The sequence below is a fragment of the Nomascus leucogenys genome, chromosome 21 (assembly GCF_006542625.1).
Source record: "Nomascus leucogenys isolate Asia chromosome 21, Asia_NLE_v1, whole genome shotgun sequence".
NCBI classification, from domain to species: Eukaryota; Metazoa; Chordata; class Mammalia; order Primates; family Hylobatidae; genus Nomascus; species Nomascus leucogenys.
The window spans coordinates 50,281,320-50,569,677 of NC_044401.1; the positions used below are offsets into that span (position 1 = coordinate 50,281,320).

At 45.2% G+C, this 288,358-nt stretch overlaps 4 protein-coding genes and 2 long non-coding RNA genes across 20 annotated transcripts in view; 4 read left to right on the forward strand and 2 right to left on the reverse strand.

Annotated features, from left to right (window-relative positions):
• Nucleotides 1–8,954: 8,954 nt before the first annotated feature.
• RBSN (rabenosyn, RAB effector) lies at nt 8,955–34,693 on the forward strand. Of its 9 annotated transcripts, none has more exons than XM_030801869.1 (14): nt 8,962–9,074; nt 9,839–9,988; nt 11,400–11,575; nt 11,823–12,142; nt 17,616–17,756; nt 21,846–21,946; nt 22,762–22,807; nt 22,911–23,072; nt 25,192–25,433; nt 27,015–27,085; nt 30,105–30,191; nt 31,103–31,205; nt 32,548–32,652; nt 33,328–34,693. In XM_030801869.1, the coding sequence occupies exons 4-14, from the start codon at nt 11,995–11,997 to the stop codon at nt 34,477–34,479; spliced, it is 2,358 nt and encodes a 785-aa protein (XP_030657729.1). In that variant the 5' UTR covers nt 8,962–9,074; nt 9,839–9,988; nt 11,400–11,575; nt 11,823–11,994; the 3' UTR covers nt 34,480–34,693. The 9 variants fall into 9 exon arrangements, with proteins under 9 accessions (XP_030657730.1, XP_030657729.1, XP_030657737.1 ...); XM_030801875.1 differs by having other exon boundaries at nt 8,973–9,074; nt 11,400–11,558; XM_030801873.1 differs by having other exon boundaries at nt 8,990–9,074; nt 9,839–9,923.
• An 8,142-nt stretch (nt 34,694–42,835) lies between these two features.
• Nucleotides 42,836–64,329, forward strand: MRPS25 (mitochondrial ribosomal protein S25). 4 transcript variants are annotated; one of them, XM_012502172.2, is made up of 6 exons: nt 42,836–43,113; nt 46,819–46,925; nt 53,092–53,179; nt 53,925–56,920; nt 60,914–61,115; nt 63,510–64,329. In XM_012502172.2, exons 1-4 carry the CDS (start codon nt 42,980–42,982, stop codon nt 54,112–54,114), a joined length of 519 nt encoding a protein of 172 aa, XP_012357626.2. In that variant the 5' UTR covers nt 42,836–42,979; the 3' UTR covers nt 54,115–56,920; nt 60,914–61,115; nt 63,510–64,329. The 4 variants fall into 4 exon arrangements, with proteins under 4 accessions (XP_012357626.2, XP_030657743.1, XP_030657744.1 ...); XM_030801883.1 differs by having other exon boundaries at nt 63,534–64,329; XM_030801884.1 differs by lacking the exon at nt 60,914–61,115 and adding an exon at nt 58,903–59,089 and having other exon boundaries at nt 53,925–56,851.
• NR2C2 (nuclear receptor subfamily 2 group C member 2) lies at nt 57,287–159,898 on the reverse strand. Of its 4 annotated transcripts, none has more exons than XM_012502171.2 (15): nt 159,316–159,898; nt 101,421–101,531; nt 100,806–100,862; nt 91,324–91,524; nt 88,858–88,960; nt 84,197–84,376; nt 81,796–81,943; nt 80,952–81,045; nt 76,439–76,572; nt 74,386–74,563; nt 72,318–72,439; nt 70,048–70,187; nt 66,715–66,852; nt 65,613–65,718; nt 57,287–63,722 (listed from the first exon to the last, which is right to left on the reverse strand). In XM_012502171.2, the coding sequence occupies exons 1-15, from the start codon at nt 159,889–159,891 to the stop codon at nt 63,548–63,550; spliced, it is 2,463 nt and encodes an 820-aa protein (XP_012357625.2). In that variant the 5' UTR covers nt 159,892–159,898; the 3' UTR covers nt 57,287–63,547. The 4 variants fall into 4 exon arrangements, with proteins under 4 accessions (XP_012357625.2, XP_030657742.1, XP_030657741.1 ...); XM_030801882.1 differs by lacking the exon at nt 159,316–159,898 and adding an exon at nt 157,389–157,900; XM_030801881.1 differs by lacking the exons at nt 100,806–100,862; nt 159,316–159,898 and adding exons at nt 144,849–144,932; nt 147,609–148,077.
• Nucleotides 159,717–164,470, forward strand: LOC101178357. The gene is made up of 2 exons (XR_001114677.2): nt 159,717–160,145; nt 161,090–164,470. It is a non-coding gene; the product is annotated as an uncharacterized LOC101178357 (long non-coding RNA).
• An 8,435-nt stretch (nt 164,471–172,905) lies between these two features.
• The window catches only part of FGD5 (FYVE, RhoGEF and PH domain containing 5), a 124,317-nt gene continuing 8,864 nt past the window's right edge, over nt 172,906–288,358 (reverse strand). Inside the window, exons 2-21 of the mRNA XM_030801878.1 lie at nt 286,514–288,358; nt 242,167–242,299; nt 225,522–225,580; nt 225,380–225,410; nt 209,110–209,270; nt 208,685–208,841; nt 207,955–208,042; nt 206,313–206,363; nt 205,705–205,763; nt 199,371–199,442; nt 196,225–196,293; nt 189,962–190,045; nt 188,479–188,558; nt 185,335–185,434; nt 184,801–184,938; nt 184,174–184,303; nt 183,213–183,343; nt 181,167–181,295; nt 174,673–174,827; nt 172,906–174,275 (exon numbers count right to left, since the gene is read on the reverse strand). The exon at nt 286,514–288,358 is cut by the window's right edge and continues 796 nt beyond it. Of these exons, the coding sequence (XP_030657738.1) occupies nt 174,239–174,275; nt 174,673–174,827; nt 181,167–181,295; nt 183,213–183,343; nt 184,174–184,303; nt 184,801–184,938; nt 185,335–185,434; nt 188,479–188,558; nt 189,962–190,045; nt 196,225–196,293; nt 199,371–199,442; nt 205,705–205,763; nt 206,313–206,363; nt 207,955–208,042; nt 208,685–208,841; nt 209,110–209,270; nt 225,380–225,410; nt 225,522–225,580; nt 242,167–242,299; nt 286,514–288,358 (3,709 nt within the window). The 3' untranslated portion in view covers nt 172,906–174,238. The remainder of the gene's footprint in view (nt 174,276–174,672; nt 174,828–181,166; nt 181,296–183,212; nt 183,344–184,173; nt 184,304–184,800; nt 184,939–185,334; nt 185,435–188,478; nt 188,559–189,961; nt 190,046–196,224; nt 196,294–199,370; nt 199,443–205,704; nt 205,764–206,312; nt 206,364–207,954; nt 208,043–208,684; nt 208,842–209,109; nt 209,271–225,379; nt 225,411–225,521; nt 225,581–242,166; nt 242,300–286,513) is intronic.
• Nucleotides 184,175–186,908, forward strand: LOC115832138. Its single transcript, XR_004027577.1, has 3 exons — nt 184,175–184,258; nt 184,945–185,049; nt 185,900–186,908. It is a non-coding gene; the product is annotated as an uncharacterized LOC115832138 (long non-coding RNA).

Sequence of the window (288,358 nt, forward strand, 5' to 3'; positions counted from 1 at the left end):
CCCCCTGGTGGCTGGCAAGGCTCCTTACAACCCTCACTGATCTGCTAGACAGCCCACAAGCTAGAACTAGAGGGGGCCCACCCCCAACTCTGAGCAAGGTGGGGGTTCATTTGAGGCTATGAGTTGGGGCAAACGACTGCCCTGGGCATGAGGCTTTTGAGCCTGTCAAGTGCCTCTCTTATCGCAGAAGAGCAAACAGGGGCACGAAGGGGAAACAACTTTGGAGAAAGGGGTGGCTTGGGGACCCCATCCCCAGTTTTGCTTTCTGCTGATTTTTCAGTCTTCTCCTATTTTCCTTTTCCTTGATTTTTTTGACTTAGATATTTTTGAGAAAAATACATATGGAGGAAAAAAAGCAATTTAAATCATAGGCAAAAAGCCTACGTTGTGGAAAGTCAGTCTCCCCACCATTCCAGTTTCCCTCCCCAGAGGTGCCCGCTGTTACAGTTGGTGTTTCCTTCCAGGGACTCAACATGCATCCTGTCACCTGAATTTCTGAAGGGTTTACTATGTGCCATGCACACTTGGCATTTCTGATCTCCGTGCCTCTTCCCAATCCAGCAGTCAGAGGTCACATCCTGTCCCTCCCCTACTCAGTACTTCCCCCAGCTCCCACCTCACTCACAGTTAAGGCCAAAGTCCCTTCGATGGCTGTGACCTCCCCTCACCCTTGAGCTCTCAGACCTGATTTCCCATAACTCTCTCCCTCACTTTCTTTGCTGCAGCCACACTGGCCTCATCACTGAGGAGAGCAAAGATTACCTGGTGGCCACAAAGCAGACCATCTAGAGGCGACACTCCTCATCTGAGGAATTCAGAAGTAATTCAACTTCCCTATGATCTAAAGCCGGCATCTAGTACCAGGCTTCCTTCCCCAAAATGTATAAGAAACCAGAATTTCTATACATCTCTGAATGCATGCATGTCAAAACTCATTGTGCAATCCTTGCTGACATCAAAGCACCAATATGTCTACAAGTGTAACCTTTTTTTTTTTTTTTTTTTTTTTTTGAGATGGAGTTTTGCTCTTGTTGCCCATGCCTGGAGTGCAATGGCGCGATCTCGGCTCACTGCAAACTCTGTCTCCCGGGTTCAAGTGATTCTCCTGCCTCGGCCTCCATTTATTATGACCGATGTGGCCAACATGGTCCAAATTACCCTTAAGCTCCCGCTTTAAGGTCCATAAATGCCCCTAAGGAAAATCCACTGTGGTTCACACAGTCCTCTCTTGCTGAGGCACCGGCCGCACTCTGATGCAGGGTTCTTTCTATCTCATAAAACTTTCCCTTTCAATCCTATACTGTTGTGGGCAAACTCTTAACTACCTGCGAGCCAATCACTTTCCATTACCAGGGCTCTGACATCTCACCCAGCAATTACTTTGCTTATTGTGGTAAAACATACACAATACAGTATGTATCATTTTAATCATCTGTAAGTGCACAATTCAGTGGCATTAAATACAGTCACAATGTTGTGTAACCAGCTCCACTATCTATACTTAAAACTTGTTCATCATCCCTTATAAAAACTCCGTACCCTTTAAACAATAACTCTCCCTCCCCTCACCCCGGGAGCCTTTATTTTATTGTCTGTCTCTATGAATTTGACGATTCTGGATATCTCACCATAAGTGGACTCATATAGTATTTGTCCTCCTGTGTCTGACTTATTTCACTAAATGTAATGAAAAAGATCCATCCATGTTGTATCAGATATCAAAATTCATTTCCTTTTTATGGTTGAATAATATTTTATTGTAAGCATAGACCATGTTTTGTTTATTCATTCATCTATCTGTTTGAGAAAGAAAACCTTCTCTGAGAAATGCTAACCCCTTTAAATTACCAGGCCCAGAAAGGCATTTAAACTGTAACAGCAGGCCGGGCACGGTAGCACACGCTTGTAATCCCAGCACTTTGGGAGGCCGAGGAGGGCGGATCACTTGAGGTCAGGAGCTCAAGACCAGCCTGGCCAGTATGGTGAAACCCCATCTCTACTAAAAATACAAAAATTAGCCAGGCATGGTGATGCATGCCTGTGATCCCAGCTACTCGGGAGGCTGAGGCATGAGAATCACTTGAACCTGGGAGATGGAGGTTGCAGTGAGCTGAGATTGTGCCACTGCACTCCAGCCTAGGCAACAGAGTGAGATTCTGTCTCAAAAAAAAAAAAATTAAATTAAATTAAATTAAATGTAACAGCAGACTGGGTTCGGTGGCTCACGCCTGTAATCCTAGCACTTTGGGAGGCTGAGGTGGGCGGATTGCTTGAGCTCAGGAGTTCGAGACCAACAGGGCAATATGGTGAAACCCCATCTCTACAAAAAATGGAAAAATTAACCAGGCATGGTAGTAGGCGCCTGTAGTCCCAGCTACTCGGAAGGCTGAGGTGGGAAGATCACCTGAGCCCAGGATGTTGAGGCTTCAGTGAACCATGATCATGCCACTGCACTCCAGCCTGGGCAACAGAGTGAGACCCTGTCTCAAATAAATAAATAAAAATTTAAAAATAAAATGTAACAGCAGTTGCATCTCACTCCTCCTTGAGCTAAATAATTACCTCTTGAACCCACTTGCTGTGCCAGCTCTGACACCAAGTAGCCATCAAATGCCATACACCCTATAGTTCAACAATATATAGCCAATCATTAGCCAATGTTATTTCTGTAAACCAATGAGAATTCCTGATGAACAACTTCTGTAATTGTAAGCTCTCCGGATTTGTCCTTTTTTTCTCTCTCTCTTTTTTGAGACAGGGTCTCAGTCTGTTGCCCAGGCTGGACTGTGGTAGCATGATCATAGCTCATTGTAACCTCAAACACCTGGGCTTGGCCGGGCGCAGTGGCTCACACCTGTAATCCCAACAGTTTGGGAGGCTGAGATGGGAGGATCACCTGAGGTCGGGAGTTCAAGACCAACCTGACCAACGTGGTGAAAACCTGTCTCTACTAAAAATACAAAAAATTAGCTGGATGTCGTCGCACATGCATGTAATCCCAGCTACTTGGGAGGCTGAGGCAGGAGAATTGCTTGAACCCGGGAGGCAGAGGTTGCAGTGAGCCGAGATCATGCCATTGCATTCCAGCCTGGGCAACAAGAGCGAAAACTCCGTCTCAAAAAATAATAATAATAATAATAATAATAAACACCTGGGCTCAAGTGATCCTCCTGCCTCAGCCTCCAAAGTAGCTGGGACTACAGGTGCACACCTCCATGCCTGGCTAATTTTCTTTATTTTTTTTTTCTTTTGAGACAGAGTCTCGGCTGTGTTGCCCAGGCTGGAGTGCAGTGGTGTGATCTCGACTCACTGCAGCCTCTGCCTCCCAGGTTCAAATGAGTCTCCTGCCTCAGCCTCCCCAGTAGCTGAGATTACAGGCATGAGCCACCACGCCTGGCTAATTTTTGTATCTTGGTAGAGATGGGGTTTTGCCATGTTGGCCAGGCTGGTCTCAAACTCCTGACCTCAGGTGATCCACCCATCTCAGCCTCCCAAAGTCCTGGGATTATAGCTGTGAGCCACCAAGCCCAGCCGCAGCTAATTTTTTAACTCGATTTTTTTTTTTCTTTAGAAATGGGGTTTCACTATGTTGCCAAGGCTGGTCTCAAATTCCTGGCCTCAAGCAATCCTTCTGCCTCAGCCTCCCAAGTAGTTGGGATTACAGGCATGAGCCACTGTGCCCAGCCTCATCCTTTTTCTCGTTAAAAACTTGGGCCTCTTGTTTGTTCTCCAGAGCACTTGCCAAAACAACTTGGAAGTGTACAGTCCCAGGGTGCAGTCCTCAACTTTTGCATTTGAATAAACTCTCTTTAAACTACATTCTGAGCTAGTGACATAGCAAGACCCCACCTCTAAATTTTTTTCTTCATTAGCTAGGTGTGGGGGTGCATATCTGTAGTCCCAGCTACTCAGGAGGCTAAGGTGGGATGATTGCACCACTGCACTCCAGCCTGAGTGACAGAGTGAGACCCTGTCTCTAAAAACAAACAAACAAACAAAAAACAACAACAAAAAGACTACATGCTGACTCTTTTGATTATTCTATGTTGACATGTTGATGGACATTTGAGGTGTCTCTATCGTTTGGCTATTGTGAATAATATTGCTATGGACATGGGTGTTGGCCTCTTTACTTTTTCTGCAACCTGCCCTGCACACTTCCACATGAGGACTTTGCAGTGGCTGTTCCCTCTGCCTGGAATGCTCTTCCCCAAGGCATCCACATGGCTCACTTTCTTCAAGTCTTTGCTCAAATGTTGCGTTCTCAATGAGGCCTACCCTGACCATGCTATAAGTTCTGCAACCTGGCACTCCTTGTTCTCTTTACTCTGTTTTTTTTCCATAGTACTTACCATTTTCTAATGTGCTATATAATACACTTATTTAGTATATTAATTGTTTAGGATCTGTGTCTCTCCATGAGAATGTCATCTCCCTGAGGGCAAGGATCAATGTCTGTTTTGTTTATCTGAAGCACTCATGTAGGTAGGTGCTTAATACATAGTTTGTTGAATGAACTTAAAATCACAAGCCTAAGTCATTTGTTGAGTTACAGATTTTAAATTGGAGTCACGAGACGAATGTGTTAGATGCTCTAACATGCCAAACTCTCTTAAATCCCTCAAATACTTAAAATACCATATACACACGGATTGTTTCAAATCTGGGTTAAAATTGAGGTTAACTTCTCAACTGGCTGAAGGTGCGTATCTCTGAAGATGTAGGTCAGGGAATGAGATCTGAAGCTGCAGACAACCAGCGTGACTTTTTCTCACGACCTGAGGACCACGCTGTGCTCTTGATTCTCCTCCTCCCTGCACTTAGGGCCACCGTGCAGGTTGTGTGCAGCACAGTTGGGAGTGGGGTGGGGGTGGGGGTAAGTGGATGCTGAAATCCAGTCTGTGCCCCACTTGCCAAATGCAGGGCTTGAGTGCCAGCACAAGGTTGTGTCCGTTGGAGAGAAGGGAGTGGTGCCTCTTTCCCATTTGCCACAGGCCCCGACGGGCTGGGAGTGGTCCTGCTTTGTCAAAGAGAATGCCAGCCCACTACCTGCAAACTGGTTGACTTTGCAGCTCACATCTCCCAAGTCAGTTCCATGTTTCCTGCTTTTCAGGTTTGCTGAGGCTGTTCCCCCACCCACTATTGGATTTAATGAATCTAGTTGCTATGTGATTCTATTCTGAGTTCTTTTTGTAGACATCCCATCTGGCAAGGCCATGACTCTCAAAGCTATTTCTATGACACCAGATTGGATCCTCACACCCTCATGCTATTGTCTGACTCAGCGCAACACAATAGCCAAGGCATCTCAATCACACCGCTCTTCCTTTTTCTTTATTTAACAAACATTTACATAGTCCTTCCCCTGTGCCAGGAGCTGTTCTAACACTTTCCAAATATTAAGCTATTTAACCCTCCAACTTAAGAGGTGAGTACTATAATTATCTCATTTTACAGATGAGGAAACCAAAACTCAGAGAATTTAAGTGACCCGCCCAGGGTTCACGTGGCCACAGGTGGCAGGGCTGGGATTCAAACCCAGGTCGACTTTTGCTCCATCTTCGCTTTTTTCTTGTCATTCTTTCCCTCCCTCTTCCTCTTCCTTTCTCCCCTCGTTTTCTCTTCCTTCTTTTCTCATTCCCTGCTTCCTTCCTGACAGGGCCACAGCAACTGCCACCTGCTTCCCTCAGACACTGCCCAGCCCAGCATGCCCTCCCTCCATCCTCCAGGCAAGGCTCTGCCAGGCTGTCCGTCATCACCCTCGTTTCTGTGTGCCAGCAGACAGGGTGTGCCAACCTCAACCCCCTCAACCCACTGGCTCAGATCACAGCAGCTGGCAGAGGCCTGGGAGCTGGGGCCAGGCCAGCCTGGAGGGCAGTTGGCCCTTCAGGAAGTTACACGATGTGCCCAGAACTTCCCCAATGACGTTTGTGTTACCCATATCATAATTTATTTTCTTGCCCAGGGATTTTAATGTGGTGCCAAGATGTCTTGTGCTTGGGATAAACTTAGACAAATAAGAGCCAAGAGAAAGTGAGACAGTGAGATAGAGAGAGGGATAGAGAGACAGAAAGACAGAGAACCCTAAGGCAGGGGGCAAGGGTGAAGAGACTCAGCTGTCCAAGATTCTCTCACTAGAAGTGGCTGCCTACAGTTTTGGGAACAAGGAGGAGTGGCTTGATATCATCCCTCTATGTGTGAATGAACTTTTCTCTGAGTTTCCCAAAGGACTCATGTTCTTCTCCATAACTATGCCTTTGCATATGCTGTTCTCCTGGCCTGGAAGGCCCTTCCCAATCGTTTCTACCCAAGGACCATGCTCGTGTGCTGCCCGCTTTTTGGGAACCCTTTCGTGAATTCCTGCAGCGGACTCTGCTGGTCTCTCCTCTGACACCAGAGCATCTGTGTGCATGTGCACACTTCCCTTTTGAACTAATTGGCTTACATCCCCTCTCTATGCCCAGTACAGGAGTGGTGCCTGGAGGAGGCTGAGGAGGTACAGGAAGTCTATCAGCACTTCACAGAGGAAGGAAAAGTGGGGATTGTGAAAGCCTCAAGGCAAGGTGACTCTGGGTTCAAGGCTCACCAGCTGGTGACCCTGGGCAAGTCACCTAACCTCTCTGTGCCTCAGCTTCCCTTCTATAAAATGGGAATAATATTACATTTTGTACAGTTTGTACATCACTGGGTTGTGTGAGAATGAAATGAGTTAAGATATGGAAAGCACATAGAACAGTGTCTGGCGTGTGCAAATCCCTCAGTAAATATTAGTCATTATTATTATTATCAAACTGGAAATAGTCATAGAGTTGCCTAAAGGATTAAAGAAAGTACTTTTGATGAAGTGTGAAGCATATAGGAAGGTCTTTGTCATTATCATTAACAACATCGGCCGGGCGTGGTGGCGGGTGCCTGTAGTCCCAGCTACTCGGGAGGCTGAGGCAGGAGAATGGCGTGAACCTGGGAGGCGGAGCTTGCAGTGAGCTGAGATCACGCCACTGCACTCCAGCCTGGGGGACAGAGTGAGACTCTGCCTCAAAAAAAAAAAAAAAGAAACTATATCAAGAGCAGTGCTCAATCCACTGTGATTTCCAGAATTAACTTACAAGTTGAGGCCACATTGCTATTGCTTTTTTGAGCAAATGAAATGATGAATATGATGTTTTTTTCTTTTCTTTTTTTTCTTTCTTTCTTTTTTTTTTTTTTGAGGCGGAGTTTCGCTTTGTTGCCCAGGCTGGAGTGCAGTGGGACAATCTCGGCTCCCTGCAATCTCTGCCTCCTGGGCTCAATCGGTTCTTCTGCCTCAACCTCCTGAGTAGCTGGGATTACAGGCGAGCGACACCACACCCGGCTAATGTTTTATATTTTTGGTAGAGACAGGGATTCACCATGTTGGCCAGGCTGGTCTTGAACTCCTGACCTCAAGTTATCTGCCCCCCTCGGCCTCCCAAAATGCTGGGATTACAGGAGTGAGCCACCGCACCCGACCAAATATGTTTTTTGTAAATGATAAAATGACAAGCAAAAATCATGATGGTTTAATAAACGTTCATTGCCCGACCCAAAACATAGTCCTGCCTGTAAGTGTGGCTCCTTCTGGGACCTCGGTGGCCTCAGACTTTCAAAAGGGTGGTTTTACTCCCAAAGTCCTGGCTTTTGGGACCTAAGGCAGAAGCTAGTGATGGAGACGGGGAGCTTGGCATGTTGCTTTGCTTCTGACAGGTTAGGAAGCCTCTTCCTTGTCTCTATCAGTAAACAAAGGGAAGTCATTATTCACTCCTGCAGACGTTGTAACGTTTAAAAAAAAATTGGCCATCAGATTGAGAGAAAAGGCTAAGTCACTGGAGCCAATTTCTTTTGTACAGATGAGAGAACTCAGGCGAAGAAAGGGGAAAGGACCTGTTCAAAGCCACAAAGTAAGGTACAGCCAGGGCTAGAACCCAGATCTCTAGATCCCTAGTTCGCTGCCCTTTCACTGGTGATTGCTTTCCAAAAACTCAATGCTCTCCAAGTCCGGAGCCCCATGTCCTTAAATGGAAGGTGATGGAGGCTCAGTGCTCCTGTCCAGAGACCAGGTGGGGAAGACTTTTTGGAGGCAGGGAAAGTGAGATGGGCAAAGCCAGTATGCAGGACACCCTCCTACCTACCGTGCAATTACCTCAATCTTCACAACCCTCTGAGGCGGAGACTATCATTATCATCCCCATTTTACTTCTGTAAAAGGGGGCCAGTAACACTGCAGGGATGTAAACGGAGGCCCAGGATCGTCCCATCGTCCCATCGTTCTCTGCAGCTCTTGCTCCTGCAGCCTGGCCATTGCTAAGGTCCAGAACGTGTGCAGGGCACAAAGCAAATAGGTCTCCGGGACTGGGATGAGGTTTTGCCTCTCTATACCCTATGGTACCCAGCACAGCGTAGGCACGGGGTAGGTCCTGGCTGATCAATCGTCCTGCCTTTTGAAAATGCCATCTTTTCCACGGGTTTGGCCATGCTGTACACCCCCGGGATACACCTTCTCATACCAAGTCTCCATTCTCATGTGGTTCTATTCTTGGACTTTCCATCGCCTCCACGTCCCCTGAATATTTTTTCTGTCTCTAGCTCTCAGGAACTTTGACTCCTTGGCTGCCTTATTCTTTGTGCACGTTGGTCAAGAGCCAATGATCTACTGGTCTCAGCTTTCCCACCTGTACAATGCGGTGCAGAGCCATTGGCTGGCTTTGACGCGCTGTTAGTTCGAATTCGGGACGTAAGAACCGCACAAAATTACCGAGCCCCACCTCCTCTCCGCCCCTCTCATCCCCTCCCTGGTTCGGAAAGCGCCTGCGCAGAAGCCGCCGGCCCGCCCTCCACTATTCGAATGCGTATCCTCCCTTTTCGCGCCCTCGAAGACTCGGCACTCGACAGGCGTCTACCAGCCTGTCTTCCGGTTTCGTCGCCGCCGCCGCAGGCGCACCTGCCGAGTTCCGAGCGACTGATGGAGATGGCGGCCGCGGCTGAGTGAGGGACGGTGGAGGCCGAGAGCCCGGGCCCGAGGACGGGACAGACCTGCGTGCCCGCAGGAGCCCGGCCGGGTACAGAGGGTCAGGCCCTGTCTGGGGGGCGGGGACACGACTCCTCCAGAACGGAGACGGGCGGGCCGTGTGTGGTTGTGGTGGGTGTGACGTGAGAGGTGGGAGATGGGGCTTTCAGGCCGTGCGTTTAGCTTGTGTGTGCCTGTGATGGTTGGGCTCTGTGTGGTTGTGCGGTTACGCGGGGCGTATACACTTGGGTTTGGTTGTGCAGCTGTGGGGGGGGTGGGTGGGTGCTTGTCTCCCGAGCGGTTGTGTTTGATTCTCTGGTTGTGTAAAGCTGAAGCGTTTGTGTTCTGAGTTTGTGTGGAGATGTTTGGAGTGTTTTGTGTGGTGTTTGTGCGATGTGTGACGTTGTCATGCCTGCTCCACGGGGTTGAGTCGTTCGTGTTGTGTGTGGTCATGCGACGTGTGTATAATCGTGTTAGTTATGTGGGTTGTGGTTGTGTGCGTTCGTGAGGCCGGGTTGAGTGCGGCTGTGGGATGTGTCGTCGATGCGGCATGTGGCGGGGTGACATTGCTGGATGTACGGTTGCAGAACATGTAGTTTTGTTTTTTTGTTTTGTTTTTTTTTTTTTTTTTTTTACTTTTTACGTGATTTAGAGTGCGAGGGGCTTGCTTATGTGTTCAGTTATGGTTGTGGGGTCCGATTCGGTGGTTTGTGTTAGATTTCTTTATGGTGTATGCTTAATTATATGATTTTGGAGTTCGTTCATTTTTTCGTTCATTCATGGAGCTTTATTGTGCTTCTTCATTATGTGTGCCAGGTACTGTGCTAAACCCTGGGGAGACGGCGAAGCGGAAAACAGAGTCTGTGCCCTCCCAGATTTTAGTCCTACTTGGTCACTTCACGTATGTACCTGCGGTTGTAAGTTGAGATGAGTGCTGTGAAGGAAAGGTCCATTCTGATGCTCTGAGTAAGAGGCATTTCTTTGAGGAAGTGAGGTTTGGGTTTGGGCTGAGGCGTGAAGGGTGGTTGTATGGCATGGATGTGGTGGCTTTGTGTTTGATTTGTGGTCGTTAGGGGTGAGTGCGTAGGAAGAAAGGGAGCTGTCAGAGTCAGCATCAGAGGAACCACTGGCTGTGGAGGGAACAGGCCAGACCTAGAGCTGGTATATTCCAGTGGAAAATTTATGAAGTCACTGGGCTTCTTAACTAGAGGGAAAAAATAGGGACCTGGTGTCTCATTTGTTTATTTTCTGAGTTGCTGCCACCCTTCAGCTTTGAGGACTAGGCAGTCCCTCCTCGGTGGTCTTCTACAGTCCATCCAAAGCTGAGAGTCGCACATCTTCCCTCACTATATACTGTGGCTTGTAGCCCCAGGTTCTTGGGGAGAAATTTCTCTGCTTTTGTGGAATGGTTTTGTCTCAGTTTCTCTTGTGACTGGGAGTCTTGATGAGGTTACATTGGAAGTGACTTTGCCATGGGCCAGTAAGACAGAGAATGTAACTTATTAAGCCCTGAAATGTTTAGGCACCAAATCCATTTATTTATTTATTTACTTACTTACTTACTTTTTTGAGACGGAGTTTCGCTCTTGTTGCCCAGGCTGGAGTGCAATGGCAAGATCTCGGCTCACTGCAACTTCCGCCTCCTGGGTTCAAGCAATTCTCCTGCCTCAGTCCCCCCACTAGCTGGGATTACAGGCACCTACCACCACATCCGGCTAATTTTTGTATTTTTAGTAGAGATGGGGGGTTTCACCATATTGGCCAGGCTGGTCTCGAACTCCTGACCTCAGGTGATCCGCCTGCTTCAGCCTCCCAAAGTGCTGGGATTACAGGCGTGAGCCACCATGCCTGGGCCAGCCTTTTATTTTTGAAGCAGTGAAAACATCAGGTTTGCTACTTAACTGTCACTTAATGGCTTATAAGCTCTTATCAGGGTGCAGTGGCTCACACCTGTAATCTCAGCAGTTTGGGAGGCTCAGGCAGGAGGATTGCCTGAGGCCAGGAGTTAGAGACCCGCCTGGGAAACATAGCAAGAATCTGTCTTTTTAAATAATTTAAAAAACAGCTGGGTGTGGTGGCATACTCCTGTAGTCCCAGCTTCTTGAGAGGCTGAGGCAGGAGGATCACTTGAACCCAGAAGGTCGAGGCTGTTGTGAGCAATTATAGCTCACTGGGTGACAGAACAAGATGCTGTCTCTTAAAAAAAAAAATCTAGTAAGCCCATTAGAGATAAGTGCTCTACAAATATAAAATAGATTTTTTCTTTTTGACTAGTAGGTTTCTAATGTTTCTCTTTAACTGATGTTAGGATTTTTGATTTTTTGTATGTTTTTATGGCAGATACTATATCTTTTTCATCTTTGTATTTCTAACACAGGTGTCTTACAAGTATCAAGAACTTACTATATGTGGTTGAATAAACAATCAAGGTAAAGAGCATCAAGTAAAAACTTCTGCTTGTTGATAAGTACTTCAGACATTCCCCCAGTGGCTAAAGTGGCATATGAATTATGAAGTTGGATCATTTGGAATGAATGTAAGAGAATTGCCAAGGTATTGTTTGCTTATTTCAAGAATCTGTGCTTCCCACTTCATTGAGTTGTTGTTCTCCAGTGATGTTTTCACATCTTAGGTTTTGCAGCTTGCTTGATCTAAGGATTTGAGAAAGAGTTTGTTTTCTCAAACTTGCACTGAACAAACATTAAGTACCCCGTTGAACTGTGAAAAGAATGAAGAAAATCCTCAATTGCTACCAGTTTGCCTGAATCGGCTTTTTTTCCCTTCTTCTTTTCTTTCTTAGGGCTCCTCCTACTCCAGAGAGGAAACCTCATCCAGGGCCATGAAGCCACTTCCTCGCCATCTGTGTGCTGCTTGATTAAGCTAATGCTGCGGGAACCATTCTTCCTTGGGAGGAATCAAGCTGACTCTTGGCATGAGATCCCTGCCTTCCTAGGGTTGAGAGTGGCACCGCCATGGCTTCTCTGGATGACCCAGGGGAAGTGAGGGAGGGCTTCCTCTGCCCTCTGTGCCTGAAGGATCTGCAGTCTTTCTATCAGCTTCACTCACATTACGAGGAAGAACACTCGGGGGAAGACCGTGATGTCAAAGGGCAAATTAAAAGTAAGAGGCGAGGACCTTGCCTATCCCCTGCTGTCATTGAGAGCTTTAACTCACGGGATAGTTCTCATCAGCTTCGGTGTTGCCACAGGAATATGATAATAGTAGTAGCAAACAGATGACTAGTGTTTGTCATGTGCCAGGCATTTTCAGGGTCTCCCTGTTTATTAATTTCATTTAATCCTCACAATAACTGTGTGGCTGTGAGCCACATTTCGAGCCAGACACAGGGAGATTAGATAACTTGTCTGAAGCCACTCAGTGAAACACAGTCTGACTTTGAATCTAGTAAATGTAATTGCTGTGATTTGGCTTGACTGTTCTTTAACCACCAGCCTAACAGGGTTTGGAGAGGAATTTCTTTCCTTTGCTATGATGCTGGAGGCACATTATGCACCCATTTTACCTGTCACAAATTTAAGCCTTCCCACCATCCTTCTTTCCCCAATTGGTATCTTGCCCTCTATAGCCCAGAAAAAGGAATGTCATAGTTGAAGAACAAAAGAAACAACCTAATAACCTTGGTTTTTGAGCTTCCAAGAGCTCAGGTCTGAGAGAGTTGTGGAAAGAATTTTTCAAAGGTACTTTTGACTATACATATGTTTATTGTATTTCCTGGACATCAAATTCTAACCTCCAGATAAGATGCTGTTCCTCTGGGCGGGCACAGTGGCTCATGCCTCTATTCCCAGCACTTTGGGAGGCCAAGGTGGGCAGATCACTTGAGCTCAGGAGTTCAAGACCAGCCTGGGCAACATGGCGAAACCCCGTCTCACAAAAAAATTTAAAAAAAACTAGCCAGGCATGATGGTGTACGCCTGTAGTCCCAGCTACTCAGGAGACTGAGGTAGGAGGATCACTTGAGCCCAGGGAGGTCAAGGCTGTAGTGAGCGATGATTGTGCCACTGCACTCGTGCCTGGGCAACAGAGAGAGTGACCCTGTCTGTCTCACACACACACACACACACACACACACACACACACACACACAACAAAGATGCTGCTCCTCTGGAACTTACTTTTGTAGTTATTCGGCTAACTTGCTTCTCACAGCTGGAAGCATTTCTGAAGGCCATGAGATTAAAAAGTTCTGGATGTTGTATTCACAGTCATTATTGGGAGGGAAAGAAAGGAATGATCATGTATTTCTAAGTGGACTTTGGCTTTCAGACAGGTGAATCATATGCACTTTGTAATCAGATATTTGTCCCTAGAGTCCCACTCTATCTCTTTTCTGTTCAGTAAAAAAGAGTTCTAAAAGCATAAACAGTTATAACTTCTATCCAAAAACAACAAAGGCAAACATTTCTGAAATCCTGAGGCCTTTGGTGGATGAGGTGGCTTCTGGCTGTAGAGGCTGTAGAGCAGAGCCAAAACTATTAGGAGGGGGAAAAAATGCTGTGCTTTATAGTTTTTAGAGTTTCTTTCACAGACATTATTATTTCATCTGACTCTCCTAAGATCTCTGCAAGAAGGTGATTGGTCTTATTTTATAGATAGTAAGTGAAGTGAGGCTCAAGAGATGTTGAGTTACTTATCCATGGACACACAGGAATTGGCAGAGCTAGGCCTGGAATGTAGGTCTTCTATCATCTGTAAGTCCAGTGCTGCCCTTTGCACGTGACATCACTGAGGGTGAGAGGCCCGGTGTTCCAATCACAGCATGCATTGCAGCTTCCTGGGGGAAATGAAGCAAAAACAAAACTAAAACACCTGATTATATAAGATTCCTTTGGACAACCGAAGAGCCTCCATCATTTTCAATTAGCTTCCAGTCTTGGCGTCAGCTGAACTAAGTCATATACAATGCCATTGCTCAAACTGGTGATACCAGTGGGTAGAGAGGTTAGACAATGTTCCCAGATTCCTACAGTGACCCTTTTTTAAGAGGAAAAATGTTTAAGGTTATTTAGAGAATACAGATATGGGAATCTATTTAAGGAATACTAAATAGAATGGAAATTTTTTGCCTTGTGAAAGAAACTTGAAAGGATCCTTGGCTGGGCACAGTGGCTCACACCCGTAATCCCAGCACTTTGGCAGGCCATGGCGGGAGGATCGCTTCAGCTTAGGAGTTTGAGACCAGCCTGGGCAACGCAGATCCTGTCCAAAAAGAAAAAAAAAATTTTTTTAATTAGCTGGGCATGATGACATACACTTGTAGTCCTAGCCACTTGGGAGGCTGAGGCAGAAGGATCCCTTGAGCCCGGAAGGTTGAAGCTGCAGTGAGCCATGATTATGCCACTGCACTCCAGCCTGGGCAGCAGAGTGAAACTCTGACTCAAAAACAAAAAAACAAAATAAAGTTACTTCGTTACTTCAGCCGGATGCCACCGGTGGCTCATGCCTGTAATTCTAGTACTTTGGGAGGCCAAGGCAGGAGGATTGCTTGAGCCCAGGAGACCAGACTGGGCAACATAGCGAGACCATTTCTACAAAAAAGTCATTTAAAAAAATTAGCCAGTCATAGTGGCACACACTGGTAGTCTCAATTACCCAGGGGGCTGAGGTGGGAGGATTGCTTCAGCTCGGGAGATCAAGGCTGTTAACATTCTAGCCTGAGCAACAGAGTGAAACTATCTCAAAAAAAGAAAGAAAAGATCTTCTTGGTTTTTCACTTTATTTCCCACCCTGCCTTACCCCCGACATCTCTACCTCTAGTACTATTAATGACTGTGTCTTTAGTTAGACAGGAATTCTTGATTATGTTGCGGTTTTCTGCATTTCAGAATCAGGAAAGTAAAGTTTTAAGGATTGACGTGAAAGGTTTTTTGAAAAGCCCTTTAGAAAGCAGATTACCTCTCCATTTGGTCTTTTGATTCTTAGAAATGTTATGACATGGTTAGTTTTAGGCAAGTGAAAAGTTAAAGCCAAAAGAGTGAACCTTAGTATTAGGTTTTGGGGGCAGTTCAAAAAAGTAAAGATAGACTAGTCATTAGTAAAAAGTTAGTGGATTCGAGGCCCAGTCCTGGTTCAGCTCCAGTTTAGCCCATTTTCAGTAAGTAGAAGAAAAGATAGCTGAAAATTGACTGTGGCTTCTTGCTTTGTTAGTGTTTTTAAAAATATATGGGATTATTCTTAATTGGCCTTCTCTGGAAAGGCTGTGTCCATTCTGGGAAGGTTGCCAGGCAGTTTTTCTATCTCCTAAAAGTGGTTAAATGGTATAGATTGCCTTTTAACCTGATACTTTAGTCTTGTTTGCAAAAATGAATTATTTGCTAACTCACACTCCTGTTTGCTAGACCCTTTGTTCACATCAGGCAGTTTTCTCTCCCCTGTTACTAGAAAAGACTGCTTTAGGCCAGGGACAGTGGCTCATGCCTGTAATCCCAGCACTTTGGGAGGCCGAGGTGGGTGGATCACCTGAGGCCAGGAGTTTGAGACCAGCCTGGCCAATGTCGTGAAACCCCGTCTCTACTAAAAAAAATACAAAAATTAGCTGGGTGTGTTGGCACGTGCCTGTAATTTCAGCTACTCGGGAGGCTGAGGCAGGAGCATCCCTTGAACACCTGGGAGGCAGAGGTTGCAGTGAGCTGAGATTGCTGCCATTGCTTTCTAGCTTGGGCGACAAGAGTGAAACTCTGTCTCAAAAAAACAAACAAACAAAAAAAACGACTTTAGTGCATTTTAAAGGATGTCCTTTTGTTTTGGTATTTTTCCAGTTTGGACAAAGCTGTCCCACAGTGACCAATAATCAGGAAGTTTGCTTATTGGCTTGACTGTCTTAAAAAAAAAGACAAGTGTATTCTTATCAATCTCACCCTCTGCCTGCAAGCCTGGGCAACATCTCTACAAAAAAATGTTTTTTAAAAAAATTTACCTAGTCATGGTGGTGCACACCTGTAGTCCCAGCTACTTGAGAGACTGAGGCGAGAGGATCACTTGAGCCCAAGAGATTGAGGCTGCAGTGAGCTATGATCGGCCACTACACTCCAGCCTGGGTGACAGAGTGAGACCCTGTCTCTAAAAAATAAATAAAAAGTAAAAGTAATGATATCATTTTATATTCAGTCTGATATTTTCTACTAGATTCTGGTGGAAGAAAGGGATAGCAGTCATCCAAGATTAAAGAACATTCATGAGAGAGCGACTTAGAACTGAGACTTCTTCCCACCCCACACCAGCTGATTGTTCAGTTTAACAGGTGGTTCTCTGCACCAGCACAGGTGGCAGAACCCATGTTGTGCAGAGGCATAGTTTGTGAATCAGCACTAGCGAGGGAGAGCTAGAGCTCTCATTTCAGGCATGTGAGGTGTCTACTTCCAGCCCTGCTGTTACCTGTAAGCTCTTTGATCTTAGGTGAAGCAAGTTATTCCCCGTCTTTGATGTCGTTTTCCTCATTTGTAAGTAGGGCTATCACCTGCCTTATAACATTGTGAGCATGAACTGGCATAATGTATTTGCAAGCACTTTGCATTATGCCTGGTACATACAAGGGCTAAATGCAGGAAATGTTCATTTTCTCTTCTTACCAAATCTGGTTCTGTTTGTGTTATGTTGTAGATGTTATATCTGTTTCTTGAAGCTTTTTGCAAATATTCTCACATGCATTCAATAAGTGTGTGGGCAGTAGTGGGGAAGGAAGAACTCTGTGTCCAGTTAAGCCTATGGGGAACACCAGTCCAGGGATGGAGGTTTAGCTGAATCCCATCCTGGAGGTAAATGAGAAGAATTTACTCATGAGTTTCTGGGGTAAATGAATTAGTACTATAGAACTTGGTTTTTTAAAAAACTTTATTTTAACTGAGGTGTAGTTTTTAAGTGTACACTTTAATTTTTTTTTTCTTTTTTTTTTTTGAGACAGGGTCTCATTCTGGTTGCCCAGGCTGGAGTGCAGTGGCACAATCTCAGCATCTCAGCTCACTGTAGCCGCGACCTCCTGGGCTCAGGTGATTCTCCCACCTCAGCCTCCCAAGTAGCTGGGACTACAGGTGCATGCCACCACACCCAGCTAGTTTTTTGTATTTTTAGTAGAGATGGGGTTTTGTCATGTTGTCCAGGCTGGCTTGAATTCCTGGACTCAAGCAATTTGCCTCCCTTGTGGGATTACAGGTGTGAGCCACTGCGCCTGGCCCAATTCAAAAAGTTTTGAAAAATGTTTATACCTACTTAACCACCACTCCAATTAAGATAAAGAAGAAAACACTTCCATCACCCTGTTTTCCTCATCAAATTTGATTTTAGCTCTTTTATTTAATTGTGCTCTTAAATTTGGCAATGAGCAGTAATTTAGCCCATATGTTAGCTGCCTAAACCAATTTAATGCTAATATTGACTAACCAGTGTATTGCTCTGTGGTATTTGTAATATAGTGTTTATGTGCTTGTTCCTGCATTTTACTTGGGATCTAAATATTTCTGGTGCATTTTTAAACAAATGATAATTATTTCATCAATTCTTGTTTTTTGAGATTTCTTTTGACTCTTTACTGGGTGTTCTTCGTGGCTCATTTGTATTATTTGTTCCACTTTTCAAGGTCTTGTCCAGAAGGCTAAGAAAGCAAAGGACAGGTTGTTGAAACGAGAAGGGGATGATCGAGCAGAGTCAGGGACCCAAGGATATGAGTCTTTCAGCTATGGAGGGGTTGATCCTTACATGTGGGAACCCCAGGAGCTTGGTAAGAAAATTCATTTATTCATTGAGCAAGTGGTTATTGAGTATCTGCTATGTTCTAGGTAAAGTTTTAAGAATTGGCTGAGGAGGCATCAGTAAACCATAATGGTCTAAGCTTCTCATGGACCTTATGTCCTTGTTGGGGGAAGAAAATGGAAGAGAACCAGCTGAGCATCCACTTTGTGTTAGGCACTACATTAAGTTCTTATACCCGTGGTCTTGTTAGATCTTTACTGCACCTCATGAGAACCTGCCCAGGGACAAACAGCGAGTAAACTGCAGAAGTAGGGTATGAATCCATATCTCTCTGACGTCAGCCCAGGCACAGAGTCCATTAATGAATCTTTCCTCTCACATAGGACATTACCTGCCCAGTGACAGGCACTGGTTTATGCAGCTTACTTTTTTGGATAATTATAGTAACATCTACCTACTTTCATGTTTTTGGGATGATAAAAATTCTCTAAAATTTATTGTGATGATTGTACAACTCTGAAAATGCTAAAAACCACTGTATTTGCTTTAAATGGTGTATGTATGTGAATTATATCTCAATAAAGCTATTTATCATGCCACTCACACTTAGTTGAACTATCTAACATATCTTTTTTTTTTTTTTTTGGACACAGAGTCTCACTGTGTTGTCCAGGCTGGAGTCCAGGGCTCCATCATGGCTCACTGCATTCCAGGCTCAAGTGATCCTCTCACTTCAGCCTCCTCAGTAGCTGAGACTACTGGTGCACACCATCACACCTGGCTAATTTTTTGTATTTTTTGTAGAAACAGGGTCCTATGTTGCCCAGGCTGGTCTTGAACTCCTGGGCTCAAGTGATCCTCCCACCTCAGCCTCCCAGAGTGCCGGGATTACAGGCGTGATCCCGGATATGTATGCCTGCCTACATATCCTTTAACTGTCTAATGATAACAGTCATTAACATAATAAAATATTTTCTGTCCATGAAATGGGTAGTTATTTCTTTATTTATTTATTATTCCCTTGTGATTTATTCAATTTTCATGTTTATGGTCTTGTTCACCTTTCACAAAAGCCTTGTGGAGTAGTGGTCCTTTTTCCCATTTATGGATGAGGAAACTGGAGCTCTAAGAAGGAAAGCAAAATTTACCCAGTCTCATCTACTGTATCTTTTTAGTGCCGTTATACAAGCTGTCTCTTTGAATAGGGAAAGTCCTACAACTGTGCTGTCCATTCGGTAGCCACTAGTCGTGGGCTATTTAAGTTTAAATAAATTAAACTGAAATAAAATTAAAAGTCACTTCCTGTACCACACACTAACCACATTTTAAGTGTTGTATGTCCGCTTGTGGCTATTTGCTACTGTATTGGAGAGTGGAAACATTTTTATTATTGCAGGAGAAAATTGCAGCAGGGCGCAGTGGCTCACCCCTGTAATCCCAGCACTTTGAGAGGTCAAGGCGGGTGGATCACAAGGTCAGGAGTTCGAGACCAGCCTGGCCAACGTGGTGAAACCCCGTCTCTACTAAAAATACAAAAAAATTAGCTGGGCATGGTGGCACATGCCTGTAATCCCAGCTACTCGGGAGGCTGAGGCAGGAGAATTGCTTGAATCCGGGAGGCAGAGGTTGCAGTGAGCCGAGATTGCGCCACTGCATTCCAGCCTGGGTGACAGAGCGAGACTCTGTCTCAAAAAATAAATAAATAAATAAATAATAATAATAATAATACATATATGTAATTATGAGATACATATGAAAGCCAATCCAAAACATGAAGCAGAAATTTTGGACACATGAATTCTTATTAGCTTTGTTTCATGATTGCCCAGGTGAGATTACTGGGGTGATTTTCTGATTAAGTTGCCAGTTGCAGCAACTGAAGACAGTCACAAATTGTAGAAGGTCAAGTGAATGGCAATTTTTAGAAGTTAATATTTATGATAGCTTGTTTGTGATACCTTGTTTCATGATTGCCAGTGTGAGATTACTAGAGTGATTTTCTGATTAAGTTGCCAGTTGCAGTAACTGAAGTCACAAATTGTAGGTCAAATGAATGGCAAATTTTAGCAGTTAATATTTATGGTCACCCCTAAGAATTCTAAATTAAAGTTTAATTAGATGTTAGAGTATGATTAGGGAAGAAAAGACATGTGGATGGTTAAGAGTATAGCATGTGTGGCCAGGTGCAGTGGCTCACCTGTAATCCCAGCACTTTGGGAGGCCAAGGCAGGTGGATCACATGAGGCCAGGAATTTGAGACCAGTTTGGCCAATGTGGTGAGACCCTGTCTCTACTAAAAATACAAAAATTAGCTGGGTATGGTGGCACATGTGTGTAATCCAAGTTGCGGGAGGCTGAGGCATGAGAATTGCTTGAACCTGGGAGGTGGAGATTGCAGTGAGCCCAGAGATTCGCCACTGCACTCCAGCCTGGGTGACAGAGCGAGATTCTGTCTCAAAAATAAATAAAAAGAGTATAGCATGTGGAGATGCTGATCGAAGGATACAAAATTTCAGTCGGGAGGAATAAGTCAAGAGATCTGTTGTATAAGGTGGTGGTTTATAGTTTTTTGTTTGTTTGTTTTTCTGAGACAGTCTTCCTCTGTCACCCAGGCTCTAGTGCGCTGCTGTGATCTTGGCTCACTGCAACCTTTGCCTCTGGGTTCAATTCTCGTGCCTCAGCCACCTGAGTAGCTGGGACCACAGGCATGCACCACCATGCCCAGCTAATTTTTGTATTTTTAGTAGAGACAGGGTTTCACCATGTTGGTCAGACGGGTCTTGAACTCCTGGCCTCAAGTGATCCATGCTCCTCGGCCTCCCAAAGTGCTGGGATTACAGGCATGAGCCACCGCACCTGGCCTGATTATAGTTAATAAAAAATATATTGTATTCTTGAAAATCAGTGAGAGTAGACTGTGTTGTCACCACAAAAAGTGATAAGTATATGAAGTAACGCATGTGGTAATTAGCTAGTTTAGCCATTTCCCAATGTATAAATATTTCAAAACATCATGTTGTACACGGTGAATATATGCAATTTTTATTTGGCAATTAAAATTTTTTTTTAAAGTATGGCATGTGACAAATTCTGTTACATTGTGTCTGTAAATGAATAGGTGATCACTGGGAAGAGGACATGCACTGAGTGCGGGAGGGTTGAGGGCAATATGTTTCTGGAACAGGTGAGACTGAGCAGGGGATATTTCAGTTACTCAGACAGTAAGCTATTTGTGTTGCAGACGTTTGTCCTGGGTTTTGGCTGCCGGACTGAGGAAGGTATCAGCTTAACTAGCTCCCACAAGGGAATCTATCAGCATTTACATTTTTTTGGCCATTTTGAGAATTGTCCTTATCCTGAGGAAAAACCATATTGTATCAGATTTATAAAGTATAAAACAATAAGATAATTCAAAAATTTTTAAATCGCCCATAATGTTACCACCCTGTTTATTTAACATTGGCATGAGAGTCAGTTAAGACTTCACAAATTTTAACTTATTTAATCATCGTTAACAACTCTGTGAAGTAGATACCATTATTATTCCATTTGATAGTTGAGTACTCTTAGAGTTACAGAGATGTTAAGTAATTTGTCCAAGGTTACACAGTGTGGCAGAATTGAAACTTGCGCACAGGCTGACTCCAGAGTCCATGCTCTTATCTACTATACTCTCAGGTCTCTCATATGGTACTTGGTGGCCTCTAAAGGCAGTTAACAATTTAGCAGATTTTCTTCCATTTGCTTTCCTGGTTTTTGAATTTTTGGTAAGACTCTAAAATCCTAGAGTTTTTACTTGCTTTTGAAATATATAAATTTTTTTCTTTCTGAAATTGGTCTCACTCTGTCACCCAGGCTAGAGTTCAGTGGTGGGATCATAGCTCACTGAAGCCTCCAGCTCCGGAGCTCAAGCCATCTTCCCGCCTTGGCCTCCCAAGGAGCTGGGATTATAGGCGTACATGCCCATGCCTGGCTATTTTTTTTTTTTTTGGAAAGAGACGGAGTCTCACTATGTTGACCAGCCTGCTTTTGAAATTCATTGGGATAAGTGGCAAGGTAGAGAGGCTCCCTCAGAGAAACTGTAAGTCATTTGTCTCCCTACCTTCTTTCCCTCTAGGTGCTGTGAGAAGCCATCTTTCCGACTTCAAAAAACACCGAGCTGCTAGAATTGACCACTATGTTGTGGAAGTCAATAAATTAATAATCAGGTTAGAGAAGGTAAATTTTGTTCTCTTAAAACATTTTTTTCTGCAAATACACATTTTCTGGGGAAAAATAATCACATTTCTATAGCATGTGTTGTATATATCATATACATCTGATGGTGGCAGAGAAACACCTTCTCTAGAGAGGTGCAAAGGACATGGTGGACAGTTCTAGCCTGGGCCAGCATTCCTTAAGAGAATGGCCCAGGTTGACAAACTTGCCACGTGCTTAGCTTCCCTTTTCACACTTATGAATCCCACTCAGGTACCGGAAAACCTTTCTTCCTTCAGATTCTTCTTTTGGGTGTCCCAGGCACAATCATCCAGTGAGGCGTAGTGTGTGATGGCAAACAAAGAAGCGGTGACCAGGTCCCACGGGTGTATTTTCATCCTAGTTGTGCTTGTTGTGTGTAACCTGGATTGTGTGCTGGGCATAGTAGCAACCACAAGTACAGTTCTTTATATGTACTTTGTAAGGCAGAAATATGTGGCCAGTTTTAGGGTCCAGGAGCACCATGGAGAAGGGAGAGTTTTCCACTGCTGTCAATCGTTACCCCTACCCATCCTTGCCTACCCCTGGTTGTTACTAAAATGGGTAACTGACAGTAAAGGGATTAGAAGTGGGTCATAGGAAGGGAGGTGGGTTCTAGATGCAAAACTAATACCCTGTCCCATGTGAAATTGTTTTTGTGATTTCATGGAGTTGGGGATGACAGATGAGACTTGAGGAATCCAAATGTGCTAATTTCCTGCTTGATGTATTGGGAAGTGTGGATCATGTATACATCACCTGGTTAATTTCATTTGGCACTATTTTCTTCCGGTCAGCTCACAGCATTTGACAGAACAAATACTGAGTCTGCAAAGATTCGAGGTAACTTTAAAACTTTGCTCACCTTCATCTTACTATCTTTTTTTCCCTGACCAAAGCTCTCTTTAAAATGGCCTGCTTTCTTGTTGGTTTGCTCTTCCCAAAGCAATAGAAAAGTCTGTGGTGCCTTGGGTCAACGACCAGGATGTCCCTTTCTGTCCAGACTGTGGGAATAAGTTCAGCATCCGGAACCGCCGCCACCACTGCCGCCTCTGCGGGTCTATTATGTGCAAGAAGTGTATGGAGCTCATCAGCCTTCCCTTGGCAAGTAGGTGACTTGGACGTGGGGCCCTGGACCCTCATCTTCTTTTGGGCCTAGCTTATTTGCTAATTACCGCTGGAACCGTGGAACCTTTTTGTTAAATTAATGGCTCATGGAAATCTTCATTCATTGAGTTGCTGATTCTGTGAAACCCACTACAGGCTAGGTACTATGCTAGGGGCCAGGGATACAGTGGTCTATAACAGGGATTGGCAAACTTTGTAAAGGATCAGATAGTAAATACATTTAGGCTTTGTGGGCCACATATGGTTGCTGTGACATTTCTTCTTTCTTTAAACAACCTTTTAAAAATGTGAACACTAGACTGGGCACAGTGGCTCATGCCTGTAATCACAGCACTTTGGGAGGCCGAGGCAGGCGGATCACTTGAGGTCAGGAGTTCGAGACCAGCCTGGCCAACATGTTGAAACCCTGTCTGTATAAAAATACAAAAATTAGCCTGGTGTGGTGGCATGTGCCTGTAGTCCCAGCTACTCGGGAGGCTGAGGCAGGAGAATTACTTGAACCTGGGAGGTGGAGGCTGCAGTGAGCTGAGATTGAGCCACTGCACTCCAGCCTGGGTGACTGAGCGAGACTATCGTCTCAAAAAAATAAATAAATAAAATAAAATAGCAAAGTGAAAATTATACTTAGTTTGAGAGCCATATAGAAACAGCCTGCAGACTGGACTTGGCTCACAGGTCATCTTTTGCCCATTTCTGGCCTATAAGCCTATAAGGCACTGTCCATTCTTCAAAGGAGTCTAGCATCTATCAGGGGATATAAACTCACAAATAAATAATTGCTTTCTAAAGAGAGACGTACAATGAAAGAGATTGTTTCAGGAACTCAGGAGAGGCTGACCAACTTTTTGTCTGCTCTGCTTGGAAGTGGCAAGTGTGACTTTGAGAAGAGGGTCTTGAATATAAGCAGTGGGCTAGTCCCTTCCTGTGGGATAAGTCACAGACAACTCACTGCCATAGAGAAAAGACTAATATCATAATATGAGAGATGCTGAGTGCTGTGGGCTCAGGGACAGTGAGAGCATGGATGCTTAGGGCTGGGAGGTGATGTTCGAGAAGAGCCTTAAAAGATGAGTAGGATTGCAAAAGAGATGGAGAAAGAAATTTTAGGTAGAGTGAAGAGTAGGAGCAAAGGCATGGAATTCTGGAAAGCCCAGGGTAGGTTAATAGATGGGCAAATAGAATAGTTGGGGGTGTGTGGAGGACAAAGTTTAGGTGGAACCTGATCCTCCAGGACTTTGTAACCAAGCTGAGTAGAAGTTGCTGAAGATGATCTCGTTGGCTTCTGGGAAGTTTGGGGTAAATTTGCAACACTAGAGAGTTCTTCTGACTGTGCTGTGGTTGGCCATGGGGTGTCTGGATGATGTGGGGACAAAAACAGATGCTCTTCTGTTCAACTCTCACATATACCAGGTCACTTTACCTTGATACTTTCTCCCTGAGACCAACTCCCTGTCTCACATGAGACTTTGTAAGCTGTCTTTTTGGGACACTATTCACCCTTCTTCTCTTGAGCTCTTTAGCCAGCATTTACTGGGCAGCTGCTGTGGGGTGGCCCTGCTGGATATGTTAAGGGTACAAGTGTGAGTAAGACACAGTTTGTACCCACAAAGAGTCACAGGTTCCTAGGGCAGCTCTGGGGTGTACATGTAACTGTACACAGGGAGAAGAATGGAAAGTGCTCCAAAATGGGCAATGTGGTGGGAACTGATGGGAAGGATGGATAGTTTTTGCCTCAGGGAATTGGAAAAGGCTTTCGTGGAGGACCTGCCATTCAGAGAGGGTAGGAGCCAGTTGTTTGGGAATAGGGAGAAGGCTGTGGAGGAAAGTCTCCTGGGAGAATGTTGTGTTGGAGGCACAGGGCAAATGGAGGAAAATGGCAGGTGGAAAGGCAAGGCTGTTTGGATTTGGAGGGGCAGCAGTGGAGTCCTTTCCCACCAGAGTCTGACACCAGGAAGGCAGAGGGGCAGTACTTGCCCACAGCTGGAGCCTGATCTTATTACTCTCCAAATAAAACACCTGTGGACTGACACCTTGAGGTCGTGGGTATGGTAATTGGATGCTGTGGGGGTCATTGCTGCCTGTTGGTGTTATGGTTACAGACAAGCTCACCAGTGCCAGCAAGGAGTCCCTGAGCACCCACACCAGCCCCAGCCAGTCACCCAACAGTGTCCATGGCTCCCGCCGAGGCAGCATCAGCAGCATGAGCAGTGTCAGTTCGGTCCTGGATGAGAAGGACGATGACCGGATCCGCTGCTGTACACACTGCAAGGACACACTGCTCAAGAGAGAGCAGCAGATTGATGAGAAGGAGCACACACCCGACATCGTGAAGCTCTACGAGGTGATTCGCGCTGTCTGGTCTTGGGTCTAATTTCTTAGGCAGATTTGGCTGTTTGTTACATACACTCCTGCAGATTCTGGAGAATGCTTTGCTCGTTTGAATTATTTGTAGTTCCTGTTAAAGGCCCATGTTATGATTTCCCAGCCAGGGCCCTGTGTGAGTCAGAGTCATCCTGGGTGTGTTGCAACAAACTCGTTTCAAGTGGCCTTCCTTGGCCACTTGAAAGCAGGAGGGTGGAGGCTTTGGTGGCCCAGAGGCAAGAGGAGGAAGGGCAGTTGCCATGTGGTATAGACAGGTTCTGTGGGGAGGGCAGAAGCTAGAGATGTTCATAAACAGTGGGCCAGAAGAATCCTGGGAAACTCACTTGGGAGTGTTAGACTTTACAAGTTTTAGAAAGTTCTACAAGTTTTCAGGCTTCACCAGTTTACTGAGTGTCCCCTTCTCAGTTTGTCCAAATGCCTCAGCTGTCGTTACTATGAGTGATCCCACAGCCTCCCTACTAGATGCATACTCTGAGAGGAAATAGTGTGCAAAGAATATCTGGGAGTGAGACTGGCTTGGTCCCTTAATGGCCAGGTGAGACCTGTGAGCTGAGGAGGACTAGCCAGGTGGACTGGGTGGGGAGGCAGTAAGAGAGGCAGGGAAGAGATCAGCCCCGGCAGAGGAAGCAGCTTGTGCAACATTCTGAACAGAGGAAGAGTGTAATTTTGCCTAATGACCACCGAATAGTCATTGTTAGCAGTTCTGCAGGTCATAATGGCAGTGTATCTGGAATCCCCGTGTAAATACTCAGGCTACTAGAAATGGTGTTAATTAAGCCCCATGTTGGGTTGCAGATGTAGCCATTCTCCATCCTTTGTGTGGAGTTCACGACCTGGTATCTCATTTCTGTGAATACCCACAGTGCTTGTGCCACCTCCTCTTTTGAAGTGAGCCCTGGCAATGCCTTGTGCTGGTTTCCTATTGTTGCCTGGCATCACTTGGCAGAGAAAGAAAGTAGCAGCTAATTCCTTTTTGTCTTGGTAGACACCTTGGCTTGTGCCCTGGAAGCCTTGCTCCTCTCAAAAACATCTCGCTGGGAGTGGTGGCTCACTCCTATAATCCCAGCACTTTGGGAGGCCGGGGCAGGCGGATCATTTGAGGCCAGGAGTTCGAGACCAGCCTGGCCAACATGGCAAAACCTCGTCTCTACTAAAAATATAAAAATTAGCCGGGCGTGATGGCAGCGTGCCTGTAATTCCAGCTACTCAGGAGGCCAAGGCATGCGAATCGCTTGAGCCCAGGAGACAGAGGTTGCAGTGAGCGGAGATTGCGCCATTGTACTCCACCTTGGGTGACAGAACAAAATTCCTTCTCAAAAAAAAACAAAACAAAACATCTGGTCAGAAGCTCCATTCTCACTTTCCTTCCTACAAAATTTTCTGCTTGGAAAGTAGGCCTATAAATCAGGAAATTGATAACAACAATTAATGTGTTAGAAAAGTGAACATTTTAAATATATCTCCGTTGATGGAGCCTAGCTTCTGGGTAGGTGTTTCTATATCTTGAGCATACCACTTACCTCTTTGTTTTTGTTCTTAGAAATTACGACTTTGCATGGAGAAAGTTGACCAGAAAGCTCCAGAATACATCAGGATGGCAGCATCATTAAAGTAAGCTATTCATCTATGTTTTTCTAATCCAGTGGTGACTGTTTTCTGGCATTTTAGGTCAATTCTCCAGTAGCCAAAAATGAAAATCTTAACTTCAACCGTGCTTTTTTTCTGAGACCAGCTGAAGTTGTTTTTTTTCCACTTTTGGCTGTTATGAAGAGAATCATCTTCATGTCTGTCCTTTAGTGGGGTACATGTTACCATCACATGAGCTTGTAAAAAGACAGCCACATTCAGTTGACCTTGGCTGTTCTGACTGAGCAGGTTTGGGAAGGGCCTCAGACAACAGGTACTGCTGCTGAGTGCAGCATCTGGACAGAGCAAAAGAAGGGCAGTGGGTCTCATGCACATGTCTGGGTAGATGCCACTTGAGTGTCACATTGAGGTGTCAGGGCTTAAAGCAGGCATGTCCATTAGAACAGGGGCTGGCAGACTGCAGCCCACGGGCCAAATGTATCCTGACATCTGCTTTTTTTTGTTTTTGAGACGGAGTCTCACTCTGTTGCCAGGTTGGAGTGCAGTGGCGTGATCTCGGCTCACTGTGACCTCCACCTCTGGGTTCAAGCAATTCTCCTGCCTCAGCCTCCCGAGTAGCTGGGACTACAGGCACGTGCCACCACGCTCAGCTATTATATATATATATTTTTGTTGTTGTTGTTGTTGTTGTTGTTGTTTTTTTTTTTTTTTTTTGAGATGGAGTCTTGCTTTGTCGCCAAGGCCAGAGTGCAGTGGTGCAATCTCGGCTCACTGCAACCTCCACCTCCTGGGTTCAAGCAATTCCCCTGCCTCCAGCGTCCTGAGTAGCTGGGATTACGGGCGCACGCCACCATGCCCAGCTAATTTTTTTATATTTTTAGTAGAGACAGGGTTTCACCATGTTGGCCAGGATGGTCTTGATCTCTTGACCTGGTGATCCACCCGCCTTGGCTTCCCAAAGTGCTGGGATTACAGGCGTGAGCCACCATGCCTGGCCAACATCTGCTTCTTTTTTAAAATCGAGATGTAGTTCACACACCCTAAACTTTACCCTTTTAAAATGTACAGTTCGGTGGTTTTTAGTGTATTCATAAAATTATGCGAACATTACCACTGTCTTCATTGTAAACATTTTCATCACCCCAGTAGGAAACCCCATACCTATTAGCAGCCACTGCCCTTTCTCCATCTCCCTGGACACCACTAATCTACTTCCTGTCTCTATTGATTTGTCTGCTTTTGACATTTCATATAAATAGAATCATAAATATAAAATCTCTCTTGTCTGGCTTCTTTCACACAGTGTAATGTTTTTAAGATTCATCCATGTTGTTGCATACTTCATTCCATCTGTATGAATGCATTGCGTGGATACTTGTCACATTTTGTTTATCCATCAGTTGATCAACATTTGAGTTTTTTCCACTTTTGGCTGTTATAAATAATGCTCCTGTAATATTTGTTTACAAGTTTTTTTTTTTTTGAGACGGAGTCTTGCTCTGTTGCCCAGGCTGGAGTGCAGTGGCACAATCTCGGCTCACTGCAAGCTCCGCCTCCCAGGTTCACGCCATTCTCCTGCCTCAGCCTCTCCGAGTAGCTGGAACTACAGGCGCCTGCCACCACGCCCGGCTAATTTTTTGTATTTTTAGTAGAGACAGGGTTTCATCGTGGTCTCGATCTCCTGACCTCGTGATCCACCCACCTCGGCCTCCCAAAGTGCTGGGATTACAAGCGTGAGCCATGGCGCCCGGCTGTGTACAAGTTTTTATGTTTTTTGTGTAGACATGTTTTCATTTCTCTCGGGTAGGTACCTAGGAGTGGAATTGCTGGGTTTTATGGTAACTATATATTACCATAGAGTAACATTCCATAGAGGAATTGCTGAATCGTTTTCTAGAATGACTGCACTATTTTGCATTCCCACCAGCAGTGTATGAGGGTTTCACTTTCTTTATAGCCTTACCAACATTCGTTATTGCCACCTGTTTGCATAAAGTTTTATTGGAACACAGCCATGCCCATGTTTGATTACTGTTTGTGGCTGCTTTTGCACCACCACGACAGAGTTGAATAGCAGCAACAGAGACTGTGTGGCCTGCAAAGCTGAAAACATTTATGATTCGGCTCCTTATGGAAAAAATTTGCTGATCCCTGCTTAAGAGCATTGCTTTTTCTGAAGCTTAGTGTTCGTGACCTAGATGTTAAAGTGCTAACTACTAGAGTCATATCCCAGCAGTGTTTTCCCAACCTGTAGGAAAAGAATTAATTATGGTATCCAGTGTTATTAATTTCAGAGTTTTCTGTCTTTGTCTTAAACCTGTGTTGCCTATCTGCCACATTTAAAGCAATGCATGTAGTAGTAGATGTGCCTTGTTTGAAAACAAAACCATGTATATATATATATATATATATATATATATATATTTTTTTTTTTTTTTTTTTTTTGAGACCAAGTTTTGCTCTGTTGCCTAGGCTGTAATGCAGTGGTGCGACCTCAGCTCACTGCAACCTCCGCCTCCCAGTTCAAGTGATTCTTCTGCCTCAGCCTCCTGAGTAGCTGGGATTACAGGCACCCACCACGATGCCTGGCTAATTTTTGTATTTTTAGTAGAGACGGGGTTTCATCATGTTGGCCAGACTGGTCTCAAACCTCCTTGGGTACTTTTGAGCGAGAAAAGCCAAGTAGCTTTCTGCTCTTAATGTAGTGTAACCACTTCTTACATCTTGTTAGATATAGTGGAATTGTTTAGGGAAAGTAGGCCAGAGTAAATTCAGCCGCATTTGTTTTGGTGATGAGCATAAGGGCTAGTCCTTGGAGGCCTTGGCATGAATCTGTCCCTATTGCATCTGCAACTCGAAACATCACTTCCACTTGATTCATTCATTCCGAGAGATGGACACTGCATTGTATCTGAAAGTCTGAAATGCCACCTTTAGAGAATTAACTGCCTTTGTGAGGCCTTACACCTTTAGCGTCCTTCTACACTACGCTGTCCAATCTGCACCATGAAACTTAGGTCATGTGTCTCTGGTTTCTCCTTAGTGCTGGGGAGACAACCTACAGTCTGGAACATGCCAGTGACCTTCGAGTGGAAGTGCAGAAAGTGTATGAGCTGATAGACACTTTAAGGTAAGGTCTGTTAAGTGATATCCTGCCAGCTGGTGGAATGGAGAAGATGCTGTTCTAACGAAATGGCGAAAGCAGACCTGCAGTCACTCAGACTTCTGGTGATGGGGCAGTGGGTGAGGAGGAGGGCAAGGAAGAGTCCAGCTCTGGCAGTTAATGCATCTCAGTGACTTTTGTTTTGTTAAGGATTTCTAATGTTTGCTATTATTAAAGAAAGAGGAGCTGGTTATTGACACCTATCACGTGCCTGTCACTGGCTGTTTTCTCTAGAATAGCTCATTTATTCTACTGAAGTTACCCTGCGAGGTAGGGATTAACATCCTATGTCAAAGGTGAGGAATCATGTCACAGATAGCAAAAGTTGTGGAGTGAAGATAGAAACTCAGCTTCTTTCTTTGTGTCTGTGCTCAAATCCACAGCTGCTTTTTAACTGTGGACTGGCCGTTGGGGTTAAATTAGCCAGTGACTCAGAGGGAGAATAAGTTGAGGTGCCTTTGTCCATCCAGACATACAGCACGGGCTACGTAGTTGCAGGGCCTGGTACAAAATGAAAATGCATGTCCCCTGTTCAAAAATTATTAAGAATAAAGACACTAACAGCAGAGCATTAAACGAAGCATAGGGCTCTTTTAAGTGCCAGTCCTTTCCAGTTGCATAAGTTGCTCACCTGTGAAACTGGCTCTGCATGTGTAGTCAGTCACTCCATAACAGTGTTGTGCGCCCTTTGCTAAGGCCTGTGTACAGCCAAAGGGTAAGAAATGGGCTTTGCCTTCAAGGAAACTTCGATGGAGTCACTTGCCCATCTTTACACACCTTCCTGGCATGAAAGCCTGGCAACTCCAGATGTTATACTTTTCACCCTTGTTTCTGAAGCTGGCAGTGCTCATTACATTCATGTGTTTGTTCCAATTCAGTAAGAAGATCTTAACCTTGGGCTTGAACCAGGACCCTCCACCACATCCAAGCAATTTGCGGCTGCAGAGAATGATCAGATACTCAGCTACACTTTTTGTGCAGGTAAAGCCATCCTGGGTTGGCATAAATGTTGCACTTGGCCTGTCCTGCTCTTTTGCTTCCCAGGAGGCAGATCCATGCCAATGACTTGTTTACTTCCTATTTATACATTTATTATTTTTTGAAATTATGAATGCATGATGCCACACTTAGAGAAAAATCTGGATTTCAGAGAAAACTAAAACTACTTTTAATCCTATGTCCCCATTACAATCACTCATTATTCTGGTATGTTTTCTTTTTTCCCATTTGTATTTTTTATATACAGTAGTTACGATACTGCATATTGACTGTATATGCCATTCTTTAACCGTTTTTCTTTAGTTGAACATTTGATAGACTAATTTTTTGCTGCTAAGTGTTGCCATGATAGTAATACTGGTACTTAGTATTTCTTCCTTAAGATAATCTCCTAAGAGACTCTTCCTGAGCCATCAGCTGGGAGGAAACAGCCGATTAAGGGCAGACTAACCTAAGTGGTTAGATCTGAATTGTGTCTTTCTACCCCTGAAAGCCCCTTCTGAGAGAGTCACAGTTAACCACCCTTGGGGCTCCCTGACAAAGAGATCTGTTTGTTTTTTTTTTTTTAATTAAAACAAAGTGGTTTTTTTTTTCTTTTATTAAATAGAGACAGGGTCTTACCATGTTGCCCAGGCTGTTCTCAAACTTTTGAGCTCAAGCAGTCAGCCCACCTCGGCCTCCCAAAGTGCTGGGATTATAGGCGTGAGCCACTGCACCCAGCCAACAAAGAGATCTAATAGATAGAGTCCTGTTAGGTTAGTTTTCGAACTGTGTAGTATAGAGAAGTAGGCCCTTCCTCACTTTGATTAGTGACTCTATTCAGCAATCATTTGTTGAATGCCTCTTATGTACCAGGTAGTGTTTTAGGTGCTGGATGTCCTATAGTGAACAAAAAAGACCAATGTTCCTGTTCTCATTAAGGTTATCTTCTAGAGAAGGAGAGAGATCATAAACAACTAAAATATCTAGTATGTAAGATAGCAAAAGTGTTGTGGAGAAACTTACAGCAGGGAAGTGTGGGAGAGAGGGCTGGGATTGAGGTTTGCTAAGTTAATAGGATGGGCAGGGACAAGACCTCATAGAGAAGCTAACATCAGGTGAGTAACTGGGAGATCTGATGTTGATCATTTCATAAGGAAAATGCAGGCCCATTTGGAGTTGACTCTCTCACCCAATATGAGTTCGCTCCTTTCTAGCTGCTGTCAAATGATGTCACTCTCTGAGAATAGAGTGGCTCAGCTTAAGCAGACTTTCATCATGGGGCTCAAGGTTCATTTTTTCTCTAAAAGCGTTTAAGTGTAAAATTGTCTGTCACTCCCTGCAGGAAAAGTTGCTTGGTTTGATGTCACTGCCAACCAAAGAACAGTTTGAGGAACTGAAAAAGAAGAGGAAGGAGGAAATGGAGAGGAAGAGGGCTGTGGAGAGACAAGTGAGTGAAGCCAGGGATATGGGGCCCGCTTCCTCCTGTGGCTCTCAAGCACAGAGGCTGCCATGGGCACCCAGGATGTGTGGGGTTGTAGTGAATCAGAACCTGTCTCTCAAATGTGCATATTTCTTCTGTTGTGTTTCAGCCTCACTTTCATCTATGGGAACTAGAATAATTGTTTTTCTCCCCAGGTCCTATTTTTCTTTCAGAGCTTCTGCTGATTCTCTCATGGCTAGAATACCACAGAGATTGACAGTTCTCCCTATGGCAGGAGTTGCAGAGGACCAAGACGTTAGGAAGTTCCTTGTAGAACATATCGGTATATGCAATATTAAACAGAAAATTATATGTGTATTTAACGCTGCGTGAGATTCCAGTGTAGATGAGGGGAGCAGACCTTAGAGGTTTAAGAAAAGTATACGGCCTGTGAATCTAAGATCGAGAAAATCTGATGCCCTAACTTATTCATTATATTTTATTTTTGAAAATCAGGGTCTCCCTTCTGCCCACATATACACAAAAACATGACTTGATTTTAGCAGCTGGATATCTTTGTCCTGAGGTGAGAAATTGGAGTGTCACTGGCACAGGGATAGAGGGACAGCAGAGGGTGGGTGACAGTGTGGGCTGCTGCCAGCATGGTGACTGTTTCTTCTCTCTGCTTTGCTCTCTCCCCAGGCTGCCCTGGAGTCCCAGCGAAGGCTTGAGGAAAGGCAGAGTGGCCTGGCTTCTCGAGCGGCCAACGGGGAGGTGGCATCTCTCCGCAGGGGCCCTGCCCCCTTGAGAAAGGCTGAGGGCTGGCTCCCACTGTCAGGAGGTCAGGGGCAGAGTGAGGACTCAGACCCGCTCCTCCAGCAGATCCACAACATCACATCATTCATCAGGCAGGCCAAGGCCGCGGGCCGCACGGATGAAGTGCGCACCCTGCAGGAGAACCTGCGGCAGCTGCAGGACGAGTATGACCAGCAGCAGACAGAGAAGGCCATCGAGCTGTCCCGGAGGCAGGCTGAGGAGGAGGACCTGCAGCGGGAACAGCTGCAGATGTTGCGTGAACGGGAGTTGGAACGAGAAAGGGAGCAGTTTCGGCTGGCATCCCTGCACACACGGACTCGGTCCCTGGACTTCAGAGAAATCAGCCCTTTTCAGCTGGAGCCCAGTAGAGAGCCTCGCACCCACCTTGCTTATGCTTTGGATCTAGGCTCTTCCCCAGTTCCAAGCAGCACAGCTCCCAAGACCCCTTCACCTAGCTCAACTCAATCCAGCAGAGTGTGGTCTGGGCCCCCCGCCGTTGGCCAGGAGCTCTTAACCCAGAGCAGCGTGCCACAGCAACATGAGGGGCCCTCGTTAAACCCCTTTGATGAGGAAGACCTCTCCAGCCCCATGGAAGAGGGCACTACTAGTCCTCCTGCTGCAGGGGTTTCCTTAGACCCTTCAGCCCGCATCCTGAAAGAGTACAATCCTTTCGAGGAAGAGGACGAGGAGGAGGAGGAGGCAGTGGCAGGGAATCCATTCATTCAGCCAGACAGCCCAGCTCCTAACCCCTTCAACGAGGAAGACGAACATCCCCAGCAGAGGCCCTCAAGCCCTCTGGTTCCTGGCAACCCCTTTGAGGAACCCACCTGTACCAACCCCTTTGAGATGGACAGTGACAGTGGGCCAGAGGCTGAGGAGCCCATAGAGGAAGAGCTCCTCCTGCAGCAGATAGATAACATCAAGGCATACATCTTTGATGCCAAGCAGTGCGGCCGCCTGGATGAGGTAGAGGTGCTGACAGAGAACCTGCGGGAGCTGAAGCACACCCTGGCCAAGCAGAAGGGGGGCACTGACTGACCAGCAGTGGAGAGGGCACCTTTGGGCCCAGGGGTCTGGCAGGAGCCAGTGGAGCAGGACAGAGGGCAGGCGGGATGGATGGGGAAGGTGGCAGGGTGAGAACTCAGATGCACACAGGTGAGGGGCAGGAATCTGCTGTTTTGTGTTGCGCACTTTGAGGTATTTCCACTACAGTTGAATAATAAAATAGAAACTAGAACAGGGAGAATCAGCATTCAGTTGCTGTTTTTCCTGTTTATTATTACTATCTTTTGTAATCGGAGGTTTACCCCTTTTGAAGGGACTTTACATTTTTACTACCGAGATATAACTAAATGCAGCTCTGTTGGGCCCAGGGCAGAAATGGCTGCTGTGTACCTCTTGGGTCCATTTGCTACTGCCTAGTCTTGGTTCCTTATGCAGTATTATAGGGCAGCCTTTTTGGAGCCCTTCCTTTAGCCAAGACAGAGAAGGTAGATTCCATTGAGCTATATTCTGCTCTGACAGAAGTCCATCCCTAGTAGGCTGTGAGTTCCATTTCACCTGGGGCCGCCTCTCCCCTGCTCTGCGCTTCCTGTCTGTACAATAGAAGGGGGAGGTGCTGCTATGAAGGGGAGAGTTTAGACCCAGGAGAGCCCAGCACCTCTTTTTAAGGTGGGGTGATGGGAATATTTCACCAGGGTCTATTTTCTCAGTTTAAGTTCTTTTTTGTCTCTTTCAGGAAGTTAAGCTCCCAGTGCAGGGTATCAGTGCGAATCTGGTCCTGAGCTTTTTAGAAAATAAGAGTAGTGGCCAGGCACACTGGCTCACGCCTGTAATCCCAGCACTTTGGGAGGCTGAGGCGGGCGGATCACAAGGTCAGGAGATCGAGACCACCCTGGCTAACACGGTGAAATCCCGTCTCTACTAAAAATACAAAAAATTAGCCGGGCGTGGTGGTGGGTGCCTGTAGTCCCAGCTACTTTGGAGGCTGAGGCAGGAGAATGCTGTGAACCCGGGAGGCAGAGCTTGCAGTGAGCTGAGATCGCACCACTGCACTCCTGCCTGGGCAGCAGAGTGAGACTCCATCTCAAAAAAAAAAAAAAAAAAAAAGTGGTTAACTTTTTGGTTGATATTAGTATTATTTGTGAGAAGAGTTTCTCCACCCTTGTTCTGACGGAACAATTGTCTGTCACTGGAAAAATCTCCCTCCAGAGCTTTGGCAAAGTTACTCTGATCTGGGTCTGTTTAAAAGGCCTGGTCTCTAATTTAGGAATCGGTGATTTGGAAGCTTTTGCAGAACATCACCAGAAGAAGGGAAGCTTCCCAGAGTCAGAAGCTAAATTAAAATAATTTCCAAGGCTATTTGATGAGCCTTCTTCCCTTTTGGTTCATTGTGTCCTGACTTGGGGCACTGATGAGATTTTTTATTTTTCTTGAGATAGTTTTCTCAGCTCACTGCAACGTCCACCTCCCCGGTTCAAGTGATTCTTGTGCCTCAGCCTCCTGAATAGCTGGGATTACAGGCGTGGGCCACCACCCCTGGTTAATCTCTGTATTTTTAGTAGAGGTGTAGTTTCACCGTTTTGGCCAGAGGCTGGTTTCGAACTCCTGGCCTCAAGTGATCCACCACCTTGGCCTCCCAAAGTGCTGGGAATACAGGCGTGAGCCACTGCGCCTGCCCTGATGAGATATTTTATTACCAGTGTTAGTATTAAGAAACTGAAATGTTTGAAGAAGCACAACCCAGGATCGTGCTGGTAGCACCACAGTACTTAAACTGTTGGTCAATTAAGGCCAGAAAGGGAAATTGTTAATTTAGCTCTGGTGCTTTGGTTTACGGGAACATAACCCTTAACTGACATCTGATATCATGATAGCCACATGTGCTCAGCTCTGGGTAGAGTTTCTGCAGTTACTCATCTTAACTAATGAACAATAACTGACCACTAGTCACTTTATGCCATGTAACTAGCTGTAGGTCATACTTTCACTGGTTACTGGTGTGAGAGCTGAAATTCATTTTGTTACATTCTGGTGAAGACCCCTCTTGATAATGGGAATGTTTTAACTCTCTTGATGAAAAAAATCTGTATTTGTGTTGATGTTCACATTTCTGTAGGACATTTCTTATCCTTTTGGTTGAATGAAAAGATCTTGTATAGGGGTGTGGAGACGGGGAGTGGGTAGAAGTGTGTGAAGGACCCTTTGCATTTGGAATCTGTTCACAAACAGCCATATGAGTGTGTTAACGAATGTCAGCCAGTTACCAACCCTACTGGTTGTTATGGGTTGTTTTGAGAAGTTGGCAACCAGGCATCTAAGATGTTGCCTGGTACAGGCCTCTTTTCTTCCCTGAGGCCCATGACATTTCTCTGTTACTCTAGAGGGTTTCTCAGATGGCCAGTAGGCTCCTCCCTGCTTAGGCTCTCATTTCTCTGAAAAGAGGATGAACTGAAAAGCAGGTAGTTCCAGAAGCTAATTGCTGCTTTCCATCATAATTATTTTTCTTGTGAGAACATTTCTCCTTTAATTTGCTAGTGATTTTGATTAAGACTAATTCACTAAACATACCCCTTCCCTCAAATCACCTCAGGTAGCAATCTGTAAGTAACTAAAAGAATTGAGAAACACACAAGAAACATTTTTTTAAACTATTTTTAAAGGCCCAGCCACGTGCAGTGGCTCACGCCTGTAATCCCAGCACTTTGGGAGGCCAAGACAGGTGGATCACCTGAGGTCAGGAATTTGAGACCAGCATGGCCAACATGGTGAAACCCCGTCTCTACTAAAAATACAAAAATTAGCTGGGCGTGATGGCAGACGCCTGTAATCCCAGCTACTCAGGGAAGCTGAGGCATGAGAATCGCTTGAACCTCGGAGGCAGAGGTTGCAGTGAGCCAAGATTGTGCCACTGCACTCCAACATGGGTGACAAGAGCAAGACTCTGTCTCATAAAAAAACAAACAAAACTGATTGAATATACTAAACCAAACTAAAATCATATTCTTTTGATTAAGTTTATCCATGGCTGTATTCTATGAATTCTTCCATTTAATTCTTCCATGATTATCTTCTCCTGTAAATATATATACATCACAGGAGTTAGAATTCTCTACCCATCAGCTGTACCATGTCGCAGAATTCATGCAGGCACAAAGTTGGAGTTACAGAGATGGGTTGACAGCAGGGAAAACTTGGCCTATGTATTATAACCACAACTTCACGTTCTTACCTCATGTGAATATTCACCCTTTCTTTAGTCTTCCAAGGCAAACAGCCCCGTCTCATCACCAAATGAGCAAGGTCTTGATATGGAATAGCAGATCTCCCTAGACACAGATTATGAGAAAAGATGGAAGAGACTTAAGGATTCAGGCATCAGATGAAGTTGGCTTTTCCCTTTTATGCCTTGTTTGTATTTCCTCCTGTCTAATACACTAAGGATACTTACTCATTGTACTTGCAGCTCAATATGTCTTTGCTGTTCAGATACTAAAATGTACCTCTGAGTCATTGTGAGCTGTGTGGTAGGTTGGACATTGGCATAGTTGGTGATGGGACTCAAAATGAAAAGGTGGTCTCTTTACCAGGTCACAGACTGTAGCAGATTGTGCTTGTTATCTGACAATGACTGTCACTTTGAGGGTCATTGATTTGCATGCACTACTCTGGGGCCTTGTATTGGAGCCTTTTTTAAAAAAAAAATAAAATCTGAGATAGAGGTTGGGTGTGTGTGTGTCTGTGTGCACGTGTGTTACAAGTGAGATCATCAGATGACATCCCTTCTTTCTTGATGACAACCATCTGAGTATCAGAATAGTTCCAGCACTTGTGTTGTTTGTCTGGTTAAGGCCTCTGGAAAAAATGAAGGTCACTGGGTTCTGAACAGGGGATAGATACGGGTTCCAGTTCTGCCCTTATTCCCAGTTATTCCTGCAGTGCTGGTTAAATGAACAGTTTTACACAAGTATAGTGCAGATCCCTTAATGATCCTATCATCCCTGTTTCACACTGGAAGAAACTGAGGCTCAGAGATTGAGGAACCTTGTAACTGCCATCTGTGCCAGTCATCACCTCTGCATGACCACGTTTCTCTCCATTAGCACTACCAGCATGCCTGTGAGGTAGTTACTCAGCTGTTCATCTGACCCCAGACGTAGAAAAGTTAAGAGAGATAAGCCTGGCTTAGGCCACACAGCCAGTCAGTGGTGCAATGTGGATTTAAATCCAGATCTGCCTGACTTACTTTGCCCTCAGTAATAAGTAGCTGGGTCAGTTAGTGGTGTGGTGGTGGTGGGTGCTCAACAATTGTGTCAAACTCAAAGAGGGCAGAAAAGGGCAATGGGGAATGAGGTTGGGTGCTGCTGAGCTGGTTTCTGATAGTGACTTTACCTGAGTCTGTGAAACTGAGACCTCCTTAGGGCCTTAAGAAATGTAGATTCTTAAACCAGGAGAGTATAATATGTAGTGCTCACTGTAGGCTAGACTGAGTGCTAAGTATTATGCATGGCTTACCTCAGTCTTCCCAACAACCCATTTACAGATGCAGAAATGAGTGAGTGGTGAAGTTAAGCTTGCTTAGGGTTGCACTGCTGGGTTTTCAGCCTAGGTCTGTCTGACTGCAAAACCCAAGCTGCCCTAGATTGTGTTGTATGTGGACACCCATGTTTCTAACGAATGGGGGTGTTTCATCCCTAGTAAGTGCCTCCTGTGGACTTTTAAGATGAAAAACTTCTGCCTAACTCTTCAGGAAGCCTAGCGTAGTTGTAAAAATACTTCAGAAAGCACTTCTGGTTTTAGCTCAGACACGTAGAGTTTGAAAGTTATCCTATCCTTACCACAAGAAAAAGCTGGGCAAACTTAAAATCACTGGCCTTTCTTGGTCCCATTAGAGAGCTGAGTGTGCAGGTCACACTGCCATCCCAAAATCTGGAGAGAGGTGAGTCCGGAGAGTGAGCAAGATCTAATTGCCTGGAGCAGAAGCCACGGGAGCCATAGCTAGTAGGAAAACTTAAATGGTAATTTTGATGAACTGCTGGAGGTTGAGTGTGGACTAGCATGGGAGTGAGCAACTCCCCCTCACCCCCAACGCTTTCCTGGGTTTTACCTTACTTGGTTCTATTGGTGAAGAGCTGAGAAAGACCCTCTGGTGACTCTGGCAGGGGAAAGAGAGAATCATCTTTGTAATTAGAGCCTTCTCCATAATAAAGCTTATTCCCCAGAGGAAAGCACTTTTTCACAGAGCCTTATCCCATCTGGAGGAGGGCTGGGTCATGTAAGGGGGTACAAAGGGGAATTAAGAAACACTTGTGGGCCAGTGCGGTGGCTCACGCCTGTAATTCTAGCACTTTGGGAGGCTGAGGTGGGCAGATTGCTTGAGCCCAGGAGTTCAAGACCAGTCTGGGCAATATGGCAAAACCTCATCTTTACAAAAAATACAAAAATTAACCAGGCATTGTGGTACATGCCATAGTCCAAGCTACTCAGGGCTGAGGTGGGAGAATTGCTTGAGCCTGGGAAGTAGAGGCTGCAGTGAGCTGTGATTGCGCCACTGTACTGCACTCTAGCCTGGGTGACAGAGCAAGACACTGCCTCAAAAAAAAAAAAAAAAAAAAAAAAAGGAACACTTGTGTAGGTCAGAGCCCAAGGACACAAGCCCACTAAAATGCTGAGATTTAATCATAAGATTATAGAATGCATCACCTCCCCCATGTTTTTCCACCACATCAACAGGACTCCAGGATAGTAACAGTGAATTATAGCTGGAAGAGCTGCAAGACACGGACTCTCAGGAGGAATATCGAGGGAAGCCCAAAGGCAAGAGGAGATAAACACAAAGACACTAGAGGAACTGGAAGCCTCTGACACCTACAGCTATGGCAAACATTAAACACAGCTCTCAACTCTGAGCCAGATTAACATAAGTTCTCATTCTAGAGGCTTATTTACCCCAGTTCCTATGGCCCAATAGAGTGGATATTCTACCTTCAACAAAAAAATTATAAGCATGCTAAAAGGCAAGGAAAAAAACCCCACAATCAGATGAAACAAAGCAAACATCAGAATCACACTGAGATATTGGAATTATCAGACAAATTTAAGATGTGGTCTGTTAAGGGGTCTAATGGTAAAAGTAAACAACATACAAGAACAGATGGGTAATGTAAACAGATAAGAAAACTAAGAATCATGCCAGGTGCGGTGGTTCACACCTGTAAGCCTAGCAGTTTGGGAGGCTGAGGCAGGCAGATCACTTGAGGTCAGGAGTTTGAGACTAGCCAGGTCAACAAGGTGAAACCCCCTCTCTACTAAAAATACAAAAATTAGACTGGGCACAGTGGCTCATGCCTGTAATCATGGCACTTTGGGAGGCCAAGGCGGGTGGATCACGAGGTCAGGAGTTCAAGACCAGCCTGGCCAACATGGGGAAACGCCGTCTCTACTAAAAATACAAAAATTAGCTGGGTGTGGTGGTGGGCACCTGTAATCTCAGCTTCTTGGGAGGCTGAGGCAGGATAATCATTTGAACCCGGGAGGCAGAGGTTGCAGTGAGCCAAGATAATGCCATTGCACTCCAGCCTGGGTGACAGAGCAAGACTTCGTCTCAAAAAAAAAAAATTAGCCAGGCATGGTGGTGTGCACCTGTAGTCCCAGCTAAGTGGCAGAGGTGGGAGAATTGCTTGAGCCCGGGAGGTGGAGGTTGCAGTGAGCAAAGATTGCATCAGTGCACTCCAGGCTGGGCGACAGAGTGAGACTTTGTCTCAAAACAAAGACCCTAAGAATCAAAAGGAAGTGCTAGAAGTTAAAACCTTAAATGAAAAATTCCTTAATGGGTTTATCAGTAGACTGTCCACAGCCAAAGATTCAATGAATTTGAAGATAGGTCAACAGAAACTTCCCCACTAAAATGCAAAGAGAACCTCCATCCCCCCGCCAGAACATTCAAGAACTATGAGGCCATTTCAGAAGACATAAAATGCATTTAACTTGAATACTAGAAAGGGAAAAGAGTGAAGAAGAAATACCTGAAGTAATAAATGGCTAAGAACTTTACAAAATTAATGACAGACATGAAATCACAGATCTACAGCTCTGCATTACCTTATTCTAACCCCGTAAACCAAACACAAAGAGAAAATTATGAAAGAAGCTAAAGGAAAAAGCCATCATACCTATAAACACAATTGCAGCTAATTACTTCTTAGAAACCATGCAAGCAAAAAAAGAGTGAAGTATTTAAATTGTTGAAAGAAAACACCAGGGCCGGGCGCGGTGGCTGACACCTGTAATCCCAGCACTTTGGGAAGCTGAGACAGGCGGATCATCTGAGGTCAGGAGTTTGAGACCAGCCTGACCAACATGGAGAAACCCCGTCTCTACTGACAATACAAAATTAGCTGGGTGTAGTGGCGCATGCCTGTAATTCCAGCTACTCGGGAGGCTGAGGCAGGAGAATTGCTTGAACCTGGGAGGCGGAGGTTGTGGTGAGCCAAGATAGCACCATTGCACTCCAGAAGAGAGGGAGGGAAAGGAAAAACACTAACCTAGAATTCTAAATCTGGCAAAATTACTCTTCAAAAGAGAAGGAGAAATAACTTTCAGATCAAGAGTACCTCAGAAATGCATATTTTTTTTTTTTTTTTTTTTTTTTTTTTTTTTTTGAGACGGAGTCTTGCTCTGTCGCCCAGGCTGGAGTGCAGTGGCGCGATCTCGGCTCACTGCAACCTCCGCTTCCCTGGTTCAAGCGATCCTCCCACCTCAGTCTTCTGAGTAGCTGGGACCACAGGCGCTGCTACCACACCAGGCTAATTTTTGTATTTTCAGTAGAGACGGGGTTTCGCCGTGTTGGGCAGGCTGGTCTCGAATTTCTGACCTCAAGCGATCCTCCCGCCTCGGCCTCCCCAAAGGCTGGGTTTACAGGCGGGAGCCACAGCGCCTGGCCCTAGAAATGCATCTCACCCACAGTTTGTTTACGAAAAAATTGAGGTCCTGAGTTAAGTGGCTGAATTTAGGAAGGAATTGATCCCACACTGTCTTTTTTTCTTTTGCTAAGAAGTTTAAGTCAATGTCAGAAAGTGCAGTTTGAACTCTTCATGATAAAACTGGAGATGTTCAGGGAGAAAAATGGACTTTAGGTTCAATAGACGTTATCAGCTGACTTGGTATCCAAACTCAGCTTTCCTGATTATTTCTTATTGCAATGTCTGACTTTTAGCCTTGTAAAAATATTTTCCCGTGGGTGGATGGGGAAATGACTAATTTACAGGACGCGACAACCTAAACCTTCCAAGGAGAAGGCGTCCTAAAGCGAAGATGCACACACCGGTTCTCGCCGCGCCAGGTCGAAGGCCGCCTACAAGTCCCAGGGTGCTCCGCGGCGTGCGCTGCCCGCCGGGAAGCGTCTCCTGTGCGTCTGCGCGGGAAGTGGAACCTGGCTCTGGGGGAGAAGCGGCGTGAGATCCGCGCGGGTGCTAGCTAGTTCTTTCTCGTCGCTGCTCGGCTCGCGGCCCGTGGGGTCGGCCCCGCCACCGTCGCCGCCATGCCCATGAAGGGCCGCTTCCCCATCCGCCGCACCCTGCAATATCTGAGCCAGGGGAACGTGGTGTTCAAGGACTCCGTGAAGGTCATGACAGTGAATTACAACACGCACGGGGAGCTGGGCGAGGGCGCCAGGTCAGTCGCAGCCCCGGCAGCCTGGCGAGCCGTAACCTGCTAGTCGTGCCAGCCTGCTGGTAACGTGAGCTCCCGAGTCGCTCTGGGCGGCCGCTCAGCCCCGGGGCGGGCCCCCCAGTTCGGCGCGGTTACCCCCATTTTACAGAGGTCCCAGACTGAGGCGGACGGCGGGGCCCCCGCCGGGCCGGCTGCAGTCGTGACGAGGTTTGGGGGGCGGAGCACAAGAACCCCACTCCTGGATCTCCTTCCTCCGGCGCGGTGGGCGAGGCTGACCCGAGGGAGGCCACCAGTTCCCTTGGCCCCTGTGGCCAGCAAGGCAAGCGCTGGGGAGGGGCAGTCGCAGATCCTCTCGGGGTGACGGGGGTGACACCCCAGGACGAATCTGAGGATAAAATGAGAGAAATAACAGCGGCGAACACTGATCATGTCTCGCATAGTTCTGAATGCTTCTCGCGCTTTCTCTCTTCTGATGCCTACAGAAACCCCAGCTTATCCCCACTCTAAGGCTGGGGAAGCGCACAGAGAGGTTAAGTAACTTGCGGCTCCACGAGACACCATGCTAGCCAGTGAGCGGTGAGCCGGGCAGTGTGGCCCGGAGTAAGTGAAAACGCTTCCTTCGGGACTCAAGGTTTGGAAGGAAGTGATCACTTATGTCAGCTGTGCAGCAGCAGACCCTACCCCCACTAGAGGGAACTATAGGGGACGCCTAGGATGTCTTTCAGCTTGGAACAGAGTAGGGACTCATTGAATGGCAGTTGGCAAGTGAAAGGTTTGGATTGACCCTGAGGCAGCCCTAAGCAGTGCCTTAGGCTCTGCAGGTATGAAGTCTACATTTATTGAGTACACTCTGAGTGCTAGGCTGTGTGCTGTGTGCTGGGAGTTCAGCAGTGATGGAAGAGGCAGCCTTAGCCCGCAGAAACTTTGGGACTGGGTGTATGCTGGATCAAAATGAGGCGTGGGGGCGGGGAGCAACTTCTTGTGGGGCATGGTCCCCTTGGTGACGGACCTTCACTGCATGGCCCTTAAAGAGAACCGGAAGCCACTTCCTAGCCATTTGCTCTGCGCAGGTGAATCTGAGAACTTGGACCTGCTTGCCTGGAATCAGCTGGCTTGATGGCTTCCTGGAAGACTTAGTCTTAGGGTGTATGGGCACCCAGATACTCCTTCATAACCTACTGCACAACTGTGCACACCTTTGTCCCACGGCACCTGCCGGGCAGATAATGGGAAGGGGTGGGGGGTCTCGGTGCGGCCCGCAGTGAGCTGGAGAGCACGTGCCCTATCCAGAGGGCCCTTCACTGTTTGGCATTGCGGGCTCCGTGGAGAATTTCTGATTTGTCAAGAAGCTGAAATCCAGATTTTTATGTAAATCTCTGGCGTTTAAATGGCCAGCCAATCAAAATAAGCCTGTGAGCCTCTTACTCACATTCTCAGATATTTTAATGTCCTCTAGGTAAATGAGATACAAACAGCCATTCACTGTTTCTTTGTTCCTGGTGGTAGGGGCTGGCCTGTGCCACCTGTGCCCTCTATGATCTTGTACCCGTGCGTTGGAGTCTGTCTGCCTTGCTCTGGCTAGCCGCACTCCTCCCCCAGTCCCCAGCCCTTGTTTGTTCATGTGCCCTCAGCACTTCAGCTGCCCCACTGGGACCTATCTCCGTCCCAAGTGCCTGTGACCGGTCCAGCTAGTCTTTGGGTACCTGCTGGGAGCAGTGGGAAGGTGCCTTATGTAGTATCTGAGGGCCACGTCCTTACTCACCTCTGCCAGGTGTTCTACCCTAAACAAGTGGCCCCCAAGCCTCAGGGTGAATTTGATGGTGACAGAACAGTGTGATCGAAGGCCAGACTAATCAGCCCAGTTAGACCTGGGGCAGTTTACTTAACTTCTGACCTTAGTTTCCTTAAACTGTAAAACCCCACCTTCTGGGGTTGGAGAGTCAGGTGCCTAGCAGAGTGTCTGGCATATACAGTAGGTGCTCAACTCAAGGTTCCTGCCATTATTAACTTTCGTCCTGTGTTTCAGCAAGAACCATTTTAAGATCTCTGTTGCATTTCTGTCCTAGTAGTTTAAAGTATGGGAACGTCTCACCTGGCTATGTCCTGGTTTATTTGTAAAAAGTTCTGTGACACTGGGATACTCTGCAGTGGGGTGGGAACTGATCAGAGGCCTCCTGCGCCCTGGAAGGTAAATTCAGCCTTTGAGCTCCCAGGCCTGTGTGCTGTGGGGATCTCCAAGGCCTCCATTCCTCCCCTAGAGGCAGCAGTTTTCAAGGCTTAACTATTTATTTATTTATTTATTCAGATGGAGTCTTGCTCTTGTCACCCAGGCTAGAGTGCAGTGGCGCGATCTCGGCTCACTGCAAGCTCCGCTTCCTGGGTTCACGCCATTCTTCTGCCTCAGTCTCCTGAGTAGCTGGGACTACAGGTGCCCGCCACCACGCCAGCTAATTTTTTGTATTTTTAGTAGAGACGGCATTTCACCGTGTTAGCCAGGATGGTCTCGATCTCCTGACTTTGTGATCTGCCCGCCTCGGCCTCCCAAAGTGCTGGGATTACAGGCATGAGCCACTGCACCCGGCGGCTTAACTATTTAATTTGAGTCTTATACCCATATAGTTAAATAACATCCTCAGAGAGCCGCTTTTTTTGTTTTGTTTTGTTTTTGAGATAGGACCTTGCTCTGTCGCCTAGACTGGAATGTGGTACAATCACAGATCTGGCTCACTGCGACCTCAAACTCCGGGGCTTAAGCGATCCTCCTGCCTAAGCCTCCCAAGTAGCTGGGACCACTGGCATGTACCACTATGCCCAGCTCATTTTTTATTTTTTTATAGAGACAGGGTCTCCCTATATTGCCCAGGCTGGTCTCAAACTCCTGAGCTCAAGCAGTCTTCCTGCCTGGGCTTCCCAAAATGCTGGGATTACAGGTGTGAGCCACTGCACCTGGCTGAGAGCTACTTGTTGATTTTTAGCTTTAGGTGTTATCTGTGGACTTGTCACTATGGAATGTCTCTCACCATCATTGCTACTTCTCACCCCCAAAACCTCCATACTCTTCCACCCACTCCTCCCAGTATCATTATTCCAAATTTTGTATAGGACGATATTCAGCGTTCAGATTAATATTACTTTGTAAGTGCTATACACAGTTGAGCCAAATAGAATACTGTGATTATGCTTTTTTTTTTTTTTTTTGGCAAGGCCTTTTGTTTCTCTGGAGTATAAATCTGTTTAAATCTTCTAAGTTTAAAGGTGTTCCTCCACTCCTAAATTGTAAAAGTGTTCCCCCATGTGTAAATACATTGGTCTCATTATTTTAAAATTGTGGTATAACCTAGATACGGTGCACACCTGTAAGTATACAGCTCCATGAACTACCACTCATGTTTACACCTTGTCTTCACGACACAAATCACGATGTAGTACCTTTCATGGTTTCATTTTCAGTGGTGCTTTGGCATTGGTGTTAGGTTAGCTTGCAGTGCAGGTTGGGATACAGATTTCTTTCTCCTCAAATGCCTGCCCAGGGGTCTCCACGCCATTCAGGGAATCTTCTAAGAGGATCTCTGCGAGTTTTTTCTCAGCCTTTTTGGGTCCTCTGAGAATCTGATGAAAATGCTGGACTTTCTCCCTAAAAAAATACCCATGCATAAAATTTTAGGCTAAAAACTCTGTTTCATAGGCTTCATTTCTTCCCTTTTGCAGGAAATTTGTATTTTTCAACATACCTCAGATTCAATACAAAAACCCTTGGGTGCAGATCATGATGTTTAAGAACATGACGCCGTCACCCTTCCTGCGATTCTACTTAGGTGAGTGGGGCCCTCGCCATGGTCCAGGGGCTGTCCCAGACATGCCTGGAGAGACTGCATCCTTCCTGCGGGAGCGTCAGGATGAGCTGCAGCGCGCGCTGTCATGGTGTGTCTGTGACTCCTGCACCTTTGGCTTCCCCATACCGAGGCACTCAAAGTCCCTTGTCACACCAGGTTGTGATGCCTTTGCTCAAGATTGTTCCTGGCCTGGAATCCCCTTTCTACCTGCGTTTGCTTATTTAACTGAAAAAAAAAAAAAAAAAAAAAAAAAAAAAAAAAAAAATTCCTCAGGGCTCAGTATGGGCACCACTTCTAGGAAGCCTTCCCTGCATCCTAGAGTGACCTCCCACATGCCCCCAGAACCCCTCTGTCTCAGTGCTGTGTGTGTCCTCTGAGGACTGCATGCACTTATACGATGCTGTTCATGTTTGGACCAGGCGCTAAGTGATGTTTATTCCATTAAGTTTGGCTCCATGCTGGAAAACGAGGAGGGCAGCTGTTCTGGCCCAGCTCTCAGACACTTTGATCCTGAGCAAGTAACAGACCCATTTTAAAATTTGTCACCTGAAGGCAAAATGTCTGCCTTACATGGCTATGAGAATCAAATGAAGTGTAGGTTGGGAAATGCTTCAGGAGACAAAATGACCATGTTTTTTCATTCATTCCACCAATATGTAACACATGTTCCCTAGGACCAGGTGCTGGTCCGGAGGCTGGGATGTCAGGAAGCCACACAAAGATTTCTGCTGCCCTTGTGGAGATTATATCCAGCAGAGGAAGACAGAATGAACAAGAAATTTTAACAAAAGATTAGGGCCAAGCGCAGTGGCTTGCACCTGTAATTCCAGCACTTTGGGAGGCCGAGGAGGGTGTGTCACGAGGTCAGGAGATCGAGACCATCCTGGCTAACATGGTGAAACCCTGTCTCTACTAAAAATACAAAAAATTAGCCGGGTGTGGTGGCAGGTGCCTGTAGTCCCAGCTACTCGGGAGGCTGAGGCAGGAGAATGGCGTGAACCCGGGAGGCGGAGCTTGCAGTGAGCTGAGATCGTGCCACTGCACTCCAGCCGGGGTGGCAGAGCAAGACTCCGTCTCAAAAAAAAAAAGATGAGTGCTGTGGGCCTGGTGGCGCAGTGGCTCACCCCTGTAATCCCAGTACTTTGGGAGGCTGAAGTGGGTGGATCTCTTGAGCTCAGGAGTTCGAGACCAACATGGGCAACATGGTGAAACCCTGTCTCTACAAAAAAATATTTAGCCGGTGTGGTGGCATATGCCTGTGGTCCCAGCTACTTGGGGGGCTGAGGCAGGAGGATTGCTTGAGCCTGGGAGGCAGAGGTTGCAGTGAGCCAAGATCGCACCACTGCACGCCAGCCTGGGCAACAGAGTGAGACCCTGTCTAATAAAAAAAAATAGATGGCCAGGCGCGGTGGCTCATGCTTGTAATCCCAGCACTTTGGGAGGCCGAGGCGGGCGGATCACGAGGTCAGGAGATCGAGACCACGGTGAAACCCCGTCTCTACTAAAAAATACAAAAAATTAGCCGGGCGTGGTGGCGGGCGCCTGTAGTCCCAGCTACTCGGAGAGGCTGAGGCAGGAGAATGGCGTGAACCCGGGAGGCGGAGCTTGCAGTGAGCCGAGATTGCGCCACTGCACTCCAGCCTGGGTGACAGAGCGAGACTCTGTCTCAAAAAAAAAAAAAAAAAAAAAAAAAAAGAAAAGATTAGTACTGTGAGAAACAGGACAACAGGCAAGGTTGGAAGGGTGGCCTTGTGGCAGTTCGTGCATGTGAGCTTTGCTTCTGTTTTTAAAACCAACTTTATTGAGGTGTAATTTACTTCAGTGTGCTGGTAATGGCACACCCAAGTAGCATGTGCAGCTGGATGGGTACTGGCCGTTGCTATATACCTGTACACTTACGTACATGCCCCAAGATGCAGAATGCCCCAGCACTGCAGGAAGTTCCTTAGTGCCACTTTCTGGTTAATTTCCCTTCCACCAGAGGCAACCCGTTATCCCTTCTTTCACTATAGATGCATTTTGTTTTAGAATGTCATGTAACTAGAATCTCACGGTATGTGTTCCCTTGAGCCTGGTGTCTTTTACTCATGTTTTGAGATTCACCCAGGTTACATGTTTCGTGGTTTTTCCTGTTTCTGGCTGGGTGGTATTCCGTTCTGTGAATGTACCGCAGTGTGTCCACTCACCTGTTGATGACCCTTTAGATTTTTGTAAGATGCCGAGAGAGTTAGAAATATGAGATTTATGAGAGAGAAGACCTTGAAAGAAACCAGGAAAGTGAGGAAGCCGGGCAGGGAAAATTGCCAGAACTACAGGTGAGGACGACACAGCTCTGGGAGCGTTGGCCAGCGCAGCAGGACATTCTAGCCTTGTGTTGGGTTGTGAAGGCCAGACCCCAGGCCCCGAACAGGGAGAGCACGGGCTACCCAAGTGCTGTGCAAGTCCCAGCAGTACTCTACAGGGCTGTCAGCTCAGCGGCAACTCCTGGGAGGAGGTCCTTGCTTGAAGGGAGGTTTGAGTGGTGGGCCTCCTGGCTGCCAAGAAGAAAGTTACAGTAAACGTGCATGTAGGCTGCGCAGGTCTCTGTCTGTGGACAGAGGCATTCAGGCCTCCTGGGGGTATACCTGAGTGCAACTCCCAGGTCACAGAGCAGCTATGTATTTAAGGTTCTCAGGCACCGCCTTTCCAAAGCGATTGTGCCGTGTTGCACTCTAGTCACAGGGTGGAGTTCCAGCAGCTGCCCATCCTCGCTCATGCTGGTATTGTTGTATTAATGTCCCAGGACTGCCGTAACAATTGACCACAAACTTGGTGGCTTCACACAAATGTATTATCTTGCAGATCTGTGGGTTAGAAGTCCAGCATGGGCTGGAACCAGTGTCAGCAGAGCCTTCCATCTGGAGGCTTGAGGTGAACCCACGTTCTTGCGTTTCCTAGACTCTAGGGCCTGTCCACATTCTTTGGCTTGTGGCCTCGTTCTACCATCTTCAAAGCCAGCAACCTTGCATATGCGGCTGTCCCTCCATCCTTCCACCTCCCTCTGACCACAGCCCGGTCAGGTGCTGCAGTTTTAAGGACCCATGGGGTTAACCTGGGCCCACTGGATGATCCAGGATCCTCTCCCCAACTCAAGGCCCTTAACTCGAATCACATCTGCAGAGTCCCTTTTGCTGTGTAAGGTTCTAGGGGTTAGGACGTGGACATCTCTGGGGACCATTATTCTGCCCACCAAATTGTCTTTTAAATTTTAGCCATTCCATTGGGTGTATATCTCATTGGAGTTTTAATATGCATTTCCCCCAAGTATCTTTTCCTGTGCTTATTGGCCACTCAGATATTTTTTTTGTAAACAGTCTGTTTGAATGTTTTGTTTTTTTTTTTTAATTGAGACGGAGTCTCGCTCTGTTGCCCAGGCTGGAGTGCAGTGGTGCGATCTTGGCTCACTGCAAGCTCTGCCTCCTGGGTTCACGCCATTCTCCTGCCTCAGCCTCCCGAGTAGCTGGGACTACAGGTGCCCGCCACACCATGCCTGGCTAATTTTTTGTATTTTTAGTAGAGACGGGGTTTCACGATGTTAGCCAGGATGGTCTTGATCTCCTGACCTCGTGATCCGTCCGCCTTGGCCTCCCAAAGTGCTGGGATTACAGGCATGAGCCACTGCGCCCAGCCTGAATCTTTTTTTCCATTAAAAAAAAAAAAACAGGCTGCTTTCTTGTCAAGTTCTTTATGTGTTCTGGGTGCATTTCCTTTGTTGGAGATAATGTCTTGTGACTGTTTTCTCTGTTTGTGGCCTGCTTTTCATTTTCTTAGTGGTGTCTTTTGGAGAGCAGAAATTTCAATTTTGATGAATTCGGTTTATCATTTAAAAAAAATTTTTTTTTTTTTTTAAATTAAAAAAAAGCAGTGAGACAGAGTCTCACTGTTGCCAAGGTTGAGTGCAGGTGCATTCTATCCTAAATTCACTTATTTCCAGTAGTTTTTATTTTCTAGATTGCTTAGGATTTTCTACATGCACTGTAATAATGTCATCTGCAAATAAAGACAGTTATACTTCTTTTCCAATCTTTTTTATTTTGTCTTAACTCACTGGCTAAAGTGGCAGTAATATTTTGCATTTCTACTAGCAACGTATGAGAGTTCCAGTTACTCTGCATCCTCACTAGCACTTGGTATTGTCTGTGCTTTTAAAATTTTAGCCATTTGCATATCTTGTTATGGTTTTAATTTGCATTTTCCTAGTGACTCATTGAGATCTCATCATTTCATATGCTTATTATTAGCCCTTCAAAAAAATTTAAAATGTTTATTCAGTGATGTGGTTTGGATCTGTGTCCCCACCCAAATCTCATGTTGTTATAATTCCCAATATTGAGGTAGGGTGTGATGGGCCTGCTCCAGTCACCGTGGGGGCAGTTTCTCATGAATGGTTTAGCACCATCCCCTTTGGTACTGTGGTTGTGATAGTGAGTTCTCTTGAGATCTGGCTGTTTAAAAGTTGTGGCACCTCCCCGTTCTCTTTCTTGCTCCTGCTTCCACCATGTGAGACTCCTCGCTCCCCCTTTGCCTTCTGCCATGATTGGAAGCTTCCTGAGGCCTCCCCAGAAGCAGAAGCTGCTGTGCTTCCTGCACACCCTGCAGAACCATGAGCCAATTAAGCCTCTTTTCTCTATAAATTACTCAGTCTCAGGTATTTCTTTATAGCAACGTGAGAGAATGAACTAATACATTCAGATATTTTGCCCATTTTATTAGTTGGATTGTCTTATTGAGTTGTGAGTTTTTTATATATTCTGGATATAAGTCCTTTATCAGATATATGCATTATAAATATTTTCTCCCAGACTGTGGGTTATGGTGTCTCCTGTACTGTAAAAGTTTTTAATTTTGATTTTTCAATTTATAGTTTTTTTTCTTTTATGGATTATGTTTTTTAATGTCATCTCCAAAATATATTTGCCTAGGTAAGGTCATGACAATTTTTTCCTGTGTTCTCTTCTAGAAGTTTTATAAAAGTTTGAGCGCTTACATTTAGGTCTCAAATCCATTTTGAGTTTTAATTTTTTTTTTTTGAGGTTGAGTCTCACCCTGTTGCCCAGGCTGGAGTGCAGTGGCATGATCTCAGCTCACTGCAACCTCTGCCTCCAGGGTTCAAGCTATTCTCCTGCCTCAGCCTCCTGGAGTTTTAATTTTTAAAATTTTAATGTTGTGGGTAAAAGTCTAAATTCACTTATTATTAGCATATAGATAGCCAGTTGTCCCAGCGCCATTTGTTGAAAAGATTATCTTTCTTCATTGAATTATCTTGGTATCTTTGCTGAAAAGCAATTGACCTTACAAATAAGGGTTTATTTCTGGACTCAGTTTTGTTCCATTACAGTGTATGTCTATTCTTTTTTTTTTTTTTTTTCCAAGACAAAGTCTCACACTGTCACCCAGGCTGGAGTGCAGTGGTGCAATCTCTGCTCACTGCAACCTCTGCCTCCTGGGTTCAAGCAGTTCTCCTGCTTCCCAGCTAAATTTTTGTATTTTTAGTAGAGATGGGGTTTCACTATGTTGGCCAGGCTGGTCTTGAACTCCTGACCTCATGATCCACCTGCCTCAGCCTCCCAAAGTGCTGGAATTACAGGTTTGAGCCACCGCGCCCAGCCATATTCTTATACTAGTACCACACTGTCTTGATTATAGTAATTTCAATTTATTGTAAATTTGAAATTGGAAAGTAAACGTTCTCCCATTTTCTCGTTTTTCAGAATTGTTTTGGCTCTTTTGGGTCCTTTGCATTTCCATATGAATTTCAGGCTTAACTTCAGGTGTTACAGAAACACCGCTTGGGATTTTGATAGGGATTTAATGAATCTGTAGATCAGTTTGGGGGAGAATTGCCGTCTCAAGAATATTGAGTCTTTCTATCCATGAACATGGAATGTCTTTCTATTAAAATGGCATTTTTTTTACAAATCTAAAGTTTGTGCTTGCTCAGGTCTAAAGAAAAATGGAAAAAGGAAGGGTAGTATTATGGATTATGTAAACAAATATATCTATTATTAAAATGTTTCTGCCACTAAAAGCAAGTCCCAAATTACAGCTTTTTGAGGCTGAGTGTGCTGTGAGTTCTGTTTCTCTTCTGCCCTGTGCTTTCCGTTTCCAGATTCTGGGGAGCAGGTCCTGGTGGATGTGGAGACCAAGAGCAATAAGGAGATCATGGAGCACATCAGAAAAATCTTGGGGAAGAATGAGTGAGTTGTTTGGTTTGACCTGGAAGGAGCAAACTTCTCAGCCCAGAGAATTTGAGGAAGAAAGGGGTGTGTGGGAAGGGTGTTGAGAGGTAAGATTCTCTTACAGTGAACCCCAGACACTAACAAGAGCTGGGGCTGTAGAATCAGTTCTTTCTGATGTTGCTCTTTACCAAATCATTAAACCTCTATAAGCTTTATCTCCCTAGGCTGTACAGTGTGAGAAGTACCTCTCTCCCTCTTGCGGGGGACGGGAAGCTGAAATGCAGCTGACTTGTGGCCCTGTGCAGCTGCTAACCCTTCTCTCCTGGGAATCTCAGCTTGGAGCTAGCAGACATCTAGCCCCAGGGCTCCTGGTGACAGGTCTTTCTTTCCATGAATGAGAGGAGACAGAAAGGGAGGGAAGCCGAAAAAGTCTGTCTTTGAGAAACCACACGGAGGCCTTTTCAGGCTCCTTTATCTTGTGATTGTCAGAGCTGTGAGCCCCACCTGCGGCAGCAGATAGGCTGACCACACTGTGTAGGCTTGCTCCTGTGTGGTCTGAGGGGACAACAGCAGGCCTTCTTTCAGCCCTCTCCTCAGGGGCCAGCAGGGAGAAAGCGATAGGCATTGACAGTGAGGATCAGGTTAGAAGGCAGGAGATCCAGGTGTCCCTGGTGGATGGTGGGGTTGTCTCGGCTGAGAAACTGCCCTGTGCGTGCCACTCAGCATTGCCAAATGTTTGGTTGCCGTCTGTGCTCTTTGGCAGGGAAACCCTCAGGGAAGAGGAGGAGAAAAAGCAGCTGTCTCACCCAGCCAACTTTGGCCCTCGAAAATACTGCCTGCGGGAGTGCATCTGTGAAGTGGAAGGGCAGGTGCCCTGCCCCAGCCTGGTGCCATTACCCAAGGAGATGAGGGGGAAGTACAAAGCTGCTCTGAAAGCCAGTGCCCAGGACTAAGGCCCATGGTCACTGTGGGCTGGGGTGATGGTGTCTGACCAGTGGGGAGATTGGAATGGGATTACTTTGGCCCAGGGAAGCCCCTGGTTCTGTCCCTGGAGACTCTGGAAATCCTTTTGCATTAAAAGGACTTTACACACCTGTGTAAAAGGATGTGCGAGAGGAGGGTCTGAAGCTGAGCTGCTAAATGAATATCCCTGCTCTGCTGGTCAATAAAACACCTCCTAATAGCAGCTTGGTGTGTATCTGGTCCTAGTGAAGAGGAAGGCCTATGTAGTAGAAAGGCTTTGGGCCTGGGAGGTTAAGGCCACAGCCTGTTGACACCTGTTTTGGTCCTGCGACCCTTTACTGGTCTCCGCTGGCTTTGAATCTTCCTCTGGCCCCTACTCTGGAGAACATAAGGGCTGCTGTGGTTGAGTCTGGCTAGCACCGTCTGTGGTTGGCAGTGTGGACACCCCTCCATTCAGTTCCTTGGGGTATTTTTCAGAAATCCAAAGGCAACCCTTTGTGCAGTGCTCACTTTTTTAAGTATAGTTGATTACCCTTGCCTGCTGGGGGGCCTAGCTATGGGCCGGAGATGAAGGAGCCCCAGTGGCTGACAGGCCAGCCTCACTCAGGCACATACCTGCTGACCAGTCAGCCACTGCCAACCCGTGGCCCAGCCACTGTGTGCATTAGCAGGGAGGTTTGTAAGCCATGGAGGAAAAGAGGAGACACCACCTGGTGGAGACGTTGGGGCCCTGCTGGGGGGATGGTGTCTATAGCTGGCCACCTGGCTCTGCTGGCTCCCTCAGGCCCTGCTTACCAAGCTCTGGAGGAGGGAGTGCTGCATTACTGAGCACCTTCCTTGTTCTTTCCTCATAGGACACTGATGTTACTGTCACTTTAGTTATGCTAAAGTGGAGGTTTCAGCCTCCAGAAGACAGCAGAGCCCTCTAGGGTCACCTTAAGAATAGGTTTAGCTAGGCTGGGTGTGGTGGCTCATGCCTGTAATCCCAGCACTTTGGGAGGCTGATGTGGGCAGATAGTTGAGCCCAGGAGTTCGAGACCAGCCTGGGCAACATGGCAAGACCTTGTCTCTACAAAAAATACAAAAATTAGATGGGTGTGGTGTTTCGCGTCTGTAGTCCCAGCTATTTGGGAAGCTGAGGTGTGAGGATCTCTTGAGCCTGGGAGGTCAAGGCTGCAGTGAATCATGATCGTGTGCTACTGCACTCCAGCCTGGGCCACAGAGCAAGACTGTCTCAAGAAAAAAAAAATTTAAAATAAGTTTAATTATAAAGTGAAGGACCGGGTGGACCATGGACCCCTAGAAACTCAGCCAAGGAGACTTGACTTTATCTGATACAGGAAGACAGTGGTTAAAAGAATTAAAAAAGGACAGTGGTGCTTGACAGAGCAGGACTGAAATTTTCATTCCTCTACCTGTGCTGGGGCCTTGGTCAAGTCTTAAAGCTTTCCAGGTCTGTAACTGGTTTTGTCTGTAAAATGGGGAAAAGGTTACCTTTTCTGCCACATGAAGTAGCTGGCTGGTGAAATGATGTCATACTACAATGTGTTTCATTAACTGTTGGAGATTATCCATTACCTTGAGCAGTTTTGGATCTTTTACATTTGATGCTCAAGTTTGATTCTGTACCAGATCTGGGTTCGGGTTGATGGCTTGTCGGGGGTGGGAGGGGAAGGTGGGCAGAGACTGATGTATAGTGGACAGGTGTTCCTTGAGTGACAGACTTACAAAGGGAGTGTTTAATTGAAATCTAGCATCTTGTCTCTCTGCGATCAGCATTTTGGCTGGGTGGAAAAAGCTCTCCTCCACAGAGAGCCCTCCCATGTCTGTTGGTTTCAGTTCCCCACCCAACTGACTGAAGTCTTGACCTTGATACCACCTGCCTGGGCGTTCTACTTGGCTGCAAGGGCTCTTCAGAAAGCACCTAGTTCCTTTTGGCTTTCATCTGCAGTGTAGATCTCCATAGCTAGTGACACAGAAAGCCTTATGAGAGTATTCCTTCCCTCTAGGGCCCAAAGAGGCTGCTAACCCAGCAGGAATGTCTTGAACCAAAAGGAGTGGTGACCCTTCTCTGGACAGAATAAATGTCTAGTCCCTAATGGGACAGAAAACTAGGGTTTGAGTTCAGGCTTGACACAGGAGTGATGGGCAGTAACGTGGACAGCCCAGACCCTGAAGGGACATGCGTGGAGACAGCAGCATTCCTATGGTGCAGTTACTGCTTGTGTGGCCAGCTTCACAGGCAGCAGATAATTTGTGGAAATAAGCGTTATTTTCTTTTTTTGTTCCCTGTAGGCTACTTGATCTTGGATAGTTTCTCTTTAAACCTTTGTCTTTCCCTATTTTGTTTAGTAGTGATGAAAGATGGGTTTGAAATATACAGAAATGGGAGAAAATTAGAGAAAATGTGAGGATTTTATAATAACATGTTCTTAATTTTATTTGCACAAGCAGTGTTCACAGCCTTATTCTTCTGAAGTGACCACTTTTCTTCTCTTTGAGGCACTACCTGGCAGCACCATCTAAACCTGTATCTGCTGTGGTCCCAGTTACTCAGGAGGCTGAGGCAGGAGGATCGCCTGAGCCCAGGAGGTTGAGGCTGCAGTGAGCCATGACTGTACCACTGCACTCCAGCCTGGGTGATGGAGTGAGGCCCTATCTGGCTGCCAGTGAGTTCTGTCATGCATCAGACTTCGGACCTCAGAATTTTTACCTGGAACATGAGAGGTCAGATGACATAATGAATATGTTCTAACTTCTGAAACTTTTGGAACTTATTTTTGCCCTTGATAGCACGTATCCTTAGAGAATGAGCTTGCCAATTTAAGGCCTGTCTGTAATGGCATCTGAATGGTCCAGCAGCCTAACTGTGCTCTGCTCCAGAAACATCTGTGTGGCTTCCCTACCTCCACACCAAGGAGCTGCCCTGCTGGGTTGAGGAAAAAGACTGTCCTGCCAGGGTTTCCCACTAAAGGTATTAACAAGCCCAGTGGACCACAGAGGGCCCAATCCCTCTTGGATGCTAAGGCTAAGGTAGGAGCCAGAGAGCCATAGAGACAGGACCATCAGGATGCTTCATTTCCACAACACAGGAGAGCGCTGCGTTGTCTGGGGGCTAGGCATTACTACTATCATGAAGAAAACTGAAGAGCAGGATGCACGTTAGTCTTTAATTCACTTTTAATAGTATAAACCTCATTTAGGTAGTAGTATTAAGCCACAACAATAATGCCACATTGAAACAGCATTTAATAAAATGCATAAAGCTAATTCATGCACTGCAATACTCTATATACAAACACAACAATGCAAATTCTTCTTCAAGACTGAAGACATTGATTAGATATAAAATTCAGTTTAAAAAGAACATGCTATTTTTTAAATGCCATCACATAAACAAAGTGATTTCACAGGGAGAAGAAAGCTGTATAAAGCTGCAGCTTTCAACAGGTTTTAAACCTGGCATTAAAATGTAATGGCAAAACCAATATTTTCTATATTGTGAAGGGCAAAGGTTACAGAAACGGTCCCAAGAAAATCTAACACCCAAGTTTTCCTTTGATAGATGCCTTTAAAAGGGCTGGTAATGCAGTTACATTCTAACAGAGAAGTCCAAACTACAGGTAAAAACTACAGCTTGTACTGTGAAAAATGTGCAGCTTTTCAGTTATAAAACTAGTTGAACACTGGTTTACAAGATAATCCGTAGAACAGAGACTGTAGAAAAATATTCCAGCACTTGAGTTGTGTGTGGCAGCAGCATTTGAGTCCATGAATGCTATGGTCATGAAAATAATTGATTATACTTTCCTAAAGAAAAGCCATTTTTTTAATGCAAAGTCTACTACTTCCAAATGTTATTCCAAACATTAAATTTTAACAGTCTATCAATCAATAAATGTTGAACATTTTTTTCTATTTTGCATGTATAAACATCAAGACACCAAAATTATTTATAGCTGGGCATTAAAAATATCTGACATTTTTCTCCCCTCAAAGATACTTTTCTTAAGCTCACAATTTATTTGTAGACTGCTGTTAAGCTAAATAGCCCCAAAGGAAACTTTTTATTTCAATTCATTTAGAGACTGTCAAGTTTCCAATTGCATTTTAACTAGAAAGCCACTTTCAATAGCGTGATTGTCACGACAGGCTATGACGGGGAAAGGTCGCACAATCTTGTGGGATGAGGCCAGTGAAATAGAAGCTTTCTCTACATCAAAAACAGGGAAGCTGAAGGCTAAATGACCCACTGTCTCACAAAAGGCACTGAGTACTATGGTCTCATAAAGTGTTTTTAAAACATTTTGATAACTTATTTTAAAAAGAAAAAGAGTAACCTCTGGATTATGTGAGTTTTTGCAGCAATCCAGTGATTCCTTCCAACAGGCCCCTGCTTCCCAGGTCTATGTATGGGCAACTACTGCTGGGCCAGGCCCTGGCTCTCAAGGGCCGAGTCTCAGTTTAAGGCCAGATTAAGGGGGAAAATTCATCTGAATAGACCTGGACAAGGAAAATTTGGTATCTGTAGCTTTTAAGGGCACACATATCCATATTAAAATGCAATTCTTATCTGAAAATTTAAAATCATAATTTATAGAAAGGAGTTAAAGTCATTTACATGCTTACAGTTAGAGAAGTAACTTGAGATCTGTAGCTTATATGCCGCAAAAGTTAGCCATCAACATCCATGCTTAGTTTTAAAGAATAATACTTGGTAGGTTGTTTATTTTTAACTGGCGATAGAAAGACGGGAATTACTATTTGTTCAGTCATAGGACAGTGCCCCACATCTTGCTGACTGAGCACAGCGCAAGCCTGGAAAATTGCTACCATCTTTGGGAGTCAGGCCTCACTGACAGACCCTTCTGAATCTCTGACCGTGGCGCCTGTCTCTGGGCTACTCAACAGAGCTGAATAGCTGGGAATGCTGATGGCTCAACCCAACTGCCAAGTTCCTTCCAGGTAGGGCCATGAATAGGTGCATGAAAAGGTTAAAAATTCCCACTTAGTTTTGGATATTAAAATAAACTGTCTTCCAGCTTCCTGGCTCTTGTCTGAACCTAGAGAATATAGGGAAATGTCACCCTGTCAGAACCTCTTCTGCCTGGAATTCTTCCTTCTGCAGAGTGGAGATTCTGACTTCATGGCCCTTCCCAGGCAGGCTCACCCAAAGGAAAATGGAGTGAAGAAAATCACCAGCAAATCTTCCCTGCCAAGGGACCTTGCAACACCCACATCAGTTTACATTAGCAACTTTATGAAAAACTCTCTTTAAAACATAAGGAAAGTTTGGATACATGTCTGTATACATAATATACATCTATGTACACATACACACACTATATACACTGTACATATAGAGAGGATATAAACACATGTACATTCATTCAGTCTTACAGCCTAGAAACCTGTACACGCACAATGCTGCTGAAGGGACCCAGGGCCGGACATGCGAAGTGCACGCTGGTGGGAGGCACACAATGAGAAGGTCCAGACCCTGTGTACAAAAGACCTAAACCAACCCTGTCTTGATGAGGGGTTGGCTTTAGAAACTTACATCAAAGTTAAGACATTTTCAAAGAGCCTCATAACCAAGAGAATGGAAGCTGGATAAAGGAAGCACGTGGGGCATCTGCTCTGCTGGCTCAGGCATTCCCAGGGCCCAATGGGCACCGCCCTCCCTGGGAGAAAAGTGGCTGTCAGATGATGAGACTTTCCATGACCTGGACTAAGAGAGGAGTTAAAATGTTACCTATGACCCCATTGCACATAAAGTCATTTACATTGGAAAGTGGGCAACAAACTTCTGGACTCCAATGAGATCAGGTCCCAAAACATGGATGTACAGATGTGGCATGAACTGCTGATTGCAGCCAGGGGCTGGAAGCCCTGCAGAGGGCAGGCTGTGAGCAAGAGTGCTCTGCAGGAAATGTCCTCAAAGGACTATGAAAGTAAAAGCACTAGAAACAGCTAGAGTCCTTGGAATTTTTTGCTCCTTGCCGTAACTATCCCCCCAAACAAGACAGCTAAGTATGTGTGTAGCATGGATATTGCCTTGAGATTAGGGAGCCTAACGCATCCACTGTTAACACCATGGCTGGTGTCCTAACTGCCTCAGAAGAGTCCACATTCAACACTGACAATGACAAGCTAAAAATCAGTCCCTCTTGAGGGCAATTACACATCTTAGAAGTGACTACACCTGACATTAAATATAAAGCCCAGAACAGCAAAAGAACCTCAAACCACAGCCTTATGGCAAGGGTTAGACAATAAATAATGTAACCCCTCAGGACACACAGAAATGTCAAATTAGGAGAGTATAGTAGGTAACATACTTCCTTAAAAACACCTTCCAGGAGTAACTTGAAAAGTATTACTTGCTCAACTAATTTGGTCATTCAAAAAATCTCTTCCTGTCCTGTTTTATGCTAATGTGTAATGATCTCCACCATTTTCAACATCTATCTGTCTTAACCCAACATTATCTGAGATACTTCTGGAAAAGAGCCCACTTAACTGATGACAGCATGTGTCTGTCCCACCTCTCTGAGCCAGCTGCCTCTCCTCACTGAGGGAGGAGCGGCCAGGCCAGTATAAGAGGGAGCATGAACGTGGCTCCATGGAGTTCAGTAGCCAGAGGACAAGTCTCACTTCATGAAACCCAGAGTTTCACAAACTGCTAACAAGGGCTACAAGCCCTGTGAAAGTTGGAGCCCAAATATTTGGTTTGCATCTCTTTAAGTAATTCTTGACTTTGGCTGACTTTCCTTAACAACCTGACAGGAGATGAAATGGACCTGCAGTCAAAGGCTTCAAATGAGTTCAAGCAGCAAGAATTCAGGTTATGTGGACATGATCCTTAAAGAAAAAGCCACTTCAAAGTAAGGCCAAGAGGATCTCAGAAACCAACCAAGAGATGTTCAAAGCCCAAAACAGTCCCTGGAATCAGCCATCACCAGCAAGGGGACTTAAAGAGCAGGACCAGGTTAGAATCAGCACCTTTCCAAGCAAAATCACATTTTCTGCAAGGTTGTTTCACTAGAGCCCCAACACTTCCTTATCCAACCTGAGTCTAAGCGGCCTACTGGCTGCCACTGAATGACCTGGGAATGAGAGGAGGGGCTGGTGGAGACCTTTTCCCCAACACCATGAATTGGGATCTGAAAGCTGTCATGCTTGTATTCCCAGGAACATGGCCCTCATGGTCACTCTCAATCAAAACGGCAGAAGGCAGGCAACAATCTGTGTTAGAGGCACAGCTGAGCTTCAGGATGCCTGCTACTAAAATCCTCACAAGCAGAAATGAAACAAACCTGCCCTAATTCCATTGTCTCAGCTGGTTTTTTTGTCTTAATTTGGAAACTGAGAACACATCAGGGTTAGAAAAGTAAAAATTACTTTAAGCTGGCAAAATTAAATCCTTTCCATCATTTTATAATGGCCACCCCCACTACTCTCCAAAATTTGCTGCCAAGGCAAGAATTATAAAATGATATAATTAAATCCAAACAAGAATTTAGAAGTTGGAGACACTGTTCCCACCTACCCTACTAACAATGACTTGCATAAAGTGCTGCTAACCCTTCAAGATCAAGCATCCTGTTCTGCCTTAAGCCTGCAGCAGCTTCCATTCTGTCCAGTGTGGCACCACAGGGGCGTCTGTAGCTGGCCAGACTGCTCCCTGTGGAGCACATGTGTGGCACCAGCCTGAGCCGGATCAGAGCACCTGTGAGGCAGGGGAGTGTCCAGGGATCTTTTTGGATATCATTGGATTAACAAATCAAGAGAAGCAAATTTAACCCAACAGGGTGTATTTTCTTAATCTGGACTATTTAAAAAGCAAAAGACAAAGCAATTGACCTGGTCTTCCACATGCCACTATTCTCAAACAGGAAAAGTTTGCTATATATTCACATCCGTGGGAATTTATGGGTGTTTGAAGTTAGACATAACTTCCTTTTAAGCGCATACTCTCTTCTTGCTGTAAACTCTGGTTGCTACAATTTATGAGGAGAAAGACTATCACCCTGGAAATTGAGGGTTGTTTTTAAGGAGCAAGCAGCCTGCATTTAAAATGCTCCGGGATGGTCGTCTAGCACACACCTGGGGGAACCAAAGTGCACAGTGTGCTGGTAACATTAACAGACTTGCCAACAGAGATGCTGAGTCTACACACATTTTTAAAATATCTGGTATTTAAGGTCAACAGGAAGAAATTGTCCTGAAACCTTCCATTCAGCTTTACCAGGCCCTGACCACTCTGGCCAAGCGGCAGCAGGCTCCTGCTCAGCCCCAATCCAGCCTCACAGTTCTTTCTGATGGAGCTGCAGAAACACAAGCCCTTTTCAAGGGGGCATTTGGAGTGGAAAGCCCTGGGAAGGTAACCCTCACACTCCAAGGCCACACTCCTCCATCTGGACAAACACGCAAGCACCCCCAATTGTATTGGAAGTACTGTCAAGAGCTCAAAATGCCCACCTTGCGCTTTTTGGTCACAAGGCTTCACCTGCCACGAGCGGTGGATGTGACTTGGGGATGTTTTCACTTGGAGGAACTGTACATCTCATTTGGCAGTTAATGTCTGACTAGTTGCAATCCAATTCAGATAACCAGTCATCAGAGGAGAACCCCAGGTTCTACAGGAGTCTACAGATGCCCATCAGAAACCAGGACCAAGTAGTCAGGGAACCTGACAAGTGTCTGGTCTATGGCTAGAAGCTTCTGAACTGGGTCACCACCGACTGTGCTACCACACTCCCACTTACTGCATGATGCAAATGAGCCACGTTTCCATTCACAGAATTCAGTTCAACTCCACATGTGCACACAATTAGGAATGATGCCTTCTTTTCTTAAACATAGATGATTGTCTCCTGTACCCTAGTGAGTTTTCACAGAAATCATTAGCATTTCGGCAAAAGACATATACAGTTTTCCAACTGCCCTGCCTACAGGCAAGATGTTGCTAACATTACACATTGATAAGTGCTTAGAAAGTGCTAATATTATTACCCTGGTAATTAGTATCTATAATTCCAAGGACTTTTTTTATATATATATACACACATCCTATTCTCTTAGGTTCTTTCAGTTTTCTTTAATACTAGTCTCTGACATTATAAAACCTTTTTTTTGTTTTTTGCCCTTTGAGAATTTCTAAATACAAATTGAGTTAAAAGATTGTTCCAAAATCTGCTGCTTCATCAAAAGGCATTAAAACATTTCTTATGTCAGGAAAGGATCCTACTAGTCTTTTAATTGCTATTGTCTGGGATTAACAGATAAGGAGAAACCAGAAAGGAAATGGCTAACATATAGAAATATTTGCACATACCAAAATACCACTACTTTTCTTTTCTTTATATGTGAACGGTCCCAGGAGGATTCTGTTGCTCCTTGGCAGGTGTGTGGTGTGCGCTATAGACTGGCTCCGGTGATCTGGCCATTATACTCTGCTGTCTCCATCTTGAGGATGTAGGGGATTATGCTGTCTATCGAAACATTGCCAATGAGACCAGTAAAAAAAAGTTCTTCTGTTATGTTGGAGCTCATCAACCTGAGTGCCGGCAGGCGAACGAGGATCCTGGCCAATCTATAAAAGGGAGTGTCATTAGAAAAGGGGACTGTTTGATGCCCTTCAACCACAGCTCAGCAAAGGCTCCTGAGCAAAGGCTCAGCAAAGGCTGTCTGTATTGCACAGAATCAAACCAAACGGATCCACCATCCACCCACCTCTCTTTTCTGATTTCAACAGTTCCTCTTAACAGAAATTTATCATGAGAAAAAAACCAAATGAGTATAAAATGTATGTACAGATATGTTCCCTTCACTCTTGTTTATTCCAACTCTCCTCTCCCCTACCAAAAAGAGAAAACCTGGAAATTCATCAACAGAGGACAGGTTAAAATAAAATAGGAGTCTTCATATGATGAACTGCTAGAGACTCATTTAAAAAACGATAATACAAATCTGTATTTACTGATGAGGAAAGACATCCATGACATATTGCTCAATAAAAATTTAAAAGGAGATTATAAAACAGCAAGTATAGATGTCTATATAAAGTATTGGGAAAATGTTCACCACAATGCTAACAGTTGGGCTCTGGGTATTGGGATTTGAGGTGATTTTTTCTTATTTTTTGTACTGCTCTAATTTCCAGTGTTCATTTAGCATTATAAATAAAGCAGTAAAATAGCTTTCATTTTGAAGAAACTTGGGGTGGAGGGTGCACCACGACGCTGCCCTGGAGGGCCACTGAACACTGTGTATCTCAAGTGTCCCACGTGACGAGGCCATTCCCCAGCCAGGACTGGATCCCAGGTGAGCAGGTGGAGCATGTGCCAGGACTCTACTGCAGTGCCGTGTGTGACAGCCCAAACCGGAAACACCCTACCTTTTCATTAGCAGGGAAATAGGAACCACAGAAAATGAAGAAGAGTACGTGTTGTTATTGTATATTACATGAAAAAAGGTTACAAAACCTTTGGTATTTTATGATCCCAATTACAATACATAAAAAATTTCTGGAAGTGAATACGCAAAATGTTAATAGTAGGTATCTCTGGATAGTGCTTTTTTGTTTTTTTTGAGATAGCGTCTTGCTCTGTCATCCAGGCTGCAGTGGAGTGACGTGATCACAGCTCACTGCAACCACAACCTCCCAGGCTCAAGTGATCCTCCCACCTCAGACTTCTGAGTAACTGGGACTACAGGTGCACACCACCGCACCTGGCTAATTTTTCATTTTTTTCTCATACAGATGGGGTCTCACTGTGTTGCCCAGGATGGTTTCAAACAATCCTGCTGCCTCAGTGTCCCAAAGTGTTGGAATTACAGGTGTGAGTCACCACGCCCTGCCCTAATTTTTATACATATATTTTTGCTGCACATTAATTACAAATAATACCACTAATTTGCACCCAAACTTTTTTTCCATCAGTTTATCTGAGGGTAAAATGACTTTATATAACTCATCCACTCCTTTATAGGGGTCAGATTTGATTTCTGTCAATAAGAACTTTTCTGTCAAGTACTCTAGCACTGCCTCTTCAATGGATGCGGACCAGAGGAGCAGACCTTTCAAACTATTCTGGACAAAGGAATCTCCATGAGAACTCAAACCTCATGTACAGTGTTAGCCCCAAAACAGGCCACATAGCATCTGTTCCAACTCCTCCAATTAAAGAGTAGCAATCTGAGGCCTCGCTCACAGTCGCACAGCAAAACTAGAACCAGCCACAGTCCTGGCCCTCCTGCTGGCACTGTCTACAGTCTACACCACCTCTCGCATTCAAGAATTATCTCTAGCTTTTGGGAGCTTGGAAAAAACAAAGAAAACTCAAGAATTAGAGTGTGATCCAACGGAGGCTCTATCATGCTGCTAAAAATGGAAAGGTTAACATAATTTATATTAGAAACTACAGACTCAGCCACACTCCTTGCAGCCCCAAGCAAGAGCGCATATGCCTGAATGCCTCACCGGTAGGTGTCTTCCGAGTAGGTTTTCTGAACATAGTCCTGCAACTCCATCTGTGCCTTTTCTTGGAATTTTTCAATCTGGCTTGTGCTGGTCAAACCTGGATGATCTGAAAACAGAAAAGTACCCCCCCCCCCATTCCCTCTGTATTTGAAAAGTCTCACTTATAGACTTCTTAGTATTTTTAGTCAAACTTCTGCAAACTTCTTAAGTACAACAAATTGAACTCAAAGACTGATCTAGTTTGGGTATTATTAGAACACTGGCTTTTCCTCTGTTTTCTGCCCAAGCCTGAAGTTCCTGGGAGCAGGTCGGGGACCCTGAGTGTATGCCAGTCTGAACAGCCCCACATGATTGGTTCTGGACATCTGGCTTCCTACTACCCTAGAAAACACATAGTTTTAAAAACTATCACATAAAATTAGAAATTGTCATTTACTTTCTAAATAATTATATAATTTGTCCCAATTTTATTAGCTATTTTGTTGTTTGTGAGTGAAGGGCTGGGAAGGAAGACAAAAAGGTTAAGCTGTGTCCAACCCCTTACTGTGAGGTGAACAATTAGCCTAAGTGACTTTTCCAGAGGCCTTGAAAGAATAGTTAATAAGGGGAGTGAGGCCAGCCCAGGCATCGTGATTGCTGCCTCTTCATCTCCTGCAAACATACCTTTTAGCATGCTCTGCAGCAGCTGCTGCTACTGCTATACAGTCTGTGGGCAAACAGGTGGAACTTCAATGTGTACTGAATTATATGTGCTAATAAAACTTGGAAACTGGCAAAGGGCCAAAAAAAAAAAAAACGACATCGGGTGGTAGCACACTTTTGTATGCTGTAGTCTTGTTTGGCCAATGGTTTAATTAGGACACAGATTAAATCTATTCAGTGCGTGACATCATCAGGCACTGCAGCATATTTCTTTGGGGCTGTAAAGGCAAGAATTTAAAAGCGTTTATGTATTTATCTAGCAAAACACCTATCATAAGACCACTAGGTCACATACAATCTGCAGGGCTCTTTCTACACCACTGATGACAACATGTTCACGTTCAGAAACATCAGTAGATACAGGTGGAAAAGGGTCATGCATCCCCACCACATATCTTACCGGGGCTAAAGAGAACTATAGCTTTAAGGTATGCATACTCATAGCCATCTATATCCAGCTTCGCCATGCTGTTACAGAACTCCTGCAGCTTCCAGATGTGCTCCATGACTTGCTTTATCCGGTCACCAGAAAGTTTATCTAGAAACCAACATCACAGATCCTGAGAAAGGCTGGTAAGAACAATAAAACCAGCTTATTTGAGGGGCTACATATGTAAAGAAATGGGACCATTTCACTTTTTAATGAAAAATCAGTAATCTCAAGGTGAACAAGAGCTTCATTTTCCAGCTGCAGATGAAGTGACAAGAGGTACCCAAATTCTGCTCCAATATGGGTTCTGCCTCAATAACAAACTCCTAGACCAGTGATTCTCCCTGACCCTGCGGCCAGGCAGCTGGCCTGTAGGTGTACATTGTGAATTCCTTTTATTCTGTACCTGAGTAATAATTCCTTTATTCTGAAGACTCACAGCTTAAATACTTGGTTAGGTTTTTTAAGTCTCTGCAGGCACCTGAACATTAAATGCTGGTAATTTTTAGTTGTCAAAACAATTTTTTTTGAGTTGGGTGTCTTACTATGTTGCCCAGGCTGAACTTGAATTCATGAGCTCAAGTGATCCACCTCAGCATCCTGAGTAGCTGGGACTACAAGTGTGCATCACCATGCCTGGCTTCAGAACAATTTTATATGTTATTTCATTTAATCCTCATGACAATACTTTACTGGCAGTATTAGTATTATTATACTCAGTTAAAAATAAAACTGGCCAGTTGTGGTGGCTCGTGCCTCTCTAGTCCCAATGTTTTGGGAGGCCAAGGCAGGAGGACTGCTTGAGGCCAGGAGTTTGAGACCAGCTTGGGCAACATCATGAGACTCTGTCTCTACAAAAAACAAAAAAACACACAAAAAAACCCAAACAACAACAACAACAAAACACCAAAAAACAAAGAAAACTAAAGCCCATTTGTGAACAAATCTTACTTAACTTCAATAAAATGTTGTAAGGGTTTTTTTTTTTTTTTTGAGTCTCGCTCTGTCCCAGGCTGGAGTGCAGTGACACAATCTTGGCTCACTGCAGCCTCCGCCTCCCAGGTTCAAGAGATTTTTCTACCTCAGCCTCCCAAGTAACTGGGATTACAGGCACTCACCACTATGTCTGGCTAATTTTTGCATTTTTAGTAGAGACAGGGTTTCACCATGTTGGCTAGGCTGATCTTGAACTCCTGACCTCAAGTGATCCACCTGCCTCGGCCTCCCAAAGTGCTGGGATTACAGGCGTAAGCCACCACACCCAGCCTGTTATAGGGTCTTTTAAACTTTACCCTTACATAACTATTCCAAGGAAATAACTAGAAAAACAAATGTATGACTATGTCACTCACATTCCCAGATATCAAACACCTGGAATGCCCAATTAAAAGTGAAATTCCAAGCCTAGGCAGCATAGCGAAACCTCATCTCTATAAAAAAATACAAAAATTAGCTGGGTGTGATGGCACATGGCTGTAGTCCCAGCTACTTGGGAGGCTGAGGCAGGAGGATCACTTGAGCCCAGGGTTCAAGGCTGTAGTGAGCTATGATTGCTACTGCACTCCAGCCTGGCAACACAGAGAGACTGTATCAAAAAACAAACAAACAAAACAACAACAACAAAAACTTCCACTTCAGCTACAAGTGTAGATTTTCAGTGTTACTTCAAATCCTGGGCATGACAGTGGTCTTCAGAGTGTCACGGACATGCTACACATGGAGAGACTACAAAGGCTGCGTCCTATTCCTGACACTGCTGGTGTTTTGAACACCAAATACTAGATAGTTGCCACAGATCTCACTAGAAAAGTTGTTTGTTCACTCTTAAGGAGCAGGCTGGGTGAGGTACGTATGTCCTGGACTAGGGGGTCAGCATGATGCGGGTTTGTGCCCTAGTTTTTTTTTTTTTTTTTTTTTGAAATAGTCTCGCTCTGTCACCCAGGCTGCAGTGCAGTGGCGCAATCTCGGCTCACTGCAACCTCTGCCTCCTGGGTTCAAGCGATTCTCATGCCTCAGCCTCCCGAGTGGCTGGAATTACAGGCATGCGCCACCATGCCCAGCTAATTTTTGTTTTTTGGAGACAGAATCTCGCGCTCTGTTGCCCAGGCTGCAGTGCAGTGGCGTGATCTCGGCTCACTGCAACCTCCGCCTCCCAGGTTCAAGCGGTTCTCCTGCCTCAGCCTCCCAAGTAGCTGGGATTACAGATGCCCACCATCACGCCTGGCTAATTTTTTGTATTTTTAGTAGAGACGAGGTTTCGCCATGTTGCCCAGGCTGGTTTCGAACGCCCAAGCTCAGGCAATCCACCCGCCTCGGCCTCCCAAAGTGCTGGGATTACAGGTGTGAGCCACCGCACCTGGCCTTTTTTTTGTATTTTTAGTAGAGAAGGGGTTTCACCATGTTGGCCAAGCTGGACTGTCCTGACCTCCATTGATCCCCCGTCTTGGCCTCCCAAAGTGCTCGGATTAGAGGAGTGAGCCACTGCACCCAGCCTGTGCCCTAGTTTTTGTATTTACTGTTTCATCTGGGCAAGCCAGGGAACTAATCAGGGCCTCAGTTCCTCCATAGGGAAAAATGAGGTAATAGTTCCCTATTTTATAGGGTTGTGAGGATCTGTGAACTATTATACATGAGAAAAGTAACCTGTCAATGAAGATGAAAATATCAGCTGTGATTATTTTGAAAACATCACTAAATGCCTATCAAGAAGTTGACCTTTTCCATTTTTTTCTTTGTATTAATCGTATGAAGAGGGCAGTCTGGCAGAAATTTACATATTCTGACTGATAAGGGGTCCTGTAACATTCATTCATTCATTCATTGAGATGGGATCTTGCTCTATTACCCAGGCTGGAGTACATGGAATGATCACAGCTCACTGCAGCCTCAAACTCTGGGCTCAAGCAATCCTCCTGCCTCAGCCTCCTGAGTATCTGGGACTACAGGCAGATGCCACCAGGCCTGGCTAATTTTTTGTACTTTTTGTAAAGACAAGGTCTTGTTATGTTGCCCAGACTGGTCTCAAACTCCTGGGCTCAAGTGATCCTCCTGCCTGGCCTAACAAAGTGTTAGGATTACAGGCGTGAGCCACCATGCCCAGCCCAAAGGTTCCATAACTTAACAGTCAAACTTCTCTCAGCCTATGGATGCTGTGGGAAACTGAGGCTATCCAATTTGCTATGTTGCCAGCCTGGGTCAACAAAGGTGTCTTTGACATGAGTCTCCAACCAGGGGACTGGGCTCTGCTCCATGGCCACCAGGCTGAACCAAGACACACCCCAGCCCCAAGTCCCTGTGCCCTACCTTCCTGGATGCTGTTCTGCAGGTGGTTGACAATGGCAGCCAGGATGGTGGAGAGACTCATGACCTGGGCACACTGGGCCAGGCCGAGGGTGAAGAGCTCATTCCAGCAGGCCCGCACCAGGCTGGTGTTGCAGTCCTGCCTAGGAATATAGAGAGGAGCCTGAGTGTGGTATGTGTTGGCATTTCTCCAAGGTTGTGGGGCATCCAGGCACTAAGTCCCAGCATTTCCCAAACAGGTGAATTCAGCAAGTGTTTGTTGAAGTGCTATCCAGGATCATTCTTCAATAAAAGGATGAAGTCTATGAATAAGTCTATGAATGTTTTAACTAAAGTCCTTCTAATGATCAACTATTCTCTTAAAAAACATTCTTTAAATAATAAAAAAATTTTAATAGGTATGGCCAAACCATCATTACCTACAGCCTTCTAAAGCCTCAGCATCCTGGATTGGCTCTGTCCCAGGAGATGGTATCAGTTACTTAGGTCCTGCAGCCAAGGTCATGAGAGGCTATGGGGACCAAAAGACTAAGAGCTGAGTACAGATTCCGAAGGGCAGAAACATGCCCTGCAACCTTGCAGGGCAGGAGGCAGGCTTTGTGCTGGATCTGAGACTGAAGCAGGGAGGATGAGGGTCCAGCTAAGGCCGCTGCCAGCCCTGCCCTGGCTAACTTCTACTCAGGTTAGTCAGCAAAGTTGGCACATCACAAAACAATACATCCTTATTCTCAGAAACCCCTAAATTGCATTCCCTCACCTGTCTCAAGATTTCAGGAGGCCAGAGAAACTGGGCTGTCTTGACAAAGCTGTTTCTTCCAGTTGCCTTAAGTGTGGCCCAGCCACAGGAAGGCAGTGAGAACCAGGGCTACTGCACTGTGTCATTCCCAAATGTCCCAGATGCACGTCTAGTATTTTACTATGATCACTGCCCTGAACGCTAACTTATGAAAAATAGTACATGAAACGTAACTGAAACCACTTCAAATGTGGTAGCACATTTTATCTAGTCCGGACTGAGAAACTCTGTGGAGGAGGTTCCAAATTACCTAACTAGAAAAAGTACACTCAGGGCAGTGGGTAACTACGTTTTAACCTCATTTAAAAAATCTCAGGTACCTATCAGTACTATTAACTGTGGACTGTGGTGTTATTAAAAAAAAAAAAAAAAAAAAGCCTGAGGTTACACCACCTACCACATAGTAGCAAGGGGTAGGCCATTCTCCCAAAGAGCTAACAATGAAACTCCTAATACTTGTTTAGCCGTCACTACCTGTCTAATTCTCCCTGGAGAATGAGACAATTCTGACTGCCTTTCCTTTAATCATGGAGGGAGGTGACCATTCTAACAACTACTCAGGACACATCCCATACCACCTGACCCACAGAACCACACTGCCTTCTGCTGAGTCCCTTGCATGCCAGGCACTGGGTTAAGAGCTTTATAGATCTTAAACCCACGCAAGGATTCTACAATGAGAAACTGGAGGCTCAGAGAGGTAAAGTGACTTGCACAAGGCCACATAGCTGACAAGCACTATTCTTATGGCCTGACAACCAGCTCTGTTTGCCCCAAAGACAATAGTGTCAACTACTAGACAACCCTGCCCTCCATTCTAGTGTTTTCCACGTATTACCTAAGGATGGTTACTCTGCAATATGCAATGACTCTCATTGTATTTCCATTTTTATATGGTTACTTATCTTTCAACCAGACTGCCAGCCACCTGATGGCACACTGGCAGAGCCAATGTCGGGATTTAGAGGAGAAACATACACAAGTGGTACTCAAGAAAGCAAGAAAAAGGGGGGGTTTCCTGTAGAGATGACACCAGGATCTGTACTACTCAATGTGCCAGTTGGCACTGTGGCTTGTGTGAGATTGTAAATCCATGTTTGAGGAAACAGCTGATTCACATTCACCTTATTAAGGCCTAGGCACAGTTCCCGGCCTGGCTTCAGTTTGTGAGTCACACTGTGCATAGCACAGTGCTGGGGACTACCCTTGCCTTCTACATTCTTCTCCATCCCCAGCTCCCAGCACCAAATCCTTGGTGTATCTAGGAGGCTCCATAAAGGTTAGAGGAACACTGCAGAACTGGCAACTTGTAATCCTGCTACCAGTCCACTAACTATATTTAATAAAAAACTCAGGGTCCTTTGAATGAGGTCATAGGAACAGTCAAACTAGATGGGCCCTCAGAGTTCTTCCAGGTCATTCCTAGGGAGAGGAAGGCCCCTGCCCAAGGATACATGCACAGAAAGTGGCCACTTACCCAAGTGCCTGAAAGGCTGGGATTGACCGAGCCCAGTGCATTGAGAGGAAAAGCAGACGGGATGCAGACTCACAGATGTAGTGCACGTTGAGGTACTCTGGCATTGGACTGGGCATTGTTAGCTGGAAAAGAGGAGGCACATGGCACAGGAGGTGAAGGAAGGACAGGGGATGGCTTTGTCTGTCAACATGTATCCCTGTCATGCTTCAATAGCAGTGGCATCTAGAGTCGCTGTCTGATTCTGAAGTCCCATGCAGTCAGGGGGCCTGCACAGACTCCCCATGTTTTCTTGCTCAGTGAATTAGGGTCTAATGGGCCTTGGAATGTGGTCCATAAGCCTAAGGGGTATCTTCCCAGCCCAGCCCCACAAAAACATACTCCTCAAGTCTTGCCTCAGCTAAACTGTTATTTGTTCTATGGCAATTCCATTTTGAGCCATAGGTTAAGGTCTAAATTAAATCTGGGGAACAGGGGCCAGGTGTGGGTGGCTCATGCCTGTAATCCCAGCACTCTGGGAGGCTGAGGCAGGCAGATCACCTGATGTCAGGAGTTCGAGACCAGCCTGGACAACATAGTGAAACCCTGTCTCTATTAAAAATACAAAAACTAGCCAGGTGTGGTGGCGTGCACCTGTAGTTCCAGCTACTTGGGAGGCTGAGGGAGGAGAATCGCTTGAACCCAGGAGGTGGAGGTTGTGGTGAACCAAAATTATACCACTGCACTCCAGTATGGGTGACAGTGAGACTCAGTCTCAAAAAAAACAAAAAACAAAAAACAAAAATCTGGGTAACAGGGACCAACTTCATGGACTAGCAGGCATTTTCGGAGATGGTCTTAAAGTAGCAGTAAGTAAGAGCTAAGCAGCTCATGTGATAGGAGCACTTTGGGAGGCTGAGGTGGGAGGACTGCTTGAGGCCAAGTGTTTGAAACCAGCTTGGGCAACATATCAAGGACCCCATCTCTACAAAAAATAAAAATAAAAATTAGCTGGGCATGGTGGTGCATGCTTATAGTCCTAGCTACTTGGGAGGCTGAGGCAGGAGGATCACCTGAGCCCAGGAGTTCAAGCCCAGCAGTCTGAGGTTACAGTGAGCCACAATCACATCACTACGTTTCAGCCTAAGTATTTGTTTAAAAAAAAAAAAAAAATTCTGAGGGAAAAGGAAGACTCAGCAGTCTGGAGACCTAGAGACTGAGAGGGCTTCAGGTACCCTCTGAGTGTCCTGTAGAAAAAGTGAGACCAGTGAATGACAGCACGGGGAAGACCCGTGAGGCCTTAACAGCACTCTTCAAGGGATCTACTTTCTGTGGCTCTAGAGGGCAGAGTAGTCAAGATCAATGGCTGGCTGCCTGCTTGTTGTAGATTTTATATGAGGGTTTCTATGACACAGAGAAGAGACAAAAGTGCCTGCCTGAGCCCATGGGGCAGCCAGGCAGTCACAGAGAGGCAGAGGCAGAGCATTCAGCCCTCAGCAGTTACCACTATGTCAGCCTGTCTTAGTAATGATGGGCCACGCCTGCTTCAAGGTTACCTTCAGAACCAAATGGCACTGTGAGCAAAAGACAAGTGAAGATGCTTCATAATGGGACTATCATTCTGGAATACAAGATCCAGTTTGAAGTCATAATATCAAATACCAGATTGAAGATGAACTCACTCCAAGGTTTCATTTTTACTTATTTATTTATTTTTGAGGCAGTTTCACTCTTGTTGCCCAGGCTGGAGTGCAGTGGCGTGATCTTGGCTCACTGCAACCTCTGCCTCCCAGGTTCAAGCGATTCTCGTGCCTCAGCCTCCTGAGTAGGTGAGACTATAGGCATGCGCCTCCGTGCCTGGCTAATTTTTGTATTTTTAGTAGAGATGGGATTTCACCATGTTGGCCAGGCTGGTCTTGAACTCCTGAGCTGAAGTGATCCATGTGCCTTGGCCTCCCAAAGTGCTGAGATTACAGGCATGAGCCACTATGCCTGGCCCCAAGGTTTTGATTTTTAAAACTTCAGACTGGCTTTGGTACAGAACCTATCCCCCAGCAGGTTGGGGGCACATGGTTGGGCTGAATCCACTCACCTTAAATGTGACGTGTGTGTCTGAAAGGAGGGGGCCTTCAACCTCAATGATGGGTGTCGACTGGTCTCTGCTGATGACGTGGATGCTCCCTCCTCCACTGGTGTCTATCCCATCTGCCAAGCTTGGAGAGGAGGAACTGTCTGTGGTATTAAGTGCTTTAGCTAAGGTATCAAATGCCCTGTGAGCAAAAATGAAGCATGTAATTGTGAATCTACAGCTTTTAGGGGGAACAGAATTCTAGCTATGATTGAGAAAAACTACAGTGGGAAAAGTTAATTAAATTCTACTTTGTGAGGGAAACGCTAACAATGAAAGCTTCTTTTTTTAATTTTTTTGGGATAGCACAGAGGCTGGAGTGCAGTAACAGGATCTCAGCTTACTGCAGCCTCTACTTCCTGGCTTCAAGCAATTCTTGTGCCTCAGCCTCCTGAGTAGCTGGGACTACAGGCACACGCCACCACACCCAGGTAATTTTTTTCATTTTTTAGAAACTGAGTCTTGCTCTGTCACCCAGGCTGGAGTGCGGTGTTGTGATCTTGGCTCACCGCAACCTCCACCTCCTGGGTTCAAGCAATTCTCTTGCCTCAGCCTTCCAAGTAGCTGGGACTACAAACACACACCACCATGCCTGGCTATATCTTTTGCCACCATGCCTGGCTATATCTTTTGTATTTTTAGTAGAGACGGGGTTTCACTATGTTGGCCAGGCTGGTCTCAAACTATTGACTGCAGGTGATCTACCTGTGTTGGCCTCTGAAAGTGCTGGGATTACACACATGAGCCACTGCATCCGGCAAACAATGAAAGCTTGTATGTATTATCTACACATCATCTTAGGCGCTGAGCTATGTATTATCTAACTTCACGGACAATTTCTTTCTTTCTTTTCTTTTCTCTCTCTTTTTCCTTCCTTCTTTTCTCTTTCCCTCCTTCCTTCCTTCTCTTTCTCTTTGTCTTTTTCTTTCTTTCAGAGATGGGGTCTATCTATCTAATCTGTCTATCTATCTTTTATTTACTTTTTCAGAGATGGTTTCAAACTCCTAGGATCAAGTGATCCTCCTGTCTCAGCTTCTCTAAGTGCTGGGATTATAGCTGTGAGCCACTGCACCTAGGCCCAATTTCTATTTTTCACAAGTACCCTCCAAAGGTAAAAATTATCTTCCATTTTACAGATGTGAATGCTGAGCTTACAGTTGTTAAATAACTTTTCCAAGACCATCTACATAGTAAGTGGTAGAACCAGAATTCTACCTAATTCAAATCCCACCCTCTTTCCACTGGACCTAGATCTTATTTGTTATCAGACCACAAGTGAACAAAGGACTGGAACACTTGTATAGTTTCCAGCTTTGTATCTGGCTGGTCTGGCATGTTAGCAGCAGAGCACAAGAGCCAAACTGCAGAGAAGAAACATCCTTAGTAGCAGTTATCGATGTCTGGCATTAGCTCATACTATCTATCAGCCACTATCAATCTAGTTACCCTGGTGGATTTAGGCTCTGAATTCATTACTAAGAAAAAATATACATGAGGGCTGGGGGTGGTGGCGCACACCTGTAAACCCAGCACTTTGGATGCTGAGGCGGGAAGATCACTCGAGCCCAGGAGTTCTAGACCAGCCTAGGCAACATGGTGAGACCCCATCTCTATTAAAAAAAAAAAAAAAAAAGAAAAAATATAGATGAGAAAAATAGGTTAAAACAGAAGTAGGAAAGGGAATGAACTCTTAATATGCAGATGCATTATTAAACAGTAATTAATACAAATAACCGCTGTCCACTAGAGCTTTCCTCCTACTTCTACTGATTTACTCAATTTCCTTTTCCATGGTTGGGAATGAAAAGAAGTTTTGATTGTTTTATACTGTATAATGTAGGTGGGTCTATGTTCCCATAGTTAAAATTTGAAAGAAGACAGATGTGCAGGGTCATTGTAACAATTTTATCATCCTTAGTTAAATACAGCACAGGTACCAACATGCTGTTTTCCACCCTCACAATAGAAGGAGGGTGTCCAGGCGAGGAGGGGGGCCTCCACCCTCATGGGCTCGTACCGAGTTATCTCACTTGCAGACTGGTCCTCTGGCTGGATTTCTGAAGTGTCGCCGTTGTTCAAAGATTCACTTAGGTTGGCAAGGGAGGTCACTACATTTGCCAGTGTGCCCAGAGCTCCCTGGCTTGTTTCAGCCTATTAAACAAAAAAATACTGACATTAAAAATGAACACAGATATGCAAATGACTCTCAGGCCAATGAAGTTATAATGCTGGTTCAAAAACAGCTTCGAGGAGAGGGGAGTGTGACTACAAAGGGGCAACACGAGGAAGATCTTTTTGGTGATTTAACAGTTCTGTATCTTGGTGTGGTGGTATTTACACAAATCTAGATATGTGACAAAATGACAGAACAAAAACAGATAAATCAGACTTCATTAAAATTAAAACTGTTGTGCTTCAAAAGAAATTGTCAAGAAAGTAAAAGCCCATAAAACAAAAGGACAATTCATAGAATGAGAGAAAATATTTGCAAATCATATGTCTGATAATGGTTTAGTAGCCAGAATATCTAAGGAACACTAACAACTCAATAATAAAAAGACAACCCAATTTAAAAATGGAAAAAGAGGCTGGTCGCAGTGGCTTATGCCTGTAATCCCAGCACTTTGGGAGGCCGAGGCAGGTGGATCACCTGAGGTCAGGAGTTCAAGACCAGCCAGGTGAACATGGTGAAACCCTGTCTCTACTAAAAATACAAAAAATTAGCCAGGCATGGTGGCAGGTGCCTGTAACCCCAGGTACTCAGGAGGCTGAAGGAGGAGAATCACTTGAACCCAGGAGGCGGAGGCTGCAGTGAGCTGAGATTGTGCCACTGCCTGGGTGACAGAGTAAGATTCCATGTCAAAAAAAAAAAAAAAAAAAGGAAAAAGAGCACTTTGCGAGGGCGAAGCAGAAGGATCCCTTGAGCCCAAGAGTTTGAGACCAGCCTGGGCAACATGGCAAGGCCCTGTCTCTACAAAAAGTAAAAAAAAAATTAGCCAGGCATGGTGGTGTGTGCCTGTGGTCCCAGCTACTTAGGAATCTGAGGTGGGAGGGTCTCTTGAGCTCAGGAAGTCAAGGCTGCACTGAGCCATGATTGTGCCACTGCAGTCCAGCCTATCAGACAGAGTGAGACCTTGTCTCAAAAACAAAATGAAACAACAAAACCCCAAAGATAACAGACATTTCTCCAAAGAAGATATATAAACAGCCCACAAGCATTTGAAGAGATACTCAACATCATGAGAAATGCAAATCAAAATCACAATGACATAACACTTCACATCCACTGGGATGGCTACAATCCAAAAGATGGATAATAACAAGTGTTGGCAAGGATGTGGAGAAATCAGAACCTTCCTACACAGTTGGTGAGAATGTAAAGTGGTACAACACAAATGTCCATCAATTGACTAATGGATAAATAAAATGTGGTATAGCCATACAAAGGTGTATTATTAGGCTGGCCGTGGTGACTCACGCCTGTAATCCCAGCACTTTGGGAGGCCGAGATGGGCAGATCACCTGAGGTCAGGAGTTTGAGACCAGCCCGACCAACATGGTGAAACCTCATCTCTACAAAAAACACAAAATTGGCCAGGAGCAGTGGCTCACGCCTGTAATCCCAGCACTTTGGGAGGCCAAGGTGGGCGGATCGTGAGGTCAAGAGTTTAAGACCAGCCTGACCAACATGATGAAACCCTATCTCTACTAAAAATACAAAAATTAGCTGGGTGTGGTGGCACACGCTTGCAATCCCAGCTACTCAGGAGGCTAAGGCAGGAGAATTGCTTGAACCCGGGAGGCAGAGGCTGCAGTGAGCTGAGATCACGCCATTGCACTCCAGCCTGGGCAACAGAGCGAGACTCCATCTCAAAACAAAACACACAAAATTAGCTGGGTGTGGTGGCACATTTCTGTAATCCCAGCTACTCGGGAGGCTGAGGCAGGAGAATTGCTTGAACCCAGCAGGCCTTCGGAAGTTGCAGTGAGCCGGCCGAGGTGGTACCATTGCACTCTAGCCGGGGAAACAAGAGTGAAACTCTGTCTTAAAAAAAAAACAGAGGTGCATAATTTGGCAATAAAAAGGAATGAAGTACTGATACATGTTATATCACGATGACCCTTAAAAACATGCTAAGTGAAAGAAGCCAGCCACAAAAGACCATATATTGTATGATTTCCTTTATATGAAATGTACAGAGTTGACAAAACCATAGAGTCAGAAAGCAGATTAGTGGTTGGTAGGGTTTGAGAAAAGGGAGAAAGGAGGAATGACTACATAATGGGGTTCGGGGTTTATTCTGAGGTGACAAAAATATTCTAAAACTAGATAGTGGTGATGGTTTGTACAACCTTGTAAATACACCAAAAACCACTACATTATACACTAAAAGTGTGAGTTTTATGGCATGTGAATTATATTTCAATTAAAAAAGAAAGCCAGGGGTAGTGGCTCACGCCTGTAATCCCAGCACTCTGAAGGGGCTAAGGTGGGTGAATTGCTTGAGTCCAGGAGTTCAAGACCAGACTGGGCAACATGGTGAAACACCGTCTCTACAAAAAAAATACGAAAAATTAGCCAGGCGTGGTGCTGTGCACCTATAGTCCCAGCTACTCAGAAGGATGAGGTAAGAAGATTGCTTAAACCTGGGAGGTGGAGGCTGCAATGAGCCAAGATCATACCACTGTACTCCAGCCTGGGCAACAGAGCAAGACCCTGTCTCAAAAAAAAAGAAAAGAAAAGAAAGCCAGAGATATACTCAAACCAAGATATGTACACACAAGGTTGTGTCTTGATTACAAAATGAAAAACTAGAATCAGTAGAAAAGGTCATAAACAGAAATTATTAATAAATCACAACAGACACATAGAATATTGTGCAGCTACTGTAAGATCCTCATAACAGAAAGGTATGTTGAAGGAAATGAAGTTGAAGAAGAATGAAATATAAAAAAGACAGAACAATACATACGGTTTGTACCAAAGCCAATGTCCTGGTTGTGATACTGTACCCTAGGTATGTATGACATAACCACTGGGAGGACCTGGGTGAAGGCTATGTGGGAGCTCTGTAACAGTGCTGTACTTCCTTCACAGTAAATTATTTTAAATGTATAATTACTTCAAAGTAAAATTGGAAAACAATTTCTGAAAGTAGCTTCCTGTGGGTGCTTTGCATATGTTTTATTATTCGTATCAAACTTCTGTGGGGGGTATTGTTGTTTCCATTGTACACAGGAAGGAATGGGGTAGGACACAGTCTGCCTCTGAAGCTCTTTCTCTTGATTCCTGAAATACCATACAGCTTTGTGGTCATTCTCCTCCAAAGTGACAATAACTAATTCCTAACCATTAACATTTACTGAATGCTTACTGTGTACCAAGAAACTTATAAGTGCAGGAAAGAAGCATGTGGCTACCAAGAGCAGTGTCAGACTCTGAACCCAGGTATAGCCAGCTCTGGAGTCTTGGTTCTCATTCCCAGTCTCTGTGTGGATGGCCCAATAGAATGGTTGCTGTGAATCCCTTGGTAATCTGTTTTTAAGGTTATCTGGGCCTTACTTTCAGGCTTACGTTTCCTCTCCATTCGACCATGCAGTCAGAGCCACTGTTGTAGAATGTGTGCTGGTGATAAGCTAAGCCCACGATGCGTGATCCAACAGCTCCCATCATGCATGTGGCCCCTGCCCAAAGACAGAAGGTGCAAGGCCCAGCCTGAGGACCAAGGCATGCAGGGCAGCTCTAAATTTTGTCTTCTCTTTCCCAAAAGAGGATGCCCTGTAATGCCCTGAATACACCCATGAATGAGACTGTGAACAGATGAGGAGGAAGCCTGCAGGCCTTGCTCTGGTTCTAATGGTTGCAGCAATGCCAGTGTTCTCAATTACCAAGTCACCCTCTTAAGAGTTGTGGCTTGCTGCTACTACTTCCTCATTACTTGGTTTACATCAGGAGCACCAAGATGAGAAAAACAGTGAGTTCTCTGGCCTGGAAAAAATCCCCCTCCTTGGTTATCTTCACAGGAGCCAGCAAGTCTCCCCCTTTTGGACTGACAAACATCTCTGTCCACAAGTTAAATCCCTATGACTGATCTGCTCTAGCAAAGTTTTGGAATTGATAGATTCCTGGCTGAGCTTCCTCCTGAAGATCATCTAATAAAAAGGAACTCGGAGCTTTTGCAAAAAGGCCATCTGATAAATAGCCCTTTCCTTGGTATGCTAGTAGTCTGCCAATGTGTATAAGAGAAAAAGAAAACTATAACAGAAAAGAGAACCACCGAATGCCCACCAAATTGACCTCTAGACTGACATGTTACAGTGATTATGACCAGCCAGCTCTGATCTGAGAAGCCATCAGCATCTCTAAAACAAATCACAAGATAGCTATCACAACAATAAGGAGACCGAGACGTAGGTCACGCTTTTGATGTGGTATCTGAAGGCCAGGAAGAAAGTGGTGCATGCAGTTAGAGAAGCAGCCTGCAATGTCAACATAAAGGATGAGAGAAAGCATGAGTAGAGAACGTCACCTTGGAATCCGTGGCCAGGAGAACCGTACCATCCTCACGTATCAAAGGCTGCTGGATGTTCACAAGCATCCCTGGATCAAGAAGACCTGTTTGTCTATTTAAGACATAAAGAAACTCAGAGTAGCTTCCAACATTTTAAGCACAGTATGATCATGCTGCATTTACCTGTCCTTCCACATTTGTGAAGCTGTCTGAATAGTACTCAGCCACTTAGTGACTAAGCAGAACCCCCACCCATCTCTTCTGCAATGCGATGTACATAGAGTCAGGTTTACAAATTGAGACAGAATGAAATGCAGATGCATCCCCCAGGGCTTTCCAGGACGACTACAGACTGTGGCCATTCTGCCAAGAAAAGTTAACTTGATTTTCAGAAAATCAGCAAGGCATCCTCAACTCCAGCTCTCTCTCTGATATATTTTGGATTGCTTGTTTTCCCCTCTTTCCGTTCCTTTTAAAGTAAGTTCAATAGATTATATTAAAAAGAATGTATGAATTAACTGTAGCACTGAGACCTTATCTCACCTTAGGCCTTTTGTGTGTACTGCAGAAATGCCCCAATCTTGAATTATAAAATAATTGTTTTCCTGTATGAATGATGCCTAAATTGCAGGACATAATCTGAATTCAAGGCTAGGAGAATTTCTGACCCCATCATAAATCAGGCATCCTTAGGCCTGTCCAGAGGTGTGACTGAGCAGCTCCAGAAGGGGTAGAATTAGGCAACACAATGCTGGAGGCTATGGCAGATGGGTGGGAAGCCACAACAGTGCCTGTTGTGGGACACGTCTGTGCCTCCTCCATCAGCTGCAAAGGCTGATTGCAGTGAGAACAAGGGACTGACCTTGCTCCATCTTTGTCTGCCACAAACGTGGGAGTGGCTATCAGGGGACTTCTCAGGTCTTTCCGGATATAGATTTTCTCAGTTGAAGCAGCACAATTGCTTGGTTTCTCCCGTTGCACATCGAAGGGCTTCCGTTCACTCTGTACAGCTTAAATCACAACATAAATATTTGTGTTTAGAGAAACAATTCAAATCAATAAAAACCACACCCCTTGTGGTAAAGTAAGGGGTTTTCTTTAGTAAATCCATTACTGCAGGGAGAATGACTCTGGTGCTAGGTTCATCTAGCTCAGCTTTCACAGTGGACTTTTCGGCCAGAGAGAAGGAATAAAGCCAAACCATGCCATGTCAAATCTAGCGGCATAAAAAAGACCTCATGATGGGTGGTACTCCCTGCTAAAAAACTGCAGCACAGCACCTATGTGGCCTATGGAAGCACCCATGAGCCTTCTGGGCCATTTTATTAATTTTATGTTATTATTTTATGTTATTATTTTATTTTTTGCAGAGATGAAGCCTCATTATGTTGCCCAGTCTGGACTCATCCTGGGCTCAAGCAATCCACTCACCCCAGCCTGCCAAAGTGCTGGAATTACAGGCATAAGCCACCGTGCCCAGCTGGTTTTTACTTCATGCTGCTAACAAAATAGACCCTTTCAAGGATAAAGAAATGCCCATCTTTGGGCCAGGGGTGGTGGCTCACGTCTGTAATCCAAGCACTTTGGGAAGCCGAGACGGGTGGATCACTTGCCCAGTATGGCAAAACCCGGCCTCTACTAAAAATACAAAAATTAGCCAGGTGTGGTGGCAGGCACCTGTAATCCCAGCTACTTGGGAGGCTGAGGCAGGGAGAATTGCTTGAACCTGGGAGGTGGAGGCTGCAGTGAGCCAAGACGCAGTGCCACTGCACTCCAACCTGGGCGACAGAGCGAGAGACTGCCTCAAAAAAACAAACAAAAAATGCCCACCTTCAAGTGGGCCCTTAATAGAATGCATTTCCTATGCTACAATTTGTAGAGGAACCCTTCTAATTTCCAACTCAAGTCTGAATAGCTTCTGCAAACTGTTTAATGGTTGTCAATTTTATATCATGCTAGCAAACTCTCCTTTTAGCAGTCTAATGTAAGAGCAGATATGCATGTTAGAAGCAACTGAAGAAAATTAAAGCTTTTTAAAGACAAAAGTGATGAAGGTCAGGGACTAACATTCAGATATGCTGCTAATCAAACTGCTATCCAGTTAAATATTGTGTTTGCAGCTACAGCTGTGATCACAAGAAAACTGATTTCAGTCATTGCTCTGGGTAAAAATATTCATCATTGAGAAAAAGGACAGCTTGGCAATGTGGGCCAGTCCCACACCAAGCCAGAGATTTATTTATTCACTTTGGGGAAAGAGCAGTATCATTAGATAAAATAAAAACATCATACCAGGCAGAAATTAGGTTGATATTTCTAATTTCTCAAAAAATACATTTCCATTTATTCTCCAGTGAATTTTGTGGATTCCCGTTCCCAGAAACGTCAACATCAATACTGAAATATATTGGTTTTCAGAGTTTCTAGAAAACTATGCAAAAGATGACAGAACAATGCAGCATACTCAGCGGAAGCCTGCAGTCCTGGGTCCTCGGCCACCAGCCTTGCCAGGCTGAGTTGCATGCCTTGCTCTGCTAAGCTCCATTTTCCTACTGTGGTTTAAGCCTAACTCTAACTCCACTCTCCTTGGATTTCTTTGTGCTGCCCATCTTGGGTCCTGGTCTTCATGTTTTCATCACTAGCTAGGGAAGTGACCTCCATGCTGATTGGTCCCTGAAAACCCCCAAAATTCTGTCTATGGGAGTGGAAAGGAGGGGCCCGAGACCTTCCCTGGCTGCCCCACACATCCAGGAGCACTAGCTTTCTCTTTAGAACCCCAGCTACACAGAGGCTTGGCAAAGGACCTTATCCCAAAGAAAGTAGAGGGGCTAGGAAGACAGGGAGTAGGCTTATGTAATCCTCAGGAGCAATATATAAGTAAGGTGATTAAGTAGATCACAGATGAGGACCCTGTGGCTGAGAGGCTACGTGTGTCCTCAGGCGTCATAGCTCTCTCTTAGTGGCACACCTGGAGGTAGATTTGGTATCAGCTTTCCTCCAAAGCCTGTGTTCAACCCACTCCACTAAGCTGCCTCCTGATGCATCTGCATTAAGGCTTTCCACACACACAGCAGGAGGAGACCAACCCCCGCAGCGTTGGCTCTCAATCACCTAGCTGACCCATGAGGTAAACCAAAATGAAGCCTGAGTGCATTTTTTTTTCTTAAAGTATTTTAAGGCCAGATATAGAAACCTTATTTAATAGACTCTTGTTTACTCTCTCCCTCCACATTAACTCATGTGGTTTTTAAATAGTTACTCACATTCCATTTTCATGCCCATCTCTAAGCATTTTTTCAGCCGGCAAAACTGACAGCGGTTCCGGTGATGTTTATTGATGATGCAGTCTTGGTTGCTCCGGCAGCTGTAGGTCAAATTTTTCCTCACACTCCTTTTGAAGAAACCTTTGCAACCTTCACAACTGACAGCCCCATAGTGACGGCCTGAAACAGGAGAAAGAATACACAAATATTTTGTGACTATATTTGTGGATTCACCAAAGAGGTGATCTGTCAGTTCCTGTGCAAGTGATGGGTGCGTACACTGTTAGGTGCCAACAGCCATGTGGCCTGAGCATTAAGCATACTGGCCACACCCTTCATGTAATTTCTCTACAATCTTTCAAGTAGCCTTATGAGTTCATGATGGAAATACTGAAGCTCAGATGGGTTATATGACAGCTGGCAGATGGCATGACCTTAGTGCTCTTAGTATACAAATGGTCTAACATACAGTAGGAGCTCACAGGTGACGGCTGAACTCTACTGTCCACTTGAACACACCTTGGTCCTATTCCTGGAGATCTGGGCTTGTGATGCGGCTCAGGTCCCGTCCTGCCACGAGTGGCACACAGCAGACACGTGCATGTGTGGCTTTGGCACAGAGGGTCTCACTCCTGCATTTAGCCCCTCTCTCTCTGATTCACGTCCTGGGCCCTAAACCTCCCCTGGGGAAGCAGGATAGTCACAGGGAGAAGCATGGGGACTGTGACTGCCGAAGCCCACAGCAAAAGAGGATTACCATATGGCTCCACCTGGGCTAGCTACTCAGAGCTTCTAGAAACACAGTTCTAGGAATGCATTTATTAAACACAGTTCATTTTTCTAATCTTGTTTTACTTTGGTGTCTCTTTTTATTTTTGATACATTGTAATTGTCCATGTCCATATTTATGAGGTATAATTTGATATTTCAATATATCCACATGTTGTATAATGATCAAATCGGGTAGAGTGACCATCACCTTACGCATTTATCATTTCTTTGTAATAAGGACATTCAAAAGCCTTTCTTCTAGGTATTTTATAATATGTAATACCTTATTGTTAGCTATGGCTACAGTGCAATAGACCAGAACTTGTTCCTACTACTTAACTGTAACTTTATACCAGTTAGTCTTTCCCAACTATCTCTCACTTTTCCCCTCCCCAGTCTTGGTGCCATTATTCTACTCTCTGTTTCTATGATATCAATTTTTTTTTTTTAAGGATTCCACATGAGTGAGATCGTACTTGTCTTTCTGTGTCTGGCTTATTTCACGTAACATGATGTCCTCCATGTTCATCTATGTTGTCACAAACAGCAGGATTTCATTCAGTTTTATGTATTCCACTGTGTTACATACCACATTTTCTTTATCCATTCATCCACTGTTGGATACTTAAGCTGATTCCACATCTTGGCCATTGTGAATAGTCACGCAGTAAGCGTGGGAGTGCAGATATTTCTTCAACATAATGATTTTATTTCCTTTGGATATGGATCCAGTACTGAGATTGCTGGATCATGTGGTAGTTCTATTTTTAATTTTTTGAAGAACCTCCATATAGTTTTCTATAGTGGCTGTACTAGTTTACAATCCCACCAACAATGTGTAAGTGTTCCCTTTTCTCCACATCCTCCCTAGCACTTCTTTTCGTCTTTTTAATTGTAGACATTTTTTCTTTTCTTTTTTTTTTTTTGAGACAAGAGTTTTAGTCACTCAGACTGGAGTGCAGTGGCGTGATTTCGGCTTGCTGCAACCTCCACCTCCTGGGTTCAAGTGATTCTTGTGCCTCAGCCTCCCAAGTAGCTGGAATTATAGGTGTGCACCACCACACTAGGCTAATTTTTTTATTTTTGTAAGATTTTATAAAAATAAAATCTTTTTTATATATATATATATATTTTAAGACAAGAGTCTTGCTTTTGTCACCCAGGCTGGAGTGCAGTGGTGCGATCTTGGCTTACTGCAACCTCTGACTCCCAGGTTCAAGCAATTCTCCTGCCTGAGCCTCCCAAGTAGCTGGGATTACAGGAACTTGCCACCACACTCAGCTAATTTTTGTGTTTTTAGTAGAGACGGTTTTACCATGTTGGCCAGGCTAGTCTCGAACTCCTGACCTCAGGTGATCCACCTGCCTTGGCCTCCCAAAGTGCTGGGATTACAGATGTGAGACACTGCACCCTGCCAAAAATTATATATCTTATAAAAATACAAAAATTAGTAGAGATGAGGTTTTGCCATGTTGGCCAGGCTGGTCTCGAACTCCCGGCCTCATGTGATCTGCCCACCTCGGCCTGCCAAAGTACTGGGATTATAGGCATGAGCCACTGCACCCAGCCTGACTGGAGGTGATACCTCATGTGGTGATTTGCATTTCCCTGAAGATTAGTGATGTTGAGCATTTTTTCATATAACTTGGCCATTTGAATGTCTTCTTTTGAGAAACGTCTATTAAGGTATTTTGCCCATTTTAAAATTGGGTTACTTGTTTTCTTTGCTGTTGAGTTGTTTAAGTTCCCTATACGTTCTGGGTAGTAACCCTTTGTCAGGTGTACAGTTTGCATGGTATCTCCAACTTTTAATTATCAATGACATTAAAAAGTGCCCCTGGCCGGGCAAGGTGGCTCACGCCTGTAATCCCAGCACTTTGGGAGGCCGAGGCAGGCAGATCACAAGGTTAGGAGCTCAAGACCAGCCTGGCCAATATGATGAAACCCAGTCTCTACTAAAAATACAAAAATTAGCCGGTGGCAGACGCCTATAGTCCCAGCTACTCAGGAGGCTGAGGCAAGAGAATCGCTTGAACTCGGGAGGCAGAGGTTGCAGTGAGCCGAGATCACACCACTGCACTCCAACCTGAGCAACAGAGCGAGACTCCCGTCTCAGAAAAAAAAGTGGCCCCTTCTTCAGTTTAGTTTTCTTATTCACAAAGTACTTTCACATACATTATGCCCACTTGTTCCCAGCTGAGACTGACCACGGACATGCTCTTCTGATTCTGTCTTGTTTATATAATCCAATTTCATAGCCACATTGCCAGGAAGGATATATTTCACAGGATTACCATTTATGGTGGCTACAGAGAATCCCATTGTTCTAAGCTCTAGTATGCAAAACCATTTTCCAAGTGTGCATCTGGAATAACTCAGTCTTGTTCTTTTAAGAATAGTTGTGGTAAAGTGCCTTCTATAATATTGTTTTTCCTTTCTTTGCAGTATATTTCCTTGAGTTCTCTATCCCTTTGAGTGACACTAATATCAGGAGACAATGGCACCAAGAGCCTGTGACCAGGCCTTTCCTTTAAGCTCAGAAGAAGACTGACAAATGGGGAAGCCAAGCAGATTCTATGGCCCTTTTGTTATGTTCATGCTTCACTCATTTGTTCAGAAGTTTGTAGAGTGCCTTTCCTTGCTGAGCAAGAAGACACGAATACAGAGATAGATGGTAAGACATGGTTTTTGGTCTGACATTCTGATGGGGAAGACAGGCCTGTAAAGAGCGAATTATATGAGTATGCAACAAGTGATTAGAGAAATCTGTAGGAAAGGGCAATCAGAATCACAAGCAGCACTGTCTATCTGCCTACTGGGGTAGGTGAGGGCTTCAGAGAAGGGATTGGTTGGGTTGGGTTTACCAGGACAAAGGGTGGGAGCAGAGGCAGGCACCATTGGCAGATAAATGGTGTCACCAGCATGGAAGGGAAATTGGAGCTTCTGATCTTCTGTATTCTGTAGATGCTTGCCTGGGGCTGTCTTCCTAAGAGGCTTGGTCCAACCTCCTTTTTAAAAAACAAAACAAACAAAAACCAGGACTACAGTGTCCAAAGTTCCTGTGAATTTTGTGACCACAGAAGAAAGTGGAACCAAGCAGCCGTCACAGAACACAGGCCTGTGCCCCTGGCATCCCTGGTACTGTGTTCTTGTAAAATACTTCTCCATTCCTTCCTGTCTGCCTCACTAACCTTCTATGGATCCCCAGTACAAGCAGGCCAACACTTGAATTTTTGGGCCAGACATCTTCTTCAGTCTCACTTTACCCAATCGTAATCACAGAAGCCTATGAGCTCTCTCTCAAGGACACCATGGGTATACACCTTAAACTCTAGGTCCTGGCTCCACTTGCTGGAATGCCCTCCTCCTGCTCCAACCAACATGTACACAATCACCAAGGCTCCCAGGTGCGACTGCCTCTGTGGGGCCTTTCCTGACCCTGGGACACTAGCTGTAATCACATGCCTCCTCCTGCTTCATTACAGCAGTTATTTATAGTGGGTTATAGTGAGGGGATGTTAAGAGATAGTTACAGTTAGGATGAAGGGGGATTATACAAATTATACATCTTGTAAAATAGCCAAGTGCTGTACAAATGTTAACGAGATTAGAGAATGAGTACTTTCTTAGCAGCACATGAATACTACACACTCAACCAAGATTTACAAATCACAGAAATCATTTCTTGACTTCTCCTTTTGATGTCTAATTATCTGACAAACTACCTTACTTATTTACATCATTACCCCAATAAGAAAAGTAGAATTCATGTGTGAAACCTACAAACGTACATAAAATGGTCTTTCTAAATAAACTACCACCCCACCTCACAACAGTTACTTCATGCTGTTGGCCCATTATAAGTGCCAGCATAACCTGGAACTACATACCGGAGGCTTTGTCGCCACAGACCACACAGTACTCTACCACCTGGGGCCGCTGGACGTCCGTCTTCCCCAGTAAACGCTCCACAGAGGCAGAATCCGTGACAATCTGAGAGAAACCAGGAAACAAACAGGGGTGCCAATTAAAAATCAAATCACTGCTGGGCACAGTGGCTCACGTCTATAATCCCAGCACTTTGGGAGGCCAAGGCGGGTGGATCACTTGAGGTCGGGAGTTCAGGACCAGCCTGGCTAACATGGTGAAACCCTGTCTTTACTAAAAATACAAAATTAGTCAAATGTGGTGGCGGGCGCCTGTAATCCCCAGCTACTCTGGAGGCTGAGGGAGGAGAATTGCTTCAACCCGGGAGGCAGAGGTTGTAGTGAGCCGAGATTGCACCACTGCACTCCAGCCTGGGCAACAGAGTGAGACCCCATCTCAAAAACAAGCAAACAAAAACCCAGATCAATAAGCAAAGTAATGTTTAACTACAAATTCTCAATGTTGGGTTTCTAAGCAGGAGAACTCTGGACAGAACTGGGAAAATTCCAGAAGACAACCTAATCTGACACCTAGAATGGCTCTGCCACTCATCCGGACTGCTCATCAGCTGGGTGGTTTCCCAGGGTCAGGCGCTGGTTTCCACTGATCTACTCTATCTGGCTACTACAACCACCCAAAATTGTGGCCCATGTGGGGAATCACACACACAGATGCTTCAAAATGAAGATATTTAAGATTCTTCCCGTAACAACTTGAATGTACGCAAAGAGGTGTATTGGCAGAGAAATAACCAAACTTTATTAATTAAATAACTAGGACTCCAACTGAGGCAGCTGGTGGTGAGATGACGAGAACAAATGACCTTTGAAACCTGCTATCTTCCCCTCATTTGTGGTGATTTTCTAGGTGACAGCAATTCATCTGGGAGAATACTATAACTGGTATCAATATAAGAAAGTGAAAAATAGCTGTTATTTTAAAATGTACTTGAACTTGAGCCAACAATAAGCCTTAAAATGATTTATATGTGGTGGGAACACACATAGAAATCATTAATTAGAATCACCTCTTGTGAAACATGCAACAAAATCAACAGCCATTCTTTCACAGACAAGGAGTACTCTAAAGAAGGAGGAAGGAATTCTGGTTTCAGATGATCACAATGTACTCCGGGAAAGGAAGGATGAGACAGCATTTAGTAAGTGCAGTGTAAGATGTCTAAAACAACAGTTCTGAAAGCTGAACATGTTGGCGTTCTGATCCCAGCTCAATCAGAAGACAAAAAAATTCTTCCCTTCCTTAAGTCTCTTCATAGTAGAACCTCCCCACCCAAAACACAGATTCTAAGCAGCATTAAATCAATAGCCAAAAGGTGGAAGCAACCTACATGTCCACCAACAGATGAAGACATAAAATGTGGTCTATATACAGAGTGGAATTCTACTCAGCCTTTAAAAGGAATGGAATTCTGACACATGCTACAATATGGATGGGTGAAATAAGCCAGTCACACAAACCTGATTTCACTTATATGAGGTACCTAGAGTAGTCAAATTCATGGAGACAGAAAGTAGAATGGTGGTCACCAGGGGCTGGGGAAGGGGGAGAGGAGACTTACTATTCAATAAGTACAGAGTTTCAGCTTAGGAAGAGGAAAAGAGTTACACAGAGCTGGATAGTGGTACAACAATGTAAATCTACTTAATGCCACTAAACTGTATACCTAAAGCTGGTTAAGATGATAAGTTTTATATTATGTGTATTTTATCAAAAATTAAAAAAAAAAATGAAACACAACCCTGACGAAGCATGCTTCGTGCTCAGCCATCATGGGATACTGACCTTAAGTTTCTGTTCTCTAAGTGTTGAGTTTGGAGATTCTATGCTTCCCAGACTCATGCTAGCAACAACCCTGCTTTCCTTCAATGTCTGCTCTTTTCCTTGCTATAGACTGTCCTCAACCCCATCCTGCCTTGACAGAGCAGGAAGAACCAGGGCAGAGACAGAGACAAGAATTGAGGGGCCCAGGGCGAGTAGTACACAGTGGCATGTAAAGACAGAATGAAAAGCTGGGGCCACAGACCTGATGATCTGGACAAGTCGGTTCTCACCTGGCTGTAGTCAGCCCTAAGTGGTACCTTTAAAATATCAAGGGCTGCCACTTCACGGCCTTAGGTAAGAACAATTCTCCAGTAGCCTCAGTGCTGGCTTGCTTATGTCAGTCTCCTGTGGCCACTGACTTCCTGGTTCTACTTCCATCCTCTCTGAGTATTATAGTTGACTGTCTTCTGGGCCTTGCCACTGGTTTGCTGGTTTATTACTTTGGCCAAAGCAGCAACCTGCCATGCTTGCAGGTCCCTAAAGAACCTTCCAGGGATGGATTTGGCCTCGAAGGCAGACGTAAGAACAAGTCAGGAACAAGTTCAATAGCAGAAGTGCTGAGACAAATACCTGTCCAAAGGCCTTACCTGGATCCTGCCAGGGACGAGGTTGTCTGAGGTGGTGAATATGAGTTGCTTGGCGCTGGATGTCTCTGGGGAAGCCAGGATCACCTTCCCAGTTCCAGCTCCATCTGGGCTGGTCAGGATGAACTGCTGTTTGGGGGATCCGGAGGCGTCCACTGCGGTGACTATCTGGATCTTCTGTCCTGTCTGCTGGTCTGTGACAATCTATAAGACACAACATGGAGGCTGCTCTCATGGAGTGTCACAAGACCCATGCATTTGCAGGTGGTGCTCAAAGTGGTGACTGCCAAAAACCAGTCCTTGAATTAATGCTGTCTAACATGCATTTTCACCAGTTCACGGTGAACTGAGAAAAATAAAACACGACAGTGAGCTTTTCAGAAACAAATTTTCATAAAGCTAATTTTAGTCTAGGACTGTATCTTTCCTGTTTTTAGAATTAAAACGCCCTTTTATGAAATGAAGGCAGTAATAAATAATAGGTTTAACTTTTTGAAAAGTCCTTGTCCTCACCTAGTAACAAATGTAGGCAATCCTAACTCTTTTTGAAATGCTACTGATCCACAAAATCCAAAAACTTGGGAATGACTGCTTCAAAGACGGCCTCTTTCTAAAAGGTCCTGTAAATAATATTGCCTTAGGTTGAGAGAATACAGGGAGACCCTTGCTGACACACACTCAACTCACCACTAATTGACCACCCACCTCCTTCACTCCCACTTCCTGACTCTGAGGTCTTTTAAGGATAGAGACTACACCTGATTCACTGCTATATCCCCAGGGCCAGCACAAGGCCTGGCACAGAGAGAAGACAATAAAAGATCATAGGATGCACCGAAGGAAGTGGGCACTGACTCTGGAGAAGTCTTGACCCTTATTCCTCTGGGAGTTCCCACTCTTCAGGAGTCTCGCTGTCAAGATTCCACTTCTTCACACAGTCCTTGTCTAATTGCATCAGTCACAACAAAAACAGTTGCTATGACAAGAATGAACTCTCTTATTCTTGCTCATGAAGTTCTTTGAAGTTCTTCTAATCCCCGTCCTGCCTCTCTCCTAGGCCAGATATTCCTGGCTAGCAGCACTGCCACCTCTCCCTCCAGGCACCAGCAGACCCTTACTGCAAAGAAGACTCTTGAGCTGCTGCTGCTGCTGTGTTGGGTGAGGGGAAACGTGCTATGTCTCTGGCTGGAACTCAGTTTCCTACAGCACAGTACATTTATGGGCAGGTCTAGCATCTGCACCACCTCTTGACAGACTTTTGAAATGGAACTCCAGCTGGGTGCAGTGGCTCACGCCTGTAATCCCAACACTTTGGGAGGCCGAGGTGGGAGGATCACCTGAAGTCAGGAGTTCAAGACCAGCCTGGTCAACATGGCGAAACCCTGTCTCTACTAAAAATACAAAAATTAGCTGGGCGTGGTGGTGGGCGCCTGTAGTCCCAGCTACTTGGAAGGCTGAGACACGAGAATCGCTTGAACTCAGGAGGCGGAGTTTGCAGTGAGCTAAGATCGTGCCACTGCACTCCAGCCTGAGTGACAAAAGGGAAACTTCATCTCCAAAAAAAAAGAAATGGAACCTCAAGGTTGAGATAACAAACTCACACAGTCTAACACAACAGCTTGGCTAACTGCAATACGGAAAATAAGACAATGTTGGCTGGCTCAAAATAAGATGACATAGACAAGAAAAGATTCAATCACTTAAATGTTTACTGAGCACCCACTACGAGTCAAACACTGTTCTGGGTACTACGAATAGGGACGTGAACAAAAAAAGGTCCCACCATCATGGAACTAAATTTCTATTGGGGGAAACAGACCGTGAACTCTGAATAAATAATATCAGTCAGTGTAAATGCCCTGGAGAAAACAAAAAGCAGAATAAACAGAGAAAGCATGACATTAGGAAGGAGACAGGGATGCAACTTTAGGAGGAAAGACATCTCTGAGTATGTGACACTGAGCAAAGACTTGAATCGAACACAAGAGGAAACTGCAAAAATGTGGCAAAGTGTGCCACAGGGCACAGCCAAGTGCAAGACCAGAGAGGCAGCAGAATAGGATGACAGATCCAAGAATGAATCCTCAGCTAATCATGGGACAAACCCCAGTATATCATCATCTCCAACTAAAGGGGCAAAAGATGTTTAAGGCTCAAGGAGAATGGATTTGGAAGGAATGAAAGGAAGAACTTTCATCGTTACAATCTGTGACATGCCCAGAGTCCCCCAGAAACATAAAACATGAGACAGAAAACCTTGTGAAAAGAATTATCTTAAAAAAAAACTTTCCTACCCACGGCTCAACTGAAAGATTGCAGACACAGGCTGGTTGACACATCTCTCAGCTGCCACAGAAAGGATTTTTGCCTTAGATAAACAAGATGGCCTTTGGAAGCCCTCATAACCTGAGCTCTGTGAGTCAAATGTCTATCAATTCTTTTTTTTTTGAGACAAGAGTCTCGCTTTGTCACCCAGGCTGGCATGCAGGGGCATGAGCATGGCTCACCGCAGTCTCAACCTCCTGGGCCCAAGCAATCCTTCTGCTTCGGCCTTCTGTGTAGCTGAGACCACAGGCGCGTACCACCACACCCAGCTAATTTTTTAGAAAAATTTTTTGTAGAGATGGAGTATCATTTTGTTGCCCAGGGTGGCCTCAAATTCCTGGGCTCAAGTGATCCTGCTGCCTTGGCCTCCCAAAGTGCTAGGATTCAGGCATGAGCCACCAAGCCCGGCTCATGTCTATCAATTTTTGTTTCCTTCCTAAACTGTTTTCCCTGTTAAGAAATGACACAGTTATGTGATTGAGAGGGGTCTTCGATTACCAACTAAAATCAAGGCAACACTAGTAATTCCTTTGCCCTTTTGTGTTCAGAGATGACACATGCTGTACCAGAGCACACACAGATAACCAGCATGTCATTTCTTGTATGCTCTTCTCTAGTCATTGTGGTTGAGGTATGGCAAGTATGAGGTCAGGGTATGGTATTGGGAGGTAGAAGTTACTGGTTCCAGACAGGGACAGCAGCTCTTAGTGGCAGTATATAACATACTTCAAGGCTTAAATTTTTTTTTTTTTTTTTCGAGACAGGGTCTTGTTCTGTTACCCATGTTGGAGTGCAGTAGCACGATCCTGGCTCACTGCAGCCTCGACCTCCTAGGCTCAAGCAATCCTCCCATCTCAGCCTCCAGAATAGGTGGGACTACAGGTAAGCACCATCATGCCTGGCAATTTTTTTTTTTTCTCTAGAGATGGGGTCTCACTATTTTGCCCAAGCTGGTCTTGAACATCTGGGTTCAAGTGATCCTCGTGCCTTTGCCTCCCAAGGAGTTTACAGGTGAGAACCAATGCACCTGGCTAGATTATTCGTTTCTTTTTTTCTCAAAGACTCACGCTCATAAAAATTCAATGAATTACTTATAATTTTGGGGTTTTATCTTCACCCTCCTAAGACATCTGTATCCTCTACTTAGAGAGATCACGCCCATGAAAAAACTAAAAATGCAGGCAGAAAGAAAAATCTCCCAAATACCCTATTGGAACACAAGGGTGACCATTAGGCAAGACCTTGTTAACAAACACAGATTCCTATTTAATTACCTAGAGGAAACATCAAATTGCAAGGATATATCCAAGCTCATTAAAACTTAAGTTGGCTGTGGAGGAGAGGTATTGTGCATAGAACTGTGCCCCCCTGAAAAGATACATTCCAGCCATAATTCCCAGTATCTATTAATGTACCTTACTTGGAGGTAGGGCCTTTGCAAATGTAATTAGGATAAGATGAGGTAATACTGCATTAGGGTGGGCCCTAATTCAATGACTAGTGTCCTTATAAGAAGACCATGTGGCAATGGAAGCAGAGATTGGAGTGATGCAGCTGCAAGCAAGCGAGGAATGCCAAGGACTGGTGGCACCCACCAGAAGGTAGGAGGAGGCAAGGAAGGACACTCTCCTAGAACCTTAAGAGAGCATGGCCCTGCTGACACCTTGATTTCAGACTTCTGGCCACCAGAAGGTTGGGAAAATAAATTTCTATTGGTTGAAGCCACCAAATTTGTGGTAATTTATTGTGACAGCCCTGGGAAACTAATACAAGAGGAAAATTTTATTTAATTTCTTTACTTGGAACAAAAGTTCTTAAATTCCTGTCTGTAAACTATAACAAATTGGGGGGAAGGGAGTAACGTAAGAAGATATGTGTTGTTTTCTGTGATTTTTAAGGCCCTCAATAGCCTACCTATACAGTCAGAGCTGCTATAATGCTTGTTGTGAAAAGATGAATTTGTTTTAACATGATTGATATGTTAGTAAATAATTTGAGTATAATGCAAATTTTGTGTTTATGCGTGGTTTCTTCCATGAATAACACTAGGTAAACAGAAAACGACACTGAGGTGAAGTGATCCATGCAGGGATACTCAGTGCACATGGTATGAGTCACATTCAATCCATCTGTTGATTTCAGGTCACCCCATGTCCACCACTCACAGTAACTCATGAGACGCAATCCTCCCCACACCTACCTCCACAAAGAAACTACAAGGCTTTTTCTAGGTAAAGTGCCGTATTTACTTATTTATTTTTGAGATGGAGTTTCGCTCTTGTTGCCCAGGCTGGAGTGTAATGGCACGATTTTGGCTCACCACAACCTCCACCTCCCAGGTTCAAGTGATTCTCCTGCCTCAGCCTCCCGAGTAGCTGGGATTACAGGCATGCATCACCATGCCCAGCTAATTTTTTGTATTTTTAGTAGAGATGGGATTTCTCCATGTTGGTCAGGCTGGTCTCAAACTCCTGACCTCAGGTGATCCGTCCACCTCAGCCTCCCAAAGTGCTAGGATTATAGGCATGAGCCACCGTGCCCAACCAAGTACCGTATTTATTATAGTCACTATGTATTTTAACCACTTGCAGGTTTTATTAGATTCACTATCTGTTTTTTAATACGTTACTGATAAAGTTTTTGAGTATTGTGTCACTAATTTCATTTTTTCCAGTCAGTCCTGTGGTTTTCATTGCACAATTTGGCAAAGTGTGGGAATTTTCAGGAACACACGTCACATTATAGCAGAACTGACTTTACTCTGCTAAGCTAAGGTCCTCTCTAGTTTTAATCCCAAAGGACCCTGGAATGATCTTATACACCACCATTCTCCCCAATGTTACCCACTCTGTTCCAGCCAGCTCAACATCTCTGTTGCAAAGAAGAGCCTGCCAATGAATGGCCTGCAGGCAAAAACCAGCCACTGGATAACTTGTTTGACTACCCAAACTTTTTTTTTTTTTTTCTTGAGACCAGGTCTTATTTTGTCACCCAGGCTGGAGTGCAGTAGCACGATGTTGGCTCTTTACAACCTCCACCTCTCAGCCTCAAGTGATCCTCCCATCTCAGTCTCCCGAGTAACTGGGACAGGCTCGTGCCAGCAAGCCTGGCTAATTCTTGTATTTTTTGTAGAGATGATGTCTCACTAGGTTGCCCAGGCTGGTCTTGAACTCCTGAGCTCAAGCGATCCACCTACATCGGCCTCCAAAGTGCTGGGATTACAGGTGTGAGCCACTGCACTCAGCCCCCTAATTTTAAAAAAAAACAAAAACTGTTTGCTAACATCTAAAAATTGAGTATTTCCCATAATCAAAATCAAATTTATAGTTCTCTTGACAAACTGGAAGCTCAGGTCATCCTGGGCTCAAGTTCTCCCCATGGTGCCAGGTGGCTGGTGCTGCGTGTGGGTTGGCTACCTCTTTAGATGAGGTAGCCTCTCCATTTTATCCCTGTCATCACCTTGCCACCTCTTTCACTGTAAACACCTGCGACAGGACTTGGTAGCTACAGACATGAATACGAATGCTTGCTCTACTACTTCCCAGCTGTGTCAACCTGGAGCAGTTACATAAGCCCTTGAGCTCCATTTATATATCTATGAAAAAGGATGACTAGGAAAGTGAAATGATATGATGTGTGTGAAACTGCTTGGTACACTGCCCAGAACATGACAGAACCTTGGTAAAGTATTTCTTCCCTCTAAGCTCTCACACACTCCTTTTCTCAGTCTTGTCTTATCCTTTTCATCTTATCAAATCGCTCCTGATGAAGAAGTCAAGACTTTTTACCATGGCTTACTCATTCTTTCATTTATTCCTCAAATATTTACTGAGGGTCTACTCTGTCAGACAGTGTGTTAGACAGTGGCATATGAAGATGGCTCCTGCCCTCATGAAACTTTTAGTTCAGTGGAAGAGACTGGCAATACACAAGGAAACAAACCAGTCAGTAAACAATTTTAATTTATGGTACATGTTATGAGGGAAAAGATCAGGTTGGGGTAACCCTGAATAACAAAAGTACTTAACTTTAGAAAGAGAGGTCAGGGGGCTGGGCACGGTGGCTCACGCCTGTAATCCCAGAATTTTGGGAGGCCGAGGCAGGCGGATCACGAGGTCAGGAGATCGAGACCATCCTATCTAACATGGTGAAACCCCGTCTCTACTAAAAATACAAAAAATTAGCCGGGTGTGGTGGCAAGCACCTGTAGTCCCAGCTACTCGGGAGGCTGAGGCAGGAGAATGGCATGAACCTGGGAGGCAGGAGAATGGCATGAACCTGGGAGGCAGAGGTTGCAGTGAGCCAAGATCGCGCCACTACACTCCAGCCTGGGCAACAGAGCGAGACTCCACCTCAAAAAAAAAAAAAAAAAAAAAAGAGGTCAGGGAAAACCTCTGTGACAAGGTGACATTTAAGACGAGATTTGGGCTGGATGGCACAGTGGCTCGCGCCTGTAATCCCAGCACTTTGGGAGGCCGAGGCAGGCGGATCAGCTGAGGTCAGGAGTTCGAGACCAGCCTGGCCAACATGGTGAAACTCTGTCTCTACTAAAAATACAAAATTAGCCAGGTGTGGTGGCGCATGTCTGTAATCCCAGCTACTTGGGAGGCTGAGGCAGAAGAATCGCTTGAACCTGGGATGCAGAAGTTGCAGTGAGCCAACACTGTGCCACTGTACTCCAGCCTGGGTGACAAGAGGGAAATGCCTTAAAAAAAAAAAAAAAAAAAAGGCCGGGCGCGGTGGCTCACGCTTGTAATCCCAGCACTTTGGGAGGCCGAGGCGGGCAGATCACGAGGTCAGGAGATCGAGACCACGGTGAAACCCCGTCTCTACTAAAAAATACAAAAAATTAGCTGGGCGTGGTGGCGGGCGCTTGTAGTTCCAGCTACTCGGAGAGGCTGAGGCAGGAGATGGCGTGAACCCGGGAGGTGGAGCTTGCAGTGAGCCGCGATTGTGCCACTGCACTCCAGCCTGGGCGACAGAGCGAGACTCCGTCTCAAAAAAAAAAATAAATAAATAAAAGATTCAAGGCTGAGGAGACAGCAGCCAGTTAAATGTTTAGTGTTCCCAGCAAAGAGAAACGTTCTGGTATATGGAAAGCCCTGAGAGGAACAATCTCTTGGGAACTGCTATCAGGTCCATGGACAACCAGCATGGCCCAGGAACCTAGAGAGGGAGGTGTGACAGCCCTGCTGCGAGTTTGGATTTCTTTCTGAGTACAATGAGAATCCCTTCAAGGGTTTGTCCCCCAACCCAAAACCAGCTCTTCAGATTTCCTGTACTATTTATATACACACACACATACCCACCCACCCACTCACCTACCTACATACACACAATTTCCTATAGTATATATAGAATTTACATATAGAATATATGTAAAGTTTATAAGATAAGTCAGGGTATATTAGAGCATACCAAAAGATAATAGCAAAGATTATTGACTAAAAATAAAAAGGGTAAAAATAACCTGCTTTAAAAAAGGTTTGCAAAAAGGTAAATAAATCCTGACCTTTGCAAAACGGTAAATAAATCTTTTACTTAAGTATAAATTTTAGCTCATATGAATAGTTCTGAGTTACTATTTTATTTTTTTGAGACAGGGTCTCCCTCTGTGGCCCAGGCTGGAGTGCAATTGGCATGATCACAGCTCACTGCAGCCTCAACCTCCTGGGCTCAAGCAATCCTCACACCAAAGCCTCCCAAGTAGCTAGGACTACAGGAATGGCATGTCTGGCTAATTTTTTAGTTTTTTTGTAAAGATACAGTCTCACTTTGTTGCCCAGGCTGGTCTCGAACTCCTGGGCTCAAGTGATAAGCCTTCTTCAGCCTCCCTAAGTGCTGGGATTACAAGTGTGAGCCACTGTACCCAGCCTAAATGGAGGATATTAATCCAAATATATCAACAATCACTTTAAATATGAATTGATCCACATCCACCAATGAAAAGACAGATTCTCAGCTGGGTAAAAAAACAAGACCCTTATGAAATTATACAGGAAGTAGGAAAAAAATGGGAAAAAATCAAGACCCCAATACATATTGCCTACAGGAGACCCAATTTATAAATAAAGACACAGACAGATGCAAAATAAAGGGATGGAGAAGCTGACAGTGGTGCACATTTGTAGTCCCAACTACTTGGGAGGCTGAGGCAGAAGGATAGCTTGGGCTCAGGAGTTTGAGGTTGTAGTGCCCTATGATCCTGTCTGTGAATAGTAAAGGCACTCCAGCCTGGGCAACAGAGCAAGATTCTCCTAAAAAAAAAAAAAGTTGGCCAGGCATGGTGGCTCACACCTGTAGTCCCAGCACTTTGGGAGGCTGAGGCAGGTGGATTGCTTGAGCTCAGGAGTTTGAGACCCGCCTTGGCAACATGGTGAAACCCCATCCCTATTTAAAAAAAAAAAAAAAGCATTATGTGTGTGTGTATCCAGGCATGGTGGTATGCGCCTGTAGTCCCAGCTACTTGGGAGGTGTAGATAGGAGGATGGCTTGAGCCTGTAAGGTAGAGGCTGCAGTGAGCTGTGTTCACGCCATTGCACTCCAGCCTGGGTGACAGAGCAAGACCCTGTCTCAAAAAAAAAAGGAAAAAACTGTCAAAACATAGAGAAAGTTATACCATGCTAGAAACTAACACTAATAAAAAGAAAGCTGGAGTAACTATAGTAATTTCAGACAAAGCAAATTTCAGAACAAGGAAAATAAACATAAAGGGAAGTGGTACATAATAAGAAAGGGGTGGCTGGGCATGGTGGCTCATGCCTGTAATCCCAGTACTTTGGGAAGCTGACGCAGGAGTATCACTTGAGGTCAGGAGTTCAAGACCAGCCTGGGCAACATAGCAAGACTCTGTCTCAAAAATAAATAAAAAGAAAGCAAGCAAACAAGGGGTTAATTCTCCATCGCTTCTCAACCTTTTGGCTAAGATCAAGAAAGGAGTTAATTCTCCAAAAAGACATAACAATGTAAAACATATATGCAACTAACAACAGAGCATCAAAGTGAGGCAAAAAAACTGATAAAACTGCAAGGAGAAAAACAGAGAAATCAACAGTTATATTTGGCTTTTTGATTCAGCTTGTTGAGATAACAATAAATCTCTGTCATCAATATATTATCCCTTCCTCCCAGCTTTTTGCCTACAAGCTTGATACACCTACCTTCTCTTTGTTCAAAGAGGTGAAAACACTCAGTGGGCCAGAGGCAGGTTCAGAGCCCTAGGGAAGACAACTTCCCATAAGTGAATATCGATTAGTTAATAACAATATTAGTAATAAGTTATTATATAATTAGTACATATTGAACATTATTATGTGCCAGGCACCATTCTAAGCACTTTATAAGCAATATCCCTTTGATTCTTCATAATAACTTTGAGAGGCAAATACTACTATTATGTATATTTTCCAAATGAAGACAGTGAGGCATTAAAAAGTTAATTGACCAAGGTCAAAAAAGCTAAGTGGATTTGACTTCAAGTAGGGGCCCTTGCTCTTAATTACAGTACTAAGAAATACTGCCTCTCAATTTGGAAGCAAATAAGTAATAAAATGGTACTTCATCTCAACAGTTTGAAACAACAGTTCAGGCTTTTGCTTTAAATGGAAGTTGATTAAATAAATGTAAGCATTTTTTATTTTTTTTTTTAAAGAATCAATGAAGTTGTACTGTATTTGATGCCCAAAAGGCACAACTCCTTAGTGAAACCCTTAGGAAGGTTTGTTTTTGGAAAGAGTTCTGGAAAGGCAGGGTTGCCATTGGCAGGTTGCAGGTACCTGAATGCGCTGAGGTGAGGCTACAGCAGAGTCAGTGGAGATTATCTGGATGCGTGGGGAGGGGCTGGTCATCCCTGGAGATTCCGGCCGAGAGGTCTGTGTACGTGTTACCTGTGGGCGAGAAGTGGGCTGGATCACAAGGGGGTTCAGAATGATGCCCAGAGGTGGCCTGAAGACCATGCCTCTTGCTTTCACTGTGACCTGGAGTGATGAACTTGTGTGGTTCTGAGGTATGGACCCAGAAGGATGACAGGAATCAATGAGATGTTGCTACAGGATGCCCCCCAGGAAAATACAATCTTAAAACAGCTGTTTCTAATGTTGAAAATGTAAGAAGAAACCAAAGGAATCTGCAATTGTGCTCTGCACACTTTAATAAAGTAAAAACCTACCAAAATAACATTTTAAAGATGATCTTTGAATGTTATCCCTGTCTCCAAAGCCACCTGTAAAACATTCCTTTAATATGGTTTCCCGAGAAAGGCTCTTACAACACAGCAGGGGATGACAAACAAAACCAACATTACACTGAAAACTACTGGGATTAGTACTTATAAAAGGGTTCTGGTAATTTCTCAGCCCCAATGGGATGGAGCTGGGAAAAGCCTGTCAGGACCACAGGGTCTGAAATTTAGTCAATACCTATCCCAAAGGCAAGGTACAAGGTGCTGAGTGGTCACCTGGGTATTTGAAGCAGGCAGATATATTTTTTCTTGATAGAAAGCGTATTGTGGCTGGGTGTGGTGGCTCACACCCATAATCCCAGCATTCGGGAGGCCAAGGTGGACGGATCACTTGAGGTCAGGAGTTTCAGACCAGCTGGCCAAAATGGTAAAACCCCATCTCTACATTAAAAAAAAAAAAAAAATTAGCCAGGCATGATGGTGCGTGCCTGTAATCCCAGCTACTCGTGTGGCTGAGGCAGGAGAACCGCTTGAACCAGGGATGGGGAGGGTGCAGTAAGTGGAGATCGTGCCACTGCACTCCAGCCTGGGTGACAGGAAAAAAAAAGTGTATCGTGGGTCGGGGGCGGTAGCTCGCGCCTGTAATCCCAGCACTTTGGGAGGCCGAGGTGGGTGGATCACTTGAGGTCAGGAGTTAGAGACAAGCCTGACCAACATGGTAAAACCCTGTCTCTAAAAAAAAAAAAAAAATTAGCCAGGCATGGTGGCATGTGCCTGTAATCCCAGCTACTAGGGAGGCTGAGGCAGGAGAATCTCTTGAACCCGGGAGGCGGAGGTTGCAGTGAGCCAAGATCATGCTATTGCACTCCAGCCTGGGCAACAAGAGGGAAACTCTGTCTCAAAAAAAAAAAAAAAAAAAAAAAAAAATGTGTATTGTGAACACTTCACAATAAACTCTCCCTAAAATTAGAAGAAAACAGTTCCTAATTCTGTAAGGCCAATATTACCTGATACTGAAACCAAAGACATCACAGGAAAAGAAAACTACAGACCAATATCTCTTATGAATAGAGACACAAACAATCCTCTACAAAACACTAGTAAACCAAATCCAGTGGTATATAAAGGATTATACACCACAAATAAGTGGGGTTTATCCCAGGAACGCAAGCTTGTTCAAATATGAAAATCAAACAGTTCTATACATTGCATTAAAGGAATAAAGGACAGAAGCCACGTAAGTATTTCAATTGATGGAGAAAAAGCATTTGACAAAATCTAACAACACTTCATGATAAAAACACTCAACAAACGAGATATAAAAGGACAGTTCTCAATCTGATAAAGGGTCTCTATAAAATACTCACAGCTAACAGTATACTTAGCAGTAAAAGACTAAAAGCTTTCCTTCTAAGGTTAAGAATAAGATGAAGATGTCCGTTCTCTCTATCTCAACATTACACTAGGGGTTCTAGCCAGGGCAATTAGGAAAGAAAAATAAAAACATTCAGAATAGAAGGGAAGAAAACTATCTCTGTTTGCAAATAACATGATCTCATATACAAAAAATCCCATAGAATCCACAAAAAAACCCATCAGAGCGAGTAGACGAGTTTCAGGGTTGCAGGATTTAAGATCAAAATACAAATATTGGCCAGGTGCAGTGGCTCAAGCCTGTAACCTTGGCACTTTGGGAGACTGAGTAGGAGGATCACTTGAGGTCAGGAGTTTAAGACCAGTTCGGACAACAAAGCAAGACCCATCTCTACAAAAAAATTAAAATATCAGCTGTGTGTGGTGGTGCATGCCTTTAAGTTCCGGGTACTCAGTTGGTTAAGGTGGGAGGATTGCTTGAGCCTAGTTGTTCTAGGTTGCAGTGAGCCATGATTGTTGTCACTACACAGCCTGGGCGAGACTCTTTCAAAAACAAAAAACAAGGCCAGGCACAGTGGCTCACGCCTGTAATCCCAGCACTTTGGGAGGCCAAGGCAGGTGGATTACCTGAGGTCAGGAGTTCAGGACCAGCCTGGCCAACATGGTGAAACCCCATCTCTACTAAAAAATACAAAAATAAGAGCTGCGTATGATGGCGGGGCCTGTAATCCCAGCTACTCGGGAGGCTGAGACAGGAGAATTGCTTGAACCCAGGAGGCGGAGGTTGCAGTGAGCCAAGATTGCGCCATTGCATTCCAGACTGAGAGACAAGAGTGAAACTCTGTCTCCAAAAAAAAAAAACCAACCAAAAAAAACAAAAAAAGCAAGCAAACAAAAAAAAAACCCAAAACAAAAACACAATAATCAATTGTATTTTCATATATTAGCAATGAGCAATCTGAAAATGAAATTAAGGAAGCAATCCCACTGACCATGCATCAAAAAGGATAATATATTTAGAAATAAAATCAATTTAACAAAAGAAATGCAAGATTTGAATACTGAAAACTATAAAATATTGCTATGAGAAATTTAAAACACCTAAACAGGCTGGGCATGGTGGCTCATGCCTGTAATCCCAGCACTATGGGAGGCCGAGGCAGGTGGATCACGAGGTCAGGAGATTGAGACCATCCTGGCTAACACGGTGAAACCCCGTCACTACTAAAAATACAAAAAATTAGCCGGGCGTGGTGGAGGGTGCCTGTAGGCCCAGCTACTCAGGAGGCTGAGGCAGGAGAATCGTGTGAATCCGGGAGGCAGAGCTTGCAGTGAGCCAACATTGCGCCACTGCACTCCAGCCTCAGTGACGGAGCAAGACTCCGTCAAAAAAAGAAAAAAAGAAAAAAAAAAAACCTAAATAAATAGAAAGACATTTGTGACTTAATATTGTTAAGATGGTGATATTCCCCAAATTGATCTACAGGTTCAATGTAATCCCTATCAAATTTTCAGGTGCTTTTGGCCAGGCGCGGTGGCTCACGCTTGTAATCCCAGCACTTTGGGAGGTCGAGGCGGGCGGATCACGAGGTCAGGAGATGGAGACCATGGTGAAACCCCGTCTCTACTAAAAATACAAAAAAATTAGCCGGGCGTGGTGGCGGGCGCCTGTAGTCCCAGCTACTCGGAGAGGCTGAGGCAGGAGAATGGCGTGAACCCGGGAGGCGGAGCTTGCAGTGAGCCGAGATTGCGCCACTGCACTCCAGCCTGGGCGACAGAGCGAGACTCCATCTCAAAAAAAAAAAAAAAAATTTTTTTCAGGTGCTTTTTTGCATAAATTGACAAAATGATCCTAAAATTCATATGGGAAGGCATGGGACCCAGAATATCCAAAACAATTTTGAAAAAGAACAAAGTCGGAGGACTCACACTTCCTTATTTCAAAACTTATTTACAAAGCTACAGTAATTAAAAGTGTGGAATCCAGCAATCACACTTCTGGGTATTTACCCAAAAAGATTTGAAATCGGTTTATTGAAGAGATGTCTGCACTCCCATGTTCTCTGCAGCACTGTTTGTAATAGCCAAGTTACATAATCAACCAACATGTCCATCAACAGATGAATGAAGAAAGAAAATGTGGTATATACACACACTGGAATACTATTCAGCCTTCAAAAAGAAGGAAATTCTGTCATTTCTGACAACACGGACGGAATTGGAGAACATTACGGTAAGTGAAATAAGCCAGGCACAGAAAGACAAATACCACATGTTCTCACTTAAATGTGGAATCTAAAAGAATCAAACTCATAAAACCAGAGTAAAATGGTAGTTACAGAGGCTGAGGGGCAGGGGGAATAGGGAGATGAAAGTCAGGTCAAAAGTACAAAATCTTAGGAGGAATACTTTTCCTTTTTTTTAGACCTATTGCACAGCATGGCGAATATAGTTAATAATAGCCTACTGTACATTTCAAAATTGCTGAGTAAATTTCAAATGTTCTCATGGCAAAAATAAGTAAGGTAATGGATATGTTAATGAGCTTGATTAAATTTTTACACATTGTAGTCACAGATCATAGCATCACTTTGTACTACAAATATATGCAATTATAAACTCAATTTGTAACTTAAAAAAATCGCAGTACTGGCATAAAGACAAGACATACAGACCAATGGAATATAATAGAGAACGCAGAAATAAACTCTCATCTGTATGTTCAAATTTGATAAAGGTGCCACAATAATTCAATAGGCAAAGAACAGTCTTTGACAAATGGTGATGGGAGAAGTGGAAATCAAATGCAGGGGAACAAATCTGGACATCTACCTTGCACTATTACAAAAAAAATCAAAATGGATCAAAGATCTAAATGTAAGAGTTAAAACTATAAAACTCTCAGAAAACACAGGTGTAAATCTTCGTGAACTTGAATTAAGGGATTGTTTCTTAGATGACACCAAAAGCAAAAGTAGCACAAGAAAAATTAGAAAATAATCATCAAAACTAGAAACTTTTTTGGGGGGGGACAAGATCTCTTTGCCTGTGCTGGAGTGCAGTAGCACAATTATGATTCACTGCAGCCTCATCCTCCTGGGCCCAAGCAATCCTCCCACCTCAGCTTCCTGAGTAGCTAGGATCACAGGTGTGTGCCACCATGCCGGGCCAATTTAAATATTTTTTTGTTTGTTTTTGAGATGGAGTTTCACTCTTGTTGCCCAGGCTGGAGTGCAATGGTGTGATCTCGGCTCACCGCAACCTCTGCCTCCTGGGTTCAAGTGATTCTCCTGCTTCAGCCTCCCGAGTAGCTGAGATTATAGGCATGAGCCACCACACCCGGCTAATGTTGTATTTTTAGTAGAAACAGGGTTTCTTCATGTTGCTCAGGCTGGTCTCCAACTCCTGACCTCAGGTGATCCACCCGCCTCGGCCTCCCAAAGTGCTGGGATTACAGGTGTGAGCCACCGCACCTGGCCTTAAAAAAAAATTTTTTTTTTTTTTTGAGACACGATCTCACTCCTGGATGCCCAGGCCAGAATGCAGGGGCACAATCTTGGCTCACTGCAGCCTCAACCTCCCAGGCTCAGGTGATCTGCCTACCTCAGCCCCCCAAGTAGCTGGGACTATGGGTGTGCACCACCTAATTTTAAGTATTTTTGCAGAGATGAGGTCTCCCTATGTTGCCCAGGCTTGTCTCCAACTCCTGGCTCAAGTGACCCTTCCTCCTTGGCCTTCCAAAGTGTTGGGATTACAGGTGTGAGCCAGCGTACCTGAACTCAAATTAATGAGTTTTGTATTTCAAAAGACACCATCAAGAAAGTGAAAAGACAATCTATAAAATGGAAAAGAAAAAAAGTGCGAATCATATATCATTACAACTTAATAACAAGACAAAAATCCCAATTTAAAAATGAGCGAAAAGTTAAACAGAAATTTCTCCTAGAAGATATACAAATGGCCAATAAGCACAGGAAAAGATGTTCCAAGGTCATTAGTTGTTAGGGAAATGCAAATCAAGACCATGATGAGATACCACTTCATATCCACTAGGATGGCGACAATGTTAAAGATGGACAGTAACAAGTATTGGTGAAAATGTGGAGATGGGAATCTTCATACATTGCTGGTAGTAATGTAGAATGGTAGTTGCTTTGGAAAACAGTCTGGCTGTTCCTCAAAGGGTAAAAACACAGTTGCCATATGACCCATAATTTCACTCCTAGATATATACTCAAGACAAAGAAAAACACGTCTACACAAAAGCTTGTACAGATGTTCACAGCAGCATTAGTGATAACAGGCAAAAAGTAGAAACAACTCAAATCTCTCTCAAATGATGAATGGATAAATAAAACATGGTATATCCATGTAATGGAATATTATTTGGCAATAAAAAGGAATGAAGTGCTGATACATGCTACAACATGGAAGACTCGGCCACGAAAGACCACCATATATTGCATGATTCTATTTATTTAAAATGTCCAGAATAGGCAAATCCATGGGGACAGAAAGTAGATTAGTGGTTGCCAGGTGACAGGGGAACAGGGGTAGCAAGAATAATTGCTAAGAGATGTGGGTTTTTTAGTGGTGGCATGATAAAAATATTCTGGATTTAGATAGTGGTGACGGCTGCATACTCTTGTGAATGTACTAAAACCCACTAAGCTGTATATTTTTTAAAAATGAATTTTATGGTATGTGAATTATATCTCAATTTGATAAAATATTATCAATTAATTCATTACTGGGCTACTAAATTTTTTTTCTTTCATAAGCATACATTTTAACAACAACAAATTCACTACAATGAAGTCAACAGAATCCAGTATTTTTACAGTGACCTTTAGCTTAAAAAATATGGATTAGCTCTCTCTTGGCTAAGAAATAGGCAGGACAAGCACAACCATTTTATAGGAGGTATGGTGAGGCTGAGATTCTGCAAGGTATGTCTCCCAGGATCCATGTACACATAACTGCTAGCTCTGTTTATTTACAACTGAAAAGAAAAGGCTGGCCAATCACTTTATCAGAGCATATTCATTGAATCCTTTAATAATGAACATTTAAAATTTTGGTTGAGTCTATTAGTCTGCAAGTTAATTCTGCCAGTTTCAGATACAGTTATGTGTTACTTAAAGACAGGAGTATGTTCTGAGAAATGTGTCATTAGGTCATTTCATCATGTGAACATGATAACATGTACTTACAACAAACCTAGATGGCACAGCCTACTACATATCTAGGCTATGTGGTATAGCCTATTGCCCCTAGGCTATAAACCTGTAAAGTATGTGACTGTGGTGAATACTATAACCGACTGTAACACAATGGTAAGTATCTGTGTATCTAAACATAGAAAAGGTACAGTAAAAATACAGTTATAATCTTATGGGACTACCTTCCTTCCTATAGGCAGTCGAGCACTGACAGAACCGTCATTATGTGGTTCACATTTGGTTTGTGACTGTACTGAAAATTCTTCACTGGCAGAATAACAGGCCAAATTTTGGCTCAGGTCCTTACTTTATTTGCAAGAAGTTTTAAAACCATCAGCATTATTGGAGTACCCACAGGCTATGGAATCTGACAGACCTGGGCTCTGAAACTTGTACTGTTGCCTTAAACAAGTCATTTAACCCTCTAGCCAGGCGCGGTGGCTCACGCCTGTAATTTCCAGTATTTTGGGAGGTCGAGGTGGGTGGATTACGAGGTCAGATCGAGACCATCCTAGGTAACACGGTGAAACCCCGTCTCTACTAAAAAATTAGCTAGGCATGGTGGTGGGCGCCTGTAGTCCCAGCTAACCCGGGAGGCTGAGGCAGGAGAATGGTGTGAACCTGGGAGGCGGAGCTTGCAGTGAGCCGAGATCGCACCACTGCACTCCAGCCTGGGGGACAGAGCTAGACTCCATCTCAATAAATAAATAAATAAACCCTCGACTAGCTGAAACGTGAAACTTCAAAATTTCCTCAAATTCAACATGGATATATTGTTACTACTTTATGGCACTGGTGTGAAGGTTAATGAATAATAAGTTAAACATTAGTTATATTCAGCAAATGGTAACTGATACTGTCACAAACCTGAAAATTTTTCTAAACCTGTTATAAACACTATATAAGTGTCTTTGCTACACATGATACAATGTGCTAATGTGTCTCTCAAACAGAAAATTCTTTGTATTTTATTTTAAAATATAATATTAAATCCAACCTCATATCATATACAAAAATTAAAAAACACAGGTGCAAATCTTCATGACCTTGGATTAGGCAATGGTTTCTTAATGTATTACACTTGAAGCAAAAGCAACAACAACAAAATACATAAAATGGGTTTTACCAACATTAAAATCTTTTGTGCTTTGAGACAGAAAGTGAAAAAGAAAACTGATACAACGGGAGAAAATAATTCTCAAATCATATATTTGATAAGGGACTTTTATTCAGAATATATGAAGAACCCTTATAACTCAACGAAAAGAAGATAAAAACCAATTACAAATGAGCAAAGGGGTTGAACAGACATTTCTCCAAAGAAGATATACAAAATGGCCAATAAGCACTTGAAAAAATATTCAGTATCACTGGAAATACAAATGAAAATCACAATGAGATACCATTTCACACCCTCTAGGGATGGCTACAATAAAAAAGATGCAGGATAACAAATGTTAGCAAGGTTGAGGAGAAACCAGATCCTTCATACACAGCTGGTGGGAACATAAAATGGTGCAGCCTCTTTGAAAAACAGTCTGGCGGTTCCTCAAAAGTTTGAAAATAGTTACTATCTGACCAGCAATTCCACTCTTAGGTGTACACACACACACACACACACACACACACACGTAATGAAAACGTGTCCACAGAAAAACTGGTACACAATGTTCACAGCATTATTCCTAATAGCCAAAAAGTGAAAACGCCCAAGTCCATTAACTGATGAATAAAATGCGGTATATCCATACAATGGCATAATTATGCTGGTAAAAGAAGCCAGTCACAAAAGACCATATATGATTCAATTTATATGAAATGTCCAGAACAAATATAAAGGTAGAAAGTAAATTAGCAGTTGCCTAGGGCTGGGGGGTGACAGCTAAGGAGTGTGGGGCTTTTTTTTTTTGAGGGGGTAAAGAAGATGTTCTGAAATTAGGTATTAGTGATGGCTGCACAATATTGTAAACATACTAAAAGCCACAGAATTGTACACCTTAAATAGGTGAACTGCCAGCCTGGGCAACATAGTGAAACTTGGTCTCTATTAAAAAATTTAAAAAACTAGCCAGGCGTGATGGTGTGTGTCTGTGGTCTCAGCTGCTTAGGAGGCTGAGGTGGGAGACTCACTTGAACCTGGAGGGTTGAGGCTGCAGTGAGCTATGATTGTGCAAATTCACTCCAGCCTGGGTGACAGAATGAGAACCTATCTCAAAAAAAAAAAAAAAAAAGTGAATTGTATGGTATATGAATTATATCTTAATAGAGCTGTCAATTTTTCTTTTCTTTTTTTAGAGACAAGGTCTTGTTCTGTCACCCAGGCTTTAGTGCAGTGGCACAATCATAGCTCACTGCAGCCTGGAACTCCTGGGCTCAAGCAATCCTCCTGTCTCAGCCTCCTGAGTAGCTGGGACTACAGGTACTCTCCACCACAGCTGGCTTTTTTTTTTTTTTTTTTTTTTAAAGAATTAATAGGCTGTGTGTGGCGGCTCACATCTGTAGTCCCAGCACTTTGGGACGCCGAGGTGGGCGGATCACGAGGTCAACAGATTGAGACCATCCTGGCCAACATGGTGAAACCCTGTCTCTACTGAAAATACAGAAATTATCTGGGCGTGCTGGTGTGCACCTGTAGTCCCAGCTACTCGGGAGTCTGAGGCAGGAGAATCGCTTAAACCCGACAGGCAGAGGTTGCAGTGAGCTGAGACTGCACCACTGCACTCCAGCCTGGCGACAGGGTGAGACTCTGCCTCAAAAAAAAAAAAAGAAAAAAAGAATGAATAAACAACAACAACGAATTCAATCCATGGTGTAAGGGGCTGGGGTAGAGTTCATCTTTAAGGAAGAAGGTGCAGGTAATGATTGGGAAGGGGCATAAGGAGAGCTTCTGGGCTGCAGGAAATTTCTATTCTGTTCTTAACCTAGGTGGTGAGTAAATGGAAATGTTTTCTCTGTGATAATTCATCATAAGCTGATGAATTTTAAACTTAGGTATGTTATACTACAATAAAAAGTTTATTTAAAATCAGTGCGCATATAAGTGGATAAAAAATCAAAAATTAAAAACACTATTCAAAAAGTATTTCACATATCTCAGAGTTTTCTATGTCATTAAGACAAAGTGACAGTGGTCTATGCTTTACTTGAACCTGGTAAGCACTTACTCTGTGCCATGTTGGGGTTGTGTGCACAGGGCAACCAGATGTGGCCCTGCCTCTAAGCTGCTGTAGAGGACGAACAGCTACTGGAAAGCACAGGTTGGGTGCTGAGACCGCTATTCCTTGGCTTTGCTACCTTGCCTGAGGTACAGTTTAAACTCCCTGGATTTTGGCTTCCTCACCTGTTCAGGGATACACCTGCAAATTTTATTTATTCCCTTGATATGAGAAGCCCAAAAGGCCTTTTACCTGAGAGGGGGCATGGGTCACACTGGCAACGGGCTCCCTGTAGGCTCAGCAATAAATTTAGATTGAGTGAATAGCCCTGAGATTCAGTGAAAAGACGATTAACTCTGGAAGTGACAGGTTAAACAGAAAATGTTTGGGATCCCCTACTCCTGAAGCCATTAGAAAAAAGGTATGTTCTAGTGGCACCAGAGGCAGTTGAGATATGGTCTTGCATGAAGGCAAAGTGATGTTATGATGAGACCGGTAAGAAATTCTTGCAGTTGTATGAATTTACAGTCTGACAATTATGAACAGACATCAAGGCAGGAAATCTACTTTTTTTCCCAGAAACATTTCTTTTGTTTTGAGATGGAGTTTTGCTCTTGTCGTCCAGGCTGGAGTGCAGTGATGCAGCTTTGGCTCACTGCAACCTCCGCCTCCCAGGTTCAAGCGATTCTCCTGCCTCAGCCTCCCGAGCAGCTGGGATTACAGGCACCCACCACCATGCCCGGCTAATTTTTGTATTTTTAGTAGAGACGGGGTTTCACCATGTTGGCCAGGCTGGTGTCAAACTCCTGACCTCAGGTGATCCGCCTGTCTTGGCCTCCCAAAGGGCTAGGACTACAGACGTGAGCCACCATGCTTGGCCTTTTTTCCCAGAAACATTTTATTGAGACTCATCAGCACAGCAATAAAAAGTCAGTTTGGTAAAAAGGATATAAAAATATTAGATGCATTTCTGACTAGTTGAAGCATCTCCTTTCTATTTTTTCCTGCCTAGCACCTCAGTGCCTAATGTCAGTCTTGGCCTCTGCCTTATCCTATTTTCTACCCTTTCAACCTGCTCAAGTTGCAAAGGACAGGATCACTTAGCTTACACTGTATAAATGCCTGACAACACCCAGGTGTGTTATACCTTGGTTAGGGCATTTTACCTTGACAGGAAAACTGCCAGTCCAAAGGACTCAAAACCATGGGGAAGCTGGGTGTGAAATATCTTTAGACACAGACCTTCCAAGGCACGGTCTCCAACTCATACTTAAAGGGTAAAATAATCTGTTCCATTTCACATCCTTTGTAAAGGTAACCACGCTTGCCGAACACACACGTTTTATTAAACACTAAATAATTTAATAAAAGCCATGCTCCTCTGGCCAGCCTTTCCTGACACCCCTCAGGTTAATACAAATGCCCTCCTCTGGGTTCCCACAGTCCCTGCACCTTAGTACTCTCCACAGAGGACCACATTTCCTATTTCTCTGTTTATTCCCAAGGCCAGGCACATATTAGGCCCACAATGAATGCTTAGTGAATGAACACTCAGGGAATGAATATCTTAGGGGATGAATAAGCAGTCTCTGTCTTACAGCCTTTGATTCTGGGACTCTGCCTAGACTTTGCTTTGCTTTACTCTACTCTTGTGCCTGTCTGCTAATTACACACCCTGGAGGTAAAGCACAACACCTGTCCTGGCAGTTCATTATATAAACCAAGGAGTACTGGCTTCCACTGACACAGGTGGGTTTATGAGGCTGCTGAGGAAGTTCATACATCTTCACCCTGGAATGAGAACCTCCTCTATTCCATAATGGCATGACATTGCTTTGGCAGCAGGGTTGTTGTTGTTGTTTTTTGTTGTTTGTTTGAGAAGGAAATAATTGTCAGGAAAAATTTCTGAGGTTTACATGCAATCACTTGCTGAAAAATGAACATCTAGGCTGAAGAAGATGCTCACAGGCCAGGTGCGGCAGCTCATGTCTATAATCCCAGCAGTTTGGGAGGGTGAGGTAGGAAGATCACCTGAGGCCAGGAGTTTGAGTACCAGCCTGGACAACATTCCAAGACCCCAACCCTACTAAAAATTAAAAACATTATCCAGGCGTGGTGTCGCATGCCTGTAGTCCCAGCTGCTTAGGAGGCTGAGGCGGAAGGAGCACTTGAGCTCAGGAGTTTGAGGCTACAGTGACAGTAAGCTATGATGGCACCACTGTGCTCCAGCTTTGAGATAGCAAGACCCTATCTCAAAAAAAAAAAAAAAAAAAAAGAAAAAAGGGATTAAAAAAAAGATGCTCATATCATTGAGTTAAATGTGCAATATTAAGAGTTTCTAAATCTATAATTTATTCTGAATTTTGGCTACAAAAATTCTCATGGGTTATTAATAGGATAACAGAGTTACACTCTGAAAAAACAGATTGTGCAGATCTAGTGTTACAAATCTCAAACAGAACTCAGTACTTCTTAACACTCCAGTGAAATCATGAACAATGCAAACCCTTAAGTAGGGTAAAGGGTGTCAGGCAGGGGACACCTCCAGCTTGAACTGAAATGTACCACATACCCTCCTTTAGTTTATTTCAAAGGACCATTACATAGTAAGTGTGTTGAAGGGCCAATGGGCAAAGAGGTTAACCCCTTTTGTGCAGCAACTTGCATCAGCGAGAAGAATTCATAGGAGGCTGCTGACTTTTACGTGCAGTCCCAGTCCTCAAAGGACTGGAACCTTACAGTAACAGTGTTAGTAAAGAACTACTTCTCTTGATGACATATATATCCAGCTCTTCTTTACAGTAAAGCTAATGAGGGAATGAAACCTAAATATTATAAACCAGCATCACTTACATCAGAATTGATTAGCCAGTTTTGAATTTTACAGTTGGCAATAGAGATTTTAAAAAGATAAAACTTAGGGCTAAATTTCTTGTCACAAAAAAAACAAAAATCCCAAGTCAACAACCACTCCCCACAATTATGTAAAACAATGAGATATTTAAGAGCAATATGGTTTATAAACTGTTCACAGGCAGAGTAACCTGCCAAAAACAACAAACAACTTTTGCCCCACCTGAATTTACCCAGCATATTCAAATACAAGTTCCTATGAAGAAACGATTTGCTAAGAGCTTAGCATAGCAAGACATTAAATTGAATTTCTTCAAATATACAATAGGTGTCTAAATCCACTGCTATTATACTAACTGCTGTAAAAATAAGTGCCTACTGAAATACACTGCATTACAAGGCTTCTCCCAGAAACACAGGGAAAGAGAACAGACTTCAATACTGCAGTCTTGTTTTCTTTAGGACACTCACACTTACCATGCCAATGGCTCCCTGCAGCTTTATTTATATTTTTCCTCAGCAACCTCCCAGGCCAAAGAGAGTCCAACCCAAAAGGCCAGAGGTTGGTTGAGGGAACTCACAGGCATTTGCTTTCAAACCTTGCCAGTGCAGATTCCATTCACCAAAACCAGACAGGGCTGTTTAAAGATGCCCTCTCTGTGACCCAGCTCTGCGGAAGGTCAAGTACACTATCACTGCCTGTAACCAAGGAAGCAAAATCGACATGTTCCTGCTGTTTTGCCAGCTGCTGAAACAGTTTGTCTAATAATATGACTAATTCCTTCTAGGGAAGATGTACTCTGCTTTATAAAGTTCTCCCTTCACCTAGATTGCTGCCATTGTTAAACTCTCTCTCCCTCCACCCCTTTCCCCTTAAAGATCACCTTTCCTCAACTGAAAGTTCACAAGAATGTTACCATGGAGTCCAACCAACTCAAAACATTTTTAAATCTACAATGAGAGGAGGGAAGACTTGGAGAGCCCAGAAACACCACGTTCTGCATATAGCATCTTCAACCTAACAGTGCAGTAATCTAATATTCTTCTTTTTACTAAATAAAGACAAGGTCTGTCACTCAGGCTGCAGTGCCGGTGGTGCAATCATGGCTCACTGCAGCCTTGACCTCCTGGGCTCAAGTGATCCTCCTGCCTCTCAGAGGAGCCAGGACTACAGTATGTGCCACCACACCCAGTAATTTTTTTTTTTTTTTTGAGACAGAGTCTTGCTCTTGTTGTCCAGGCTGGAGTGCAATCTTGGCTCACTGCAACCTCCACCTCCCAGGTTCAAGCGATTCTCCTACCTCCACCTCTCGAGTAGCTGGGATTACAGGTGCCTGCCACCACACCCTGCTAATTTTGTATTTTTAGTAGAGATGGGGTTTCACTATGTTGGCCAGGCTGGTCTCAAGCTCCTGACCTCAGGTGATCTGCCTGCCTCAGCCTCCCCAAGCGTTGGGATTACAGGTCGTGAGCCACCACGCCCAGCCAAATTTTTTCTTTTATTTAGTTTTTGTAGAGACAGGGTCTTACTATGTTGCCCAGGCTGATATCCGAACTCATGTGATCCTTCCACCTGGGCCTCTCAAAGCACTGGAATTACAGGTGTGAGCTACCATGCCTGGCCCTAATAAAGATAGGAGGTCTTTACAAGTTCCTCTTTCACTTAAAGTGTAGGCAAGAATATATGGACTGTATTACACAGAAAAGACCCACAAGAACAACAAAACTGGGCTCATTTAACCATATCCACCCAACATGCACCAGGCACATGAATACAGGCTTGCAGTCCTGCTTCCCTTGGAGGAGAGCAGGGAGTCAATCAGATTCACTGGTCTGAGAGACTTGGCACTGGAAGCTGGAGGTCCATCTCCAGGCTTTGTGGTACTGGCTGTACAGCCATAGCTTCACCAGACTGGCTCTGCAGTGTCATTCCGGGTGTTGTTCCGAGCTGCAGAGCTACTTCTCCAGTTCTCCCACTGTAAAGTTTATCTGCCTGTCTATATATACATCTGTCTGTCCATCTGTGCATCTTTTCATCCTCACATGAATATACTATTAATTTATAATACAGAAAGATCAAAAGCAATTTATATGTCCCAAACTAGGAGATGGGTTAGTAAATTATGCTATGTTTCCGGGATACAGAAAAATAACGATCAAAGCAGGTTATGTGGCAACCTGGGGAAAAGATGATGATATTTATTCTTTGTAATAACATTTTATAAAAACACAAAACACAAAGTTATATGCACACTGTGATTACAACCAGATGATATGCATGTGAGAAAAGAGCAAAAGATTTATTCATTCAATAAACATATCTTGATTGCTCACTGTGTTCCAGGCACTGTATTTCAGGCACTGGGAACACAACAACAAATGAAACAAAGTTCTGGTCTTCCTGGAATCTACATTCTAATGTGATAAACAAATTAAGTATATATGTTTGTAAATAATGAGAAGCATTATGGAGGAAGACAAGTACAAGTAAGGAGATTAAGAAGTGACAGAGGTAGAGGTGGAAATGATTATTTTTACATAATGTCGTAATAAAGAAATGAACAACTTTTATAATTAAAAAAAAACTTTCGAATACAAGGCTACCTTTTAAAACCAGCAAATACTGCTAGAAATTAGCAGTATGAATGATCTTATTTTCTACCCCACATCTGAAATTACTGGTGTTCTTCATATTTTTCTTCACTTTTAAAAGAAAAACTTGGCAGGGCATGGTGGCTCATGCCTCTAATCCCAGCACTTTGGGAAGCCAAGGCGGAAGGATTGCTTATGCCCCGGAGTTCAAGTCCATCCTGGGTAACACAGAGAGACCTCATCTCTATAAAAAATAAAAAAACTAGCTGGGTGTGGTGGCATGTGCCTGCAGTCCCAGCTACTTGGGAGGCTGAGGTGGGAGGACTGCTTGAGCCCAGGAGATTGAAATTGCAGTGAGCTGTGTTCCTGCCACTGCACTCCAGCCTGGGTGGCAGAGTGAGAATCTGCCTCAAATAAAATAAAAAATAAAAACTCTTCTTACCCATCTAAGAAATAACACGGAAACTTTTTTTCTTGGTAAAATGAGGTATAAAAGTCCACTGTGGGCCGGGCGCGGTGGCTCAAGCCTGTAATCCCAGCACTTTGGGAGGCCGAGGCGGGCGGATCACAAGGTCAGGAGATCGAGACCATCCTGGATAACACGGTGAAACCCCGTCTCTACTAAAAATACAAAAAATTAGCCGGGCGAGGTGGTGGGCGCCTGTAGTCCCAGCTACATGGGAGGCTGAGGCAGGAGAATGGCGTGAACCCCGGGGGGTGGAGCCTGCAGTGAGCCGAGATCGCGCCACTGAACTCCAGTCTGGGCAACAGAGCAAGACTCCGTCTCAAAAAAAAAAAAAAAAAAAGTCTACTGTGAAACATAATTATCAGTCTCCTTGCCTATTAATTGCTACTAAAGATTTAAAAAAACTAAGCTGCTTCTGCAATTACAAAGCTAACCTGAATCATCCTGGTGGGCAGCTGATTACATGGAAACACACTACACTTAGAATTACGTTCACGTTTGGGTGGCACTCCTATTAACAATTTCCCTGGAGAAATCAACTGCAATGCTCAACTTGTGACCCTGAGTAAGACGTTACCTTCTCCCACAGCAGATGCTAATTTTAATTTTTTATTCTGGTAGACAAAACGCTTTCATTTTCTAATTCTCTATTTTCTGTGACCAATAAAAGGATATGCTGTCTAAGGCCTTTTTTAAACTATCAGACACTAAAGGTATCCCTCAAGACACAGATTTCAAGAAAGGAGATGTTTTCTATGACAGAATGTCATTACTCTGTGGCAAGACATACCGTAAGAAATCATTTTGGCACAACACTTCACACAAGGTATGGATCTTTTGCAAGGACATCATCCTTCCTCAATTTTCTCCTTCTTAATAATTCCTCCTGTCAACCGTTTTTATCATATTATAAGTAAGGCTAGTCTCACTTATTCTAACATTAATTCCATTTAACATTTATTCCAGCTGACTCTCTACATTTCATCTACGAAACAGTTGTATCTTCTTAGTACCCTTATTTAAGTATGTACTTACTTAAGAAGTATGTGACTTGTCATATCATCTTTGGTAGTTATGCCTAAGCATTTACATGAAATACATATTATTTCATAATAGGTTGCTTTCCTTTTATTTCTCCTGAATATAATTATTATTATATATTGATTTTTGTAAGTTATTTGCATATGAATGCTTATATTTTCTATGAATATCACCTTGGTACAGTAAAAGGGTCTTTAAAAAAATACTTTTTAAAAAGGGGGCTCTGAGTCTGAAGGAATTGGAAACCCCTAAGAGGAAGGTTCTCACAGTATGTACTCGATGCATACCTGCTGAATTAATAACTGATCTAGTTAATGGTGCTACTTCTTGCATATGAAGTTATGTGACTGTTAAAAAACTGTCGGAAAAAAAAGCAAAACCCTTAGAAGACACACTTTGACTCAGATAGCTTTTAATTTCAAATTCTACTTCTAGTCTACAGAGATACTCCCACATACGAGCCCAAGGAGGCATATATAAAGATGTCCGTCACTGTACTATTTATGCTTGAGAAAATCTGGAAAAAACTTAAATGTGCATCTAATTGGAAAATACTTCAATGTGCAAACTTAAATGTGAATCTTAGGAGTAGCTAAATAAATATAGCTCTAATCTATAAAATATGAGAGTAAAAAGGAATTATGTGTCTCTCTAAATCTGAGACAGTTAAAAAAATCAGCTTTCAGAACATCATAAACAGTGTGATTCCATTTAGTTTAAATTTTAAAAACCTATATATTTCTATAGCTACATAAACACGGATGTAAATACTTACAAAAATTCTGGAAGAAAACATAAACTAAAAATAAATTAAGCCAATTTCAAAGAATCAGTATCATAAAGATCAGATCCTCTGATTACATTGTGATTAAGTTAAAACATAACAAAAAGGTAATTAATCACAAATGTAAAACCCAGAGCTATAAAACTTTTAGTGAAAACACAGGAGAAAAATGTGACCTTGGATTAGGCAAAGATTTTTAAATATGACATTAAAAGCATGATTCATAAAAATTTAAAACAATCGATAAACATCAAAATAAAAAAAATCTATTCTTCAAGAGACTGCCAAGATAATGAAAATATAAGCCACAGATTGGGAGAAAAATATTTGCAAACCATGTATCTCATATAGGACATGTATCTTATCCAGAATATATAAAGAACTCCCAAAACTCAAGAAAAGAAATAACTCAATTTTAATAATAGGCAAAAGATTTGACAAAACGCTTCATCAAAGATGATATATGGATGGCAAATAATCATATGAAAAGATGTTCAACATTATTAGTCATTAGAGAAATGCAAATTAAAATTACAATTAAGAGCTAGTACACATCTATTAGAATGCTTAAGAGTAAAAAGACTGACAATATTAAGTGTTGGCAAGGATGTAGAGCAACTAGAACTCTCCTGCACTGCAAGTAGGAATATGAACTCATACAACGACTTGGAAAACAATTTGGCAGTCTCTTAAAAAAAAAAAAAACAAAAAAAAATATGATCCAGCAATTCCACTCCTAGCTATCTACCCAAGAAAAAGAAAAGCGTATGTTCTCACAAAGACATACACAAATGTTCACAGCAACTTTAGCTGTATAGTAAAAAACTGGAAGTAACCCAAATGTCTATCAACAGGTGAATGGATTAAGCATATCTATACAATGGATACAACGTAAAAAGGAATTAAATACTGATATATGCAACAACATGGATGAGTCTCAAATAACTTCGCTAAATGAAAGAAGCAAGACAAAAAAAGTGGACACATTCAATGATTTAATAGAAAATTCTAGAAAAGGCAAATCCATCTAAAACAATTAGAAGATCAGTGGTTGCCTGGGGATAGATGTGGCTAGAGCTATACTCAGAAGACAATATATAGCCTAATGCTTATATTAGAAAAGAAGAAAGCCTGAGATATCAATAAGCTGAGTATCTATCCTAAGAATTTACAAAAAGAATAGCAAAATAGGTGCAAAGAAAGTAGAAAGAAGAAAATAATAAAGACAAATTAATCAGTGATAAAACAACTCTGGTGAAAATGACCAGGGAAAAAAAGAGAGATGACAAATAATACTAGGATTGCAAAGGAGATTCTAACTGGAGATACTTCAAACATTAAAAATACAAAACAAGGCCAGGCATGGTGGCTCACGCCTGTAATCCTGGCACTTTGGGAGGCTGAGGCGGGTGGATCACCTGAGGTCGGGAGTTCGAGACCAGCCTGACCAACATGGAGAAATCCCATCTCTACTAAAAATACAAAATTAGCCAGGCTTGGTGGCTCATGCCTGTAATCCCAGCTACTCAGGAGGCTGAGGCAGGAGAATTGCTTGAACCCGGGAGGCAGAGGTTGCAGTGAGCCAAGATCGTGCCATTGCACTCCAGCCTTGGCAACAGGAGTGAAACTCCATCTCAAAAATAAAAATAAAAATAAGAAATAAAAAAAATACAAAACAAGGATGTTCTAAAAACTAGACGCCAATAAATTTGAAAACTCAGACAAAATGAACAAATTATTTGAAGAAGGTACAATTTATTAAAACTGAGTCAATCACAACTAAAAAATCCGAATAGTCTTAACCATTAAAGAAATTCTATCAGTAGTTAAAAATCTTTCCAGGCACCAACAGTTTTACTGGTGTGTTCTATAAGCATTTAAGGACCAAATAATTCTCATTTTATATACATTATTATAGGAGGTAGGAAACAAGGGAACCTTCTCCTAACTCATTTTATGAGGCTAGCATAAATTTAAGAAAAATTAAAAGTTAATCTCACTCATGAACACAGATGCAAAATTCCTAAACAAAATGTTAGCAAACTAAGGGGTGTGTGTGTGTGTGTGTGTGTGTGTGTGTGTATAAAAGAGTATAATCCAGATTAACCTATCAAGTTGAGATTAACTGCAGAATACAAGATGGGTTTAATATTACAAAGTCAAGCTAATTCACATTAACTGATCAAAAAAGAGATATCATATGATCATCTCAGATCATAAAAAAAGAGCATCTGACAATTGAACTCATGGAGATAGAGAGTGGAATGATGGTTATCAGAGGCTAGGAAGGGTAGTGGCGGGGATGGTTAATGGGTACAAAAATATAGTTAGATACAATGAACAAGATCTAATATTTGATAGCACTGCAGTATAATTACAGTCAGCAATAAGTTGTACATTTCAGTATAACTGAGGGAGTACAACTGGAATGTTCATAGCACAAAGAAATGATGAATGCTTGAGGTAATGGATATCCCATTTACCCTGATGTAATTATTATGCATTGTATACTTGTACCAAAATATCTCATGCACCCTACAAATATACACACCTACTATGTATTCACAAAATTAAAAATTAAAAAAATTTTTTTAAATAGCATTTGATAAAATTCAGTATTTGCTGACTATAACAACTTTTATTCCAATGTCCTTAATCAAAAAGGCTCATAGCAAATTGTTGAAATCATTCCTTTTAAGATGAGGAACAAGACAAGGATGCCTGTTATCAACACTTCCATTCAACACTGTACTGGAGATCTCTGCCAGAATAAGGCAAGACAAAAACATAAGCATTGGAAAGAAAAAGATAAGACTGTCATTCAATCATAGATAACATAAAAATCTAAATGAATTTATTAGAATTCGTAAGAGAAAGATTGTTAAAAAAAATCTATAATCATTTACATTTCTATACACCAGTGAGAGAAAATAAAATTTCAATAAGATATTTACAAATCGCATCATAGAACATAAAACATTGGGAAATAAAGATGTGCTTAATTTTTGCAGAAAAAAAATCAAAGAAAATTTAAATAAATTGAAAGATTTTTCCATGATGGATCGGAAGACTCAATATGATGAAGAGATCAATTCTCTCTAAATTGATTCATTTAAGTATTTGCAATTCCAACTCTGAAAAGTCAGCAGTCAGCAGGTTTTTGTTTCTATATGTGTATAACCCTAACAAGTTAATTTAAAATTTCAGAATGGGCACAGTGGCTCACAACTTCTTGAGCCCAGGAGTTCCAGACCAGTCTGGGCAACATAGCAAGAACCCATCTCTACAATACTAAATAAGTAAATAAATAGCTGGGTATGGTGGCGCACAGCTGTAGTCCTAGCTACTTGGAAGGCTGAGGTGGGAGGACTGCTTGAGCCCAAGAGTGAGGCTGCAGTGAGCTACAACCCTGTTGTTGTACTATAGCTTGGGCGACAGTGTGATGTTGATATTAAGTGTCAACTTGATTGGATTGAAGGATGTAAAGTATTATTCCTGGGTGTGTTTGTGAGGGTGTTGCCAAACGACATTAACATTTGAGTCAGTGGACTAGGAGAGGCAGACCCACCCTCAATCTGGGTAAGCACCATCTAGTTAGCTGCCAGCTCAGCTAGGATAAAAGCAGACAGAGGAACGTGGAAGGACTAGACTGGCTATGTCTTCTGGCCTCCATCTTTCTCCTGTGCTGGATGCTTCCTGCCCTCGAACATCGAACTCCAAGTTTTTCAGCTTTCAGACTCTTGGACCTATACCAGTGGCTTGCCAGGGGCTCTCGGGCCTTTGGCCACTAGTCACTGAAGGCTGCACTGCCGGCCTCCCTACTTTTGAGGTTTTGGGACTCGGACTGGCTTCCTTGCTCCTCAGCTTGCAGATGGCCTATTGTGGGACTTCACCTTGTGATCATGTGAATCAATACTCCTTAATAGAAAACCTAGGCAATACCATTCAGGACATAGGCGTGGGCAAGGACTTCATGTCTAAAACACCAAAAGCAATGGCAACAAAAGCCAAAATCGACAAATGGGATCTCATTAAACTAAAGAGCTTCTGCACAGCAAAAGAAACTATCATCAGAATGAACAGGCAACCTACAGAATGGGAGAAAATTTTTGCAACCTACTCATCTGACAAAGGGCTAATATCCAGAATCTACAATGAACTCAAACAAATTTACAAGAAAAAAAACAAACAACCCCATCAAAAAGTGGGCAGAGGACATGAACAGACACTTCTCAAAAGAAGACATTTACGCAGCCAGAAAACACATGAAGAAATGCTCATCATCACTGGCCATCAGAGAAATGCAAATCAAAACCACAGTGAGATACCATCTCACACCAGTTAGAATGGCCATCATTAAAAAATCAGGAAACAACAGGTGCTGGAGAGGATGTGGAGAAATAGGAACACTTTTACACTGTTGGTGGGACTGTAAACTAGTTCAACCATTGTGGAAGTCAGTGTGGCGATTCCTCAGGGATCTCGAACTAGAAATACCATTTGACCCAGCCATCCCATTACTGGGTATATACCCAAAGGACTATAAATCATGCTGCTATAAAGACACATGCACACGTATGTTTATTGCGGCACTATTCACAATAGCAAAGAGTTGGAACCAATCCAAATGTCCAACAACGATAGACTGGATTAAGAAAATGTGGCACATATACACCATGGAATACTATGCAGCCATAAAAAATGATGAGTTCGTGTCCTTTGTAGGGACATGGATGAAACTGGAAAACATCATTCTCAGTAAACTATCGCAAGGACAAAAAACCAAACACCGCATGTTCTCACTCATAGGTGGGAACTGAACAATGAGAACTCATGGACACAGGAAGGGGATCATCACACTCCGGGGACTGTTATGGGGTGGGGAGAGGGGGGAGGGACAGCATTAGGAGATACACCTAATGCTAAATGACGAGTTAATGGGTGCAGGAAATCAACATGGCACATGGATACATATGTAACAAACCTGCACATTGTGCACATGTACCCTAAAACCCTAAAGTATAAAAAAAAAAAAAAATACTCCTTAATAAACTTCCTTGCATATATACATCTATCCTTTTAGTCCTGCCCCTCTAGAGAGCCCTAATACAGACCCTGTCTCAAAAAAAAAAAAAAGTAAAATAAATAAACATTTGTATTGAAGATCCTTGGACCAAGAGTATTCAAGACACTCTTAAAGATGAAGAATAAAGTTAGGGAAACTCAATCTTATTATAAATCCTCATCTCATATTCAAATGTCAATTCCAGGAGGCCCAAAGGCCTAAAGCCAAAACTTTAAAACTTTTGGAAGACAATTTAAGAATTAAAACCATGAGAGGACAGGAACGGTGGCTCATGCCTGTAATCCCAGCACTTTGGGAGGTGGATTGCTTGATTGAGCTTAGCAGTTCGAGACCAGCTGGGCAACATGGCAAGACCCTATCTCTAGTAAAAATTCAAAAAATGTGCTGGGCATGGTGGGTACCTGTGGTCCCAGCCACTTGGGAGGCTTAGGTGGAAGAATTGCTTGAGCCCAGTGGGGGTGGATGGAGTAGTTAAATATCACCACTGCACCACACTCCAGCCTGGATGACAGAGTGAGACCTCGTCTCAAAAAAAAAAAAAAAAAAAAAAAAAAAAAAAAAAAAAAAAAAAAAGAATTATGATCATGACGGTTTCTGAAACAAGATACAGACAGTGCAAACCATGAAAGAAATGATTAATAAATATAAAATATCACAGAGTGAAAAGACAAGCTATAAGAGAAAAGATATTTGTGGCCGGGCGCAGTGGCTCACGCCTATGATCCCAGCACTTTGGGAGGCCAAGGTGGGTGGACTGTCTGAAGTCAGGAGTTCAAGACCAGACTGGCCAAGATGGCACAACTCCGTCTCTACTAAAAATACAAAAAACTAGCCAAGTGTGGTGGCGCATGTCTATAATCCCAGCTACTTGGGAGGCTGAGGCAGGAGAACTGCTTGAACCTGGGAGGCGGAGGTTGCAGTGAGCTGAGACCGTGCCACTGTACTCCAGCCTGGGCAACAGAGTGAGACTCCATCTCAAAAAAAAAAAAAAAAAAAAAAAAGAAAGATCTTTGCAAAGCATACAACTAACAAGCAGGTAGCAACACAAATATATAAAAATTCTTACTAATTAATGAGAAAAAACAAACCAAAACAAAAATAGGTTTAAGAACATACTTTCTTAAGTGAGGAGGCACAAACAGTCCATAAAATACAAAAGCATGCTGAATGTCATTAATGAGGAAATGTAAATGAAAACCACACTGAGCAATAATTTCATAGCCAACTGATGGGCAAAAACCTAAAGAGATCACACCATGTGTTAGCAAGAATATGAAACATCAGTAACTCTTATCCATCCAGTGCTGATGGGAACAGACAGTGTATAATTACTTTGGAAACAGTTTGGCATTATTAATGTTGAACATGTACATCCCCTACAATCAAGTGTTCCCCCATTAGCTCTATATACCCTAAAAGAAGCTCCTGCACAAATGAACCAGAAGACATGTACAGGAATGTCTCCTGAAGCACTATTCCTAATATCACTCTCATCCTGTCACCCCACAAAAGGACAGATGAACAATCCAAATGTCCACAAGCAATAGAATCAATACTTGATGGTATATTCATATAACAGAAAACTATTCCTAGTGAAAATAAATCAACTTGGAGATTCATTTATCAACATGGATAAATCTCAAAAACAATGCTGAACAAAAGATACAAGCCATAGAGAAGAATACATATAAAATAATTACTTTTAAAGTTTAAAATTAAAAAAAATGTATCATTTAGGAATATACATATAGGTGGTAAAAGTCATGGATGAAAGCAAAAAAAAAAAAGGTTCAAGAAAATTCAGCACAATGGTGATACGCTGTTACTAAAGAATAAGAGAAACCAAACATTACAGCTAATTCAAGTTCCCTCTCTCTGCTCCTTTTTCCCTATCTTCAGAGGACCCTCCCCACCTCTATCCAATCCATATGCACATCTGAGAGCCATGGGCTTGAACCCCAACAGATAATTTATTCAATTTCATAGGAAAATGCAGTTAGACTTATCTACTTACTTGAAAATTGATGTTTACATCCCTGAAATTTGACATACCAGATACATACCAAATACTACAACTCGGGAGGGTTTGAGTGCTTTTGTTAGTGATTGTTTGGAAACAACTGACACTCAGACTTGCTCAAGTGAAAAGACTTGTTGAAAGGATACTCACAGAACCCAATCTCAATATGTACAACCAGGCTATATGGGAACTAGAGAACTGTCAAGCAGCTTCTCTCTCCATCTCTTTCTGGGGCCACATGGTCCCAGAAACACCTCTGCTTTCTTTTGAGAGTCTGGTTACTCTGCAGGTTTTCTCTAAAGACAAGCTTTCCTTGTTTCCATGTTCCCTAACAATTTGAACTTACATATGGTATCAACTCAAGCCCTGATCCTATATGATCTTACAACTTCAGTGTCCAGTGCCACCTATTGCTAAACCATGTGATGAGTAGACAAGTTTTTTAACCCTCACCTGTGCCCTAGCCCTATAATTATGAAAAATTACAGTACCACTTCATAGGCTTTGTGTTTTCTTTTTTTTTTTTTTTTTTTTTTTTGAGATGGGGTCTCATTCTGTTGCCCAGGCTGGAGTGCAGTGGCGCGATCTCGGCTCACTGCAGCCTTGACATTCTGGGCTCAAGCGATCCTCTCACCTCAGTCTCTCGAGTAGCTGGGACCACAGGTACGTGCCACCACGCCTGGCTAATATTTTGTATTTTTAGCAAAGACGGGATTTCACCCTGTTAGCCAGGGTGGTCTTGATCTCCTGACCTTGTGATCCGCTCGCCTCGGCCTTCCAAAGTGCTAGGATTACAGGCGTGAGCCACCGCGCCCGGCCTAACTTTTTAATTTTTTCAGAGACAAGGTTTCACCATATTGTCTGGTCTGGTCTTGAACTTCTGGGCTCAGGATATCTGTCTGCCTCAGCCTCCCAAAGTGCTGGGATTACAAGTGTCAGCCATTATGCCCTGTGGCTTTATGTTAAGACTAAATAGGATGATACATGTACAGTGTTTAGCAGTGCCAAGGCACAAAGTTTAATAGCTATTATTGTTACTATGGTATGACCTGTTGCAAAGTTAGTTCTATAATGTGAATCTGATTCTATAAAATTGTCAATAGAGACATGATGCCAGTGTAACAGTAGAAATCAGTCTGATTCACAAGTGATAGCTCCCAATTCCTTAATGCTTTGTATCACACCAAGGAATAGCCACAGAATGCAAAGTATACTGGCCAGAAAGCTACAGGGAACTGTGTCACACATGATGCCTATTCAACCAGGTTCTTCATCTTTTCTCAGTCTGGCCATGTGCTGTCTTGAAAATGCTCATTGCATGGTTCCCCTCCATCTTTATGCATTTCTCCCAAAGCTTTATGCATTTATGCAATTACTCAGCATCGTTAACCTTTCTTCACAACCCCTGCCATAAAGCTACCTTCACTTCATTTTTAAGATGAAATCTTGTACTTACTCTGTTTATTAGGAATTTAACATGTTTTGTTAACTGGGTATTTAACTAGTATTTTTATTAGGATTGTTATTATTTTTGTTAGTTCTCTGGTCTATTCCAAGCCCTATTTTTCCATATGGCTTTCTGATTTTTAGTGGGTAGAAGTACGAGATTTTTCAGAAATGCATGTATCACATAATACTAGAAGCACTTGCTTTCCAATTCTTAAGAGTAAGAATTTTAGGCTGGGCACAACAGCTCACACCTATAATCCTAGCACTTTGGGAGGCTGAGGCAGGAGAACGGCTTGAGGGCAGGAGTTCGAGAGCAGCCTGGACAACATAGTGAGATCCTGTCTCTACAAAAAAAAAAAATTTTTTTTTAAATTAGCTGGTGTGGTGGTGCACACCTGTAATCCTAGCTCCTTGGAAGGCTGAGGTGGGAGGACTGCTTGAGCCCAGCAGTTCAAGGTTACAGTGAGCTGTGATCATGCCTCTGCTCTTCAGCCTAGATGACAGAGTGAGACCCTGTTCCCTAACACCCCCAACCCCAACGCCAGAAAAGAGTAGGAATCTTAACAACTCAGCCCATGAGGTATAAAACCAAGGAAGCCAGGGTTCACGTAGTATATAATATGGCCACCTAAGGAAATTCTACAGTAGGGACTATGGGTGGCAATGGTTTTAAAATAGGGAACAACCCCAAATTTGCCCACCATCAAGGAAGAGAGCTTGGTCTGTCAGGGCAGGAACTGACTGTGGCAGTTTGCATTATCGGTAGGCTTGTGATTCAACCCCCAAAGATAGGTCATTCTCTTGCTGAAAACTCTCCAATACTGCCCCAAAATATATTTTATGTGAAATAAAATACAAACTCTTGACCATGGCCTATAATACCCAGAATGATCTGGCCGTACCTCCCACTCTGACCGCATCTCCTATCACCTTCTTCCTCCCTCCCTGCACTGCTGCCACACAGGACTCTTCATTATTCCTTTATTGTACCAAGCATGCTCCTCCACTTCTTCCCTGTCTGGAGTGTTCCCTACCTCTGTAACCGCCACCCCCAGACACTCACACAAATAATTCTCTCACTTCATTCAGGTTTCTGTTTAAATGTTGCCCTCTGAAAAAAATCTCCCTGAATGTGCTTAGACAGTAATTCCTGTCACTTTTGACCCCTTCCCTTTTCTTTATAGCATTTACTGTTCTCTTCACATTTTATTTTTGTTTAGATGTTTATTGTCTGTCTCCTGATAGAATAAAAGCTTCATGTGAACGGAATATTTAACTTGAAAACTATAACAATGCCTAGTACACAGTAAGCACTCCTTAAACAGCTGCTGAATGGATACGTTAATGAAATATTTCTGCAATACCTTGCAGTCCATCAATGAACAATTTCAATTTGGTTTACTAATAGTAGTACTTTCCCTGAATTCCAGTTAAGTATAGAAAATACTCATGCATTTATCTCTATCCCTTTACCAAGCCACATTAAACAATGAGTAAAGGAACAAAAACAAAAATGTACAAACCCATGAGGACAAAAAGAATAGTCAAGGAGATGTAGTGGATCACAGATGCTGACATACTTTTGGAGGATGGAAAGCAGATGATGAAGTGGAAACTAATTTAGGAAAATGGACAAAGCCCCAAGTGACTATGGGGGGATATTAATGAGAAGCAAGCTGATTTTCACCCCAGAACCTTGAAAAGGCTCAGCCCCTGGTCCCACAGAAACCTGGGTTGAGAAGCAGGCCCTAAACCAGAGGACTGGCTGAATGTGGTACAGCCAGGTAAACTCACCATCACCACCACCTCTCATACCACTGCAGAACAAAGGAGGTATAGTCTGTGGGTAACTTGAACCAAAGAGTGAACCGAAGAGGTCCCAGACCCTGAGACATCAAACACATCTTCATATGAAGGAGGGCGGCCCTGTTCTTCGGTTTTCACAGAAGTAAACCAAGTGAAAGTATAAGCATTGCAAAGTGAACCTCCAACCCCCATGCTGCCAACCCTATCCCCTGTGCCATAGTTTTAAAATAAGCAAGGACAAAAAGACTGGCAACAAGACAAGTGGTACCCTGCAGATAGTAAACTGAAGAATTTCTGCTGGAAAAAACTGAATGGCCCCAGAAAGGAAACCTATGGACGAACAGTCCTCAACTTACAGTGGTTCAACTTACTTTATGATGGTACAAAAGCAATACACATTCAGTAGAAACCGTGCTTTAAATACCTAGATGACCATTCTGTTTTTGGCTTTCAGAACAGTATTTAATACTAGTATGCTACATGAGCTATTCAACAGTTTATTATAAAATAGGCTTTGTGTTACATGATTTTGCCCAACCGTAGGCTAATATAAGTGTTCTGAGCATGTGTAAGGGATGTTAGACTAAGCTATAATGTTCCGTAGGTTAGGTGATTCAACAGATTTTCAAGCTATAATGAGTTTATTGGGGCATAACCCCACTGCAAGTTAAGGAACATTTGTACCGAAGTTTAGGGTGTGGGTGCTTATCCAATCAATCCACAGTAAAACCAAGCTAGCTGATGAGGCTTACACATGTACAAAAACACTTTTTTGGGGTTTTTGTTTTCAGTTTTAAGTCCTTCATTCTTTTTTTTTAATGTTTTTTTTTCTTGTGTCACCCAGGCTGGAGTGCAGTGGCATGATCATAGTTCCCTGCAGCTGAGCTAAAGTCTGTTATTCTTCTTTTTTTTTTTTTTTTTTGAGACAGAGTCTCACTCTGTCACTCAGGCTGCAGTGCAGTGGTACAATCTCAGCTGACTGGAACCTCCGACCTCCGTCTCCCGGGTTCAAGCAATTCTTGTGCCTCAGCCTTCTGAGTAGCTGGGACTACAGGCACACACCACCATGCCCAGCTAATATTTTGTATTTTAGTAGAGACGGGGTTTTGCCACGTTGCCCAGGCTGGTTTTTAGCTCTTGAGCTCAGGCAATCCACCCACCTCGGCCTCCCAAAGTGCTAGGATTATATGCATGAGCCATTTTGCCCGGCTACATTACTCTTAAATATGGACCAACAATGAGGATCATTAGCCATTTGAGGAAAGCTTCCATAGGAAAGAAAGGAACTAAAAGAAACAAAAATGAATTTGGATAAAAGCAACTATGTAAGAAAGAAGAAAACTAAACAGAATAAAAAACTGCAATTAACACTCTCAGAGAATTACAACAAGCTACTGTACCCATGAAGAAAAGTTGCTATAAAAATAAAGGGAGAAAGAGTTCCGAAAATTAAAAATAAGATATCAAAAATGAAAATAAAATTGAAGAAGCAATAACAGCCAGAGCTGAAAGCCATCTGCCACAATGTATTACTTTCTATGTGCTATGCTTTACATGCAGTAAATCATTTAATTCTCACAATAATCCTCTAAAATGAATTCAATAATTAATCCTACAGTTGGAGAAACTAGCACAAAGACATTAAGTAACACACTCAAGCACTAGTCAGTGATGAAGACAGATTCTAAGTCAGGAAATCTCACTAAAAGTAGAAGCTGGAGGCAGATGGAAACACAAGAGAAAATGAGAGGAAATGAAAGGATTAGTTCAAGAGACCCAGAATCCAACTAATTAGTTGTTCTGAAGAGAGACTGGAAAAAAACTGAGGGAAGAAATTATCTAAGAACTAGCATAAAACAATTTCCCAGAACAGGAGGACATGAACTTTGACTGAAAGAACCCGCTGAGTGCACAGTATCATTTATGAAAAAATATATATACCAGGGGACATGACTGTATAATATTTCAGAACAGAATAGAAAAGATCTTAACAACCAGATTGGGAGGGAGAGGAAGAGAGGTCACTCATGTAGATAAGGAATGACAATGGCACTGACTATTATACACAAAAGCAACACTAGAAAATGGAAGACAATAAAATGATGCCTTCAAAATTCTGAGGTAAAATTATTTTCAACTTAGATTTCTATTCCTCGTCAAACTATCAATTAGCCATTTACATGTAAATAAAAATATGTTCAGACATATAAGATTTTTGAAAATCACCTCTGATGCACCCTTTCCTAGGAAGCTAATACAGGACGCTGTCCATCAAAAAAAAAAGAAGGAAGGAAGGAAGGAAGACAGACTCAAGAAAACAAAGAATCCAAACAAGAGAGAAGTACAGGATGACAGCCGTGCACAGTAAGTTCAAACAGCAATCAGTAGGGACTAGAGCAGGAGGTCAGAGGCTTTTAGAAGGAGTGTTTTCACAGGAGAAAAAGGAAACTAAAAATTCTTCTGATTTGTATAGAAAATAGTATCTGGAGAGTTTTACAACTATGTTGGAGACACTAGGAAGTATCTGTAATAGTATCATAATTATATAACACAGAACACCGATTTATACAAACAGGATATAATTTTATTGGGAGGGAAGAGATGTAAGAGTATGTGGCACTGAACGAACACTAAAGTCTCTTCATATAATGGGAATAAAAGTGGGGGCATTATTACAAATGTTAACAGAAGTAAGAAAAGATTACAAACTAGTACTATGAACAATTATACACTGACACACTGGATAGCCTAGATGAAACGGACAAATTCTCAGAAACACACAACCTACCAGGATTGCATCATGAAGGAACAGAAAATCTGGGCTGGGTGTGGTGGCTCATGCCTGTAATCCCAGCACTTTGGAAGGTGGAGGTGGGAAGATTGCCTGAGCCCAGGAGTTCGAGATCAGCCCAGGCAACATGGCGAAACCCTGTCTCTAAAAAAATAAAATAAAATAAAAATTATATTAAAAAAAAAAAAGAAACAAAATCCAAATAGACCTACAACCAGTAAGAAGATAGAATAAGTAATCAAAAACTTTCCAAAAAAGAAAAGTCCTGCACTGCTAAATTCTACCAAGCATTTAAAGAAGAATTAACACCAATCCTTCTTAAACTCTTCTAGAAACACTGAAGAGGAGGGAACATTTCCAAACTCCCATGAGGCCAGTATTATCACAGTGATACCAAGCCAAAGACACCAAAAGAAAACTATAAACTATTCTCTTTCCTGCGGACACTGGTACAAAAATCCTCAACAAAATACTAGCAAACTGAATTCAGCAGCATATTAAAAAATACAAACCATTACCAAGAGAGGTTTGTCCAAGAAATGCAAGAGTGGTTCAACATATGAACACTGATCAATGTAAAGTACCTCTCATTGAGAGAATGAATGGAAAAAAACACATGATCCTCTGAACTGATGGAAAAGAACTTGACAAAATTCAATAGCCTTTCATGATTAAAACATGTAACAAAATAGGAATAGAAGGAAATTACCTCAACATAACAAAGGCCACATATGAAAACCACCTGTTTCATCAATGAGCTAACACCACACTCATTGATAGAAGACTGAATACTTTTCCTCTAAGATAAGGAACAAGACAAGAATGGCTACTTTTGCCACTTGTACTAGAAGTCCTAGCCAGGGCAATTAGTCAAGAAAAATAAAAGGTATCCATAGAAGAAAGAAAGAAGTAAAATTATCCCTTATTCACAGACGACAGAACCTTGTATGTAAAACTCTAAAGATGACCAAAAACTTTTAGAATAAAACAAATTCAGCAAAACTGCATGTTATTACACATAAGAATCAGTAACATTTCTATACACTAACAATGCACATCCCAAAAGGGAAGTTAAGAAAACAATTCCACTTACAATACCATAAAAAAGAATAAAATGTTCAGGATTAAATTTAACCAAGAAGCAAAATTCTTAGAACATTTTTTTTTCTGAGACGGAGTCTCGCTCTGTCGCCCAGGCTGGAGTGCAGTGGCACAATCTCGGCTCACTGCAAGCTCTGCCCCCCGGGTTCACGCCATTCTCCTGCCTCAGCCTCTCCGAGTAGCTGGGACTACAGGTGCCCGCCACCACGCCCGGCTAATTTTTTTTTTTGTATTTTTAGTAGAGATGGGGTTTCACAGTGGTCTCGATCTCCTGACCTCGTGATCCTCCCGCCTCGGCCTCCCAAAGTGCTGGGATTACAAGCGTGAGCCACCGCGCCCAGCTAAAACATTTAAGTATACACTTAAAACGTAAGTATACACTGGTTGGATGCAGCAGCTCACACCTGTAATCCCAGCACTTTGGGAGGCCAAGGTGGGCAGATCACTTGAGGTCAGGAGTTTAAGACCAGCCTGGCTAACATGGTGAAACCCTGTCTCTAGTAAAAATACAAAAATTAGCTGGGCATGGTGGCACATACCTGTAATCCCAGCTACTTGGGAGGCTGAGGCAGGAGAATTACTTGAACCTGGGAAGTGGAGGTTGCAGTGAGCCTAGATTGTACCACTGCACTCCAGCCTGGGTGACAGAGTGAAACTCCATCTCGAAAAAAAAAAAAAAAAACCATAAGTATACACTGAAAACTATAAAACACCATGGAAAGAAATTAAAGACAACATAAATAAGTGGAAAAACATCCTGTGTTCATGGATTGAAAGACTTAATATTGTTATGATGTCAATACTATCCAAAGCCATCTACAAACTCAGTGTAATCCCTATCAAAACCCCAATGATGTATTTTACAGAAATAGAAAAATCCATTAACCTTCATATGGAATCTCAAGGGACCCTGAACAACTAGAACAACCTTGAATAAGAACAAAGTTAGATATCTTGTACTTCCCAATTTCAAAACTTACTACAAAGCTACAGTAATCCAAACAGTGTGGTACTGGCATAAAGAGAGACATATAAACAAATAGAGAGCCTGAACCGTGAGGACATTATGCTAAGTGAAATAGACCAGTCACAAAAAGACAGGTTCTGTATAATTCTTACAGTAGTTATCAATAGTCAAATTCATAGAAAGTAGAAGAGCAGTTGTCAGGGTGGGGGAAGGGGACATTGGGGAGTTGCTGTTTGGTAAGTATAGAGTTTCAGTTTTAGCAAGATGAAAAAACTGTGAAGATCTGTTGTACAACAGTATGAATATACTTAAACTACTGAACTGTATACAGAGATGGTCTCTGACTTGATGATCTGACTTATAATTTTTTGACTTTATGATTGGTTTACTGGAGTATAAAATGCATTTCAGACTTGTGATGTTTTTGACTTGTGATGGGCTTACCTGGATGCAGCTCCACTGTGAACCAAGGAACATTCGTACTTAAAAATGGTTAAGATAGTAAATTTTATGTTATGTGGTTTTACCAATATTAGAGGAAAAAAAAAAAAAGGAGGGCCAGAAATAAATCCGTGAATATACGTCAAATTATTGTTGACAAGGATGCCAAGACCATTCAATGAAGAAAGGACAGTCTTTTTAACAAATGGTTCTGAGACAACTAGATATTCACATGCAAAATAATGAAGTCAGACTCCTTATACAATACCATAAAACTGGATCATAGACCTAAACTCTAAAATTTACTCTAAAATTTAGTACTAAATGTAGAGCTAAAACTCTAAAATTATAAGGAGCCATGCACGGTGGCTAATGCCTGTAATCCCGGCACTTTGGGAGGCCAAGGTGGGAAAACTGCTTGAGCCCAGGAGTTCAAGACCAGCCTGGGCAGCATAGCAAGACCTTGTCTAAAAATAAAATTTTTTTTTAATTAGCCTGGCATGATAGTGTACACCTGTAGTCCCAGCAGTACTCAGGAGGCTGAGGCGGGAGAACTGCTTGAGCCCAGGAGGTCTATGCTGGATTAAGCTATGTTTGTGCTAATGCATTCCAGCCTGGGTGACAGAGCAAGACCCTGCTAAAAAAAAAAAATCATAGAGGAAAATCTTCATGACATTGGACTTGGCAATAACTTCTTGATTATGACACTAAAAGTACAAGCAACAAAAGAAAAAACAAATTAAACTTCATCAAAATTAAAACTTTTTTACATCAAAGGACACTATCAAGAGAATGGAAAGGCAGCCCACAGAATGGAAGTACTTGCAAATAATGTATCTGTGATATGGTTTGGATCTGTGTCCCCAACCAATCTCATGTTGAACTGTAATCCCCAGTGCTGGAGGTGGGGCCTGATGGGAGGTGACTGGATCATGGGGATGGAGTTCTCATGAATGGTTTAAGACCATCCTCTTGGTGCTGTTTTCATGATAGTGAGTGAGTTACCATGAGATCTGGTTGTTTAAAAGTGTGTAGCACCTCCCCCCACTCTCTTGGTCCTGCCCCTGCCATGTAAGACACCTGCTCCTGCTTTGTCTGCCACCATGAGTAAAGCTCTCTGAGGCCTCCCCAAAAGCAGATGCTGCCGTGCTCTCTGTACAGCCTGTGGAATCGTGAGCCAATTAAACCTCTCTTCATTATAAATTACCCAGTCTCAGGTATTCCTTTATAGCAATGCAAGAATGGACTACTACAATCTAATAAGGGCTTAATATCCAGAATATATAAAGAATTCCTATAATTCAATGACAAAAAAACCCTCAAACTACCCAATTAAAAAGTGGGAAAGTACTTGAATAGACATTCTCCAAAAATATATGAATGGCCAACTAGCATATGAAAAGCTGCTCAGCCTGGTGCACTGGCTCATGCCTGTAATCCAGCACTTTGGGAGCCCCAGCCGGGTGGATCACTTGAGGTTAGGAGTTTGAGACCAACCTGGCCATCATGGTGAAACTCTGTCTCTACTAAAAACACAAAAATTAGCCGGGTGTGGCGGTGTGCGCCTGTAATCCCAGCTATTCAGGTGGCTGAGACATAGGAATCTCTGGAACCCAGGAGGCGGAGGTTGCAGTGAGCCGAAATGATGCCACTGCACTCCAGCCTGTGTGACAGAATGAGATACTATCTCCAAAAAAAAAGAGAGAGAGAGAGAGAGAGAGAATGAGAACTTTTTCCTTAATTAAAAGAAATTTATGGCTGGGCACGGTGGCTCATGCCTGTAATCCCAGCACTTTGGGAGGCCGAAGCAGGTGGATCACCTGAAGTCAGGAGTTTGAGACCAGCCTGACCAACACGGAGATGCCCCATCTCTACTAAAACTACAAAAATCAGCCAGGTGTGGTGGCGCACGCCTGTAATCCCAGCTACTTGGGAGGCTGAGGCAGGAGAATCGCTTGAACCCGGGAGGCAGAGGTTGCAGTGAGCCGAGATCATGCCATTGCACTCCAGCCTGGGCAACAAGAGTGAAACTCTGTCTCAAAAAAAAAAAAAAAAAAAGAAAAAGAAAAAAGAAATTTAGGTAAATTAATTTTTTAATGTGAACAACAACAAAAAAAGAAAAGCTGTTCAACATCACTAATCATTAGGGAAGTGCAAGTCAAAACCACAATCAAATATCACTTTACATCCATTAGGGTGGCTTTTATCAAAAAACAAAACAACAAATAATGTGTTGTTGAGGATGTGGAGAAACTGGAACCCTTGTGCACTGCTGATAAGAATGTAACATGGTTGCAGCCGCTGTGGAAAACAATATAGCAGTTTCTCAAAAATCAAATGTAGAAACCATAAGATCCAGCAATTCCACTTCTGGGTATACAGATGCTCCTTATGATGAGGTTATGTCCTGATAAACCACTGTAAGTTGAAAATGTCATTAAGTCAAAAATGCATGTAAGACTAGGCACGGTGGCTTATGCCTGTAATCCCAGCACTTTGGGAGGCCAAGGCAGGTAGATCACCTGGGGTCAGGAGTTTGAGACCAGCCTGGCCAACATGGTAAAACCCCATCTCTACTAAAAATACAAAAATTAGCAGGGCATGATGGTAGGCGCCTGTAATCCCAGCTACTCGGGAGGCTGAGGCAGGAGAATTGCTTGAACCTGGGAGGCAAAGGTTGCAGTGAGCCAAGATTGCGCCACTGCACTCCAGCCTGGGCGCAGAGCAAGACTCCACCTCAAAAAAATAAAGAATTAAAAAAATGCATTTAATACACTTAGCCTATCAAACAGCATGGCTTAGCCGAATCTATCTTACATGCTCAGAACACGCACACTAGCATACAGCTGAACAAAATTATCTAACACAAAGCTTATAATGAATTGTTGAATTTCTCATGTAATTAAATACTGTACTGAAAATGAAAAACAGAATGGTTGTATAGGTACTTGAAGTATGGCTTCTACCAAATGCATATGGCTTTTGCACCATTGCAAAGTTAAAAAATTGTAAGTTGAACCATCATAAGTTGAGTACCAACTGTATACCCAAAATAAATGAAAGCAGGGACTCAAGATACTTGTATGCCTACGTTCACAGCAGCATTCCTCAAAGCCAAGAGGCAGAAGCAACCCACATGCCCACTGACAGATGAACAGATACAATGTGATACATAAGTAGAATATTAGTCTTAAAAAGGAAGGAAACTCTGACATATACTGTAACATATGACACATGCTACAACATGGATTAACCTTGAGGACATTATACTAAGTGAAATAAACCCAGTAACGAATGACAATTACATGATTCTACTTATATAAGGTACCTGGAGAAGTCAAATTCAGAAACACAGAAAGAATGGTGGTTGCCAAAGGCTATGGGAATGAGGGGAATGGTAGCTGGTGCTACATGGATACCCAGTTTCAGTCTGGAAAGAAGAAAAAGTTCTAGAGATGGATGGTGGTGATGGTTACAGAACAATGTGACCAATAGTTAATGCCAAAGAACTCCACACTTTAGTTAAAATGGTAAATTTTATATTTTACCACAACTAAAAACAAAACAAAAAAAGAATTCGTTATCACCCCCCCACCCCCCACCCCCGGCCCCCAAAAAAGATAATATCTAAGCCCAATAAATCAAGAATTAGAAATAGTGGGGTAAAGACATTTTTTAAAGCATGAAGTTAAACACCAGAAGAAATCAAATTTAGAGGAGGCTTGGTGATAAAGGGTAAGAGTGGTTCAGAAACCTGCTGTTTTCTGCTTTAAGCCTAATATTGTATTGGTCAACTTTTAAATGTATGTATATGTACTACTTTGACAAGAAAATGAAAATTTAAACATCCAGTTAGAGGACAGGATTAATCAAATTCAGTCCTAGTGAGTTAGGCATTCCAGGACATTGAAAATCCAACTTTGCTTTTTCCTCCTTGAGGACACGGCCTTGCCAATACTGCATTTTGTTCAAGAACTGGGAGAGCTCTATGTTTTTAAACATTCCCTTACATGGAAATGTTAGTTTTCTGCAATAATGATGTAAATCCGGTTGATAAAAAGAATAAAGAGGTCATAAGAATTTGGCTATTTTCTCAGCCATGGCAGGCCTTATTTGATGGCTGACAGCCCCTTACATAGCCCAGGGATCAGGGAAAAGAGGTGTAAAGCCACCTCACTTCTATTGCATAAACATACATGAAACTTACAGTTTAGGTGTATGAGTGATTTCTTTCTGCCAATCAGTAAGCACTCAAAATACTTCAGCAAGTTAACTCCTAAATTTCTCCTGACTCAAAATACAGAGTTTAAAAAGTATCTTTATTGGCCGGGCATGGTGGCTCACGCCTGTAATCCCAGCACTTTGGGAGGCCAAGGTGGGTGGATCACAAGGTCAGGAGTTTGAGACTAGCCTGGCCAACACAGTGAAACCCCATCTCTGCTAAAAATACAAAAATTAGCCGGGTGTGGTGGCACGTGCCTGCAGTCCCAGCTACTCAGGAGGCTAAGGCAGGAAAATTGCTTGAACTGAAGTGGTTGTTGCAGTGAGCCGAGACCACACCACTGCACTCCAGCCTGGGTGACAGAGTGAGACTCTGTTTCAAAATAAAATAAAAAAAAAGATTCTTTAGGCAATGAAGAAATACATAGTATATGTATCTATATGTCTGCTTTAAATTTCCAGTTACAGAGGGAAATCTTAAATGCTTAAAAAATACTGAAGCCCCTTTAGAAAATTTCATTCCTTTAATATATGAAAAGCAAAATTAATTCCAGTGTTAGACATGATTCAAGCTCTCACTGCTTTGGTTACCAATTATCATCTGCCACCTTATCTCTCCCATTCTCAGCTATTCCTTTTTTTAAAAAATGAACCACATTGTTTTTTAAAATCAAGTTTCACAGTCATTTCATTGTTAATGGACATTTGGCTGACATTCCCACCAGCAATGTATGAGGTTTCCAATTTTTCCACTTCCTTTCCAGTGTTTACTATCTGATTTTTATATTCTAGCCATTCTAGTGGATGTGAAATAGTATCTCACTGTGGTTTTTAACGAAAATTAATGAAACAGAAAATAGAAAAACAACAGAGACAATTAAACCAAAAAGCTGGTCTGTTGAAAAAAAAATCTAGTTGACAAACCTTTAGTTAGACTGACCAAGAAAAAGAGGGCAGACTCAAATTACTAGAATCACAAATGAAAGAGGATAAATTACCACTGACCTTACAGAAATAAAAAGGATTATAAACGAATGCTATGAAAAACTGTACACCAACAAATTAGATAACTTAGATGAAATGAACGAAGTCCCAAAAAGACAAATTACTGAAACTGACTCAAGAAGAAATGGACAATATGAACAGATCTGCAACAAGTAAAGACTGAATTAGTAATCCAAAAATTACCTGAAAAGAAAAGGCCAGGCCCAGATGGCTTCTCCGCTAATTCTACAAGATTTTTAAAGAAAAGTTAATACGAATTCTTTATAAACAATTCCAAAAAACAGAGAGGTCACACAGCTTTCAAGTGGCAGGGCCAGGATTTAAATCTAGGCAATCTGGCTCCAGATCTACACTGTTGACCACTATATTCAACTGTCTCTCTGAATTACTAAATTTGAGCACATTATAGGACATCAAGTTATTTCGTATCACCCAACTTTTGTAGTTTACCTTGGTATTTGCCACTTAGATGGTCTATGGAGAAAAAAGCTGAATGGGGACTCTAGATAACATCATTTACATAATTCACAATGTTGCTGTATTTCATGGAGCAAAAATGCATGGCACTTACTAAAGCTCATTTCTAGAACGACTTATTTTAGAGACAGGTTCTCACTCTGTCGTCCAGGCTGGAGTGCAGTGGTATGATCATAGCTCATTGTAGTCTTGAACTCCTGGGATCAAGTGATCCTCCAACCTCAGCCTCCAGAGTAGCTGAGACCATAGGAAGGCGCCACCACGTCCAGCTAAATTTTTTGATTGTTTCTAATAGAGAAGAGGATTTAAACCCCAATCTGTCTGATCTCACAGCTCACAATCTCACTCGATAGAGTCTCTTTCTACCAAGATCCTGTCTTTCCTATTCAACTAGTGTAGCCTATCTCGGGCTTATCCCGTTAAGAGAGCTCTGGGGGAGAGCAAAAGCCCTGTCCTATTATCCACCAGCATATCCTCCCTGGCCTACGGGAAGGGAACGGGTATGCTCCTTCATTATCTGCTGATTGAGTAAACAATTATCCAAAACTGACTGTAATTATCTCTCAGTTTGGATACTTTATTCCCACTCCATTACTGCTTACCATTAAAATGATGAAGTGTAGGCCCTCTTACTCATTTAGCTAATCAAATATCATACATAGTTATTATATGCAGTTTAAAATTACTAAGCTCAAAAATTCAAAGGACGCAAATACATACTTATTCCTTAAAATAACACTAAGGGGCCAGGCATGGTGGCTCACGCCTGTAATCCCAGCAGTTTGGGAGGCTGAGGCAGGCAGATTACCTGAGGTCAGGAGTTCAAGACCAGCCTGCCTGGCCAACAAGGTGAAACTCTGTCTCTACTAAAAATATAAAAAATTAGCCAGGCTTGGTGCCCCACGCCTGTAATCCCAGCTACTCAGGAGGCTGAGGCAGGAGAATAGCTTGAACCCAGGAGGCGGAGGTTGCAGTGAGCTGAGATCATGCCATTGCACTCCACAGCTTGGGCAACAAGAGCGAAACTCCGTCTCAAAAACAAACAAACAGACAAACAAACAAAAAACCAAAAAAACCCAGCAAGGAAATCTAGGAAATATTTTAAACAGGAGGATTGCTTTTGCACTCAAAATTGAGACTGCCTTTCATTATTTTGAGTCTCTAAAAATGCTTTTTTTTTTTTTTTTGCCATGGGAAACAACAGTTGTACTAAGTTAATATATGAAATTCTACTGCCTGAAGGAAATAAGGTATTTGGCAGAAAATTTTAGCTAGCAAACTTTTTGAATGCACACAAAGAACTTACATTAGCCTATATTAACCTCTTTCCTAAAGAATTAATGATGTTGCCTGATGACTTGTGATATACAAAGAAAAAGAAAGAATGATGACCTCTTAGGGCAGCAATCCATATAGCAGTTTCCAAATCAGCCTCAAGTGGAAACACAAGATATTTGAAAAATTAACAATTATTTTCAAGGTAATTATTCCTATAACAAAATAAAGCAACAAATAAATATGGGAGTCCTCAAATAATGTTGTTTTGTTATAATGTTGATGAGAAAAAAAGTGAATCCAGGCCAGGGCCACGGTCTGTGGGGAGTTTGTATGTTCTCCCCATGTCTGCATGGGTTCTCTGCAGGTATTCCGGCTTCCCCCACCACATGCCAAGGATGTGCATGTGAGATGACTTGGTGTGTCTAAATTATCCCAGTCTGAGTGAGTGTGGGTATGTGTGAGTACACCCTCTGACAAGATGGTGCCCTGGCCAGGACTGTTTCTGCCTTGTGCCCTGAGCTGCCAGGACAGGATCCAGCCACCTATCACCCTGAACTGGAATAAGTGGGTTGGGAAATGAATACAAATTATTGTAAAATAAAAATTCATGGCCGGGCACGGTGGCTCACGCCTGTAATCCCAGCACTTTGGGAGGTCAAGGCGGGCGGATCATGAGGTCAGGAGATCGAGACCATCCTGGCTAACACAGTGAAACCCATCTCTACTAAAAATACAAAAAAAAAAAAAAATTAGCTGGGTGTGGTGGCGGGCGCCTGTAGTCCCAGCTACTCGGGAGGCTGAAGCAGGAGAATGGCGTGAACCCAGGAGGCAGAGCTTGCAGTGAGCCGAGATCGCACCACTGCACTCTAGCCTTGGCGACAGAGCGAGACTGTCTCAAAAAAAAAAAAATCATAAAGTCCACAGTAATCATACCATATGCATGACAATAAACTATGTAGTAAGAAAGCACTCAGTGAGCCTGTCATACTTGTGATTGACTGCATAGTGGTAGGAGGTACTCCTGACAATTTTTGTTTTGCAAACAATTATTCCTTAATATAATCCACCACCATGACTGCCGTCACTCACTGATTCACCAAAAATTGGGTAAATAATTTTGCTTATATTAGTCTTTAATCTTAAAAGTATGTATAGCTCACGTTTATTTCAATATTTAATATTAGAGCTGTTCTGTATCTTTACTTAGAAATTTGATTTTTTTTTTTTTTGACCAGAAATATGCCATAGGAACTTAACTCTTGATTAGCCTAGGGTAAAACTGGTTTTGTTATACGTGGTTTCACCTAAAGCTGGTTTCCAAGAACCCACTGATAATGTTAAATGAGGACTTGTTGTACAAGCATTTTAATCCCAATACTTCTGTAACTCTGATAGCCCATTCAAAAATATAATAATAAAATATTTGTCAAATCTATTTTCTTTTCATTTTCAGTTAATATTAATCATTATTTGCTGGGTGGGGAGGGGGGTAGGTAACTAGTTACACTGTTGCCTTTAAGTTAATGGTTGATCTAAAAATCTGAAAAATCTGCTCACCATTTTTATTGGTTTAAACTGGCATATGTATACTTAGTTTTTGTTTAAAAAAATCCTCTCTTTGAATGTAAATTTGTGTCTGTGCCCTAGAAATATTAGCATTATTAAAAAACGCGACTTTGGGAGGCTGAGGTGGGCGGATCACAAGGTCAGATCCAGACCATCCTGGCTAACACGGTGAAACCCTGTCCCTACTAAAAATACAAAAAATTAGCCGGGCGTGGTGTGGCGGGCGCCTGTAGTCCCAGCTACTCGGGAGGCTGAGGCAGGAGAATGGCGTGAAGCCAGGAAGCAGAGCTTGCAGTGGGCCGAGAGCACGCCACTGCACTTCAGCCTGGGAGACAGCGAGACTCCGTCTCAAAAAATAAAAAATGCGAATCTCAACCTTTTGGCTCCTGGTTGCCGCAGGACCCATGGTTAATTGGAGGAGCTTTGGAAGTGAACAGACCTGTGTCAGCATCTTGTCCTGCTATAGAGTGCCTTTGCCTAATTACTTATTTTTTGAGACTTGGTTTCCTTACCTACTAAATGGGAATACTGATGGTACCAACCTCAGAAAGTTATTGTGAGGATTAAAGCCCTTGCATAGGGCATGGTACAGAATGAATGCCCAAAGTATGCAATTAGTGTTGTAGCTTTACTATGCGTTTCATGTCAAGTTGCCTGCACACACCAAGCTACTTAATGCCTATGTCCTTTTACATACGTTTCTGACTTAGGATGCTCTCCCCAGAATCTGCCACGAAGTTCCCCACCCCACTTACTTGGGTCTGACAAATGCTTACTCATAATGGAAGACCCACCTCCAGGATCAAATCCCTCACATGGAATTACACTTCTCAACCTATTTTATAATAACTCCTTAACCAGGCCTCGAGTTCACTAAAGGAACAACCCATGACTCAATCACCCCCATATATCTCAGCACTTAGTACAATCCCTGGTCCGTGGCAAATGGTCAATGACTGCTGAATGGACATAATCAGGTCTTCTACTGTTCCATAATATTAACAAGCAATCAAGTGTACAAGAAACGAAGAGACTTGGAATTTAAACTATACCCACAAGGTTCAATAAGAATCCGATTCTACTAGTTTTTGGTTCAAAGTAAAAGTTCAAGTCACCTTATTAAAAGCAGATAGGCCACCCTACTCATGCAAAAAAAAAAAAAAAAGTTACAAATGAATGTTCTTGTCATTTTTTTCTCCCATGACAGCACCCTAGGACATATCACATGCTGACCTCCAAGGGACTGTTTTGAAAAAAAATGAGCACACTGATTTTTCTTTCCTTTCAAAAGTGAGGGTGCCAGCTACTGTGCTAGCCCCTGTCACTCACCTCAGCCACCTGCTGGGTCCCCACTCTGTGCTGAACCAGCCCCTCCATATTTGTAGCCATGGTGAAGCAAGATCATTAGAGAACCTGTTTGGAAAGATGTAGCAACTTCTATCAGGTGGGGAGAAACCAGGCTACTTGAAAAATATTAGTAATCAAAATTCATCTTTGGTACTGTCTTGTGTGGATTTTGCCCTCTATGGCAGACAGATCTAGCAAGCTAGACATATCTGTATATGCTGCACCAGCTCCTTCAGTTACAGGTACCAAAATTAATTTGCAGCAACACTTCAATTTAGAAACTTCCACTGACAAATATAGACAAAGATGAAATTGGAAATTTAATTATCAGGTCTCCAGGGTTGTAATAGCTTGGTTTACCTCTCAGGGAGGTGGGAATCACACCGTTTTGGATAGCTCCGTCACAGTATGCTGAATAAGAAGGTGGGTATCTGAGAATGGTGCGAGATCAACTCTGGATAGAGACCTAGATGGCTATCATCAACCATACTTCTTTTGCTAGTGGCAAAGTGAGAAGCAAAACCCTGCTTGATGCTAACATACCTCACTCATAGGTTGAAAGGCAAATACTATCACTAACAAAGCAAGAAGCGAAGAGACAGTATTACTAAAGTGTGCTAACAAGAATATGGTACCCATACATATATTAATTTATATTAAGTCCTCATTAAATTACAAAACCAGATAATTCAGCTTTCTACTAGTAGCAAAAATAGATTTGATGTCATTATTTGTAAAAATTGAGAAAGATCACCTAAAGATCAAAGAGTGTGCTAGTCTCCTGGGTCAAGACATTTGAGTACCAGCATTGCTGAAGGAGCAGACTTCCAGTCTCTTCTGGTCATGAGAAAGCTCTCCTGAATATTTCCTAAGCCCTTTCAAAGGCTCTACCACAAAGAATTCAGTATAATCTAGACCCAATTTCTGGACAATTCACTATTGACTGTATAGGTCCCATGGTCCACAGGAGAATAAAGCTCAAATCTATTTCCAAGATTTACATATAAAAACTATACAGTATTATTGAGTGTGCAATATAGAAGATTACAGTTCATTTGCCTGCCCTCCCTCAATCACAAAGTGGATTATCTTGCAATACAATTTTACAAAATATTTTTCTGTAGTTCCTATCTAAGGTATTATAATCACTGATCTCTATGAAGCTTTTTAACTCTGGTAACTTTCTACATCATTCTATTTATTATTAGATAGCCACCTCTATTATGATAATTCTAATTCACATATTTTATTGCCAGAATGCTAAGAGAAAGAAACAGGAGGATGAAACTGTGACTGACAAATATGAAAGACCTGGCTCCTGTCTTCAAGGAGTCAAAATTCTGTGACAGCAGATACTGCACCAACTTCTACAATGACATGAGACCACCAGTATCAGTTACTCATCTTCACAAAATATGATTAGGTCTGAAACTGAGGAGATAAGTTTATTCTTTTTACAGATGGTAAAAACTTAACTTTTACTTGTTTCTAGAAGAAAAAAAACACAAAGAAAAGTCAACTGACTTGTTAAAAATACAAGTATTGCATGTAAAAGTCTAGAGTCTGATTCTTCCTCAAAACAGAAAATAAGAATTTTTAAAGAAATGGATAGCCAATAGGTACTATACATTAAAAAATAAATCTAAACATGTGGCTGCAACTAATAATTTTTATCACTTTTAGATGTCAACAGAATTTCTCCTCTGTTATTAACTATAGTTCAATGTAAGAAATATGTGAATTTGAATTATTACAGAAATATTGTTAGGAAAATATTATTGAATAGTATAGAAACAAAACAGTACTAGAAAGGTGTATCTTTCTATTGGGTTCCCTAAAAGAGGTGGCTTGATACATCAAATTATGAGTCAAAGTGGATTTTATAGATGACAATCTGATTTAACGGAGGCCTAGTACAGAAACCTTTCTGTAATAATTTACTTTAACACTAAATTTGCAGGATCAATCAACTTCAGGTAGGGCTGGGGATCCCAAGATAAATCTAACAACAGGTGACTACAGATATTAAGTCACAGAGAAGAAGCAGTAAATCTGTTTAAGTTTAGAAAAGCTAAGTATTCTGGACATTAATCTTTTGTTGATAAGTTATAAATATCTTCACTCACTCTGTGGTTCATCTGTTTACTTTCTTTAAGGTGTCTTTTGATGAATAGAAGTCCTTAAATTTAATAAGGCTAAATTTATCCCTATTTTCTTTTACAGTTTGTACTTTTATTTATGAAAATCCTGTCCTATCCCAGGAATGTAACTGTATATATTTTCTTAGAAATGTTCCAGTTTTGCCCCTCATATTTAAGTCCTCAATCCATCTGCAAATTGATTCTTGAATTTGATGAGAAGGATCCGACTAATTTTTTTCCCATGTAGATAATCCATTTACCATTTTCTATTCCAGAAATAGTTCTGGAAAATGGATTATCTATATGGGGAAAATCTATCCTTTTCCCCACTGATCTGAAATGCCATCTCTGCCATTATCTGTTTCTCCTATATATGTGGATATAACTGTAGGTTCTCTATTCTATTCCACTAAGTTCTCTTTGTCTTTCTCTTGGTCACCACCACTATCTTTTTACTGCAGTGTTAGCGTAAGTCTTGCTTTCTGATAGGACAAGTGCCCCCCACCTTGTTCTCCCACACCAACTTCCTGGATCATCTTAAATGCCTCTCTTTATACACTTGAATTGAGCAGCAACCTTTCTTATACACTTGAATTCTTACAATTCTTGATCTCACTGTTGGTTTTCTGCCTTCAAAGCAGCGTCAGGCATCATCAACAGCAGCTTTGGAAGCTGCTTAAAAATGAACAAGGAGGAATGTGCACCTTCTGGAAAAACAAGCAGAGACAAAAAAATGAGACTAAGAGTGAGAGAGAAATTGAAAGAGAAACTATGTTAAAGCAAGTGCTTTCAATAAAGACTTAAATCCAGTAAGAGGAGGTAAGTGAGAAGTAGTTTCAAAAAGTATTTTCTATTACTTTTGAAAATAAGTCACAAACCATAGCCTATTCTCATACAAAAAAGGAAGACAGAGGCTTTTTCTTCCAGGATATCACAATGTAAGAAGTAAAACAAAATCTTCAAGTGATGTCAGGCAGTGGGGCAGGGTGGACATTTAACTAAAATGCACCCAGACAAAAAAGGTAACATCAGGGGATAAGACTCTCACCTGAGAGCTTCTCTCACTGCTACCGCAGCCATAGGCGGTCCTAGAGACAGAAAGATCACACAGTGAGAAGGAAGGTCATACATCTTTGAAAAAGTACCACCAGGCAATGGTTATCAATTAGGAGATGTCCCACTAGAATAAGAGGCTCCAAGGAACAGTGGGTTGTGTCTAGATGTAGTTTGAAAAACTATCTTCACTAGCACAATTTTATATATGTATATTTTTTGAGACGGAGTCTTGCTCTGTTGCCAGGCTGGAGTGCAGTGGCGCGATCTCAGCTCACTGCAACCTCCAACTCCCTGGTTCAAGCAATTCTTCTGCCTCAGCCTCCCTAGTAGCTGGGATTACAGGCATGCGCCACCACGCCCAACTAATTTTTGTATTTTTAGTAAAGACGGGGTTTCACCATGTTGGCCAGGATGGTCTGGATCTCCTGACCTCGTGATCTGCCTGCCTCAGCCTCCCAAAGTGCTGGGATTACAGGCATTAGCCACCGTGCCCAGCCAATCTGGAAAAAAAAAAAAAATCCTATTGTTTTGATACTACAAAGTATAGAAATAAAGCTTTTAAAAACAACCTTCTTGGCTGGTGGAGCCAAGCATAACACTAATAGCAGTAACTAACACTAAGTGGTTACTATACACAAGGCATTATATTAACAAGCACTGTGGACAGAACACTAAACTCGCTCTTGGTAAAGAAACCTGAGTCTTAAAGGCTAGTACTTGACCCATTCAGCTTATTAACCTTCAAAGATTGCCTCCCACCCCCACAATAATGTTTAGGGGAAAGAACCTGATTAGCTGCCAAAAGAAGTATAATACTGAGTACCTTAAGTTAAAAAAAAAGTGCTACAGAAGATCTTCCTCTGGTGATTTTACTAATCAAGTCCAACCACCTCCATCAGTTCTTATTAAGTAACTGCTATGAACTAGGCAATGAACTGACTGCTGAGAATTAACAACGAGGAGGAGAAAGAGGAGAATAAACAGTCATTGTCCTTGATGAACTTATGAAGGAAACTGAAGTATCTACGCAAAGCAAATGCTATGAGTGTCCCAAGGAAGACACATTTCTCTTCGCCTGTGAGAACCAAAGAAAACGTTACAGGAGAGGAATTATTTAAACTAGGTCTTGAAGGAAGAGTGGAAATTTAGCAAGGAAAGACAGATGGATGACAAGAGAGTTCTAAGCAGAGAGGACAGCTCATACAAAACTGGCAGGTATGAGGAAGAATGGCATATTTGAGGAATGGCAGGCAATGTGGTGTGGAATTATTACAGAGACCAGGGAAGGAGAGAGGCTGACACTGTAGATAATAGAGAATTATGAGGAGTTTGGCAGAAAAATGACGCACTCATATCTGGATCTTAAAAAAAAAATTTAGACTGCAGTGTGGAAATGATAGAAAAGACAGAGACTGTAGATGGGAGGCCAGTTAGGAAGTGGTAGCAATAGTAAAGTCTAAAGATGAGGGCGGATTCTTAAAGTAGTGTGTTTTTCCTGGATAGCACACAAATGACAACAGGGCACAGTATATAAAAACTATTTCATATCCAGCCTGGGCAACATCGTGAGACCTTATCTCTAAAAAAATAAAAAAATTGTAATACAGACCATAGAATGATAGTAGTAAATCATACTTGGTTGGCCTTATGTGACAGGTTTTATAAGAAATTCTTTCAAATCCAAGTCGATCGATATCACCCCATCAACAACAAAGAGGCAGAGAACACAACAATGACTTTGAATTAGCTCTTCCAGGCTCACAAAGTGATAGCTAACTAAACCTTGCAACCAGAGTTTCTGTAGTGAAGTAGGGCACAGACTTCACTGCAGTGAAAAGCTGGGCTCTGGAAACACCTGAATCTCCAGTTTCAGGTAACAATGAACAAGTCCTGGGACAAGGAGACGCTGCCTTCATTAACAGGAATGAGTGAAGCTGCCTTTCCCTCCACAATCAACTGATTCAAATCATCCATATTTATGTGTTACATGGCTTATAAATAAAACATGCAAAGTATCTACTTGTCTTGGTATTTCCTTAGCTAAACAACTATATTGGGTTCTGGGGCTCAGGCACTAAGCTGATCTCTCAGATACTGACCATATGAGGTTATAGTGAAGATTAGATCTTAAATGTGTATGCGTTGTGCTTGGGACATATAAATGCAACACATGGTAGCTATTATTGGTAAAAGGTGATGGTGCCACTTTTGCTTTCTCAAAGAAATCTGAAAGTAACTCAAACTGTAAAATGTGTATTATGATTAGGAATAGGTCTCTCATTTTGACATAAGGCTCACATGAAATTTAACTTATATACACATGGAAGTAGTGTAACACACACACAGCCAGGGGCGGTGGCTCATGCCTGTAATCCCAGCACTCTGGGAGGCCAAGGCAGGTGGATCACCCGAGGTCAGGAGTTCGAGACCAGCCTGACCAACATGGAGAAACCCCATCTCTACTAAAAATACAAAATTAGCCAGGCATGGTGACATATGCCTGTAATCCCAGCTGTCTGAGGCTGAGGCAGGAGAATGGCTTGAACCCGGGAGGCACAGGTTGCAGTGAGCTGAGATTGAGCCACTGCACTCCAGCCTGGGCAACAAAAGTAAAACTCTGTCTCAAAAAATAAATAAATAATAAAAAAATAAAACATACACACAAAGCATTTGTAATTCGCCCTGTTAAACTGTACAACTGGGCAAAACAATGGGGCTAAATTAGGAAAAAAATCTTACAAATATTTAAAAATAAACCAACACCTAATAACTACTTGCAAAATACTACTGGGCATAGAACTCTTGATAGGTACAAGGTATTCAGTATAAGTCTTATTATTCTGATTGTTAGAAGTCTGTTCATATTCATGGGAAAATAAAAATGGAAGGATTTAGCCTGAGAGAGGATATAAAATAAGAAATGCATAGCTTGAAACTTGCAATCGTAGATCAAGACTTGAAAGTAGAAAATGGAATTCAAGTGGCAGGTTTAGTGTAATACAAATGTTCATCAACAGAAAAGATACTCACTGGGATGCCTCTAAGGTTAAGTTTAGGTATACTTCCTGTGAATGGAAAGCCAATTATTTATTTAGACTCAAAGTTTACTTAGCTTTAGGGTCAGGTAATTTCTTTTCCATTGTGATCCTTCATAGGAAAGTTGTTTCTTCCATATTCAAAGCAATTGTAAAAAAGGGCAGCAATGATATGTATATGCTAGAAGTAGCAAGGTTGGGTGAGTGACTAGTAGGGAAGAGAAGTGGCTTTCACCTAAATGAAGTTCTTATATATTTATAGTATCAGGGTAGTTCTACAATTTTCTGTGTGGATACCTCCCCTAAAAAAGTCACTACATACTGTGGATGATTTTTTCTCATCCTACCAAGAGCCCAAGTGTAAGGGTGATGTGGACTTTCTTCATATCTATCAATAAGAGCCAGGGTAGATGGATGGAAGGAAAGCAGGATAAATTCTCTGGACATCCACAATGTGCTCTAAATCAAACTAGGCATGATTTAATCCTTAGCATACCTTCTGAGTATGTAATATTAGCTCACCAATGAAGATGGAAGTTTTTTCTGAGACTCAGCACTTATAACTCATTTCAAATCATCCAGCTAGTAAGCGATGGAGCTAGGATTCCAACTGAGGCCTCTTTGACTCTAAAATCGCAACATTCCCTCTAGATCACAGTGCCCTTCAAAATAATTTCCCAGAAAAAAGGAAGTCAAGGAGGGAATGAAAAAAAAAAGTGACAGGAAAGAATTATCTAAGGGAACAAATTGCTTACCTCAATAAGCTGGATCATTTAATAACTGATACACACAACCACTAAGTCCTAATATGTGACTTATGTTTCAGTATTGCTAACAGAAATTTCTGAGGCTGCTCCACCTAGGTAGTACCATGGCAGTTCTTTTAGAACTTTGAACGCATTCTTCCCTTAAAACTTAACCTACACAATAATCACATTAATTAAAATAGTGAGAACAATTTTACTAAGTAAAACTTGTTACTTAACTACGACACGCAAATACAAAAGGGCACAAATCAGCCAGGCTCGGTGGCCCCTGCCTGTAATCCTAGCACTTTAGGAGGCCGGGGTGGGTGGATTGCCTGAGCTCAGGAGTTTAAGACCAGCCTGGGCAACATGGTGAAAACCTGTCTCTACTAAAATACAAAAAATTAGCTGGGCATGGTGGCACACGCCTGTAGTCTCAGCTACTCAGGAGGCTGTGACATGAGAATCCCTTGAACCTGGGAGGCAGAGATTGCAGTGAACCAAGATCGTACCACTGCACTCCGGCCTGGGCAGCAGAGGGAGACTCCATCTCAAAAAACAAAAAAGGCACAAATCATAAATGAACAGTTTGATGAATTTTCACTAACTGAATACACAGAACACACATGTAAATGCCACTCAGATCAGAAAACAAGACATTATCAATACCCCCAAAAGTCCCTCTCACACCCCTTCCCATAGTCATTAACTTCTCTTTCCTCTCCTGACTTTTATACCATTGGCATTACTTTATAATATTATTGCACTGTTTATAATGCACTTTTTGGTGTGTCTGGCTTCTTTTGCCAAACATTATTTTGTAATAACCATGAGAATCCATTTTCACTGTTTTACAGTATTCTAATGTACGACTATGCCCAATTTATTTCTCCATTCTATAGCTGATGAACACTTAGATTGTTTCTAGTTTGGAGTCCTTATGATTAGTGCTCCTATGAACATTTTCACACATGCCTTTTGATGTACTGCTATCTTTTCTTCGTTTGAAAATTTTACTATTTTTAAAAATTAACTTTTATCTATTTTTAATTTTTATTCTCGAGAAAGTACATCATTTCTTTAGAAAAAGCATGTATTATAAATTTATTTTATTTTTAAAAATCTGTATTATATTAAATAAGTCAACAACACAGTCTAATTATTAGCCTTTCCAGTTAAGAGCTGACATATGCTTCGTGACATCTGCTTTTAGTCTTGGTAAAGCAATCAATTAAAAGATGATTTTTTCAATTCCAGGGTTAGTCATCTTATCAACCTAATAAAAAGATACATTACAGACACCATAGTGGTGGGACAGGGGACAAGAACGAGTGTGGTACAAATGACATATCCAAAATGTTCTAGAAATAATACCTAATCAGATTCACTATACAACAAATACCACCGGGGGAAATGCAGCATGAAGCCCGCTAGTATTGTGTAACTTCTCAAGAGCCATCCAGCCTCAGTTGTTTTTTTTTTTTTTTTTTGAGATGAAGTCTCGCACTGTCGCCCAGGCTGGAGTGCAGTGGCATGATCTTGGCTCACTGCAACCTCTGCCTCCCGGGTTCAAGCAATTCTCCTGCCTCAGCCTCCCGAGTAGCTGGGATACAGGCACCCGCCACCACGCCCAGCTAATTTTTTGTATTGTTAGTAGAGACGGGGTTTCACTATGTTGGCCAGGCTGGTCTTGAACTCCTGACCTCATGATCCGCCTGCCTTGGCCTCCCAAAGTGCTGGGATTACAGGGGTGAGCCACCACGCCTAGCCGTATGTGAATTTTTCTTTTTAAGGAACATGGGTGGGCAGTCAGGTAGGAAACTTTTTCCCCTGCATAGCTTTTATCAATATATGAACAACAAAGGTAAATAAAGCGGCTCCCTGTAAAACCAGGAAGCCTTCAAGCTTGAGTCTAGCCCTACCAGCCTCTCATTTCTCCTCTTCACTTTTCAGCAGCAGTCACCCCATTTTCCAGGCCCCAAGACCTTTTCTCACACCTCTCACTAACCCAAACAGGGGGAAATATTCTTTTACACTTGGGCACTTGGAATGAAATTCCTCTTCATCTACATGTTAACATTTCAGGGATTAGAATCTTTGGAGGTACTGTTAATAATTATGGAATAGAAAGTTTCACCTCCTATTAAAGGACTTCAGGCCTCTTATTACAGTGAAGGAGGTACTTTTTATTGCCCCTAAAAAATCACACTTGCCTCTGAGGCTGACTGTTATCATTACAGGCCAACTGAAGTCCAAGGGTAACTCAGAAAAAACAGTTAAGTGTCTGAGCTAGCCTATTCCCTTTCTGTCCTTAACAATTCACCTCCCATCCTTCTATTCTAAGACTTCCAGATACCAGGGGTCTGCATCTGCATTTACTGTCCCTTTAACAAATGCCTACGCCAATGCCCTGATCTGGCTTTCATCCCTCTAGTCATTCCTGCTCCTCATCATTGTTGAGCTGTGCTAGTTGAGCTGTTGTTCCCGGGCAGTTCTTCCTTTTGGTATAGAGCTCCTGCTGCTTTACTCTCTAGCACTCAGGACCTGAAGCGAGCAAGCGGAGTAGGCCTGCTACCTCGGCTAGCAGTAGTGGGATATGGGGAAACAACGGCAGGATGGGAGAGAATGACAGGGAATCTCAGCCTCTGGCATGTTAGGTTGAAGGCAAGCAAACCTCCAACAAATAAGGAAGAACATATCTTTTACAATGTGTAACAGGAGCACAAATGTATCCATTAGGTTAAAGACGATGATCACACAGGGAAGAAAAAAGGCATCACTTAAGGCCCTCATAATTAGCAATAAAGTAAAAAGAGATAAACAAAAATCTACCAGGGGATTCTTACATCAAGTATGAGGCTGGACTTGAGGTCTAAGACCACTTCCAATTCTGAGATTCTAGGATTCCTTCACAGACTCCCTCCATGTGGTATTTATTAAGATGATATTTGTATAGGAGATGGTTTGGGACTAAAGGAGCATATGGCTTACAGGTAAGAGAACTCAACAATAAAAATCCCATCGGAGGGCCCTCGATATGCGGAGACAGGCAGCTAGACACAGGAGACCAGTGGCTCAGTGCCACGGCTGAAGACAGGGCTGCTCCACAAAGACTCACCTCTCTTGTTCTCAAAGTCATTCAAACAAGTATCCGCTATCCTTGGCCCCAATCTCAATGCTGGCTCCCACCTCCCTGTTTGACAAATGGGGAATTATAAGCCTCAAGAGAGGCTACCAACTCCAGGTTCTGAAGCCAGGCCTTTCTGCCTTCATAGCCCAAGCTCTGTCACTGCACTGCCCTGCCATGTCACTCCTTGGAGACAGATGCTAAAAACTTCCCAGCTGCTGGGCACGGTGGTTCACACCTGTAATCCCAGCACTTTGGGAGGCCGAGGCAGGCGGATCACAAGGTCAGGAGATTGAGACCATCCTGGCTAACACGGTGAAACACCGTCTCCACTAAAAATACAAAAAATTAGCCGGGCGTGGTGGCAGGCGCCTGTAGTCCCAGCTACTGGGGAGGCTGAGGCAGGAGAATGGCATGAACTCGGGAGGCAGAGCTTGTAGTGAGCCGAGATCGCGCCACTGCACTCCAGCCTGGGTGACAGAGCAAGACTCCCAAAAACAAAAAAAAACACACAAAAAAAACTTCCAGCCATCCTCATAAAGTGAGGAGATTGTTACACACAGGGATTTTCTATAAAAGAATGATCATGAAAACAAAACTTCAAAGTCACTGTGAATACAACTACTGAAAGTAATAAATAACTTAATGCTGTAAGACAATATATAGCTGTTTTACTAAACTAGCAAGCAGTTCTTTGGTTACCCTGAGTAATTAGCTTAAGGAACTGAACAAGTGATACCAAAAATCTTTGAGCAAGACAGAAAAAAAAAATCCAAAAATAAACAGTTAAACTATTATTATTTTTAAAATACCATAACAATATCTTATTTTAAAAGTTTTACAATATAAAATAAGTTAATACAAATGTTTTATTTACTACACTTTCGAGTAGAAACTTGACGTATACTTAACAAAATTTGCTTTTAACCTTGGTAAAGCAATTAAAAGGTGATTTTCAATAATTTCATTAAATGAATCAATTTATCTTTAGAAAGATAAATATCCCAAATTAATGGCTACAGAGACTTTCAGCTCCCAATTCCCTGCGAACCCACTGGAAGCTTGTTCCTTCTCTCCAATCCCCTGTGATGGTGAGACAAAAATCAGAATATTTGATTTCATGAAAATCATGGTAGCTTGGTGCTTTGTTTCTTCAGTTAAAGTAAATAACATGATTATGTTTGGGCTATTTATTTCTTCACATATGAACTTATTAACTTTCATGTAGTTAAACTTATAATTCAATCATAAAAAAATTAGTGGGAAAAACTATTGAAATGGGTCATTTTATCCATATTTGTCTCCAGGAAGTGGCATATCTGTCAGAAATCACTTCCTAAATTCAACCAAATACCATAACAGACTTATTACTGCTGGCAGTGCTATCTGAATTGCCAAAGAGGCTCACATAAAAGGTATCCATCAATGTACAGCAACTTAGTTATCAGTGACATCATAAATTATCAACAATTCATTCAACAAATAGTGCCAGGCACTCTTCTAAGTGCTGGATAAGTAATGGTAAACAAAATGTATTCCTGCTCTCACAGCTTACAGTGTGGTAAGGACAGACATTAATCAAATAATCACAGAGTGTGTCATATAAAGTGAGATAAAGATTATAAAGAAAAGAAACAGAAAGAATCTGATTTAGACTGGCAATGGGAATTAGGGACAACTTCCCTGAAGAAGTGATGCTTGGGCCAATATCTGAGGTAGGGTGGGGGTGGGGGGTAAGCTTACACTGTAAGCTACACTGGTCAAGGAAGTTGAAGGTAGGCCAGTGTGTCTAGAGCACAGGAAGCTAGGAGTACCACAGATAAGAAAATAATGAAAAGCCTTGGAAAGGTTTTTAAACATGGAGCAGGTAGCCTCTGCCATTACGTGGGTTCTAGTGGAGCCTGAACAAAATACTGCCTGTAAGAGAGTTTTGTAAATCATAAAGCACTCTATACTTTGGTTAGTACTATTTAGTTCCACTATTTTGTTTTCCAAACTTTTGTCCTGGATGCCATGTAACTAGCTGAAAGCACAGAGCCAAAACTAGAATCTCGGTGTTCGAATCTATTTTGTTTTTGCCCCTACACCACACTGCATAAAAATTTTATTGTTTATATCACTTAATTAGTCCAATGTCTATACTAGTACTTCACAATGACAACAATAACTCTATTTACACAATATTTACTACATGTCAGGCACTTTTCTAAGCTTTATTATTTACATTAACTCATTTAATCTTCAGTTCAGAAAAGAAGGTTCTATTATTGTCCAGATGAGGACAGTGAGGCTAGGAAAGGTAGCTTACACAAAATCATACTGCTAGTAAAAGTTGAGAGTAGCTAACCACAACACTAAAACATTTTATGTCTGTGTATAAATATCTCTATCTCAAGAGAGAAAAAGAGAGAACTCACACACAGAGAATTATATTCAACTCCAGCCTGGACGATAGAGTGAGACCCTGGTCTCAAAAAAAAAATAAATCAATCATATTCACATGTTTGAGGACCAGTGTCTTAGTCATTTTTGTATTCCCAGCCTAGCACATAGTGCCTGGAGTATTCGTAGCACTCAGGAAATATTTGATGAATTGAAAATGTATATAAGAGGCTGACGAAGGATTTGAATCTGGAAGTAAAGTGAGTTTCTGAGGCCCTCCTCCACAGTCATGTATTCATCAGTAATTCATATGAAGGCTGTATTTTCCTCGACTTTCTTATTATATTGAAGATTTGTTCCTCACTACCGTTGCTATATTTCACAGCCTTTGGCCTGGAGACAGAGTGGGATAATGGACAATTACTAGTTTCAACCAGCTCTCCAGCCACAAGCAGCCAGTTCTGGATCACATCAAATGCTCTTCCTCCAGGGCCGTTACATGGGCTGTCCTGTCTGGAATGCCATTCCTCCCTTGGGTTCCTCTGTTCAAACATCACTTACTCAGAGAGGCCACCCTGACCATTCCATCTAAATTAATGCCTCAGGTCTTCTTCAGCAGGTCATTTGGCTTCTTTTCTTCCACAGAACTTATGACTCTCTGGAATTATTTCTTTGTCTATTCACCCCCCAGCCTCCCACTCTAGTGAGGACAGGGGTCTTGTACAGCTAGTTCTCCAAATGTATCCCCAGTGCCTAAAAAACTAAGTCAACATGTATTCAGCGAACGAATGAAAAGAGAATCACCCCGAATTGTGCTCTCTCAAACCCCAAATATCCTTACGCTGGCCTCTCCTGGTGGCTGTAATCCCATTTTTAACAATAACACCATTTTCAAGTGACTCTGAGGCTCGCAAATTAGCATTGACTCCATTTTCCGAGTAGAGCCCCACAAACAATGCTCAGAAGGGAGGTCCGGCCCGGCAAGAATGCCCATGCCCCCCATTTACAGTTGATAAAATTGAGCCTCATTATGGGATTCGCCAAGGCCGCTGGGAAATAACGAGCAGGAGCCCTGAAAAGTGTCCCGGTTCCGAAAACCTCTTCCCACGAGAGCGCATCGTGGACTCGAAATGCTTCATCACCTTTATTACTATTGTTCCTCAATACTCATTTCGCGACGCGTTCCAGCCGGAGGGAAGCAGCCAACCTCCGGACTCAGGACCAGGCGCCGGCCTCTCCACCCTGCCGCGCCCCTCTCGCCCCGCCCCCGGCCCCGCCCCCCCGACCCGGCCCCACTCCGCGCCCCGGCCTCTACTCCCGCCCCGCCAGGGCTCCCGCGCCCCATAAGGACCACCCTCTTCCGCCTCAGCCAATCAGCAAAGCCTAGGGGGCGGTGCCACAGGCCCGGGCCCTCCTATCTGGGCGCCAATTGGTCAACCCACCCGTCGCTCACGAGGTCGCGCCTCGCACCCGCCTTCCTCCTTTTCCTTTACCCTCCCCTTCAGAAAAAACGGCGGTTGGGCTGCGACGGCCGCCAAAGGCTGACTAGAAGCGGAGGGGTGAAAAGCCCGGGAGAGAGGGAAGAAGGGACTGCAGGAGGGAGGAGGAGGAGGATAAGAAGAAAGGGAGCCCGCCCAGCCGAAGCCATCTCCATCGAGAACAAAATGGCGGCGCTGGCGGAGGGCCAACCGTGAGGCGGGGCCGCGGCCATTCCCCCTCCGCCCCCACCCTTGCGCCGGCCGGGCCGGTCAGGGGGAACCCGCTCGCTTCGCCCGGCCGCGGGCGGGGAGGGGAGGGTAGCGGCCCGGCCCACTATGCAAAGCGCCGGGCGCCGCCGCCGCCACCCCGTGGCAAAGGTAAAAGGGTCGGGTTCAGCCGCCGCTGCGGCGCCTCCATGTCCGCGCTCCAGGCCCGCCCCCTCCGCCGCCAGCCCGAGCCCGCCCGACCCTCTTTCAATTTTACCTCAGGATTTGGCGCCAAAGCGGCCTCGAAGCGGGTCCCGTGTCTGCGGCGGGCGGCCCCCGGCGCGGAGGGCAGGGCGCGGGGAGCCCGGGCTCCCGGCGTCGGCGGATGGCGGGAGCCCAGGGGCCGCGGGCTCGCGGGGCAGCGGGCGAAAGACGAGACGCCGAGGTGGGAGCGGGGTGGCGGGGACGGGCCTGGGGGCGCCGCCGGGGTCGCGGAGAAGGGGGGGTTTGTTATTGTTTTTGTCAGTGAAAGGTCAGAGTTCGTGACCCCGGTGCCGCCGCCGCCGCCGCCCGCGCGCTGGTAGGAGGAGGGCGAATGTTCTTCTTCCTCTTCCCAGCGCCAGCCTCGCCGCGGCGGCGGGGGGCGGGCGAGCACGCGATTGGCTGAGGCGCGCGCGCGCACCGGAACGCCGCGGCCGGCGCTCGGTCCATCCGGCCCGTGTGCTGTGGGGCCCCGGGCGGTGGCGGCGGCGGCGGCGGCGGCTACGTAGCTGCCGTGGGCCGCGGCCGGGCGGGCGGATATGGGGCTTAAGTGTCGCCCGCGTCGGGGCCTAGAGGCTGAAGAGCTGGTCATCCTAAAAACTCGTGGACGTCGCGCACGGTTATCCGGACGCAGGCCCGCCTTTCGGGGAACCGCGAGCTTCTCGCAGCTGGGTGGGAACCGTCCTCGCAGTGGCGGCCTTCACCCCCTGGCTTCTCGCTTAGCCAGGGCTTCTGGAAGGCTCGTAAAGTGTCTGTTGATGGAAGAAGCCGGGCCCTGACTGGCGCGACGGATTCGCCCAGCCGCTCAGCAGAGCGTCTGTAGGTCGGAAGTGGGGGTTATATTGGGTGGGTGTCGAGCTCTTCGGCCCTTCCTCGGTACTGATAGTTTTTAATTTAGGTTTTAAAGGTCTAAAGGTGCGCCGGCTCTGGCCATCTCAGGTGAAGTGTTGAAACGCCCCAGAACCTATAATTTTTGGTTTCTTAGTAAACATACGATCCAGATCTTGTGTAATTCCATGCCCCTCCTCCTCGAGATTTGAAAGTAGTACATGGTAATAGGTAGGGATGTGTAAAACAGCTTTTAGCAGCGTTGCTTAAGTTTATTTGAAGAAAATGGCCTGTCTTGATCTTAAACTCTTGGGCTGTAGGTTTTCCTTACATATTTCTCTCTTTTATGTTGTGGTTTTGACTTGCCTGGGAAGGTGCAGGCGCTTATTTATCCTAAATGCCCTGAAGTGTTTAGGCTACAGGCTGTAGATCTTGTACTAACTGATTTTTTTCTTCAGTTTTCTTGCTTATTAAGAATAAATATTGACTCCAGAATGGATGGGTTAACTTTTTTTTTTTCCACACAGTATCCATTTGGGTTTTTATCAGGATGACTCCAACTTTTAGTATTTTTTTTCCATAATCTTATAATATTTCTATTTGGTAAGAAATGTTTTAAACACCTATTTCCCCTTCCTCCTTTTTCTCACGTTGCAAAATTGGGAAAAGAGCTAGGTTCGTTTTGTCATGGTAAAGCACAGCTCTTGAAATTGGAAGGGGCCTTAAGGGAATGGGGTCAAATTTTTTTCTTGCAGAAAGATTTTCCGATTTTAGGGGTGAAGTGGGTGAGAACTAGAAAGGTCAAGTGATGTGCCTGAGATGCAAAAGTAATTGCGTTTTTGCATTGTTGAAATTTGCTGTTTGATATTGGAATACATTCTTAAATAAATGTGGATCATTTTAATACGCATTTCTCACTTTATTTTTTTTGCTAATGACTTGTTACTTGCTGTTTATTTTAGAGTATGCTTTTTGTCTAATGATGATAGATAAAAAGCAAATTGGAGCGGTTTTCTTATTCGAGTTCAAAATGGGTCATAAAGCAGTGAAGACAACTCAAAACATCAGTAACACATTTGGCCCAGGAACTGCTAACAAACATACAGTGCAGTGGTGGCTTAAGAAGTTTTGCAAAGAAGAGAGTCTTGAAGATAAGGAACGTGATACGGGCCATGGGAAGTTGACAACGACCAATTGAGAGCAATCATTGAACTGTATGAAAAATTACAGAAGAACTCAGCGTTGACTATTCTACGGTCATTAGGGTCGTTCAGCATTTGAAGCAAATTGGAAAGGTGAAAAAGCTTGGTAAGTGGGTGCCTCATGAGCTGAGCGGAAATCAAAACTATCGTTTTGAAGTGTAGTCTTCTTTTATCCTACGCAACAACAAACCATTTCTCAATCGGATTGTGACATGTAATGAAAAGTGGATTTTATACAACAACCAGCTCAGTGGTTGGACCAAGAAGCAGCTCCAAAGCAGTTCCCAAAGCCAAACTTGCACCAAAAAAAGGTCATGGTCACTGTTTGGTGGTCTGCTGCCGATCTGATCCACTACAGTTTTCTGAATCCTGGCAAAACCATTACTTCTGAGAAGTATGCTCAGCAAATTGATAAGATGCACCGAAAACTGCAATGCCTGCAGCCGGCATTGGTCAACAGAAAGGGCCCAATTCTTCTCCACGACAACGCCTGACTGCATGTCGCACAACCAATGCTTCAAAAGTTGAAGGAATTGAGCTACGAAGTTTTGCCTCATCCACCATATTCACCTGACCTTTCGCCAACTGATTACCACTTCTTCTAGCATCTTGACAACTTTTGGCAGGGAAAACACTTCAGCAGGATGCAGAAAATGCTTTCCAAGAGTTCGTCAAATCCTGAAGCACGGATTTTTATGCTGCAGGAATAAATAAACATTTCTCATTGGCAAAAATGCGTTGATTGTAACGGTTCCTGTTTTGATTAATAGAATATGTTTTAGCGTAGTTACAATGATTTAAAATTCGCAGTCTGGAAATTTAACTTTTGCACCAACCTAATATTTCGATGGTAAATCCTTGCAAGCATGGGAACAATGCATTTGGCCGAGTGCTTTGTGGTTGTGTACTCTTTTTCTTTCTTTTTTTAATAGATGGCGTTGGCCGGGCATGGTGGCTCACACCTGTAATCCCAGCACTTTGGGAGGGTGAAGTGGGTGGATCACCTGAGGTCAGGAGTTCAAGACCAGCCTGGCCAACGTGGTAAAACCCCATCTCTACTAAAAATACAAACAAATTAGCTAGGCGTAGTGGCGGGCATCTGTAATTCCAGCTAGTTCATGAGGCTGCGACAGGAGAATCATTTGAACCCGGGAGGCGGAGGTTGCATTGAGCCAAGATCATGCCATTGCATCCAGCCTGGGCGATGAGTGAAACTCTGTCTCAAAAAAAATAGTTGGGGTCTCACTGTGTTGACCAGGCTGGTCTCGAACTCCTGGCCTCAAGTGATCTTCCCATCTTGGCCTCTCAAAGTGTTAGGATTACAGGCATGAGCCACCGCACCCTGCCTGGTTGTGTACTCTTTCAAATATTAAGTTTTTAATGTTAAATGCTGCTTCTAGATACACTGTAAAAATTCACCTATAAATGAGTTTTTTTATTAAAAACATTGCAATTGTACTAGACTTTAAATACTAAGCAATAATTCAGGCTTCGATGTTGGTTTATAGTTTTCTCATTTCTTTCATTTAATAGCTCTTTAAAATGAAGCAGTTACTTCTATTTTCTTGAGGTGCAGGAACTGCGGCCCAGATAGGTGTCCTGCACAATGTTACAGGTCCAATAAGTGAGACTGGGGCTCTGATCTAATCCCTTTGACATTAAAGTTTGTGCAGTAAACCAGCTATGTCAGTTTGCCACATTTGTAATAGTGTTCAATAAATTTTCACTTAAAGGTTTAATATTAAAAGTAGTAGCAAGAATTCATAACCTTAATTGGCTTTAACAGCTTTTCTTTCCCTGAAAACAGATGTATATGTACACATGCACACAGATTGCTTACAATATCAGCACATAAAAGGCCTTTGCACATTGAAGTCAGCACTGCTATGGTGCCTTTTTTTTTGGCTTGGTGTTTTGACTGCAAGTCTTTTTGGATAGAACTTTAGAGTTAGAAAGTAGCTAACACTTGGATGGGTTTTATAGGCACAAAAAACAAGTCTTTTACTAGCTGTACTTTATTTTTTGAGTTCTTATTAATGAGCATCCACCTTTGCATTGACAGTGATTTCAAGATTGCTTTATCAGCCTTTAAAGGATTCTTGACTAGGCGTGCACATCAGAACTGCCAGGTCCCCAGTGGTTCTGAAGCAGTAAGCTTTGGGTGGGCTGTGGCATCAGCACTTTCACTGGGCTTCACAGATAATTCTGATGCATACTCCAGGCCTGAACCACTGATCAATTTGAAACATGCATAACAAAGCAAAAAAAGTTTTGTTTCACCTTTTGAAATACAGTTAACTGTTTTACCATGCCAGAGATCATTCAGAGAGACAGGTCCTTGCTCCGGAGTGATGATATATATCTGGCAGTACCCAGCCCTTGTGTGTGTGTATTAGCTCAGCACCTGCCCACACTGCGAGCCCCGGTAAGATGTACCTTGTCCTTCCCTGTTTCAGCCCTTAACACAATACCTGGTACAGAGTATGTAATGGGCATCTGTTGAATGAATGCTTTTCCCAGTAGCAGTGTATTCATACAATATTAATATAATTGTCCCCTGGTTTACAGATAAAAATGAAAGCACTAAGTGCCCAGTGAGTGAGACCCAGGTGTTCCTCCACCCCTAGTGGTCCCCCGGGCAGGTCTTTTTTTTGTAACACTCACCAGTCTGTTCTGTAGTCAATCATTGATTGACTTGTCTGTAAACTTGAGAGCAGGAACTGTTTCATAGTTTAATTAGCACAGAGTAAACATGTTTGCCATGCAGGGTTATTTTGCATCTGCATTTAAGTGATAAATGTTGAGTCAATGAAAAGTTTTGATTAAGCAATAGTTGTAGATATGCTAGGTTTTTCAAATTAATATCAAGTGGAGATTGTTTTTACTTTTAAGGGTATTGCTTTTGTGATAGCATAAATAATGGTTTTCCTTTTTTGTAATGTAAATTAATTGCTGGCAACTTTTGTATTCCCATAGACTGGGGAAGCTTAATTGCCTTTATAAGTACTTATGTACAACTTTGTATCAAATTTTCTTTAGTGGTTTATGCTTTAGTACTATATATGTACTAATAATTTTATCTGACTTCTGTTTATATCGTTTGTACAATTACATGGTTGTAAAATAAACTTTTAAACCTCACGTAATTGCTATTAGCCACCCATCCCCTACCCCCTTTTTTTAACCATGGAATGAGTCCGGTACAGTGGCTCACGCCTGTAATTCCAATGCTTTGGAAGACTGAGGCAGGTGGATTGCCTGAGTTTGAGACCAGCATGGGCAACATGGTGAAACACTGTCTCCACTAAAATACAAAAAATAGCTGGAGGTGGCCTGCCCTTGTAGTCTCAGCTACTTAGGAGGCTAAGAGGAATGCTTGAGCCTGGGGAGGTAGGGAAGTCAAGGCTGCAGTAAGCCATGGTTGTGCCACTGCACTCCAGCCTGGGTGACAGAGCAAGACCCTTTCTCAGAAAAAAAAAGTGTGGAATCTGGACAGATAGATATAATGTCTGAACAGCAGATTGCACGTTCCTTATGCTTAACACCTTATCCTGTTTAATCTTACAATAACCTTGTGAAGTAGATGGTATTATCCTGTTTTTACAGCTAAATAGGCCAAGACCTAAACAAAGAGAGGATGATTCCTCCAAAGTTGCCTGGCTAGCAACGGGTGGAACATTTATTAGTAACTCTTTCTGCTTGTTTCTTCTTTTCTGTCCTTGAGGGCCGTGAGAGGAAGAAAACTCTTCTACCCATCTCCATGCTCTGTCAAAGTCAAGCTCTAGCACAGCCTGCCAGGCTATTTGGGGAGGCCTCAACTTCTATATAAATGGCCCTTGTTCTTCCCAAGAGGAGAATAGAGAAAGGCTGTTTTCCCTGTGGTGGATTAATGGTATGAGAATGCAGGGACACCAAGAATGCATTTCCTAGCCTCTTCCTGAACTGCTTTTCTGAGACTCACACTCCTTTAGTCTCTGGGGCTTTCTGGGCCTTGAAAAAGTGTTACTTCCAAGTTGTACTTGGCTCAAGTATCTTAGAGTAGTAGTTCTGTCCTTTGAGATAGGCATGAACCTCTTTGAGAATCGGATGGAAAGTTATATTCTCAGAAAAATGCACTGACCCTTGATCCCTGTTTTTAAGAGTATGTGTTGTTGCAAGGGATGTTTTTTGTTTTTTAAATGTTACCTAAGTAGGAACTGTCTGTGTCAATCTTAAGAGGTGGAGGGGAGAGTTCTACTGGTGAGCATGTAGACTTTTAGCCATTTGTTTTCAGTTAAGTATAATAACCTTGGTCTTAGCCATGCATGTGTCCCTGAGTCCCCAGCCTCTTCTAGTTCTTTTGTTCCCCTCCATTGCCCCTCCATACCCCCACCAGAAAGCTTATTTTCTGCTATCATGGGGTTAGGGAATCTTAGGATGTCATGATACCTCACAGAGATTCCTAACTGATCCCCCTGTCTTCAGTCCCACCTTGGCCTTCCAAGACACCTGTGCCTCCAGTTTGTGAGCCTCCAGGGGCAGAAGCCCTTTTGTGTCTTCACTGGCATCCCCGTCTGAGGCACTTTGGTGATTATTTTCTTGTGTCTGCATGTTATATCTTCCAAAAATGGGTTGACATTTTCTATACCTTGTGTCTCCTCTAGAACTCTATCCTTTGGGTTATATCTTTTTATTCATTTGCTGGCTTTAGTGGATTTGAGGAGGGAGCTAAGAAATGCATGTTTTCTAGTTATCTATTGCATAATTAATCACACCCAAACTCAATGGTCTAAAGACTAACAGTCACTTTTTTTTTTTTTTAATGAAAATCTTTCAATTCTAGGGAAGTCAAGTTCTCTCTTGGCATCCCTCATGGTCACGTGGCTGGAGTCATCTGAAAGGTTCGCTTATACGTCTGGGATTAATACTTGCTGTCAGTGTGAATACCTACATGTGGACACAAAATAAGATTCAGGGTCACATTGAGTAGTACTGTAGCTGCATTTTTAAAAGAGCTGTCTAATTTTATGCCTATAATAACTTTCATAATTACATGTGTTGGAATAATCAAGTCTCATGCTTTAAAGCATAGCCAATTACTGTAGCCTTCAAGAAGTAATTTGTTTTCTCATGTATGCTGCTCACAACAGGATAGCTCCATTACATATTCATTAATTCTAGTGTGGCATTGTTAAAGGCTGGTAAGTATAGGCCACTGGATTTGAAGGACCACAGACTTACTGGAGATGACAATTCTTGAACATCCTGGTCTCCCGCTTGTATCTGTTACTTAGTTCTAAGGAGCATAGGGCTTATTGACTACACTTTATCACAAGATAGATTTTTGGATACAGCTGTTGATGAACATACCGAAGATGAGATTTGAATATTGATGAGAACTTGAGGTCATTTAGGGCAGTTTACATTTGAGTGGGTAATCTTTATATATAAACAAAGGTAGTCATCACTGTTGAAAACGCTTTAGGGCCACCTGGCATGAAACGTTTTAAAGTTCTACAATAGAACTTTAAAGAACTCTCAGTTCCTGAAGGATTTTTATAATGTATAATTTACAAATACAGATAAATGGGGTTTTCTCTTAATTGCTACAGTATCCATTTCTGAATCAGAAGAATTTGTGTAAACTTTACCATGAATTTTATATCTTTTTCCAAAACCTTGTTACAGTTTTGAAGCCAGCCAAAAAATAAAACTGGAAACATGTCATTACATTTCCAACCATTTTGCAACCCATTCCCAGAGTTTGAAAAACGGCTCCAAGCTAAAAAAAAAACAACAAAAAACAAACTTGTTTTCAGCTTGCTTCATACAGATTTTATTTTGTGCAAACCTCTCTTTTGCTCTTGTGGAAGTGCTGCCTCTCTACACTGGCTCTGTCATCACAGCAGCATGAAAGACGATCAAAATTAGAGAATGAGGCATGTTGTCATTCTGCTGTCAACACAGAATGCCCCTTCCGGTATGACAGCTTCAAATGATCTGGACAAGGAAGATCCCAAGTCCATGTAGAGAATTTGTTCTGCAGAATCTCTCATGTGATCACTAGGATATTATGAGGGTGGTCAAAGGGTCATCAAGTTTCTCCAGAGGAAAGTTTTGTGGAAGATGTTTAACCGGCTGGGTGCCACGTTGGTGGTAGTCCTGTGTCTACCTCATTTAGACTGGTTTTCCTCCTCAAATATTATTGAGGGCATGTATTTCTCCTGCAATGTTTGGCATAGTGTCATAGTCTAAAAGGCTTCTTATAATTTGTCTGATGATACCAGTGCCAGTTCTCATGCCTTATAACATTTTCAGATACTCTTGGGTCTCATTTTCTTCAGCTAAGGATCTGAATATTCACTGCAGATACACCTGTAAACTGCCGCTTCTACCACAGACTCAGTCTGGTGACAAACCGAGATCACTGCCAATGACTGAACTAAGTTTTTATTCGTTATTCACGGTAGCTGAGCTACCACCTCCTCTATCTTCCCTCCTACCTCCCTCCATCCTGCCTGTGCACAGACTCTCCTGAGGTGCTTGTAGAAACTGAAGATGCCTGGACCCCACCCCAGACTACCTACCCAGAGGGAACTCCAGGAGGTGAGGTGTGGGCCACAGGAGGAGCCTTGAGGAAGTCCCCTCTAGCTCTCGTAGAGGAACAGCCAGAGAGCCAGAGGGGACTTCCTCAAGGCTTCTTGGCAGGGAGGAGCAGCCTTGGTAGAGTGGGGCACTACCAAGGATGGGGCAGCCTTGGTAGAGTGGCCTCATTCTGGTTGTAGCATGTTGCAAATTTGTGGTCTCTCGCCCCAGACACACTGCTCTGACTTCACATGACCCACAGGCTCTGGAGTGTGCATTGCTTGCATCGCCTTATGTTTCTGAAAATAGTCCCCCTCCCCTGGAGGTGCATCCCCCAGGACACGGAGGTGTTCTGTGAACATGCACACCCTCTTCTTGGAACTGGTGCAACAACGGTATGGCTGCCTTCCTAATACAAGACTTGTCAATTCACATAGAATACATGTTAACCATAACCTTCAGACTTGTCATATACAATACAGATTCTTTTTTTTTTTTTTTTTTTTTTTTTTTTTGAGACGGAGTCTTGCTCTGTCGCCCAGGCTGGAGTGCAGTGGCGCGATCTCGGCTCACAGCAAGCTCCGCCTCCCGGGTTCACGCCATTCTCCTGCCTCAGCCTCCCGAGGAGCTGGGACTACAGGCGCCTGCCACAATACAGATTCTTAAGGGTTTGAGAATGTAGGTTGAGCATCCCCAATCCAAAAATTTAATCTGAAATGCTCCAAAATCTGAAACTTTCTGTGCACCTACATGACACTCAAAGGAAATGCTTATTGGAGCATTTCGGATTTTCAGATTAGGGATGCTCAACTGGTTAAGTATCTGCAAATATCCCAAAATCTGAAAAAAATTCTAAATCCAAAATCCTTCTCGTCCTAAGCATTTTGGATAAGATGCTCAATCTGTAGCAAGTAACTAAGAATTTATGAGGTTATTGTTGTTTATAAATTCATCATAGAAATTCTGCTGTTTCCTCATATGAGAAAAATGTGCTAAATCCATGAAGTCACTTAAAGACTCCTCATATTTGAGTATGCATCTTAATATGTCAGTTATTGAATAACACTAGGAGTGTAAAAAAAATTTTTTTAAAGCACTTATGCTTTGGGTTTTAAATATCTAGATTCCCACATTCAATTGAGGTAAATCTTGTGCATATGATTGTAGAAAAAATAGAATTATATTCATATTTTTACAGTATGTTGAAGTTGGGTTATGTGCATGGATTGTAAACTGTGATAAAATTTAATGATTTTTGCTTGGATAATGAAATGCAAAATTGAGTTTGTCTTAGTGTCCTATTTATTCTGACTTCAGAGGAAAAGGTCCTACTGATTGGTCCTCTGCAGCCAGAGATTTCTGTCAAATTTAGGAAATAATTCACATTGCAGGTGTCAGAGAATTGCTCCTAGTATCAGCTCATACACATTCAAAAGAGACATTATAGTGAAGCAGTTACAAAGGTGGGCTTTGCCAATTTTGTGTGTGACCCTGGACAGGTGACTTCAAGTTTCTAATCCCATTTCCTTATGTGCAAAATGGGGGTAATAACTCAACTTACCTCAGCAGGTCCCTGGGAGAATTAGATGAAATAACAGGGTTAAAGTGCTAGACACTTCTTTGTTGCTAATAATCATACAAAGTTCTCCTAAGAACCTGAGAGGTCAGTAATGTTTTGCTACTGATTTAACAATTGTCTTTCATTAGGAGCCTAAAAGATCAATGATATCAAATCAGCTTTCCCCATGCCACTTACCTTAATACTTAGCAAACATATATAATAGATGCTTAAATAATTGCCCTGTAATAAGTATTCTATTACAGATCATCCCCAAAATATAAGAAAAAGCATAGCCCTTGTACTCTGTTAATCCAAACTATAGTCTTTCCAGAAGATTTGGTCCAGAGAGTGGACATCGACGAATCCCCAGTAGCCGCCCCCACAGCTGACTGTTCAGGAGTTGGCAGGTATAAGTAAGTGTGAACCTGGAGAGTGGGAAGGGCCTGTGGGTGCTTCTAAGAAAAAGCTAGCTACAAGAAGCCAAGCTGTCTGTCCTTGGTGGCTGTGAACAGGGAATTTTATAGTGTAGCCCCAACCATCAGTGGCAGTCAGCAATAAACTGCTTGGGAACCAACCCTGGAATCAAGCTGACACTGCATGGCAAGTCAGAAAAACCAAATCCCCCTGCTTTTGGATTTCATTTTAACTGATTTCCAAATTGTTTAAACCAGATTGAGATTGGTTTCCATTTACTTGCTGCTGAAAATAAGACATCTTAGTGTAGATATATCTGTCCTCTCCTGACCATGAATGTGTGGAGGCACAGAAGCTTCCATGATCATAGAAACCACAAAACAGGCTAGGGGGCAGTGGCTTATGCCTGTAATCCCTGTACTTTGGGAGGCCGAGGCAGGTGGATTGCTTGAGCCTAGAAGTTCAAGGCCAGCCTGGACAACATAGTGAGACCCAATCTCTACAAAAAAATAGCTGGGCGTGGTGGCACCTGCCTGTGGGCCCAGCTACTTTGGAAGGCCGAGGTGGGAGGATCACTTGAGCCTGGGAGGTCGAGGCTACAGTGAGCCATGACTGCACCACTGCACTCCAGCCTGGGTGACAGAGTGAGACCCCGTCTCAAAAAAAAAAAAAAAAAGAAAAAGAAAAACCAAGAAACACAGGCTGAATCAACAGCAGAATATTCCAGCACGTTGTTGACTGACCTGCATCAGAAAGAAACTCAGGTTCCAAGCCTGATCCTACCACCTTAGCCCAGGTGGCCTCAGTCACCATCTAGGGCTTGCTTCTGTGTTCAGTGTATACTGCTGCTAAAAACAAAGCAAATGAAAGGCTGGACTAGAGAAAAAAGGACTCTGTCACCCTTCAATTGTTGCAGCAGGGTTGCTGGGGTCCTCAGCACTGGCGTGCATGGTGCACACCCAAAGATCAGAGCAAGCATCAGCCCATCAGGCCACACATTTTCCCATAACCAGGCTGCATACAAGGGAGACTAAGTCTATTAGCTAGTCAGCCTGCTCAGAAAAACTTAAAGCATATTTCTGATATGTAAAGGAATTATTATTATTAGAGACAGGGACTTGCTCTGTTGCCCAGGCTAGAGAGCAGTGGCATGATGATGGCTCGCTGTAGCATCAACCTTCTAGGCTCAAGTGATCCTGCCTCAGCCTCCCAAGTAGCTGGGACTACAGAAGTGCATCATCACACCTGGCTACTTTTTGTATTTTTAGTAGAGACAGAGTTTCTCGCCATGTTGCCCAGGCTGGTGTTGAACCCCTGGGCACAAGCAATCCACCTGCCTTGGCCTCCCAAAGTGTTGGGATTACAGGCGTGAGCCACAGCGCTCAGCCAAAAGAATTATTATGACCCAGGAACATACACTACTATGTATGTTTCTGGTGTGCTTTGTATTAGTAATAAGGAACAGAATTCTTCCTACTAAGACCAACCCAGACTCAAGAAACACTTCAATCTGCAGGGAAAGTGTGAAGCCAGTATTCATGTGAAATAGGTGCTGCTTGTTTTCGTAAAACTTTGAGTTTTATTATAAACCTTTATTGATTCTGAGAAGCAGGCAGAGGCCAACCCTGCGAAGGTCTGTGCTTTCCTGAGGTAATTAAAATGAAAGAGATTAAATTCCACAACCAAAGTTCAGCCTTACTGTGTTAGGGTTTCTCTTCCTTACCATTTTTTTTTTTTTTTTCTGAGACATGATCTCACTCTGTTACCAGGGTAGAGTGCAGTGTCATGATCATAACTCATTGCAGTCGTGACCTCCTGGGCTCAAGCAATCCTCCTGTCGCAGCCTCCTAAGTAGTTAGGACTATAGGCATGAGCCACTATGGCTGGCTGATTTTTAATTTAGAGTTAGGGTCTCACTATGTTGCCCAGGCTGGTCTAGAACTCCTGGGCTCAAGCAGTCCTCCTGCCTCAGCCTTCCAAAGTGCTGGGATTACAGGCACGAGCCACCACACCTAGCCCCAATTTTCATGGATAAGGAAAAAGGTCTTCTGTGTATTGTCTTCATTTTGTACTGTTAAAGAGCAGGGCCCACGACTTTGATAAACCAGTGGGGAAGGGCATGGTGTTATTATACAAAGTAAAAGTAAAGTTATGGGCCCTGCTCTTTTCAGACCACTTTCACAAACATTTCATTTGTGCCTTTTCCCCTGAACCTGTGGGAGAAGCTAGAATGATCTCCATGTAATAGAAGAAGACACCAAAGCTCAGAGCAACTTAAGTGAGTGGCTCGTCTATGCTGCTGCTTCCTGATAAACATGGCCTTTGCTGGGGGTGCACAGTGAAGGGGCTGCTCTGTGCCCAGGGAGCAGAGGGGCAGAGCAGGTATTATGGGGGACTTCGAGCAGCATCTCCGTGGTGTCATGGCTGGTCATATCCCCAGCATCTGGATCCAGTGGGAAGGAGCACCCTCTGACCAGGTGGGGTGGCTTCATCCCCAGTAGAAAAGGTAGTAGAAATTAGCCTGAAATGAGTACACAAAGAACCACAGGAGGGACATGTAATACAAGGTCCAGATAAAAGGTAATCCCTTGCCCAGTCACACACGAGCCCCTGCCAGTTTCCTTTCACAAAACCCATCCAGTGTGTTTTTCATCTATAACCCAGACATTTTTATTAGGGTAACTATTCACTGAGAAATAAAAGCCCTATTACCTCTTTACAGAGCATCCAAAATAGGATGATATAAAGTAAAAGAGGCCTTCTGATAATTTTCAGACCCGTAATTCTATCTGGAACTCAGAAACTGACCAGGGCGGCAACATGAGCAGACTGGGGAAACTTCCCCCTGCCTGGTACTGAAGTCCTGCTCTGCTCAACAGCTCTAGGAAGCCCATTTCAGTGTCTGATGATGAAAATGATTCAGTTGGAATTAAGCCCTCAAAAATTAACAAAAACACTGTCTAATCACTTAGTTTGAATCATTGGTTATATGTTTAATGCAAACATTTTAAAAGAACTGCAAACTGGAAAAAAAAAATTCCCCTGAAATATTTAATGCAAATAAGTCCGGAGATGGTGCTTTTTACAAAAAGTTTGTCAGCAAATGCCCTTTTTTGTAGGGGACAGGACAGCAACAGAATGGGGACAGGATATCAGACAATTGATTTTTATTGCAGTAAGAGTAACAAGGAATCCCACCCCTCACATGCCCTTTGCTTTATGTAAAAACCTGTCCAGCAGAATGAGCAACAGTCACCCTCAAGAGCCGATTTAGCCCTAAGTGCCCATAGAACAGCCTCAGGCCACAACTTCTGTGCTCCCTCGCTGTGCCCAGAGCCATCTGCCAAGACCAGGAATTCAACTTTGGAGTCTAACTTTTTTTCTTTTTCACCTCTCAAAAAAATAAAAAGCCTTCAGTAATACAGCCCAAGGATTACCGTGTGTCTAAAGAAGGATAGATTCCCATAAACAATGTTGTCAGCTTGAGTGAGGTAAACACAGAAAGGCACACAATAAATTAAAGCAGACCCTGACTCTTACAGAGGCTCTGCAGTGACCTCTGGGGGGCCAGATCTGCCAGTGGCTGCGTTTCCAGCACTGACATAGTGTTGAGGACTGCTCTGGGGAGGAGGGACCCCTCCTTTAATAAGTTATGTTAGTATACAGGTCACAAGGTCGACTGGAGGAGAAAATCCTCCCCTTCCTATCTGGTAGGGCGCAGCCCCTCTAAAGTGATGTGTGCTTGCACACCAGCAAGCCACAGCCAGGTCTGCACAAAATCAATTTTATGTACACCCTTGTTAGAAAACTGGTGGCACATTAGTCCACAGGATTCCATCTGTTATTGACTTAAGTAAATCACTTAGAAAACACAAAATTGGAGGTTGCAGCTCCGTAAAATAATAAAGTGCTTTCGATGAGAGTAGCTGTTACTGATAGCTTCTCATTTCACCTGAGGCACCACAATCAATTTTTGAAAGGTGATAAGATTTATCATGAGTAAAAACTGTAAGAGCTTCTTTCTACTAAAGAGCCTGCATTTCTAAATATGCTTTTCTATTGGTTTCCACATCTTCATCTTACTAAATTTTAACTCACTGCGGGGTAAGGAAATAGTTTATTACCGGGTGGCGGGTGGGGGTGGGGGTGGAAAACACAGAAAAGGAGAGGTCCATAAATATCCCTTAAGGGTTCCACTCATGAAGATGTTGGCAGGGGCAGGGGAGTGGTGGGGCGGTTATAGCAAAAAAGGTCAGGCCTCATTGCTGAATCCAGGTGTGTGTCCGGATGACTTGAGCCACAGCTTAGCTTCTAAAAGCATTCACACATTGACCTAAGAATTTGTTACGAGTCCACATGCTTGATAACTGCTATAACACACTCGCATCTTCCATGGCCTCAATCCACCTATAAAACAAAACAGAGGGGACATTTGGTTTTGCGGCTCTGCCTATGACTCTGGTCACAGAACCTAGAAAAGATTGGACTAGTAGATTCCTCTTAGTTTGAAGTCAAGGACCATGTCGTATTCCTATTTGTTTCTCAAACATGTTTTCTATATTCAGCAAAAGGCCTGGAACACTGCAAAAGTTTACTGAATCAATGCATGCTTGATTCATGAATGAATCAAAACAGTCTAAACATGAATGTGACAAAGAACAGGTAGTTCTGCAGTTCTGCTATGGCCCAAAGGGACCTAATGGGATAGGAAGAATGGAGCAGAACAGAAGCCAAAGCCCCAAGAAACAACTTGTTTCTTTCTGAGAGAACAAAAAGCTATAAGACTAATTAGTTATTTTGGTACCTCTGAGCTGAATTGGTATCTTCTGCTTTGAAGCTATAAAATAAGGTTTTCTTGTGGTAAAGGTGAAAAATAGGTCCTACTTCGCTGCTGCCCTCTTCCTTTTCTGGAGCAATGGTGAAACCTAGCAGAGGCATACTCTCCATGGCCGCTTTGTCCTGCAGAGAACAGAAGGAAAAATTGACATTAAACACCGCACTCTGCATAGTCATTTACTGTTATCTCCAATCTGAGATGCGTGAAGAGTGCCTCTGTGTGGGCTGTGCTTTGGCACCTGCGGGCTCACCACACACAAACTGTTGACCCTCGCTCCCCCCCAGAGCCAGCCCTGAGGAAGGAAAGAAACTCAACACTGGCTGGGCGTGGTGGCTCACGCCTGTAATCCCTGTACTTTGGGAAGCTGAGGCGGGTGGATCACCTGAGGTCAGGAGTTCGAGACCAGCCTGGCCTACATGGTGAAATCCCATCTCTACTAAAAATACAAAAATTAGCTGGGTGTGATGGCAGATGCCTGTAATCCCAGCTACTTGGGAGGCTGAGGCAGAAGAATGGCTTGAACCCAGGAGGCAGAGGTTGCAGTGAGCCGAGATCGCACCATTGCACCCCAGCCTGGGGGGCAGAGTGAGACTCTGTCTCACATATTGTCTCAACATATTGTGACAGTTTATCAGGGACCAGGCAGTTATATTTTCATTATCTTTAATCTTCACAACAATCATAGAAGGTGTCACTCCCATTCTAAGAAGAAACCAAGGCTCAAAAAAGGTTAATTGCCCAAGATCACACAGCCAGTACCAAGAGCAGATCCAGAATTTGCACTCATGACCACCTTCTAACCCCACATTCTTTCCATGGATTTGATCAGTCAGTGACTCAGTTTTTTAGTTACTTCTGATCACATATTCTATACTCATTCTTCCAAAACCTCATTTACACTATTTCAATATGGAGCGCTTGCACTGTCTGTGCTATAAAGTTGCTAACAATTTGATGAGATATACCCAAAGAACACAGATGGATCTTAGACACATAGTGCTCAGTGGAAAAAGATTTTTATATATAGGTAAAGACATTTTTATACACAGTTATGTAAAAACATACATGTTCATAAACAATACAGACTTTGTAAAAACACATAAAGAGATATAATTAAGCATATTAGAATGGTGGTGGGAGGAAGAAGAAGGGGAGTACAGTTTGTGTATAGAATAGAATCAAGCTGGGCACAGTGGCATGTACCTGTAGACCCAGATACACTCAAGGCCAAGGCAGGAGGACTGCTTGAGGCCAAGAATTTGAGTCCAGCCTGGACAACATTGTGAGACCTCATCCCTAAAACCCCAGAAAACTAAGAAAAAAATATTTTTTAAAAATAAAAGGAATCAATTCTCAAGGATTGCTAGATCAGAAAAAGCCCTTGACAAAATTCAATATCCATTCATGGTGAAAACAAAAACAACAACAACAAAAAACCTCTTAGCAAACTAGAGTAGAAGGAAACTTTGTTAACTAACAAAGGGCATCTATAAAATACCTACAGCTAACATCATACTTAATAGTGAAACACCAAATGCTTTTCCTTAAAATTGGAAACAAGGCAAGAGTGGTGTTCACTCTCATCAATTCAATTCAACATTGTACTGGAGGCCCTAACTATTACATTAAGGAAAGAAAAAGAAATAAAGACATAAAGATCAGAAAAGAGGTAGAACTATTTGTGCTTGCAAAAAAACACAAAACAACTACTAGAACTAAAAATCAATTTAGAAAGGTCACAAGACAATCAGTTTTTATGTGTATATAGTAGCAGCAACTAGAAAATAAACTCCATTCAAAATGGCATCCAAAAAATATTACGAAATATATTAATAGAAGTATAAGATGTCTACACTAAAAACTACAAAACACTAAAAGAGAATTCAAGGCTTAAATAAATGAAAATCTATGTACCATGTTCATGGATTGAAAGATTCAATATTACAATGCTAGTTCTCCCCAAATTGGTCTATAGATTCCATAATCCCTATCATAGAAATTGGTAAGTTTATATGAAAACATAGAAGACCTAGAATGCCCAGGACAATTTTTTTTCTTTTTTGAGACAGAGTCTGGGAAAAAAAAGTCTGACTGGAGTGCAGTGGTGTGATCTTGGCTCACTGCAACCTCTGCTTGCTGTGTTCAGGCGATTCTCATGCCTCAGCCTAACAAGTAGCTGAGATTACAGGTATGCACCACCACACCTCCCTAATTTTTTGTATTTTTAGTAGAGACGGGGTTTCATTGTGTTGGCCAGGCTGGTCTTGAACTCCTGGCCTCAAGTGATCTGCCTGTCTTGGTGTCCCAAGTGCTGGGAGTACAGGCGTAGGCACCTTTCCAGCCTTGAAACAGTCTTAAAAAAGAACTACGTTGGAGGACTTACACAACCTGACTTCAAGACTTACTATAAAGTTATAGTATTTGAGACAATTTGGTACTGGCATAAGGATTGGTAAATATATGAATGGAACACAATGGAAAGTCCAGAAATAGACCTCTATTTATTCCATCATTTGAGATTTAACAAAGACACTGAAGCAATCCAATAGGGAGAGGCAAGTCTTTTCAACAAATGGTGCTGGAACAACTGGATATTCATAATGAAAAAAAGGAACCTCAACTCCCATGTCATACCATACACAAAAATTAATTTGAGATAGACCTAGAAGTAAAAGCTAAAACATTAATGCTTTCAGAAAATAGAGGAAAATAACTTTGTAACTTGCAGTAGACAAAAATGCCTTAGCACACAGAAAGCAACAGTCATAAAAGGAAACACTGACAAAGTAGACTTCCTCAAAGTTATAAACTGCTGTTCACCAAAAGATTCATTCATTCATTCATTCATTAGAAAATGAACAGGCAAGCCACAGACAGGGAGAATATTTGTAAAACATTTATCTGACAAAAGCGTGGTATATAGGATACAGAAAGAAATCCTATAACTCAATCACAGGCACAACCTACTTTAAAAAAATGGACAAGAGATCTGAATAGACACTTCTCAAATGGAAATATGAGTGGCCAATAAGCACATGAAAGCAATCATGTGCTTAATATCATTAGTTACTATGGAAATCTAAATTAAAACAACACTGAGTTACCTCAACACGCCCCACCAGAATGGCTAAAATTTTAAAGCCTGACAACACCAACTGTTACCAATGATGTGGAGCAACCAGAACTCAAATTCACACACGTTGCTGGGGGAGTGTAAAATGGCACACCACTTTGGAAAAAGGCCTCACAATTCCTTATAAACCAAATATATGCCTGCCTTATGATCCATCAATTCCAATCCTAAGTAATGACCCAAGTGAAATAAAAATTTATGTTCCCACAAAAACCTGTATGAAAATGTTTAAAGCAGCTTTATTCATAATCACCAAAACCTAGAAGCAATCCAAATGTCCTTTGACTGGTGAACAGCTAAACAAAACTGGTATATTCACAAAACGGAAGACTACTCAGCCATAAAAAGAAGTGAACTACTGCTATATGCAACAACATAAATGAATCTCAAAAACATCATGGTTAATAGAAGTCACACGATTCCATCTGTTTGAGGATCAAGAGGCAAAACTAATCTATGGTGGAAAAAAATTGGAACAGGGTGTTGCCTCTGGGGACGGGATGATAATGGCAATTTGTAGGTGTGTGCATTAATCAAAACTCACCAAATAGTATATTTGAGATTTGTGCACTTCATTATATATAAATTAGACCTCAAAAGGAAAAAAAAAGATACAAAAACATTGAATTCATAGGGGTAAGTATATTTTGAAAAACATCAAAGTAAAAGGTATAGAAGGATGAATAGATAGGTACTTGACAAAGGAAATGTAGGAAATGTTAATTGTACAATCTAGTTAATGGTCATATGATAGTTCACCGTAAAATTATTATTATTATTTTTTAAGACAGTCTTGCTCTGTTGCCCAGGCTGGAGTGCGGTGGTGTGATCTTGGCTCACTGTAACCTCTACCTCCTGGGTTCAAATGATTCTCCTGCCTCAGCCTCCTAAGTAGTTGAGACTACAGGTGCGTGCCACCATCCCCGGCTAATTTTTGTATTTTTAGTAGAGACGAGGTTTCGCCATGTTGGCCAGGCTGATCTCTAACTCCTGGCCTCAAGTGATCCTCCTGCCTCAGCCTCTCAAAGTGCTGGGATTACAGGCATGAGCCACCATGCCCGGCTAGTTCACTGTAAAATTCTTTCAACATTCCTTTATGTTTGAAAATTTTTATAAACAATAAATATAATAAAGAAATAATAAAATGTTGGAAAAAATAGGCTGGGCACAGTGGCTTACACCTGTAATCCCAACACTTTGGGAGGCCAAAGTGGGAGGATCACTTGAGGCCAATAGTTCGAGAACAACCTGAGCAATATAGTGAGACTGCCTCTACAAAAAATAAAAAAATTGGCCGGGCGTGGTGGCTCACGCCTGTAATTCCAGCACTTTGGAAGCCGAGGTGGGTGGATCATGAGGTCAAGAGATTGAGACCATCCTGGCCAACATGGTGAAACCCCGTCTCTACTAAAAATACAAAAATTAGCCAGGCGTGGTGGTGGGCACCTGTAGTCCCAGCTACTCAGAAGGCTGAGGCAGGAGAATCACTTGAACCCGGGAGGCGGAGGTTGCAGTGAGCCGAGATTGCACCACTGCACTCCAGCCTGGTGACAGAGTGAGTCTCCATCTCAAGAAAAAAAAATTCAAATAAAAAAATTAGCTGGGCCTGGTGTCACACACTTGTGGTCCCAGCTTCTTGGGAGGCTGAGTTGGGAAGATGGCTTGAGTCCAGTGGTTCAAAGCTGCAGTGAACAGTGATCACACCACTGCACTCCAGCCTTGGGCAACAGAGCAAGACCCTGTCTTGAAACAAACAGAAAATGTTGGAAAAAATAAAGATTCCTATGTATTTTTGATAGTCGCTTTCTCCCAGGACTGTTACTAAATAGCAAGTTGCATCAGCTTTAGGCCACCTCAGGGTGCATGACAGGGGTGCGCAGTGGTGCAGACAGTGCAAACCAGCTATCCACTTCATCAGAACCTTTTTTTCTTTGATGGTATTTGAAAGCTTTGTTCCATCGCTGGAACAGGTTTATTGAGAAATTATGTAAATTCCTCTTTCTAGAAGAAACTGCTTTGGAGTCATACTTAAGTCCATCATTCATTCATTCATTCATTCATTTTATTTTTCGTTGAGATAGGGTTTCACTATGTTGCTCCGGCTGGTCTCGAACTCTTGGCCTCAAGAGATCCTCAGCCTCCCAAAGTCCTGGGATTATAGGCATGAACCACCATGCCAGGCCCCTAAATCCGTCTTTTAAAATAAGCTTATGCTGTCACTTCCATGACAACTGTTCAGTTTGTTTTGGAAAGATAAAAATCCCCCACAGTGTGGAAGACTCCACCTGTGGACACAGGCAAAGGCCCCTCAGGGTGGGGTGTGGCTCACCGGGTACCCAAGCCACTCAGGGCTATGGCAGATCCCCTGTCTGCCTGCTTTGCTTAGAGTAAACAGATGTGGGGCCTTGCTAAGTGTTTAAGTATGGCTCCAAAGCAATTTCTTCTAGAAAGCCATCCTCTGTGATCCCTGGGGATGGGCACACGGCAACCTTCACAGTTGCAGGTCCTTCCAGAGGGAAGCTTCATGCCCCAAAGAAGGAAGTGCCTTCTGCACATTTGCTAGCATCTGTGGCCAGGGGAGAAGAGCCAGCCCTATCTGACATGCATATCCCAGTGGAACAAAGCACCCCCCCTCTGCAGCTCATCAGAATACATTTAACTCCCATTTTCAAAGCTGAAACTATGCCTGACCACCCAGAAGCCACCAGCTGGTGGAGCATGGAGATAGAAATGTTTCACATTATCCAACAGGTTCAGCCTCGGTCAGGGCCAGACAGCACCCTGCTACACAACCACAGCCACACATCTGTCTACTCTGGAAGTAAGCTTGATTTCCAAGGCTCTCTCACCTAAAGGTATTCTATAAAATACAGATTTCAGTTTTCTTTAGAAGAGTTACCAGAGTTACCCTATAAAAGAAATGGACAGACAGAAAGGGAGTAGCTTCCTCCACACTGCTGAATTTTGCCCCAAGCAATCTAAGTAGACAGTAGGAAGGCGTTTTCTTTTGTGGCATGACTGGCTTGTCCTGTCTTTGTCCTAGATGCTGGGCCTATGCCATTTAAACACTTTGCAGCACAGCTTGGCATGTCCGTACCTTCTTATCTCCACAAAGAAACTGCAAATTCCTTAGATTTTGAAGTGGTGTGTGGTTGTGTAGCCACAGCAACATTGAGCACATGGCATTGCTCACTAAAAACTTGACTGCCACGAGAACTGGCTCAGCAGCCAGGACTCACACAGCCTTGCAGGTGACAGGATGTGTGCAGGCCCCAGGGGGTCATTTCACAGGAGAGAGGAGAGGGGAGAGAGTGCAGATCACTACTACCTCACTGGCCATGTAGGTGTAGAGAACTTTGCCTTTGATGACAAACCAGAGCTTCTTCCAGTGCCGCTTGCCCCTCTTACACCGGCTGAGATAGCCACTGATGGCAGAGCCCTCTCCAGAGGCAGCCACCTGGCAGGAGGGAAGCAGAGCGGTCAGGCCACCCCGGTGGTCAGGCACAGTTCAAATAGAGCACAATTCAAAATGACACTGCAAATCATTTGGCTGACTACTTATACTGCTTTGACACTGGATAAGGTCTCAGGATCTACCCAGTACCAAAGTCAGCAAGATGGTGCTTCACGCTTTGAGAATCAAGATTTAATGAATGGACCCGGATGACTTTGGGAATGCTGATGCTGCCCTCTAGTGGTGTTTCAGATTCTTGGTTCCCTCTCTCAACCTCAGCCCCTCAACTCAAGAAACTTCGTTCAGGTACTTCGGCGAAAGGTTCTTCCTTCTAAAATTAACTCTTGCACTTTCAACTTATCTCTTCCTCACATTTAGGGAGAGATCCTCTTTGTATTGTTACCTAAAAGGTATTATAGTCTCCTGCCTAGTGGGGTGTGTGCAGCGTTAAGTCCTTTTATTATTATTACTACTCTTTGTGGTGGCAGGGGGTAGTAGTATTCTGTCCACAGGCTTCATGTGGTGAGGAACGCAGGCTTGGAGTTAATACCAACCTGGATTTCCCATCCAGGCTCTACCAATTACTAGGTGGTTAATGATGAGCAATTTGCTGACTTCTTCTAAGTCTCAATTTCCTTATTAGTAAAAGAGGAATGCAATGTAAAAAATGTGAGCTTTATACATATATGTCATTATGAAATGATCTCTAAGACAAATTAAGTGGAGAAAACAGAAGAGATTCTGTATAATATGTTGTCTTTTGGGTAGAAAAAGAAGATCTATGAATGTACATCTGTATTATGTATGTGCATGAAAATTTCTAGGAGGATCCATAAGAAACTTGATGGCGGTGGGACTGAGGGAGGCTGGGAAGGATGAGAAACTCACTTTTCATCATATGTGCTGTTTTGTACTTTTTTGGGAAAAATGTTTAACCATGTATGTGTTCAGGTTTTTTGAGACAGAGTCTCTCTGTGTCGCCAGGCTGGTGTGCAGTGGCGCCATCTCGGCTCACTGCAACCTTCACCTCCCTGAGGTTCAAGCGATTCTCCTGCCTCAGCCTCCAGGGTAGCTGGGAATATAGGTGCATGACACCACACCCGGCTGATTTTTGTATTTTTAGTAGAGACGGGGTTTCACTGTGTTAGCCAGGATGGTCTCGATCTCCTCACCTCACGATCTGCCCACCTCAGCCTCCCAAAGTGCTGGGATTACAGGCGTGAGCCACCGCGCCCGGCTGTATGTGTTATTTCCAAGATTTTTAATTTGCAAAAGGAACAAGTTAAGGGATAAAACTGTACCTATTTAAATTTTCCATTCTCTAACACTTTTAAACCCTTGCTACCTGCTACTTGATATTAATGGACTAACTTGGAAGCAGCTGATCACACTTGTGGACTCCTTGTGTATTCACAGACATACATTGGTCTGTGGTTGTGAATGGAAATACAGACATACAATCTGGTCCTATTTGTGGGATACAACTGAGTTTAGCCAATTCTGAAGTTTCTTGAGGAGCCCATGGCCTCCAGGGACCTCAACACCTGAGCCGGGTTGGGACCCCCTAGGATGAGAGGATGACATGGAAGGACCAACCCAGGAATTTGGCTCCTTTAGACTGAAGAGCCCCCGTGATCTGTGCAGTCTGCTTGGGTACTAGATCTAGGCTATGGGGCAGGAGAAAAAGGAGAGAAAAGAAAAGAGGAGGAGGGGAGAAGTAGAGAGAAGGATGGGAAAGATGTCTCCTAGCACCATCACTGTCAAGTCGGTCCTCGTAGCTGGGATGCTTCCATTAGGAATGCTCTGTCTGGAAGAGACTGGTCAGGCTGGGACAGGGCAGGGTCTGACTCCATCTACCCAGGACAACCATGAACCTTCCAAATGCCCTACTTCCCACTTGGGTAGCCCTGCCTGCTTTACCTCTGTCAGGGCTGAAGGGACTTTCTTCTGCTTCTTGAAGGTCGAGGGGTTAATGCTCTGGAAGACGGATGAAAAGGCACTGCCTGAGAAGCGGGGTGCAGAGAGTGGGAAGCTCATGCTCACAGGCCGCTCTGTAACCGAAAGAAGCCATGGGGAAGGGAGGTGAGAGGTGTGCCTGTGGCTTGTCTTTGGAACGCTGATTCCTGTAAAATCCCTCCAGGAATGTGAGCCATGGGGGGTTAAGTGGGACCTGAAAGTCAAGCACTCTCCCTCCCTCCCACAGGAACAGACAAAGGCTATGGGGGCTGGGGAGGGGATGCTTTTCCAGGGCGCTGGACAGCCCTTCACCTCCAGGCCTCCAGGTAGCAGGGACTGGGCTGTCTTCTCTGATGACCTTAGTCTAGCCCCGTGGAGTGGAGGCCAGGGAAAGACTTTAGTTTTAGGCCCAAGATACACCTGCTCTCCTTCCTGGGAACTTGACCCTGCTTGGGCAAGGCCTGTCCCTTCAGCACTGACCAGGTCTCTCAAGGGCCGGCTCAGCTTCCCAAGGCTCCTGTGTGGAATAGCTTCACCCCTCCCTGACCCCAGCTCCTCTGCTGCCAGGCTTATATAGTCCTTAGTCCCAGAAAGGTGTCACAGGACACAGGCCTATGGCACACTTGACAAGAGGGCCTCTATGGTAAAGGACACAGGAGTTCCCTGCCTCTGTCTCCTTACAGACACACTGATTCCTAAGCTTAGCTACCCACAGAGCTCTTCTTCTGGGGACACCAATCACTTTTCCACAGAATCCACATATTGGGAAATGGTGCCCGAACCTCTATTTCCTCCCTCCATGGAGTGAATAACTCCCTCCAGGGAAAGCGGTTTCAGGCATGAACCATGGACCACAGAGAAGCCACTGGAGCCTGGGGAGAAGCCACCAGGCCACTTGGAAGAAGGCAAGTGGTCCCCAGGTTACCTCTCATCAGGCCCGGGACAGCCCTGCCCCGCTTCTTCAGCTCCCCGAAGCAGCCATCGCAGACCTTGGCCATCCTGTCCTTCAGGTACTTCAGCGGGTACTTGTTCCGCGAACAGTTCCGGCACACGATCTGCAGGCCCAGGTGGGAAGATTCTCATCCCTCTCAGTGCGTGCAAAGGAGACCTGCACCCCTCCCCTCCGCTCCCTCTGCTAATCCACCCACAACTGCCCCTAGGGAGCCCCAGGTTCTGATCATGGAGCTGTGCGTGTCCCCTACTTTTCCGGCAAGGCTTCAACTTGTTTCTGAGCCAGTGCCTATCTGCTTTTCTGATGAGCCTGCACCCTTAACCACTACATGATACTTTTTTCTCCAAGCACAATAGCCATGTATGCTACGGTTTTCTGTTGAAAACGTAGTGGTGTGGAAGAGGCCTGGGACTTGGAGCTCTGGTTTGACGATCTATAAAATGGGAATTAGCAATCTGTACCTCCCAGGTTGGTGTGAACATGCCTCACTCTGGGGCTTACAGTAGCTGTTGGACATCCCTGAGCCCCTGGCTGGGCAGGGACATGCCCTTCCCCCACCCCACCCCCACGCACACACTCACCCCAGATGGAGCGACTCACCTTGCCACAGGCGTGACAGTGATGACGCCGCAGGGTGAGGGAGAAGTCGCAGCCGCAGTTCATGCACATCATGACGTGTGTGACAGGCACCAGGGTGGGGGGCCTCTCCCCAAGACTAACCCCCAGCCTCTCTCGTATCTGCAGCAACAGAATTGGCTGAGTAATGTGGAATGTGGCCAGGAGACCAGCCAGATGCACAGCCCAGTGAGCCCTGCCCTGCTTCTCTGTGCAGGGTGTGTGCGTGTGTGGGTGAGTGGGTCTGATGCTGAAGGCACCCTCCTGCACCCTCCAGGATGCTCACCCTTGGTTGGGAAACAGCCAGACTGTGAGAACAGGGCTGGGGGTGCTGGGCTCCTAGGTTACATGGAGGCCACCCCTGACTAGGGTGGGAGCATGGCAGGGGTGTGGGGGGAGCCAGTGCCCCACTGACAGGAGCTACACGTCCATCTGGGTGTGAGTGGCAACAGCAATGCCTGCCCAAGGAACCCCAGGTCTCTGAGGCTGGTGGCCCCTGGGCCCTGCCCACCCACTCACCTCCACGCTATGGTGGAATGCAGCCAGAGCCTGGGCCTTGTAGTCCTCAGGGAGGGCTCTGCTCAGACAGCCATACCACTCGTCCCTCTCTGCACAGGAGCTGCGGGCATGGGCTGGAGTGAGCAAAGGCAGGAGCAGCTCTGCCTCCCACCCTCCATCTCGGCACGGATGAGGTTCTCACTCAGATGCCCCATCCTCCTCCCTCGAGCCTGTACCTCTCACACTGCCCAGAACCATCAGCAAAGAACAGATCAGCTGCCAGACTAGGTTTTCTAGCAGACCACCAGTCCGTTAGCTGTCCTTGGGCCTGTTTCTTCTTACACTGGAATAATAATATTCCCCTAACTCCCAGGGCTGCTGTGGGGATGAAGGGAGATGTGGGACGTGGAACCACATTGTCAACATTGTGCAAAAGCAAGAGACATTAGGAAGGCCCAGAGGGTCCCACACTTTAGGAGAAACGAGCTGGCAGGGGACAGAGGGCTGGGTACCTGTGGAGGACGAAGGGTAGGTGGGAGCTGGCAAAGGTAAACATCTCTGTCTCCCACCTTCCTCATCTCCCCAGATAGCTTCCCAGACAGTCATCCGACAGGCACTTTCCAAGTCCCTGCTCTGCACCAGGGAGGGCTTCTTGAGTGGCAAGAGCTACGCCTGGGCTGTGTGCCAGGTAGCTGGGTGGAGTTCTCACAGTCTCCACTAGATGCCGCGCCTACACCACAGGTAAGTGTGCAGCCTGCCCCGGAAAGCAAGCATAAGGGCCTGCTGGCCTGGGCGGGAGCAGTGCTGCAGGGCAGAGGCTGAATCAGCATTGTGGGCTGCAAGACACCATGTCCCTAAAAGCTGATGAATGGGTCCTGCTGTCCCCTGGGAGCTTCAAGTGTGAAGGGTCTGGACTAGCAGGAAGGTGACTGGCATGCTAAAGGCCACTGTCCTTGCCCTGGGAGATGGGCAGCCCCACCTGAAGGCCCATGTGTGGATCATCACCACCTTCATGTCATGGCTGGACTAACAAACTATATGCTGGCAGCCTCCTGCCCTTGATTTTATCACAAGGAGAGGTGATGGCCACGATCCCCACCCAGGCATCACCTCCTCCAGGAAGCATTCCCTCACTCCTCCAGATGGGGCAGTCCCTCCTTTGGGTTTCCAAGCCCTCTTCTACTCCCTCATGCCGTAGACTGTAACAGATAAAAGCTCTGGTCCACACAGTCCTGGGTTCAAACTCCAGTTCCACCTCACCTGGCTGTGTGACCCTTTTGCAAGCCTCAACTCCCTATGCATGGAAGGAGCCGCAAACCCCAGCTCTAAGGGTAGTGATGAGGATCCCGGCGGTGTCTGGGGCCTGACAGGTGTCTAATGCCTGTTACTGTTGTCATTACCACTGTTAATTGTTACAGCAGTTACTTCCCTGCATCTGAAGCAGTTTACAACTCTCCTACCTGTAATGTGGGCTCCTGGAGAGCACAACAATGGCTAAATTGTTGCCAGACCTGTCACTGAGGTGTGGCTAATAAATGCTTAAATTTTTTTTTTTTTGGAGACAGGGTCTCACTATGTTGCCCAGGCTGGTCCCAAACTCCTGGCCTCGAGTAATCCTCCAGCCTCAGCCTCCCAGAGTGATGGGATCACAGGTATGAGCCACCATGCCCCACCTAATAAATGATTTTAATGAGAAAATGCATCTATGAGAATGCATGTGCATGAGTGCATTTAGATCCCATTTCACACTCAGAACCGCCCAGTGCAGGATAAACCCCCATGTGATAGGCATTGCTGCCATCCCAGGGTCATGTGCTTGCTGAGAGGAGACACCCAAGCCCCAGAAGCCTTGCTGACCCCTGCCATGCACGTCCCTGACTGAAGAGCTGCTCTTGGCTGGAGCCATACCTCCCTGGTTTCCAAGCCCCCGAGAGCTTGAGCTTATCTTGCCCTGAGAGAAGGAAAAGGGGATGCTCTTTAAGGTCATGGTCTAAAGCCAGAGATGAGGATCCCAGGCAACCTGAGGACCTGCAGAAATGCAGATCTTTCTGATAGAAAGGCCATGCCCCCCTGTGGTCTAAATGTTTGTGTCCCCCCAAATTCAAATGCAGAAATCCTCTTCCCAAAGGCGCTGGTGTTGGGAGGCAGGGCCTTTGGGAGGTGATGAGGCCATGGGTGTGGAGCCCTCACGAATGAGATTAGTGCCCTTATACAAGGGGCCCCAGAGAGACCCTTGCTCCTCCCACCACATGAGGTAGCACTGTCTATGTGAGAAGGCACCGTCTTTGAACCAGGAAGCAGAACCTCACCAGACACCGAATCTGCCAGTGCCTTGACCTTGGACTTCCTGACCTGCAGCCTGTGAGAAATTTCTGTTGTTTATAAGCCACTCAGTGTATGGAATTTTTTTTTTTTTTTTTTTTTGAGACGGAGTCTTGCTCTGTCGCCCAGGCTGGAGTGCCGTGGCGTGATCTCAGCTCACTGCAAGCTCCGCCTCCCTGGTTCACACCATTCTCCTGCCTCAGCCTCCAGAGTAGCTGGGACTACAGGCGCCCGCCACCACGCCTGGCTAATTTTTTGTATTTTTAGTAGAGACAGGGTTTCACCGTGTTAGCCAGGATGGTCTCGATCTCGTGACCTCGTGATCCACCCGCCTCGGCCTCCCAAAGTGCTGGGATTACAGGTGTGAGCCACCGCGCCCAGCCTGGTGTTTTTGCTATAGTGGCCTGAATGGACTAAGACAACACACAGACAGGGCAACGTAAGTGATGAACGCTCACATATTTTTTTTTTCTCTCATCTTCTAGACAGGAAAGCAAAAAGGCAGGCCACTTTATGAACAGCAGCACATTGTTCTGTTTTTTTTTTTACTTGCCTTAACTTTTCGTGTTGCTGTAGAGACCCAATCATCCATAAAGAGCTCCACAAACATGAGACATTGCCATTGCCGTATTTAAGCCACGGGCTCTAGAAACCCCTGAAGTTATATATAAAATGTTATGAGTGTGTACATTTTTTGGGGGGAGAAAAAACACTGAAAAGAAAAGAAGTCCTTTGACCCAGAAGGATACCAAAATAAAAACGGCACATCCTTATCTGTTGTTATGAACCTTCCCATGCTCAGACCTCTGCCTTGTGCGCCATCCTCCCTCCACCTGCCCGTACCTCGCAGACAGCATCAGGCAGGACTCAGAAGTCTCAATCTTTAGAGCGTAGGGAACTTTCTCCATCACAGGGCGGCTGACCTGGAAAACCAACAGCAGCCTCCTTCAGGGTGGGGCAGGGAGGGGCAAGTGCAGACCGGCTTCTCCTGGCAGCAGATGAACAGAGGGACCGTGTCCACCTACTGCCGTTCTCTAGCCTCAGGGCATACCTTTCTGTGATGGTAGGTGCTGTGGAACGTGCCTGGCTGCCAGCTCCGTCATTCTTAGCCACTCACCCACTGCTGTGAAGGCTGCAGAGCGTCACACTCAGGCCCAGCCTGGGCAACCCTAGGTGCACTGTCATGTTGGACAAGTACCTGCCCAGTGACCACGTCTCCCATGCCTTTTTCTAACAGGCTCCTCGGTGGAGCCTTTGGTTCCAAAAGGGAACAAACCTCCGTGCTGAGAAAGGTGCTTCCTCCTTCCCCTTCCCCATTGTAAAGAGCCTACAGGATCAAGAGAGATTGCACAGTGCCTCTCTCAGCTCTCCTGGCCATCCCTGCCTCTGCCCTTGACAATGACAACCGCCTGCGACTCCACTGTCCCACCTCAGTGTTGCCCCCTCTGACTTCAGCCCCCTGTTGCACCAGAATTAACTTCCTAAAACCTCCTGCTCCTCAAGGTCCCCAACAGCTCCCAAGTGTTCCCATCTTTGGGACCAAGTTACACGGAGCTAAGCCCCACACATACGCCCATATTCACAGCAGTATTACTCACAACAGCCTAAAGGTGGAAGCGGCAGAGGATTGAATAAACACCATGTGGTCTATCCACACAACGGAAGGAAAATTCTGACTCATACTACAGATGACAGGGATCAACCTTGAGGACACTGTGCTAAGTGAAACAAGGATCAATACTGTGTGACTCCTCTCATTCGAGGTACCCAGGGTAGTCAAATTCATGGAGACAGAAAGTAGAATGGTAGGTGCCAGGAGCTGAGGAGGAGGAGAATGGAGAGTTGATTTTTAATGTGGGCAGAGTTTCAGTCTGGGGAGAGGCAAGAGTTCTGAGATGGATGGTGGTGCTGGACACACAGCAATGTAAATGTGCTTAGTGCCACAGAACTGTATATTTAAAAATGGTTACTTTTTAAATGATATATGTATTTTATCACAATTTTAAAAATTACCAAACACCTGCTTGTTCCCCCAACCCGGGCCCTTCTTTATGCATTTTCCTCCTCATAGGATGCCCCTTCCTCCCTTCCTTCCTGATCCAACCAAATATTACCCACTGTAAGGGTTCAGTCTCCTCTTCCAGGAAGGCCTCCATCCCCTCCCCTTTCCCTGGGCAACTTACAGCACAAACTTGCTGTAGCCCGACACTGTTTCAGCAGGGCCTCCCTCTTCCAGCTGGTCTGGGTGCTCCTAGGAGCAGGATGCTGTCCCCTTCTCCCCTGGGGTACCTGGGTACTCCTGGGGTACCTGGCACCAGATATTTACCTTCATGTTGGCCACAGCCAATGTGTTCTTCAGCCGATACTTCCCATCCTTCTGGGGATAGGTGTACAGGAGCACATCGTTCATCTGGAGAGAGGGAAACCCTGTTAGACGCCCCTGGCCCTAGAAGGCTGCGCCAGGCTGCTGTCCTCAAAGAATCCCTGAGCTCCGCTGTGCACAGGCATCTTGTATTCCTCAGGAACCCCCACAGGTGAGCAAAAACATTGTGGCCAAAATGTGAGCCCCTTCCTTGCCACTCTACTCCTGGTTCGATGCTTGAGAGAAATAAATGCATATGCCCTCAAGAAGTCATGTGTGAGTATGTTCACAGTGGCTTTATTTGTAACAGCCAAAAAGTAGGGACAATTCCAATGTCTATCTGCAGGTGAATGGATAAACAAACTGGTCTATCCATATACCACAGAATACCTTATAGCAGCCAGAAGGAACACGCCACCGATACACACCACTACATGGATGCATCTCAAAATCATGCTGAGTGAAGAAGCAAGGCACAAGAGAGTATTTGCTGTTTGATGACATTTCTGTGACACTCCAGAACAGGCAGAACTAATCTAAATAGGGACAAAAGTCAGGCCAGTGGTTGATGGGGGCCCCCAGGGTTGGGAGAAATGAACTCCAAACAGGCACAGAGGAACTTTCTGGCGGTTGGAAATGTTCCACCCCTCGACCCAGGTGGTGGTTACACTGTGATATACACTTGTCAGTACCAACTAACACATACACTTAAGGTTGATGCATTTCACTATAAAAATTAAAGCTCGATAAAGTATAGCTAAGGAAGGGTTGGGAGACACCTTGAGGAGAGGGAAGTGGTGGGCTCTGCTTGCTGCTGTACTTCCAGGTCCCTTCACAGAGTAGGTGCTCAATTAATATTTGTTGAATGAACAACTAAAGCTCTCCCCACAGCAGGGCTTACATGTAATGAAAGTCACTTTATCTCCTTAGGAGAGAGTATTTCTGTTTAGCTAAACGGTTTCAGGTGTGAGAAGATGACATCACACTCAGGGTTGTAAATCCTGACCATATTATGGACCAGCGTTGAGACTATGACCAAGCCCTTTCCTCAGCTGAGTCTCAGCTTCCTCTGGGAAATGGGAGACACCACCACCATTACTTTATCATGGACACAGAGAGAATGCCCTCTCCATATGTGACCAATATGAACCTGGGGTGAGCCCGTTTCACATGGGGCCAAATGAACCAGAATAAGCCCACTAAACATGGAGCCAACATGAACAGGGGAGTCCTCTACACATGGCACCAACATGAACCAGGGGGAGCCCTGTACACATGGCAACATCAACCAGGGCAAGCCCTCTCCACATGACAATAACATGAACCAGGGTGAGCCCTGTACAAATGACGCCAACATCAGCCAGGGTGAACCCTGTACACATGGCGCCAACATGAACCAGGGTGAGCCCTGTCCACCTGGGAACGTGAACCAGGGTAAGTCCTTTCCACCTGGGAACATGAACCAGGGAGAGCCCTGTGCACATGGCACCAATGTGAACCAAAGTGAGCCCTGTACACACGGTGTCAACATGAACCAGGGTGAGCCCTGTACACAAAGTGCCAACATGAACCAGGGTGAGCCCTGTACACAAAATGCCAACATGAACTAGGGTGAGCCCCAGACATATGGTGCCAACGTCAACCAGGATGAGCCCTATACACATGGTGCCAACGTCAACCAGGATGAGCCCTATACACATGGTGCCAACATGAACCAAAGTGAACGCTCTACACACAGTGCCAACATAAACCAGAGTGAGCCCTGAACACATGGCACCAACATGAACCAGGATAAGTCCTGGACACAGGGCACCAATGTGAACCAAGGCAAGTCCTCTATACATGATGTTGACATGAACCAAGGAGAGCCCCGCAGGCATGGAGAAAAACATGAAGTAGGGGTGTGTAAAGATGGAACAAGACAGTGCATGTGAAAAGTCAGAATGAATACTTCTTTTCCCTGGATAGACAGAGCCTGCTGAGGGAACAGAATGAGTTTTCCCACAGCTAGCTCTTCTCCGGACTCCAAGGTTCCAGCCATGGCAATGCAGGAGACTTGGCCCACCACTGACCCCCTCATGGGACCTCAGGAACCCCTCCCTCTCTCTGGGCCTTGCTGTGTCCCAATAAAGTTGGAGTAGGTGGGGGTTGGTGCACTTTCCTGTAGGGGCTAGGTATTGAATGTTTCAGGCCTCTGCTTCCACCCCTCAACTACGCTGCTGTGCAAAGCAGCCACAGACAACCCATGATGGAATACATGTGGCTGTGTTCCAACATAACTTTATCAGCAAAAATTGGTGTCTGGCTGGCTTTGGCCTGCAGCTCTACTTTGTGAAGCCCTGTTCTTGCCCTGCCTTCTAAGAGTGACAGGCACTACGGTGCATTGACACTGATTCTGGACCAGGCACTGGACCAAGCCCCTGGCTTCACTCCTACAGTCCTAACATGCACTCCCACGGTCCTAACGTATAGGCACCATGATCATCATCCTCATTTCCAAGAGAGAGAAACTGAGGCCGAGAGAGGCCAGAGGCCATGCGTGAGGTCATAGCTAGCAGGTAGTGGAGCCAGGGGTATGGCTTGATGAGTGTCCCTCCAGTGTGCTCGGGAGGGAATGTCAGGGCTGCTCTCACAGTGAACCTGCGCACAGGTTCATGAACCTTGCCCATGAACCCTCCCAGCCCCAGGGAACTGACCTATGTCACTCGGGAGAGCAGCCTCAGCCTCTCTGTGATGGCCCCTCAAGCTCCTGCTGCCATGGCAACTGCCATGAGCACCCCGAGGTTTCCTTCACGGTTCAGGACCAGGCTACCTCCTAATTTGCCCATGGCTCTCCTGCCTGCTTCAAAGTATATGCTTTACAGCCTCAGCTTGGAGGAAGGAGGAAGAGCCCATCATGAATGGGTAGGGGGGCTTTCCACTGTAAGGAGCCACCAGGGGGCAGCCCCACCTGCAGCTCAAGGACGTCAGGGCCTGGTAGGACACTTTCCGCAGTCTAACAAAACTGATGGGCGCGGGCACCCAGATGCCCCAACTCTGTTCTGCAGTTCAGATTATTTTCTGAAACTGGCACCTTTGAGGAAGAAAAATTCTTCCTAAGTGTGTTTGTTCACCATGGCACTCCCTGGCTTGAGCACCTGTCGGTCCGCCCTCCTCCCATGTATGCCTCCATTAGAGAGTTATCAACACTGCTCAGTGGAAGGGCTGCACCGAGCCAGAGGAACAAGAGGACCCAGCTTCAGACTGTGGGGCTTATGGCCTAATCACAGCGGGGTAATCAGAAGGACGCAGGCCTATCCCTGAGGGAAGGAGATCTTCTGATAAAGGGCCATGCCAGATGGGGCGAGTGTGGGGGAGAGGAGAAGCCGGGCTAGAGGAGGAGGAGGGAGAGGGGAAGCGGGGGTGGTGGCTAGGCCTCCACAGGAGGTGCTATCTGAGCTTGGCTTGAAGGGCAGGAGCTGGCACCCTTCTCAAGGAGCTTCAGATGTGTGAGGGCCAGTGAGCCAAGACCAGGGACAGATGAAGTAGAGGACGGGGTGAGGACAGATTGGGCAAAGCCAGGCTGCTGTGTCTGTTCCTGGCATTCAAGGTCCCTGGGAGAGGCGCAGAGATCAGAGGGGCGTGGCCAGAGGAGGTGGCCAGATGCAAATGGCTGAGGGGCCAAGACAGAGCTCCGCCCTGTGCCATCTGCCGCCTCACTGCTTCCCTTGTTTTAATATCAGGGAGTTGAGGCTCGGGGAGGTAATGGGATGTGCCCATGGGTCTCACACCAGTCGCTGTCAGAGCTGGGGTCTGCATCTGGTCTGTCTGCCTCCCCATTGCCATCCGGTATGGCCTCCCTTTTGCATCCTGAAGAGGGGGAATTCATGGGGACCCAACTCCCTGCAGGGCTGTGCTGGGGCAGAGAGCTGTGAGATCTGTAGCTCTAGATAGAGAGGGAGGACCTGTGTCCCATGGAACAACTGTCAGCGGGAAGGGAGAAACTGTTATAACTACTATCAGACAAGTGGCTTCTACCTGCCAGGCACATAATTAAATGCCAGGAATTTAATTCTCAAAACCACCCAGTCTTTCCACTTTCCTGGGGGGAGACTTGAGGCTTGCACATATCTGTGAGTTGTTTAAGGGTCACAGAAGAAGTAAGTGTCCCATGGGGCAGGATCTAACCAGCTCTGTCTGGCTCACTACCTGCCCCTACATTCAGGGATCTCTCCTCAATGGAGAGAATTTTTTTTTTTTTTTTTTTTTTTTGAGACAGAATCTCACTCTGTCGCTCGAGGCTGGAGTGTAGTGGTGCGATCTGAGCTCACTGCAACCTCCACCTCCCGGGTTCAAGCAATTCTCCTGCCTCTGCCTCCTGAGTAGCTAGGACTACAGGCACACGCCACCATGCCTGGCTCATTTTTTGTATTTTTAGTAGAGACGGGTTTCACCATGTTCGCCAGGCTGGTCTTGAACTCCAGACCTCGTGTCCCGCCTGCCTTGGCCTCCCAAAGTGCTGCAATTACAGGCAAGAGCCACCGTGCCTGGCCGAGAATTTTTAAAATTTAGACTTGTCTAACATGGAATAAAAAATGTCTTCCATTATTGGACTCCAAGACCCACAGCAGGGCAAAGGCCATGTCTACACACCAGCACAGTTCCTGGCATGCAGAGGAGATAGATAATAAGCTGCTGAATGAATGAATGTTACAGCAGGCAGTGAGCTCCCCACTGCCTGGTGTGTAAGCAGAGGTTAAAAAAAAAAAAACGACCTACAGAAAACGACTCAAGCATCTGTGGGGGCTTTGAAATCCTTCTGAGAACCCAAACCTAAACCATGCACTGCTTGGCTCTCAGATCTCTCTCAAAATCCCCCCCTGGGGTCCACTCTCCTCTTGCCTGCAACTAAATCTCATCCACTGCAGCACTGACCAGCCAGAGTGAGGGGTTCTCATGGGAGGAAACGAATAGCTCTTAGGAGGGAAGAGAGGGAGGGAGACTCTGGACTTGGGTCACCTAGTGCCTCATGCAGAGCCTGAGGCCACCAGCCATCGGGGCCCAGCATACCCTGCCAGCACTGCAGGCTCCACACTTCCTGGCCAGGCTCAGGATTTCTCCACCAGTGCCACCAGCTCTCTCTGGCATTCAGCCCTCAAGTGGCCCCTCTATGGGCAGGGTCTATTTGGGGCATGGAGAAGACCCCACTCACGAGCAGAAGGGTCTGGCTGCAGACAAAGACTTCTTGAGGCTCACAGAGCTCCTCCAACACACCACACTCCTCATGCCTCTATCCTTTGCTTAGGCCCTTCCCTCTCCTGAAATGCCCTTCCTTGGTGCACCTGCCAAACTCCCATCCTTCCTCCATAGTCCTCTTTGCTTCCACGGCACCCGAGATCCCTCCATATCACGCTCATAACTCTGCATTTACAATGGGCTGTCTGCTTGCTTCTCCCTCCCATTGGACTCTGAAGGCTGAGGGCAAGACCTGGGATTTTTCTTTCTTTGTTTCCAGCACCAGCACACACGAGGTGCTCAGTCAACGCCTGGAACAGAGAGAGTTCATAGACTCTTACCACAGCCTGTCTCTCCCACTGCACATGGTGCTCTAACGAAGTATGAGGAAGCTGAGAGAGGCAGCCGTGGCGGACAGGAACCAGGAATGACAGCAGAAGCGCAGGAGCAAGAGAAAAACTGTGCCCAGCAGAGGGCTTAAAAGGCATGGCCACTTGGGGGTCTCAGGACTGGGGCACTCAACAGCCACTAAGGCCGATAAAGCTATACCCTAGGCCTGGACACTCCCTGGTATGCAAGACTCCAGTTGTCCGCAAGCAAAAATGTTATATTACATCCTGTCTCCTGCACAGTAGAGAAAGTGCTGGACTTGGGTCACAACGCTTGGCTCTCTCCTGGGCTTCTGCCACCATCCTCCTGGGAGGCCTAGCTACGGCAACTTTGGACCTCAGTTCTCCGAGCATTAGATAAGGTGGTTGACAGACATTTAAGGTGGGGATGTGGGCAACTACATCTCGCCAACATTCCACTCAAAATCATTCAAATAACAAATGAGCGGTGGGCTGCGGTGTCCAAGGGTGAAGCTCTCAGCTGTCCGGAATGATCCTCACCCCAAAATGTCTGCGCTGTTCTACTCTCCTCTCACCCTCTTCCACTTGTCCTTGAATAAGGGCCCTAGAAAACCTCACAGAACTTGGCAGTTCCTGAGCAGGGCTTGGGGACCGGGCACTTACCAGAAATAGATGCCGGGGCCGTCTGTTTTTCCCTGTTACTTTCATCAGCGTCCCTTCCTTCAGAAACTCCTGTGGGGAGAGAAGCAGAACTTGGTGGTCAGGCTGATGCCCCCTGAATCCCAGACAAGGGTGCGGGGGAGGCCCCTGAGTGGAAACTTAAATCATAAAGCCTCCCAGAGAACCCGAGAGCAGCTAGCAGATAAATCTCTGCTCATGAGAGAGGTGCTGTATATGCTAGAGCAGGGCTTGGATCGTAGTCCTGAAAGACACCACCCTGAATGTCATAATCCCTAAAGTCTAAATCTCGAAAGTCTAAAATCCTTAACATCAAAAATTCCAAAAATCACGCTGGGTGCCATGGTGTGTGTCTGTAGCCTCAGACACACTTGAAAGAATCACTTGAGCTCAGGAGTCCAAGACCAGCCTGGGCAACTTACTAAGACCCTGTCTCAAAAAACAAAACACTCACAAAATTCTGAAAATCACAATCGCAGGAGAGCTGCATTATGTTAGGTGGAATTATTACCCTGTTATTATCTTTGTTTGGAAATTAAGTATGATTTAAGGAGATGTGTGCGGGTGCCAAGTCGACAAGGGTTGGACTTGTGATGGTTAATTTTTAGGCATCAACTTGACTGGATTGAGGAACACCTGGAAACCTGGCAAAGCAATTCACCATGCTCTGTATTACATTCTGCATCATTTCCAATACTGGAGGTATAAATTGTATACAGACTTTTACAGGGTTCTAATTCATTTTATGTTTTTTTTTTTTTTTTTTTTTTTTTTTTGCAAATTTGGCTTCCTGAAAAGTGCATTATCACAACCAGGCATGGTGGCTCATGCCTGTAATCCCAGTGCTTTGGGAGGCCGAGGCAGTTAGATCACAAGGTCAGGAGTTCAAAACTAACCTGGCCAATATGGTGAAACTCTGTCTCTACTTAAAATACAAAAATTAGACGGGTGTGGTGGTGCGCGCCTGTAGTCCCAGCTACTCGGGAGGCTGAGGCAGAAGAATCATTTGAACCCAGGAGGCGGAGGTTGCAGTGAGTCTAGATCGTGCCACTGCACTCCAGCCTGGGCAACAGAGCAAGACTCTGTCTCAAAAAAAAAAAAAAAAAAAAGGAAAAGAAAAGTGTATTACCACAATGTTGAATTTGTGTGTAAGCACTGTGTACGTACTTAAAAACACAAACTTCTTCAATGAATGGAGATATCCTCTTTGTACATTTGCATTTGTGAAAGATAAAATTTCCTGAGATCTTTGCTCTGTGGGTGGCTGCATATACTGTGGTGACACATCACAGTTTTTAACTGAGCTCATCAAAAGACTTTGGTTATTTGTCATGGTATTTCAGATGACCACAGTTATAAGGCTGGGTGCATACAATTACTAACCATAATGACACACACTGATATATTTCCCTGTTTGACCTTTTTTTTTTTATAAATATGGTTTGTGTGCTCATATTTGACCCGTGGAACTATTGTTAGCATACAGCAGCATTTATGCTTGCAAAATTATGTATGTTCTTAGTGCCTATTTTATTGTATAAAGTGGCCTATGAAGTATTCTGTTATGTTTTTATGTTTCTTAAATAAATTCCCACTGGGCACACTGGCTCACACCTGTAATACCAGCACTTTGGGAGGCTGAGGCGGGTGGATCACCTGAGGTCTGGAGTTTGAGACCAGCCTGACCAACATGGAGAAACCCCATCTCTACTAAAAATACAAAACTAGTCGGGCCTGGTGGCACATGCCTGTAATCCCAGCTATTCGGGAGGCTGAGGTAGGAGAATTACTTGAACCTGGGAGGAGGAGGTTGCAGTGAGCCGAGATCACACCACTGCACTCCAGCCTGGGCAACAAAAGCTAAACTCCGTCTCAAAAGAATGAATAAATAAATAAATATATAAGTTCCCTTTTTATTTATTATTTTTATTTATTTATTTATTCTTTTGAGACGGAGTCTCACACTGTCACCCAGGCTGGAGTGCAATGGCGTGATCTTGGCTCACTGCAACCTCTGCCTCCTGGGTTTAAGCGATTATCCTGCCTCAGCCTCCTGAGTAGCTGGGACTACAGGCCACCACATCTGGCTAATTGTTTGTATTTTTAGTAAAGAAGGGGTTTCACTATGCTGGCCAGACTGATCTCGAACTCCTGACCTTGTGATCCACCCGCCTCAGCCTCCCAAAGTGCTGGGATTACAGGCGTGAGCCACCATACCCGGCCCCCTAAATTCCCTTTTTAAGAATATAAGTATCTTTTAAATATTTTTCTAAATTATTTTTTCCAGAATTATATTTTTGGGATTTTGATCTTTTGAGATTTCAACATTTGGGATCATGGTGCTCAAGACTGTGTCTTTCAGGATTCTGGGTGGTCCAAGCCATGACTCCCTCCTTGATTTGTACCCATGAGAAGTCCATTCAGAACAGAGCCTCTGAAGGTCTACTAAAACAGCCGAAGACCTGGGAACAGCTGCTATCGCCCCCTTAATTCTGGAGATACAAATAGATGTTTAAGAAACAATTTACCAAACTCATGATCCTGGCCAAAACACTAAATGTAACTTTACAGAATCTCAGTCCCATGAGACACCTGCTAATCTTGAGTAAAATTCCCCTGAGCATGTACTTTCATTCCTTTGTCTCTTGTCCTTTATGGAGCATAACTGGTAATGAACATTTTTTACTGTTTTTAAGCTGAGTTTTACATTTTCCATTTGGAAGCTTTAAAGAGAGTGGATTTATCTCTTCAAGAATGTTATTTTTAAGAAAATTTCCAGGGGCTTGCTCTTGGGAGATCATTTTCTGTTTTCCCAGCAACTCTGCACTGAAAATACTTGGTGCTTCCTCTTCTTGGAGGTGAGGAGAGCCACAGGCAACACGAAAAAAAAAAAACTGGCATTGAGTCTTTAACTGCTCTGCAGGCAACACATGGGGTGGAGAACCCCAGGGAAGGCAGCCGAGGGCTGTGGCCAGGAGAATCCAGTGAGCCCACGCCCACCCGCCTGCCTGCCCTCCACGGGTAGACAGCACCTGCAGCCAGGCCTGTCTGGGGCCAGCCCAGTGAACAATGGGGCTTATCGGAGCCTCGCCCAGCCACCCTCTGCCCCTGCCCATGGTGGCGGCACTCACCCTTCCTGGCTGGAGGAGATCCCCTTGGCCCCGGACGCTGTGCTCAATGTGGACCAGCTTCTGCAGGTTTTCCTGTGGGTGGGAATGGGGTGAGGGGGAGATGGTCAGGGCCCCTTCCAGGCGTCTTATCTCCTCTGTAAGGCATGGCATTGCTTCTGTTTCAGACAAAAATGAAGCCCGGAAAGGCCTGCCCCAAATCCAACCTCCTGTACGAGGCAGGACTGGGACCCGAGCCTGGGTCTGCAGGGAGCCACTGCCATGGTTCTGTGTGCTGTGGAGCCGGCTGACTGGCCTCGCTGTGCTGTCCAGCATCCCTGTGTTTCTCTGGACAACTGCTCTTATGCTCTCTAAGCCTATGTCCCTCATGAGACCTGGAGCATGGGGACTTCACCGGACCCAAGGCTGGCTTCAGGCCCTCCTGGCTTGTAGCCCATAAAACACAGCACCTGCGGAGGAAACTGGATCCAGACTCTGTGGAGCCTCGTGATTAGAAAAATAAGTGTGCCCTGTCAGTACCTCACTGGGCTAGCCACAAAATGTAAAGTAACAGCCCCCTGTCTCCTCTGCACAGCACCCCACAATCCTAGATACAACAAGCACCCACCCCGTGGGCAGGTGCCCCCTGAACCTTACACAGGGCAGGTTCTTAAGTTGTAGGGTGAGCATTGTGGGTAGAGAATTTGCCCTGAAAAGTCCTTTCCATTATCTATGGTTTTGGGCATAAAATCCAATGTAGTAAAAAATGAATAATTGTGGTTCCATTTCCACTTATGATGTAGGAAGTACAAGAGAACACTGCTCTCATTGTAGTGTGAAAAAGCCAGATAACCTTCAAAATCATAACTATGCTCCAGCCTGTGGGAGAGCTGGGGTCACAAGGCAACCAAGTGAACTGGGTTCCGCCTGGCAAGCCTGTCCACAAAGGAATGAGATGCAGGAACTGCCGCACCTTTGGTGACACACAGGAGGCAGAGGTGGCTGGTGTAAAGGAAGGTAAGAAGAAAGCAGCGAAAATGTTAATGAATTCTTAAAGGACAAGTGTGGGCTGGTGCCAGTTTAGAGTAATGGGGAGTTGCAGACCCGAGGGAATCTGTCCTCACTTGCAAGCTCTCATCCAGGAGTCTCTGCCACGTGCCCACGAGAAAGACAGGGGCAAGGTGGGGCCACATGCAAAGCCCTGCCCAATTCCTCAGGCCTTCTCTCATGCAAGGCTTCAGTTCCAGAAGGAGGCCAGGAGACCTCCCACCCCCACAGCCCAGGCAAAGATCTGCTGCTCTAGGGAAAGAGAACAAAAGCTGCACCCTAGGAGGGGGGCGGTAACCCCTTGTACCCAGTACTATGCACCAGTACCTTGCTGGGGGATGGCCAGAAACCTGTCTAAGGCCAGCCACAGGGCCACAGAGCTCAGCGCCGTGGAGGGGAGGGGCAGGAATGCTGTGAGAGCCTGTCTCACAGGCCCTGCTTCAGATGGAGGCATGTGCCCACCATAAGCCCAGCACTGAGTAACACAGGGCAGTAGCCTGCCTTGAGAAGGGCAAGAGCATGGGGAGAGGGCCTTCCTGTGGTGCAGGGAGGGCTAAAAGCTGAATATGGAGCAGGAATGAAAGAAAAGCTCTCTGACCTACCCCACAGGTCACAGCAGCCCCCACTGGAGAAGCATGAAGCCTGGCAGTCACTGAAGGTTGATGACATGGCAGCAAAACCCAAACCCAGATCAGGTGCCGACTGGACTGACCCGACTGCCCTGTACCCTACCGTGAACAGCCATGACCAAAAAAGAGGCTTGCCCCACCTTGAGGGGTAAATACGATTTACCTCAGTCTCTACGGTGCTTCTACACATAATGCCTGGCCTTCAATAACAAGTTATGAGGAACACAAAAACGCAAGCAAAAAACTCCCCAACCCCAACTCATTTTCAAGAGGAGAAAGCATTCCATCAAACCAGAGTGAGAAGGGACACAGGTGTCCGGGCCATCAGACCTTGAAGTAGCTCTGATTGGTGGGTAAAAGGACCTCACGGGAAAGGTGAACACCACCCACGAGCAGATGGAGGATTTTGGCAGAGATGGAAACCATACGTGAGGGTCCAATGGAAATTTTAAAAGTAAAAGATCAGTATCAGAAACAAAGAGTTCCGTTGACAGGTTTAGCAGCAAACGGAACACAGCTGAGGAAAGACTCCATGAGCTTGAAGGTAGATCAGTGGAGATGATCCACACTGAAACACAGAGTGGGGAAAAAGAACAGAGCATCCAAGAGGATTTCCTAAAATTAATGAATGACAACAAACCACAGATCCAAGAAGCTCAAGAATCACAACTGGATAAAGAGCACCCCATCCCCCACAACACACACACAGACACATCACAGCCAGACTTCCCAAAATCAAATCATAAGAGAAGACCTTAAAGGCAGCCAGAGAAAAGGGACACATCACACAAAGACAGACACTCATCAGTATCACAGCAGACTTTCTACCAGAAACGATGTACACCAGAAGACAGTGGAGTGGCAGCAAAGAAAAACTGTCCATCCAGGTTTCTACACCCAGGAAAAATATCTTCCACAAATTAAGGTAAATTGAACAATTAAATTAATGGGTGGTAGGAACGAGGCTTCTCACTGTTGGAGTGAGAATTTACAGATAAGCAAGAGAGGAGGCTAGTGTGGTCATGATCAGAATGGGAAACATTTGTAAAACCTCATGGTAAAAAACAAATACATAAAATACAATAAAATAAAAATAAATAAAGGCCAGCCATAGCGGCTCATGCCTATAATCCCAGCAGTTTGGAAGGCTGAGGCAAGAGGACTGCTTGACACCAGCCTGGGCAAAATAGTGGGACCTTGATCTCTACAAAAAATAAAATAAAACTCATGGTTAGTTTAATATTCAGATACAGATGGTTATGTATGGAAATATCCACAGATATGGGTATATGCAAAGGCTGGTATACACATATATTTCTTTGCTGTCAGCTAAGGAGGTGTAAAAGAAATGATACCACATTACCAGTGAGTGCACCTAATGCCTGTATCTTGGCTTCTAGTATTATTATCCAATTAATGCAACCAGGGCTCCATGGAGAAATGATTGATTCTAAGACTGGGGCAGGAAATACACAAGGTGAGTGATCCTGGAGCACCTTGCACTGCCAGAAAGTAAGGAAGTTCTCAAAACACACACACACACACACACACACACACACACACACACCTTGAAATCTATATTGATGGCACCATGTGAAAAGGGCACAGAAACCAACTGAAAACGCTCCCAATAGCCAAAGCTGAAACAATTTGAGAAATAAAATAAATAAGGAAGTGTTGGATTATAACAGTCCATACTGATATAAATGACTTCTTTATATATAATGACTAGATACACTAGCCAATGAGGGAGAAGAGACAAATCTCCCAGGCAGAATTCCACATAACCTAGGTAGATACGGTACCCTCAAGGGGAGGGAGCATAATCCCCCGCTCCTAAGAATGGGCTGCACAAACTGACTTTTTTCCAAAGGGCATGGAAAAGGCAGGGGTGAGACAGAGAAGCTCCACAGTGGAGAAACCTGCCACAGGTGACTTCAGCCAGGTGACCAAGGTCAACATCAACAGTGGTAAATCCTGTTGCTGGTATGTGCCCTTCATTAGATGGGATGAAAAGTACCTTGCTCTGTGAGCCTCTTCCCAAATAGCCATACACCCAGTCTAATCATGAGAAAAACACCAGACATTTCCACCAGAAGGGCGTCCTGCCATATACCCGACCATTACTCCTGAAAACCGTCAAGCTCATCAAAAGCAAGGAAAATGAGAAACTACTGCAGTCAAGGGAAGCCTAAACAGCATGTTTAGGGCCACTAAACAGCATGTGGGATCCTGGATGGGACCCTAGAACAAGACACCAGGCAAAACTAAGGGAATCTGAATGAGCTAGGGTCTTCGGTTAATAATCCTGTATCAATATTTGTGCGTTGATGTAACAGATGTAGCATACTAATAAAAGACATTCATAACAGAGAACACTGTGTGGGGGACACATGGGGACTCTCAGTACTATCTTCTCAATCTTTTCTGTAAATTTAACATTGTTTTAAAAAATAAAGTCTATTCAGAAAGCAGAATGATGGTTACCAGGGGCTGGGGTGGAGACTGGAATGAGGAATTAGAGTTTAATGGGGAGAGAGTTTCAGTCTGGGAAGAGAAGTTATGGAGATGAATGGGGTGAAAGCTGCATGACAATGTGAATATGCTTAATACCTCCAAACTGCAAAAGAGTAAATGTCCCAGGCAGAGTTCCTCCCCAATCCAAGCAGGCATGGGCTAGGGGCCTCTGGTCCAGAACAGGCCTGGTGCAGCTGTCCACAGCTGGCCCCTGCTTCCCAGCACAGCGTCCAACTTCAGCCTTGGAGAAAGCCAGGAGGGTGTCTGGCCAGCGGCTGCTCCGGTTCCTCCTCCGGGTGGGGCTGCGTGTGCAAGCTCCCCGTAGGAGGGAAGACGTATCCCTGCCTGACCTAGTTTTTCTCTCTGGAAGCAGAGGCAGCCCCGGCTAAAGGGAAACGTGGAGAACCCAGCCCATCTGCTGCTATTCCTCGACAAGGTGCTGGACCCCAAAGCACCTCTACTTTTTGGCTGTGTTGAGGGACTCTCACTGTATGTACAGGATGCCAAAATGAGGAGGGGCAGGGAGGTCAGTGCAGAGCAGAGTGAGAGGAGAGGACCAGATTAAAAGGGCATGTCTGACCCACACGGAAAACGGCCCGGAAACCGGCCTGTGTATTCATACTTAGCTGATTCAGCCTCCACTCTCAGTCTACCCTTCACCAGCCAGCCCGACCTCTCTCCCTGGACTCTGATCCTACCTTGCCATCCTGTCCCCGTCTCCTAGCCACCTAGCAGGTGGCTCTCTGAACTCCAGGATGTACCGTCCAACCTCCATGTCTTTGCCCAGGCCAGCCCCTCTTCCTATCACCCCTTTTCTCTCTCTGCCTTCCTGGCATGTGTGCAAATCCTCCCTATGGGGACACTTCCAGTCATCATTTTTTTTTTTTCTTTCAAGATGGAATCTCATTCTGTCGCCCAGGCTGGAGTGCAGTGCCATGGTCTCGGGTCACTGCAACCTCCGCCTCTCAGGTTCAAGCGATTCTCTAGCCTCAGCCTCCCGAATAGCTGGGACTAAAGGTGCATGCCACCACATCTGGCTAAGTTTTGTATTTTTAATAGAGACAGTGTTTCACCATGTTGGCCAGGCTGGTCTTGAACTCCTGACTTCAAGTGATCCACCTGCCTCGGCCTCCCAAAGTGCTGGGATTACAGGCGTGAGCCACCACCCCTGGCCCGTATCATCTCTTCTGGCAACCTCGGCTGGAAGGGCCACCTCCCTTCTCTGAACCCTGTGGCATTCTCTCCCACGACATCTATCATGGTCATTTGCATCCACATATTTAATTACTCCACTAAGCGGAGGTTTCCTCAAGGGCTTGTATCTCCACTCCCCAACACAGCACAACACATAGCAGGTGTCCAATAAATGCAATTTCCCTTCCTTTTCTGCCTGTGGATGACTCACTGTACACATGCCCTGTGTCTCTGCCACAGCAAAGCATAGCACCTCCTGGGCACACATGGCTATCATCTCCCTTCTGTGCCTGCAGAAGATGTGACTACCTGGTCACTGAACTCTTTTCCAGTGACCTAGGACTCAGGCTTGGAACCATTCTCAACACAGAGCGCTGGCATGCCTACAGCTTAGCAGGACAGTGAGCATGCGGACGCAAGTAACCCTGGTGACCACCTGAATGGAGCTGGGATGCAGGATCAACTCTGCCCTCTAGCAGACAGAGTCACATACAGTCAGAATCAAATCTGTGTTTAGAGCCACGTATTCTAGTGGACTAGTGATTCTCAAACTTTTGTAGTCCTAACATTTACCCAGGGTGCTTGTTAAAAATGCAGTTCTCTAGATCCTACATGCAGAAGCTCTGACTGGGAAGATCTAAGGTGTGCCCAGGAACTAGGAGTTTACAAAGCACCCCAGGTGCTGATGCGGGTGGCCTCAGACCACAGTCGGGGCATTGCTTATCAGGTCTCCACAAGTCTGCAGCCCCTCTCATTGTTTGAACAGTGAACCGGAGGCGCAGAGAGGGGCACACAGTACCTGAGGTCACACATCAAGAGTCAGAGCCAGAACCCATGGCTCTCTGCAGAGTCCCACAAGAGAGATGGTTGCCTGCAGCCCCTAGGAGTGGGGCATCAGAAGGCTGACCGGAGCTGGTGGGGAGGTGCCTGGAACCCGTGTCTGAGGAAGGGGGCCACCATGCCGCACTCACCCCTTGCTCCATGCTGTCGTTGGCACGGTCTGTGACTTTGGAGATGAGGCTCAGTGCACCTGGGGAGGGACACAGAGCAGGAGTTGGGCCATTGCAAGAGGGGCGTCAATTTTCCCCACTGTAGTGTCAGGTCACAGGCCTCAAGCCCAGCTTGGCCACTACTGCCTAAGTGACCTTGACAGTGCTTTGACCACTGTCATGCATGCCTCAGTTTCCCTGGCTGTAAACTGAATATGTTATAATAGGGACCACCCTGGCAGGTGATACACAGGGACAGCCACATCGAATTGGAAGGAAACAGGGAGACTGTGGTGAGCTTTTCAGACCCGGCACCACCCCTCCTATCACCAAATTCTGGTGACCCCCCCATCCCCTCTGACGGGATGTCCTCCCATCCTAGGATGTCCCCACAGCTTAGGTGACGGAGGACCCATCTCAGAAGAGCTGGGGGCTCTCACAGAAGTCCCAGACGTGTCATATGCAGAACCCACCCAGCTGGTGGGGAGGGGACTACGTCCTGGGCCTTGGAATCGGGGCAGGGTCCAGGCTTTGGCACAAGGAGGCAGAGCAGGCTTGAGTACCTCCCTCCGCGTTCATGCTGGACTCACCCTGTGTGTTGTCGTACTCAGCAGAGTCTGGACAAAGGTTGTTTAAATAGTCTGTTGGCAGGACAAGAGCCAGGAGTCAGCTACTGGCGAGGTCAGCCCCTCCTGCCCACAACTGTGGCCACCCCCTCTCTTGCCAGAGTTGGAAGTTCGAGAAGAATGAGGCATCTACCCTCTCTCCCCTGCTAGCCGCATCACAATACCATGTTAGCATGAAACCAGGCCCCCAGGACCACTGTCAGCATTGCTGCCACAGCTGCTCGTCCCTCACTTATCCAACAGATACCCACTGAGCACCTGCCTGGCACTGGGCCATGCCTTGGAGACAGATACAACAAGGTGAATCCATCACAGCCCACTGGGGGCGACAGGCGTGGCAATCAGCACAGCCGAGTGTGTTGTGTAATGCATTCATACTCTCCAGGCTCCACATCCTCCAGCCCCTCCCCAGTGACTGCTCTTCCATCTGCTCGTTCTATTCTGGCCATGATGGCTTTCTTGAATGTGCCAAGCTTGTTCCCACCCCAGGGCCTTTGTACTTGCTGTTCCCTCTGCCTGGCACTCTCTTCAGATCTTCATATGGCTCATGTCCTCGCTTTACTGAGATCTCTGTCCAATGCCGCCTCCTCAGAGAGGTCTTCCCTGATCGCTAACACAGCAGCCCTGTTCCCTCTGTCTCCTTAACTTGCTTTATTTTTCTTAAGAGTTCTTAACAGACACTATCTTTTGGCTTTCTTGTTTGCTTGTCTAGGGTGTAAGCTCTACAGTGTCACTGAGTTTGCTCTTCAATTTACTGCTGCATCTCCAGCATCCAGCATGGGACCTGGTATATAGTAGGTGCTCAATAAATAGTTCTTGGATTAGATGAATGAATTCTCTAGTCCTTGGCCCTAATATATTTTTGAGGAGCCCCAGTTGCTACCTGGAATTACATATCCATGCCTACATATGTACTGTCCGTCTCTCGCATTAGGACATCAGCTGCCCAGGGCAGGCGTCTTTGTCCATTTGGGAGGCAGTTGAATAAATGGGTCTGGAGCTCAGAACAGAGGAGTGGGTGTTTCCAGCAGGCAGAGATAGGAGAAAGGGCATAAAGAGGGAAGGGAAGGGGACCCAGGACTGAGCCCTGAGAAGCTCTGACGTTTATGGGGCAGTGGAGATGGGAGGCCACCAGCACAGACAGAGAAGGGACAGAGAGATGGGAGGGAAGTGGGAGAGAGTATACCACAGAAACCCCGGGAGGAAAGGACTCGAGAAGCAGGAAGTGGTCGTGGGTCCAGCAGGTCCAAGGCTGAAAATGTCCACTCATATGGCCATGAGGAGGACTTTGATGACAGGCGTGGCTTCAGTGAAATGAGGAGATGGCCGGCTGAGGCAGGGAGGAAGTGCAAGCTGGGGAGGGGTGTCGTTGGGTTTTTGTGTTTTAGGATGGGGGGTGGCCGCTGGAGGGAGCTTTCTAAGATGGCAGGAGGTGGTTCAGGGGGCTCAAAGCTCAACTGGAGGGAAAGGTAAAGGCAGAGGCCACCCTTCCCCAACACCTGCCTGCCATGGTGAGAGGCGAGGTCGCCACAGTCCCCTCCACCCCTCCTCAGGGGCCTTCCCTGCCCCGCTGCCTCAGTCCCCATTGACCTCCTGTGGGGCCCACCTGTGAGGAGCACTTGGTACTGGAAGAGGCGTTGGACCACCCGCAGCAGCCGATGCTTCGCAGTCTGGCTGCCTCCTTGTACACTCTGCTGCTCTCAAGACAGGAGAGGAAAAACCTTATCAGAAACCCCTCCTGAGGGCACCATGCTCACAGCAGCCCACATACACTGTCCCATCCACACCTCTTCCCGGGCCAGCTGAACTTCTCCCTCATCTCCAAAACCAGGTTCTCCTCCTGCGGGAAGCCCTCCTGGATTAGCCCGGCCTGCTGTAACTGCTCACTCCATCATGCTCCCAGTTGGTGCTACACTCAGTATCAAGCCTCTCCTAGTCCCTGCTCTGCTCTTAATGTTAGCAATGGAGGAAAGCTCCCCCTTTTTCTGCCCAGGAAAACTGGATCCCCAGTTTGTGGCTAGTGTTGGGAATTTCCTTGAACACGCCATGGCTGGGGCTCTGGCTTGGTTGATGCTTTTCAACTGAGACAAGAAAACTACCCGAGACCCTTACTGTGAGTGGCACTCACTACACTGTCATCTGCTGCCCAACAGTGGATGTTCTGGATCCTGGGTTCTCCTTCCTGATGGGTCATCCTCTCATCCCTCTGGCCAGGTCTTCCCTGTCTGCTCCCCAGCCCAGACCTACCGAGATGTCCCACTGATTTGCATTAAGCCCTTCGCCCACCTCAACCCCTGCATCCTTACAGCAGGGTCTCAGAGGACCAAGGGACCCACCTCAAATTCACGGACAGCAGCTGCCAGCCGGGGAGAGTGGAGGCAATTCTCACTGAGCAGACCTAGGTACCTGTCGAACTGCAGGATGTGAGTGGCGTGGTGATCAAACCCCTGCTCCCGGGCCAGGAAGACGTCAGCTACCTTCTGCTGGCTCTCCCTGCAGCCAGGGATGGGGATAGGACAGTGAGAACTCAGCCTTGTAACCAACACAGGATTAGAAGCGGGGGCCTGGAGTCATATCCCTGGGTGCAGATCCCAGCTCAACCCTTGCACAGTTGTTTTACTTTGAGCAAATGACTTAACACTTCTGAGTTCGGCTTTCCCGTCCATCAAATGGAGATACCATTTCATATGGTGGTGTTTTTATCCGTCTCCATTCCCCCAATGCAACAGAAGTGGCGCCTGGGGGTCCAGGGACTGCTCACCAATTTGACAGCCTTTCCTCCAGCTCCTCCAGGATGCCTTGATGAAGGTCGTGGATGGCTGGGAGTTCACTCAGGCCCTGCCTCAGCTCCTCCCGGGCCAATGTGTTTCTGCCTTCATGGTCCATGTCATCCAAGGCCCTCATGACAGCTCCGTGGAAATCCTGAAACACCAAAAGGCCTGTTACCCACAGGTTGATAGGACTGAGCACAAGTCCTCCTTGGCAGATTTCCCCTGGCGCTTTGGAGCCCTGGCATCTGTGAAGACAGCAGTGAGACCTTAAGCCAGTGTCTCCAGACCCAACAGTCTCACCTACAAAGCAGAGATGACCACATGCACCTGGCGACGACAGGGCTGCCTGAGCTGACACCCAAAGAGCACCCAACCCAACGCCTGGCACAGAGCAGGGCTCAACACACACTCACTCTCCTCTCGTTGTGGTCACTTGGTGAACACTCTTCTTTTACAAGATAGGGGAGAGATTGGGTAATTCCTTCTATAATGAAGCAGAAGGTTTTGCTTTCTCATTATCCATCTTTGAAGAGGTTCATGCGCTATGTAGTTTCAAAACGAAGTCTAAGGAAATTATAGGCATCCACCCTATGGTATATTAAGCAGTCACTAAAAATGATAAAGGTGGTGGCTATGTAGAAATATTCACATCATAGTGTTCAGCAATCAAGAAGGGGTGCAGAGCTGTTTCCACACCCTGATATACTGTGTAAAAAGTGAGCAAAGGAGAAACCTCAAAGAAAACAGGACAACATGCAGAGTGGCTGTGTCACAAGTATAGAATTAGGAATGAACTGTTAATCTTTTTGTTTCTATTTTCTAAAATCTATCATGATCAATGTACTTCTAAAACTAAACTCAATTTAATAAATATAAAAATTATATATGGGAGGTGGGCACGGTGGCTCATGCCTATAATCCCAGCACTTTGGGAGGCTGAGGCGGGCAGATCACCTGAGGTCAGGAGTTCAAGACGAGCCTGACCAACATGGAGAAACCCTGTCTCTAGTAAAAATACAAAAATTAGCTGGGTGTGGTGGCGGGCGCCTGTAATCCCAGCTACTCAGGAGGCTGAGGCACGAGAATCGCTTGAACCCAGGAGGCAGAGGGTGCAGTGAGCCGAGATCGCGCCACTGTACTCCAGCCTGGGCAACAAGAACAAAACTCCGTCTCAAAAAAAAAAAAGTTACATCGGGGTTCTCTAGTCTGTTCCATGTATCCTATTTTTAATGCAAGTACTATGCTGATTTGGTGACTAAAACTTCGTAGTAAATTTTGAAGTCAGGTAGTGTGATGCTTCCAGCTTTGTTCTTTTTGTTCGGGATTGCTTTGGCTGTTGGAGGTCTTTTGTGGTTCCATATAAATCTTAAGACTTTTTTTCTATTTTTGTGAAGAACGTCATTGGTATTTTGATAGGGATTGTATTGGATTTATAAATTGCCTTGGGTGGTACTGTCATTTTAGCAATATTAGTTCTTCTTATCCATGAGCATGGAACATCTTCTCATTTTTGTCTGTGTCCTCTTCAATTTCTTTCATCAGTGTTTTATGGTTTTCCTTGTATAGATCTCTCACTTCTTTGGTTAAACTGATTCCTAGGTATTTTATATTCTTTGTAGCTATGATAAATGGGATTGCTTTCTTGATTTCTTTTTTAGATTGTTCACTTTGGGTATATGGAAACGTACTGATTTTCGTATGCTGACTTTGTATTCTGCAACTTTGCTGAATTTGTTTATCAGTTCTATTAGTTTCTTGGTGGAGTCTTTAGCTTTTTCTGAGTATAAGATTTTGTCGGCTTTTACATCAGCACTTTAATATCAGCACTTAGGGCCAAGGATGAGGGATCACTTGCACCTACGAGTTTGAGATCAGCCTAGGCAACATGGCAAAACCCCATCTCTATGAAAAATACAAAAATTAGCTGGATAGGGTGGCAGGTGCCTGTGGTCCCAGCTAATTGGGAGACTGGGAGGATCATTTGAGCTTGGGAGGTCAAGCCTGCAGTAAACTCTGATTGCACCACTGCACTCCAGCCTGGGTGACAGAGTAAAACCCTGTCTCAACAAACAAACAAATAAACGAAAAACAAAACAAAAAACAGATCTTGTTGTCTGTGAACCCAGATATAAATCCACACAATCACAGCCAACTCATCTTTGACAAAGGTGCCAAGAACATACACTGGGGAAAGGACAGTCTCTTCCATAAATGGTGCTGGGAAAACTGAATAACTATATGCAGAAGAATGAAACTAGACCTCTATCTATCACTATACACAAAAGCCAAATCAAAATGGATTAAAGACTTAAATCTAAGACCTCCAACTATGAAGCAACTAGAAGAAAACATTGGGGAAATACCCTGGAACATTGGACTAGGAGAAGATTTTCTGCACAAGACCTCAAAAGTACAGGCAACCAAAGTGAAAATAGACAAATGGGACTACATCAATCTAAAAGGTTTCTGCACAGCAAAGGAAACAATCAACGAAGAGACAACCCACAGAATGAGAGAAAATACGTACAACCTATTCATCTGACAAAGGATTAACAACCAAAATATATAAGGAGCTCACACAACTCAAATAGCAAAAAAAGCCCAAATAATCCGATTTAAAAATGGGCAAAAGATCTAAACAGATATTTCTCTAAAGAAAACATACAAATAGTCAATAGGTATATGAAAAAAGCTCAACATCCAATCATCAGAGAAATGCAAATCAAAACTACAACAAGGTATCATCTCACCCCTGTTAAAATGGCTTTTATCAAAAAGACAGGCAATAAGAGATGTTGGCAAAGATGCAGAGAAAAGGGAACCCTTGTCAGCGAGAATGTAAAATAGTACAGCCACTATGGAGAACAGTATGAAGGTTCCTAAAACACTAAAAATAGAACTACTGGGAAGATCACTTGAGGCCAAGAGTTCAAGACCAGTCTGGGCAACATAGCAAGATCTCATATCTTAAAAAAAAAAAAAAAAATTAGCTGGACCTGCGCCTGTGGTCTCAGCTACTAAGGAAGCTGAGGCAGGAGGATCACTTGAGCCCAGGAGGTCAATCCTGCAGTGAGCCATGACTGTGTCACTGCACTCCAGCCTGGGTGACAGAGTGAGACCCTGTCTCAAAAAAAGATAAAAAAAAAAAAAAAAAAAGAACTAACAAGTGCTCTAGCAATTCCACTACTGATTAGATATTTAAAAGAAAGAAAACTAAATATATCAAAAAGATAGCTGCACCCCCTTGTTTTTCGCAGCACTATTCACAATAACTAAAGTATGGATTCAACCTAAGTACACCTCAACAGATGAATGGATAAAGAAAATGTGGCGTATATACACAATGGAATAGTATTCAGTCATAAAAAGGATGAAATCTTCTCATCTGCAGCAACACAGATGGAACTGGAAGTCATTCTGTTAAGTGAAATAAACCAAGCACAGAAAGACAAATACTGCATGTTCCCACTCACATGTGGTAGCTAAAAAAGTGGGTCTCATGAAGATAGTAAGTAGGCTGGTGGTTACCAGAGGTGGGAAGGGGGTGGCAATGAAGACAGGATGATTAATGGCTACAGATGTACGTTTTGATAAAAGAAATAAGGCCAGCCACGGTGGTTCACACCTGTAATCCCAGCACTTTGGGAGGCAGAGGCAGGTAGATCACCTGAGGTCAGGAGTTCGAGACCAACCAGGCCAACATGGTGAAACCCTGTCTCTACTAAAAATACAAAAATTAGCCAGGTGTGATGGCCGGTGCCTGTAATCCCAGCTACTCGAGAGGCTGAGGCAGGAGAATCGCTTGAACCTGGGAGGCAGAGGTTGCAATAAGCTGAGATTGTACCACCATTGCACTCCAGCTTGGGCAACAGAGACTCTGTCTCAAAAAAAAAAAAAAAAAAGAAAGAAAAGAAAGAGAAATAAGACCGAATATTAGATAAATCAGTATAGCAACTATAGTTTACAATAATGGATTGTACATTTTGAAATAGCTAGAAGAGGCCAGGCATGGTGGCTCACACCTATAATGCCAGCACTTTGGGAAGCCAAGGCCGGAGGGCTACTTGAAGTCAGGAGTTCAAGACTAGCCTGGGCAATATAGTGAGACTCCGTCTTTACAAAAAATTTGAAAGGTTGGCTGGGCTTGTTGGTGCATCACTGTAGTTCCAGGTATTTGCTGAAGCAGAAAGATTGCTTGATCCCAGGAGTTCCAGGCTGCAGTGAGCTATGGTCATGTCACTGCACTCCAACCTGGGTGACAGAGTCAGACTCTGCCTCTAAAAAATAAATAAATAATAAATAAATAAATAAACAAAATAACTAGAAGAGAATAATTTGAATGTTTTCAGCATAAAGACAAATATTTAAGGTGACACATATTCCAAGTACACTGATTTGCTCTTTACAAATTATATAAACATATTAAATGATCACATACCCTGAAACTATGTACACCTATGATGCATTTTTTAATAAATTAAAGAATAAAAATTTATAAAGAATATAAGGTTTCTTTCTCACAAGAAAAATATTTTATCTTCAAATATATTTGCTCTTGCATGAGGCCTAGCTCTACAGTTTTAAGTACACGGCTGGAGTGGGGGCGGGTAATCCTGAAACCACCTTGAGCTGTGGAGCAATGCATATTGGGAAAATCCTAGGGTCAGAGATCATGCACTCTTGCCCAAATGGAGAGGTTCAAATCACCCTCAACACTCAGGAAAGATGATTCCTCTACCTTGTTGGATTGTCTCCCTGATGGGGAGCTCACTATGGGGCAAGACATTTCATCCCACTGCTGGTCAGTTTTCTTTCTTTCTTTTCTTTTTTTTTTTTGAGATGGATTTTTGCTCTTGTTGCCCAGTCTGGAGTGCAATGGCACGATCTCGGCTCACTGCAACCTCTGCCTCCCGGGTCCAAGTGATTCTCCTGCCTCAGCCTTCTGAATACCTGAGATTACAGGCACCTGCTGCCACGCCTGGCTAAATTTTTGCATTTTTAGTAGAGACAGGGTTTCACCATGTTGGCCAGGCTGGTCTCAAACTCCTGACCTCAGGTGATCTGCCCGCCTCGGCTTCCCAAAGTGCTGGAATTACAGGCATGAGCCACCGCGCCTGGCCTGCTGGATAGTTTCTACTGCTGGGAAGATCTTCTTTAGGCCAGATGCAGTGGTTCACATCTGTAATTCCAGCGCCTTCAAAGGCCGACACGGGAAGATTGCTTGAGCTTAAGAGTTGGATGGAGACCAGCCTGGGCAACATGGCGAGACTCTGCAAAAAATATAAAAATTCTCCAGGCATGGTGGTGCACGCCTATAGTTCCAGCTACTTGGGATGCTGAGGTGGGAGGATCACTTGAATCTGGGAGGTCGAGACTGCAGTGAATTGTGATAGTGCCACTGCACTCCAGCCTGTGTGATAGAGCTAGACCATGTCTCAAAAAAAAAAAATAATAAAATAAATAAAGGTCTTTTGTATATAAGGATTGAAAAGTAGAAAGTGCCTGAGAGAGAGGATGGCCAGCCCTTCCTCCAGGAAGCCTTTCTGGCCTTCTCTCCCCAAGTGAAAGCCAGAGGCTTTTCTACTCCTCCCTGCAGGGGAACAGTGAGGGGTAGAAAAGAGGACAGGGAGGTGGGATGGGACAGAGAGAGGGAAACGGGGACAGAGAGAAAAAGAAAAACAAGGAAACAGATCCAGTGAACAGATATGAGAGAGAGGGAGAAAGAAAGAGAAAGAGAGAGAGATAGAAGGGGAGAATGGGAGGAAGAGAAGGAGGGAAGGAGGGAAGGAGGGAAGGAGGGAGGGGGCATGAAGGGAGAAGGAATAAGGGCTCCAGGGTGAGATGTAGAGACTGAGAGACCCCCTCGCACTGTGCCTCCAACATCTGCCCAGAGGCGTGAGCCTGCACCATCAGACAAGGAGAGCAGATGTGGAGTTTAAAAAGGTCCGTGCTTCCTGAACACCTCATCCTGTCCTGTGCTGACCTCCTGCTGATAGCCTGCTCTGCCCGGAACTATGGGGAGGGCACACGGAGGATGGCCCACCCTGGCTTGCAGTCCCAAGGAGGGAGGATGAGCTGGTTCCTGCCCGAGACTGGCCAGCCCCAGTCCAGCACAATTCAAGGTCTTGGGAAACCTCTAGCCCCAACGTGAATGTCAGAAACCCTCGAGGGGCTGAGTCTTAAACTAATGAATGGACTCTCTGGGATAAAGGTATATGTGTTCCTATGACGAGGCCACATAGCTAAGCCATAAAGAGAAACTGAATGTCCTTGTACAGAAGCTATCAGAGCCTTTCCTGAAAGGATGGCCATCACCAACATGACTCATTTCAAAAACTAGAGTGTAATCAGAATTGCCACAAACATCCGTTCTTAAAACTCATGCATTGGCTGGAAGTGCTGAGTGACAGTCTCACCATCCATCACTCCCTGAAAGGGTTCTGCTGTCCCATCAACTCATCAACTTGGGCCTATCATCACACCTGGGGGTCCTGGCAGCCATCTGAGAGGGAGGAAGTGGGTAGGAGGCACCCATCCTCATTCCTGTACTCATTCAGCAAATATTCGGAGTGCCTGCTTTGCACCAAGCCCGGAGGAAACAGTGGGAGCATGGAGAGATGCACTTCTGCCCTCAGAGAGTTTGCAGTCTGGGTAATTGTTCCAAAGCCATGAGTAAAAAGATTATTTCAACACAGGGGCCTATGTTGTGATGGGGAAAAGCATAGGACCCAGCAAACCAGAGAAGGGAGACCTGGCTTGGCTGAGGGAAAGCCTTCCAAGGAGGCAGTGCCTATGTCGAGACAAGAGGTAAGCATCCCAGGCAGAAGGGATGGCAGGTGCAAAGGTCCTGAGGCAGAAGAGGAGCTGAGGGGTGGAGTACAGTTCAGGCGGAGTGTGTGGCCGTGTGTGCAATGATCGTGTAACGCTGAGAATATACTGAAAACCATGAAATTTTACACTTTGAAGGGGTGAAATATACAATATGAGATTTATATCTCAATGAAGCTGTTAAAAAAAACTGGGTAAGGAAGTCACAGATTGAGAGAATATGCACAATCCCCAGATCTGAAGGTGGACTTGTGTCCAGAATACTTAAAGAGCTTCTAAGAGCAATACAAATAAGATATCTCAATTAAAAAAAAAAAGCAAAAGAAACATTCAAAAGCATTCCCAAATGGCTAATAAACAGAACAAAGGATTCAATTTTATTAATCATCAGGGAAATGCAAATTAAGCCACAGGGAGACACCACTACACAATCGGCAGAATGGCCACGAGTACAAAGGCCGACAATACCAACATGTTGGCAAGAGTGTGGAACAAACACTGGTCTCATACACTGGAGGGGAAATATATTGTTTTGACCTCTTCGTTAACCTATCTGGCAGTTTCTAGTAAAGCTACGTCTATGTTTATCCTGTGACCCCACAATTCCTCTCCTGGGTAAATACCAAGGAGAAATGACTTCAGGTGTTTATGGTGACGTTCACAGCAGCTTTCTAACAGCCCAAACTGGAAGCCATCCACGTGTTCATGCACAGGAGCACAGACAACCCGACTATGGGCTATCCCTACCAAAGAACACTGATACCCATGAACAGCTGGCTAAATCTCACAGACTGTTGCACTAAAGCAGCCAGACACATAACAGTACATAATTTATGATTCCATTCCATCCAAGAACAAGCTAAACCAATCTCATGTGACAGAGAGCAAAACAGTGGTAACCTTTGGGAGGATATGACAGGAATTTTCTAGGATGATGGAAATGTTCTATCTGGGCGAGAGTTACAAGTGTACAAACATACGCCCCTGGGGGAGGGAAGACAAGCAAGGGCTCCCCATTTTTTTCACCTATCCTCCAAACTCTTCGTGGCCCCTCCTACCCTCAGCACCAAGTTAAACTCCTTGGCCTGGTGACCATGTCCCTGCAGGAGCTGGTGCAGCTACCTCTGCAGCTTACTGCTCACTTCTGTGTAACAGTGGTTCTGCAATTTGAGTGTGCATCCAAATTACCTGCCAGGCTTAGGAAAACCGATTGCTGCCCACCCTCCATTCCGCCTGAGTTTCCATTCAGCAGGTCTTGGCTGGGGCAGGGTAATTTTCATTTCTCACAATTTCCCAGGTGATGCTGACGCTGCTGGTCTGAAGACTATGCTTTGAGAACTACTGCTTTCTATGAATCCTCTTCTCCGGCCTCTGTGTCTTTGTTCTGCACTTCCATCATCCAATATACATCTTGCTGATCTTTCAAAGCTACTTTAAAGACCACCTCCTTCATGGGGCCCTCCTGGGTTACTTCAGCAGTCAGTCTAAGGGCCTCTCAAGTGTCCTACTCCAGAAATTTGGGGTCACATCCTGAAGGGAGCTACTCTAATCTCAGAAATGTCTTTGAAGTCTATTATTTTAACTTAAAAAAAATGCATATTTTACATTAGTCTCTGAAATATATCCGTATCTAGTTTAATTTATTTAACATTATGTATCTGGAGCAAAATGGAGGTTTTTAGAAAATACGCCATGTTTAGCCAGAGGACTTTGGCCCTCCTGGGCACCTACTGCACAGCTGGGGCTGGGTTACATGTATGCCAGTCTGAAAAAGCAACAAAATATTGCATTGTCAGACTATTCACGTATCCTGCATGTTTCTGTTACCTCCCCTCTAACTAAGAGAGAGCAGTGTGCCTCATTCACTTGTTTTCGACTTCAGATTTGTTCACGACTGTGCTTAATGTCTGGTACGTCAATGATTAGGCTGTTACAGATCAATTAAGTAAAAATCTCCGAGGGCGGAACCTGAGCATCTGTGGTTTTTTTTTTTTTTTTTTTTTTTTGAGAAAGGATCTCACTCTGTCACCCAGGCTGGAGCACAGTGGTATGCTCATAGCTCACTGCAGCCTCAAACTCCTAAGCTCAAGTGATCCTCCCACCTCAGCCTCCCAAGTAGCTGGGATTATAGGCATGAGCCACCATGTCTGGCTAAAAAAAAATTTTTTTTTTTTTTTTAGTGATGGGGTCTCACTGTGTCCCAGGCTGGTCTCAAACTCCTGGCCTTAAACAATCTTCCCGCCTTGGTCTCCCTAAGTGTTGGGACTTCAGGTGCGAGCCACCATACCGGGCCTAAATGTGCCACTCTTAACTGGCCTCTGGGCCTTTGCAAATGTTGATCCCGTTGCCAGGCACAGCCTTCTTCACTGCACCCTCACCTGGCTATTCAACACATTTTCCTCTGGGCATCTCTCTCTAACTCCAAGAAGACTGGGCTGGATGCCTCCTTCAAGCCCCTAAACCTCCGTATAGCCCCCACCACTGCGTTACTATTGTTCTTTTTCATGCCAATCTTTCTCTCTAGACCATCAGTGCCTTGAGGGCAGAGACCTTCCCTGCCGTCACTCCCTGATACGTCACCCAGACCAGGTGCTCAGGAAGATTATTTTCTTATTTTAATTTTTTTTTTTTTTTTTTTAGGGACAAGGTCTTGCTATGTTGCTCAGGCTGGAATGCAGTGGCTATTCACAAGTACGATCAAGGTACACTGCAACCTGAGCTCAAGTGATTCTCCTGCCTCAGCCTCCCAAGTAGCTAAGACTACAGGCATGCACCCCCATGCCTGGCAGGAATGTTTTTTTGACTGAAGAAAGGATAGGACTGCTGGGAGGAGAACTTGCTCCACCATCACTCATTCACTGGATACATACTGAGCATCAGCTGTGTACCAGGCATCATAAGCCACTGGGAACAAGGGTACGGGTCCAGCTCTTTGCCCTCAAGGAGCTCAGAGTTTAGTGATGAAGGCAGACAGCAAACAAGCACCTAAAAAGAGCCCCAAAACACATGACGCAAAACCTGACAACTGACGGAGAGACATACAACCCAATAATCATGGCTGAGAGGTCAATACGCCTCTCTTAACAATGGACAAAAAGTGAGGATGCAGAAGACTCAACAGGATCCGTCAGCTTGACCTACGCAGCATCCACAGAACACCCCAACCAACGAGAGCAGAGGGCCCATCCTTCTCAAATACACATGGAACATTCTACAGGTAGGCTAGGGTGTATGCTGGGCCATAAAATACATTTAAATAAATTTAAAAGGACTGAAACCATACAAAATATGTTTTCCAACCACAATGGGATTAGCAGAAGGATAAATTAGACATCAGCAGCAGGAGATGTGGGAAACACTCAAATACTTGGAAGTTACACGACACAGTTTTAAATAATCCATAGGTCAAAGAAGAAATCACACAGGGGATTATTAATAGAAAGTATTGTGAGCTGCATGAAAATGAAAACACAACATAACCAGTCACAAATACATAAATTAGGTAATTTCAAACAGGGAAAGGTGGTGTGAAGAAAACGAGGTGTGCGACAGAGTGCAGAGGAGGGAAGTACACCCACAGCATGTCACCCTCCCTGTGTCCACACCCTTGCCACAGCCTCATCGGAGGGGAGAACACGTCCCTGCCCCTTATGCCTTTGGGCCTGGCCATGGCACCTGCTGCTGCCACTGGGGTGTGTGTGGAAAGGATGATGTGCCAGTTGTGAACTTGATTCTAAGAAGCCCTCTGCTGTTTCTCCTGCCATCGCCATGGGAAGAGCTTCCCAGGGTACGTGCTGCCCCTTCAGCCTAGGCCCCAGGATGAACACATAAGAAGCAGAGCCACCAAGATGAACCCAGCTTTCACTCAGCTTCCTCTGCAACTAGGAGTACCCAAGGATATGAAAGGAGAAGTTTGACAAGTGGAGCTTTCAAGGGGACTAACCCAGCTGAGAGGCATGACCTGTTGCTTTTCTACCTTTCTCCTTCTTTCTGCCTGGGATATAGATGCAATGGTTAGAGCTGCAGCAGCCATCCTGTATTCATGAGAAACCTTGGAAATGGATGCTGCAGAAGGAACTTTAGTCCCTGAGACTGTGTGGAGTTGCCAAATTTGACCTGGATCTCCTGCTTCTGGATTTATTTCACATGAAAGAAGAATCTCTAAATTACTTAAGTCATCGTAATTGAGTTTTTGTTACTAGCAGTCAAACACAATTCCTAACCAACACAGAATGTTTAGGAAAAACTTCTGTAGTAGACTGTCTTTTCCAAAAATACCCACAACAATATCTCCTATCTCAATGGTCTTTACACAATGTGAGCTTAATATTCCTCCCATTGAATAGGAGAGACTATGTCCCCTCCCATTGAACCTGGGTAGACCTTTGTGACTGTCTTAACTCATAGGGTATGGTGGAAGTGGTGCTATAGGACTTCCAAGGCCAGATCATAAAAATGCCATGCACTTCTACCTGCTCAAGAGGGACACTTACTCTTAGAACCCAGCCACCATGCTGTGCAGAAGCCCAAACTCACGTAGGCAGAGACCACATGGAGTGGCCACAGACAAGTGTTCTGGCCAACCTTCCAGTTTAAGTCTCGGACAACAGGCAGGCTCAACCACCTGATGTGTGAGTGAAGATGTAGGGAGCCGAAGGCCCGTGGGACATGACCAACTTAGCATTCCGCTGGAGGCTATATGATCAAAGAGCAAACTGTTATCATGAATGCAGGATGTGGGCAAACTCACGACTGCGCCTGCCGACAGGAGGTTTGCTGGAGGCATTCACTCCCTGGCGCTGAGGTTATCTACCACGACATCTAGAGAAGGCAGTCTTGCAAGCCTACTCTGGAGCGAACAGCTGACCCCTTCTTCCACCTCCCTCCTATCTCTTTTGCCTAATAAATACAGAGGGCTGTGTAAAGCTCTGGGCCCTTGTCCACTAGAAGCAAGGTGCCCCCTGACCCCTTCTTCCAAATATACTCTTTTGTCTACTATGTAACCCGCACAGACCTAGGGGGACTGAACAAAGGGGGCGAACGCGGGAATAAAAGAGACAAAAGAGTATATTTGAAAGAAGGGGTCACCTTGCCTCTAGTGGACAAGGGCCCTGAGCTTTACACAGCCCTCTGTATTTATTAGGCAAAAGAGATAGTGAGGAGGGAGGTGGAAGAAGGGGTCAGCTGTTCGGTCCAGAGTAGGCTTGCAAGACTGCCTTCTCTAGATGTCGTGGTAGATAACCTCAGTGCCAGGGAGTGAATGCCTCCAGCAAAGTTTTTGTTTGCAGTGCAGCCATGAGTTTGCCCATATCCTGCATTCATGACAAACAGTTTGCTGTTTGATCATATAGCCTCCAGTGGAATGCTGAGTTGGTCACTTCCCATGGGCCTTCAGCTCCCTACATGAAGACACTAGGAGCTGGGATCACCCAGCTCCTAGCCATCAGGTCACCCCCAGTCTTTGAGTCTTCCAGCTGAGGCCCCAGACATCATGGAACAGAGACCAACTCCCACCACCATGCCCTGTCCAAATTTCTAATCCAGAGAATCTGTGAGCATAACAACATGCTTGTCTTATGCCACTAAGTTCTGGGGCACCACTAGTTTGAAGTGGTAACACTTGAACTGAGACCTGAACGGGAAGATCAGGGGTAGGACATTCCAGTAGAGGGAAGAGCAAAACTGTGAGATGTGAATGCATTCGTAGTATCTGAAGAACAGTAAGAAGGCCAGTGTGGCTGAAGGCAGTGATGAAGTAAATGGTAAAGGAGGTACTGCCAGAGAGGTGGACAGGGGCCCCGTCATGTGGGCCTCCTGTGTGAGGAAACTTCTCCTGGGGCAGGATGGTGACAACTTCCAGAGTTATCTCCCAATCAGCAAACTGGCTTCTGAACAGGCCTTCTGAATGCCTTAGCCCAAAGGAGGGCTTGGTAGGAACTTTTGGCTTCTTCTAGGAGAGACTTCTTTTAGATGAAAAAACAGAGGATAGAAGGTTTCCAGGCACCGCACCTGTTCAAAATCTCTAGCTGTTCACCATATACAAGGAAAGGCATAAGCTCCTTGGCCCAGCATTTTTGGTACTTCTCGATCTGGTCCTAGCCTTATTTGGGGATCCATTACTTGATCCCTGATCCTACCTCCTACCTGGCTTTCCAAAATTTTCTATGTTCTAACCATGTGTGATGATGTGTCATTCTCCAAACATACCATGAGCCCCATGAGCCTGTGAGCATTTGCTCATGCTGACTCCCTTACTTTACACGCCCTCTTCCACCACTACCCTGGCCTGGTGAACTCCCTGAGAGTCCATCTCAATGGCACCTCTTCCGCAAACCTTCCTGCATATGTCTTTCCCTCTCTCACGCCCCTGCAGATTCTGCATAAAACTACAGTTCTGCAAATTATACTTACACAGAGTAATGAAAATTGTCTGTTCACATACTGATTTCTCCTCGCCACCTTCACCCTCTCTCCCTGCAAAAGGAAACCTACTCAAGGGTAGGTTCTGAGCCTTATTCAGCTTTGGGGCTCCAAGACCTATTTCAGTGCCTACAGTAAACATCCTGTGATGTTTCCAGAATGAATGGTCAATTCAGATGGATAGATGAATGGATGGATTGCTGGTTGGATGGGTAGATGAGGAACAGACGGATGGTTGGATAGGTGGGTAGACATCTGAGTAGTAGATTAATTGGGAGTGAATGAGTGCATGGTTGTGTCACTTGATGCATTAATAGATGCAATGACAGATGAGTGGGTGAAAGGCTGGCTGGCTAGGTGGATGGGTAGAGACTGACAGATGGGCAGGTGAGGAACGTTCTTATGACTGGGTTCCTGGAAGGATGGAAGGCAGCTGTTAAACCAGAAGTCAGTCAGCTTTTTCTGTAAGGGGCCAGATGATAAATATTTTAAGTTGTGTGAGCCACGTTTGGTCTCGGTTGCATATTCTCCTTTGTCTTTTTTCACAAATGTTTAAAAATGTAAACTCCATTCCTATGGAGCCCATAGGCTACACAAACCCAGGACTGTGGCCATCAGGATGACTAGAATTCATGGAAGCCATTGAGTTAGCTATAGCTACCATGTGACAAGCACAGGGCTGCACCTCAAACACAGAAGGCCACTCCCCGCCCCCAACAACAATAGCACAATGAAGCCAGGACCTTTCCTGCTGGGGAGATTTGGGAGGCACCGTCAGCTCCTCCTCATCACTGGACAGCCTTGGGATCTCAACAGCACCAGTCTCTAAGAGGAAATTCTGAAGAACTTGCCAAGCTTAGCAACCAGGGATAGATTCGAAGCCGGGGAGTGGTGAAGATTGCCCCAAAGTCTATGGGTCTCCTTTAAGACTCATGTCCCTAGCTAGGACCTGGAGTCACACTGTGAGATGTCTGCCCCCTCTATCCCTGTAAGCACTGATATGATAAAATATAGCTCCAGACCCCACGACTTCCTGCAACCAGCTTCTGAGTGGTGACTTTTTTTTTTTTTTTTTAAGACAGAGTCTCGCGCTGTCACCCAGGCTGGGGTGCAGTGGCACGATCTCCGCTCACTGCAACCTCCGCCTCCTGGGTTCAAGTGATTCTCCTGTCTTAGCCTCCTGAGTAGCTGGGACTACAAGCACCCACCACCATGCCTGGCTAATTTTTGTATTCTCAGTAGAGATGGGGTTTCACCATGTTGGCCAGGCTGGTCTCGAACTCCTGATCTCAGGTGATCAGCCCACCTCAGCCTCCCAAAGTGCTGGGATTACAGGCATGAGCCACTGCGCCTGGCCTGAGTGATGACTTTTATGGGCTCTCCCTTCACCCCATCCTTAGGATATTATTATGGATTACCAGGGGCTTCAATGTCTTTCCAACTGGCAGGAAGCAGAGCAAACATAGATGCAAGTTTCCCAGTTAAAACCCTCTTAAAAAGTCATAAAACAAAATTGTCCAGCCCCTCTGTCATGCTGTCAGCCCAGAAATAAGGGAGAGAGAAGAAAAAAAAAAATGGGAAACTGATTCTTCAGGCCTTTGCCAAATAGATCTTTTAGGTATAAAAGCTGAATGGGGGCTGGTACATTTCATACTTGAGGGCTTTGGGGTTCAAGAGTGCACACAAGGCTTTTAACCTGCGGGGACAAAAATGAGGGGCCGAGAGCACCAGACCAGAGTAGTGCTCTATCTACCCTCCTGGGGTCCTGGCTGCTATCAGCTCACGCAGGGATGTGATGCCAGGGTGACATTGCTGATAGGGACCTCAGCTGGGTTCAGCAAGAGGCCTGGTTTGGTGTTGAGTGTGCTGGTACACCCAGAGATGGTGCCTGCCCCATGGAGCTCCGAAGGCAGCCAGAAACACCCAGTGAATGCGAGGGGAGTGGCCTGGGAGCCAGGAGACCCGGCGCTTGTCCTGGCTCCACCACTGTGTGACGCGGGCCATGTCACCTCCTCTGGGCTTCCACATCACCACCTACAAAATGTCCAGGTGCACATTCTCAGCTCTGACATTCTTGAAGATGTTGAATGATTCAAAGCACCATAGAATCCAATGCTCAACCATGGCAAGAGTGCAAACTGCCCAGAGAGAGCTCAAAGGAGCAGGGAGCCTGAGTCCGCCATGGTCCCCTACTTCCCGAGTCTTTGCTGTGCCCTCTTCTCACGCTTCCCTATGGCCTAGCCCCAAACATCACCTCCTCAGGGAAGCCTGCCCAAGGTTGTTGGTCACCCCCCTCATCCGTCCCCTTTGCTGGCCAGAGAGCTCCTGGGGAAGGGCCCTGTCTGACCTGTCTTCCCATTCTCCAGTTCTTGTCACGCAGCGAGAGTTCAAAACAATGTCTACTGAACTGAATTGAGCTGACTGCAAAGGCACACTCTGCAAGCTGTCCTGTGAGTTACGAAGGGGAGCAGTGCCTGATGTTCAGGCTGTCCCCAAGTCTGGCCTCCTTTCCTCTGAAAGCCCAAAGGAGCCCCTCACCACCAGCTCAGGCACTACCGCCCTGACGCTAAGGAGACTGAGGAAGACTCTTGATACCCTCAGCTGCTCTGTCACCAGGCAGACACTTTCTCCATACGAACATGAACATCACACACACACAAGTACACAAACTCACATACACAAACTCACACATAGCAATGCCCAGAAACACTCCACTGTCCTCTTCCTACCTTTCTCAGCAAGAGGGCTAAGGAAACCTCAAACATCCTGCCCAAAACCTCAGACCATGCCCCCACGCACCCCATCCCTGAGCAAGGAGACGCATCCGCTGTCTGCCCCCGGAAGCACATTAATCAGGAGACGGACTTCCCTGAAAAGCCTCGGTGAGTGCTTGCCTGCTGCCAGGCCTCTGTTAATGGAAATCACCTCTGTCTCCACATTGCTTTCCTGCCTCTTATATCACAGACTTGTAAAAGGGCAATTAGTTTTGGACAATTAAAATGATTAACTCACCAGATTTAAGTGCTGGAGCATCTCCACGTATCTGCAGAGGGAAAGAGGGTTGAGGCTGCATTAATCCCCATCCTGTGTAAGCCCAGGAGGGTGACGTTTTGTTTATAAGCTCAAGGCCACAGGCAGCTCCTTGGGGACTCACGCTTTCTCTGAAGATAGCAGTTCCTGTGCGATGACAAGGGCTCTGGACTGTCCTTCCAGCTGTGGGAGGAAAGAGAGCAATCAGGTGGGACAGGCATCAGTGGTTTCTGGAAGAGGCCACCATGCTGCTGGAGGCAAGTTCCAAGCGTTTCTCAGACCATTTCCTGGCACTCATAACCTGTATGTTCTTCAACAACTTATTTAACCTCTCTGCACCTCAGTTTCCTCATCTGTAAATGTGGATTTTATTTTAAAAATGTATTTATTTTACTTGAGACAAGGTCGTGCTCTATTACCCAGGCTGGAGTGCAGTGGCATGATCTCAGTTCCCTGCAGACTCGAACTCTCAGGCTCAAGCGATGCTCCTACCTCAGCCTCCTGAGTAGCTGGGACTATAGGTATGTACCACTACACCTGGCTAATTTTTAAAATTTTTTGTAGAGACAGGGTCTCGTTACATTGACCAGTTCAAGGCTGGTCTTGAACTCCTGGGCTCAAGCAATCCACCCACCTTGGCCTCCCAAAGTGCTGAGATTATAGGTGTGAGCCACTGAGCCCAGCTGTAAATGCAGATTTTAACAGCACCTAACTCTGAAGGTTGTTGAGCTAATGCCCAGCATGGCACCTGGCATTTAGTAAATGCTCAATGGCCATGATGATGGCATGACCTTTATATCCCACTTCATGACCCCACCAATCTTGAGCAACCTGTGGTTCCCTGTACTGAGGAATTCTCTCTTTTCTCTTGCTTTTGTACATGCTGTTCCCTCAGTGTCCTTTCCCCCTCCTCTACCTGGCTAACTCACAGTCATCCTGTAAGACTTAGCTATGGCAGCACCTCCTCCAAGAAGCCTCTCCTGATCCTCCCCGCTCAACGGGCTGGGCTAGGCATCCTTTCTGAGCATCCCCCTCTCATGACACTTATCATTACTGTGAAACAATTACATCTCTCCAGGAGGACAGGGACCAGAAACTCCCACCTCTGCATGACCAGTGCTTAGCATATGGTAGTTCTCTTTGTTGACTGAAAGAGTGAGTGAGGAGTGAGTGAGTGAGTGAGCAAGCACACATTCATTCCCCTTCGGAAGCACTAACTCTGCAGGCTGACCTCAGATGGTGAGCTATTTAACCCATCTGAGCCCCAGTTTCCACACCTATGTGACCTGGAAATAGACTGAGATTATGTCTATAAACAGGAAGGATGGGCTGGGCTGAGACAGATGCCTGGGCCTTCTGCCACAAGCAGGCTCCTGCTAGGTGGCCCCAAACCTGCCAGATATCAGACACAACTAGTGGCTGGGATCCAGAAATGCAAAGACACGCTGTGGTGGCCTGACGAAATAGACAGGGGAGGCTGTGAATGTGCAGGCATAGCTGGCAGCGGGTGGCCCATGGCAGAGCAGAGGGCACTCAGCTGGGAACACCTGCCTCCTGGTACAACTCTACACAAATCACTTTCAAGGTCAAGCCTCAGTTTCCCCATATGTGGACAAACTAACTTCTAAATTCCCTTCTGTGCTAAACCTTGCGTGTTACTAAACTTAAGGAGCCACTCGTCAAGTGAGTGATCCACTCTAGTGATGAGAAAATCACTGCTGAGAAAGTCACTGCATAGTGTTGTGGTTAAAAGCATGGGCTCTGAGGCCAGGCACAGTGGCTCACGCCTGTAATCCCAGCACTTTGGGAGGCTGAGGCGGGTGGATCATGAGGTCAAGAGTTCGAGACCAGCCTGGCCAACACAGCAAAACCCTATCTCTACTAAAAATACAAAAAAATTAGCCAGGCATGGTGGCGGGCGCCTGTGATCCCAGCTACTCGGGAGGCTGAGGCAGGAGGTGGAGGTTGTAGTGAGCCGAGATTGCGCCATTGCACTCCAGCCTGGGCAACAGTGTGAGACTCCATCTCAAAAAAAAAAAAAAAAAGCATGGGCTTTGGAACTAGGCAGTTTCCTGCCTCTAACTCTTATTTGTTGAACAAGTCATTTAGCTCTCTGTGCCTCAATTTTCTTACCTGTGAAATGGGCACAATAGGAAAATAGTATCCAGCACATATGCATGTCATAAGGATCAGATGAGTGTCTATATAGAGAATCTCTCACACTTGGAACTGTGCCTGGCACATGGCAAGTACTATGGAATTATTGGCCATCATTATCCTTGTTGTTTTTGTCACTGAGGTGGTGCCAGGAACAAAACCAAGTAACCAGGGATAGAAGAAGGAAAAAAAAAATGTATAGAGTCGAGTAGGGGAAAGGCCTTAACTGCAAAATGAAGGCTGGGCCACTCCTCTGACAGTAGCAGCAGAGACAGTGGAAAGCAAATGGACTCTGGAATCAATCACATCCATTTCAAACCCAGCTCCAGCACTGTTTCATGGTATGACCTCTAGCGAGCCCCTGTCTCTGAGCCTCAGTGTTTTTGTCTGAGATCTGGTAGAGAATAACCAACCCGGTCTCACACACTGGCTTCTTGAGGATGCCTTCCTGACTCAGGGCCTCTGCATGTGCTGTTCCCTCTTCTTGCAATGCTCTTCCCCAGATCTTTTCACTTGTATTTTCTGGTTCTTTTAGGTCTCTGCTCAAAAGTCACAACCTCAGCACAGTCATCCATGACTGCCTGACCTAAAGAACACCCCAAATCATTTTCCAACCTGGGGTTTCTCCATCTTGGACTGCTGACATTCTGAAGAATAGTTTTTGCTGTAGAAGCTGTTCTTATGTATTTACAGGATAACTAATGGCATCCCTGGCTTCTACCCACTGGATGACAATAGGAGCCTCCACTCCCTCAACCCCCACTGTGACAACCAAAAATGTCTTTAGATACTGCCAAATGTCCTAGGGCTTGGGGTGGTGCAAAACGTCACCCCTGGTTAAGGGCCCCTGCCCCATCTTTATCCTGCTGCGCTTTTCATCAGAGCAGACACACACCAGAGCAGCCTGGGCTTTCCCCTCTGCACTCAGCCTTCCTCACTCTGGATCCTCAGAATGTCGCCACAATGGCACAAAGACAACTATGCTGGAAGTCAAGATGCCTGGATCCTCCCCCAAACAAGACCATGGGTGGCTGTGTGACCATGGGCGAGCCCCTCTCAGATGCCTCCGTTTCCTCCTCTGGCAAACAGGTGAGCGTTCCTATCCTGCCAGGATGAGATGAGATGATGGATGGCAGCCGTCACACCATACCCAAACTTCTGGAGTTGCCATCATTACCACTGTTACAATCTCCAAGCTGTCGAGGACAGGCTTTTGGTAGGGTCCAGACACGGGCCCCTCTGCACGTCCCACCCAGCCCCTCCTGCTAGACGTGCAGATTCTGGGTGGGACGCACGGGGCAGTCCTGCTTCAGTGACTCTGCGATGATGGATGTGTCTTCGCCAGGCGGCCAACGGGGAGGCCTGGCAGGCTGTATGCCCAAGGCACGCAGAAACTGCTTCTGGGCGTTGCCCAACTGGGCCATTTAATATAGATGTTTGTTTAACCAGGAAATGAACTCCGAGGCTGACGGCAGCGTCCAGGGACAGGCTTCTGGGAACAGGGCTCCTCCCAGGAGCGTGGGGGTTGGGGGTGCCAAGGCCCATGCTATTGCCATGGCATTTCTCAGACTGAAGCTATGGGTGTTAATATCAGGCCACCTGCCCCTGCCTGAGGCTGTCCCCAGGGCCACCGGCCTCCTCCCTGGTCCCCAGCAAACCAGCTGGTTCAACACTTGGCTATTCTGGGACCCGAGCAGGTCGGGAGGGGTAGTTCTTCCTCCAGGGAACCTCAGTGTTAGACAGTGGGTCACACAAAGAGTCAAGAATCTGGGTCCTCAGTCTCCATGGCTTAGTTTTTCCAACTGTAAAATTGGGTGCTCAGCCTCCTTCTAGGACATCAGTTCCCAAAATACAGCCTGAGAACCTCTGAGGTATGTAAGGTCCTCCCTTTTCCAACTACATATCTGTATGAACCTGGATATTATTCACTTAAGTCAACCAAAACAATTCCAACCAACTGAGTGGGGAAGCGGATAGGTGAATCCAGTTACCTTCTGTTCAGCCAGACATTAATATTTGTAAAATTGTAAAAATGTCACTCTTCTCCCTGTTTTTCCTTGATTGTTTTAGAAAACAGGGGGTTTTTTTTGCACAAAAGTGCTACTTATATTAACATGTAATGGGTTTGTTATTTTAAAATGCATTAAAAGATGTTTCAAAATTTTCTGATTGACTTTCTAATGTGGTAAACATTGAAGAGATGTGATTCATAGAAACAAAAACTCTTTGGGGACCTTGATCATTTTTAAGAGGGGAGGTGGGTCTGAGACCAAAAAGTTTTGAGAACCACTGCTTCAGAGGTTGTCACACAAAGACAGCAAAGGGTTGTGGGTGGAAAAGCTCTTCGTAATCAGTAAAGAGCTACAGGGGAGTGTAGCATCACTGTATTATTACAGGGGCCAGGGAACCCCAGGCCTTTCAGCCTGTCCCTCAGGATGGTCCCCAAGTATTCCCAGGGTCCACACAATCCTTCCCCACAATGTCCTACCTGTGGGAGAGGAAGGAACAACCTCAAGATGCCTGTCTCGTCGCCTCCCCTCTCTGTGTACAGGCCTCCTGGGTCCACACCTCCTCAGCCTTTAAGATGGCGCAGCCTGATGTTAACAGCCCCCTCTTTCTTTCACTGGTCTCTGCCAGTCCTTTGCCAAGCTCCATGCCCCCAAAGCCTCTGTGACTGGCTCGGCACACGCCCCCATCAGTTCACACCTGTCTCCCTGCACCTGTGGTCACTGGGCACTCCAATCTGAATGCCCTGTGCTCACCTCCTTGAGACCTCCCTCCTCCTCAGATGTCTCTCAGCAGTGTGTTCCTCCACTCCCTCCAGCCTGGGCCTCACCCACACTCCACACTGCTCTGCCTCTGAAGTCCAGGCTTCCCACCTCTCATCTTGGACCCAAGCTCTGACCCTCCCTGTACCATTGACTGTTCTGTCTCTCACTCACTCTGAGCTCCAGCCTCCTAGCCATTCCCACAGCCTCCTTCTTCCATCACCTGCACCCTTGAGTGGCTGCAGAGGCTCCCAGCGCTTACAGAAAGGGGCCCCTGTGGCTCAGCTCAGGGCTGTTTCCAGTCCCCTCTACCACTCCTCCATGCCACATGGAGCTCCAGGTGATCCCTTAAGCTCACCCTATTTTTTCCTTCCTCTGGGTGTGTTTGGCTTATACAGTTTCCTGTGCCCAGAATCCCCACAGAGCCTCAATAAACATCTCTAGGTCACAGGCTACATCTGAGGTGTCCCTGATGCCCCATATGCGCTAGCCTCCTCAGCCACGCAGCCCCCCTAAAATAACCCACATCCACACACAAGGAAGGGGCCACCTTCCATGGCTGTTTCAAGCCCTGGGGAAATTTTCCTTGTGAGTCTTCTATGTGTTGAGGGTCCCAGGAAGGGGCCAGCTGGAGTATTCTGAAGTCACATCTGGAGACAGGAGAGTGCTCAGAAACCCAGATACATGGGGCACTAGGCTCCAGGAGAACACAGTCTCCAAGTCCCCTGGGGACCACCAGGGCAGGCAGGGAACACAGGTCGGGGTTTCCAGCACAGCCTTCAACAGCTGCTGGAAAACTCAGAGACACTCAGGAAGAGGTGGCTCACTCTTTATCCCAGCTGTCACCTGTGTTCCTGGTGGCAGCACTGCGGGAAGAGGAGGCAGAGGAGAGTGCGTGCCTGCCAGGACAAGTGAGGGGAGAAGGAGGGACCCAACAGTGGCCCCCTGGCTTCCCCACGACAGCTGGTCAGTTTCCAGATCATGCTGACTAGTCCAGTTCCTGAAGTTAGGCTGGTGTGAGTGTGGGTTTGGCCCAGCTACTTAAAAGACCTTTAATTTTGGAGAGATCTTTGGTTCTGGCTACAGTCTGTAACAAATTTGCAGAAGCAATGGGCTATCTTGGAACACCCTGAATGCGGGATCAGGAGGCCTGACTTCTACTCCTGACTTGGCCTCCAACCTGCTGAATAGCCCTGAGCAAGGAATGAGTGACAAGCTGCAGTTTTTCTTCCAGTGATCTCCTATATCACTGAAACTTCGTTGAACAGTAGCTTGCCACCTCTCCTTCCCTCCACCCCCGGCAACCACTATTCTACTCCTTGCTTCTGTGAATTAGGCTATTTTATTTTTTAGAGACTTAGGGATCTCATTCTGTCACCCAGGCTGGAATGCAATGGCATCTGGGCTCAAGTGATCCTTCAGCCTCAGCCTCCTGAGTAGCTGGGACCACAGGCATGCACGCCATCACACCCAGCTAATTTTTTTATTTTTTATAGAGACGAGGTCTCACTATGTTGCCCAGGCTGGTTTCCAACTCCTGGCCTCAAGTGAACCTCCTACCTTGGCCTCCCAAAGTGCTGAGAACACAGGCATGAGCCACCATGCCTGGCCCTATATTTTAGACACCTCATGTAAGTGGAATCATGCAGTATTTGTCCATCTGTGACTGGCTTATTTCATTTAGCATCAAGCCCTCCAAGTTCATTCACATTGCTGCAAATGGCAGAATTCCCTTCCTTTCTATGGCTGAATAATATTCCATTGTATACACAGACCACATTTTCCTTATCCACTCACCGAAGGATGGGCATTAAGAGTGTAGATCTGGCCGGGTGCGGTGGCTCACACCTGTAATCCCAGCATTTTGGGAGGCCAAGGCAGGTGGATCACCTGAGGTCAGGAGTTCAAGACCAGCCTGACAAATATGGTGAAACCCCATCTCTACTAAAAATACAAAAATTAGTCTGGCGTGGTGGCGTGAGCCTGTAGTCCCAGCTACTCGGGAGGCTGAGGCAGGAGAATCTCTTGAACCCAGGAGGCGGAGGTTGCAGTGAGCCGAGATCACACCACTGCACTCCAGCCTGGGTGACAGAGCTGTCTCAAAAAAAAAAAAAAGAAAAAGTGTAGCTCTTACGTTAAACGTTCTTGCCACAGTGAAAAGAAACAGTGGTCTCTAAATGCTCCTTTCAGCTCTCACCTTCTGGAATCCTAAGAGAGCAGCTGTGATTGTGATTAGCAGCTCCCCATGTTTGATGGCAGGAAAGGGCCAGTGCTGGCTCAAACAAGACACAGCCCTCCCCATCTCACTTAATTCCAGAAAGGTCCAGCCATGACTTCAAACAGCTGGCTAATGGCTGGATTCTATGCCTTCATCCCATCTGTTCTTGCCTCCTATAAACTTTTCTCCTCCTTTCTAATTAACTACGTTCTGCTCTCTTCCAAGGAGCACTTAGGCCTCACCACCTCCTGGAAGCCTTCCTGACTGCTCTGACTCTTACAACATAGAACCCTTCCACTGCTCACGGTTTAGTTCACATAGCTGGGCATGAGGGTTGCCCCTGAGACCTAAAAATAAAATCCTAAACTCCTCAACTGACTGAACAAGCCCCCTCTTGATCAAGGGGACCCCAGAAAAACCTTAGGTTGAGTTCCCAGTCATGACGTGATGGGTGGTTGGAACACATCATTATACTCCTTCCCTCTTTCAGTTTAGACACAACATCTGACCAGCATTAATGTTAAAATAGAGATCATAAGACTGACAGAACGGAATCTGTGGCAATAAGATGCCAAATTATAAACCTAAAAGACCTAAGGCTGTGCCAGGCAAGGGTTAAGCCATGCACCCCACACTTAAAGAATGAATTCTGTTCTCACTGCCATGAGGTTTTTCTTTTTCACCAGCAGCTAAACAAGCACTGGCCTCAAGATAAGCAATGCTGAAACAATTGCAGCTCAGCCACCATCAGACACTGACTAAGCCCCCTGTTCTGCCAGCCAAGCTACAGCTTTGATTGGATTGATTGGACAAGAGACTGATTTCTATGACTTTCTCCTAATAAGAGACCACCCACCATGGACTGGCTCTGGGTGGTTTGAGGAGGCTGTGCACTGAGTGCCTTCATGCTGCCCCTGCTTCGTCTTTTGACATATAAGACCTAACTGTAATACATTTAAATGTTAAGTCTCCACCCCAAAGTGAACATGGGACACAGGCAACATGCATGCTTGCTTATCACACGTGCACAATGCCTTCTTTTATGAATATCCATAGCTATTCCTATAACTTGCTGAATATGTAAACTTGTCCAACCCCTGCAGCATAAATTCCTGTCTTACCCCTCCCTCCCTCAAAGCAGGTGCTTTGACTACCTGCTTTGAGCACCTGCTAAAGGCTTTAGCCAGAGGCTACACTTCCCAGCCCATGAGAACAGCCACCTTACAGGCTGCAACCCCTTATAAGAAATAAAGTCTCTTCTCCAAATTTATAGATCTTGCCATTTTTCAGTTAAATTCCATAACCCTTCCATCTCATGTGCAACCTTGGTTCATTTTTTTAAAATATGACATACAATATTCAGAGAAGTAGATAAAATATGAATATAAAGTTTAAAGATCATCACGTGAATTGCTTTTTCATCCTCCAACTCAACTGTAAGTTCCCCAAAGTTGGGACCCCATTAGCTTCTTCTATGGCATCTCCCAGAGCCGAGGGCACCACGAGTGCTCCACATAGACTGGGTGACTGCTGCACATGGACCAGAGTTCAGACTTCCGTGAGCACACGTGAGTCACTGAGGATCTTGTCAACAGGCAGATCTGGGTTCAACAAGTCTAGGGTGGGAGCTGGGATGCTGTGTTTCTAATGATCCCCCAGATGCTAGGGTGCTGTTGGTCCACATGTGGCACTTTGGCCATAGGCCATGAAGAGAGAGAGAGAGTGACCACCGCCAAGTCAGGAAGGAGAAAGCAAGACTGAGTATCACCTGTGGCCTACATCCCAAACACTAGGGCAAAGGGCATGTCTGAGACTTAACAGAGAGGAAACTCAGCCACAGAACAAGCTCTCCCAGGGCCAGGGGATCCTAATCTGACCAGCCCTTTGGCCCTGGTTGCCTTCCAGCCCCTCAAGGCTCTCAGCAAGGGGTGTGAGGCATACACGTACCCAGGACACCCTCCAGAACCTTGGAGTCCCTCTTCTCTCCCGTCTCCTCTGAGTTGTGTCTGCCTCCCTCCCTCTCCTCTGTCACCCGTCTTGCAATGTCTCTTGTGTTAGTGTACTGAAATGCAGCACTCTCTGCATGGCTATGGGGGAGTCAGGGTGAAGCAACCGGAATATTAAAAATACAGGTTGGACTCCCAGCTCCGCCACTCACTGTGCAGAGTAAGTTACACAGAGCCAAACAAGTGTTTTCATTTTATTAAACTGTCGTCAGGCATTCGAGTGTGTTTTTCTTATGTAAATGCAGGAACTGGGTCTAATGTATTCATTTGTTTATTAACTTATTTGAAGATATTCATTGACTACATCTTAATGTACTAGGCAGCAAGGACGCACCCATGAACAGGATAAACACAGCGTCTGCCCTCCTGGAACGACTGCCAGGGAAAGGCAAACAATGTGCAAGAAAACAGAGAAATAAAGAACAAGACTAGAGCATAAGGAAATAGCCAGGAATGCTGTGACAGAGCATGGCAGAAGATCTAGGAGCCCTCTCTGAGGGGGTGACATTCAAATTGAGACCTGTAGCCAGCCAGGCAAAGGGCAGGGAGTGCGTTTCTGGTGGAGGAAACTCCAATGGCAAAGGGTCTGAGGTGGGTTTAAGGAGCAGACAGAACTCGTTTTGTATCTTGCATGATGTCTGGTCGAAGAACTAGGTGTCTACTGAATTTTCTTTGATCTGTGATTAAGACATGGTAATAAGAAGAGGACACATCAGGAATTCAGATCTTCCACATCTGCTGCTAACATCCAGAATAGCAAACACAGGAAGCAGACAAGCCAGGGATGGGAAGAGGATGAGCTCGGTATGGGATATGTTGAGTTTGAAACATCTGTGGGGCTCCCAAGAAGGTCCCTAAAGGGCATCAAGAAGCTCAAGTCTGGGGTCAGGCCAGATGGTGCGCTCTGGGATGCCACCTGCGTAGGGCTGGCCATGGCTGGAACGGGCTGCCAGCAAAGAGGACACAGAATGAGGGATGGGGGCTGGGGGCAGTGGAGCCTTGGGAAATGCCTAAGACAGCAGAGTCGACAGAATTGCACAGTCAGAAACAAAGGAGAACTAGGAGAGGACTGTCAGGCAAGCCCAGGGAAGAGGATGTTCCCAAGGAGGTGAGGCCACCAGGACTGAGGCTCAGGGCTTGTGTAAGAGGAGTCTGAAGTGGACGGCGGAAGGGGGCCTGGCTCCTGGATGTCGGGAGGGTTGTGCAGCACCAGCGACAGCAGTAAGGGAGGCAGAGGAGTGGGGGAGGCTTCAATATGACCACGGCCTGAGGTAAGACCTGACGAATCTCTCCAGCCCCCGCTCCTCCTTCTTTCCCCAACCTCACCTCCTCCAGCCACAATGACCTCCGAGGCTCTGGCTCACAGACTCATCCCCGCCCTCCTGCCCTTGCACTGCTCTCCTCTGCCTGGAAGGCTCTGCCCTAGGGCTTCACAGTGCAGGCTCCCTCACACCATTCCGTTCCTGCACAGATGTGTCTTCCTCATCCAAGAGCCCCTCCCTGGGAATTGGAACCCTTCTGCACTATTGGCAGGAATATAAGAGGGTGCAGCTGCTGTGGAAAACTATACGGCGGTTCCTCAAAAAACTAAACACAGAATCGCCATATAATCCAGCAATCCCACTTCAGGGCATATACTTACAAGAACTGAAAGCAGGGTCTTAGAGAGATCTGTGCACCCACATTCACAGCAGTACCATTCGCAACAGCCAAGAGGTGAAAGCAACCCATGCGTCTGTCAATGAATGAAGGGGCAAACAAAATACAGTCCACCCATACAATGGAATCGAACTCAGTATTAAAGGGGAAGGAATTCCGACCCAGGCTACAGAGTGGATGAACCTTGAGGACATTATGCTAAGTGAATTAGCCACTCATGAAAGAATGAATACTGCAGGATTCCACTCATGTGAAGTCCCTAGAGTAACTGAACTCACAGAGACAGAAAGTGGAACAGTGGCTGCCAGGGGATAGGGGAGGAGGAATGGGGAGTCAGTGTCTAAAGGGGGCAGAGTTTCAGTTTGGGAAGAGGAAAAAACTCTGGAAATGAATGGTGTTGATGGCTGCATGGCAACGTAATGTGCTTCATGCCACTGCACTGCACACTTAAAAATGGTTACGATGGTGGATTTTATGTTATGTGTATTTTCCCACAATTTTTTAAAAATGAAAAAATGAAGGCATTCTGTGTCTAAGATGCCCCCACCCCCAATCCCAGGAGCTCTGTTCCCCACGACCATAGCCAGTTTTTGTGTTTGTTTTTTGTTTTGTTGTTGTTGTCTTAAGACAGAGTCTTGCTCTGTCGCCCAGGTTGGAGTGCAGTGGCATGATCTTGGCTCACTGCAACCTCTGTCTCCCGGGTTCAAGCAATTCTCCTGCCTCAGCCTCCAAAGTAGCTGGGACTATAGGCACATGCCACCAGGTCCAGCTAATTTTTTGTATTTTTAGTAGAGACGGTGTTTGACCATGTGAGCCAGGATGGTCCCGATCTCCTGACCTCGTGATCCGCCCACCTCGGCCTCCCAAAGTGCTGGGATTACAGGCGTGAGCCACTGTGCCTGGCAGTCAGTTTGTTTTTTACAGCACTTGTTACCACCTAATCCCCTTAGGAGTTTTCTGGTTTCCCTTCCATCCCCTTCTCTAGAATGTGAAACTCCAACAGGGCAGGCAGGGACTGGTCTGACTTGTCACTGCTGTGTCTTCAGCCCTTGAAAGGGTGCTTGCATGTTGGTCCTCCCTGACAATGAGCCAGGCACAGAGTAAACGCTCAGTATGTACTTACTGAATAAATAAGTTTCTGTGGAAGAAGAGGAGGGACTGGGAGTAACTCAGTGAAGATGCAGACAGAAGAGAGGCAGACAGTGGAGAAAGTTCATGTTCACTAGGAGATGAGTATTGTTTTCTGGGAGTGGGAAGCACAGGCTGTGGTTCAGAGCCCCTTCCTCGGGGCCCAGGAGAAGCAAGCATTTGCAGTGGAGCCAGTGTGCAGCTGTGCATCTAGGTCTAGAAGTCCATAGCACAGAGAAAGTGCATGGTGGTGTTTAACCCCAGCTGGGGACTGGTCCAATGGCAACAACCAGGGCTCAGGTGGACCCTTTAATTGGGGGCAGATGGTCAAGGCGAGGCTACAGGTGCAAGGACCAGGGACACTGGTCAGCCGGCCCGGCAAGAGCAGAGCTCTGGGCATGTGGGCCCGGCTGGGCAGGAGCAGACCTGCCACAGAGGGCGTGACAACAGCAAGGGTCTGTTCCAGAAACAAGCCAGACTGGGAAACAAATGTGGCCATGAGACTCAGGTGAGGGAGGGGGTTCCTGGGAGGGGCCGCTGGCTACTGGGCTGGTCTCAGGGGAGCTGGTATTTAGCCTGAAAAGGCCCCATTAGACTCATTGTCAGGGAGAGCCGACACATCAGCAAGTCTTTGAATGTCTCCTTTCATAAGGAGAGCTATTTTTAAGTCTTTCTTGCTTTCCTTCTCTCCCTCCCTCTTTCCTGCCACCTACAGCCTTTGTGTGTCTACGAGTGGGAGCGAGGAGAGGTCAGACATGTGGGTGGACCAGTGGGGCTCAGTCTCCCGTCCTGCTCCCAAAACCTCTCCCATCATGACTTGGCTGCTCCAAAACATCCAGGAAGGGTAGGGCTCACTAATGTACCCTCAAACACACCTCCCGGGGCCCACGGGGTGACCACTCCTCACTCACACCTTCCCTGATCTGCTCTTCTGAGGTGGCAGAGACAGAAAATCTTGCTCCCACGTCCCACACAATGTGACTAGGGCATGCAGATGAGAGGTCTTTGCCTTTTGGAGAAACTGAATTCTCAGCCACAGTGGAGGACAAATGAGGATGGAGACATGACTCTTCTCCCCACCCCCACCCTACCAAAAATCTTCCTGCAGAAAAGAGGTGGGGAAGGTCACTCACTCGGGAAACCTCCCTTCCCATCTCCACAGTGGTTCCGTGGTTGGGGAGCTCTGGGCACGAAGGCTGGCCAGGGAGTCTGCTGTCACAGCCTGTTGGGGGGCTGTTACATGGCAGTGGATATGGAGATTTAAAATGTGCCTACTCTGGCCGGGCACGGTGGCTCACGCTTGTAATCCCAGCACTTTGGGAGGCCCAGGCGGGTGGATCACAAGGTCAGGAGATCGAGACCACGGTGAAACCCCGTCTCTACTAAAAATACAAAAAAAAAAAAATTAGCCAGGCATGGTGGCGGGCGCCTGTAGTCCCAGCTACTCAGAGAGGCTGAGGCAGGAGAATGGCGTGAACCTGGGAGGCAGAGCTTGCAGTGAGCCGAGATTGCGCCACTGCACTCCAGCCTGGGCGACAGAGTGAGACTCCGTCTCAAAAAAAAAAAAAAAAACGTGCCTGCTCTCTGGTCCATTGATTGCCTTCTGGGATCTACCCTTCAGAAAATCTTTTATGTGCATAAGGAGGTGTGTAAACAAGTTCACTGCAATGCTGATGGAACTAGAAACACTGTAAGCATACTGCAGCGAGGAGATGGCTAAATAAACCACAGCACATCTGGAAAATGGAATACTATGCAGCCAGAAAAACATTTAACTCAGAACTCTATGTATCAATGTGGAAATACCTCTGAGATATTACTGAAGGAACCCAACTAAGTTACTCCAGGTTTCTTATAGTTTGATATCATATATGTAAAAATAACAAATCCACAAAACAATACACTGTGTGTTTAAGGGAATGGGGAATAGGAATGAGAGTTCGAGGGGATTTCACCCTCATCTGCAGTGATTTACATGTTACGTGGAAGAGCATGCCTCGTGCAATTAAAGTGTAGGTTTTGACTTCAATTCTGGTATATAATGCAAGCCTCATAAAGAAGAATGAGGGGCAGGAGGGCAGGGATGTCCAACCCTATGGCTGATGAGAAGTCTGGACTCTGGAGAGTGAACTGATCTGCTGGAAAGATGAGCCTAGACTCACCCACCCCCTCCCTGCTCTTGGGATGACCAGATGCTCCTGCCTCTGACCCTGGCCCTGTTCTGACTGGCCACAGGCTCTGCCTGGCTCTGGCCCCCACAGGACACATGAAGGATCCCTGCACAAGGCAGGGCTGCCCCAGCCTCATGACCCCAGTGCGTCACTGCTGAGTCCCGATTGAACTTGGGCAGGTTGCTTCCCTGTTCAGGCTCCCAGTCTCAATCAAAAGCTCTGACCTTTGTATGCTTTTTTATTGAGTGGTAGGCATTGTTCTAGGTCTCCTTAGACTTATTTACCTTCGTAACTATTCTGAAGCAGGTACTATTACTACTATCCCAACCTTATAGATGGGGAATCCTATGAGCAGAGTGGTCAGGAAGTTGCCCAAGTCACTCAGCCAGCAAGGGACAAAGCTGAGTCTGAACTTCTTAGTCCCTAGGCTGCTCTACCTCTTGCTAGCTCCTTATTCCTGGGAGTGTCCAAGCAGTGGCCAGGAGACCAGATCCTGGGTAATAGCCAATGTCCAGGGCCCCAGAATTGCACATTCACACCTTTAGAATGGTCCTGAGCAGGACAGGCCCTCTCTTCCCATACTCCCCCTCTGTCTCAAGGATTCAGAAACAGTAGATAATTATTACACCCCTATTGTATGGCCAGCACTCTCACATTTGTGTTCCCATTCAACCCTCCCACAGCCCCACAGTTACTATTAGTGCTCTCTTTCAGAGATGGGGAATGACTGGCCTGCAGTGACACAGCCGGAAAAAGAGATGTGGGGGGTCCCAGAGGAGGGTTTAACAGAGAACTCAGTGACCGTGGTGGGGTACATCACAAGAGGGGGGACTCTGAGGTACAGAGAGTTGTACACGGTGGGCTCCACTGCTCCATCAGCCCTCCGACATTCTCGCAGCCAGTACCCAATTCCTGGTTTCAGGGTGGGGACCAAATCTCTGACGGCAACTATCTCTTTCTGCTCCCGGATTCCATGACCTCAGGGATGCCCAGAAAAGCCAAAATCATCTTTAAATGGGCACGACTAACTCAAGGCTCTCCTCCCTTCTCCACAAGGAGACAACATTCCTTCTCGGGAGAGGGGGAAGAGTGGAGGGGTCAGAGAAGGCCCACAGTGATAGACAGCACTGGACTTGGAGCCAGCCAGAGCTGTGCTTGAGACCTGACCCCTTCATTCACTAGCTGTGTGGCCTTGGGCAAGTTACTTAATCTCTCAGAACCTCTGTGTCCTCAACTGTAAAACAGGGATAATGGTGCCAACTTTGAAGTTGTTGCAAGGAGTTAAGGAGATGACAAACATGGACAACCTCAGGACAGTGCCAGATACATGGCTCAGTACCTAGAGAGGAAGAGGCAGCAGGGAGATGAAAGGGGAAGGGGACAGGGAGGGTGTGAAGGAGCCACTGGAGAGAGAAGGGACTGCGGGGGAGGAGGCAGGAGAAGAGGGGAGTAACTCTCTTGAGGGCTCCTGTAGCACTTGGTAGGTAACTTTATGAAAACGCAGTCCAGAGAGATCAATGGATTTTTAAAAGAAATCACCCTTATGGAAAGAAAATGAGACATCCCCATTTGGCTAATGCTTGGTAAGTGTCAGGCACCTGTGCTGAGTACATCCACTTGCAATGGTCTTTAATCAATGTGGCAAAACTAACCTAGGCTTGGAAGGGGAGGATGATGGGGAGTGGGAGGCAGGTGCAGAAAAAGGTGCTGAGGTCTGTTGGGAAGCAGGGGAATGGGGCGCTTCACCCTCTGCCTCTCCAGTCACCTCTCAACATGCAGGCATGGCCTGGAAGATGGGTGGGGTGGGTGGGGGCATTTCACCCTTCCTAGCCCATTTCCCTGCAGTGGTCGTGTCCCCTGCAGAGCAAATGCCTGAGCCCCATATTGCCCCGTGATGTTTCCTGGGATGCCACCTACCAGCCACGTGCCCTAGGCCGGTTCTTCACCTCTGCCCGTTTCTGCAAATGTACATTGTGGGAAGGGATTCATGACTCCGAGAAGGGGTGTATGGAAGGGCTGGGACTGTCAGTGAGTGGGTGAAGGCCGGCTCACCATGAGTGTCCAATAGAGAGCATATATTACCCCCATCAGCACTGATGCACCCGTGCCCAGCAATGAGGTCTGGGTCTTCACTGTGACGTGGCCCCCAACTCACCATCAGCCTCTAGACAGCAACCTCCCTCCAGCAACTCCATCCCCTCACAGCACTGCTGCAGGGCCAGAGAAACCAGCTTTCATCTAAAACTGTTTTCAGTTCACAAAATTCCCTTATAGCCGTTAACACATCTCACCCTCATGATTTCCACTTCACAGAAGAGGAAACTGAGGCCCAGGGTGTCCAAGGTCATTAGAAGCTAGGCTGGTCTTCATTCAAATCAGGCAGCTCTATTCCACATCATCCACAAAGGCTCCAGAAAGCCCCAAACTTCGTCAGACTCCAGTGGATACCAGCATGAGCAGTTGCCCTTGCATCACCGAGGCCGGTCCCCAGAAGGCGATGCTTCCTAGAGCCCTGATGCTGACTGTCTCAGCCCCTACATCCAGCTGGGGCCAGCTATCTGCAAACAGCTCCCTCCGCACCAAGGGAAGGAGCAGATCTGTTACAGCCATCTCTCCACCTTCATGTCTCTGATGCCCACGGCCTACCTGTGGGGTGCCCTACCTTGTGGGTGAGGCTGGGGTCTCTTGAAGCACTGTCCTCCTCCTCCGAGCTTCTCTGCTCTTCATCCGACGTAAGGTCCTCTTTGGGGGCTGCCGACGAGATGGGACAGACTTTGTAGGGCTCTGTGTAGGCGCTGGGTCAGAGCAGGGGAAAGAAGGGTTAGAGCTTTTTGTTTAGCAGAGGCAAAGTGAACCTACCAGGGGTCCCATTCGTGCCATGGGGACAGAAAATGAGTAGCAAGACTCAGGCACAAACTTCCTACTTCCCCACCCCCAGCCATACTGCCTTCCATTTGGAGCCCTGAACACACCAGGCTCTTGCTGCCCAGTGCCTTTGCACACGTTAAGGCAGACTCACTTCCCTGCAGACAGGGGGCAGGCTCCCCTGCCAAAGGAAGGCCCGAATAACTCAGGATGCGGGCAGGAGATGTTGAATCTGGGTGGTCTGGGATCTGGACTGGCCTGGTCAGGCAGCAGGTTAGTCCTTAAGGTGGCCGTGTGCTCTAGGCCTGAGTAAGGGATGCAATGATGTGGTAGACAGAATCCAGGACGTGTGTTCCAACCCCTAGTCCCGGCCTTACCATCAGCTAGATTGCAGACAAGACATAGCTCAGGGCACCAGTTCCTACTCAGCTGCACAGCAACAAGGATTCCTGTCTCACCTTCTTGGCAGGTGATGTGAGCATCACAGCTCATCTAGGTGTGACAGTCTCATATCTCTACGCCTGTGACTACTCCACAGGCATTGCCAGTAAAGAATGAACACAGCAGTCAGTACATATTTACTGATTGTCTGCTTTAAGCAGGCATGGGCAAGACATCGAGTAAAACACTGGTGAGTGAAGCAGACATGGTCCCTGTCCTCAAATGTGAACAACTCCTGCACAGTCACAAACTGTGATCCCCAAAGCGGGGGCTCTCAGCCCTTCTCTCTACACAGCAGACTAATTATTCCACAAAAGACTGTGCCCTTCTCCTGCCCAAAAACCTTCAGTGGCTCCCTCTTGCCATTGGCAATGTGGCCCCAGACAACTCACAAACCTTTCTTCCTACTCAAAATTTGGTCTTATTGAATCCTTACCAAATACTCCTGCCCTCTGGGAATGCCTGGATGAGATACTGGAATGACTGACGGATGGCAGGACGGAAGGGAGCAGCCACTTCCTGGACTGCCTGGGGCCAAGCCTTCCCTCAGGCCCTGGCCCAGGCAGGGGGAAGCGAGGCGGGTGGGGGACATCAGGCGAGGAGAAACAGCCTTAGGGAATGGCTGAGCTAGGAGCCTATTCTGGAGCTCCTCAAGTATCCTTCATAGGAGCCAGAACCACAGATACCTAACCCCAGAGTACCTGTAGCCTAAGCAGCTTGGGGTTCTGCCAAGGCCAGAGTAGGGTCCCCTGCTCCACAAGGGGCTATAGGGCCAGACAGAGCAAGGACAAGGTGGCCTGTCTCTGCCTGGGCCTCCACTGACATAATGGGTTGGAGGTGGGGACTGTGGCTGCACACTTGTATACAGAGGCAAACCCAGTCCTCACCAAGGTTGAGCCAGACTCAACCTACTAGCCAACAGGCTACCCTCTGGTCAGACCTCTTTCTTCTTCCTTTTCAAAAACATTGCTTTTTGGCCTTTTCTTTCAAATGATGAGGTGTTTTACAACAAGCCATATAGCTACTACCAAGGTATACAGAGAAATAACACCCCGCCAGGCTTGCTGAGGTGTGCCAAAGCCTCCCTCCTGTCCCAGGGTCACCTCCACCTCCACTGCAAGTCACCATGCTGCCAAGGGCCACCAGCTCCCTCCACTGAGGAGCGGTCCCCAGCCTAATGGTCAGGGACAACTCACCTGCTCGGCAGAGCTCAGATCAGGCTCAGTAAAGTGACTACATGGACTGGTCTCACTCCCCTCCCTCCAGAGCTGCCTGCATCAATTTGCAACCCTTTTTCCAGCAGACTTGGAATGGAGTCCTTCCCTCCTGAGAGAAACAGCCACCTCAGGCAGCAGGAGCAGGTGGTGCTCTATCCAGGATAGGCAGTAAGGATGAGGGACGCAGCAGTTAGCAGCGCTACCACTCCTCCTCCACATCCAAAAGGAAGGTGCATGCCAGGCAGAAAGCCAGAAACCCGAGTGTCTCCTAAAACAGCCACTACGTGAGTGTCAGGCTTACCGTCCTCCCAGGCTTACCTTCAAATACCTCCCAACCATACATCTAGCATCTCTAGCACAGCCTCTGCTGGCCAGGCCACCTCCTGCCTGAACATCTGTAACTGGTGCCTTCCTGAGCTCTCTGACTTCACCCTGGCTGCCACCCAATCTGTTCTCCACCCAGTGGCCATAGTGACCATCTCAAAACCCAATCTGATCGTGCTGTCCCCTGGCTTAACTTCTTCAGGGGCATTCCAGGGCTGCTGGGATTTGGCCCCAAGAGCTCAGCCTGTCTAGCAAGCCTGCGGGACCTGGGGAGGGCAAACTGGGTGCCCTCAGCTCCTGCTGCTGCTGCTGTGGTCTCCCCAGCATCAGATGCTGCTGGGCATCACAGAACCTGGGGGCTCTGCCTCAAGCCAAACAGGGGGTGGTTTCCATGAAGCAGAGCCATGGGTGATATGGGGGAGAGGGCTCACGGAAGCCAAACCCCTGGAGAGGGGAAGGAGATAGCTTGAGGTCACACGGCAAATCTGAGCTGACATACGCTGCCTCTGAAGGTGCCTCTCTCCGTGCTTGGTCCCTTTTAGAGACCTGACAGCAGATGCAGTCGGGGCCTGTCAGTGCACTGATATGTGGAGTTGGGTCTTGGGTGGGCCTTTGCTTTTGTTGTTATTTTACTTCTGAAAGTCAGTGGAGTGCGGAGATGAGGGCTCATGCTCTGGAGTTAGGCTTCCTGGGTTCAGATTCTGGCTTGGCTATTTGTTGGCTGTGTTTAACTTCTCCAAGCCTCAGCAGTGCTCAATTCACAGTGAGTTACATAACATCAGACATTCAGAATAGTGCCCAACACATGACAACTCAGTAAACGTCAGCTTTCTTCATGATCAGCTCTGTATTCTCCTGTCTCTTCCTGTCTTTGTGCTTCCCAAACCAGAGCCACTCCCCCGTCTTCAGCGTGGCCTTTGCTGCCTCCAGCTGTTCTATCATTTGCCTCACGTTTTCTTTAAGTCAACTCATTTATAACACTTGCTACCAACTCTGGCCTCATCCTAAGTGATAATACCTGTGAGGTCATACGGTGTATTCTTTTAACACTGTATTTTTAAATGTATTATTATTTTTAGACACAGGGTCTTGCTCTGCTGCCTGAGCTGGAGTGCACTGGTATGATCATAGCTCACTGCAGCCTCGACCTCCTGGGCTCAAGCAATCCTCCCGCCACGGCCTCTCTAGTAGTTAAGGACTACAGGCACACACCACCATGTTCAGCTAATTTTTAATTTTTTTTTTTTTAAAAGGGGTCTCACTATGTTGGCCACACTGGACTCTAACTCCTGGGTTCAAGCAATCCTCCCACCTCAGCATCCCCAGTAGCTGGAATTATAGGTATATGCCACCACACCCGGACCCTTTTAATACTTTAAAATAAACCGTATAATTATTAAATTATAATGTGTTTGACTAAAGTTATCTTGCTCACATTGGAGGTGCACAGACCTCACAGATGAACCTGGTTACTTCTGATCCTCAATTCAGCCTCAGCCATGGCAGTTGTGGAGCCCATGCAGATGGCCCTCTTCTTATTCTACTTCTTTATCTGATTCTGTTTTCCAGAAAGATCACTAAAACAGATGTTAGGGGCAAAGGTTCAGGCGCTCTGATATTTCTGACTCATTTATTTCACTGTCCTATTTAGGAATTATGAGTCCAACAAATAGGGATTAGTCACCATTAGAAATGTGCTGGTTCCTGCCTTCAGGAAAGTGAAAGACGTTTAGGTTCTCAACACTTAAAGGAAGCCTCCTTGAAGCCCAGAGAGTGGACAAACCAGACTCATTGATGGGGCCATTGGGCCACGGTCCATGGACAAGACATTCCTGTGGGCCAGAGCCATGGCATACCTACGGGTGTCAAAATGTGGACTTGTGGGGTCTCACCCCCTGCCAAAAGCCAAGCCAGTCCCACTCCTGTCATTGGGCGTTTCTTCCCATTCCCTGCTCCCAGATGCACTTCCCCTCCTCCCTTGACCCCCTCCTGTGTTTTGAATTTCTGTTCACTTAGAATTGTAAATGTTTAGTTGTGACCATAACGTACTGTTTGGGTCAGTGTCCCTTTCCAATGCATACTAATATGTTGCGAGAAGTCAGGGACCCCAAACGGAGGGACCGGCTGAAGCCACGGCAGAAGAACGTGAACTGTGAAGATTTCATGGACATTTATTAGTTCCCCAAATTAATACTTTTATAATTTCTTACGCCTGTCTTTACTGCAATCTCTAAACATAAATTGTAAAGATTTCATGGACACTTATCACTTCCCCATCAATACCCTTGTGATTTCCTATGCCTGTCTTTACTTTAATCTCTTAATCTTGTCAGCTGAGGAGGATGTATGTCGCCGCAGGACCATGTGATAATTGCATTAACTGCACAAATTGTACAGCATGTGTGTTTGCACAATATGAAATCTGGGCACCTTGAAAAAAGAACAGGATAACAGCAATTGTTCAGGGAATAAGAGAGATAACCTTAAACACTGACCGCCAGTGAGCCGGACGGAACAGAGCCATATTTCTCTTCTTTCAAAAGCAAATGGGAGAAATATCGCTGAATTCTTTTTCTCAGCAAGGAACATCCCTGAGAAAGAGAATACACGCCTGGAGGTATAGGCCTATGAACGGCTCCCCAAGGTGCGCCTGTCTTTTATGGTCGAGACTGCAGGGGTGAAATAGACCCCAGTCTCTCATAGCGCTCCCAGGCTTATTAGGAGGAGGAAATTCCTGCCTAATAAATTTTGGTCAGACTGGTTGATCTCAAAACCCTGTCTCCTGATAAGATGTTATCAATGACAATGGTGCCCGAAACTTCATTAGCAATTTTAATTTCGCCTCGGTCCTGTGGTCCTGTGATCCCGCCCTGCCTCCACTTGCCTTGTGACATTCTATTACCTTGTAAAGCACTTGATGTCTATGATCCACACCTATTCGCACACTCCCTCCCCTTTTGAAAATCCCTAATAAAAACTTGCTGGTTTTTGTGGCTTGTGGGGCATCACGGAACCTACCGACATGTGATGTCTCCCCTGGACGCCCAGCTTTAAAATTTCTCTCTTTTGTACTCTGTTCCTTTATTTCTCAAGCCAGCCGACACTTAGGAAAATAGAAAAGAACCTACGTGAATATCGGGGCAGATTCCCCGATACTAATATATTATAGTTATCATATATGAATATATTTAATGACATGGAAAAAGTTGTGGATTTTCTTTTTTAAGTTTCTTTCCCTTTTTGGGGGGGAGTGGTTCAAGCTGTAATGGACCCAGATGGAACTTATAACGTGGGCCCCACGTGACAGAACCAAATTCATGTATCACTAAATAAAATCTTGTACACTGAGGTATAAAAAAAAAAAGAAGAAGAAGAAATGTGCTTTTACTGTTGATCAAGGGGTACAAAGTTTCAAACAGGCATGAGGAATGGGTTTTGAGACTACTGCATAGCAGGGTGACTGCAGTCAATAACAAGTATTACATATTTCAAAATAACTAAGAGTAACTTTTCTCTCTCTCTCTCTTTCGAGTACAAGGGTAACTTTTCTTTCTTTCTTTTTTCAATTTATTTTATTTTTTTTGGGGGGGGGGTCTTGCTCTGTCACCCAGGCTGGAGTGCAGTGTGATGTGATCTCCGCTAAGTGCAACCTCTGCCTCCTAGGTTCAAGTGATTCTTGAGCCTCCGCCTCCCGAGTAGCTGGGATTACAGGTGCAAGCCATTATGCCCAGCTAATTTTTGTACTTTTTAGTAGAGACAGGGTTTCACCATCTTGGCCAGGCTGGTCTTGAACCCCTCACCTCAAGCAATCTGCCCGCCTCGGCCTCCCAAAGTGCCAGGATTACAGGCACGAGCCACTGTGCCTGGCCAACTAACAGTAACTTTCAAATGTCTTACCATAAAAATGATAAGGTGATGAATACATTAATACCTTGATTTAATTATGCCACATTGTATACGTATACTAAAACATCACATTGTACCCCATAAATGTATAGGATTATGATTTGTCAATCAAAAATAATAGTAACACATTTTTAAAGGTCTAGAAATGTCTTTAAAATATGCACCTTCACAGCATGAAAGTGCAAGTATGATCCAATGCCTTTGCAGAGTCAATGAAAAAATGGCAGCAACAGACCCTATCTTAAACACAAGTCAGCAGTAAAATAAACAAATCAAAATGTTCTGATACTAAAACCAAGAATGTCAACACGGCTGCTCCTACCGACCCTGGTATTGCTACGAGGTTGATCATATACAGGGGAAGGAAACACCTCTGAGAGATAGATGTTAACCTCTTCCCAAATGCTCTGACAGACTGGCAGAATTGTGTCCTGGGCAAGTAACCATGTCTTCCCTTGGGGAAAAAGACTGGGAACACTTAATATCACATCTATCTCCCCAGTCTGCCAACAGAAACCTCCGAGATGAGTACTCTGCTCAGTATGGTCAAAGGAAGCCTGAAAGGCTCTATGTTTCCAGCTCTGGTGCCTGCCTGGTTTTTCATTCATTCAAAAAAATCCTATTAAGAGTTGTCTGTTCTAGACTGTACTATAGGTACTGAGGGTACAGTGTCTATAGCCTCTCTAGTCAAAATGCCCATCATAATCATAACTGGGTGAGGTGTTATCTTCAGGTGGATTCCTTGAGCATACCAATATATTACATATGAGAAAGCCCTCTAACCCAACTACCTACCCATCCATTCATTCACCCATCTGTCTATTCATCTATTCATCTGTCTGTCTATCTATCTATCTGTCTATCTATCCATCCATCCATCCATCCATCCATCCATCCACCCACCCACCCACTCACTTATCTATCTATTCATCCATCCATCCATCCATCCATCCAGCCACCCACCCACCCACTCACCCACTTCAGGACACTGGACATCTGACCATCCACTCACCCTTCCAGACATCCTTCCATCTACTCACTCAGCCATCCATCCTTCTCACCCATCCCCTCACACTCACTCACCAAATATGGCTCAGCTTCTACTTCATGGAGCTAACACATGGAGGGATCAAAGATGACTAAAGTACTCTCCCTGGCCTCAGACAGAGTACAGTGCAAATTACTTCTGAGCCCAGAGACAGTACAGAGCAAAGTGTTCTGAGCCTACCCTCTTCACCAGCACTTTGCACTGTACTCTGGGTACTTTACTGTACTCTCTGGCCTCAGAGGTGGAGAGGGTGGGCTCAGACAGACTGCCTGGGTGGAATCCCAGCTGTACCACTTCAAGCAAGTTTCTTAATCTCTCCGTGTCTCAGCTTTTTTTTTTTTTTCAGTTTCATCTATAAAACAGGGGTGATAGTAATATAGGTATAGATTATTTAGAGGATTCATTGAAATAATGCAACAAAGGCACTCAGAAGTGGCACAAAGAAGGTCCTCATTAGATATTAGCTAGTGGTGGTGTTTCCATAGCCTGACAGCAACAGACAAAATAAGTTTATCAGAATAGCCCATCAGAACAATGAAAATGCAGACTGCCCCATCCTTCCATCAGCTGGTATCTTTCTGCTCTCTAGCTGACACTAAGGGTGGTTCACAACCAGTAGAAAGGCCCCCATCTCTACAGTACCTTACGACTTACAGGCAACTTCATATCTGTTTCCTTGCTGAAGTCTCCTGGTTGCCCGGGGCTCAGTGCCTATGTTTTCTCAAGCCCCAAACCAGGAACAATGATCTGAAACTTTGCTGTATGTTAAGTGAGGAAGGACATTTGAGAGATAGTTTGGAGGCCAAAAGGATGAAATTTCAGTAGGGTTCAGTGGCTCAAGCCTGTAATCCCAACACTTTGGGAAGCTGAAGCAGGAGGATTGCTTGAAGCCAGCAGTTCAAGACCACTCTTGGCAACAAAGTGAGATTCCGTCTCTAAAATAAAAAAAATTAGCTGAATGTAGTGGCTCATCCCTATAGCTATTAGCCTCAGCTACTTGGGAGGCTGAGGCAGGAGAATTGCTTGGGCCGGGGGTGGGGGGGGGGGGGGTTGAGGCTGCTGGTCACACCACTGCACTCCAGCAGCCTGGTGACAGAGCAAGGCCCTGTCTCTAGAACAAAAAAAAGGATGACATTTCTAACCATTATTTCAAGAGTTTAAAGGACAGAAAAATCATTTGATGATATTCAACATCCCTTCGTGATAAAAACTCTCAATAAATTAGGTACAGAAGGAAAGTATCTCAACATAATAATGGCCATATATGATAAACCCACAGCTGACATCTTACTGTTAGCTTTTATCTTTTCCTCTAAGAACTGGAGCAAAACAAAGGTGTCCACTCTCACCACCATTCTTCAACATACTACTGAGAGTCCTAGCCAGAGCAATAAGGCAAGAGAAAGAAATAAAAGGCATCCAAATTAGAAAGGAAGAAGTCAAACTGTCCCTGTTTGCAGATGACATAATCTTATATATAGAAAACCCTAAATACTCTACCAAAAACCTCTTAGAGCTGATAAATTCAGTAAAGTTGCAGGATACATAAGCAATATATAAAAATCCGTAGCATTTCTATACATGAACAATAAACTAGCTGAGAATGATTTTTCAAGAGCTATGAAAAAAAATCACAATACTACATTTACAATAGCTACAAGAAAAGCCCAATCTAGAAATAAATTTAACTAAGAAGGCGAAAGATTTCTACAAGAAAAAACATAAAACACTGATGAAAAAAAATCAAAGAGGATACCAACAAATAGACATTCCATGCTCATGGATCAGAAGAATTACTATTGTAAAAATGACAATACTTACCCAAAGCAATTTACAGATTCAACGTAATCTCCATCAAAATACTAATGACATTCTTCACAGAAACAGAAATTAAAATTCTAAAATTTACATGGAGCCACAAAAGACCCAAATAGCCAAAGCAATCCTGAGCCAAAAGAATAAAGCTGGGGGCATCACATTACCAGACTTCAAAATATACTACAAGGCTATAGTAACCAAAAAAGCATGGCACTGGAATAAAAACAGACACACAGACCAAGGGAACAAAATAGAGAACCCAGAAATTAATCCATATATTTACAGACAACTAATGTTTTGACAAAAGTGCCAAGAACACTCATTGGAGAAAGGACAGTCTAAATGGGGCTGGGAAAACTGAATATCCATATGTAGAGGAATGAAACTAGATCCTCACCTCTCATGTTATAAAAAAATCAACCTCAAAAGGGATCAAAGACCTAAATGTAAGACCCAAAACTATAAAACTAGTAGAAGAAAACATAGGAGAAATGCTTCAGGACACTGGTCTGGGAAAATATTTTATGACTAAGACCTCAAAAACACAGGCAACAAAAGTAAAAATAAACAAATGGGATTCTATCAAACAACAAAGCATCTGCACAGCAAAGGAAACCATCAACAGAATGAAAAGACAACCTACAGAATGGGAGAAAATATCTGCAAACTATTCATCCGACAGGGGATTAATATCCAGAATAGATAAGAAACTCAAAGGTCTTAACAGAAAAAGCATACACACACACAAAAACCCAATCTGATTAAAAAGATGGGTAAATGATATGAATAGACATTGCTCGAAAAAAAAAACATACAAATGGCCAACAAGTATATTTTAAAAATGCCCACATCACTAATCACTAGGGAAATGCCAATCAAAACCACAATGAGATATCATCTCACACCTGTTAGAATGGCTATTATAAAAAAGACGCAAGATAACAAATGCTGGCAAGGATGTGGAGAAAAGGGAACTCTTCTACACTGCTGATGGGAATGTAAATCAGTACAGCCACTATGGAGAATAATATGGAGATTCCTCAAAAAACTACAAATAGAACTACCATGTGATCCAGCAATCCCACTACTGGGCATTTTTCCAAAGGAAAGAAAATCAGTATATGGAAGAGACATCTACACCCCCACCTTTACTGCAGCACTACTCACAGTAGCTGAGATACAGAATCAACCTAGGTATTCAACAACAGATGAATGGATAATGACAACGTGGTATACATACACAATAGAACACTATTCAGCCATAAAAAAGAAAGAAATCCTGTCATTTGTGGCAACATGAATGGGACTGGAGGACACTATGTTAAGTGAAATAAGCCAGGAACAGAAAGTTAAACACTGCATGTTCTCACTCATATGTGGAAACTAAACAAAAGCTGACCTCATAGAAGTAAAAAGTGGAACAGAGGATACTAGAGGCTGGGAAGGATAGGAGTAAGGTGAGGATACGGGGAGATCTGTAAAAGAATAAAAAATACAGCCAGATAAGAGGAATAAGTTCTAGGGTTCCATAGCACTGTAGGAGGACTACAGTTATCAATCACATATTATATAGTTTCAAATAGCTAGGAGGAGGATATTGAATGTTCCCAACACAAAGAAATGATCAATGTTTGAGATGATAGTATGCTAACTATCCTGATCTGATCTATAAATTACATATATCAAAACATCACTATGGACCTAATGAATATGTACAATTATTATTTGTCAATTTAAAAAATAAAAGAGGGCCAGGTCTGCTGGCTCACACTTGTAATCCCAGCACTTTGGAAGGCTGAGGCGGGAGGATTGCCTGAGCCCAGGTGTCTTTGAGATTAGCCCTGGCAACATAGCGAGACCGCCCATATCTACAAAAAGTTAAAAAACTAGCTAGGTGCAGTGGCGCACACCTGTAGTTCTAGCTACTTGGGAGGCTAGGGCAGGAGGATCACTTGAGCCCAGGAGGTCGAGGCTGCAGTGAGCTATGATCACGCCACTGCAGTCCAGCCTGGGCGACAGAGTGAGCTCCTATCTCAATAAATAAATAAATAAGTAAAAAGAAAAGAAACAAAAAATAAAGGACCAGTGGTCTGTTGTACCTTGAATGGGATCTTTCCAGGAAATTCTGGGCATGTGGTCATTACAGGAGTAATATGGTCCCACCACTCAATAAGTTTACCCGGAGAGTCACATTCTGGGAAAACAGGAAAAGGGCCAGGTGGTCAGCATTGTAAGTTTAGTGACCAAGTAGCCCAGAATGTTGGCATCACACAGAAAAGAGTCACTGTGTGACCTTAGGCAAGCCACTCAACCTGTCTGTTTCTTACCTATAAGGTGGTGATAACTATGGAGGTTCACTGTGGGAGTCAATAAGAACACGATGGTGAAAGCGGCCATGGCCTGACATACAGCAGGTCCTTTCTGGCCAGTTCTGAAGAGCCTGCAGAAGGGCCAAGTTCTAAACCCCTCTCCTAGTCTCCCTGGGACTGTATCCACCCTCTGAGTCCACTTGTGCTGTAAAGGGAATATCAATTAAAGCTGCTCAGAGGCTGTTACCTTAAACGACCTTCCAAATGTCCTTCCAAAGGACTCATTTGGAGCCTAGTCCTTTTCGGCAGCCTAGAGTTGTAAAAGGATATGTGCCTCCACGTGGGGAGATGAACGCTGTGTAACCCGGCCTGGTGCTGTCCAACTCTGACCATTTAATTCCATCCTATGTAACACTCGTTGGGAGCCATAACTCTGAATACAGCCAAAAGGGCCTAATAACTAGTAAGAAAAAAAAAAAAAAAAAAAAAAAAACGGAACGCTTTTCCCCCTGGGAATCTCTCAGTGGGCACTCCAACCTCAAATTCCATCCTTACTGGTGTGGAGATTCATGCGAATGGGGCCAGATTGCAGATGTAACTTCTCCCAGCCCCTCCGAGACAGGCTGGGACCTTTCTGAAGCTCACCAGCCCAGCAGGGAGGGGAAGGGGGCTTCGGGGCTGAGCTCTCTGGGAGCTGGAAAGTTTGAAATGGAGGAGACAGGCTGGCAAGAATGAGTATCCCAATTAGCAGAATAGCTGAAGAGCTTGTAAGTGGGCGGAGGGGAGGGCTGGATACCGGATATAGATTTCTAAACCCTCAGACATTCGCTCCATTCTCGTGCTGAATCCACCCCTCAGCGCCCCAGCACCTTCCCAGTACTAAACAGTCCCTCCAGGACTTCCCCTGGTGGCCCCTTCTGCTCTGATGCTTCCTTGTCTACTTCCTCACAGGGACACTGCAATCTTTGCAGATGGAGCTATCATTTGCACTGTAACTGGGACCACCAATGACAAAGCACAGCGCAAATGTGATACTGTGGAAAGAGCCCAAGAGGACTGGAGGTCCTGGATTCCTCAGTAAACCCTGCGTCATCAGGGCTACGCCGTGGCTGTCCTGGGGAGGCTCAGTTTCTAAATCTATAAAACTGAGGTGGAGGCTGGACTCATGGGTCAAAGCACAAAACACCCAGACATATGAAACTGTGTGCTGAGACCAGACACACACATCCCACAGCCTGGGGGCCAGGCCCTGAGAGCGCTGCCTGCCTGAATGTCTGAAGTGAGGCTCCCTTTCACGCCTCTCAGAGAGAATGCGTCCTGCACCCAGGGTCAGCCAAGGGATAGCATTGTAATGGTTCCCAGAAACATGACCGAAGGAGAGACTTTTTAAAAAATTCAATTTCCATTTCTCACTAAGTAAAAACAAAAGTTCATCCTTGTTTTCTGACCAGAGACATCCCCACCCCTCCTCTTAAAACGCAGCAGCATCAATGGTTTCAGAGGGGTTTGTTTTCTTTTTATAACAGCATTAATGAGATATGAGTCACATACCATGAAATTTGCCCCTTTAAAATACAATTCAGTGCTTTCTAGTATATTAGTATATTTAAAAGAGTTGTGTGACCAACACCATTATCTAATTTTAGAACATTTTCATCACTCCAAAAAGAAACCTCATTCCCTGCTAGGCCCCTCAGCCCCTGGCAACCACTAGTCTACTTCCCGTCTCTATGGATTTGCCTATTCTGAACATTTCATTACATGAACTCATACAGTATGAGGCCTTTTGGGTCTGGATTCTTTCACTTAGTGTGTTTTCCAGGTCCATCCATTTTGTAGCACGAGTTAGCTCTTCACTCTTTTTCATGGCTGAATAATATTCCACAGTATGGATAGATCATACTGCTTATCCATTCAACTCATAGACATTTGAATTGTTTCTTTTTGGCTATTATGTATAATGCTGCTGTGAATATCTGTGTACAAATTTTTGTATAGACATATTTTCCTTTCTCTTGGGTATATACCTAGAAGTGGAATTGCTGGGTCATATGATAAATCTATATTTAATGTTTTGAGAACTACCAGACTGTCTTCCAAAGAGGCTGTATCATTTCACATTCCTACCAGGAGTGTACGAGGGTTCTAATTTCTCTACAGTCTTGCCAGCACTTGTTATTGTCTGCCTTTTTTTCTTATCTTAGCCATCCCAGTGGGTTTGAAGTGGCTTTATAGGGATTTTCAAAGAATTTTGTTTCTTTCTGATTCCATCTCAGCCTCCTCCCAACCTGAGCAAACACTATTTTTCCTAGCCAAAGATAAAAAGGGAAACATAACTGTGACCATGAAGGCTTTATTTTCAGATCATCAAGTGAGGCTCAGAAGTCCAGGGGGGAAAAATTTAAACTTTTTAGAAGATCTTCAGGAACCTCATAAAATTATAACATAAAGAGGTAACATTCAAGAACAATATGTAAGCCAGAGCCACAAACCTACCAGTGTGATGGTGTCTCAGGCTCTCTCTTTGAGACACTGGAAGTGCCTTGGGCAACTTGAGGTAGTAATGCTGGCAGCAGAGGCCAGAGTCAGCATTTCTGCTACACTGTTGGTTCACAGGCCTGGCCTAGCCGTAACCACTGGCCCTAACATTTTGGTCATCTCTGGGACTGCAGTAGAGGACAGTGGTAAAGGGTACACATTTTGGGATCCGACTGTCTGATGCCAAGACCCAGTTCTGCCACTTATCAGCCCAATGACCTTAGGTAAGTTGCTTAACCTGCCTGCCTCAGTTTCCTCATCTGTAACATGGAGATGATATCAGTCCTTAAATTCCCAAGGTCTACGAGGGTCTATTTAGGGATCAGATGAGATGACATCTGTAAATGAGATATACGACCTGCGTAACACAGTACCTGCTGGTTTTATTTTACTACAGTCCGTCTGAGCTAAAGGCCAGTCTGAATTCAACAGGCAGAGCTCCTCAACGCTTACAGACCTGGGTTCTGGTCCCACCTCTGTCACCAGTGTGGGCCCCTTCCCCTCCAAGGGCCTTAGTTTCCCCATCTGTAAAATAAGAGAACTAGAACTAGAGGCCCTTCTCACCACGATGCCCTGTGGCTTTATTTTATGTCCAGAGCTGAGGAATTTTGCTCGAGTGATTCCTGCCACATCTTTGGCATTATTGACCAGCCTACGTGGCCAAACCAACTCCCCGGCCCATGCATACATTTGCACTTTCCCATCTATCCCCCTTCCAAGACTGTTCAAGAATTTCTTCCCACCCTCCCCTGCACTTGCCCAACACCATCCCTCCCACCCCCCACCGCCCCCCACCGCCGCCAAGGTTCAACCCAAATACCACCTCTTCCAAGAAGCCTTCTGTCTCTCCAGCAGGAGGTGCTCCCGTTGCAGTTTACTACAATGACTCCAGTTAATTTACGTTCCTATATTGAAGTTCCTTGAAGGCGGCAGTCACGGGCTTGCTATGCATTTCTGTGTCCTCCATGAAGTGCACACAGTAGGTGCCCAACAAATGACTGTCCTATCCCAGTTTCCCCATCTTATCCCAGCTGATGGAGGTAACTTCCTCCCACCACCCAGGGGGAGGGCGTCTCTCTGCCTGCACACATAACACAGTGCCTGGCTCACGGTGAAATGGCATCACAGGTGCTGCCACTGCTGAGAACACTGTGTCCAGACAAGTATTAGGAGACAAACGAGCCTCCTTCCTCACCAGGCCACGCTTTTAAATCACTAGGAAATGGCCAGGGTGGGAAAGGGAGAAGCACCCCATAGGATGGATCTGGTTCTCCCACAGATTCAGCTGATGCTGAAGGATGGGTGGTGGGGACTGCCTTGGTTTCCTCATCTGCAAGATGAGCGCTACAGTTGTGGGTCCTGAGCACCTAACTCCAGCCCAAAGCAGGAGGAAACTCCGACGCATCTTTCTCCTGCAACCTCCGCTCTGGGAGTCAGAGGAACCCAGACCACAGGCAAAGCAGGAAGGGCTGGGGAGTCACTGCTCCTGCCTCAGGCAGCTGGGGAGGATGCAGCAGCTGGAGATGCACGGAGGACACTATAATTTAATAACCACACACCACATCTGAAGCTGCCAGGAGCTATGAGAGGGGCAGCCTGTGGTTTCCAAGTGTGGTGGTCTGAATAACAATCCCCTTCTCCCACCCCTCCCTTCCACACAGACACAGCCAGCCAATACTAACAACAGCAGCAGCAGCAACAGCAGACACAGAAGCCAGCATTTTTTTAGGGCTTACTATGTGCCAGGTGCTCTATGGCTTCTTCCCAACCACTGTATCCTGTAGACATTAACACTCCCATTTTATAGATGGAGAAACAGGTGCAGAGAGGCTAAGTTCAGGGCCAGGATCTGAACACAGGGAATGTGGTTTCAGAGCTCCCCCTCTGACAATAAGTCTATGCAACCTCTACTGTATTTATTCATTTATTAAGCACTGAGCTGAGCACATCCCAGGGGCTATCTCGTTTGATCCTTTCAACCACCTTAGTGAGGGTTAGAAGCACTTTCAACCACTTAGTGAGGTAAGCACTATTATTATACTCATCTTTCGGTTGGAGAAACTAAGGCTCTGTGAGGTTACATGACTTGCCCAAGGCCCACTCTGCTATATTCCCCTTCCATCAACCTCTCTCAGACAAAACCACAAGCAGATGGCCCATGGCTGGACCCACACACTGGACACATCCATTCATTCGGTTCACTGTCACCTCCTCTGTGCTGGGCAGTACCAGTACCAGGGCAGAGCAGGACTCCCAGCCCACAAGGCACGAAAATGTGTGCGAGGTGCCAGGACACAGAGGAGTGTCCACAGAGCACCTGTAGGGCAGGTGGGCGCAGGCCTTTTGACACACATGAACAGGAGCGTCATCTGTGGCTGGAGTGGGATGCCTGGATGGGGGATGCAGAGGGAATCCATAGCACAGGGCCAGACAGAGACGGACACACTGAAGCTCAGGCTCAGAAGGGAAGGGCCTCACACTTGGACCCAGACACGTGATAGTGCACACATGCTCTTGTCATGTCACTCATGTGGTCTTCCCCCAACTCCATCTGCCTCCTCTACTCCAAACACAGAAGAAGCATTTTCAGAGGATGCCACCCTTTGCCAAGGGCTCTAAACTCTATAAATCCATGCTGCTCCTGAGGGCAGGGGCTGCATCTGATTCTGCTGGTCCCTAGAGCCCAACTGAGAATGGATGCCTGGAAAGTGTTTGCTGACCTGAGCTGATCTGACTTCTCACACCAGCCAGGGCCCAGGGTCCCCTCCTTTCCAAGGCCAGCTCAACCCTTACCTCCTACTCTAGGAAGCCTTCCCTGACTACTAGCTAAGCTAATGAGGCTTAAGCTTTAGGTCCTACACTTGCATGGGTGGGTACCTTTCAAGGTTCTATGACTTAATTTATAATCTTTTTTATTTGCATAAATTTAAAAAATAACCTACATACTATCAGTATAATCAACATAGAGCCCATTTCTTACAAGATTTTAATTTTCACACACTTCTTAAGGAAGCTTTTTGTGGTATAAGTGAGGTGCCTAACCTGTACCCTATGGGTTCCAGGGCTGCATGGGGCTGGCCTGGCCTTTTTGCGTCTTGGTTCTCCCCATTTGGGTGCTGTACTCCATGACGGCAGTGAGCCTTGCGGTGTTAAGGCTGCAGCAAGTTACCTACTTAACAGGTGGGGGCAGTGAGGGCCAGAGGGAAGGATGAGAAAGCAGACCAGATTTCCACGGCTCCCAGAAGCCTCCCTGCAGAGTGGGTCAGCCGTCCCAGGGTTCGGGCGTTCGGGGTGTGGCAGTCTTGGAGGGAAGAGGCGCGGGGAAGGGCAGGGCTGCCCGGGAAGTGGGACTTTTTCCTTCCACAACAACGAAAAGCCTCGTCCAAAGGGTGAGAAGAGAGGCACCGCCCTCAGCCCCACATGTCTTCAGGGCTCACAGTGGCTGGCTGCCCCTCCTCCACCCACCTCCCAGGACTTGTCTTGCATTTCCTGTAAACACCGACACTTCCTCCCTGGGGAGGGCCTGGCAGTGTTGGGGCCACACCCTGCGGCTGACAGAGCCCGGCAACAATGGCTGGCCCGGGGCTCCAGCTGGCCACTCCACACCCCAGGCCTTCCCAGGGACCCAGAGAAAGGCTACCCTTTCCTAGAGCTGGGCAGCCCAATGCCCCCATGCCACAGATGGACAACTCAAGGCTCAGAGAGGAGGGGAGGAATCTGTCCTGGGCTACACAGCAAGTTTACAGCCAAAGGCAGGGTTATGACTTGCTCATCTCTACACCTCAGCGCCTCATCTGCTGACCGTGACACACTGAGCTCTCGAAGGTGAGAACACCCGGGAGGAGCTCAGACTCCAGCCAGCCTGCCTAGATTTCCAAAACTTGGTTCTTTGCCACTTATCAGCTACACAACCCTGGGCAAGTTTCCTGTGCCTCAATTTCCTCATCAGTAAAGCAGGGATAATAACAGTACAGACCTCACCAGGCTGCTGTGAGGATTTAGTGAAGTGATATATACAAAACACTGAGAACATACAGCAGCTTTGTTGCTGTTCCTGTTTTTAATGTTTACTGAAAGCTCCAACCAGGACAGACGCTGAGTCTCCAGGCCTCCATCCCACCAGGGATGCTAATTGGGCCCGACTTTCCAACTTCAAAGCAGTTCAGGGTTAGAAGCACTGTTCTGGGAGTCAGGAGACTCTTGCTCTACCAGTAACTCACCCCGTGATCTCGGACAAAAACACTTCCCTCCTATGTGCCTCAGTTTCCTCAGCTATAAAATGGAGACTAAAACCCTGCTCTATCTCATGGGTGGCCAGGAGGTAAAATGAGACAACAGACAGAAAAGCATGTAGAAAAGTTCCAGTTGATACATTAGGTGTTTCAGGTGGGGGTCGGCATTTCCAAACAAATTGTCACAAAAACTCATCTTCGAGGATAAACCCTGAAAGTCTTTATCAGTATCGTGTTAATAATCTGGCTACACTGAGAGCTTATGTGTGCCAAGTCCTGGCCAAGTGTTTACCAGCAGGATCTCATTCATTCCTCGGAACAACTCTCCCAGCAGGCTATTACCATTCCCATATCACAAAACAGAGGGATGGAGGGGGACAAAAGAGAGGGATGGAGGGGGACCCCTAAGTTCAGTCTCCTTTGATTTGTCTTAAACCTGTTACCTTCGGCTCTAAGAACAGGCTGAAGAGGGTTTCCTTACAGCCCAGCTAAGATCTGCACAGCACTTCACAGTCTACAAACACCTCCACATATTTCATCATGGTTGATTCTTCCCGCAAACATGTAAGGTAGGCATCGTCACCAACAAAGAGAAGAAAGCAAGGCCTAGGGCGCTGAGTGACCGCCTGGATCCCACAGTCACACAGTAGAAATGGGATCTCTGGCCCCACAGTTGGGAAGTTTCCCCTTTGTATGACAATGCGTCTAAATCTCCTGCATGAACCACAGAGGACCTGGACAGTGGCTCCTGACTCTGGACCCAGCACAGGGACATGTCAGGCAACTCCCCGTGGACCTGGGGTGCCTTGTGAGCAGTTTCTGAGGCCTGTGGCCGAGTGTCTGGAAGTATTTATGAGCTATGCAACTAAGCCTGCTTTTTCAGTCAGTAATTGCTTTGAAATATGGGTTCTGAGAGTTTGGCTGCAGTGCTAGCTGGCACAGCCTTCTCCCCACATGCCAGGACAGAGACCACGACAATAGAAAGCTGGGAAAACCACCCACCCCACAGACAATTCTGGCTTAGGATGAATGCAAGCATTGGAAGAGAGGCAATGAGCTGAAAAATAGAACCCTTGAGGATGGCGCCCTCCTCCCTCAGCCCCATTCTCACTAGTACAATCTTTCGGCCCCCCAAAGAAGCCCCTAAGCCCCCAAACCACACATGCCTCTCCCACATTTCAAGCATTTTCTTCTTCCATGTGACGATCGCACCAGGCACCCGGGTTCAATTAACACGACGGGTGTGCCCCTAGCTAATGACTTGGGAGATAATTCCGACATGAAACAAGCTTGAAGTTTCATCAAATAGGGAAGAGGTTTTCTAAGAATCAGTCACCTTTATGTCAATAAACCACAAGGCTTGGTGAGTGTGAGTTCTCATCCCTTACTTACACCCAGTCCCAAACCCAGCCTCTGAGCAGCACACATCTCACTCCACATCCTTCATGTCTACCTGCTGGGCCACCTGTCCCCCAACTTCAGTCATAGCCCCTCTCCAGATTCTGAAATTCACTCTGCCACTAGTCAGGGAGGACCTGAGGAACTTGATTCTGTAACCCAGCGTCTAAACGTAAAGTGTATTCAGGCAGTTTTCAAACTGTAAAGTTCTATAAAACAAAGCATGTTGCAATGAACACTGCTCCAGACCTGTGGGTGGATGACTGTGAAGCCTACCCCTGGGAATCTTGTTTCTGATGCAAAGTCCACCTTTAAGTGTTACCAGGCTCCAGGTATGGGTCTCTGTCTTGATAAACTCTCCCACATCCCAGCCTCAGTAGATGGAGTCCTGCTACCTTCACCCTGCCTGCATCACCTGTTCCCAGACTTCTTAGTTCAGGGAAACTTCTTAACCTTTCAGAGTGCCGAGAGGAACCAAAAACTAAAACTGCAACAATGCAACAGCCTTGCAGCGGGAGCAAGAACCCTGCCCCTGGAGGTATTCAAGCACTGGCTTATTGAGAACTGAAGCATCTGGGAAGGGGAGGGGCATCCCCATCACTAAAAGTCCCTTCCAACCTCAAAGTGAGTAACTTCAGTAGTTTCAACTTAAACCTTTCAGAGTACAATAAGTTAGGGGTCGATGTGGCCAACAAGTTGAGGATGATTTCAAAATGCAGCTGGATGAAACCCTTCCTGCTGTCTAGACTAAGCCCAATCCAAGGGTGCCTTCGGAACCTTTACAATGGAAAGGACCTGCAGTGGGGTGAAGGCATCAGGGCTTTTTTTAGCATGTACAGGCGACAGAAGAGGACACAGACACCCAAAACCCACAAGCTGTAGGCATTTTCTGAGTGAGCGGAGGCAGAATTTCTGCTAACTCTCAAATCCCAGGAGGCCCAGAAGTTAGAAGCTGGGCTGAGGTGGCCACCTTTTGCTGCTACTCCAGAACCGAGGCATAGGGACTTCCCTGCACACCTTAGAAGGTAATGGGACACCAGCCATGGGCTATGGCTCTGACCAGACCAGCAGCATTTAGTTAAGGGGAGAGATGAGGGCAAGACTTTCCAGGAACAAAAAAGATTTGAGCGCAGTCTATTGGGGAGAGACTGGGGCTTATGATTCGAGCACAACACTGGGCTAGCTCCTTCTAGACACTGTCTAATTTAGCTTTCCCAACAAGTCTATGAGATAGGAATTATCAACTCCATTTCATAGATAAGAAAACTGAGGCACAGAGACATGAAGTGACTAGCCCAAAGTCACACTGTCAGTGAACTATGCAGCCAGGGTTTTATGCCAAAGCTGACTAAAAGGCAAGATACTCAGCATCGCAACGCACCTCTGCCTGTCTGGTCTGGCCATCCCCAAGGGACCCTTCTCCCCATCCCTTCCTTTGCACAAATACAGCAGTGTCAGTCGGGTCCCAAGGCTGTTTCTCCTCTGCCTTCAGCTTGGCCCCAAGATTCCTGGGATGGACCTGACCAAAGGGAGGTGACTTTTCCACGCAGCTAGTTAAGAAGCCACACGGTACAGGGCAGTGTTTCTCTAAGGGGGAACCTGGGAGTGCCTGGGGGAGTCTGTTACAAACGCAGATTGCGCAGCCATACCCCACACCCAGTGAATCCGAGTCTCAGGGGAAGGGCCTGGAAATCTGCATTTTATGTATTTTATATATATATATACACCCACATATATACATATATGTGTATATATGTGTATATATATGTGTATGTATATGTGTATATATGTGTATATATAGGTGTATATATATTATGTATATATAGGTGTATATATATGTTTACATAGGTACATATGTATGTATACATAGGTGTATATATATGTATACATAGGTGTATATATACATATATATATATATTTTTTTAATGCCTATTAAGATGTGAGAAATGCTACAGCTGAAAGGGTCAGGACATTCAGGTTCAAATCCCAGCTCCCCTAGCTGTGCAACCCTGGACAAGCCACTTCGCTTTTGTCAGCCTCAGTTTCTTCACTTGTCTGGTTGGGATAGGAATCCCATCCTTCCAACTCACAGGGTTGCTGTGAGTTTCAAAGGAAGTTAGAAAAGCGCCCTGGGGGCTGGGCGCAGTGGCTCACACCTGTAATCCCAGCACTTTGGGAGGCCGAGGCGGGCAGATCACCTGAGGTCAGGAGTTAGAGACTAGCCTGGCCAACATGGCGAAAACCCATCTCTGCTAAAAAATACAAAAATTAGCTGGGTGTGGTGGTGCATATCTGTAATCCCAGCTACTCAGGAGGTTGAGGCACGAGAATCACTTGAACCCAGGAGGCAGAGGTTGCAGTAAGACGAGATCACACCACTGCACCCCAGCCTGGGCGATAGAATGAGACTGTCTCCCAAAAAAAAAAAAAAAAAAAAGCGCCCTCCGGATGCACAGGTATAGAGCCCAAGCGTCCAGGGTTCCTTCCGGCCAGCAGACTCGTGCCTTGTCCATGGAAACCGCTCCCTTGGTGGGGAGGGGCTGGCCGTGACCTCATCAACAGTGAGAGCCCACCTGGCATACCGAGCAGGGCTACCTGGCATCTGGGTGGCACACTGCAAGCAACACCTGCCGCAGAGCCTGGGGTGGACTCAGTGGCTGTCCCTGAGAGAGCGTCTACAGGGAAGGGGGTGCCCAGCCCCTGATTTCAAGGCTAAGAGGAAAAGACCATGGCAGCAAGGGCATCTGACATAGCACATCAGCCTTGACTTTCCCGAGCTAAAAACCTACTCTTGCCACACGCAGAGCATGCTCTCCAAGCTGCAGAGACCCAGGGGGCTCTCATGCTGTGGATCACAGTGCAATTCCATTCACTATATATGGAGACCTTGCTATGTGCCAAGTACTGTGCCAAGTTTGGGATGGGGACCCTTCCTTTCATCGAGAGCCACAGCCTAAAAAAGAAAAAGATAAATCAAGCAAAATGTCAAACATGAGAAAATAAGCAACTCAATTTAGATTCTCTTTTTCTTGAAGAAATATCAAGTATTCAACTCTCCGGATTTTAAAATTAAGAACAAGAAATATAGGACTTCATTTGATAAATATAATAAACACTTAAAAATATACTTCTGTTTTCTATTTCAACAGTGAGGAGGAGGCCCAGCTCAGAGGTCTCATTGCAGCAATCTTAGACAAGGTGACCGCACAGACAGAGGGGCCAGGGTTTGACACCCACCTTTCTGTCCACCCACCACCCACCCATTCTCACACCCAACACACAGTATCCAACAGGCAAGACACTTGCAAGACAGTGAAAGAAGGAGCGAGACAAGTCCCTGCTCCCTAGGAACATACAGTCTAGCAGGAATTGCAACAGGAAAGCATACACACAGCCACCAACGGGGAAGATGGCAGAGGGTTCCAAAAGCTATCCGAGAAGGACAAGGAAGCTGCTGGGAAAATCCAGAGAACATCAGAGCTATCACAACCTGCCCACAGATAGCACAAAGTCTTTAGGGAGAGGCTGTGCCCGGGGGAGGATCTGAACACGCAGAAAGAGTGAAGGCACATCAGGGTATAACGCAAAGCATGGCCAGGTGCATGTCAAGGAGAACAGAAGGAAGCTGAAGAATGGGTCCTGACCAGTGTGAGAGGCCCTGAGGTGGGCTCTGGAACCCTGTCTAGGAGAGCTGGCATTAAGGAAAGGAAGTGTGCACCCTCCCAAGCCTGAGATGCACAGGGGTGGGGATCCGGTGGGGGTTTAGACACCTGCACCAGGTTGGTTTCTGTGACTGTGCCTGTACCTAGGCCCTGGTCATCTGGGAGGAAGCCACACTTAGAAGTTCCTGGTCCCCCAGTAAAGTCACTTCCAGCCACCAGGCAGCTGGCCACATCTTGAGGGAGCAAGGGACGTGGCTGTGGTCCTCAGGTCTGAGGTTTAAGGAGAAGCTCCCCTTGGACTCCTCAGAGGGAAATGGTAGAAGGGCCTGGCTGTGAACGCCACTGAGTTGGTTTGAGGACAACTTGGCATTTCAACATGGGGACGTGTAGTTCTATTTCGCTGGGTCCCGGAAAGCTGCAGCTGCCCAAGCTGGGATGCCTTTTCAGGATAAAAGCACACCCCAGACTTCACTCTCAGCGCTGTGCCGAGCAGAGACGGAAGCCAAACATCTGGATCTCAGCAACTGCCTGAGTCCTCGCTGGAAAGAAAGGACTGCAGAGGGCCAGGGCCCGGGACCCTGCACCCTGGGAGAGTAGGTGGGGGGCTTCTAAACCCCCAGGAGCAAGCACTCTTGAGGGAGTGAGTGGAAATGTGCAAGGAAGCAGGCAGGAGAGGGGTGTTCTGGGGGCAGGCACCCCCCACTCACACTGTCCAGTGACAGGGCTTCCTTTTGCACCCAGATCCCAGCCTGGCAGACTGCTCCAAAGCCCTGCCCCCACCGGTGTCCTTTATAGACAGGGGAGAAAGGACAATTGTCAGTGACACCCATGCCCGATAGCTGTGACTTTTCCTGTATCTTTTCTGAAATCTTATCCTTAAAAAAAAAAAAAAAAAAAAAAAGCCTGATCCTTAAGTCTGTTCATCTCCTTCCTCTCTCCAGTAATCCATTCTGTGTCTCGGAATCTTGAATTATTCATACTGACCCATCTCCACTCATCAATCCTCCATAATTTGATACAAACCAGGACAGGGCAGCATTTAACCCAGCGGCCCCCCATGTTCCTAAGCACATGCCAACCTCATCTGAACAGAGGCGGCTCAGAAATAGTAAATGCTCATCCTGCATGTAACACTTTAAGATGGTAACTCCCTCTGTCTTCACTTGTCTTAATCATCTTCACAATGATTCCTCGCCACCCCTGGGTGACAGCACAGTTCCCATCTCAGATGGGCCTGGCTGAGGATGGCCAGGCAGCCCCTCTGCAGAGCACTTTGGCAACACGCAGCACCTTTCTGACCCTGCCATCTTGCCCATGGAAACATACTCAAACGCTGGAAAAGCTTCAGTTACAAATAGGTGCCCGAGTGTTCTTTACAAAAACAGCCAAATATCAGAAGCACTCTCAATAACACCATGAAAAGACAGGAGCACACTGATCGGGGGCACAACCATTCAATGGAGTATTTGCAGTCACCTGCTACTGCTGTGTCTGCTGAGCCTACCACAGCCTGCCTGAGAGTAACTTTTATTAATTTAGTAAGTTATTTTAAAGTGTAGGCATTTACAATACACAGTTAAATAAAATAAGCAAGAGATCTTGCGCATGACAGGACACATCCACGTAAAACACACACTATATACACTCACACATGGCAAGAACAAAACACAACCCAATGCTCATCGTGATTATGCCACTGTGGTGGGGTTGGTTGGTTGGTTTTTGTTTTTACCTCCAGATATGTTCACAAATGTATGTAAATATGGATAAAACTACTGATTGAGCCATTTTTAGAGTAGCAGAAGGCTGGAAATAACTCAGTATCTACCAATAGGTGACTAGATATTGGAATTCCTTGCAGTCATTAAAAAGAACAGGAGTGGATCTGCCTGCCCTGATAGGGAACAATCTATAAAGTAACAAAAGCAAGATCCAGAAGAGTATGTTCACTATGCTTCCATTTACGTCTAGAAAAAGTAGAGGGTTGGGGGGAGGGAGATAGAAATGTAAATGTAGGCTGGGCATGGTGGCTCACACTTGTAATCCCAGCACTTTGGGAGGCCAAGATGGGCAGATCACTTGAGGTCAGGAGTTCGAGACCAGCCTGGCCAACATGGTGAAACCCTGTCTCTACTAAAAATACAAATATTAGCCTGGCATGGTGGCACACGCCTGTAGTCCCAGCTACTGAGGAGGCTGAGGCAGCAGAATTGCTTGAACCCAGGAGACAGAGGTTGCAGTAAGCCAAGATCACACCACTGCACACTGTATCCTGGGCAAAAGAGCAAGACTCCATCTCAAAAAAAAAAAAAAAGAAAGAAACATAAATGTAAACGTGCAAATGTGTGTGTGTGTGTGTGTTACCTGTACATGTCTGTACATGGACGCAGTAACTAGGCAGGGGGCTGGAGAACCAGGACTCGGTGATGTAAGAATGTGAGATTTGATTTTTCCCTGCAGATCTCAATTTTGGGAGTGCCTGTGGCTTTTTGTAAAATATTCTTTTTTTTTTTTTTTTGAGACCGTCTTGCTCAGTCGCCCAGGCTAGAGTGCAGTGGCGCGATCTCGGCTCACTGCAAGCTCCGCCTCCCAGGTTCACGCGATTCTCCTGCCTCAGCCTCCTGAGTAGCTGGGACTACAGGTGCCCACCACCACGCCCAGCTAATTTTTTTGTATTTTTAGTAGAGACTGGGTTTCACCATGTTAGCCAGGATGGTCTTCATCTCCTGACCTTGTGATCCACCTGCCTCGGCCTCCCAAAGTGCTGGCATTACAGGCATGAGCCACCACGCCCGGCCAACGTTCTTAAAAAATGGTTTTGAACCAAAATGGACTGCCAAATTTCTCTCCCTCTGGACTGTCCTAGCAGCACCATTCTCCTCCTCTGTGGCAGAGCTCTGCATTGTTGAGATCTCTGTGCCCCTGTGCTGTGCCCCCAGGGCAGAATCTCTATACACTCACTAGTTAATCAGATTATCTTGGGGAGGTGAGAGTCATTCCAAAGTGGGAGGGGAAGGTCTGACGACAGTCAAACCTTCTGGGACACCCCCTACCCTCACCAGCTGGCATAGCAGGTCCCAGACCACAAATAGAGCTACTATTTGTACACTGGCTGCGGTCTACAAAACACCCTTCACATAACATGACCTTCATGACAGCTCTATGAGGCACCCAGCAGCATCTCCATGTTACAGCTGAGAAGGCTGAGGCTCAGGAAGGTTAAATGAATTCCCCCAATTCCTCCCAGGTCGGAAATGATGGGTCCAATGTCCCCAGAAGCCTGTGCATTTCCCACTTCCCAGTGTTGAGAAACAGAGAGGAGGTGCTGGAAGCACATGCTTTTCCTTTCTTGGTGCTAACAAACCCTTTTCAAATCAAACACCACCCTTTCAACCTAGATCTTTTCTGCTGCATTTCAATTAAACTTCCTGTTGTTTCTAACCCACTGGTACAAAGCTGTGCAACTGTATATTCCTAAGACCCCAAAGACAGGGCCAGAATATAATGGGTGGACTTGTAGCCAGTGAATGCCCACAGAGGTAAGGAGGAGGCAGAAGGGGTAGGAAACTGCTGGTTCTATTGCATTTTCTCCCTATAGTTTTGGGAGAGAGGGATGTGAGGCCCCAGCAATGTCATCTGACTTTGTTTTACCTTCCATTTTCTCCCTGTTTGGACTGAAGTCTATAACTGGTCCCATTGTATTTCAAGAGCAGATAACTTATTTCTTTAGTTTCCCAGGGTCATAGATGGAGAGGAATTATGCCAGAATGGGTCATACCCAGAACCTCACCCAATACTGGATTTAAATAATGGGACTTAGGACTTCTGAGCTGACAAGATTCAAATAAGATTTGTTGAGCTGATGTTGTCACAGGATGAGACCTCTGGGGACCTTGGGATGGACTGACTGTATTTTGCATTTGGAATAGACCTGAATCACTGGGGGGTCAGATGGCAGACTGTAATAGGCAGAATCAAAGCCCTCAAAATGTCCACTCCCTAATCCTGGAACCTACAAATATTCTGCATCACTTAGCAAAAGGGGCTTTGCAGATGTACTTAAGGTTGTGAAGGTTATGACGAGGAGATTACCCTTGGTTATCTGGGTGGGCCCAATATAATCACACAGGTCCTTAGAAGCAGAGAACTTGTGCTGCCTGGAGTCAGATTCAGAGCGCGAGAGTCAACTCATAACCCACCATTACTGGAGAAGTCCATGCAGAAAACAGGGGAAGGAGTGCAGGCTGCAGCCAGGGCAAAGACCAGCCCCGTGACAGCCAACAGGGAAGCAGGGCCCTCAGTCCCACAGGAGTGGACGTAAGCTAGTGACCTGAATGGGCACAGCCTGGAATCTCCCCACAGTCTCTAGATGAGGACCCAGGCCAGCAGCCCATACCCTGACTTTGGCCTCCTGAGACCCTCAGTAGAGGACCCAGCTGAGCCCACTGGACTGCTGACCCACAGAGCTGGGAGATGAAAAACAGATGTTGTCTTAAGCCACTAAATTTATGGCAAATTGCCATGGCAGCAACGGAAAATGAGTATGTCACGTCAGACTCAGAACAGCCCTATGATATCACTTAGCTCATAACTTCATTTCTGGGGAAACTGAGGCCCCGAAAGAGAAACACAAGAAAAAGGCTACAAAGCAAGAGGCAGAGAGCAAAGAGCCTTTTCTGGGCTAGTTCCAATCTTAGAGACCAGACTCAGGGCTCCAAGCCCAAAACCCAACTGTGGAACACCGCGAGCACTTTTGTCAATGAGCATAATCAATCACTGCTGACTCAGAAAGCCTGCAAATACTTCACCGCCCATCCCCCTCTCCGTGGGAGAAGCAGGATCCACACAGAGCTGGGCTTTATACAAAAACCAGGTGGTCCTCAGGCCAAAGAGTGAGGACAGATGCAGGATTCTGAAAAGCCACAAAACCTAGGGAAGGCTAGTCCTCCAGCCAATGCCATCCAAATACACCCCGCCCCACCCACCGCCCCTGCCGCTGTTAGCTCTAATTAGCGGGTTCGAAGGAAACTAATTTCTGCCTGTCACCAAGGAATGGTGGATTAGAAGCAACTGGATAATGAATGACTGCTCCATGAACTGAGCAATCGCCCCACCTGGGGTTACAGGCAAGCCAGACTGCAGCCTCAAAAGACCTTGTTACACTCACACCTTCCCCTTCTCTAGCCAGGGGGACAGGAGCCTCCTATTTAGCCTCAAATAGTTTCAGTGAGGGCTGAAAGAGTCAGGGACAGGCCGATAAAGATGGCAAGAGCACGCATGGCCCCAGGCTGGGAGTCTTGGCACTACCGCTGACCAACACTCTCAGCCTCTGTTTCGACTCTCTGCACTTCACAACCTCAAGCTTGGGGCTTGAACTCTCACCTCCTTTCTGTCCCTCCCTGCTGCAAACAGTCTGGTCACTGTGTGTGTGTCCTTGGTCTTAGTGCACCCTAGGTCCCTTACACGTGGGTGCTTCTGTGCATGTGGTCCCCACTGTCCCTTCCATTTAGAATGTCCTTCCTTCCCTTCTTCAGTTCGCAAATTCTTACTCGCCCTTTGACCCCTGCTCAAATGTCCATGTTAACCCTGCAAGTGCCTCAGGGAGGCCCTTCTTCAAAGCACGTGGCTACTCCTTCTGTGCTGCCAGATTATTGCTCACTTTCCTATCATATTTATTTTAATCACATCTCATCAGCAATCGGGGTCTGCCTCTCTATCTCTCTCCTGGGCCTTTCTGAGGGTGACCACTTGGCTACTCAAGGAACCAAGTCCCAGCACTTCTCTCTTCCCCTCTTGGCCTCAGATTTCTCCTCTGTAAATGAGGGGGTTCAGACAGGCTGGATGGAATCCTGAACCTCCCAACCTCAAGGCTGAAGAACACAGGAGAAACAGAGAAAACTCAAAAGTCGGGCAAAGGCTGGCAAAGCATGAACTCTCCTCACTCACGGTGCTGCTGAATGGAGACCTCAGGACCTCCTGGAGTCTGGAGACCATTTGCACTTGGGGACCAGGCAGGTCTCCTCACCCCAGAGGCTGAGCAGCTGCCTAAGCTCTCTGATGCTGCTAAGCCATTGACTCACTCTGCAGCTCTGAACCCAGCCTTAACCTCTGGCCTCCAGCCGGCAAGCAAACTTGGGCTTGAACCAGGGACCTCCCTGGAAACCAGATGCAGCATCTACAAGGAGCTTCTCAGGCGGGGAGCGTGGCCCAGAACAATCTCTCGCCGTATGACATCACCCTTCTCTCTTGCTATCCCTTAGAGCAGGACTGGGGTCATGGCTTGCCACACCCTGACCCAGGTCAGCCCCAGGGTCTCCGCACTCTCACCACAGCTCCTTGTGGAACATGTGGCATGGAGGCTTCACAGCAAATGCCCCTGGGTTCTAAGTCTGACTCTGCCACTCACCAGCTGTGTGATCCTGGACAGTACTCTGGAGCCTCGAGTTCCTTTCTGCTCTTAATCTCTGCCCCTTCCCTGGTATTTCCCAGACCCTCAGTCTTTCAGAGGCCCCTTTTCCTGCCCTCCTCTGATCCCTTCTTCATATCAGGTACAATCAAAATAACAATTACCAAGAACCTTTGCTGAGAACCTTCTGCAGGCCAGACCCTGCACCAAGCAACTGGCATGGGTTCTTTGCCACTGCACACTTGCCACCACCTGTTATCTCCATTTTACTGTCAAGGAACTGAGAGGCATTCTAGAAAACGGCTCACCCGTGGCCTTGCAAGGAAAATAACTGCCCGAATTCTCCCTGTTCTTCTTCAAGTCTTTGCTTAAATTTTGCTTGTAATTGGCATCTTCCCTTTTCCAAAGGGTGCTTACTGGGATAATCAATGGAGCTAACATGTATAAAAAAGCTTTGTAAGCTGTAAAGTGCAGTGCACAAGTATGTGGCTGCTACATTAAGGTTTCATGACCTCCTGAGCTTTCTCGGTTTTGTAGTGCAGCTTTTTTTTTTCCTTTTCTCTCTTTTTTTGAGACAGAGTCTCACTCTGTCATCCAGGCTGGAGTGCAGTGGTGTGATCTCAGCTCACTGCAACCTCTGCCTCCCAGGTTCAAGCAATTTTTGTGCCTCAGCCTTCCAAGCAGCTGGAACTACAGGCACGCACCACCATGCCAGGCTAATTATTTCATATTTTTAGCAGAGACGGGGTTTCACCATGTTGGCCAGGCTGGTCTTGAACTCCTGACCTCAGGTGATCTGTCCGCCTCAGCCTCCCAAAGTACTGGGATTACAGGCGTGAGCCACCTCGACCTGCCTGTAGTCCAGCTTTCTGACCCACAGAAGGACAGCCTCCCTGCTCACCCAGCCTCTCTGTGCACACCCACTGTGAGAGTGGCTCGCCATCTCCTAAGGCAGGGGCAACACTTGCCAGGAGAAAGCACGACTCAGGTCCTTGTGTGTGCCTTGTGGGGCCTGCTCTGTGCTCTGGGATCTCAGACTGTTTGTTTGCCTCCTCTGCCATGTGATATCTCAGAGCCTCGGTTTTCCTGCCTGTAAAATGGGGCTGATGATCCTGGTCTTGCACGGCGGTTGGGAGGATTAATGATATCACATGTAATGCAGTAGCAGATCGCAGGGTCTGCTGAAGGTTGCTTGTGATTTACGTTGTTAACTTCATTTCCGTTCTTGTAAAGTAGAAGGCAAGGGAAAAAATACAACCCAGGAATTTATGATCCAAAAGCTATTTACCCCTTTAACTGTTTCTTACATGCCCCACCTGTGGCTTCTCTCCCTCAACAGAACAAAAAATGAACAGGAGCTATTTTCCACCACCCCTACTGTGTGTGGCACAGGGTTCTGCAAACATCTGATTAAATAATTGGTAAAAAAGACTTATAAATATGTATACCCGACAGATAGCTCTTATTAAAAGCCCAGACTATGTGAGATGACGTAGGGTGTTCAAACTGCATTCCTCAGAAACCCTACGCTCCTGTGAGTGAGGACTCACGAATGTCTAGCTTGAATCTCATGGAGACAGACAGTGCTATACTGTTAGTAATAACGGCTCCAGTGCAGTGAGCACTTGCAAACTGCCAGGCTCTTACTAAATTCTTTGCAAGCATTAACTCATTCAATCCTCACAATAACTCCTTGAGGTAGCTATCTAGTGTCATTTCCCCTCTTCTAACAGATGAACAGACTGAGGCACAGAGAGGTTAGGTAATTTGCCCAAGGACACACAGCTAGTAAGTGGCAGAGCTGGGATGTGAACTCAGCCATCCAACTCTAGAGAATGCATTCTCCCATAATATACTACTTCACAAAATCATTGCCCCTCAGCAGGCTCTTCGAGCAGCACTGCAATTCATAACTCCCAATTTTCAAGACTTCTATTCACCATGATAATCTAATTAATTGACATCCTATTCATTGTTAAAAATTTGAACTTATGAAAGAGAATTATAATAACAGACCCTTGGTTTCTATGTTGGGGTTCCAAGTAAGATCTGAAAAAGTATCCCGCTGCAACACAAACTGAGAACACCACCAAGATTAAGTACGGGAAGGAACCCCAAGGAGGACCGCATAACCACCCTTCCCACCCCTTCAACCTGGCCAGGCCCTTGACTTGGGCAGGACTTCACACCCAGGCAGACTTCACACACCAGCACCCAGGGGCTGCTGCTTTCTGAGGCTGCTTGTCGGCAGGTGTGTCTTCCAGCATTTCAGAGGATCTGGATGAAGCGGGCATTCTTCATGAAAGCCCTGCTGCACTGTGCCAGGAGGGGCCTTTTGGAACTGGCCTCAGAGCTGGTACTGGATCTTCCTCTGGTCACCTCGGGCCTCTCCAGCCTTGGGGTCTGGAAACCTTTCAGGGACCATTGAGGCAGTATCTATAGCAGACCACTTGCTTCCTCAGGATGCTACCTGCCAGCCAAAAATGACCCCAAGAGCTCAAACTTCCTGGCCTGTGCAAGCCTTGTGTGCTTAATTACTAATCATGATGGGGAGCTCATTACCTTACAAGACAACCCTGCTGGACACACCTCTCAGTGCAAGAAAGTCTCACAGTAATGGAGGAGGTTCCTGAGCAGATTCTGTAAGATAGAATTGTTTAATGTGTGTGTGTGTCTTGTTTTCGTAATTAAAATCTTACAAGAAAGCCTCAAATTTCAAGTTCTTGGGTTATGCCTTGACTTGGAGATTTTGGGCCCTATCCAGGGCTCTAACCCAACCCTGTGCATGCAGAGAATGGGTCTGTTTACATAGGGACCAGTCACATCATCCCGAAAAACAACCTCAACTCGGGGACACTCATCTTGCCAGAAAACAGCCAAAGACCAAGCCTTTTCAACACAGGGAAGCACCATAATTCTTAGACGCATGCTCGGAATTCCCCGACACATGGCTCAGTGGCCGCCTTCATCTCTGGAAGGCTGGACAGTCTTGGGGCATTCTCAGGGAACCAGATGAAACACATTAATTTGTCGCTCAAAAATTATTATTAGTTTATTGTGCTGCTGACTCTGAGTATTATAAGCATGGATAATAAATTCTCCAAGGGTCATTCCTGAGCATAGTCAGGCAATCTAAGGAAGCATAAACCTCCTGCATAAGATTGTCCCTTTGTTACTGCAATAGTGTGTGCCGTTCTTTTTCTCTACAGTTTTTCATCATTCCCTGGACATGTGGACCCAGGCAAATGGACAGTCTCTGTAGGTTGTCCAATTCTGAACACCTGCATTATGAACATTTTCATCCTGAAGTTTCATACTCCACTGTGTATCCTTATTTGACAGCTGAAGAGTCAGGAAGCTCTCAAAGGGATGAACTAGAAAGAGGCAAGAACCATTCCTATAGACATCCTCCCTCTGGTCCTAGCTCCATCATTCTTACTGGCTTAAAAGTCATGCCGCCACTCTGAACCTCAGTTTTCTCTTCTATTAAAAAAAAAAACTGGATAACTATGCCCAAAGGGACATTCAGCAAATTGCATTCAATGAGGCACATAAAGAAGGAACCATACAGCAGAGCTGAGAGCCTGGGTGCTGGAAACTGCCTGGGTTAAAATTCTCGCTCTGTTGCTGACCAGCTGTGTGACCTTAAGTCCTCACCTTAACCTCTTTATACCCTAGTTTCCTGATTTGCTAAGTACAGACAAAAAAACAGCATCTATGTCTCAGGGTGGTTTTTCAGATGAATTGAGTTAACACATACAAACGGTCTGTGACAACACCTGGTGCAGGGGGCGCTCTATGAAGCCTCTTACGTAGCAGTGTCTGTTTGCCTCAGCTCCCAGCACAAAGTACAAGGTTGACAATATTCTTTTTGAAGACCTGACTCAGCCCTGGTGTCTGCATTATCTCTCAAGACTCCTCACGGTGCTCAGTGATGAAGAGACCGTCGCCACCACTTGTACAGGTGAGAAAACCAGGGCTCAGATCAGAGGGCAGGGTCAGGGTGGAGGTGGACTTGAGCTCATTCCCTCTTTTTGCTGTGCCATGCTGCCTCTCTGGTTCTGCCATCTGTGGCCACCAAATACCACTGACCACCCTGAGAACCGTGACACTGGGAAGTTCCAGACTAGCCAGAGCTCTGGTTTATTCTGCACTGAGCCACTGTGCTGTAGCCACAGCTGGAAGGCCACCACACTACACAGGCGAACAAGAAGCTAAGCCTGTTGTCGTGTCTTGACCCCTTGATGTTTAGGCACCTTTTTTTTTTTTTTTTGAGACGGAGTCTCTCGCTCTGTCGCCCAGGCTGGAGTGCAGTGGCGCGATCTCGGCTCACTGCAAACTCCGCCTCCTGGGTTCACGCCATTCTCCTGCCTCAGCCTCCGGAGTAGCTGGGACTACAGGCGCCCACCACCGCGCCCGGCTAATTTTTTGTATTTTTAGTAGAGACAGGGTTTCACTCCGGTCTCGGTCTCCTGACCTCGTCATCCACCCGCCTCGGCCTCCCGAAGTGCTGGGATTACAGGCGTGAGCCACCGCGCCTGGCGTTTAGGCACCTTTCTGTAGTGGCTTCTTCACCCCACACAGCTGACAATAATTGAACTGGAGTACTAGCTGATCTTGGCACCTCCCACCCCTTGCTCTAAAATTTTCAATAGCTCCCTACTGCTTACAGATCAAATCAGTTCATCTGGAGGTACAAATCCAAATTCAACACACTCCTTTTGAAGAGCCTTCCCAGCCTTATTCCCTCCTACCCTCCCTCTGGTATGGCTGGGCCAGTCTCCTCTTGGTTCCCTGGACTAGCACGGTCTTCTGGGAAGAGCACTGAGATGGGGGACCTCAGCACCACTGTTTCCAAACCACTCCAGAGCAATCATGGGTGGGAGAGCAGCCTGAGACCCAGCTGCTTAAAAATCACACAGCTTGATGAAGACCTGCGATCTAAATCCAAGCCTCTCTACACCCTGAGAACCACTTGGAAGGGCAAATACTCTTAGCTACAGTTTTGAACTACTTGCTGATCTTACCCTAAACATACAAGTCCAGAGAAATGATCTGAAGTGCTTAGATAATTCAAGTATCTTTGGATCGTAACACTTCTCTCCAATGGCACCTCTTTCAAGTAAAATCCAAATCTTTCACAAGGCCCCTGCCTATCCGACTTCCCATCGCCTTCTGCACTCCACCCACACTGGCCTCCTTACTTCTCTACGAACCCCACAAAGGCCTCCAATCTCAGCACAAAGGGCCTTTGCTCCTGCTGTTCCCTCTGCCTCGGATGCCCTTCTCCTTGGGATGTCTGATCATCCTTCACGTTTCACTCAAGTTCACCTCTTCAGAGAAGCCTTCCCTGATCACTCTGTCTAAAGTGTGTCTTCCACCAGTCACTTTGTATCACATTGATTTTTTTATTCTTCTTTTCCATAAACTATAATTATCGTGTTCACTTATTAGTCTGTTTACTGTCTGCCTCTCCCCAGCACAAGGAGTCCGTTCACTGCTGTACGTGGAGCTCAGAGAGCAGCACCCAGCTCAGAATAGGTACCTGATACACATCTGTCCTCAAGGAATGCATGGACTACCAACACAACTTTCCTCTTTGGCTGCATCCTATGCCTGACAGCCTCATCCCCATTCGAAAAGCTGGGGAAAGTGAGGCCCAAATACCGCAAGGAAATCCAGACTCAAGCTGGAACAAAGACTTCACTCCTCTTCTGGGGCTCAGCTGGTCAAGGAGACCTGCTGCTGACATTTTACCAAAGAACTCCAACAATAAGACTCTCTTCTATTAGCGAGAATTATATTCACACCTCCTACAGGGAGAAACCCTGCTTTTATGAAGGTAAAACAACATTGTGATTAACACTTAATCAGGATCTTATCTACATTACAGCTCTGCAAGGTAAAAAAAAAATAGTTGGGGGTCTTAATATCATGCTAGTAATGTTACAATGAGTGTGTTCCTGACACGATTTTCTTATTAGGGTCCTTCCCTGTAAATTTTATTGCATTTAATTAAAAATTATTACTAAAAGAAACAGCTGCAGATGGTCTTATTTTAAGTCAGAAAATTAAAAACTGAGTATTCTCATCAGTCAATTTCAACAAGAAGCACAGCCACATGCATTAGGATGTGATGGTTTTGAGATAATAATTTTCATGGCATTTCTAGGTCCTTTCAATGAAACTTAATGAAAGCTCTGCATGAGTTCATTTGTCAAAAACATAATAATAGGAAGGCTCCTGGCTTACAGGCAGATATAAAGATACCAATGAATACCACAGCTAGGATATGCCAAAAATCCAGCCACGCGGCTCTCAGCACCAATGGAACCAGTCAGCAGGAGGCTTAGCTGCAACTCTGTCACATTCCCACCGAGGACTGATAGCTGAGGCTGTAAATCACCTTGGTTTTACAAGGATGTGTTATTTGTTGCTGCAGCACTGTCTACGGTAGTAAAAAATATATAAAAGTCAGGTTCCACTCTCTTAGAGAATCACTTCAGCAAAATATTTATGCATTCTAAGGAATCTGGGGGTGCACTGACAGGTGGGGAGGAGGAAGGAGGGGATGCTTATGCTAGATTTTGTGCTAGATTACAGAACTGCAATGGCAGTCGCTATTCTCGGTCTGGATGGCCCATACAATGACCTCCCCCCAACTTCATTACTCGGCTTGTCTCCTCTACTCTTAAAGAGTGAATTCCTATTATTTCTTGCTATGTCTTTTACTGGAAACCAACTCAAATCTTTTATTTGGGACCAGACTGTAAAAGACAAAAGAATGAAAAGAGAAATGCAAAGGCAGATGCAATCTAGCCCTGGAGTTCATCAATGTTGGAGAACTAGGGTTGCTGTGTACATCCTGGTGGCAGAATGCCACTCCTCCCCTGGCTGCAGCCACAGCCCCAGGTTGGTCATCCTCTCTTGAGGGGACCACTACAACCATCTCTTCATGAATCTCCAAGCTTCCCATCCCTCCATCCCCTCCATTCTCCACCCTGCCAGCAAAGTATCCATGCAGTGCACCACCCACACGATGGCGTTCCCCTGCTGAAAATCACTATGGACTCCCCCCTGCCCAGGGGATGGCATACACACTTGTCACGCTGATATACAAGGCGTTCTCAGCTGGGCCCACCCTGCCTTCCCAACTCCGTGCACCTGAGCTCCAGCTGAACACTTCAAGATCCTTTCGACCCTACAGACTCAAGCGCAGGCTTTTTCTCTTCCTGGACTATCTCCATCATGAACTCCTGCTCCCCATCAAGACCCACCTCGGCCGGGCATGGTGGCTCACACCTGTAATCCCAACATTTTGGGAGGCCAAGGCAGGTGGATCAACTGAGGTCAGGAGTTCAAGACCAGCCTGGCCAACATAGTGAAACCCCATCCCTACCAAAAATACAAAAATTAGCCAGGCAAGGTCATAGGCGCCTGTAATCCCCTGCTTGAATCTGGGAGGCAGAGGTTGCAGTGAGTCAAGATCATGCCACTGCACTCCAGCATAGGCAACAGAGTGAGGCTCCATCTCAAAAAAAAAAAAAAAAAAAACAAAAAACCACCCACCTCAAATGTCCTACAGATACTGAAGGCTCCCCTACTGCCCACTCCGTAGCCAACTGGATATACCACTAACCAAGCTTTATCACTTTATCACCCTAGGCTCTAATTGCCTCTCTATCCATCTTTCTCCTCAGCCAGCCTAAAAACTCCAGAGGGCAGGGATGTGAGTACCTCTACTACCTAGAACAGCACAGACAATTCAGCAGATACTCCAGGAACGCTAGCAGACTGAGTGAGGGAGCTGGCTGGGCTCACTCACAATGTTCTACTGTTACACTCAGAAATGAGAAAGAGAGATGGTGTTTGTGTTTAGTCCTCAAGCCTTTCAACCCCATCTCCTCCATATAATCATCCTCCCTGTCTGCAGATGATGTGACCTATTTTCCAGAATAAAGGTATTGAAGTACCTTCTGAATGAAGGAAGACATTTTCATTGGAGTCTTGTACTTGCTCTCCTCTTTCTCCTGCCTCCATGTCAAAAGCCTACTTTTCCTGCAATGTCTACTCAAGTGCCACTTTGTACATAAAGCCATCCTGCCCGCCTCTGGACTCCTACTCTTCAGGTCCTGAGCCTTTTCTACCTTGCATTTCAGTGACTTGGGTCTAAGTCCTCTTCCTACCCCCAGACTCAGTCCACTGAGGCCAGCAGTGGTACATGGTCCCCCTCTCTCTCCTTCCACACATCACTCCATGCAATCCTTGCCCAAAATGAGTCATTTCACAAACAGCCATTACCAGTTAGCCAGCACATTCACTCTCCTGGGTGTTCCTGCTCCCTCTCCTCATATGCAGGCTGCACAACATGGCCCAAACACAAACTCCTGGGCATGTCATTCGAGCTGCATTTCAACCATAAGCAGCTCTGTAACAACCCTGGGCTGGCGAAGCAGAATCCTTAACTGCTCTGTCTGCAATGCACAAGCACTCATGAGCTGCTGCCCCGGGCGGGTGGAATCTTCTGAGGTTCTCCTAATGAGCATTCCATCCCAAACAGATGGCATGCTCCAAACCGAGAACTCCTGGTTGCTCCTCAGGCACAGCTGGCCACGCAAGGGCAGGGGTCCCCACTGTGGCCTGCAGGAGGGAAAGCCATCTGAGTACCTCATTAGCAAGTTCCAGCAAAGCTCGTCTTATTGATGAGTTGCCAGCAGAGCGACAAACCCACCAGCCAGAAGAGAAAGGTGTCCTTTCACTTTTCCTTGAGTCTCCTGGACCAATAAGCAATGTTAACATTTTGGGGGTGGCTGTGCCACCCTGTCTCTTGCAAGCAGGACACTCAACAGGTTTGGATTAAGAATACCAGAAAACATCCTGGCTAATATGGTGAAACCCCATCTCTACTAAAAAATACAAAAAAATAGCCAGGTGTGGTGGCAGGTGCCTGTAGTCCCAGCTACTTGGGAGGCTGAGGCAGGAGAATGGCATGAACCGGGAGGTGGAGCTTGCAGTGAGCCGAGATTGCGCCACTGCACTCCAGCCTGGGTGACAGAGCAAGACTCCATCTCAAAAAAAAAAAAAAAAAAAAAAGAATACCAGAAAATGTGGCAATTTGCGACCACAGAAAACAGGTAGTAGTGGAAACAGCACTGGATTGAAAGTCAGACAGACTTGGGTTCTGACCTTGGTTTGGCCACTTACCATCCATGTGACAGAAGATAGTTCATGTCATGTCACCAGGCCTGTTTTCTCACCTGGAAAATGGGAACTGGAAATTCCTACCTAACTGTAAGTTATAAATGAAATAACAAATACAGTCATAATAATAGAGACAGGCAGTTTTATTATGATTATGGAATCATAAAACCCCTAGCCTTGCTGTCTTTGGTGTACGAGGCAGCTAATGACTCCAAATCAATATTGCTCAGATGTTGCCTGCAGCCCTGAACCCACCTCATGGGAAGTCAGAGGTACAGTTCATGCCACATCCCATGGCAAAAGCTTGCAAATTCAAAAGCCTGGTTTTACTGATGTGATGTAAAGCCCTAAGCATTAAGTCAAACATATGCAGAACAGTCATTTGTGTGTGTGTGTGTGTGTGTGTGTGTGTGTGTGCGCGCGAGAGAGAGAGAGAGAGATAGACAGATAGACAGAAATACACATCAAGAGGAACAAGATTCTCCCTCCCAGGTTCCACACCTCAGGAATCAAATTCAAATCCTGCATCCACCACTATGTGACCTCGGTCATGTCACTTAATAACAGCTAATGCTTACTGATCATTTTACCATGTGCTGTATTAACTCCTGTAGTCTTAATGGCATTCCAAGGCACGTACAATGATCATCTCCTTTTACAGATAAGGACACTGAGGTACAGAGAGGTCAGAAACTTGTTCTAGGTCACATAGACAATAAGTGTAGACCAATACCCAGGCAGCTTGGCTCCAAAGCCTATAAGCTTAGCTGTGGTGCTTTCACGGGCTCTCCTTGGGCCACGGTGTTCTCATCTGTAAACAGAAAAAGCTACAATAAATGTGTCAAGAACAATATGCACTAATGGGTGAGGGCAGTGGGGAGAGGGGCAGAGGGGAAGATGGGAAGAAGAGGAGAGGGAGGGAGGGAGAAAGGGAGGGAGAGGAAGAAAGAGACAGCGAGAGAGAGAGAGAGAGAAAGCCAGTGTAGCAACATGTGCATGGTATAATCTGGGTGCTGGGCACATGGGCGTTCACACTAAAACCCTTAACTTCTCAACAAGTTTGAACATTTTCATAACAAAATGTTGGGGAAAAGTGGCCTCAGGGATCTGTGCTGATGTATAATGCTGACTGCTATCATGCAAAACACAAACATATGATGATGAAGATTTAAATGAGACATTTAGGACAAGTGAGTCTGTGGCGTGTTTTGCATAAAACAGGTATGTAATAACTGTATACAAAGCATCCAGCACTGTGTTGCTAAAAACAAGTATTTAATAAATGATATTTCTTTCCCCTTGTGAAGCTCAAAATCACCAACTCATCAATATACATTTATTAAGCTTCTAGTGTGTAACCAACATATCAGGGTGCTATAGGATATTCGGAAGTGAAGACTGGGTTCCCCTAGCCAAGACTACTGGTCAGTGACTTAGGACATAAGACAGCCTATCTGGAAACTAAGGGTGTTGGACTAGATCTCTGCTGAAAACTTTTTTTTTTTAAGTGAGAGTCAATTCAGGGAAAAAAGAATGCTTCAGGAACACATTTCATTTCATTTTTCTTTTGAATCAGGGTCTGCTCTGTCAGCCAGGCTGAAGTGCAGTGGCATGATGACAGCTCAATGCAGCCTGAAATTCCTAGCTCAAGTGATCCTCCCACCTCAGCCTCCTGAGCAGCTGGGACTATAGATGCATACCACAATGCCCGGCTATTTATATATATGTGTATGTGTGTGTGTGTGTGTGTGTGTGTGTGTACACACACATATATATATGTAGAGATGGGAGTGTATACGTAGAGATGGGAGTCTCACTGTGTTGTCCAGGCTGGTCTCAAACTTCTGGCTTCAAGTGATCCTCCTGCCTTGGCCTCCCAAAGCATTAGGATTACAGGCGTAAGCCACTGCACTCAGCCCAGGTATACATTTTAAACTAAAGAATGATAAAACCTTCTTTTGTATACCATTGAAAAAAATGGACATAGGTAATACATTTATAAAAGATTGTTAACAGTATTACTATAGCTACTAACATGCTACTATCTATGTAAATCTCAAAGGAAGTAACTACACAGAAGAAACTTTACAATCATCCATTAGACCCTGAGTTGCTGCTCACCCAGTTTCAGGGTCGCTAAGGGCTCTCTGAATTCTATTATACACTGTTTCTTGAAGGGAGATACTTTTAGTAGAAAAAGGGCTTGGATTTAAATAACACTGAATCACACCATGAGAGTGTTACTTCCTTCTTAGTCCTTTTGGATTCTTCTGGTTTTGCCAGGTAGAAAGTCTCCATGTGGTGCAAGCATATCTTTAACACCTCTCCCTGTTTAACAAAGAGATCAGGCTTCCAGCTCCCAGCCTTGGCAAGGAATCACCTCAAGCTAGTCTTTACCCATGTTGTTTTACTGTTCTATCTTATTTTTACAATTGCCTTCTATTTATGGCAACTGATACTGTTTTTCCATTTCCCAATAGTGACAAAAAGTTTCCGTTACATTTTTCTAAATAAAAAAGATGGGCTGATTTAAAGAAAAGTAATGAGTCAAAGTATAGGCAGTATAATGGAAATGGTAAATGCAGTCCAGGAAAGGTGAATGGTTGAGAAATACAAAACTGCTCCAACCTCACCATTTTACAGATGAGCAAACTGCGGCCCAGCCTCTTCCAAGGTCCCATAACAAGTGTTGGGACCTTAGGCTTTGAATCCATGTCTGGTGCACTGACCTGCCTTTGGTCAGGGCTATGGGTATTTATTTTGGCTTCTGCCTTTAATCCTCACACTAAAGCAAGGTATGGGGCAGGACAAGTAGTAGAAGGAGGAAGGAACTGCCTCCCCACCCTCTCATCCCGTCCAACCCCAAGCACTCCTAGGCACAGGTCTCAGATCAGCAGCATCCCCTCCACTCTGTACTCAAAGCCCCTATTCAGGCAAACAAGCAGGGTCCCCCGGCCCCACGGCAGTCACTCATGCCTCTTGGCGACATGCATCTCAAAGCTCCCTTGCCCAGACCTGCTGCAGCCCAAAGTGGGGATTTTTCTCCCCCTTTGCTTTCATCTGTTTCATGTAGGAAAGCGGAAGAAAGCTTTGCTCACTGATTGATGTCCAAGAGGATGTGGTTCCTGTATGGGAGATCTATTCCAGTCAGTCTGGCCTTTGGCAAAATAGCATCAGAGTGGTGCAACCATGCTTTTGAAATTCAGAGTCTGACAGTTCAAGACACTCAACCAAGGCCCTAGGCTGTAGCATCAAATGTGAGCTAATGCAAAAAAAGCACCTAGCACAGTGCTTGGCACACAGTAAACAGTCACGATCCAGGAGCTTTAGTGTTGTCTTAGATAATTTATTCCCTATTGTCATAATTGTCTGGATGAAAAGGCCTCTTTGTTTTGTTTTTTGCACAAAGTACAGACCAAGGCAACAGGTCCTTCACACATAGCCAAGCAGCCTGTGCACTCCACACCCCAGGTGGCACCATACATAGACCAAAAGGTGAAGGAGTTGCTCTTGTGATTGTACAATGCGCAGCCTGCACAACCAGACCTGGTATCCCCTCACATAATTCACTACAAATTCCTGATCCAGAAGTTAAGAAGTCTGGGTTTGGACACTGATTTCTCCAGTAACTTACTGAGAGACCTTATGCAAGTGCCTTTTCCTCTCTGTGTCAGTTTCCTCTTCTGTAACAGGACTTGTGTCTGAAGTTTCCTCCAGCTATAAAATTCTGTGATTCAACAGAGGCAGATTTCAATTTTTGAAGGGCTATTGTAAAAAAGATGAAATAAGCTCCCTCACCCGGCTTGAGAGAGAAGAACCATGAGTTGGGGAGGGATATTACAGGGGAACAGTATATGCCTCAGTCACAGAGAAACTCTTCCTCATGATCAGAATACCCAGCACCCGATGAGGCAGCTCTGGGAGTGATGGGTTCCCTGTGGCTGGAGGATTTCAAGTACACTGGGTAAGCACCTGTTAGAGGTGGGCGGTCTCTTTGAGCACAGAGTGTTTATTGTTGCAAAGCTTGGTTCTGCCTTCCTCAGTGCTAGGAGGCACTCAGCTGGGGATGGGTCTTGTCCACCCCTGCCAATTGTTATTAATGTAATGAACTTGTTGACTCTGCCTCTCTACCCCTCTTGCAGCTCGCACGAGTCCACATTCTCCAAATTAAACTCAGTCCCTCGGGCTGTGCTGGTGTTTACCTTTGCTCTGGCAAAAAAAATCTTTTCATCTTAGAAAGAACTAATAAATAAATCGCCTTACCCAGACTTGGGATAGTGAGAAGATGGAGCCAGGATGGCGAACCATGCAAAATACTCAAGAGAATTATCCATGCAAACGCTTCCTAGCAGCTCTACTCCAACAACAGCAAATGCTAATTGCAAATCATCCTTATCTAGTCAAGACTGCGGGTCCCCTAGGAATTCCTAGCAGCAACAGCTGTGTAGGACTGGCTTAAGTTTCTGCACATGAGGGAAAAGAATCAGAGGGTTTCTTTTAAAATCACAACCACTTTGGTTTTTCGTTAATTCAGATCAGGTGCCCCCAAACAATGAGGATGGTTCAGGGCCAACTGCATCACCTTCAAGTTGTGTCCACAATTCCATGAGGAATGGCAAGATTTGGCAATTATCCACTCGGGATGATCAATGAGGGGCATTCAGTCAGTCTTGGGAAGGTGAGGTCAGAACACCCCCACTGTTGTTCAATAACTTCAGTGTCTCACTCTCACTTCCAAAGTGAATCAATTAAAAAAAAAAAAAAAACAAGCTTGGATGTAGCTCTTAAAGACTTCCATTCAGTAATTTAGCTCAGGGCACCATCAGCTCTTTAAACAATTTAAATAGTCTTTTCTAGTTCCCTGTTGAATACAGTGTATAGTTACTCAATAAAAAGGTATCAATCTCAATTTAAGGTATTTTCCTGATGTGAAAGATATTTAGTTTGTCAAGATTCCAGAACCTTCTCTCTTGGTGACTGTCTCAGAGGCGAGTAGCAAAGCCATCTACCTAGGAGATAACGAGAACTATCTCCCAAATTAATGTAAACAAAAATGCTTTCACATGTACCGTATTTGGCATCTTATACACTGCTTTCACACAGAATACCTACTCTGATTTTCTTTTCCTTTTTTTTTTTTTTTAGACAGAGTCTCGCTCTATGGCCAGGTTGGAGTACAGTGGCGTGATCTTGGCTCACTGCAACCTCCGCCTCCCAGGTTCAAGCAATTCTCCTGCCTCAGCCTCCCGAGTAGCTGGGACTACAGGCGTGTGCCACCACGCCCAGCTAATTTTTGTATTTTTAGTAGAGATGGGGTTTCACCATGTTGACCAGGATGGTCTCAATCTCTTGACCTTGTGATCTGCCCACCTCGGCCTCCCAAAGTGCTGGGATTACAGGTGTGAGCCACTGTGCCCAGCCTTACTCTGATTTTCTTAAACTCTCTACCATGAGGTAGCATGAGTCCCATTTCATGGATGAAGTAACTGAGGCTCAGAGATATAAAGCCACTCACCCCAAGTCAACACAGCTAGTAAGAAACAGAGCCTGAGGCCGGAAAGCAAGTCCATCTGTCCCCCACACCCACGCCGCCTCTTGGATAGTTACAGCTGCCGAACAAGAAAGGAAATAGAATGTCAGGTACCTTTCCGTGTCCTGGTCTGCACTCTGCTGTTTGCTCTCAAAGGCGTTGAAGCTGCTCATGTCCACGTAGCCATCATTTTCGTTTGCTGTGGACAGGGCTCTGCTCTGATCTTCAAACAGCTTCGTGAACGCGCCAGCCCTGGCAGGTCTCCGGGGTGGAATCTGGATATTCTCATAGTCCGAGTTCATGGCTGGAATGTTCTCATAGTCTGAAGTGTCAGCGCTGGGGAAGGAGATGGACCGTGGCTTGGTCAGTGGCAAGGGCAGGAAGGGTGGCCGGGAGCGGTCTTCGAAGGACTCCACTCTGGACACCGTCCTGCTGAAGGGGACACCTTTCCTCTTGCCATCTCTATAAAAGATGAGGGAGGAGGGGGATTCAGAAGCCCGGAGCTTCCCAGTCCGAGACTTAAGCTGAGGGGAGTTACTGAGGCTTCTCCGGTCCACTTCCAGAATCCTGGAAGGCCCGTGGTAGCTGGATTCTGAAGAGGACCTAGAGGAAGACACGTTCACATCCACGTGCAATTTGTTCTCCGTCTTCTTCTTAAACGTCAGTGCCAGGAACCGCTTAAAGGATGACTTCTTCTTCTTGTACTTGTCCGGGGAGTCGCTCTCGATCAGGAGTGAGGGAGAGCTCTTTGTGATGGGCTTCTTGGTGATGCAGGCCAGGTCGAAAGGAGGTGGGATGTCTACCATGGAAGAAGGCGTGGAGGTGCCGCTGGACGGAAGGTGGTTTCTCTGGGAGAAACTCCCAGAGGAGCCAATCACACATGACAGAGAGAGATTGTCCTCTTTCCTCTTTATCCTGTGGTCATCCAACGCTGACCCCTCAGGCTCCTGGTACACGGAGACCGGAATCTCTCGGCCTTCCACGGAGAATGACCGAGGGTATAAAGTAAAGGCCCTGGGCTTTGCTGGCAAGGCCCTGCTGGCTTCCAGGGCCTTCCCCTCCAATGACAAAAGCGTCTTTCCTACCTCCTCTGCGGCACTTCCAATGCCAGGGGCTGACGAGCCCGCCTCAGGTCCGGTTTCTTCAGGGACGGTTTCTGGGACATAGCCGGCCACCTTCCCAGAGTGGGGCCGGACCCTCGTGCTGGTATTCTTCCTGTCTGCAGGGACCAGGCCACCCTCTGCCTCACAGTTCATTTCTTCTTTCGAGCCATAACCACCCAGGGCGTCCGATGCAGCCTGCCCTCCTTCTCCAGGGGCCGCCTGACCCAGCAGGCCCGCTCCCATCACATAGGGGTTGGCCAATGCATCATCCAAGGCCTCCTCCTCCAGCACGACCACCACATCAGGGGCTGCGGGACCCTCTGCCGCTCCACCCTGTAGGGAGCCACACTGGCCATACGAAGCCCCCACCAAGGGGTTCTCCTCCGCACGCAGCCCCAGCTTTGGTGCCTGCTCTGATTCTAAATCTTTCGCTGATTCAGAAAGAGCAGAACAGCTCTCGCTGCAAAAAGAGGTGCTCTCAGTTGGGAAGAACTCATAGCGGCTTCCTGTGAGGGACGTCACAAAGTCCTCCGTGCAGTCATTCTCAAAAGGGACAATCTGACAGCTCTCCTCAGCGGGCTCATCCTGTGCACGGTCCTCCAGGGTGGTGGCTGCCACTTCTTGGTTGGTTTTCTTCTCGTGGTCAGGTGGTTCACTGAGGTCAACCTGTTCCCCACCTGTGACACCCGTGGCCTCTTCACATCCCTCCTCAAGAACTTCAGAGCAGTCCGTGGCCGTCTCTGCCTCCTGGACCCCGGCCGGCTCCTCCTTCTCAGGGGGCTCCTCACTGGCATCCTCAGCATCCTGTCCCATGTCCTCAGTGGGCCTGTCAGGACCCGAACCCTCATCTGCCCCC

What these genes read in the sequence shown, in the direction of transcription:
- NR2C2 (XM_012502171.2), bottom strand. Translation starts at nt 159,891, where the DNA reads ATGACCAGCTCTTCAGCCTCTAGGCCCCGACGCGGGCGACACTTAAGC. An exon ending in CCAGCCTTTCAGGCACTTGG is followed by an intron (nt 70,188 to 72,317) that starts GTAAGTGGCCAC and finishes CTATATTCCTAG; the next exon opens with GCAGGACTGCAACACCAGCC. An exon ending in TATAGTTCTCTTTAGCCCCG is followed by an intron (nt 65,719 to 66,714) that starts GTAAGATATGTG and finishes TTCTGTTTTCAG; the next exon opens with ATCATCCAGGTTTGACCAGC.
- RBSN (XM_030801870.1), top strand. Translation starts at nt 11,995, where the DNA reads ATGGCTTCTCTGGATGACCCAGGGGAAGTGAGGGAGGGCTTCCTCTGC. An exon ending in GTGGGAACCCCAGGAGCTTG is followed by an intron (nt 17,757 to 21,845) that starts GTAAGAAAATTC and finishes CTTTCCCTCTAG; the next exon opens with GTGCTGTGAGAAGCCATCTT. An exon ending in TAATAATCAGGTTAGAGAAG is followed by an intron (nt 21,947 to 22,761) that starts GTAAATTTTGTT and finishes TCTTCCGGTCAG; the next exon opens with CTCACAGCATTTGACAGAAC.
- MRPS25 (XM_012502172.2), top strand. Translation starts at nt 42,980, where the DNA reads ATGCCCATGAAGGGCCGCTTCCCCATCCGCCGCACCCTGCAATATCTG. An exon ending in GAGCTGGGCGAGGGCGCCAG is followed by an intron (nt 43,114 to 46,818) that starts GTCAGTCGCAGC and finishes TCCCTTTTGCAG; the next exon opens with GAAATTTGTATTTTTCAACA. An exon ending in CTTCCTGCGATTCTACTTAG is followed by an intron (nt 46,926 to 53,091) that starts GTGAGTGGGGCC and finishes TTCCGTTTCCAG; the next exon opens with ATTCTGGGGAGCAGGTCCTG.